Consider the following 238,363-nt stretch of genomic DNA (forward strand, 5'->3'; position numbering starts at 1 on the left):
TTTCTAAATTGCATTTCCAAATTAGTCAAAACTAGGATTGGTTATTTTTGCACTTGCTGCAATCAGCTCAAAGGGAACTCTGTAATTGGGGCATTAATTATTTCGGCAAGCGTAATTGCTAGTAAACCTTAATCACAGTTGCATAATGATGAATCTATTTTGTCATAAACTGCCAGTGATATAACGATGAACGAAACAATGCAGCACAGCGAAATAAGTGACCTGTGATAAGCATTTATTATAAACTCCAGGTGTATATTTGTTTTTATGTAATGGGAATAATTGATGTTCGTTATTGTCCCTCTGAACATTACACAAAGCAGTCCTTTTTACAAATCACTGCCCGACTTTTTGTAATCTTGTTTGGATTTTTAGTAATTTCAGTCACTTTCTGTGCAGTGAGGTTGCTTTTGGCTACAAAGGTCTTCAGATTCAGCTCTTCTACGCCGCGGGGAACCTGAGTACCCTCTTCAAAGTGAAATATACCTCAAAAGTCACAGAGACGTTCGACTGTGTGGAGGTAAGTCATTTCTTTATGCCGTTCTTTTATCATACTTGCATCAGCCTCTTTGTTGTGTTATCGTGGGGACAATAGACAATAGATACCTGTGTTCTGCTCACTGTTTATCACAATCAGAGGCCGCCAGTATAGACATAAACATAAAAATAATACTTGAATATGAAGAAAAGATGACAAAACTTTGCCTCCTGCTGAAAAGTAGTGTTTTTCTTTCCAAAAACTGCTCTATTGTGCTTTTAATAATTATGTAAAACACAGTCTAGCCCGAGAGTGGATTTTTCACTTAGTCATTTATTGTGTAAGTGTTGTTGAGTCATGACGCCTGCATCAACACAGTCTTGCTTTATTTAAAAAAAAATTTTTGTTACAAAGTTTCTACATGCTAAATACCAGCTGCTAAAAGTTTGAATTTCATTCATCAGGTGGTAGATAATCAGTGAGAAACTCGTGTTACCCTGTGTCTGCGTAAGAATATGCTTGTCTGGTACAACTGTGTGAGTGGAGTCCAGTCATACCGATGTAATACACAGCACTGTAAACAAACATGCCACAACATCTAGTAACAATTAACCAGAGATGTTTTTAATGTCCAAATCAAGTCAGCTCAGTGTACTGATCCAAAACTTTGGGGGGGGGGGGGTACTAAACGCTATGTTCAGCTTAATCCAGCTCAAAGTGAAACAATTCCTTGATAAAGATGCACTTCGTACTCTGTACTGTACCCTGGTTCTTCCATATCTTACATATTGTGTGGAAGTGTGGGGAAATACATATAAAAATACAACTAATCCATTAGTCACAGTACAGAAACGAGCACTGCGTATTATTCACAAGGCTGGTTATCTAGATCATACTCACAAATTCTTTCTTCAGGCAAAGTTACTTAAATTCCAGGATCTGGTTAATTACAATACATCCATAATTTTTTATAAAGCTTTTACTAAACTTTTACCGGCAAATTTACAAACTAGATTTGAAATTCGAGAAAAGGTTTATAATGTGAGAGGCTTTGGAGAATTCAAATTACCCAGAACTCGAACAACCCGTAAAGGCTTTTGCGTGTCTGTATGTGGTGTGAAAATCTGGAACAGTCTGAGTTTACAATTGAAACAATGCAAAAATATTCATAGATTTAAATTTCTCTACAAACAGTTGGTCTGGTCACAGTATACTCAATGATGGGTTTTAGTGTGCTCTGTAATGTCTGTCCTCTTACCATTGCTGGTATGGATTCCAAAATAAAAAATAAATAAATAAAGTGTGCGTATGTATGTACATATATGTACATGTGTGTGTAGATATATATGTATGTATATGTATGTGTGTCTGTTACTTGTAGTTATTACTGCCTGTTACCTGTGGTAATGCAATTTATAATTTATATATTCTGTATTCAGTTATGAAGGCTCTAATTGTTGGTTGCGAGCTGCCGCTTAGATGCTTGTATGTGCCCGGGGCTGTTGATGGGTCTGTATGCAATGATGGGCGTAGCTGCGGGAAGTTTATTGTTTTTTTTGTTGATGAGTGAGTATAGGGGTGGGATTTAATAAGTTTTCTTCGTCCCACTCCTTTTTCAGGCAATTTTTGTTTTTTGTTTTGTGTATTTTATGTTCAATATAGGTATTTGTTGTGCCTGAAAATGAATAAATAAATGAATGAAATGAAATGAAGTGTACAAACAAGCCGACTGAGCTAATGGAAGTCTAGTGCGGAGGTGATAAATGTCTTTCTCTCTCTCTCTCTCTCTCACACACACACACACACACACACACACACACACACACACACACACACACACACACACACACACACACAATTTTGTCACTGAATTAAAAGCAAGGTGGAAATGTTCAGGAGAGACGAGGTCCAATCACAACTAATTGAATTGTGTGGAAAGGCAGGACAAGTTTGGAATTGATCCAATCAGAAGTAATCTTGCCAATCTTATCCGTTTTCTAAACTTTGAACAAGGCCTGAAACTGGCTCTCAACCCCCTACTTGCTCTCTTTGGTACAGTGGGTGAGGATGATAAGTATGTTGCCGGCGCACAATGTCGGGTGCTGTCCTTTGGTTCCCTCCTGGCTAGGTGTGCCATTTTGATGAGGTGGAAGGCCACTGCCCACCCATGTTCAGTGGCTTGCTGATCTTATGTCGTGTCTCAGTCTTGAAAAGATCCACTGCTCCATCCAGAACCAAAAGGGCACATATGATAAAATCTGGGGTCTTCTTCTGTCAAACTTCTCTAACCTTGAATTTAAGGATGTTCCTGCTGACTAACAGATTTGCTTATTCCGTAGAGGTCTGATGTGTGTCTGTGTTAATGGGAATGTGAAGCTCAGTGATGTTGCAGCTAACTTCTGTGTGGTTTGTAATGAAAGGTCTTGTTAGTATCAATCACCCCTTCCGGGTTGTGGTGTTTTGTTAACTTTTCTTTTGCCTATGCTCTAACGTGAGAAGTTCTGCTCTCTATTCAATGTAACCAGTTTTTGCGTTTCCATTCTTTTTCCTTTTTGTAAACTGTATACACAATCACTCAACAAAAACACTTTGAGTCGAAGTAATCTTGTGCAGTAAGGTTTGATGTGCACATTTGATTTCCCCCATACAAACAGGGTGGGTACTGCTACCTCCCATGCTCCCTGTTTCATGGAAGCACGACACAATGTCAACACCCGGGAGGAGGAGAGTAGACATATGGAAATGTTTTGCATTTGATGTCACCTACAATAAGAATCTTCATAAACCATGTGGCTCAATTGTTGTTGATTTAGTCCGCTATAATCTTACACTCATCTAAATCGAGACTAAAAGTAGAACAGCTTAGGTAACTAAAATTTGACTAAAACAAAATCAAAGTTTGCTGTTAAAATTAACACTTTATACCGTTTGAATCGGTCCGGTTCGTTTGGGTGGATGTGAACACGCTAACGCGGTAATCACACTTTAGCATGTTGGGTGGGTGTGGTACAAAACTGCTTACAGCCTGAAAGGACAGTTTGATCTGTCCTTTAACAGTAACAGTTACCTGATAAGACGCATTAGTTACATTTTATGCAAAAAAAATGTAAAAAGAAATAAAAGAAAAAGCCTCTGTGCGTTAGGCTTTCACTGGGTCACTTTATGACCAGCTAGGCTTGCAGTCCACTGATGGAAACTCTGATAATGATAAAGAGGAAGGTGTTGCTAGCCAGGCTGCCAGCCTGGGACATCGTGTCGAACAACAACTGTATTTTTATTTGAACAAAACTAGATGACGTCATCAAATTCAAACTGATTCTTTCAGTTCAATTTTTGAAAAGGATACACATTCGCAGTTTATTCATACAAGTTTATCATTTTTTGAAATAGCAAAAACAAATAGCTGAAACTGCAACTTCGTCTCGAAGTTAACTTTGATTTCACCTTCCTGTATTTAGATTCTAGTTTAATTTGTGATGCCTGCTTCCATCACACATAGTCTTAAATTTAAAGCTGTCTTACGAGCGTCTTAAAAGAGTCCTAAATTTCCTCTGTAAACAAACAAGTCAACTCAGCTCCTCTCTGAATCCACTTTGGTAAACAGTAGAAAACTGTGTAAAAGATCTGAAGCGCCTACGACGCATTTCTGTTAATCTGAGAAGGGGGGGAGACATGTATTGTATTTTTGACAGTAGTTTTGCGAATGTTAGATTCGATACCCCGTGTCACGTATAATTTGTGTGTTTTGAACTAACAGCAGGTGACGGGAAAAGCGTAAATGGAACAGGATTTTATTTTATTTGTCAAAACATATCAAAAAAACAGCTCAACATATCAAAGTATGGCACAAAAGATGTCCTTATTAATCTGAACTTTTTAACAAATCAGGCTGTAATTTTCATAGACCAACACGAGGCAGCTTCCCTGAGGCGTTTCCTCCCTAATTGTGCGATCGATTACACTTTAAGGGAAGCAGATAAACCTAAGGCGCTTTAACGGAGGGCCCTCGCAGCCTCTCCCGGAGGGGAGAGCGTGACATTATTCCAGTTAGAGATCTCCTGTTTTGTTAGACTAAATCTCATCACACCACGGTCCCCTGTGTGTCTGCGCTAATCCCACTCCTCCCTCTGAAGAGAATGGTTGTATAAGCGGGGGTCCAACACGAGGCATTGATTTTTAGAGCTTTCTGTAATGGAATCAGCAGGGGGAGTAATGTGACCCGGTTGGATATATCGTACACGTATTTGTAGGAGTGAATTATTGCTCGAGTTAGTGACAGTTGAGCTCCTTGAGGCCGAATGTGTGTAAACGTATCAAAAAAGGAGATGCTTGTTTTATCTAACGACGGCTGCTGATGACTTTATAGTTAATTTTAACTCTCGTCTGCTTAGTATGTAAAGTTTCCTGCCATTTCTTTTTCTTTTTCCCTTTTTTTTTTAATTGCCAGTCAGAGTTATTTACATATGAACAGCCAGTATTTGGACAAAAGCGGACAGTAAAGCGAAATGCTTGTCCTGGGTTCTCTTCTTCCTCTGAGACTTCACAAAAGGCCACTGGCAGCTTTGAATATTTCCTCACGCTGTCAAACATGCAAAATGAATACCAGAATTAGCAAGGGCCCCTACTGAGGTCAAATGATTCAACTGGGGGACATCTGTCTTGTCTGCAAGCAGCAGGGGGGCTTCGCTACTGGACAATGTGGCCTTCAACTGGTGGTAGTGGAAGTGCTGGTATAACTTAGTTTGGTGTGTCTGTGCATGCGGTGAAATTATAAATAACCTCATATGGAATATACAGACATGATTTCTTTCCTCTCAGGCAAATCCCCCCCCCCCCCCCCCCCCCCCCCAAAAAAAGGCAACCAATTTACGTTTTTTAAAGGTAAAAGACAGCCATTACCTGTTTTTTAAAGCCGATATTCAGACGTGAAATGTGATGGCAGTGTGTGTGCCTCTACTTGGTGTTGACCCCTGAGTGTTCACCTTGTTAAGGGTTTGAGTGCAGCTGGTGTAGAGGCAGAGTGCGAGGGGAGCAGCAGAGTTCAGGCTGCATCTGAAGAGTGTTTGTCTCTGAGTGCGTGTGGACGGTCGGGGTGCGGTGCAGCTGGTGAGAAATGAGGGGAGGCTGAGATGGAGTTGATGCAGCTGCCACGCTGATACAAGACTGATCAAAACTCACCTTTCTCCCCTTTAAATCAGTCCAAACCCCCCCACATCCCCCACCCGCCATACTGCTGGACTTTTCCCAGAAGAAAAACAAATGTAGTACCAGATGTTTATTCCACGCAGGCTGGTAACTATAGGAAATTGCTGAATACCTCTAATAGTTTTATATTAGCCTCATAATCCACGTTAATGTGTAACACTTTGACTGTAAACAGAAAAATGACTGCAAATGTTCAGCGTGGCACGGCCTCAGGATTGGATTAAAGAGATGGAATAATGCCGACACAACAAATTAGGTGGTTTGTGCTCCCTTTGTGCTTCTTGTTAGAAATCAAAGACATTAACAAAGTGTTCTAAAGGAACATTATTAAGTTATATTCATGCCAAACTAAAGCATCTATTCTGGAAGGCTGTGCAATTTAGTGTCTAGTATGTAAGAGAGTGGCCAGCACAAAGAGACTTGTTTGTCCATGGCCTTTTAAGTGTGGTCCTTGTTCCCTAGAAATGTGGCCGAACAATTACAATGGCTAAGAGGCATTCAGCTGCAGGTGCATTACTTCCAGTTAGATATTAGCTGATGTCTGAAAGGGGGGAATTAGCAGTATGTTGTATTAGCCTTTTGTAGTGCATTTTGCTCAGACCTTCTTCATTTCCCAGTTTTCAATGCTGAGCAGCAAGGGTCTCTGTGCTGAAATAATGCCCATCACACATGTAAATGGTGTGAAAGGGCTGCTTAGCAAAGTGTTCTCATGTCAATCCTTGTGGAAATGGATACAATGCAAACATTACAGCTGAACTAACCACACGTTGCACTGAGTAAAAAGTCCAAGGGTAGGACCTCTTTGTCTCGGAGGCTCTTTGAAAACGCAGGGGCAAATTCATTTGATTGGGTTCACTTGGCAGGATTAGAGGAGAGGCCTCTATTATGGATGCCCAAAGGTTTGTTAAGTTGAGATCAATTCATAAGATTTTATTTCCCAGTGAGAAGCAGAAATGCGTTTATTGTGGCAACTTCATCACATATTCATGGTTTAACATAAGTAGTAAATGTACTGATTTAAGTGGGCTTTTCATCGTGGAGGGGCGGGAGGGAGGAGGGTGCTGCTGTGGTCTGCTCAGCTGACAGTTTTAATTGCCTAATGGTTTTCTTTTCATTGGCGCCAAACACGTATGCTCCCGGTTGGAGTTTGCGGGATATATTGCACTCTTTTTCAACGACAAAAATTACCACTCGGAAAAGTCCCCTAGGATCAAACTCGAAACCCTCGACGTGTTTGTAGACGTCAACTTTTTCCTGAAGTTTTATGATTATTCAGCTACATAAACGACACCACTCTGGTTTAGCGCCAATATATACATATATGTATAAATACGGGAAAGATGCAGAGATAGGCGAGATTAGGTGTTGAATCGCTAAATGTGTTCACCTTGTGTTTTATTGTTTTTGGGGTTTTTTTTTTCTTTCTCCAGGCTGATGACGTCGAGGGGAAAATTCGGGAAATCATTCCTGCTGGGTTCACCTGCAACACCGATGACTTCATCTCACTGCTGGAGAAGGAGGCCAATTTCAAGCCCTTCGGCACCCTGCTTCACACGTACACGGTCCACAGCGAGGAGGCAGGAGAACTCACGTACCAGATTCACAAGGTGGGGGACCAAAAAAGTCATCAAAGCAAACCCGCAAAGCCTTTTAGGTTTTAAAATCAGCTTGCTTTTTCATCTGGCGGATAGTTTTGCATCACAGCGATGCAGATGAGATTTAAACCCTCTTATTTTCGCTGCATTCGCCCCCACAGGCTGAGGTTACCTGCCCGGGATTCCGGGAGTACCACGAGCGCTTGCAGACCTTCCTCATGTGGTTCATAGAGACTGCCAGTTTCATTGACGCAGACGACGATCGTTGGGACTTCTTTCTTGTGTGAGTGCCCTCCTTAATTGACATCAACCCCCCGCACACACAACGCACGCACGCACACAGAGCTCTAGCCCGCAGCTTTTATTGTGTCATTGAAAAACAAAGCCCCCCTTTGAGGCGCTTGTGACCAATTACCATGCCAGTTTGATTATATTTCCCCCCGGTAGGAGAATTGTTGATCAGGCAAGAGCTTCCTTTGTGCCAGAAGGCCTTTTCAGATTTTTCAGGGGCAAGAGCTGAATTGAATACTGTTGTCTTTTGAAATACTGAACAATGTCTTAACAGTAAAAAGAGCCTCTGCCAGTGTTTTCTTTACCCTGGCACCTATTAATGGTTACAATGGGGAAAATGGGCTGAAGTGAGTTTGAGGAGCTCAGTCCGTCCTCCAACCTCTTCTCTTCCTCTAAGTTGCAGTACTCCAATTAAGTGCATAATGTATTCAGGTTGCAGCAGGTGTACCAATCGCGGCGCTGGCTGCTCCAACGTGCTGATGTCAGGGGGGTCAGGGGTGGGCACGGGAACAGAGAGGCTAAAATGGACACTGCATGGGAGTGTGCCTGTAATTGACCTGTTTTCCTTTGTGTTTTATCTGCAGATTTGAAAAGTACAATAAAGATGGGGAGACTCTCTACGCAACTGTTGGCTACATGACAGTTTATAATTACTACGTATACCCAGACAAAACCCGACCACGTGTAAGGTAATTGCCGGGGCAGCACGTGCCTTCCCATTCTTTTGTACGAGAAAGGAGTGGAAAATTATACATTTCTTTATCCTCTTCCCAAAGAGCCCAAATTACTGGCTTATATAGCCAACTATTCAACCAGATTTTGTTTCAGTACCAAACCAGGGTGATTTGTATCTGAAAACAACTTTATAGATAAGCTTTTGATTTGATTTGATTTGTTGTAGGGCTGAACGATATATCGCATTTGCGATAATATCGCGACATGATCAAGTGCAATTTTCTAACCGCAAAGGCTGCGATTATACTCTGGACATGTCCAAATTCATGGGCTGCATCCTCCTGAGGCCGCATTTGTAGACCGATTACGTCACAGCGACGTGCCGAAGGCTGTCCAAATTACTACCATATCCCAGAATTCATAGCGCGGCCCAGCCAAACTCCAGTTTCCAGCAATGGCGGCCGCTACTAAGTTTTAAAATTACTCATACTAATCTTTCTGGGTCACAAAATAAACTTTTAACATATTTTCAGGCGAGAAAGTAGTTGTGTAAACATCAAATATCTGCTCGGTTTATCAAGATATCCCATATTTGCAAAAGTGCTTCGACGTTTTCAGAGGCGTCTGCTACCCACCAGCTCGACAGCTAGCCGGGACCTCGAGGGTTACTGATGCGGCCGAGAACGGCACAACTCCCGGCACATCATTTTCAGATCACCGCGGAGTTTCGCTGCTCGGGTTAAACGTAATATATAAGTCACTTAGACAACCTAAAAATGTTATTGTTGGGTTTTTTTCAGTGTTTTGTTTGTTCGTGAGTAAATCGGTTTGGCTGAGATTAAAGTTATTAGATTAGATAAAATAAAACTTTATTAATCCCCTGGGTGGGTTCCTCCTTGGTTTTCACACAGCTGACTAAACGTCAAACAGAAAACTTATTAAACAGAAGTATGAGACAGTCGAGAATTTACACCAGTGTCTGGTTATATTTTAGATAGCAAGAAGCAGACGGCCGAGTTTATTAAACTCCACCGAGACAGCGGTGACGCTAATCAGAACTAGACCGTCCAATTTCACGCCTTTAAATTTTAAAGGCGTGTTTGTGTGTGTGTTTATACAATTGCTATTATGTTTGCACTTTATGTGTAATGTTACTGACTGCAGAGATCAGTAAGATGTGTGTATTTTTTATTTATTAGTTTTATTTATTTAATATTATTTTTTAATTGAATGACTGTCTAGTAGTTCACAGATGTCGAAAAACTGAGTGTGGTAAAGCCACTGATTTTTTTTTATGTATATTTCTGCAATCTGCACATTGTACTGACTTTCATTTTAATGTTTACACCAGGGTTCCTTGTCAGCACTTTATGCTCAGATGTTTGTAAGCTAAAAATAAACTATTGTGTATGTTCAAATATACTGTTGTGATTGAAGAAGTTAAATAAAAATGTCAGTCATCAATTCATGCATCACCTCATGTCATCATAACAGAGGTCTGTCTTCCAGGAAAGAACAGTTTAAAATTAATGTAATATAGTATTGGCCATACTATATGATGTATTGCTTGTCTTTGTTTAATAATACAGAAGACAAAGACCTTAAAAAATAATCGCATATCGCATCGCAATCGCAATATTGGGGCAAAAAATCGCAATTAGATTATTTTCCATAATCGTTCAGCCCTAATTTGTTGCACTGATGGATCCGTGTATTATTTTCTGCTTTCAATCAAAGCGAATCTGCTCCTGCTGAGAAAAACAACAAATTCTGAAGAAACCTGTTTTCTTCTTGTTTTCTTTTCCTTTTTTTGGCATTTATATTTGTGTCTGTGTCTGACCTTTAACTAAACAGCCAAATGCTGATCCTGCCTCCGTTCCAAGGAGAAGGTCACGGAGCTCAGCTTCTGGAGGCAGTACACAGATTTTATTGCAGCTTGCCCAAAGTGCAAGACATCACAGGTGAGCATCTTACTTATTTTTATTTATTTATCCCCCCCCCCCTTTAAAACGCAATTACTATGTTGAAGAAGGTGGGATAAACATTTAATCTAAGATCCAGGCGTCACCCACGAACAGTTTAAACGATTTTTCTCTGCAGTTGGTGGATCCAGACGGTGAGTTAATTTGGAGGGCTGGCTCATATACCAGAATGTGCTCTATTGAAACTAGTTGGATCGAAATAGATGCTTTGCATGGAGATGGAGGGTGAATACTAAAGAGGCATCCCAGCCTTTTCTTTTCAGAATGAAAACCTATTCAAGACAGAACTTAAAAGTTTAGCAGTGAATAGGAAGAAGGGTTCCTGCTAACAGTTCCTCTGGTTTTTTGCCATATTTCTACTTTGAAAAGTTCCAAGGTGTGAAGTATATTGTTGTTTCTTTCACTCCTCCTCTATCTTAACACACTGGGATTGAACCAGGCCATCTGTGTCAGGGGTGTTGAAAAATCAGATTAACACCATCAGCTCATTTGAGTCTTATTGTGGTTTTTGTCTGTTCACAGCTGAAGACCCCTCTGAGAACTATGTGAAGCTGAGAGACTACGTGCTGGTGAAGCTTTGTCAGGGCCTGCCATCCTTCGCTGTAGACAAGCTGCACCTCGGCTTCTCAGCTGACATGATCAAAGAGGCGCAAGACAAGCTGAAAATTAACAAGGTGCCGTATGAGGGTGCAGCTGTGATAGGTTTGCAAAATTGAGTTTTATTAGTGAGGAAGAAAAGGTTTGATGACCTTTGTTATGTTTATTACTTTTTTTAGAGCAGAGATCCAAAAAGATTTTATTTGTTGTTACCAGAGGTGTGGAAAAGTCTCTGAAAGCACAGAGTTTAGTGCCTTAGTCCTGCTATTCTCTGTTTCCTGCCATATATGCACTGTTACAATAATGGATGGGAAAAATATTAAAATAATGTGGTCAGCGTTGTACAAGTCATCACTTCAGACTGCACTAAATGCTCCGTTTCTGGGGGTTTTCTCTACTCTCAGATCTGTGTGGGAACACAGCAGCCTCAGACACATGCACAAACCTTCTATTTGCCAGTGGAAGCAAATCCGAAGACAGTTGCGTTAAAAAGAGGGAGGAGCTTAAAAGCGGCTGCGCCACAGTCCAGTATCAGATAAATATTCAATATGTTGAATAGGGCTCCAAACACAGACGCAGGCAGTTCATTTCAGTATCAAATACAAAAACTGAGATATGCTTTTTTTCTTTTCCGCTGTTAAATATGTGCACGGTTGCAAATGTTAGCAAATCAGTTTGCACGCTTTATTTACTTACTGAGAAATGACCTCCCAAAAATACATAAATACTGCCTATACTAGTATAGTATATAGCATAGTAGCAACTCATTTTGTTCCTTTGCTCTAAATGCTACTCAGTTCTCTGTTCTTTGATGCTGCTGCATATCATATCATATTTTTGTTTTTTCTGTTTTTTTCTTTTACAACCTGCCCGTAACTGCTTAGGACTTCCTGTAGCCATTCAGCTGGGAAGTGTGTTTGACTCCTGTTGAGGCGTAATGATTTATTTTGAAAGTAATTAAATGAAAATAATTATCTTGTTTTTTATTGTCTGCAGAAACATGCCAGGCGAGTTTATGAAATCCTACGCCTCAGAGCGACAGACATGAGCGATGAAGACAAAGCGAGAGAGTACCGCTTAGAGGTGAAGAAGAGGCTGTTCGGACCCTACAGGGTGAGGTTTTAATTTTCACAGCTTCGCCGTGGTGTACTTTACATGTCAGTGTGGAGCGGGTCCAAAAAAGTGCCTGCAAAGTGACATTCAAAGTGATTCCTCGGTGCATTCGAATAAATCTGAACGTCAACTTGTCTCTGCTGCTGTCAAACAGGAATCCAGTGTGCAGTCTTCCACCTTTTGTTAGCATAACATTATAGCTATTCAGTGTAGGAAGAAAAGTGGCCCGTGTACTGCACACACTTGATCAGCTTACAGCCCCGTATTGTCACTGTTTATTATGTTACCTTTTAAAACAGCAGAAAAATTGATCTTCAGTCCTGTGAAAATTGATAGAATACTAGTGCCGCATTGTTACAGCCACAATAGGGCGCACCAGGCGTCTGTGGTTTTGCTGCCGCTGGAGCTTTTTTCTATTCAGGCACATGTCATTAGTCGGGATTTGCATTTCTTTGAAGGAAATAATTTTCATGAAAGTGTGTTTAAAGCACTTTGTCAGAAAGCTGCTACTATTCAGAATTCACTCCTTTTCATTTGATTCTTATCAAATGGTTTCTTGATGGACTTTTTTTTTTGGAGGGGGGGGGGGGGGGGGGGGGTTGAGAGACTGAGCGAACAGAGTATCGAAAATGTCCGTTATTCTGCGTCTTGATTCTTGTCAGTGGGAAATGCTGTGTCTATGCACCAGAATAACTCCCTGCATCCTGTTTGGCTTGTGATATTTTATGTCCGATCTGCTCGCTGAGGCTTTGCATACTATCCATTAGAGACTTTGCTGTCATCAGGGCAACCGCATGTCTCAAAAAAGGCAGAATGTGACATGGAAAAGACCTATGCGGCGAAGTGGGAAGGAGGAATTCCTTGGGAGAGTGGCAACGAAGGATCTGGTGGCCAGATGCAGAGCCAGATTTTCCTTCCCTGAGGAGATTTTGCATGTAGTTAGCTGAATGGCAGAGCTGCTCTGTGAACGTGAAGGGGGATTTTGCATTTCTGCTCTTACCGCCAATTCCCCAGCGACTGTGTGTGCATGCACGTGTGTGCAGGCTTTTCACACAGCCGATTAGACTGCACAATGTAAGAGAAAATGCACAATAACACTTTTCAACACGACGTTACGGTGTGATAAACAAAAACTGTAGCCTTTAACAGGTGTGCTGATAACACAGATCCCCAAACACCGTGTACCCTTTGCCCAAGGGTGACTGAAAGCAGGTCATCTTCTTATTAGAAGGTTGGGTGTTGCTGCTCTAGTCTTCGTGCCAAAGGGGAAGAGAATTCCTCCTGATGCCTTCATCAGAAATCAGACTGTGTGTATAATGTTAGCTGGAAAGCACTTAGACATAGAAAAAAGTGCTTTTATTAAGGTGTGTGTGAACATGTGAACGACACACGTTGTATAAAGTCAAGTAGAAGAGCGGTGTATATATAAGAACCAGTCCATTTACCAATAAATACAGAAATAAAATAAATTACTAAATTGGAGTTTGGAGATGGGGAAGGCATCGTGTGTGTGGTCTGATTTATTATGTTTGATGCTGCGTTTGCAACGTGTCTGTCGCATGTTCATTATCTAATCTAACCACCCATGTCCAGAAATAGCAGCGATCAATTTCACTTCTTTTTCAAGTGTCAAGACATATAAATGATAATCACTGGTTATTAATTCTCTAGAGGTATAAAATAACCTAAAGTATATTTCTGTGTTGTATAGTATGTGTAACAGATCTTTAAACTTTAAAAGCTACTTAGCATTTAAGATGTTGTTTTTTTTATTTTTGTTTTTTTGTTTTTAATTTTCTTTTGAACGTTGTTTGCCTTTGTTAGACAGGACAGTTCAGAGAGTAAAGACAAAAAAAGGACCAGACCCCTGGAGTAAAGACTCTAGTCTATGCTTCACGGGTTTTGTATCAATCAGGTAAACCTACAGCAGAACCATCTCACCTAGAAGCAGGACCTCTTCTAGGTGAGATGGTTCAGGTGTATTTTACCTGTAGGCAGCCCCCAGGTAGATGAAGGACAGAAATTGGTAAAGCCCCCACAACTCGGACCCGCATAATTATGAGAAAATGGATTGATGGATCTCCATTGTTCACATTTTTGAGCTATTTAACGACTGTAAACTTCTGCCGTCGTCTTCTGTCATGAGGAGGATTTCAGACACTGTTTGATGGATTACTGTACACTAAGAACCCTTTATTAGAGAGTAACTCATTCTCTAACTTTCCAATAACGAGCCATGCAGTCAAAACCATGATGTTAAAGCCATTGAAAGAAGAATGTGTGTTACACAATAAAGACCGAATAAAGAGATGACTCCAAAGATGAGAGAGTAGCATATACAAAGACTTTAATGGAGGTTATTTTTCTGATATTTAATCAGTTTTTCATATAAAAAGACTCCAGTGCATTGAAGTTTAAGTCTTTTTTGGTATTGGAGGGTTAAAAAAAACCCTCAAATCTTTTCATAAACCAATTAAAAGAAAAATTATGCTAAGTAAACATTTTAAACTGATGACTTTCTGGCTGCAGTCTTTCTTCTCTATGCCAGACAGCAGCTTTAAACTCTTCCTCTATACAGAGTTTGTCTTTAATCAAAAACAAGACAAAAAAACTGCAACTACTATGCTGAAAAGACAAGAGAGCCTTCTTTAGGTGTTTACCAACATGTGCTGAAGACACAGGAGAGCGTTTGAGCCAAAATTTGAAATCAGAAGAATTTGTATGCATGCGGCCTCAGCCACTGATTTATGTCATTTATTTTGTGCAGAAGAATCAGAGGGAGCTGGCGAAGATGAGGAAGTGCCTACGGCCAGAGGAGCTGGTGTCCCACATGAGTCAGATGGACACTCAGACACAGCACGAGGAGCTGGAGAAGAGTTACCAGGATGTTGTGGAGGACTACAGGAGAATCATTGAGAGGCTAGCATCACAGGCCTGATCTGACTGTGAGAGGCTCCTGACCTGGAGCGTACCCGCTCCCACATTACCACAGGCTTTTTGCAGCAGCCAAGAAGAAGACCTCTTGATGCAGCAAAAAAAGGAAAACAAATAAAGAAATCACTGTTTTAATTGAAGAGTGTCACAAATGTATAGTAGCTGGTGATAGGCTGTAGTAGAAAAGGGCCTTTCTGTTTCCCAGCTGGTGTTGATACAGTAGAGGTGAGTAGTGCAGCCCAAGGGCAGAGACTTCCTGTTTGCTTCATGTGTTTAAATCACAACGTTTGACATGAAATGACACGTAATATTTCACAGGTGATCAGAGGTACACTGTCCTGCAGAGAAACCCTGCTTCTTTTCCATCATAGACATTTTTTAAGAGCTTTTGTCAGAACAGTTCCCTGTGTGTGTGTGTGTGTGTGTGTGTGTGTGTGTGTGTGTGTGTGTGTGTGTGTGTTTTGAAGCACTTCATACTGAAAGTTAAAAAAGAAAAGTGTTTTTTGTATTTTTGGTGTGATTCTTGTCATTGAGAAGAAAATAAAATGGAGCAACTGAGTTTCTGTTTTTGGTCGTTAAGCTTTATTTGATATAATGATTTTCTGCTCAGAAATACAAATGTACTGTTTGAAATAAACAATTTAGCATAAAAATATTTTGAAAGCAAATTAAGAAGACAAATTAAAATGTGGTCTATAGCACTGTTAGTGCTGCAGGCTTTTTTTAAGATTATCAGGTTAGAATATGAATAGCACCAATAGGATTAGAACTACTTTATTTGGATTCAGTGTACTTCACCGATGTATTTACATTGTTCCTCCTGCTTTTTTACTCCACTTTGTTTTGGATGCAGTGATTGCACTTTGTACTCACTGGTCAACTGTGGCACAGGAAGTAGAGTGGTCTACTAATTAGAAGATCAGTGGTTTTATACGGGCTCCTCTGTATGTCAAAGTACACTCCCCCCCCCCCCCCCCCCCACCCCCACCCCCCACCTCATTGAGCCCGCCCCTCATTGAGCCTGGTTCTGCCTGAGGTTTCTTCCTGTTAAAGGGGAGTTTTTCCTTCCCACTATCGCCACATCCTCAGATGGGTCCTCTGATTGTTGGGGTTTTCTCTATATTATTGTAGGGTCTTTAACTTACAATATATGAATGAGTTACTGCAAGTACTTTAAATATATTTAGTAGAATCTATGTACTATTAAGCTACTTAAGTAGGATTTTAACATTTACTTAAGTAAAAACAATTCACCTATTTAAATAATAGGGTTTAAATATGTGCAAATTTGGGGCGTGGTCACTAACAGGTGTAGCCGTATGCTAGGTGTCGCCTCTGCTAAGAGAAGAAACTGAGCTGGACCTTTTAAAGTGGTCTCGTGTTTTTAATTGTACTAACTGTGCTGCAGTTTTGGTGAGTAAAAGTCTAGTGATTTATTTACGTGTTAGTTACGAGATGTCGGTATCTAGTTAAGCTTGTTAGCATTAGCTGATAATTCAGTGCTCCACACTCCTGCCTTAACAAGATCATTTTTGGCTCCAAGCATCCAGATGGCTGATCTACAATGATTAGCCAAACCCGAATTGTTAGCCTATAATTATTAACCGTTCGTGATCCTTAGAATACAATGTTCTGCTTTAAAAACCCTAGATCCAGGCAAGTACAGAAGCACCCACCTAAGTCTTAAGCATTGCTGCAGACCAACACACCCACTACCACGGGGAAATGCCACTATCCTACAGCTGGGACCTCCCCTAACAGATAACTTGCCCTCCATCACTGTAACATAAGTGCCCATGCCCTAACCCACACATTGTTAGTCAGGTAGCTTTTGTTTTTGAAACATTTTCACTCTACTAGAATGGCTTTGCATGAACCGCTGATCAAAATAATGCATATTTATGTAATTTTGGACCTTGGTGCAGCCTCTGATGGAAACTTAATTTCTTCTGATCAGCTAACCCTGGCAAACGTTAGGTTTGCCGTGTGCCTGACCACATTAAGGATATCCCTTCTCTTTGATATCATGCAGATCCACAAGTAAATGGTAAATGGCCTGTATTTGTATAGCGCTTTACTAGTCCCAAAGGACCCAAAAGCGCTTTACACATTCAGTCATCCACCCATTCACACACTGGTGATGGCAAGCTACATTGTAGCCACAGCCACCCTGGGGCGCACTGACAGAGGCGAGGCTGCCGGACACTGGCGCCACCGGGCCCTCTGACCACCACCAGTAGGCAACGGGTGAAGTGTCTTGCCCAAGGACACAACGACCAAGACTGTCCAAGCCAAGGCTCAAACCGGCAACCTTCCGATTACAAGGCAAACCCCCAACTCTTGAGCCACGATCGCTCCGAGTAGAGAAAACGGCCTGACACGGAGCTTTTATAGCAGTGTGAACTGTGAAATCTGTGATATGATCCTCTGGCATATAACTCTAGGAAAGCACGAAGGTCTCCTCTAAGGATTGACAGAGACAGACTCCCACACTGTTTCCTCACTGTGTGTGTTTTCAAAGGCGTAATAATTGTATTTCACATCCTCAAGCAATTCCCAGTCTTCTGATTAATGCTCTGTTCTTCTTGGTTGCATTATTTAATTGCACTTATTTATTTTCAGCTTTGAAACTAAATAGAGGGGTGTATTCATCATTTTGTGTTATCATACCCCCCTTCATCATAATCTTATGCTCAGTAGTGATGCATTCTTGTTCTTGTAAAGCAGTTTCCACCTTATAAATATGTCATCAGTGGAACTTAGTAAGGAAAGTTAACAACAGCCTTTCTATATACTTGTGTAAAATCTGCAGTTTTTCCTCTCTAATGCCATATCATAGATCGCAACTTGCCTGATTAATTCATTTTCCCTTGTGTGTTGTTATCCGTGTAAGGGGGGGAGGGGATTTTTGACCAGGCACCCTCTCACAGCTAATGCAACTTCTGATTGGTGCTGATGTTGAGTGTTGAGACTAATGAGTATTATGCTTTTCAATTGAAAACCTTTGTGCCACTGTATTGCCCCCGCTTGTGCAGATCACTGTGATGAATACCCATCATACTTTAAAATACTTTAGCACATTGTCGCTAAATGAAGGCTGCCAGGTCAATTTTCAATTTTTTCCCCCTCTCTCCTCTTGAAACAAGACAAAACCTTGGAACCCTTCACATCCTCTAATTCAGACTGATTGAATCCACTCATGGCCACGAGGGGCCTCATCTCACTGTAGTTTTCTCTGCTTTTTCTGCTGTGAGTGCACATTTTGCATTGCGCTGCATAAGCTCAGCCGGCTGACCTGCTAGTGGGAAGTGGCATTATTGTTTAGTGAGTTTGTATGCTGTCTCATTAATTCCACTTTCAGACATTGTCAGACTCTCACAGCATGCTCACAGCTTCACATATCTGATGGACAAGGGCAACAAACTGCTGTGGATGTGGCCGGTTTGGAGGATTTGCAGGCCCCTTGCAGTTGTCAGAAGGGTGTGAAACCTCTTTTGACCCTTTAGACCACACAGTTGAGTTTAGAAAAGCTTAATTATGCTATCCTGGGTCTGATGTCTGTTGCATGTCTGCATCGTCATGACGCAGTATAGAGGAGACTGATTCGGTAGAAAGGAAACTGTGGCATGTTGGGAAATATGCATTTTCACTTACTAGACCAAGTGCATCTAAGGAAATGCTCACCAGGAAATATTCCAGTCACAAATGCTCGATTTTAGTGCTGCTGGGTGAGTTTAAGATAAGACAGAGCCCAGCTAAGCTACACTCATCAGCCACTATTAAAAGACGTTCCTTTAAAGCCAATATCTAATCATGCAATCACATGGCAGCAACGTAGTGGATTTAGGCACATGCTCTAGACGATCTGCCGAAGTTCAAAGTGAGCATCAAAATGGGGTGAAAAAGGTGATTTAATCAACTTTGAATGTGGCATTCTTATTAGTGCCAGATGGGCTGGTCTGAGTATTTCAACTGGTGATTTGCTTTGATTTTCCCACACAACCATCACTAGGGTTTACAGAGGATTGTTAGAAAAGGAGGAAATATCCAGTAAGTGGCAGGTAAAAATGTCTTGTTGATGCCAGACATCAGAGGAGAATGGTCAGACTGCTTCAAGCTGATAGGAAGGGAACAGTAACTCAAATAACCACTGGCCACTACCAAAACACGCAGAAGGTCATTTCTGATGACGCCACACATCACTACCAAAGCCTACCTGACTATGTGCATCCCTTCATGACCACAATGATGGTTTCTTGAACATGACAATGAGTTCACTGTACTCAAATGGCTTCCGCAGTCAACAGATCCCAATCCAGCAGAGCACCTCTGGCAGTGGCGGAACAGGAAATCCACATCATGGTTGTACTGGTGTTGAAGAAAGTATTTGATTAATCATCGTTATTGTTTTTCAGCTGAAGTTCCAATAATCACTCCTCGCTTAGATTAACACGTTTTTATAAAAGAAAAAAAATATCCACTTATTTTGGAGAGAGAACTATTTTGGATACAAATCAGCAACTAATTTTAGTTTTCTTTCTCATTTACTCTCAATCCAACTGGAATATAATTAACAAAAGGTCAGATAGTGACACTTTCTGTGCTGTTTTTTTTTTTATTGAAGTGAATTTTTATGTTGAAATCCTAGTTTTCAGTTCAGGTCAGTTCTGAAGCCATATGAGCTGACACACACACACACACACACACACACACACACACACACACACACACACACACACACACACATATACATATCAAAGTCATCATAGTCCAGACTAACGTGCGGTATCCAACATTTCTATTCCAGTTTATTCACCCTCTGCAGTCAATCGGCCACTCGGGTGCAGTGAATTGAAATCTGAAGCAAGCAGTGCACTTTCTGCCGGAGTCGAAGCTATTACCGTGGATCCAGCCGTGGGCCCTCGGTTGCCGTGCTTTTGTAAGGGGGGGATACAGCCTGTTTGCGTCAGAGTGGAGATGTGGGAGGTTGATTTATGTCTGAAAGTCTCAGGGGTTTCAGTCTCCCCTCTCTCACTTTTCATATTTCACCGGATAAAAAGAAAAAAAAAACTGATGTGCATTAATGTTTGCATATCCTTGCTGCTCTTGATCATGTTTAATCATGCAAATAATTGCATGCAACCTGCATTAAAGCAGGCAGAAAGGCTTATTGCCAGTTCTTCTGTGAAATAACAACAACAGTATCAAGCTTGACTTGAATATTTAGTTTCACTTGTTGGCATTTGTGCTACTGTGACCTTATGGCGCCTGTACCTCTCTCCACTGAGGCAGACAGTCAGGGAGTTTGGACCGGAGCCCAGCTGTACTGAAGGACCTGCTGAATATGATACCTGCGTGGAGGAGCTCCAGCGTCTTAGCCCCCAGGTTCCCAGGAGAGAGCCAGGGAGGAAAGTTAGAATCCCCCCCAAACCCTTCCCACCCCCTCAACCCTCTCCCACCACCGCTGCTTTTCTTATCGGGTATCCATTTCTTTTGTGCTCCTTGGTTACCCACATACCCCCAGGCTACGGAGCCCCCTCGTCACCGCCAGTGAACCTGGCCAGTCCCTTTTCTCTGCTAAATGAGTCCTCTTTAAGATAATGTTTGATGCGTTGACAGCCAGAACCAAAACAGTGTAAAGGAAACCAAGTTTGACATCTTTTAATTGTGCGTCAGAAAGCACATATTGTGGTTTCTTGGACTGCTTTCAGATCATGCTGCTGATATGGTAATTTGCTCAAGTGAAGGATGTGATGAAAGTACTGCTGTTGATGGGTTTTGTAGCAGAAGTCCCCGGAGTCCAGTCCGCTGGTTCCCCTCTCCTTAAACATGACGTGATTGGTCATGTTTAAGTGCAGATTTAAACAGTGTTTGTTTCATCAAATCATCTTTAGTGTCAGCAAATTTGAAATGAGCAGCGGCAACAGTTGAAAAGGTTTTTCACACGGGGAATCTTTAATGTCCGCCGGCGTTCATAATGCTGCAGAACAAACGGCATCAGACGAATAAATCCCAGGAAGCTGACAGTGGTTTTTCCGAAATGCATGGTAATTGATTTCCATCTGCGTAGGACCAGAGCTTGTGGTTGTGATTACATGTGTCGGCTAAATGAATTGGGATCATGGTGCACTTCAAATCAAGCGTGCTTTACTCCGGGTTTCTATTCAGATGACATGAAAATGGATCAGTTGGTGTACATAAAGTGGTGGATGCTGTTGTCGTGATTGACAGCTGCGTGACGAGGCTTGTTATTTTTGTCACAAGCGATGCATGTTTGCAGAATAATCTTCTTGATAGCCTCATAAAGATGATGTAGCTTATTGAAAGGCTTAATTTATCGCATTGTTTTTAATCCTCCTCTCTTTCTGTTGCGCTGGTTTTAATTGACTTGTGGAAATGCAAATGACCCTACGCTTTTTAAATATTATCACACACTGACTGGAACCTGCTGTGGCATTCGGTTTTCATTTACTCCATTTGTGGTACCAAAATATGACATAACAGCATCTAGCAGGAAGTTGGGCTGTTTGTTGGAAATCCACGGAAGACCAATTTTCAGCGTGTGTTTTAAATCAAAATTAGTTGTGAGTAATTATTAGATGGAAGAACGGGAAACATTCATGTGTCAGTGTTATGCACAGCATGGAGGATTTAATTGTTAGTTATTCCTATAAAAAAAAAAATCAACATTAACTGCAGGCTTTATGTTTTGATCTGCACATGAATGGCCCCCTTGACTAAAGCTGCTATTTCTTAAGAGTGCCTTTCTTGTGCTGCAGGACCTGGCTGAGTATTAATCTCTTAAATGAGCCATGCTGCGGAGCTGGATGAACATGTGCTTTGCTAGATGTAGTTTTCTAATTTAAACTGTCCCATTAGGCTGTAATTGTTGCTATCTGAGGTTGGGACAGAGCCGCGTGGGAGGCGAGCGAGAAGTCAGACAGAGATGCTATCGGGGCCGAGGAGACAGGAAGCCTCTGTGTAATCACGTCAAGTTGGAGATCAGGGGCCGAGATCAAGCCGAGCGGACTGAACTCTACTTGTCTTCTGCTGCGGTGAAGCTTCTCGGTGACTGCTGAGCTGCTGTGAACGTGTCTTTGTCGTTTCCACGGGGGAGACTCGGTTTCACCTGGGTGTTTACGTGTTTGAACGCTTTAAACCTTGAGGGCGCTGTCATAGATTTGATATGCAATTTGTGCCCGAGGAGATCAGTGGTTAGTTTATGTCTAAACAGGGGAAAAGGGAATGGTGGCTTTTAGGAATAACACCAGTAGGGGCCAAACTTGTGAGGGCAGGTTGTTTTCTGAGCTGAGGTTATGGATTCCTGTTTGATGCTGTCAGTTTAAACAACTTCTCAGAGTCATAACAGGAAATTAATGTTATTATTTGGCTAAAGACAAAAAAAAAGAAACCCTCAACTTTTTATATAAAACTTAAGGAATTGAATTGGATAACAACGGTGGTATGAAGACCTCTAAGAAGGTTCTCAAATCTCATAATGACACATTCAAAATCAGTAGCAAAGTCCAATCGGGAGAATTAAACAAACACATATGAAAGGTATTTTTTTTAGTGTACTAACGTAGTAACGGATACGTCAGTGTGAGTGTACGGTGTGTGTGTACGGTGTGTGTGTGTGTGCCCTGCAGTGGTATGAGGAATGCTCAGTAAACCTCAAAAGAAACTGTGGATAATGAGATGACCGCTCTTGCATTGCACATACTGTATGTCACTCACAGTGCAATACCAAAGCACTCCCAGAACCTGAAGCACTGGAAAGCTCTCGCTGTGTTTGTTCCATCTGAAGTCAAGCTTACTAAGTAAATAGGAATGCTGCACACAGAGCCACGCTGACATTTGCCAGATGCTCGGTGCTAATTAGGGCCAAGTATTCCCCCTCGGATGGAGTGTGTGAGAAACCGTAAGTGCACTGTTGGCCGACCTGTAAGACCTGACTGGGGAGGAGTTCTGAACGCTTGAAAGTAAACTCGGGATTGTTATTTGGAGCAGGAATTTGTTCTGTTTTCGTTTACAAGGAAAAGTACATGGGTTTTATTTGATGTAAACTACCATGTCTGACTGAGTGTTGAAGCTCAGGGTCTCCTAGAAGTTCTGCTGATATGCATGGACTGATATTATTCTGCCTCTTGACTCATTTAAGATACTTTTTTGCAGCTTAGTGCTGCATGTGGGGGTGTGCCACGGCAAAACACAGGTGCTGAGGCAAAAAAGAAGCTTCTACCCTGCTGCTAGTTTCCCAACAGTTAGCTGCATTTATAACATTTTATCATCTAGCTTCCACATTTTCAAGTTTACTGCCTCCAACCATAATCTATCCAAAGCCTCCTCCATCCCCAGAAAGATGATGATGATGATGATGATGATGGTGCATTAAGCAGGAAGTGAAAGCAGACCTGAAAGCTCCAGCCACCCACAGACCCACCCTTTACCTCTCCTAACCCTGCTCTCCCAGGCTGCAGCGGGGCTCTGTGTCCTGGCTCCTGTCCAGGCTCTGGTGCTGTGATGGGGAGGGTCACGGTTTGTGTCTGACCCCGGGCCTGCATGTTGGATGTTGTTGTTATTATTAGAGCTCCTTGCCCCCCCGGGCAGGCGGGCGGTCCCCAAAGCAGGAGGAACTGCTGGGCTCTGGAGAGGCTCTAGACCTGGAGAACAGCTGTGCGGGTTAGAGGCTGCTGGGGCCCCCTGGGAGGGTGGAGCAGTTACTGGGGTGGGGGTGCGGTGTTCTTGCACCTACCCGCCAAGAAGCAGTTTCTTTTTTTGTTTTTTTTTGGGACTTACTGCACAACCAACATATACACTAGCCCATTAATCGGCCTGCTGACTAATGTACTTGGACCAAGGGTGGTAACGGGAAGCTTGCAATATGTTACAGTACATCCAAAAAAATCACTCTAGAAACTTTGACTTCAAAACTGGGGTGAGTTTTTTTTTTCAAGATGGGCTGTGTTATGTTAGTATCTTAGTAAGAGCAGTGGCTTACATTCATTTTTTTAAAGACCTATTGGCCTGTGACCCTATTTGAAGCAAAAGAGCAATAAACAGACCAGGCTCTGGGTCTAAATAGTGAAGACAATGAGGAAGTGTCTTATACATAATAGTAGTTAATTCCGCTGCACAAAGACATCTGATAGTATGAGAAAATTACTCAAATTCTGAGCTGATCTATGAAAACTTCCCTAATATGTTTTCATTTGCAGTCTGTAGTTTTGTTTTTTTAATACAGGATTAATCTCACTTTGTAAATGATGCTATTTAAAGTAAAACAAACAATAAAGCATATATGTATGTGTGTGTGTGTGTGTAGATAGAGAGATACAGAGAGATATTAAGATATAAGTAGATGAGTTGTTACTAAGCGTGCAGTATCCTCAGTTTCTTGGTAGCATCCACGCCTCAGGCAACGAGCAAAATACTCAGATCAAGGCTTGGAAAAAGGTCACCATCAGTCACCATGACGTCATGATGACTGTTTCTACCTTTACAGCTCAGGATTCCTCCACAACTCAAAGTTTTAAAAAGAGCAGCATTACAAAGATGTTTGGAAAACTGCTCACTGTCTTGTGTGATGTGCATTGAAACCCATTTGAGGTCCTGGCTCTCAGTTTGGGGAACTACCTTTTAAGGCCTTTGTGAAAGCCGCTTTATGAATTATCTTGGTATTATCTGTTAATTAGGGTTTTTTTGTAATTAATATCACAGAGTCCTTTAATTATGTCCGCTCACATAGCAAAAATTAAAAAAATATATCAGACATTTTTGTATATCGTATTTATGGTGGACTATTTATTTGTATTGAACAGGTGCTACTCGGTGTGTGAGTGCCTTTATTTTGAAAATGCGTTTTAAAATGTTTCCTGTGTTTCATATATGCTGTATAATTCATATGAAGCGAGGAGAATTTTTATTTGTTTAAGCCATTAGTTGGTTTGTGAATGAATTACAGCCATAAGAGGCCAAAGGGTATTTAAAAGACCACCTTCCCTCTCTCTGCCATCTTAATTCTGCCTATTCTTGGCAGGTCTGGAGGGGGGGCCTTCTAACTGTGTAAATAGCTCTGGAAATTGCGTGTGGCCTTTGACTGTCTCTGTAATTGCGAGCCTCTTGCAGTATTTTGCTTGGCAGTCTGAGAGGTTAACCCCTGAGGGCTAGAGGCCTGAAGCTCTCCGGCTGACTGGCAGAGGGCTCCTCAAAGCCCCACTTGTTCACCTCCCTGCCTGGGCAGCTCTAAGCCACCGCTGATCCTCTTCTGGGCGAGAGGGAGAGAGTGGGAGGCAGTGCCTCATTCAGCTGTGGCTGAAGCTCTGAAGGTTGAAGCCTGGAGTGTTAACAGAAACCTCAGTCCTCCTGGGTGCACCTGGGACGGCAGTAGCTCTCATAGCTTTGTCACCTCTGCTAGAGAGCGTGGCTAAGTTTGGGCTTTTAGCCATAATCAGATTATATGGATGCTGGTGTACTAAGGGCTTGATCAGTTTCCCCTAAAAACCTTTTTCCCATATTCCCATGAAATTGTAAATATGGACTGTAGCTCCAGTTAATTGTGTGCAGATGGATGCACCTGGTTTCATTATATTTAACGGGCGCTTGATACAGTTTTGCGCTTAAATTTAAATTCATCAATTTATACACGGGATCGCTGTTGATTTACAAAATGCATTTGGCATCACTGAGAGAGAGTCGGATTAGGAAAGTAAATGTCGAGCATTTGGAAATGGCCAAAAATAACGTTGTGTTAAACTGATTTGATCTTAATTCTGCACATTAATCCTCTGTTTGGAACGTCTTCATCTCCGAAGAATTCCGGGTTCACGTCGGGGATTTGTGTTAAAGGTGCAGCCTAACCTGTCTGCCGTGATGGATGATGTTGCCGGATGAAATGGTCTGTAAAGATGCCGCCTCTTCTGGAGTCCCAGCATAAACTGTGGAGGAGAAGAAGAAGAAAAAAAAGACAACATGTGCAGTTTTGCCTCCTCGGATTCCCACATTGTTCTTGCCAGCTCTGCTCCCCCTGGGCCTCGAGAACGACTCGCTACACCCCAGACAAAAGTACACAGGCAGAAAAGAAATATCAAGGCACAAAGGCTCTTTATGTAATGCTGTCAGGCTGCATTGATTTTTTTTTCTTCCTGTATATTTGACAGACAACATAAAATCGTTGCTTCATGTCATGTCAAGCTGGGCTTCAGAGATTGCATCGGCTCTACCAATACCATTCAGTCCTTTGGAAGAGATAGTTCTCGGTCTATACTTTGTGGAGAGGCTGTGAGTAATTCATTTGTGCAAATTCTGAATGTGTTTGTTGCCTTTACACAGTGACACATATACAAACCGCTCCACAGAAAGCAAACCTCAAATCTGAGAGTTTGTTCACTGGACCACAAAGCAGTGGGTTGTGCAGCATCTGAGGCCTGGGTCTGTTTTATCAGTCTGACTCTGGATGGATGAATTCAAGGACTGAAGCAGGAATGGGGTGCTGGTTTGTCTCTGGGTTCTTGTGGAAGATCAGCAGCTGTGTAATCAGACCTGGCTCTGACCCTACCTGTCCGGACGTTCCTCCAAACCCTCCATCATGTCCCGGTGTCACGCACATGCTGATGAATCACTGGTCGCGTGCAACCTCTGAGCTGGCTTGACCTGCAGTCCTGATTTAGTGAGGATAAGACATAACTGCCAGCACTGTCGGGACTTCCAGGGAATACAGTACATTATTCTTCCTCCTTAACATTCATCAGGGGTTTATTTAAACTCTGCCTGATTTATAGCGGATCTGTGGCCACTCAAGCTGTCCAATAAAGAGACAGATAATAAGGCCATCATAAAACCCCAGCTTTCAGCGCAGATCTGAGGTATTTTTAGTTTACATGAGAATGCCGCATTTTTTTATATTTAACAAGGGAATGCTGTACACAAAAGTGCATGTTATGCATTATACTTTTCGGGAAGGATATTAAAATTAGCTCCAACGTAAACATGTCAGTGAACCAGTAATGCGGTTATTCATGTATTCTTTAAGGAAAAAGAGCATAACTGGGTTCTGTTCAAGCACTAACATGTAGAAAATGGGTTTTCAGACTGTCTGAAAAGCTGTGCACAGTTTTGTGCTTTTATTTTGTTTTATTTTTTAGCCCAGTTATGTCCCTGCCATAGTGCATTTATAATATCTGTTGAGATAAAATGTAGCTTTTTATTTTCTATAGGTTTACTGCTATTCATAGCAGCACAATCATATATTTTATTAGATATTCTATTTATTAAATCTCCAATCAAATACCAAACTGCATCACTTTCACTTAAATTACAAATCCAGACGACAGTTTTATCTAATTAGTTACCGTCTGCATGGGCTTACCCATTTTATTCTTCATTGTTTAATTCAGTGTCTACTTTTTTGGTCAGTGCAAATTGAATATGTTTTTGTGCATTTGTGCACTCTGCACTGCTGCAGCATTGCATATATAAATATGATATACATGTTGTTGTTTTCTGTGTGTCTATTCTGTTGTCTGTTAAGAGCCTAATGTCTTGTATGTGTACACATACTTGGCCAATAAAGCTGATTTTGATTATGCATTACATATGTTTTTTCTTTTGATGCACTTTGATACACTGCTTACTTTTTACAGTAGTAACATGATTTTAGGGCTTTTTTTCCCTTTAACAATAACAATATTATTGAAATCGCTTTAGAAACTATAAAATATACTGATATTTTGGTAAGTAAAATTGATCTTTAACTTTCTTTGTTATGAGTTTTATCTCGTTTTTGGTGAATAAACACTGAGTCTGTAACACTGACTGTGCAAAAGCATACAAATAAGATATTATTCTATGTAATTATCATTATGATACCAATAAAATATCTTTTAGTACTGCTATATTGCAACACCAATATATTAATTCCTAATACTACTGCATTATAACATAATGACTTTTACTCAGGTGAGGATCCAAGTACATGTTCCACCTCTGCCCTCTGATAAAGAGCCCCAGTGAGTGCTCACATGGTTTATCTGATGACTGAATGTGACACAGTGGATGGAGCAGCCAGTGTGGAACATGTGGATGCTCTGCGGTCCCTGTTGAGAACACTAAGCTCTGTATTTGCCCTCCTCTTGCTGAGTATAACAGCCTCTCCAGCCCAGGTTAGGAGAGGGGCTCCCTGCAGCTGCTGTCTCTGAGGCTGATTAGCGCAGTGATGAGCGAATGGGGGCCGGGGGAGAGGCGCGCACACACACTATGAAAGGGTTAAGCAGCCGGTTAGGGAGGAGACCTGCTCTGTGTCCAGGATGTTGAGTGCTGCAGCACGATGGTGTGCTGTTACACTGCATGAGGCCTCGGCTCTACTTGGGGTTCTGATTGGGTCTGTAAGATCACAACAGCTACAACCTCCCCCCCAACCTCGCCACCCCCTCCTCCCTCAGGGTTTTTCTCTCTCCACATCCTCCCTGTTGATTATCACCACTGCCAGAGCTGACTCTTGCACTCCAGCTGCTGTCCACACTCTGGCTCTGGGGCTAATTTATCCAGGCTGCAAGGAGGGAGAAAACTTTCTCACACAGCACTGAGAAGCCAAGCTGCTGCACACCAAAACCATAGCTCGTTGCCCTCTGTGCAAACCACCATCAACAACTGCTGTTTGCTTTTCTGTCAGGCTTTCCCTGGTGGTGCATTTAAACAATATCCAGAGCTACAGATGTTCAGAACAAGTCCTCTTTACTTGGAAATAGTTCATCAGTGCAAAACAGACAGCGGAGGTTTCCCTGCAAACCACCATGTGTTGCTCTCTGCAGGTGTTTCCTCTGAGCAAAGCCAGGGCGGAGCGCTGCCTTCTCTGTCCAAAAGGTTGACTTTCAGCAGTCATCTTCAATGTGAAACTCAACCCTTAAGCTCTTAATATAAAACACACATACAACGTCTCGCTAGCTACTGTGAAGCTTTGTGTGCTTCCTTCACAATGCAACCACGAATAACAGACGTCAATGATGTGGGGAGGATTGTTGATTTCTTTTTCCAAGAAAGCAGACGGATGGATGAAAGAGAGCTGGAGTTTCTACCTGAATTGCTATTTCTGCATTAGGGTTTTTCAAGTTATTGTTATTTGATAAAAGCGTAGGCTGAATAATTCACACAAACATTGTCATAAAACGGAGCTACGAAAGCATCTATTTGACTTTGTGAGGCTGTGGGGGAGAAAAACATAGTAATTGACCAGTCAGACAAGTGACTTTGGGAGCAGGACAAAAAAGCTGGGACTAAAAGAAGAAAGGACTAAAACGTTGCCTTCAGGCTTCTGAGGGAAATTTGAATTTGAAATGTTCCTTGCAGAAAATGCTTGTGCAATTGTGCAAATCTGTAATTAATTTCTAAATAACTTATCATGGGAGATATTACAGTTTTGCATGTGTGTTTAATTCTTCGTGACAGTTAATAATTTAAACAACATGCACTCCATAAACATTAGGGCTATTCTCTGCCTTGGCATATATCCATAAACCACTTGGAAACTTGCCAGCGGCTCTCGGGTGTAGCCTCGTCTTACTTGCCAGTCCTTGCCAAAGCGGTATTATATGAGTGCTGATGGGGAGAGTCCTCTGTCAGCCCGCGGGGCTCCGGTGTCTCTCTGCTGTCAAGGGTCGTGCAGACAGGGTAACCTGTGGCTTCACAATCCCAGCCGCTGCCCCCCTCAGCTCATCATCTCATGTTGAGAGCATTGTGACTGAACAACACCCGCTCTCATCTTCATGTACTTTCCTTTTTTTGGTCTCATTCTCTCTTATTAACACAGATTTTGTAACATGTATGTGTATGGCAGTCCGCATAAAAAAGAAAAAGAAAAAAAGAGGATGTGAATCAGAGGTACACGTCTCTTGCTGCTGAGAAGTTTATCGACACACTTTTTCACGGTGTAAACTTTATAAACATTAGGGCATGTGGTAAATCTGTGGTGGGAGGGAATTTTTAATTTTGGGATTATACCTTTAATCCTGCCTAACACATTAAAATAAGTTGTGAGATAAATGTACACATAGCATGAACCCCTGCAATGTAACTCAATGATATCATTTCAGACATGATGGGGTTTTAATATCAGATGTGATTTGTTCACACGCACGCACGCACACACACACACACACACACACACATGAAATCCATTGTAGGAGAAAGAAGATTTATCCTGCTTTCCTCCCCCTTCCGTATAGAACTGTTCTTTCCATCATCTTTACTGTGAACAATGTGGTCACACTACACCTGACAGGTATTAAATCTCTCGTAGTCATTTTACCCTGGAATTCCCCTTTCTTTCAATTATCAATTGCAATTTAGAAATCAAACACAGCGGCACTGTTCACCCGCGGAGGAGTCATGAGAAGATCGCGTTTTCTGTTTTTCAGAGAAGCTGCACAGCAAACACTTCCATGGAAAGATGATGTATTCTTTGAAAAAAGGTGATTATTATTCCACCACGTGTGATGCAAACAATCCAGACTACATGGGTTTGTGCTGAAAGAGAGTGTCCTATTGGAAGTATTGCATGTACGTAGCTTGAGTTGGTACTGTACAAGCTCCTAGCAGGAACATTTTGTGGCTACTGCCCGAATATTAATTCAGCGTTTTGTTAAACTAACCACAGAGATATCATCTTGGGCCTCAGAAGGCAATTAAAAAGAAATTAACTCAAATTGTGTCTAATTTTGTGTTGTCTGCTATTTTCGTGTTTATTTTGAATAAGCTTTCTTGGAAACTCCCACTTTTTAATTGCACCAAATGCTTATTTTAGGGGTTTTTCCCTTCTTTTTTCCCTTGCCTTTCCACTGGTCAGCAGAAAGCTAAGATGCTATCAACGACCATGTCAGCATGGCTGTATACACTGATCTGGCGCATGTATAAATAATTCACATAGGTCAAGCTTTGATCCTCTGATACAGCCTCTCGGATTGCCAGTGGTGGCAGGAAAACCAGAAGATTGAAAACGAGGAATGCATCAAGGGGTGTGCTGTTTACTTGTAGCACGGGCAGCTGGTTAGCCACCCCTCTGCCGGTTTACACCCCCCTCCCTCACTTTTCAATTCCAGCCAGACCCCAGGCTCGGCTACTAACTGGGGGCTGGAATATTGTGCACTGGGGATCAATGCAGCCCTGAGTGAAATGTCAACTGTGGCCCTGCGATGTGTCAGGCTGTGAGGGAGTTGTAATGGCTATTGATCCACTGTGCGCTTAATGCAGAGCTGCCCCGCCACGATGCGAGCCAGCTGCAGCAGAAAGATATGTATGAGATGAGCTAAAAGTGAGAAAATAGAAAAGAAAGAGCCCACAGTTTTGTCCCCCTCCTTCCATCCCTCCCTCTCTGGCTGCAGATTGATCTTCCTCTTCCTGCTGATTCTAACTGGGGTCTGTCATTATCTTACTCTGTCATTAGGGGCTCCATTGACAGCCTTGGCTTGTCTGTGTCACTCTATTGAGACAGCAACACTTTTCCCATGCAGTGTTCCCTACATTTATTAAAGTCTCTGACAGCCTTGTCTTAGCTTTCTCCATAGATGGCTGAGCTTCAGGCTGCACCACAGCCTGAAGCTCAGCCTGTAATTGGAAGACGAGGCTCTCTGTCCCTGGTTAGTAATATCTGTGAGGTACAGCTGTAGGTCAGACTGGTTTATATCAGACTGCTGGTTATGAAGTACAAAATCAGACCACCTGTGTCCGAGGGTCAGTGGGAGCAGTAGTATAGACCCTACATTTATGCCTTTATCTATGAATCACATGAGGATGATTGGAGTTTTCTTGCTGCTGGGAGAATATTTTTTTTCTCCAAAAATGTAAGGGTAAGAGCCGGTGGGGAAAATTAAGAGATGAAAGGGATCACATATTGGCGAGGGTTATGCGTTTCCCATTTTGCAAAAGTTTAAACTTTCTATTCAAACTTTTGTTGGTCTATTCCCACCTGAATAAAATCATCCGAAAGCTAAACTAGGATACCAGTATAGGAGCAAACATATATGCAACCCAACTTTGCTCTAAAATTTAACAGAAGAAGTTTTGAAAGGGTATTAAATGTGTAATATTTTGGGGGGTTGCATTTTAGCCTTAATTAAACAGGGCGGTGCAGAAAATGATAAGAAAGCGGTGGGAAGTGGGGAGTATGACCCGTGTGGGTCACCGGCTCAACCAGGGGAGTCTGGGTGGTGCGCCTTAATGTGTAATATAAATTTAACATTGTAGTTCTTGTTCCACAGATTTTTGTTTGCATAATTTTGTTATTCCAGTTCCTCTCGTGTTGGATTTCTGATTATGTATGTGAAATTAGGACACACTGTCTCATACCCAGTGTGCACTTTTGGTTATTACAGCCAAGGTGAGTTGTGATGGTGTCATATTCTCCAGCTATAATTGGCTGCAGACCCCAATAATTTTCACACAGTCCCTAAATCACATTTTTGCATGTATTTTGTGTTTAACTGCACGGTTTTATCAGCTGAAGTGGAGCTAGTTTTCCATTCATACATATATGTATACCAAATAAGTACAGCAGCTTCACAGGGCTTTAAGCAAAAAAGCAACTACAGCACATTGAACAAAAGTCCTATAGCTGGACTTTTGAGGTTGTAGCCAGAGCCACATTAGTGCACTGCTGTTACAGCAGATTATTTATGTTTTATTCAGACTCCATAAACGAGAGTTTCAGCAGCCTTTTATATCTCAGAATAACAGAAGGTTATTTTGGCTGCTAGTTTTTTTCTGTTAGTAAATGAGTATGAAGTTTAACCATATTCATGGCTCGCTAAACTTGAAGGACCAAAAACCTTTACAATAGCAACTAAATCAGCTGAGATATGGACAAGATAGTAACCAGTGCTGTAGCCTGACAGATGAAATTAAACCTCAGCCTTTCTTTTAATTGGCCTAATAATTTTCAGACGCTCCCTCGCTGCGGTCAGGATGCATAAACTTGTTTGCAAAACAACAAATTTGTGCTCAAATGTCTCAGCTGTTGCTGCTGCTGCTGCTGCTGCTGCTGCAAAGAACAGCAAGTAAAGTGATTTGAGAAGCCAATTTGGTTCAGTGCCAAGGAGTCCAAACTGTTTAAATACCTCACCAGCTTTCCATGTGAAACAAAGTGAAAACAGCAAATGAAAGAGCCCGAGAGATGCAACCCAAACAGGCTCTTACGGTCCTTACATAACCTAAATATCTGATCACATGATTATTGTTTTGTTGTTTTCTCTGCTCCCAGACTATTACCGTAGAGATTTGACAACTTGAAAACATTTCTGGAGGCTGTCAGGAAGTTCACAGTGGGGTGCAGCGAACTGAGATTGGTGGTTTATGGAGAGAGCGTGTGTGCGTGTATTTGTGTGTTACACAAAAATGAAGCTGAGTATAGGCTTGTGCCGGGACCTAGCTGCTTTTCTGTGTTACTGGAGGCACAATCAAGTAAGACCGGGGGGTCTCTGGCTGTCTTGGCCCCGTAACACACAACACTGCTCAATGGGACGGAAGTTATTGGGGGGTTGGGGGTGAAACTGATGACATGGTGTGTGACAGAGACTCATCATTTGAGTGCGATACAAGTGTTTGAGCTGCAAGGCTGTAATGTTGCTCAGCTTGTCTGGAAAGATTTATTCTAGATTGCAGGGCCCGAGGGGTCAGCGGATGCACATGCGGGAGGTTTACCTGGGAAAAAAAATGGACTTTTTCTTTTAAGGAGGGGGGAAATGATGGTGTCCATAATGAAACAATTCACAAGAATCAGCTGGCTGAGAGTTAAAAACAATTAGTGTGGATATCTGACTACTTCTTCATCTGCTGTTTCCCTCAAACACAACAGCAAGTGTTAATGTAATGTTTCCTTTAATGGAGATCTACATAGGTGGGCTGCTTCTGAGAACACAATGCATTTAGGTCTCCACAGAAGTTGGATTTACAGCCACATTTCTGCCTGACAGAAAAAAATGCTTTTATATATTTTTCACCCACCAAGGAAGGAGAAATGTTTAATCCAACACCCACTGCGAAAGGAAAAAGTAATGCATATCTCACTATCTCGTCTGTCTCGCAGCGAGATGAAATTGAAATTTTAATGCATTTCAGAGTTTTTTTTTTTCCTCCCGAATGGAGACGTTGATAGACACCAGGATGTCATATTTACAGTAGGAACACTCATGGTTTAATGCACTCTACAATACTGCCATCTCCAAGTTCTTCGGAATAAAACATGCTCTCGAACATAAAGGAAAAGCCAAAGGTAAAATTATTCCTCAAGCTTTCTATCAAGCTTCTGCATTCATGGCAAAGTCTAAAGGGCATGTCAGTCCTCCTGCCTCTGAGAGAGGTAATTATCCTTTTCCTGTCAGAGAACAACAAATGATAGCCAACTATGGGGGTGCATTTTCAGGAGCTGAAATTTGTCAAAAGGAAGGAGAAGGAGGTTTAATTTTCTGGCAGCTGCATATCTACTTTTATCATGTTTTTTTTCCCCCACTGGTCATTTGTTGCTTTTTTTTTTGCTCTTCACATGAGCTCGCACAGTGTAGAGCTGTTTGTTTATGTCTGCGAGCTTCTGAGGGTGTATTTATGTGCCCTGCATTAACATACCTATTTATAGTCCTACACTTTCTTACAGTCATCTTTTTTTTTTCTGTTGTGACCATTTCACAGATTATATATTGTCCAAGTAATTTCCCTTTCAGCATCTGTGTTTTTTACCTTTCAGAGAAGGCAGTGAATGGAGGGAAAATTATCACAATTACTCATATAATTGAGCCGTCTTTGTAGCAAGTGCAGCTTCAGTAGCCCCTTTTTTCCATCAGCCAAAATGGTTTCATTATATGGGTTTTTCATATTCCCTGACACAGGGCTCTGCTGAGGGCCTGGCACGTGGATGAGATGCAGGATGAACAGAGCGAATCATTAAGGTCACAGTAGGAATAATTATCCCAGCTATGGAAAGAGCATCTACAGCCTTTTTTCTCCCCCAGCACAAATGCAATGTCCACGGCTTTTAGTCACAAAGAACTTTGTTACAAATGGAGCTTCCACCTTCTACTTATACAAAGAAGAGAGGGGGAGAGCAAGACTTGTATCAACATGACAATTTTCCATCATTAAGACTAATGACAGGCACAGACTGTGGGGATCAAGGGGAGCACAAAAAAGAGAGGCGCATTCAGGTGTTGGCTGAGTGCTGACCTCCTTCCTGTCTTTGTTGGAGACTTAACTCTTAACAAAAACTAAAAAGGGTTTCAGACTAAAGGCGCAGTGGCAGCTGAACGTCAAGCAGCCCAGCTCTCCATGGGCAAATGACTTAATTGGCGAATTTGCATGTTTTCCATTTGTGGGGAAATTAATTCAATAAGGCCTGCATGTAAAGATGTTTAATCAATCGTTGTTTTACTGTAGGTGAAATAATTCTCCGTTATGGATGCATTTTATTGATTTCTACCCCTGTCATCCATCTCTCTCGCATCACTGCGCAGACTAAGACTTTAATTTTTCACTCATTTTTTTCTCCATCTAATTTGTTAACGTGAAAGTGGAGCTTAACAAGTGGGACTCTGCAATATGTCCACAAGTATGAAGCATCCGCCTGACACTAGTTTCTTTTACAGTTTAGCTGAATTAAGTAAAAGTCATATTTTTCCAAGTCCTCTCTCCCCAGCCTTCCCTCAGGTAATTGGTCATTTTGCAGCCAATTTTGGTCAGGTTGGATGCTTGCTGCCATGGCCTGACCCCTGCTGCTGCTGTAATGGGGACAGCATTTCTACCAGTTCACTAGGAGCCTTTCCACGCCGTGACCCCCAGCTTTCTGAAGAAAGAGCTGCTCTGAGCACTGAGATGGAAAGAAAAAAAGGAGTTTGAAATGTGACTTTTCAGCTCTGCAATGAGCCACCTTAAGTCAGTCAGCCAGCATATTAGAGGTATATTAGGGAGGCCCTGCTGGATATGAAAGACTTGGACATCATGTTTTTCCACAGGTGTGAAAATCAAGAAAGGATATTTTAAAAACAAGCAAATATATAAATATATATATTTTCAATTTGATTTATTGCCTCCAGGCTTCAGCACTTATAAGAGTGTCAGTCACTTCCGGAGCAACAAGTCCAGATTGTCCAGTTCCTCCCAAAGTGATGAGAAGCAGGAGCTCATGAGGTCACCAAAGCCTGAAAACAAACAAAAATAATGATTGTTATCCCGAACAATTTCTTAGTTTCATTTTTTTTAATTGTTTAATTGTTTAAACAAGGAGAGAGAAAAAAACATTTTAGTTTGCTATTAAAATATGACAAAGTGCAAAGTTAACTTTGTCCTGCTTATAAACTGTCAATTAAAATCAAATGAGGAACACAAGCATGTTTTAATTAGGATGTGAAATTGAATGAAAAAAGTCACATTTATACAGGAAGAAAATGAAAATGAAAAACTCTAAATATATTTAAAAAATTTTCATTTCACACAACATAAATGATGAGCTGATAAAATATACTGTCAACTCCGATTATCACACAGAAATGCACCATTAGCTATTAAAACATATTCTGAGGGAAAAAAACTGACACCAAACAAATTTGAGTTCAGCTGTCCAAAATAAATTCTGCGTCCTTCTCTGTTTTATATAAACAGTCAAATAAAACCCAACATGATTTCATCTTCTCCCTCTTGACCCCTATGATAATGCAATAAATTAACCAATGCGACAATCTTGCCTCTCAGATACTATGATTCATTTTTTGTTGTTTTTTTTTTTGTTTACACGTAACTCGGTAAACAAAATCAATTCGCATTTTGATGCCGCATTGAACATGAAAATAGACATTGAATCGAGTTAATTGTAGTGCATCTAGTTTTCGTTCATTGAGGCTGCAAATTACAGGATGGCAGCGCGAAGCAACGCCAGAGAAGAAGCAGGACAAAAGGCAATTTCACTTGTCTGATCCGCTGCCTTTAAAAACGTGAAATGCAACCTTCGTATAGTTTGACATTTCTGCTGCAGACCACTCACCGAATTGCATTTGGATTTGATGATGTGCTGAGGCCTGCTGTATTCATCTTTATTATTATTATTAATAATAAGATTTTACATCAGTTATATTGTTAGTGCTGTTTGAGATATCTGTGCCCTATAACCATTTAGTAAATAATAATAATAGCAATAAAAAAAAAGAAGGATTTGCACACTTCGGAAATAATTCAATATTCTCAGAAATTCTAAAATCAGAAGGAGGGGGAAATATACATATCCTAATAGGCATATTTGATCTTTTGCAGTTTAAGGAAGAGGAATTGCGATTTTATTTTATTTAAAAAAAAAAAAGGATTTAAATTTCCCTGCACCTCCGGTGTTGGTAATTAATCATCACTCCCATGCAGAGCCTGCAGGGTGCACAGGGAGCTGAGCCTCCACACAGCATGGATGCACAGTTTACCAGCGCACCGCGGTCGGGGTAATATTTGGCGGCTGTTAAAATGTGGGTTGGTATGGCAGTTGAGGAGGGCTTTCTATCACCGGACTGAAATGAAGTCTGTGACATCTTGGCCCGTTTACCCCACCACCACCACCATCACCACCACAAGCAGCAGCAGCAGCCCCCCTCTCTCTTTCTGTCTCTCCACCTCTGCACTAACCCTCAGGTGAAGAGCAGCAGGTGTTAAAACACCCTCAGCCACAGAGCTACTCACTCCTAATGAGTCCTGCCTCCGCGCTCCATCCATGCATGGAGGACTTTATTTTTAGTGTGGCTAGTTAGAGCCGTGCTGCCCCGCTGCAGGAAGGACCGCTGTGGCCTGCGCTGCCCTCCTGCCGGCGTGCGCAGGAGTCAAATTATTAATGAAAGCGGTAATATTATCACCGCGCCTGCCTCGTCCGAGCCACACCGAGGATGGCTTGAAAAAGAGAGAGAGAAAAAAAAATCCCCCTTAAATAGGAAATAAATAGTTGTCAAATTAAGTTTGTAAATGTTTGATTCTGCAAGAAGGATCAATGGGATGAATATAATTTATGCAGGATGTTTTTCTCCTCGTCTCCAAATGACATAAAAATCTCTCATTATTATTGCTATTATTAGGGTGTTATTTTACATTTTTCTGCAAATTCTGCCTCTATTCTGTTAATGGTTTTGCTTCACAGCTGTCTGTAGATACTATAATCGTGGGAAAATAATGACAGTTATCAGTCGCACCCACCAAGTACCCATAAAAATCTGTCCTCTGTTCTGGAAGATGATAATTATTGGTTGTACTACCATTATCATTGTCGTTGTTGATAGAGGAAATCTTGAAGCATTTTTCGAAAGTAATTCCAGAGAAATCACTTCAAATTGGCCTATTTTAGGGGGGACAAGGGACCAGCTTTCGTTATAGCCTAATATTTCACAGAAATCTTTAAATTCAGGCATCCGCAGCCGCCTGGCACATTGTGGCACACGCGCCGTGATGTCAGCGCCTGCATTTTGATAACACATTTTGCAACTTGCTAGTTCTGCTATGAGTTCAATTATGTAATTATACTGATAATCACAGTGACGGAATTTAACTGCCTTTAATTTGTTATTCAGGTGGAGATGGAGGGACTACGGATGGAGCAGCCAGGCTGTGTTTCTGCTCTGCGCAGACACCAGAAGAGAAGCAGCCTACAAATGAAGCCTAATAAAATGAAGAGCTGCTGCTGCTGCTGGATACTTTCTTCTTCTTTCAAGTGCATCCCGCGGAGGCTCCCTGACCCCGGATGATGCGGATTTATTTGCTTTTTTTCATGACTTAAAAAAAATTGAGTAAGTGAACAGATATGTATGTGTATCTATATTTTAAATTGCAGCTCCTGTACCAATTTGAATTTTGTTCTAAATCTGCCGCTGAGGGAAATTGCCTCCAGTCTTTTCAGTAGTAAGTTCAATTAAATCAAACGACAATTATTCTTGTTAGGCTGTGGGAGGCTGGCCGCACCCCATCCTCACTTAGATTCATAATAATCAAAGGTGGCGGTGTTTAACTAAACTGTGATCAGTAAATTGACTGCGGCAAAAAGGGTGCGTAAAGATGTTTGGAAAGCATTTAAATGCGACTAGAAAACGTGTCCATCCGGCCTAAAAAACAGGGAAAAAAGAAAAAGAAAAAAAAAGATGCGCAAAAATAAAACCGCAAGTTTGCCTAAATTTGCAAGACTAAATTTGGAAACTGTAGTTTAAATACAAGCAGTATCCCCGGGTTTAATTTAAAGGGATTGCTCTGCTACATTTGCCGTAATATGCTGTGATGCTGTGTTGTTGTTGTTTTTTTAGTTGGTATTATTCTTGTCATCATCAGGCCTCAGACAGAGAAGCTTCTCATTTCACATCATTGCAGACTTTGCTGTTTCAGTCCTTCTGCTGCCAGGTGAGACCTCAAGTTGCACTAAGTGTTAAATACATGACTAATTACAGGCCTACTTATGAAAATTGAACGCTAGTGTTATGCTAATACGCGTTCACTCCTGATGCAGCATTGGGAGCTGTGATCATCATCTTAAGAAAAAAAGGCTTTAATGCAGAAAGAGCAGCCGAATATTTAAGTTTACTGGCCTTTTTTTTTTTTGCAGTAGCAGTATCACTACTACAAATAATAATCATGTTATTATGGTGAATCTTGACATGTCAGGAGGAAATCTGAGGTTTTGCGGTTTTCCTTGACTTTATCAGGTTCTTCGGACCTAGCCTCAGCGTCACCAATCGGCTTCCCTCTTGGAGAGAGTGGACCAATCAGCGACAGTCTTGATGAATATTCATGAGTCCGAGATTCAAACCTTTGAGCGAGTTTGTCTTGGTCCACAGCATCATTCCTAGGACTTTTCACGGGCACAAACTACATTTTCTTATGAATGGAAAGAGAAAAAATCTGTTCGGCTTAAATTGGGATCCGTCCTTCACTGAGATCATAGAAGGAAAACAACAAAAGCGAGACAAGGGGAACCGCCAGAAGAGATGACAATGACTACGATTCCAGAAAGTCTTAATAGCCCTGCCTCAGGAAAAACCGTTTTCATGGAGTTTGGACCCCCGAGTCAACAAATGTCGCCTTCCTCCATGTCTCACGGACACTATCCCATGCACTGTTTACATTCTGCAGGTCACACACAGCACGACAGCTACAGTCCAGCCTCGTCGTTCCCCAGATCCTTGGGTTATCCATACGTAAATTCCGTCGGCAGCCATTCCACCAGTCCATATCTCAGCACAGTACAGACTTACCAAAACAGCTCGGGACTCACGCAGACACGATTAGAAGATGCAGGTAAGTGTGCCACAGAGTGCTCTGGATCCTAAATACCAACTTTCTGTGCTGGTACGGCTTTCCACTAGACGGTGTAGGCAAAAAAGACGACCCAGATGTGGAATTAGGCTTGGTAATTATTTATTGCGTAAGGCTATAAACAATGTATGCAATTAAGGGTAATTATACCTAAAGTACAGCCTGTAAAACTTGCGCTGCAGTATTCATTGCTGTGCAGCACTCTTTGCTACAACTGTCTCCTCATTTTTCTCCCCTTCTCTGCTTCTTCTTCTTCTTTGCTTTCTTCTGTGTCTCTGCCAGCGCCAGAAACAGAGAAAAACACAGTGGTGGAAGGCGGAGAGGTGCGCTTCAACGGCAAAGGGAAAAAGATTAGAAAACCAAGGACTATATATTCGAGTTTACAACTTCAAGCCCTGAACAGGAGATTTCAACAGACTCAGTATTTGGCGCTACCGGAGAGAGCTGAGCTCGCAGCGTCGCTGGGTCTCACCCAGACACAGGCGAGTGTGATCCGCACACACATAGCTTCACTGCGCAGCTGCGCCAACGACGCATTTCTGCACATTTTTAAATGTTTTTTTTTTTTATCTCTCACAGCATACATTCTTCTTCTTCTTCTTCTTCTTATATTATTATTATTATTATTATTATTATTATTATTATTATAGACTATAATTTATTTAGTGTTGTTTATTAATAAAGATAATTTATATTTTTTATTATCATGTTTTGCTTTTCACTTTTCACGTGCGTAAAACCGCGTAAAATGGTTATATATATTTACATATATTTTAATGTCTCTCTTTAAAAAAAAAAAAATATCTGCAGGTAAAAATTTGGTTTCAGAATAAAAGATCCAAATTCAAGAAGCTGATGAAGCAAGGCGGTGGTACGATCGACAGCAACGCTTTGGCCACCGGCCGTGGACTTTCCAGTGGTTCTCCCTCGGTGGCACCTGTCTGGAGCTCGCCGACCACCGTGAAGACTTCAATGGGCACGACCGGATCTTACATTCCCAGCTACACCTCATGGTATCCAACCACACACCAAGAGTCTATGCAACAGTCACAGCTCATGTGAGCAGAGAGCTCAGCATCAGGATGGTGAAAGGCCCAGCAGCCGCTGAGCGCGGCTCAGCATTGACAATGCACAACAAACAACAAGATTCCCGGAGTTTGCTGCCGCATCCCGCCAGCTGACACAGAGGCCTCCTCATACCGAAGACGGCGAGCAGAGATACAGAAGAAGAGAAGAGGTCAGACAGAGTGAAAAGGCGCACAATGCGCCAGAGGGCAACCAGTCCGTGACCGTCCCTGACAGCGGAAATCGCAGACAAAAGGATCATTTGGTTTTTTTTGGCTGCTTTTGTTTGTTTTGTTTGTTTTTTTTCCAAATGTCGGTTTCTGTTTGTTTTCAAACTCATATTTGTGTGAACACTTCGGTTGTTGAGCTGTAGGCTACATGTTTATTAGAAAACACGTGTTTGTTTACGCCAGATTGTCGGGGCCCAAGGTGATGACGGCCATAAAAGTCAATTTGCATTCATCGACAGTTAAAAGGGCCACTTAGGCCACAGCAGAGTTTCTCTAACCAAATAATTAACGATAAATTCCAGCGGTAGCCATCAAGCCGCTCCACTCACAGCGCATTCAACCGCAGAGCACAGGGTGCTGTGCGCAGAGCCTCGAGATGCTACTATGTTGTTTCTACGTGTTTGTTATTTAAGTTAAATTATTCGGGCTAGTTTTTTCTGTTTGAGGTCAGTCTGTGTTCAGTTTGTAAGCGTGTTTGAAATGACAACACTGTGTTGTTAATGCTGCACTAACGCAAGCAAAGCTTTTCTATGCCGTGCCCCGATGTTATGTGAAAAATGTAAAAGGCCTGACGATTTGCTGCTTTAGAAAAAAAATTGTCCTGAGGGTGAGCAGCTCATTTGTCACTGTATTTTGTACATAATTTTCTTTTTTTCTGTTCCTTTTTTTGTGCTGTATACTGGATACGCTGTGAAACAGGGTTTAGGCTTTGTGTAGCTTACTCGTCGAAATGTGTTTAGTCAACATAGGAAATATTTAGTTTTGTATTGATCACCTTAATTTATTTATCTGTTTCTGAAGTTTATGTACATAATGTGCAAAGTTTCAAAAGCAGTAAAATATGATTTAAATTATGTCAAGAACGGTGTCTGATTCACCCCACCTCTTCCTCCACCATACCGCCATCACCACCACCCCTCCATCCTCCTCTACCCACCCTGGCCCCTGAAAAGAAAGGCTTCAGCGTGGTGCAGGTTTAATGCGAGCTGACACAAAGGAGTATCATGTTGGCTATTGTAGCAGACACCATGTGAGCGCGTTTGAATTAACTGCAAAAGGGTCCTCGTTTAGATTTATGGTCATGTCTAGCGTTTAGCCTGCATGTGTTTGTGCTGCTGCTCGCTGGCTGCAGATGTTGTCAGACCTCTGGAGTCAAGCTCAGAATTAGAAATCTGGCCTCGCATGTAAAAATGCATCAAGACAGTGTTGTTACGAGGCCTAGTCTCTGCAGTGTGTGTGTGTGTGTGTATATATATATATATATATATATATATATATATATATATATATATATATATATATATATATATATATATATAATATATGATTTAACCACCACTGTGTCATTCAGCAAAATCGCCTTTCAGCCCTTTCTTAAAGATAACCTCCTTTCTGTTCTACTCTTTAACGATCCTCACTTTTTCACTTTTTCGTCATGAGAGAGATCAATTGGGTGTGTTAAGTGAATAATTGCTCAAGAGGCAGGTGCTGCAACAAGAAAAAAAAAAGTCTGGCAAAGGGCGGATCAGATGGAGATCAGTGAGAGTGAAAAGTTCAAAGGCCTTCTTGTTTGTTTAACACGGCCGAAGGCTGTGGTTAGAAATAGCCATCTACATGGGAAAAAAATGAAATAAATATTAATAATATTTTAAAAAGAAGAACGAGATCTGTTTTTCGCGCGCATTTCGGTGGTGATAGGAAACAAATTCATTTATTATAGTTGGATTTTAGCAATATTCATAGAAAATCAAATAACACTTGGATGCATTGGGGAAAAATCAAAGTAAACGATATAAGTAATTAAGTAAATAATTATTTGAATAATTAATATTAAATTAAAGTAAAAAAATAAAAATAAATATTAACATAAATTAAAAATAAAATAAAGAATTGAAAAATATATTACAAAAATTAGAGTTTTGTATGTGCCTGCAAAGAAAAAAATTCAAAAAACAAAACAAAGAAAGAACCATTTTTTTGATGCACGGATGTGCTCGCTCTTGCAGCTGTCACAGCTCCATGAATAAATAAATGTTATTATAATAGCAAATTCGGCCTAAAAATATTATTTTCTGGCATCTGCGAAGTCCGTTTAAACCTGACTCAAGCCAACATCCAAAAAAGTAACCAACACAAGATTATTATTATTATTATTATTATTATTATTATTGTAGAACACGTTAAACTAGTAAGCGTGAGTAGTAGCCTTGTTTTTTATGGCATGCTTTGCTTCGATGCCGTCTCCTTTGTTATTCTAATACAAATCTTAAACATGTAGAGCTCTTTGTGTGCAGCCTCACATTTACAACAGGCCTTCGTATATTTCGATACCATTAGGAAAGCAGAGCTGCTGCTGCTGCAGTGAACATAAATCTGCCTACCTAGCCTTAGAAAAGGCGCAGCTGCACATCCAAGAGGGTCAGTGTTATTTCGCTGTATTCTCCCCTTGATTATACGAGCTGAGCCCATCAAACCCAGCATAATTACAGTAATTTCGCCCTTATTTATTCTAATGCAGTTTCCTATCTCTGAGGTAATTATGAGCAATTTTTTTCGCACCGAGGATCTTTCTGCGTTGACAAAAGAGATAGCGCTCTGAAAGACATTTTCTGCTGCAATAGGAGGGGAAAAAAAGTGAAATAGGTGAGGTGCCATTTCGTCACCGTTCCCTTTAGACTTAGCCTATGTATAAGACTGACAAATTGCTTGCAGGTGTACATCACCGAGTTGTCAATGCGAAGAGGCTTCAAAATGAGCAAAGCACAATGTAAGAGTAACGAGTGCAGCGACTATAAAGAAGAACTTCTCTGTCTCCTCTTCCTTGCATCTTCTCTCCATGTGAGCGGCTTTCTAAGCCATGGGAGATTTCAGCTAAAAGAAGCTCCTCGGTTGCACTTTAACACTGAAGTTGGAGGATAAAATAGTCCACGTGTAATATATTTTTCTTTACCCCTCCTGCTTCTTGAGGATCTAGTCTTTGAAACGGCATCAAAGAATCAGCATCATTCACGGATGAGAATACAAATTAATAAAGGCTGTGCGCAATGAAAGAAATGGACAAATCGAGCCTCATTGCGCACTCGGCGAAGCCCCTAAAATGTAAGAAATAAACATGTGGTACACACCTTTCAGCTTGAAATTGAAGAGACAAGCTTGCCCTCTCTGGATTTTCAGATATCAGCATGGAGGCAGATCAGCACCACCAGCAAGAAGCAGCAGCAATCCTTCAGCACAGACTCAAGACGAGCGCTTAAATCCCACAAAATGTGTCCCATGTGTCGGTCTAAGCTATAGCAGCAGAGTTCAGAATATGACTGAAAATGTCTGCTTTATTTCCCCTCTTTATAGCTGATGGGGAAAAAAATGTAGATTATTAGCATAAATGTTTACTCCTCATTACGCTGATGACATTGTGCACTCGAGATCTTGGTAATCTTTGGGGGAAATTATGAGTAATTTTTTAAAATTTAAAGCAGCAGTTACCATGCAATTCAGGCTAATTCTGCGTAGGCTCCACACGGATATAATTACCGTCGAGTCAAGATGTTAGGCTAAAAACTATGCATTGATATTCCCATTTATTATGTACATACAACTTTGACAATGTTGATGCTTGAAATAGCGGGAAATTGTCTTGTGTAAAAATTACACCCCATATTAGGACATCTAAAATTGCGAAGAATTATATAGTAATTGCAGGCTTTCAGATTTGAAAGCCAGAATGCTCAAACCAGAGCAAATGTGGATGAAATTACAGATCAGGGTATAAATTAGGATAGGGGGGTATGGCATTTACAAGTTGCCCAGAGAAATGCAAAAAGTATAAACCACAGCAGCTCTAATCCATGAATGAAATCACAGGGAGCAACAGAAAGCACCCAGAACCCCCCCCCCCCCCCCTTTATTTTATTTTATGACGCAAACAATAAATTAAAGCAAGCAAAATGTGTTATTTTGGAGCATTTTTTAAGTGCACGCTTGTACACTATTTGCAACACTGATTTTTTAGACGTATGTACATAGGGGGGCTGCATGTGTCTGATACTGTCAGCCCTGGGGGGGGGGGGGGGGGGGGGGGGGGTGTTGGTTGGTGGGGGGCTTCATCATGCAGATACAGCAACCGCTGACAAGCTGCAGTCTTAATTATGTACAAGGAAGAGGTCCCACTTTATGGCCTGTAGTCTTTTGAAGAGAAGCGTGTGGGACCATGCACCGTATATCACCATCTTTGTGTGGGAGCCATGTGTAAATAACACGAGCCCCGCTCTACCTGTCTGTTGGAGTCAAAACATCTCTAATAAACATTTTCTCAATTAAATCTATAATAAAACAGGGTTTCCTGCATGGCTCCAATAAATTGTTTTTTTGGACGTATGCCTGTGTTTTCCATGTTGCCCACAGGCCCTACAAGCAGCCAAATAATGTGGGTCAAGCTGCTCGTCTTCGAAGATCAGAGACCTCGCTTGTGAGGCGTGAGAAATGTTTCCATGATGTTGTAGCTGCAGGCTGTCTTGGCTCTCGAGTTCCTGTCTCTTTTCTCTTGTTAGGTTGAGTTCATAAAACGTCTGGAAAGCGGCTCTGTGACTCCACAGAGTCTGACGAGCTTGTGCTCATTCATACCCACCCTCGTCTTCTCCTCTCGCATGCCAAGGCGTGTTGGTGATGTTGTCGCTCTAAGCTCGGCGTGCGCCCCCCGGGCCTATGTCTCTGCTTGCCTGCCTGCCCGAGCCTCGGTTCGGATAAGCAGCTGCTGGCGGCAGTCAGAAGTAAATTTCAACCGAGACAACTCAGGAGTCCCCCTGGATGCCCTGGAGCTTGTCCACGCTCGTGATATAGCACCACAAGACCTTCATGTAACTACAGGCTACATTTTTACAACAAATTATTTCCTAAGATTTTTTATTTATTTATTTTTAAACCCATTTAATAAAAAAAGGCACAAATTTAATTAAATGAATAAATAAATAATAATAAATAAATCTTAATGCATCGACATGCCTTCATTTTCTAAAATGATTTATTTTTATTTATTTACTTTTTTTTTGAGAGGGTAAATCCAGCTTTAGTGAACATAGAATGTATTTATACACACATACAAACTCGGATGCAAATGCACAGAAAACATTTTATTTAAATAAAATCTGGCCATATATGAAACACTGCTAAAATAAATAAGACCAGAACAAAAAAAGAAAATACAATTTAGTGTTGATACAAGTCAGAGGGCGGGACAATCAGTAGCTCACGGTGGTTAATGGATGAAGAGCCAGAAAAAGACAAAAAAATAAAAAATAAAATTAAGTCAAAGCGAGGTGGGATATGAAAAAAAAGCTGTTGTAAAATATTTACAAACGTGGATCGGAACACTTATCCCCCCGGACTATTCAGATGAACTACGTGAGGAATGGATAAAGGTAAGCTGGTTTTGTTTTGATCGCACAACATAAATGAGGTCATATTGCAAAAAAGGCACCATACAGTTAACTTGTGCTACATTTGTGACAGGTTGTCCTGCGATTCATGTTTTATTTTATTTTATTTTTTTGCAGGGATGGCAACACACATAAAAAAGGAAGAGAAAAAAAACAAAAGAAAGAAGAAGAAAAAGTGACGTCCAAGTAAAAGTATATGGGCTCGCGCCCATGCTGTGATTGCTTTGGGTAATAGTGGTTCATTCATCACTCACATAAACAAAATAAATAAATACAAAAATAACTGTAGAAATCTGAGTCTACCATTTGTAAGCACGAAAACTGGCAAGGTCCATAAACCTGTCTGGTTCCATGAAATCTCCTAGATGCTGCGCGTAAAGTTCGTATGGTGCAAGCACGAGGTCTGCAAAATGAAGGTAATGGCATTTTATTTTCTCTTTATTCACCAGTATTGTCCGATTTACACCCGACGTTTTCTCGTTCTCTCGCTCGCTCTCTCTTTTAAATTTCAGAATATTGTCCCAGCGCTTATGGCGGAGTTGTGGTGATGCTGAACCAGAGGAGGCTGCAGATGCGTGGCAGAGTTCGTAGTTGAGTACCAGGAGTAGTTTGCCAAAAACGACGAAGGCGCAGTTGTGTTTGGAGGGCTGCTGCTCTGAGGTAAACTAGAGCTGACATTGTTCATTCTTTGAGTCTGTGGAAAGTCCCAGGCGGTAGTTGGTGGAGACGTGCACGGGGGAGATTCACTGGAAGCAACATGTTGTTCTGGGGGGATTTCTCCACTTTTCCACAGCTTCTTGAACTTGGAGCGGCGGTTTTGGAACCAGATTTTAACCTGAGAAAAAAAGAAAGAAACTAATTTAAGCTTAAAATCGATTATAAGCGATATTTCCCCCTTAAATCCCATCTTTGTCAGTTTTAATTTGTTTTCACACTGAGACATGCAGTGGATATTTGACAGCGCATGAGCCCACAGATGCAGACTACCCACCTGTGTTTGCGTAAGGCCCAGCGACGCTGCCAGCTCGGCCCGTTCTGGTAGAGCCAAATACTGAGTCTTTTGAAACCTCCGTTGAAGTGCAGCCAGTTGGAAGCTTGAGTAAATGGTTCGAGGTTTCCTGACCTTCTTTGGTTTTCCATTAACCATCCGGATTTCTGGCTCGCTCTCATCTTTCTCTGAGGGAACATTCAAATGCAATTCACGTTAGGCACGAAGGGTTTGGGCATTTTTCAGTGTTGCAGAACTGCTAGGCGTATTTGCACTGTTGTCACTTTAGGTTTGTCAGATTTGTGTACCCCAAATACCTTAAACCTGATTTGATTAAATTATGTATATTTATAAGGCCCTACTAAAAAAATACAAAAAGCCAAAATAGGCCACTTTGTGGATCTGTAGGCTCTTTCTTTGGAAATAAATAAAACAGTTTATCGTGTTACATATTCATACAAGAAAAATAAAGCATCAATACATTTTAGTCAGATAATAATATTTTTGTCAAATACTGTGCATACAAATTAACTCAGACATGTTCTGCAGTGCGTTTTGGTCAAAGACAAAGCCACTGAATACATGCAAAATGCTCTAAAACGAACTTGAGAGCTCGCCTACCTGTGTCTGCGGGAGTTGGCGATGAGTTGGAGCCATAAGAACCGTATGTACCATACGATGAGTTGAAACCGAGGTCGTATGACTTTGCGTTATATGGCACAGAACTCGTGGCGCTGCTGTGGTACTGGTAAGTGCCCAGTTGTCCAAACGGTGACCCGGCGCAGTGCCCAGGCTGCTGGCCGTTGTAATAGCTGCTGTCCGTCGCCGTGGAAACCGGCAGAGTCGGGGACTCCTGCGATTTGTGCAAGCTGTGGTAATTGCTTGAGGTAATCTGGTTCGAATGCATATCAGTATTTAAGTTCTCGAAAACTCCAGTCATCTTGGAACTGGGGGAGAGCAGCCCACTAACCTATGCGAAAAAAAAAAAGAATATCGCAAAAATCGCGACCTAGGCGATTGCGCGACAGGCTGTAAAGCACGACTCAAATCTTGCACTGATGACACCCTTTCGTGAATCAAAACGCATCCCCGTGTATACCTTGGCAAAATCAGCGCAAGGTGTGTCCTTCTCACAGTGGCCTGTGATTATCTGCTACGGTCGGCGGTGGGAGCGCATTTATGAGAGAGTGAGAGGGAAAGCTACTGTGTCTGAGGCAACCAATGAGTAAGGGCTGCACGACTGACTACTCCCCACCGCGTCCACCCTCCATTATTTCTTCAGGTCTGTCTGTCCCAGTTGTCTGCGGATAGTTTTACATAAAAGCATCTCAAAAGGTTTAGCCTGCAGAACCAGGCCTGATCTCCACGCGCAAACTGCCGTTTAAAACCAGATGAATATTGATTTTGGACAATGGATAACACCTACTGCACGTTAGGAAAACGATGCATTAAACTGGGCCAAGAAGCAGTTTTTGGCTTGCAGCACAGTGTATGTTTTTTGTTGGAATTTGTTTATTAAAGCTTAACAGTTCTTTATAGTAAAAAAAAAAAAAAACCCTGAGCAACAGTAACACTTTTCTTCTTTTTTGTCAGAAGCAAACTAGATAAGGAGGGGACTGTTTAAGAGAAATCTCAAGGAGCTGACACAAAACCAAACCTTGTGGATATCGCCTAAAGGTGAAGGTTTTGTTGCTGTGGAGAATAACTACAGCGCCACCCAGAGGTCATAAAATTTACTTGTTCACAAAATCCCTTTTGTTCACTTACCTCTCTTTTTCTGTCTGCGCACAACTCTAAAAATAAATAAATAAATAAATAAACTAATGGTGATTTAAGCTACGTCACATCCGCGTGAGGAGTCCAGGTGTGTTGGTCGTTTGACACTGTGATGCGTTCAGATCTCCCGGAGATCCTGGGAAAGTTCAGGTAGTGACGGAGCGGAAGTGCAGTTGTCGCCATAAGATGGCAGCATAGTTCCTTTTATTAACACGCCTAAAGCCTAAAGCAGGCTGCTCTGTGTTGATGAGGTTAGCACCAGCATGCATCTCCACAAAAACAAGTCTCTCTCTGGAGGTTTATAAAGAAACCTGCACTGAACTCTGGCTACTCTTTATATAGTCATAAAGTGAAAGCCTAGAGATGAATCATCTCTGATAGTCTCCTCAGTCTCACAACGTATAATACATAACAACCACAAATACTGTCAAAATACCCTCAGAAAGTTCAACTCAAACTCCACACGTAAACTTTGTGCCACAAGTTGCTTAGATGTGTTGCTTAGCAGCTAACAGCTGACTACCCAGTCAGTTAAAAGAAGAAGTTTTTAGTTGAAAATGCACAAATCATCATATCTTTAAATAGAAGCCCACAAGGATTTCACAATCTAGTTCCCAAAGTTTCTAAAAGTAAAATGGGAGCAGAGCATTGTAGCTCTCCTCTCCTCTCCCTTGTGGAACCAGCTTCCAGTTTGCATTCAGGAGACAGAAACCCTCTCCCCTCTTTGAAGACTAGACCTAAAACTTTACTTTTTGGCAGACCTCATAGTTAGGGCTGGATCAGGTGACCACCCCTTTTATTTGCTACTATGGGCTCAGACTTCTGGTGGACTTCTGACACACACTGAGCATTTCTTCTTTATTCACTCCTTTTATTTGTCCTTATTTCTCTTTGTGCTTCTTTTCTTTCTTCTTCTTCCTCTCCCCACCCAACTCACCACAATAGCTAGCTATTCCTTCCTGAGCCTGGTTTTGCTAGCTTTCTCTTCCTGTTAAAAAGGGAGTTCTTCCTTCCCACTATTGCCCATTTCTTTATAATAGTGGATCATCTGACTTTTTTGAGTTTTTAACTCTAATCTTGTTGGTTCTTTACCCTGCAGTATAAAGCACCATGAGGTAACTGTTGCTCCAACATATATATATATATATATATATATATATATATATATATATATATATATATATATATATATATATATATATATATATATATATATAAATGAACTGAATTAATCAAGAAATCTACTAGATATGACCAAGACAGATACACAAGCGAGAAGGATACAAATCAGTAATATCCATAGTTTTGGTGACAGGTCAAATAGAAATGCAGCAGAAATTATGAATTCATGCATCCTTGCAGCACCGTGTGTTTTAAAGTCTGCTTGATTATGAAAGAGCTGATTTCTAAATCTGTTGTTTCGAAGTCCAGGTAAAGATGTGCTGACACCAAACTAAAGCACATTCATCTGAGGCTTAAAAACATTTTTTTAAAACTAGCACTCAACTATTAATGACAGTGACAAATGAGTTAAATCTTCTGTATTATCAGTGAAGTTCCCTTTTAATTTTCTTTATCTGTGATAGCTCCGAGCAGTCACCCTTCTGATTCAATAAATCATCATCCATTATGACCCAGTTCAGGTCACACGAGTAACCATTTCCTTCTCAACAGTGAGGGTGTAGCAGGACCCCATAGCTCGAGTTCAGGGGGGATTCCATCAGTCCATTGTTTTGCTGATGTGGGCAGTCCTCTGTCACCATAGGTCAGTGTAGCTGCATGTCACTGCTCATTAGTGGAACAAAGTCTCTGCATTCAGCTGCCCCGTCATCATCATCAGAGCCAGAATGAGCAGAAATTCTCCAGGAGAGTCACATGGAAACCTTAAAAGACTGGAGAAGGGGGACACGAGTAGTCATACAAGAAAATATCTTCTTTTCATAGTTTGCTTGTTTGCTTCTTCCGAGTAAGATGCTTATGCTGTGTGTCATTTATGCCACAAAGAGGAAGAACTAAACAGCTTTAAAGTCAGTTGATGGGATAGAAGATTCCTCTGGAGAAGGCACAAATCATTAGATATTGGGATTACAGTGAGTGATTTCACAGTACAGTCACAATCAGCATCAGGATGTGCCAAAACAACAGCTCAGGCTCCGTGTGCTAACGATAGGTGACATTCCTCCCATACCTTTTCTGTCACCCTTAGGAGCAGTTCTTTCTTGCTGCGTCAAACTTTTCTGTTTTCATGTCACTCGCGTGTCACTCTTAGTGACTATAAATGTGATTTCATCCCTCTGTTGCAGAGCAGCTGGTGTAGTGGATCTTCCCCGTGTTCGGTGACATGGAAATGATGCCAAATGACTGCAGACAGATGTAAGCAGCTTTCATTGTGCATGTCAAATTTCCTATTTTTACACGAGTTGCTCTTGACCGGCTTTCAGCACAGTAATCAAACAAGCTTTGCACACACACACACACACACACACACACACACACACACACACACACACACACACACACACACACACACACACAGAGTTCCATGTCAGTTTATTCCTAAAGTAAAAAAAATTTACAAAATTAAAAAATTAAATAAATTTAAAAAATAACAAATAACAAGAGTGAAAGCACATAAATCTTTCAAAGCAGCTATGGCAGAAAATACTTCATTCGAATAATATATTAGCACTCGTATTATAAAAGAAATTTACTGTTTCTTGAATAGAAAGAGAAACTGTTATGCTGCTTCAAATTACAACATGTGTGTTGCTTGTCAAATATAACCTCAGCATTGTCACAACTTTGTTCAGACTTTATGTCAAGACTAAGAATACCATGAGGACATACATAGTAATTACTAATTTCTCAGTCTAGCCGCACCACAAAACCTCTGTTGTTCTCCTTTTCAAGCAGTCTGCTGTACATAGAAACATCACATATGTTATCAAAAATATTTAACAATTTCTCTTTATAACTTCCTGTTTACAAATGAGTTAAAGTGTATCTATGGCATCGAGGTGTCACATAAACTTGTTAGATACAGAATAGACAGTCCAAATGATTAACTCTGACAATCATGGTTGAATTACAGTCTATAGGCTATCAGCCTGATTTTACCCTTTGAAAAGAGTGAAAGATGTGCTTATAAAAGGCCAACAGTGCTTAATATTGACAGTTTGTCACAGTTTGTCTTGAGGAATCAAAGTACACAAGCCAGGAAATCACTGTGAGAGATAAACACCCTGACATTTTTAGGAAGTATTGATCTCAAGCCTCACTTATCTGTTTTTATACTCAAACGGCAAACAGAGTCTGAGTTCTTCCTGATGTGATACCATGTGCACATCCTGAGTTTAGGTTATGGAAAACAGAAGTCAGAAAAGTGAAAAAAACAAAACAGAAAACAGCATACCCCTCCATGGCCGCACAGTGTCTAGTCTCTGTTTTTACTGCTTGTGCAAAAATAACAATACGGGCAGTACAGGAGGAAATCTCCTGCCATCTGGAGCGGATGTCAGACTCATTATTGACTGACCTGTTTATTTAGATACTAATTGCTACTGGTGCGAGGATATAATGGAAAGTCTGAAATCCTAAATAAACCCAAAGCAAGTTTAATTTCACTGTATTCTGCACGATCCGTTATGCGCAGAACAATGATGATGATGTTTTGATGATCTTTGCAGGAATGTTGACAGAAGCTGGCGAGAAACTGATGTTATTCTTCACAGCGCTTCGAATCCCACAGAGATAATATGCAAAGATCGTTCTGCAGGTTTTGGTTTTCATCATGTAGATCTTCTTTTTTATTACTCTTGTTCTGAGATATCACATCACTCTGCTTGATTTCAGATGATCAAAGGTAATGCCCACGATAGAGGTATCTGGCGTTTCGTGGCGTACATTTTGCTGGAGATTTGTCACATTTCTAAATCAGTGAGAAAGATATCAAGGTGAACCACTCAAAAGTTGCTCTGTGCTTTCAAGAAGCTTACCCAAAAACTAAGGACTCTGCTACTCTTCTGCACTTTATATACATTGTTTATGTACACCTATATGAGCTGTTTATATTTTTGACTGTTATCAGTATGTAAAGTTACATTTAATCTATTTGTTGCAAGATTATTTTTAATATAACTCACAACAGCTAACAGACTTGTGTAGAGTCAACAACCTGTCTCTGAACGTGGACAAAACAAAGAGATGATTGTTGACTTCAGGAGAGCACAGAGAGATCACTGCCTACTTAACATTAATGGATCCTCTGTGGAGATCATCAAGAGCACCAAATTCCTTGGTGTCCACCTGGCGGAGAACCTCTTCTGGTCCCTCCTGGTCCAGCTCCATAACCAAGAAGGCCCAGCAGTGTCTCTACTTCCCGCGGAAGCTGAGAAAAGCCCATCTCCTTCCACCCATTCTCACCACATTCTACAGAGCGACTATCCAGAGCCTCCTGAGCAGCTGCATCACTGCCTGGCATGGTAACTGCACCGTATCGGATCGCAATACACTACAACGGATAGTTAGAGCAGCTGAGAAGATCATTGGAGCTTATCTTCCCTCCATCAGGGACACTTACATACCCGCTCCATCCACAAAACCACCAGCATTGTGAAGAACCCCACACACCCCTCACACGCACTCTTCCCCCTGCTGCCTTCTGGAAAGAGGTACCGGAGCATCCGGGGCCTCACTAGCAGACTACGGAACAGTTTCTTCCCCCAAGACGTCAGACTCCTGAATGCTCAGTGAACGGACTGAGAGAAACACACACGCACACCTGCATACACATCACTACCAAGCACTTATCTGCAGTATCTCTCTCTCTCTCTCTCTCTCTCTCTCTCTCACACACACACACACCTACAGACACCAAGTTATTTTTGCACAATACTCAGCATTTTGTACATTTCCATTGCACTGTCTTGTCTTGTTTATTTTTGCATTTCTTTTTGCACATTGCACTTTACGTAGTCCTGTGTTTGTCCGTTATATGTCATATGTATGGTTGAAATGACAACAAAAGCCACTTCACATGACTTGACTTGATTTAAGAACGTTTTTGGATTGTAATGAAATTTGCATATTTTTGAAGTTCCCCTAATTTTAAATATGAATTAATGTATTAATATAGAGTTATTTTAAGTGTGCTTGTGGTAAAATATGTACAAAAAATGATGCCTAATTTAAAAAATTTATAAAAAGTAATTGTATTTAATTATATCCTGAGTACAGTTGGAGAGACACCAAGGTCAACTTAAGTGGTTTTATTTCATTTAAAGTTACAGTCAGCTGATTTTAAATGGGAAAAAGGCACTAAATGACACATTATGATAATTTTCCAGATGTTTTGGGCTAACTGGGGCCAGCAGCAGCAACTCTTTCTGCATTGTCTCGCTGAGCGAAATTCAGGCAGGTTTAGACAGCAGTAGAGTGATTTGGATGTTGCTGATCTCCCGCTGTGTCAGCTGGAGCATTCATCACCCTGGCAACCCATCCTTTTCCTCAAATCACATAAATTCTCTCTGCAAAATGCTTTCACTGAAACCAAACTAAGAGCGGGCAGCTTCTTACAGAGTCAGGAGATAAAATCACCTGTGGGGTCTGCATACATTCAACTCGCTTCTCGCAAACATGGAAATGTGTTCCTTGACCTCTCCGTTTCAAAGGTTGAGCCTGTACTGCGAGGCTCCGGACATACGTGGAGTTTAAGTTGGAAACCTCCAGCGGGGACTTCATGATTGAGCATGTGTTTCCTTAGAATTAGTCACGGTGACTTTTCCCCTCAAGAGAAGTTATTTTTAACAACAAAGGCTTTCATGTTGAGCAACAGCAGCCAATAACAATTGAAAGGAAGTGTTAAGCTTTAAGCTCCGAGCAGATGCTAAGGTTAATGTTTGGTGCATCACACTGAGGAAATCTGTGCTAAAAGCCTTATGGTTGTGCTTCTGTTAAGCACAACATATAAGATTTGAATTCTTGCTTAAATCAGTGGAGGAATAGAGGAAAATATTCACAACCTCTTGGACGTGAAAAATGACATTTAAACCCGAAGGAATTAACAAATCCCCGTTCCTGATGTGACAGCTTTACATAGCTCTCGTTTCCTCTTTGTTCAGGAAAACCTGATTTATTAAAAGATGTGGTTTTCCCAGCTCATGTAAAAAGACTGCCTAGCGTATGATATGATTAGCATGACATAATGATAATACATCCCAGAGGGCAGTCCGTTGCACTAAAGCGGAAATTATTTCTCATTTTGCAGGGCTAACAAAGGAATTCCCTGTTTCATCTGCACAGCCTGGTTGAGAAAGATTTTGAAGAGGTCTGCGAGGTCCCACTCCCCTCACTGCTGACCCAGTAGCACCGTCCACCCCCGCCAAACCCAGGAGCCATAAATGGAACCAATCATTTGTGCGAGGGGAGTGGAGCAAATTTACTGCGGATGGTCTCCTTACAAAGAGCCACACCACTGTCACAACAGGACTGGGATCAGCTGCTCCAACTTTAGGGCATGCTTTACACAGCCACTGATGCAGACACAACTTCTGTTATCACTCAGCATTCATGCACCTCTCCGGTGCCTGTCTGCACCCACAGAGAGATACCATGTTCACTGTTCAGGCTGCTAAATTATAGGCATATCTCATAGGGACACCACAAGTTGTTTGGATTTCACAACGTACCTAAAACGAATTCGAGGTCAGTTCCCACTCTCAGTCCTTTAAAATCAGGGCACTCACTCTCTTGTTGAATCTGTGGTACTCTACTTTAGTTTATTGTACTCCTGTTTGTGTCTTAACATATTTAACATATAATATAAGCATGGTGTATCACCTCGTTGAACGATCCATCCAACTGTTCTCTCTCTGGTTATCTAATTCAGGGTTAAGGGAAGCTGGAGCCTATTCTAGGTGACACAGGATGAGAGGCAGGCTACACCCTGGTTTAGCACAGAGAGCCGCATATTCATGCCTGTGGTCACTTCAGATTCACCAGCTAACCTAACCCCATCAGCGTCTCTGGGAGGAAGCCACACAGACACAGGGAGAACATGCAAACTCCACACAGACAGACCCCAGGTTAGAGTCAAAGGTTGGACCTCCTCACTGCGAGGTGGCAGTGCTAACCACCACATCACCGTGATGCCCTTTGCCATTAAAAATAAAATTTCCTCAGCCAAACATTTATTGCTATACGTCCAGTGTTAACCTACTTTTATGAAGATCTAAAAGAAACAAAAAAATAAATTCAGTAACCAAAAGATGTTTTCTGCTTTTAATAACTTTGACCGTCATTCTGTCACCTTCAATAAGACTTGATTTCTTGGCTCACCAGCTGGCAAATTGCTTATGCCAGCTGTACGCTCCGGCCATGTTTTCTTGTGGGTTTGGTTTTGTTATGCTGACTTAATTTTGAAACTGATAGAGCTGGCATGTCCGCCTGGCCGGGAGTGTTAGTATTAGAGTTCCTGAAACTCCAACAGTTGATTTGACACCTTCACGCCTACAAGGTGGCAAATAAGTGAAATCCAAATTCAACATGAACACTTACACCACAGTCAACATCTCTGAGAGTGAATTGTCCTGAATGCTGCACAAAAAAGTGAAGCTCATGTCTAAATTAATATCCAGTTAATGTAAACTACATTTAAATATTACAGATGTCCTCCAAATTAAGTGGCAACATCCATCTGTTTACGTTTCGTTGCAATCATCAGTGTGTTGGCACGCCAGCAAATTGCCTGCACCAGCTGTGCCTTTTGGACATGCTTCCCAGTCTCTCCAATAACTTTGGGTTTAGTTTCCTCCATCAGTCTCTGACATGTCGACTTTGGTGCTGTGAAACTTAAGCTCCTCGCCTTTCTGCCTTGCCAGGATCTGAAGTAAAGGGCAAAGTTAGACTCAGCAAGAAATAGTATAAAGATTTGAAATGACATGCTCAGAAAGGAGGAAGATGTTGACATAAAGATTTTATTCTTAGATGTTATTGTAAACAGCTTTGTGAAATGATTACATTTCATTTAATTTTATTTCAAATTCTGCTGAATACTTGAAGACTTATTTAAGAGGTATTTCCCCCCCAAACACCTTAAAATATTGGCTTTACAGGAAGTTGATATGAGGTCAAACACACAGATTATGTTATTTTTCTGATCTGTAACACATCAGTAACATTGATGAGTTGCAACTGATTAAAAATATTATAATTTAATCCTGTAATGCAAAGTGTATCATATTTGATAGAGAAGTTTTTAAGACCCCTACATGATCAGTGTAATATTTCCCCTGAAAAAACTAAATAAATTGCACAAAATACAAATTCTGCAAAAATGATACAAATCCTAACCCATATATGCAAATGTATAATTAATTAAGCTTTAAAAACCCTCCAGTTTGAGTATTTTATCTGGCCTTTATTTCATTGTTCAGGCTTTATAGGACTGATATGTTTTTGCTGCATGTAAGTAAAACTGAAATCTGAAAAACAAATTATTGTGAACATTAAGAATTAAATTTGCTCACTTCTTTTAAGTCAGTGCAATAAGCGTGCACTCATAGAGAAAGGGGACTCCGGTTCTCCAGTGACTAATGAAAGCTGATATCGTTTCCAGTGATTCGACCTTGGGGGCCTCGCAAATCTTTCTCAAGTGAGTGTTCATTTTGCTCATACAAAGGTGCAGCTAATCTGTGAAGAAAGCCCTCGGCACCTGCAGGGGTCCACCTGTCTGACCTCTTTCTTCCCGCTGACCTGAGACAATGCAAAGCTGGGCGGCTTCACCTTCTCCCACAGCTTGTGTTACACAACCACCCAGGGCAACAGTGGACATGAAAGTGCTGTTGCTTTCAGGTGAACTCAACACACCTTTTAACTCTCTCATAGACACGTAGACAAAATCTAACAACAAAAAAAACCTCTTAGTTTCTTTACTGAGCATAAAATGAACACAAAAAAATGAATGATTATGAATAATTATTGGAAATAAGTATATCTGCAAATAAATACACTGTTTATGCTGAATAGTCCAGATGTTAATAATCCTAAATGCGTTGTCAGAGTCAAGAATGGTGTATTAATCAGCATTAAATGCTTTAAATTACAGGAAGAAGTTATAACCTTTTTTTGCTACTGCCCTGCTGTGAAGTTAATATTGAGCATTTGCCATACCAGATCTTGACTGTAAATATAGTTATCTATATTTTAATTGATCTGCTATAAAAAAGTTTTATGCCCGCACTCAGTGAAGAAAATGCAGATGACATCAGTGAACATGATCTGATCTGACGCATCTGTGACCGAACCCACCAACAGAGATGCCTTTCACATATCTTACACTAGAACCCCCCAATCTCTTGCCACATTAGGAATGTGGCTAAGACCCTGACGCAGACCCCAACCCCCTCACACAACCCCCGCCCGACAACACACACACACACACACACACACACACACACACACACACACACACACACACACACACACACACACACACACAAACTGGGCACTGGGCTTTCTAGTTTCAACAATGCCCACATTGTGTCGTCTTCTGCTGTGTAATTGTGGCCCAGTGCGGTTCAAACTTCACACCCGCACCGGCGAACAGCAGCTGATGCAGCGGGAGAAGAGAGCAGACAGAACAATGGATCTGTTTAATGCTCCTGATTTTGGAAGATGTGACACAAAACGAATCAAATTACAATTTTCAGGGACTCAGCAGCTTCTGCTCAGCTGTTTGTGAGACTCCTTTATCATTTCCTCGTCTCCAGAGAGAGTACTCTGCGATACTTCAATAAGAGTTAAAACATGACCAGAAGCAGAAAGAGGAGCTTCGGACAGGAATGACTGCTGATTTTACTAATTAGTTATTTATGAACACGAGGCAGAGCAGGTGCTGCTAATGACAGCCCAAATAAATATTTAATTATGATTTTCTTAGACGATTGAATACAAGATTTTTTGTGATAGATGCTAACAATGGCAATTTTAAGGTAGTATAGCTATATAGTGACTTGCAGCATCTCGTCTCTGTTGTCTGGCTGAATTTGGAGGCTTTATTTGTCCACCTGATGCAAACATTTGCTGTTTACGTGCGTCCATTCAGCACAACCTGCATCAGTGCGTTTAATCTAAAAGCTGTCTTTTTAAGCATTTATCCGAGAAATAATAAATAGAGCAGTTCTTATGGCATTATTCTTGTTATGTGTATTTTTATTATACACATTTTATCCAGGAAGTATTCTTAAATTCACTTGTGAGAATATGAGGAATTCTGTAAAAGGTGGGTCATTTATTTGATATTTTTAAGGACTATAATTTAGAGTAAAACACGTGTCATGAATTAAGCCTGCTTATTTCAGCTGAGACTAAAAGATATTCAGTTTCTAACGTGTAATTATGACACTGATACAGTGGGGCAAAAAAGTATTTAGTCAGCCACCGATTGTGCAAGTTCCCCCACTTAAAATGATGACAGAGGTCAGTAATTTGCACCAGAGGTACACTTCAACTGTGAGAGACAGAATGTGAAAAAAAAATCCATGAATTCACATGGTAGGATTTGTAAAGAATTTATTCGTAAATTAGGGTGGAAAATAAGTATTTGGTCACCTCAAACAAGGAAAATCTCTGGCTCTCACAGACCTGTAACGTCTTCTGTAAGAAGCTTTTCTGTCCCCCACTCGTTACCTGTATGAATGGCACCTGTTTGAACTCATCATCTGTATAAAAGACACCTGTCCACAGCCTCAAACAGTCAGACTCCAAACTCTGCCATGGCCAAGACCAAAGAGCTTTCGAGGGACACCAGGAAAAGTATTGTAGACCTGCACCAGACTGGGAAGAGTGAATCTACAATAGGCAAGCAGCTTGGTGTGAAAAAAATCAACTGTGGGAGCAATCATCAGAAAATGGAAGACATACAAGACCACTGATAATCTCCCTCGATCTGGGGTTATGTTACAAAGTATTGAGTTGTATTTTTGTTATTGACCAAATACTTATTTTCCACCCTGATTTACGAATAAATTCTTTACAAATCCTACCATGTGGATTCATGGATTTTTTTTTCACATTCTGTCTCTCACAGTTGAAGTGTACCTCTGGTGCAAATTACTGACCTCTGTCATCATTTTAAGTGGGGGAACTTGCACAATCGGTGGCTGACTAAATACTTTTTTGCCCCACTGTAAGTGATTCAGTGACACACTCCGCCATCATGGCCAGAGGTGGCGCCGTGGAGTACCACCCTAACCCGGTGGGGTTCAAACAGAGGCAGCTTTCAGTCATCAATTGACAGAGCAGAGAGGAGCCTAATTTTGGGACGGTTGGGCAGATCTGTACGACGCTGCAATGCTGCCGCAGGGAGGACGCTCTGCTGCTCACGCTGCACTTTTATTCTTCGTTTATGTCCTGGAGGCAACTTTTGTGCTCGGCTTTAACCTGGACACCGATCATGTCCTCAGGAAAGACGGAGAGCCTGGGAGCCTGTTCGGCTTTTCTCTGGCCATGCACCGGCAGCTCAACCCGGACAAAGTCATGTGAGTGATGTCTCCAGATGTTCACGTCTGTAGAGCTGTCTGAGCTCCTTGGAACAGGTTCATTTAACAAGCAAGTTTAGGGACTTTTCTGTCAGGTGGCATCAGCGCAGAAATTCAAATGTGACTGGAAGTGCTGTGAGGACTGACTGGCTTACACTCTACCTACTTTCTGTTTAAACTTTAAATAATGAGAGAAAATAACTCTTTAACCCTCTCACGTGTTACAGTCGTGCGTTAGAGCAACTTTCTAATACAATGTCCTTTAACTTTATCTTTTTTTTTTTTACCCAGTTTTCCCCAAACCCCACAGGGTTTCTCACACGTTTTGTTTCAATTCTCGGTGATATCAGCAGTTTCCCCGCTGATACTTTGAATATGAAGTAGGGAAACAGCCAAAGGATAACAAGTGAATTTACAATGCTTGTAGTGTCATGCAAATGTGCCTGCAGGGTCAAACCGAGGCAGCACTGCGAGGAGAGAGGTAATAGGAAATAAAAGGGTCTCAGGATTGCTTTGCAAACGAGTGGATTTTTCAATGTACATAAAAAGGATCGAAGCTATTATTCCTGACATTTCATTCACCGATTACAAACAGCCAAAAAATTTCCATTCAAGATGCTATAATAATGTGGCTTTCATTATTCTCTTGTCTTTTAATCTTCTAGGTTTCCTGTTATCAGCTTTGTTTGCTGGCGTTCTGCACGATCCTGGCAGTTTTTAGATTAGATTAGATTTTTGCTCTTGTGAGACAATTAAGAAGAGAAATCAGAACATGCTGACTAATGCAGCCTCACTCACATGTCAGTGAGTTTTGTTTGAGCAGTGCAGAAGGGGCAGAATCGACAGTGGTGTAGTGACCCTGATCATCCTGCCTCCTCAGTGTTGAGAAGAGGGTGTGGTGTATAAAAATGCTGGCACTCACGGGACCCTGCAGCAGCATGTTGAGAAAAAGAGATCAGGGATGAGAAGCGATTACTCTTAAATTGTGTAATTTAATCTAACTGCTGTTTTGACCACCGTGCCAAGACAGGTCATGTTGAAGTGAAGTTTTTAAAGCTGGATTTTTCAGATCGCTTTTTCACAAACATTTCTTTGTTCACAAAGAAGCATTCAAACTGAAAAGAGGAACTTTAACATTTGTCTGGCTTGGCAAGTCTAAAGGGAGGGAAAAGTCATGAAACTGATGTCATATTTGTCGGGCAAATAGAGCCTTGAAATGTGACACTGGCTTGAGAGTTTGTTTTCAGCCTGTAAAAGTCTGGGGAGCGTGCCTCTTTTACATCCTGCTCAGTGAGGAAGCAAACCTTATTTAGGGGAGGAAAAACCAGAGCATCTTTTTTTATGTGAAAGGAACCTGAATATTTCAGGTTTTGGACTGTTGTTTAGACAAAAAATAAAAGCTTATAGGGAAAGCTGAGTGATGTGAGCATTTTCATATAGGAAATGTTTTCTTCCTAATCACCAAGCTCAACAGCTGTGCAGAAGTAAGCGCACATCTACCTGACAAGAGGCCTGTGCTTATTACAGGATGTAAACATAACCGCCTCGCTTGGTTGAGCTGTAAGGGCAGCAAGCTGCATGTTTTCATATGCTTGTCAGATATAGTTTGCAGTAAAAAAAAAAAGAAAAGAAAACAGTACTCACAACAAGGTTTATGGAGCTTCAAGTAACTTGGTTTCATGAGCTGTTTTGTGTATTCAAGAGAACTCCCTTCAAAACAGTTTACATGTTTAAATAATGCCAGAAGAAAATATGCACTGCTAAAGAAATGTATTAGACCAGCTCTCGTAAAAACTAGAAGACACAAATATTTCAGAAATCTTTAAAAAACTTGTTTAAAACTAAAAATGATCCAAATTCATGTTTTCATACCGAAGTTTGAGTCGGCATGTTGAACTCCTCTGATAAGTCAGAGATAAAGCAAGCATAACCACTTGAACCACTCAAACAACTTCTTCTTTGCAGGAACCACTTTTTTTTTTTTTCCACATGTGAGCTAATTAATATTTGATTTAGCATTACTTAACCAGCCACACCCCCAACCACAGGGGGCCACAAACCAGTGTACTACCAGTGCCCATAAAAGGGGAGGGTTGTGCCAGGAAGGACATGCTGTGTAAACTCAAAGATACGCATCATCTGTAAAATTTCCATGTTGGATCAATCAAAGCCTGAGTAACAACAGCTGTCACTTGTGCAGCTGACCAGCAAGATGTTAGTGGAAATTGTGCTATTGTTGGCTGAAGACAGATGAGGACATGCATGGGTTGGTGTGACACTGGAGGAGGCTAGGAATAAGGTGAGATGGAGGTAGACAGTCCACTGTGGGAGACCCCTGAAAAGAAGAAGATAACTCCACAGAGTAAGAATGAGTCCTCCTGATCATATAAAAGAAAGATATGTTTATGGTTTTATGTGGTTTTATATGGTTTTATTTAAAAACTGACTTAAATAATTACTTTGTTGTTTTAGTTGACAAAACGTACAAGCACTGAAGTGACTCATTAATTGGAGCCCTAGTTACAATGAGCTCACATTCTTCAGCTCTTCTTGGTTGAAACTTCAGACACTGAGACACTGAGAAAGTGTAGCTGTACGGAAATAATAAAAGGACAGTAATGACGTAATAAACAGCAGCTCAGTCATGATCTTAGCTCTAGATCCTTGTGTGACCCTGAGATAATCAGTCAGACGAGACAAGAGGAAGCTCAGCAGAACAGCAGAACAGCTCTGCGTGACCTAAAGCTCTGAGGACCTCTGAGCCGGCGAAACCGCAAGTCAGGGATGCGTCACGCTGTCCAACATCCGTCGCTCCCGATTTTTTACGAAAACGCGTCATGACAATCGCCGGCAGCTGCAAATCTCTGCTGGCTATCACTACTTACTGTGCATCAGTCTGATTATGATAAATCATATGTGACGAGAGGAATGCTGGACTTCACTGGCTCTTTTTTAGGCCCTCTGCCCTGATGAGCGGTAGATGTAACTCCTCTCATGCCAAACCTACACAGGCTGAATTTCAGCTAAAAAAACACATTTTTTTGACTCTTCTGATGATTAAAGTGCTGGTGAATTTAATAATCAGGAAACCATCGTGTTGGTTAAGTATAGTCATAAGGTGTTTTGTTTTTGTTTGATTTCTAAAGAGATAATTAAAGCAAAGTAGACTCTCATTTCCATAAGTCACTGAAAGTATTGCAAAAAGTTGCTATTTGGCATTTTGATGCCTCTTTCATGAGTAATATGTTAAAGATGGTTTTTAACATTCTCTCAATGAAACCAGACTGGGCATGCACGGCCATCTGTGCACATGTAACCCGATAGATTAAACGCATCAGTGAATCATCAGTGGAGATACTCCAGTCAAACTTCACACCAATGTCTGGCTAGTGTCAAGATAACAGATAAGTGGTCAATAAACAGACCCCCCGAAAATCCTCTAAAAACTTTAATCTTTACTTAAAGTTGACACGATTCTGTGATGTGTGTCAGCCAATCACAGGTCAGCAACAATCAGTGTGCGATGTGTAAACTGAAACAGTTGGAACAGCTGTGAGTTTCTTCTTGCTTTGAGTGCACAGCTGTGAAGGCATTGGAGCACATCTGTTAACAGAGACCAGTGAGATCACTGTGAAAGCCAACACCCGCCACTATGCATTTACGCCGCAGTGAAAGACACCCCACATGATGACTCTGAGTGGGACATTTTACATCTGACATGGTTACATTTTTCCTCAGTAGCCCAGAAAAAACGAACAAACTTTCACACTCTTTCTTCATTTCTTGTTACTTAGATACACATGCACATCCATGATGCTAATATCAGCATGTGTGGTCCCTGTTTCGTTGATTAGGCTGTGTTTTTGGCAGTTTACAAATTGGACCGTGCAAATTCTCACATGTTGCTCAATATGTTTTTTGTACTGAGTCTATCCTCATCTGTTCGGTATTAGTGTCTTTTTACTGTCCACTCTCAGATTAGGCTTTTTCTTTGCAGCTCTGCCTACATTCTCGTCACCTCCTCACCGTCACTGTTGGGGGTCTTTATTTTACAGGAGCCATTCATTAAAGCTGCGAGCTGAGGATGCTTTCTCAGTTTAGATCGATGTACTTGTTTTCTTTCTTGGTTGTACACAAAGGCCTCCCACTTCTGTTTCTATTCTGGTTAGAGCTTTTTATGCACATCTTCAGAAGAAAGTTCTGTTGGCAATATCATCACATGCACCAAGACTGACAGATACTCAGCTAACTACGTTGTTGCTTCTTTAATCATCAGTTTTCAGCTGTGCCAACATAATTAGCTTTTTAAGGTGATACAGTTGAATTAAATAACATGATGTGCTACAGGAACATAGGAATGATGGATCTTGAAAATGGGCTTCCATAGGCACTAGATATGTTGATATTCTGTTAAAAATGTCTTTATGACTGAAATTATATTTCAGATGGAAAAACAAACAAAGCAAAGTGAGGGGTTGATCCTGACAACTACAGGTCATCAGTCAACGAGCATTCCCTTCATATTCCTTATTTCTAACACTTAAAATGACCTTTGTTTACAAAAGGGAGTTAATGATTTCATCAGCGTGGCCAGAAATGAGTGACTGAGCAGACTGGCAGAGAAGCTGGCGGTCCTTTGCAACCACAGGTATCAGATGGCCGATAAAAAGAAGGCAGGTTTTTCTAATATACTAAATATAGTTTAGATCTGAACAGGGCAGGAAATAAAACATACCACAAAGGAACAAGTAGGGGAAAACTTTTAACATTACATTTATTCTTTTATTTATTAAGTCATACCTTTTTTTGCACTTTTAAAAAAAACCCACTTTATGGTCTACTGTGTTGTGTTTTGTGTGTTTTAGTTGTGCTTAGGTCCAACATGTGACCGTTTCCAATTTCATTGAACCAAGTATGACTGTGCAATGAAAAGAAAGTGTTATCTCTTATCTTATGTTACAGCAGCTGCAGAGTGTTGCTTAAGGAGCTCACAAACACAGTGGCAAACACACCAACGTCCAGCTGCTTTTAAGATTTATTGAATGAACCTGCATTTAAAATAACTTTGATATTTCTTAGTTTTATCATTTACCCATAATCCCAAACTGTAACAAACTGTAAAGATTCCTTTTTAATATTTGCATGTCGCCGGGCTTTGTTTGAGAGGATGTTTAACGGCTCGGTTAGGAGGGTCCGTGTTGAGCAAATGAAACACAGCGGGGCCGACCCTACAGATCAATAGGTGGGTCAGAGTCAGCTGCAGTGAGGAAGAAAGAGAGGATTTCCTTTCATTCCTTAAAACAAATTCCTTCATTGTAAGCTTGATGGTCAGCTAACATGTGAAGTGTTTAGATGACTGTTAGTGTAAAATGCGTCAAACTATTGTTTTGGTGCCAACTGGTCCCCAGTGACTCACATCCTGTAGTCTGATGTGTTCTGTTCACTGGCACACAGTTACAGTGTGTTAAAGTTTAAAATCAATCAAGCCTGAAAATCAGACGTCTGTATCAAATGGCAAGTGTCACAATTTTCTGTTAAGAGCTGTGATTTATGTTAAGATTTTATCTATTTGTCTAAATGATAACAATAATATCATCCACTGTGTCTTTGACCTGTGCAAGTACCACAACACTGAGTGGAGGGAAGAGTTGTGGTTGAGTCTTGATGCATGCTCAATCATCCAGCTAAGGAAATCCCTGAAAGTTGACGTAGCGTTTTAAGGGGGAGAAACGCTTCATCCAACCGACTTCTTCAGTCTGTGGATGAGGTGATAGTATTTGTTAAAACTTATATGGCATACTGTTATATATGATGTGATTTTACTTGATCACAAGTAATAACCTTTATTTCCTTTTATTTTTAACAGGCCATCTCAGTTGTGTGCTCAGTGTTACTTTTAGTGCAGGAAGTGGTTCAACCCCACTCTATCTGATCAAGACTGCTTGTGGTTTTTCTCCCTCACTTCCTTGCACATTTACTTGACTCTGACACTGTGTAAAAAGTCACACAAAGCAGGTGCTCACTGCATTTCATACCCAGATACAGTATCTAATTGCAGATGCACTGCAACTGTATTTGAAGCTGCTGAATGAATCCTAAAAACGTTTTTAAAAAGTGTTAACAATTACATTTTCAAGCCAAGTAGTAAAATGTACTTTATGAGAAGCGCTGTATATCAGTGTATTTTGTACAGTTAATTCATAGAAATTTCATGTTTTTAGACCCTTTCACTTTCTTCCTGAAATAACTGTAAAACATGTTAAAAAACGCGTAAAATGTGACCGTTGCACACTGCACTGCACAGGAGGGACCATGATTCATGTGCAGTAAAAGCTCGAAAGAAAAACATAAAAATATTCAGATATATTTAAGTGCAAATGTAGGTGTATAATCAGCATAATCACACCCAGTCTTACTATTTCATAGTCCTGTAAAATAACCTGGTCTGCACATAATTTTTGGCAGAAACAGGCTGGGTTTTTGAAAACTATTTGTTCATGCATTTGTCTGTGTTTCTTAAATCAATCTGTAAAAAGACAGTCTGTTGAACCCCAGTGACCTGTGTGTTGGTGCTGCGTATGTCATCGTACCGGCTGCTGAAAACATATAAAACACAGAATCTCTTTCTGAGATGTTAAAAGATGTGTGAGTCTCTGCGACAGTGCGGGGTTTCAAAGGGAAGTGTGTTTAGAAGAGAGCAACAACCACAACACTGAAAAGCAATAGTCTGGTTGAGTTCCCCCTTGCCCTCTGCAGGGTGTGAAAACACTAGTTTATTGCCATATTTGGAACTTCTCTAATTTTTGTTCCTAAAAAATAAAAGATGCTCCTGAGAGCCAAGAAAACAAAAATGTTTTGATGTTTTATTTTATTGTAAACAGTTTAAGAATTGTATTGTAGTATTGTAGCTTAAAGAAACATGCTTTTCAATTGTCAATTGTTATTTCTTTTTGATCTTCTGCTCCTGGTAGTGGACGTCTGGTGCTGCTTGATCCCAGAAGGATATGATGTAATGATATTGTTTTCATTTTTGTCTGGCTTTCTGGTGAAAGTTCTTTTTATTTTACGAATTTTAAAATGAAGCAAACACATCTGAGCATTAAAACATTATTTTAACAAATAATTTCTCATAGTCAAGCTTTTGTTAACCGGCATTCTGCATATCTGATAGTCACCTAAAGCGGGGTTGTTAGATCATGTCACCCATTGTACTAATAGGGATCATGAAAGGTATGACAGAGAACTGAGTGAGGCAGAAGGGAATTTACTCAGAATTGTGGAAGTGGAGCCATAAATTAGCCTCAGAGATAGGCATACTAGCACTTGAGGAGCCCCAGCAGGGCCAAAATGATGACAGCTGTCCTTTAACCATCAGTATTGCACTCATTTGTTGTTTCCCTTCATTATCACTGTTGATGTTTTTATATGTTTTTATATGTGTGTGAAATTCTACAAGCTGTGGCTTTGTTGAATGGTATCCCAGCAAAGGTAACTAAAGCAACAGTTCCCAAACTTTTTATGAAATAAGTTTTGGATTAAATATATTTCTGTCTTGTTTTTTGTGTGTTTTTTAGGGTACTGATTGGTGCACCCAGAGCCCGGTCTTTGCAAAACCAAAAAGCCAATATCACTGGAGGCCTGTATAAATGTGAAGTCACCCAGTCTAGTAATTGTGAGCGTATCAAATTTGATGATAATGGTGAGAACTCTGCCTGCATACCTACCTAAACAAAATCCACTGCCTTTGTAATTTTGACAATTTGTAGAAACCAAGCTTTCCAAGTAAAATGTTCAATTATGTCTGTTGGCAAATTTTCAGCGGATCTGAGACTTGAGAATAAAGAGAATCAGTGGATGGGGGTGTCAGTGAAGAGTCAGGGACCTGGGGGGAAGATTGTGGTGAGTCAAACTAAGTATTAAAACCATCGTTCTGTGGATCCTCGTGCCCTGGTTCAGTAAAGGTCTTACTCGTATCTTTTTCTTCAGACATGTGCTCATCGCTATCAGAGGCGTTTGAATGTGAATACTCCAGAGGAGACTCATCACATCCCCGGACGTTGTTATATTCTGAGTCAGGACCTAACCATTGACCCTCAGTCTTCTGAGGATGGAGGTGAATGGAAATTCTGCGATGGCAGACCTGAAGGCCACGCAATGTTTGGAACATGCCAGCAAGGACTGGCAGCTACTTTCACCAATGACTACCATTACATGGTTTTTGGAGCAGTGGGAGCTTACAACTGGAGAGGTCACTATGTGATTGTGTCTTTATATGCTGTTTATCTTCATTAGAGGATTTAATTTTTGTACATGAATCTCATTTTTTAATCCTAATTTTTCTCATCACTTTGTGCTCTTAAATCTAGGGATAGCGCGACTGGAGCAGAATAACAGTACTTTTCTGGACATGGGAATATTTGATGACGGCCCATATGAAGTTGGGAATGAAAAAGTCAGGGACCCTGATTTTGTGCCTGTACCTGGAAACAGCTACCTCGGTGAGTTGAACACCCACAGATATTTTTTTTTCCGTCACTTGTTTGATGTTAGTTCATTAATTTCCTCAAGCAAACGTGAATGAGCTAAAACAATAATGTAAAAAAGAGTGAGCCAAAATTCCTTTAAAAAGATGTAAAGACCAATATGGTCATACGGAAATATCCAGATAAACAGAAGTAACTTTCTGGGATTTCCTTACCTGGATGATTATGCATACATGAAGATATTCATCAAGTTATTATTGCTGCTACACGTGATTTTACAAACTACTGAATTCTGGGGTGTACTTAGTTTTTCAGAGGACTTCAGAGAGACCTGTAAAAACTTTGGTTTTCATATCATTGTATAAAGGGGGTCAGGGGGTCCTTTGTCCCACTTTGGGGGGAAACTCCCACTGGGTTTAAATCTGGGACTCTCCGCCATTTGACCTTAGAACTGAAGAAGCTTCTCGGATGAGAGGTGAAACGTCTTCAAGCAACTTCAAGAAGTCCAGACACTTTTCTTGCAAGCTCCTTTGACTACGATGACCTGGATGACTGAGAACCTTCACAGACATTGTATAAAAGTACAAAATTAGGCTTACCAAGCAAGCATGTCCCTCAAACCTGCTCAGGCCAACATCGAAAGAAGAGCTTTGATTGTCCTTCAAGAAGCCTGGAGAACTATTTCTGAAGACGAATTAGAGAAATTACAAGAAAGCTTGTGTCAGAGAGCTTTGAAGAGTAAAGCTGGTCATACCAAGCACTGACTTTCAAGTTTGTTAGATGTTCAGACTCACATGTTTCGGCCTTAGATACTATATTTCCATGTATTTTTGTGTATGTGTCAATAAACTGCTGCACCTACTTTCCATTTTTCTCGCAAAATATAAAGCAATGAGAGGTAGCTCAACACTTTTGCACAGCACTATAAACCTACTTCATTTAACACACTTTAGGATTCTCCCTTGATTCGGGACACCACATCACCACTAGGGGTAAGCTGACAGTGGTGGCTGGAGCGCCCAGGGCCAATCACAGCGGAGCTGTAGTCCTGTTCAAGCAGGACATGGTAGCAGGAAACCTCTCAACGGAGTACATTCTGCATGGTCCGGGTCTGGGATCCTGCTTTGGATACGACGTGGCTGTAGTGGACCTGAATAACGATGGGTGTGTAACATTTCTGACTGCCTTTGGGTACATTTATTAGATTGTTCAGAAGAGTAGACTCGATCCAAACTTAACAATTCACAAAAGAGTATAAAACACATAAATTTCAGATTTGCACAACTTTCTTTAATATCACTTCATTTAAAAAAATATTTTCCGTTTTTAAGTACTTTTAATAGCGTTTTTTGTTTTTTCACTCTATGTGATACTAGGTGGCAAGACATAGTAATAGGAGCCCCTCAGTTCTACATGAAGGGTGAAGACATTGGGGGAGCTGTTTATGTTTACATCAACAATGCAGGAGTTTGGGAAGGAAACACTCCTGTCCGTCTAATAGGGACCAAAGACTCGATGTTTGGCGTGGCAGTAGAGAACATCGGCGACATCAATCAAGACTCATATAAAGGTGATTAAGCTGACCTTTTTGCGCTGTGTTTGTCTTGTCTTTGTCATTTGCAGTCACATAAATTGTGTTTTTTCCTCATACAGACATTGCGATTGGAGCTCCGCAGGAAGATTCTGGGACAGGAAAAGTCTACATTTATCACGGCTCTGCACAGGGGATCAAAACGACCCCTGCACAGGTGGATATTTGTTTAGAAAATTATATTACATCAGTGTTTTGTTACAGTCTGAATGCTTTCATGAAGTCTGGTTTATGCTGTTGCAGAACCATGTTGCTAGTGATAAACCTCTAAAGCTAGCTGCCAAAGTTCAAAATTACTTTTTTTTCCACCAGCATATTCCTGATGAACCTAATAACGGCTCCAAATGAATAAAAGTGTTTCTCCATAACTGCTGGACTTAAGAAACATCGGTTTGGTACAGTTTTTTAAAAAATAATAATAAGAAAAATACACGGCTACCCCTAATAGTGAGCCTTAACAGTCTTGGAAAAACAGGATTTTGCATCTGAAATTTTTTTCAGACTTGGGATCAAGAGATAGAAAGCCTGTGCTACAGCATTTTCTCATTATTAATATTTCTTCTTGCTCTTAAACTCAGACATACTAAGGTAAAGTAAAATCTTCAGCTAGTTTAGCTGCTAATTTAAAAAACCTCATTGGGACAACTTTGTCTTTACCGTGTTTCTTTTCCTCGCTTAATTTCAGTTCCATCTTTATTTTCCAGATCCTTTCAGGGAAAGACCACAACATTCGATTTTTCGGCTATTCTCTTGCAGGAAACATGGACCTGGATGGTAACTCTTATCCAGACTTGGCTATAGGCTCTCTGTCAGATTCAGCTATGATTTACAGGTAACTGTGGCCTTAACCGTTAGTTTAAATTTAGTTAAAGTCCTACTGACCTCAATCACAGTTTTATTTAACCATCTTTCTTTTAGAACAAGGCCAGTCATTAGCCTCAACAGTGTTGTCAAAGTGTCTCCAAATGAAATAAGTCTTACAAATAAGACGTGTGGGGACCATGTTTGGTAGGTGTTCTTATATTATTATATTCAAACAGACTTCAGAGTGAAAACTTTCTTTTTCCTAACAATATCTGTTTTCTGTCCATAGTTTCACTGTGATGGCATGCTTTTCCTACAAAGCTAATCCTGCATCTTATAATCCAAAGCTTAGTATGTAAAAATTTATTACATTATTTTTCCATTTTCAAATTTATTTTTTTCTAACATTTTACTTCAACACTGCAGCTGTTAGCTATTCTGTGGAGGTGGACAGAGCTCACAGGAGAGGACTGACTTCCAGAGCGATGTTCTTAAACGACTCCAGCTCTGAACTAGAATACCAGTTCAACGGCACCTTAAAACTCAAAGAGCAAAATCAGCAAAAGTGTATCAAACTAATAGCCAGACTTAAGGTAAATCAAGTGTCACACAGCTACATCACTGAGAACAAGCTAGAAGCCTCTCTCAACTTTAAACTGGAGAAATTATTAAAAAAATGAAGACATGGACGTTGACGATAGTAATAACAATTTCTTGGAGATGTCAGTATTCGAAAAATGACCGTGCATGAACATATGTAGTGCTAACTTTGAGGTCATTTATAATAAATGAATAGTGAAATTATATAAATCAAAACTGTAATAGTATATATTAAAACAGAGACAGTAACAGTAAATCATAATAATAAATGCATTAAAAGCCTTTTTTTGTGATTCACGAAGGATAACATCAAGGACAAGATGCGTAGCATTCCCATTGAGGTGTCGGCAGATATAAGTACAAAACAAGAGGAATCAATCAATGGCCTCCCTCGCATGATTCCCATTTTAGACGCCACTCAACCGAGCAAAATCATTTCTGAGGTAAAGGCAACTTCTAAATGTAAACACTAAAACTCATTGTGTCGAGTTTGTTATGTAACATTTGTATATTTGTCGTCATTTCCTGTTGTTTCAGGTGAACTTTCTAAAAGAAGGATGTGGAAGCGATCATATTTGCAAAAGTAACCTAAAGATGAATTATAGTCTACACTACAAAGAAGCCAACAAAGAGGAGTACCCCCCGTTAAATAAGAGGTTAAAACTCATTCTCAGACTGTAGTAATATAAAGTAGCATTGATTGAGTTTTGTAATGGGACCAGTTGGACTTTAAAACCCACCCTGCTTTTTCATGCTTTGGCCTTTTGGATGACACACATCAAAGTGAATGGTTGAGTCTCACTGGGCCACCAACCCTACTTAAGCTCAGACATGCTGATTGCACAACATACACAGTTTGCTACACGATTGTTATCACTGAAGAAGCATGTTTTCTTTGTTTTTGTTTTTTTCATCACTGGTCATGACTGTGTGTCTGCAGCAAGAACGGCATCCCAGAGTTTATTGTGAAATCCCAGAGGAAGGACTTGGCTGTGTTGGTGACAGTAAGCAACATGAATGGTGACGATGCTTATGAGGCAAAGCTGGTGGGGACCTTCCCAAATACCATGTCATATTCTGGAGTCCGCACCGATCAAACAACAGTAAGTCGACTGTAAAATTACTTTGTTGTATTGTAAGAAAGTTACAAAATTTAAAGTCCTTTACCTGCAATTGATTCAAGCCCTAAAAGCATTAATCAAAATACTAAAAAATGACTTCCACTGTGGCTTAAAATACCTGGAGCATTTCCGCTGTTTAATATGCAGGAGGTATGAATACACAGTATATGGATGATGATGATGAGAGAGGTGGGCCTGGCAAGAGGAAAATCCAGTATTCAGATAATTAAACACAAATCCCTGACTGATTGAATCCATGACAGTGACTGCTTGTTCCACTCTTCTGGCATATAAAAAACAACGTAATGGGACTGTTACGGGTTTAAAAGCTTGGCCTTCTTTGTATGGAAGCCCGTTTCCGCCACAAAAAAAAAAGGATCCATAACTCAAAATTTCGAGTTATTTTCTCAAAATTCCGAGTTATTTTCTCGAAATTTCGATTTATTAACTCAAAATTTTGAGAAAAGCAACTCGAAATTTCGAGTTAGCGCTGCCAATCAGTAATCTACGTGAATGACGTCATTTCCTTGTTACCCAGAAGCTGAAGCCCTCAGCTACAAATGCTACAGCTAAGCTACCGGTATTACATCCAGTCGTGAATACACAGATTGCTGAGTGTTTTCAGCCTGGCTTCACAAATGATGAAATCCCTGTGTTATTAGCTGAATCACATGGTGTTACTATCAGCAAACGTACTTGCGAAAGCGCCAATTTGTTGGGATCCGTTTTTGAGTGCGCGTTCCTCTGCGCCATATGCTTCCGGGTAACAAGAAAGCGACCTCATTCACGTATATCTTTGATTGGCAGAGCTAACTCGAAATTTTGACAAAAGTAACTCGAAATTTCGAGTTATGGATACTAGCTTTTTTATTTTTATTTAGTGGCGGAAACGGGCTTCCATATCTTTGTGCATGTTCTTTAGCGTTTGTAATAGTTTGCATGCTAGCAGCTAAGCTCAAGTACAGTTCTACATCATCAACAAGAGAGTCGCCCCCTGTTGGCCCTTTGGAAAATTGCAGGTTTAAGGGGCTTTACCTTTTCTAAAGCCTAGTGGCTACATCCATCTTTTATATACAGCTTATGACCGCGTCATAAAGTAAATACTTGGATATATTACACACGTTTTCCGATGTGTTCTTTTCTAGATGGAAAACCTGATCACCTGTGATGCAAATGTAAACAGCTCTCAAGCAGAATGTGAGCTGGGAAATCCTTTTAAGAGAAACTCAAAGGTACAGAAATGTCACGCTCCTGCGCTAATGCTTTCTAAGACACTTGGCTGTTGTAATTCATATGTAAGAAATGCTACTACTTTTTCACAAGGTTACCTTTAAAGTCATCCTGAGTGCTGCACATGTGACTTTAGACACCACTGAGATTGAGATCGACCTGCAGCTGAATACGTAAGTAAAGATGCTGAGATTCGCTTTCTGTTATGTGCTGCACACTTTCAAACTGGAATGTGTTATTGTTATTAATATTACTATCCTTTTCGTTTAGGACCAGCTACCAAGAAGCAATCCATGTAAAAGTAAAGTGTAAAGTGATCATTGAATGGCCTTTGTCTGTCTCTGGGTAAGTTTGTTCTCGCAGAGATTCCTTGACTTGTTTGACTTCACCTTTATACCTATACAGGACCTCCAACCTTCTCGCTTGTTGTCATCAGGGAAGCTAATCCTACCCAGGTGTTTTTTGGAGGTGTTGTGAGAGGAGAAAGTGCAATGAAGTCAGAAGAAGAAATTGGAAGTTCGATTAACTTTACTTTCACTGTAAGTTCATACATTTCACCTATTTTTTTAATATTAATATTGTTTTCATAAAACTTACTGGTCACTTTATTGGGTATACCTGTTTGTTAATGCAAATATATAATTAGGTACTTACATGCGAGTATTGTTGCTGACCACGTCCATACCTTCATGATCACAGTGTCACAAAGCTCATACCCTCTCAAAAAGGTTTCTTGAACATGACAATGAGGTGATTGTACTCAAATGGCCTCCAAAGTTACCAGAACTCAGGCCAATAGAGCATCATTGGGATGTGATGAAACGGGGGATTCAGATATCAGATATCAGATATCACGTCAATATGGACCAAAATCTCAGTGTTGAATATTTCCAGCACCTTGTTCAAGCTATAATATGTAGATTTAAGACAGTTCAGGTTAAGGGAGATTCAACCCAGCGCTAGCAACGTGTACCTAATAAAGTGGTTGCAATGTTTATGTGAAATTGCAGAGTTGTTTCCTGTTAATTTCTCCTCCAGATAAACAACTCGTGGAAGCACTTGAAACCTTCTTTCGAAACCTCACTAAACATTTTTTGGCCCAAAATTCAAAAAAATGGGAAATGGCTTCTGTACCTGATGAGCATCACTTCTGAAGGACCAGAGAAAATCCATTGCTCCCCTAAAACTGAGATCAACCCTCTGAATATTGCTCAGGTAGCATATTTAAGCGTTCAGCTTCATGTGTTACAGCTGAAATTAGACCACTGATGAATGGGCCATTATGACATGCCTGCCCTGTTTGATTCTGTGTTGAATTAACGAGATGTTCTTTCAGCAGTCCTCTGTGCATCGAACAAAACGAGAAATTATGAAAGAAGAAAGAAAAACTGGTGGAAAAACGTCTTCGCTGAAGGACAAGAAGAGAGTTTTTGTAAGTGATATAAATGCACATGCACAGTTTAATAAAAGTGTTTATATGATGTTTAACTGTGTATTTGCCTACTAGTCCTGTGAAGATGGGATGGAAAAATGTGTGGTGTTCAAGTGCCCCCTGCAGGGGCTCGATGGTACAGTAGTCGTATTGAGATCCCGTCTGTGGAACTCAACCTTTATTGAGGTAATAAACAGCATTTTTATTGTTTTCACATGTCTCTTCATGTGAGATAAATCAAATCTCATGATTTTGCTTCATTAATAATTGTTGTTTTTTGCACACAGGAGTATGCCCCTAGTTCAACCTTGTCAGTAAAAGCCACACTTGAATTTGATACTCAGAGGGAAAACGTCATACTGACCAATCAAAACACAAATGTAAGCAATTCAAGCTGCATAACGACATTAACCTTATTGCTGTGTCGGTCCCAACTCAGTCTCTCGGATTTCCTCCCTTTTATGTTTTTTTCCAGGTGAATGTGAACGTGTCTCCTGACGATGAAGCAGCTAAGTATCAGGGAGGAGTTCCCTGGTGGATCATCCTGGTGGCAGTTCTCATAGGACTCTTGATTTTGATTCTACTGGTTTATCTGCTGTGGAAGGTGAGAACATGGATGTCACACCTACAGTTACACAATGGACATGGATATGAGAAAAGAACATGAATTTAGAGAACCCCTCGTGAAAATTAGCCAATTAGAAAAGGTAAATGAAGCCTGAAAATAAAGCTAAAGATACTTAAAAATAACATTTTCACCTTTTTTGCTAGATTTTTATGCTCTGATTGCCTTTCTCGGTTTGGTTTTATTGTGAGTATATGAGATATTGATACACTATATGGACAAAAGTGTTGGGCCCCACCTCTTATTCTTTGAATTCGAGTGTTTTCAGTCCAATCCCCACAGGATTATAAAGTCAAGCACCTAGCCATGCAGTCTGCCTTTGCAGACATTTGTGTGGAAACATGGCCTGTATTTGTATGGCGCTTTACTTAGTCCCTATGGGACCAAGACACATGGCTTTCAAAACAAGTATTTCGGTGCCTTGACATTAGTTGCCAGCCTAGCTCTGGTCAGCTGTAATAAAATCTGCCAACCGGCTCCATTAATAAAAACTTTCCCCCTTTTTTCACTTTACAGAAGGTGAAGTGTAAAAATGAAAATTCACTCTTTAATTATGGCAAAGAGCTCTGCACTGGAGAGCTTGTCAGCTCTAAATGATAGTTTATTGTTAGATTTGCATTAAAAGTTTCCATCCATATAAATCTGTTATTTGGTGACTAAAATACACTGTTGGGTAAACTCACTCAGGGTCTGGGTGGGTCATACCAAAACCTGGACATATAACTGATAATAAAACTCGCCACAACACAGTTTTAAGAAGGTGTAAATCATAACCCGAAGTTTAATATTTTCTACACGTTTGTTATTTGTCATATAACATCTGCACATCAACACTGGACTCCGGAGGAAGTATTTGCTTTAAAAATGTATGTTTGCTCCTGCTGGACACGTTTGTAACACTTCACCACCCTTGCTCCTCCTCAGTGTGGTTTCTTCAGGAGACCATCTAAAGACCAGTACAATGCTGCATATCAGAAGGCAGAGATCAACATTCAGCCGTCTGAAAAAGACAAACTCAGTGCTGAGGACTGATATATGCTCTCTGAACGTGGGTAAAGTCAGCATGGCGTGTGGTTACTGCAGTGACTAATGAACTTGCTTTTAAGCAAATTCTGCTGACTTGTTGAAGGAAAATTCAAATCAGACTCATATTGCACGTGTTATTTGTGGGGAAAAAGTCACTTTGCTCCTAAATTGAGTGAAATAGACATGCTGAAGAGAGATATTTTTCGTCTACATAAGAAAATAAATGTATATATATTTTTTTATTAATAAGCTCTTTGTGCAATATGGTTCTGTGGATTTTTCAAGAGTAATGCATTTTCTCGCCAGTAGACTTACTAATTTCCCCTAGTGCTTCTGCAGGCGCTTTTCCTGACATCCCTGCACCTGTTCTGCTGCAAAAGTCAAGGTTGCAAGCATGCTCTGTTGCCACTGAGCATGCTTCCTCAGCATTTCTGCACAGCTCCTTTACAGACTGTGGGAATATTGCTGATACATTTTTTTTAAAGTTATTAATGCATTGTGTTTTCTTTAAAATTTCTCTTTCCTAGTGTGGATTCTTCAAACGCTCCAAAGAAAACGACAGCGTCCCTCGTTACCACGCAGTGCGGATAAGAAAGGAAACTCTTGAGCACAAAGATGGAAAAGTGAAACACGATCCTTTTGAAAAAAAGCAGTGGATGACGACTTGGATCGACAATGAAAGTTACTCATGACCTTTTTCTGCTCAGATGTTTGAACAAAGACAAAACTGATCTTAATTAATAATTTCATTAACATGTTGCTCAGATATAGTTTTTTTTATTGCTAAATGCAGATAATGCTTTTTACACTGTATAGCCTATGAACTATTTTTTCTAATCGTTGTATATATTTGAATATGTCTGCGCATTTTATATTTATACTTTTTTTTTTTTTAAAAAAGAAATCAAATCAAGCAACCAAAGTTTTATCCACTCATGTCTGAAGCCGAATAACAATGGGCAAAGTTTACTGCTGTTTTTAAAGTTGTACTGTCTCACTGGAAGGCAAGGCAAGGCAAGGCAAGGCAAGTTTATTTGTATAGCACAATTCAACAACAAGGTGATTCAAAGTGCTTTACAGAGACATTAGAAACAAGAACAAATAAAAAGCATGATTTAAAATTGAATAAAACAAGCAAATAAACTAACTAACTAATTAACAAACAAACAAACAAACAAACAACAGTATATAAAATCCAAACAAATAAAATCAGAACAGTAGATAAAATCAGTAGTTAAATGTAAGTTTTGAAATTTAAGCTTAAAGTGTGGATTTGGTGCTTTATTCAAATGCAGCTGAGAACAGGTGAGTCTTCAACCTGGATTTAAATAAACTGAGTGTTTCAGCTGATCTGAGGCTTTCTGGGAGTTTGTTCCAGATATAAGGAGCATAAAAGCTGAATGCAGCTTCTCCGTGTCTGGTTCTGACTCTGGGAACTGATAAAAGACCGGATCCAGATGACCTGAGGGATCTGGAAGGTTCATACTGGGTCAGGAGGTCATTGATGTATTTTGGTCCTAAACCATTCAGAGCTTTATAGGCCAGCATCAGAACTTTAAAGTCTATCCTCTGACGGACAGGCAGCCAGTGTAAGGACCTCAGAGCTGGACTGATGTGGTCCACTTTTTTGGTCTTAGTGAGGACTCGAGCAGCAGAGTTCTGAATGAGCTGTAGTTGTCTGACTGATTTTTTAGGTAGACCTGTAAAGATGCTGTTACAGAAGGTACAGCCAGTCACTGTAATATGAATGTAAATGAGGTTTTTTTTCTGTGAATGGTAAGTATGTAAATTTTCTGTTTTTTCTTCTTTGAAATGACATTTAGGTACATTTAGGTACATTGTCTTGTCACAAACAATAGATATTTGAAAATAACTGTGCGAGTCTAATGTGAGAGCAGCTCCATTTTTCCTCTCTGCTCACATTAGCTCACCTTGGTTCTCACATATGAACTCCATCTACTGTACTACGAGCCTCACTTTTTGGTCTCTGTGGGGAATTCAAAGCGAAGACGGTGAAAATCAAGTGAAACGCTTTAATTCAAAATGCCTTAAAAAAAAGTTTTTGCCAAGTAAAATAAAAATGCTTAAAGAAAATCTTTTCCTGTTGAATTTTCTTGTCATGAACATATCTGACATGAAAGCAGGACTGAAGTCAGTTATCTTTATAAAGTTATTTCACATTCAGCTGTAACAAACTCCTTTCTAATAGCGAGTTTTCAGATAGTCAGAAATCCAAACACATGAAGTATCTGATTCAATTCAATCTTATTTATACACTGCCAAATTACAACAACAATCACCTCAAGGCGCTTTATACTGTAAAGTAGACCCCACACTAATACAACGGGGAAAACCCCAACAATCATATGATGCCATATGAGCAAGCGCTTTGGTGACAGTGGGAAGGAAAAACTCCCCTTTAACAGCAGAACCAGGCTCGGGGAGGGGCGGCCAGGGGTGGTTGGGGTGATGGAAGGAAGACGGGATAAAGACATGCTGTGGAAGAGAACCGCAGATTAATAATAAGTAGTGATTCAATGGAGGTGTATAAACACATGGTGAGTAAGAAAGGTGTCTGAAAAAGAAATACTCAATGCATTATGGGAATCCCACAGGAGCCTACACCTAATGGAGGATAACTAAGAGAGAATTCAGGGTCACCCGATCCAACCCTACCTGTATGATTTAGCAAAAAGCAAAGTTTTAAACCTGTTACTGAACAATTAACGATTAATTCATTTGCAGGTTTTGCAGGTTTTACTACTAAACGTAGTAAAACCTGCAAAACTACCACTGCCACTGCTTTTATGTTAGAACATGCATTTATATGTACTGTGTTTGGAGATATCACAACATGAAGAACTTAGTATGTTTTAAAAAGTGTTCTATAAATAATGGTATTATAAATTATTGTTCAGCACAAGATCTGAAAACTCTTTGCTGACGATAAGAGCCCGACTGATTTAGCAGCCAGTATTAGTTATCTGCTGATCTATCCGTATGAGCATTTTTAATGGCTGATAAATATAAATTTTACCCTTTAAAGTCTGAACCATGAAGCAGTTGTTAGAAAACTCTCATTTTTGAAAATCGAGTTTCTAGCCATTAAATTTTTTTTTATTAAATATTATTTTGCATACATGAGTTTTGATTTGTATTATATTTTCTTCATTTGCATTTTTTATTTATTTATTACTTCCAGACCCATTCTGCCCGACTCTTCCAGCCCAGTCAGGCAGAATGTAAATGAGTAATTACATAAAACATAACAAACAACTATTTATGGCACTAAAAATTGGACTCTACTGGCAGAATCACTTCCTCTTAATAAAAGCTGTAAACTGAAGAGTTAAGAGGCTTCCAGCACAATTTGTCTGCATTTTTAAAAAATAACCAGCAAATGAAAACTGAAATCTTAGCTTGGCTATGATCATCATCAGAAATGTATGGCTTTGCAAAGTGTAAAAAGTCCAGTGAAATCACTAGTTACTCCAGATTTTCAATGAAATGTGTTTTGGGGCTCTTATTGTGGTGAGCCCAGCTTCACTACACAGGAGTAGAAATTGATAGAAAGCTTTTTTTTTTAACTTGCTTTTTAAAAATAAATTTAATTGGTTTTTTTTGTTTTTAAAATTCAGTTTCATTTTGGTTTGATTCCACGGTGGGTTTCCTTGCTTCAGTTTAGCTGTCATTGTTTGAAAGTCTTTAGTTTTTATTAGTTTGGGTGTTTTTAATTTGCATATGTCAGAGACAAGATTTAGGAAAATCAGTACAGGTAATACCTTAAAAACAGAAATCTTTGAAAGCAGTTGACTTTCAGTCTTGAAGGCATTCAGAGTCTCGATAATCATCAAAGTCTCATCAGTTGTAATATTGTAATAACCGATGCTAAAACTAAGATTTACAGTAATTGTTTACTTTTCAGCTAGTAATAATTTCTTGAAAGTTTTTATTATAGTTATAAAAAACTTTTTTTCTTGTTTGGGATCCAGAACAAGTTTCTTCTTCAGGGAAAATAAAGTATAAAGTAAATTAAAGTTATATAGTGGTGCTACTGGATTGGCCTACAGTGGGGCAAAAAAGTATTTAGTCAGCCACCGATTGTGCAAGTTCCCCCACTTAAAATGATGACAGAGGTCAGTAATTTGCACCAGAGGTACACTTCAACTGTGAGAGACAGAATGTGAAAAAAAAATCCATGAATTCACATGGTAGGATTTGTAAAGAATTTATTCGTAAATTAGGGTGGAAAATAAGTATTTGGTCACCTCAAACAAGGAAAATCTCTGGCTCTCACAGACCTGTAACATCTTCTGTAAGAAGCTTTTCTGTCCCCCACTCGTTACCTGTATGAATGGCACCTGCTTGAACTCATCATCTGTATAAAAGACACCTGTCCACAGCCTCAAACAGTCAGACTCCAAACTCCGCCATGGCCAAGACCAAAGAGCTTTCGAAGGACACCAGGAAAAGTATTGTAGACCTGCACCAGACTGGGAAGAGTGAATCTACAATAGGCAAGCAGCTTGGTGTGAAAAAATCAACTGTGGGAGCAATCATCAGAAAATGGAAGACATACAAGACCACTGATAATCTCCCTCGATCTGGGGCTCCACGCAAGATCTCATCCCGTGGGGTCAAAATGATCATGAGAACGGTGAGCAAAGATCCCAGAACCACACGGGGGGACCTGGTGAATGACCTGCAGAGAGCTGGGACCAAAGTAACAAAGGTCACCATCAGTAACACACTACAACGGCAGGGAATCAAATCCCGCAGTGCCAGACGTGTTCCGCTGCTGAAGCCAGTGCATGTCCAGGCCCGTCTGAAGTTTGCCAGAGAGCACATGGATGATACAGCAGAGGATTGGGTCTTCCAACATGACAATGATCCAAAACACACCGCCCGGGCAACAAAAGAGTGGCTCCGTAAGAAGCATTTGAAAGTCCTGGAGTGGCCTAGCCAGTCTCCAGACCTCAACCCCATAGAAAATCTGTGGCGGGAGTTGAAAGTCCGTGTTGCTCGGCGACAGCCCCAAAACATCACTGCTCTCAAGAAGATCTGCATGGAGGAATGGGCCAAAATACCAGCTACTGTGTGTGCAAACCTGGTAAAGACCTATAGTAAACGTTTGACCTCTGTTATTGCCAACAAAGGTTATGTTACAAAGTCTTGAGTTGTATTTTTGTTATTGACCAAATACTTATTTTCCACCCTGATTTACGAATAAATTCTTTACAAATCCTACCATGTGGATTCATGGAGATTTTTTTTTTTTTTTTTTTTTTCACATTCTGTCTCTCACAGTTGAAGTGTACCTCTGGTGCAAATTACTGACCTCTGTCATCATTTTAAGTGGGGGAACTTGCACAATCGGTGGCTGACTAAATACTTTTTTGCCCCACTGTACATGCCAGTTTAAGCTGTATTTGGCCCATGAACCAAAATGAGTTTGACACCCTGCGCTAGAGGCTAAGCCAGCCGACTTACCAACAAGTGCCAAAATCGGGAAATAGCACTTTAATGAAGTCCCAGAAACTTAATTTAGACCCTGATCCTTGTGATGGAAGCGCTTTGAGTATCACCAAATGGTTCCTGCAGGAAATGATTACTGATGCAAAAAGTTTCAGCTGCCAGTCTAACAAAATAAAAAGCAACAAATCCTGCATCCATTTCAGTCCAAGTATTATGTGGCCTGTTCAACGTGCCATATTGACAACCTTTGAAAAACAGTTATCTTTAGTAATAAGAGATATGGCTTGTTTGCACCAGAAGGTGGCATGGTAGAAGTTCATGTTTGCCTTATTTGTCCATCAACAGTTTGTTTTTTTGTTTACTGCACAAACTTAAATCTGTAAATAGAACAAATCAATTCCATCCACACCTCTCTTATCAAAATATATATGCTTAGCTGTAATTCAGCTATTACAGGGGCACCGGATATGTGAACAAAGCACTCCCTCTGACACAGAAAATAATTTTGTATTTAATGCCCACTGTTTTGCACATGTCTCAACTCTGTATATTTTTTATATATTTTATTTATTGTTTACTCTATTTAATTTGTAACATGTGTACACACACGTAGAAAAATATTTAGTATACACATCCAGAAATGCATATACTATTATATATTGTACATATATTTATTAGTTTCAGATGTAGCCATTCTTGTATTTTGCTTGTTTACATTATTGTATTTTGCACAACTCTGTTGCTTGTGAAGCTCGCACACAAGAATTTCACTCACATGTGCTGTACCAATGTACCTGCACATGTGATGTGACAATAAAAGTGATTTGATTTGATAATTAAAAAACAAAACAAAAAAAAGACTTCCATTCCAAAGGTTTATTTAATCAGACTTTTTAGAACAAACATAACAATTGACATAGAAAGAGAGGATCCTTTTCACTACTCTAAAGGCAAATGCACTGAAAATATCAATCTTTATGCAACCAAGAAAACTCAAAATAACAGTAATGAAGGTTGGATCTACACCATCTAAAGCCCTGATGACACCTCTGATTACAGAGTAAAAATGTAAGCACACAAGTAAAAGTATTTACTGCAGATCAGTCGAATGTTAACCGGAAGGTTTTCTCCTGCTCCTTTCGTTGGGTGTCGCAAAGTTTGGACACTTCCTCGACCTTTCTCTGCAGCAGAACAGAGTTCTGATCGATCCACTGAAGTGAATCCATGTGGGCGTTGAGGATCTTACAGATCTGCTGCAGCTGATGATGAAAAAAAGGAAATTAGACATGAATTACGTGAGTAAATCTTTGTTAATCTTATCGATTATCAAAAACCGGAGGCGTCATCTTACCGGATCACTGGTGTCAGCCGGGCCGCTGGACGTGTTCAGGTGCTCGATGATCTCCTTCAGGTCCTGCGACATCCTCTTCAGCTGTGCGTCCACGTTCTCAGCGAGCTTGTATGTTCTTTCACGCTCCTCGTCGGCGTTCTGCATGTAGATGGTTCCACTTTGCTCTTTTACCGACTCCTCGAGGGGGCAGAGCAAATCTTCCAGCTCCTTCTGTTGGGACAGGATGAAATCCAGCTCCTGGTTCAGCCTCCTCTGATCCAGCTTCACTTTCTCCATCTCCTTGTGGAGGGATGTGATCTTCTCTCCGTTCTCCACCAGCATGCGGTCCCAGGCATTCACCTGAGTTGCCTGCTGTAAGAAATGTCTCTCCTGGTCCTCCAGCTCAAGACTCCACTTGTTAATGAGCCCCTCTAGCTGGGCATAGGTCATCACTGGAGGAGCTGTGCTGGTGGTGCTGGCAGTGGTTGTGGCTGAAGCAGCTGTCGTGGTGCTTGTGATCGATGAAGTTTTGGCTCCCAGCAAGAAGCCTGTAATAGTACCTGTCGTGGAGGCTGCAGCTGTAGCGGTAGAGGGGGGGGCAGATGTGGTGGCTGCTGGAACCAGAGGTTTGATCATAAAAGTCAAACCTCCACCAGTAGCCGTGGTTGTTGCTGTGGATGTGCTTGCTGCTGAAGCTGAAACGGCATTGAAAGCGAAGCCTGGACCTGCAGCTGTGGCAGCAGCTGTTGTGACAGGCTGAGCGAAGAGAGAAGGCCCGAAAGATGGTGGGGCCTGGGTGGATGCAGGAGGAGCTGGGGTTGATGACGGTTTAATCCCAAAGGTAAACCCTCCACCCTGTCCTGTTGCGGCAGCGGCAGCAGCAGCGGCGGTGGAGGTTGGCTGGGCAAGGCTGGAGGGAGCACTGGTGCCGAAGCTGAAGCCTCCACCTGTGGTGCTGGTGTTGGTTGTGGTGGTGGAGGCTGCCGCTGATGTCACCTGGACCTTGGTAGCTCCGAAGCTGAACCCTCCAAATGAGAGGCCACTTGGTGCTGTGGAGGCTGCTGGTGCGGCTGTTGCTACAGGCTGGGTTTGAGCCTGAGATGCAGCTCCAAAGGTGAAGCCCCCTCCTGCAGGTGCAGTAGCGGTGGTCTGCGCAGACAAAACTCCACCCAGAGTGAACCCCGACCCTGCTGCTTGAGTCGCCGTGGAGCCCAAAGTCAACCCTGAAGCTGCTGTTGTGGTTGGAGGAGCTGCATTCATTCCAAAGGTTGTGGTGGGTGCCCCAAAAGAGAAACCCCCGCCGGCTGCTGTGGACTTTGCTGGGGTGCCAAAGCTGAAACCACCGGTGGGGTTGGTAGTGCTCTGGGTCTGGATGGATGAGCCGAAAGTGAAGCCCCCTCCGGTGGCTGCAGGAGTGGACGTTGTCAGTCCAAAGCCGGTGGTAGGGGCCGGGGCCGAGGCTGTGGTTTTCTGCGTTCCGAAAGTAAAGCCCGAAGAGGGCTGCCCAAAGGTGAAAGCGCCGCTCATTTTCTCCTTAAAGATAAAAAAAATAACATTATTAAAATCGACGAACGCACAAAATGGTTACTTCCTCGCTGAATCGTTTAGCTTTTGGCGGGTCACAAACACACAGACCAGGGGGAACTTACCGAAGAATCGGCTTCTCTTTTACGACGGCTTTCTAGACGTTGGCGTCTAATAAAGTTGACTACACCCTTCTTAATGTCACTTTAGTCGTAACAACGATAGAAAACTGGCAACATATCCTTCTTAAAAACGTGGCCAGCTGCCTCGACACTTTTTCAAGTAGGCAGTTCAGTAGTCAACTAAAGGAAATGACGGCAGTTGGCCTGAAAAACAAGCTGTTTATTTGCCCTGTATTTTGTCTAGCGGAGTACAACCCGCCTTTCTTAGTAATATTGGCAGGTCTAACGACCAATAAGAATTATAATTTCAGATAACTCAAACTTTGATTGGTTTGGCTTGTCACCTAGCAGACATACGTCGGAGATTAGGACGCTCACGTTATCAAAGACCAAATTAACAACAAGAGGGTTTACGTTTGTACGCAGTTCGAGCTGCTTCCCACCAAAATCGAAAGTTACATAAAATGAACATTATTCTATAAAGTTAAGATACAAATAATTCTAAGTAACAAGAAGGCGCGTTATTAGAACGGTTTTCTAGAGCAAAACGAATATTGTTCTATTTTGTTGCACACGCCTATGTTAGTTTAACTCAAAAAATTGCTTCAAAACCACAAGAAGCCAGTTCACAAACTTCACGGGAACTTCTGAAAAACTCCTCGATTGTTTTTCAACGTTAACAGTTTGGCTGTGTAACGTTTAGCTATAACGTTACACCAAATTTTGGTCAAAGTTTGCTTGAAGAGGTAGCTTATCTTGATGTCGCTGTGACGTCTTTGAATTTACTGGCCGCACACTCTCCTTTCCACGGCATCTGACCAAGAGAAGCTGAAGTAAAAGGCGATTTAGGAAAACAGTGCCGAAGCTCTGAGAATGGAGGCTGAAACTGCACCAAATTACGAAAAAACAAATCATTAATTACTTGTGTGTTGGCAGGCTGTTAAGGTTAGCTAACAAGCTTGTGTCAACACAGATTAGCAAACCAAGCTGCAGCCCTCGCTAGGCTCTGTTGCTGTGGATGCTAATTGCAATTAAACCTAAAAAAAGAGTACCGCTTGTTTATTTATTTATTAAGCAGCAGTCACAGCTGGAAGTGAAGCAATACAAAACGTGCCAGCATGAGGATTTTAAGGTTTCTGAGGAGCAGCGTGTCCATAGGGAAGGACATCGACTACTATTCCAAATTCTCACCATCCCCTCTATCAATGAAGCAGTTTCTGGATTTTGGTAAGAAGCTGCAAGACTAGTAGATATTTACTAACATAATGCTTTACTACATCGTTAACGATACTCTGCCCTAAAATAAGGAGAATCATCATACAACGTGTATGATTCATACACATCCAGGAAACTATATGGAAATAGAAAAAACAAACTAATGTAAAGTTAAACCGAGGATAACTGCCACACAAACGGTCCTAACACAGGCTTTTCCTTCTGTGATGTAAAGGTAGTTGATACCACAAGGATGTATTTCACAAGACGAATGATACTCTTAAAATCATCTAGCCTCCCCTTATTACACTTCCTCGTATTAAACAGGAAGGGATTTTAAAGTATCTCTTAACACATGACTAATGGGATATATGCCCTGTCTGTGTAAGTCAAGCTTGAAGACTTGAATGTAAGAGTGAATGTTAGGCCCTTGATTGATTGGTTGATTTTCTCTATTTCATACTGAAAATGGTCCAGTTTGCTGAAACTATGGAAGGTTTACAGTTATAAGAGGTTATGGAGCCTGAATGGTTTGGGGGTAGTTTTGCATCTGATATGTAATCCAGCCTTGATGCTAACTAGAAGTGGGTGACATGGAAAAACTTTTATCATGTTACATTTACAGGATTGTGCAAAAGTGTTGATTTATTTGAGTAATGCTTCTAAGGACCAGACTTTATTAGTGTTCATAGTAATCCTTGCATTTGTTTAAACTGGAAACTGGACAAGTAGGGCGCAAAAAAGAAGTGCCAGGCCTAAAAACTATCTGCAGCAGATGTCTTTGTAGGTTCTCAGTCATCCTGTTCATGGTAGTTTAAGGAGCTGGGAAAGAAAGTGACTGGACTTCTATAAGTGTCTTGAAGACGTTTCACCTCACATCGGAGAGGCTTCTTCAGTTCCAAAACCAAATGGCCGACGGTCCCAAGTATTCCAGTTTTCCAGTACATTTTTTGCCTTGTATATTTGTATTTATATGTATCTTTGCACATGTTCAGTAGCTTGCTCCACCTGTTTCCCATTTTTCAAGCAAAATTATTAAAAAATGTGCCTTTTGTTTCTCTCTCAGGTTCAGAAAATGCATGTGTGAAAACATCCTTCAACTTCCTCAGACAGGAGTTACCTGTGAGGCTGGCCAACATCATGAAGGAAATTAACTTGCTGCCAGACAACTTATTGAGGACGCCATCAGTCCGATTGGTCCAGAGCTGGTATGCAGGTTCTCCTTTTTTTCCACTTAATTTTAACGAATTAACAGTATTTAACTCTTGCCAGTCTGTGAAATACAAAAAGATAATTTTCCCCCCATGTAGGTACATGCAGAGTCTTCAGGAGATTCTCGAGTTCAAAGACAAAAATGCAGACGACGAGAAAGTCACATATGAGTAGGTTTCCTCTTTTAACCACTGCAACAGCTCATCTATTCCTGCAGATTCTTTTCACGCATTGCCTTAACTTTTATGTCTTCAATTAGTTTCACAGATGCTGTGATAAATATCAGAAATCGCCACAATGATGTCATTCCCACCATGGCTCAGGGCGTTGTGGAGTACAAGGAGGCGTACGGCACAGATCCCATCGTCAGCCAGAATGTTCAGTATTTTCTGGATCGCTTCTACATGAGCAGGATTTCCATCAGGATGCTGCTCAACCAGCACAGTGAGCACATGTTGTATTTTTTGTAATGTGATTGCTGAGCTGTACTTGTTTGGAAATGAAAGCCCTTGGGTTCAGGAGCCAAACGTCTGTGCTGAGAAGATATCTGAGGTTTCAGGCTGTCTGTGTCGTTTTAAAACTCCTGCTACAGTAAACCAGGAATCAACAGACCCCACCCAGTGTCATTTTCTGGCAGTTGCACGAAAACTAAATGACTTGTGTTTTATTTACAGACAGCAAAGACCAAAACAAGCTCACTTGCGTAAAGCTACGCTATAAAAACATTGTAGATAAATAAATAAAATATGGCTTATTTTGGACATCGCTAAATATTGTGAGTCATTCAGAAGGGGCTCAGAGTAGAGTTTCCACTTTTCCACATCTAAAGGAGCCAGTTCAAGTGGTTCAGGCATCTGACCAGGATACCTAATCAATGCATGAGGTGTTTCAGGTATATCCTACCAGCAGAAGGCCCTGGAAGAGACCTAGCACACGCTGGAGAGTTTATGGCTCTCTTCTGGCTTAGGAGCACCTCAATGTCCCCCTGGATAAATTGGAGGAGGTGGATGGGTAGAGGGAGGTCTGGGCATATCTGCTTAGGGTGGACTCTGTGACCTGAACCCAGATAAACAATGAGTGGATGGAATTTCAACCAAAGTTTTTATTAGAATTTCCTGCATATGGCGACACTGGAAGAACTCGTTACGGCTCAGGTCCCCTCAGGATGGTACTGCTCATCAGTTTTGTTTTAGCTCTAATCAAAAGGTCTCACATGAAACCCTGAACTTACAGAGACAAATATCAGTAAGTATTAAGACTTCACAATGTTCATGTTGTGTGTTTTTTCTGTAGCTCTGCTCTTTGGAGGGAAGGTGAATCCTGCACACCCCAAACAGATTGGCAGTATTGATCCACACTGTCGGGTCAGCGAGGTTATCAGAGGTGAGACTTTCTTATATTTATAGAAACATGCCGGAGAAAAGTGTTAATCTATGCTGTTCTTCCAGTTTGCAAGCGCCATGTAACAAAAACAAACCACTTCCTTGTAGATGCCTACGAAAATGCAAGAAACCTTTGTGATCGGTATTACATGAACTCTCCTGAGCTGGTCCTGGAGGAATTCAATGGTAATTTATGTAGTTAGAAGAAACAACACAAACAGTTTCAATGATGCCGCTCTTTGAACTGGTTAATGAATGAATTGTAACGTAATCAAATGTTTTCCAATCATCTGTTTGTCCTGATAGCCAAAGAGAAGGGGAAACCTGTCACCATGGTCTATGTTCCATCTCATCTGTATCACATGGTGTTTGAACTTTATAAGGTGCTTTTTAAAAGCCTGTCTTCATATATGTCAGCATTTTATATTTCAAAATATCTCTTTTCCAATGTTAAACATTTGGATAAACACTTGTCACAGAACGCCATGAGGGCCACCATGGAGTTATACGGAGATGCCATGGAGTACCCTTCTATCCATACACAGGTTGCTCTGGGAACTGAAGATCTCACAGTCAAGGTAAATGTGCAGATAAACTCCTGTACAGTAAAGGTTAAAGCAGCAAACTTGGCATTGAAAACTCCTTCAGGTTTTTGTGTACGTTTCGGAGGAGCTTGTGTTTATTCATGCTGTTTGCTTTGTGAGGTGAGCGACCGTGGAGGTGGTGTGCCACTGCGTAAAATCGACAGGCTGTTCACCTACACGTACTCGACTGCTCCGAGACCCAGCATCGACGGATCTCGTGCTGCTCCTCTGGTGAATACTCCTAATTTATCATCACTAGTGACTGAATCAGTGTCAAAGAGAAATCAATCAGTGAGTGTTTGAAAATGGAAACAGCTGTACCAGCGTCTCCACAGCTGGGGTAGGTATCCAGCTATCCCGTATACGCCCTGAAGTTCTAGAGTTCCTTTTGCAGGGCTTTCACACGTCCCACCTATCAAAACAAAAAGCACTGCTGCAATTTTACCCTATGTTCCAGAGAAAATCCACAGCCAGTCACTTTGTTCCAGTGAATGCTGTCTTTGTCATGGAGCTGCTCTGTTGTTTCAGACTTTATCTGGATGAACTCTGCTTCATTTCTCTTTAGGCTGGTTATGGGTATGGCCTGCCCATCTCACGACTGTACGCTCGCTACTTTCAAGGAGACCTCAAGTTGTATTCTATGGAGGGTTACGGAATCGATGCTGTGATCTACATACGGGTAACCCAGTTTCACAGCAGCATTAGTGCCTCTTTTAGAGAGAAGAGCACATTCCTAAAGTATCTTTTTTTTTTTTTTCTTTCCCCTTCAATCACGTTTTAGGCACTATCCACAGAGTCCATCGAGAGGCTCCCGGTGTACAACAAGTCAGCCTGGAAACACTACAACACCATCCACGAGGCAGACGACTGGTGCGTCCCGAGCAAAGAGCCAAAGGACATGACGACATTTCGTAGCTTGTAGATCAAATGTAAATGAAAGTGCGCAAGAGACGTAACCGAATGTGTGAGCGTGTGGCAGTAATTACATCAAACCCTTCAGTTATTTACAAACAAAGCTTAAAGAATAATAGAACAAAGTTTTAGTGCCATATAATCCACATGGAACAATGGCTTTGTTATGATCAGTACTTTAAAGTGCAGCAGCTCTTGGTTTTCCCCATTCATCTTAAATGTTAACTGTTATCTACCAGGACCAGGTTTCAACAAATGCAAGCTGTATGTTTTTTATGTTTTATATTTATATTCGACATGAAAAACTTGCAGGTGCAGAGAAATCAACAATTTAAACATACATTCATGTTTTCTCTTTAAATGATGAACAAGATGGTACTGCACAGCTGTCAGCGCGCTCTGGTGGACAAAGCTTGCAAAGGTGTCATGTTTGTCTGATGAGCTAAAGATCACCTGATGCGTTTATCAGGACATGTATAATTTTTGTGATGCTTTAAGAATAAGACTTAAAAGCCATGTTGTATTGTTTGTATTAGCAGAGGTCTCAGCAAAACAAGTGGTCTGCAGGGTTCAATGCCATCGGGGTCGGAGGACAATGTATTAAAGCTCTGAACTCGCGTTTATGTGAGGTTGTCCTTGCAGGTATCAGCAAAAGTTTAGTTTGCTTTGCTGCTTTGAAGCTTTTCCTTTGTCTGGTTTAATTACGGTGAACTTTAGTTTCTCCTGTTACAGTTTATCTGTGCGTAGAGTTTCTCTCCCCTGTTTTTGTGGAGTCTGTTACTTTGAAAGAAAAGCACAGCTGATGTGAAATTAAAAGCTTTGCTTTTTGTTAAGCTGCTGTCTTCTAAGCACTTCTCGTGTTTCTTTTGTTTATTTATTAGGGCATTTCTAACAGGGTATTGGTTAAAGTAACGTGATGGAAAAAAGGTTTGATTTGCTGTCTGTAAATTGCACTTGTTTTACATGCTAGCTTGAGAATGTTGGGTATTTATTGGGAGGGTTGCAGCTGGTGTGGTTTATTGGGTCAGTGTTTGTGGTTTTCTGTTATGCTTTAAAAGAAGATACAACCTTGAACTCTTTTCCACATGATTCTTCTGTGTCCTATAAGGAAACTTAATACAGTATTTTAGTGCTGTGGTTGTATTATTTGGGCTCATTCAGCTAAACTGACAGAAGTCCTTGTTTTCCATGTTACACTATCTGCAGTTGTCTGAGTGGATCATGTTCAGTATAGTAGGTTATTTTCCAGATAATTACTTTTGTTAAAATAGCTTTGTGCATGCAGAGTCGAGGTGAGACAAACTTGTTTATTTGTGATCACTGATTTCTGTCAAGTATGTAATTAAAACTGTAACACCAGCAGTTTGACTGTTGAAGGCATCAGATATGAAATCATTGCCGTGGGGCAAAAGTTTCAATAAACTGTTACAAACACTGACTACTGCCTGTTTTTAGTTTTAGACCACACGTCTGCTGGATCGAGACTTATGTCACATGTTTAACTCATCCGGCAAATTGACTGATGTGCTGCCACGATGAGGCGTTTGTTATTGCTCTGACAGTATTAGTCAGAATGTAACTGGACTTGCACACAGTGATCTCATAACAAGTTTTCACACAAACTGAGTCCAAGAGAAAAATGGCTTTACTTTCTCAAGACTCACTCCTCTATTTTTAGTCGAATGAAATTAGTGCTGGATACGACTTTTGCAAGCTGCCTCAGCTACAGCAAACCAACGATGACAATAACATCACTTTCTTTACACTCACCTGTGAATTGTGTGCCAGATGAGCAACATCACTGACATCTGGTTAAAGCAGACTTTAATAGTCTGCAGCTGTATATAAAAGCTGTAGCAACATCTTAAGCAATCAGTCGAATATTCACCTCGTTACTTGGGTGGGTTTTGACTCAGGTCTGTGAAGCTAACCCTGAGACTGTTGTGCATACAAGCTTTGCTTTTTGAAAGAGCAGCAACATAAAAGCACACAGGCCACATAAAGTGAAAATTAGTTTATTGACGTTGCATACACCAAGAAACATTTCTCTGATTTTGCGGTTGCAGTCCAATGTCTCAATCGATACGCAACGTGGAGTCATGCTCGAGAGGAAAGGAAGCACTTCGGTTTCGCGGTGAACTCTTTACTGTTTAGACCTCAAATCCCGCATCGCACAAGTCATTGTCACAAGCTGTTTAATGGACCAGTGAGGTGCACGTGTAGCAGACCTGCACGCTGTTTGTATTTACATGGAGCATCACTAACGACACAGACTTGGGGACAGCAGAGCAGCATTCACCTTGTCCCAGCTTGATTTCTTTTTGCTTTTCCATTCAGCAAAAATGATGGCCTAGCTATTCTACTTAGTAGAAAATTTTTGATAATATAAAATGAACAATGATATTTAAGTAAAAATTAAAAAAAAAAAAGATATGCAGTTAATAGGCACATGTATAAAACTCATTTATACATTTAAAACCTTGTAGCCCCTTGAAGCTTAAAAGACAAATATAGTGCTTTTATCCAGCTGTACATTAACCGTTCAACACTGAAACGGGCATATCATTTTAGAAAAAATATAAAATGCTTTAACAAAAAAAGAAAAAAAATCAGTATACATTTGACTTCGATAGGTAAATGTGTGCATGATCTGCAGGAACTACATTATGTCTCAATACAGACTTTAATAATTATCACTTCTGACTTTTTAGTGGTAAAAAGGCTAGGATCTCTTTTTTGGAAAACGTTTTGACGTTTGCCATCTTTGAGTTAAAATTTGATTTTGATGATGCATTTTGGAGAAAACAAACAGTATAAACATAAATCACAGCACAGGGCTGCTCCTGGCACGGATATGTTCTGTGGCTGCCGGCATGGACAATGTCACGTTATTTTAAAAACAAACAAACAAAACATTTCTCTCCGGATTGTGATGTTGATGAACTTTATGCAATGCATAATCGCCGAAGTGACGCCTCAGCAGACGGAGTCACTGGACAGGGGCAGTTTTGCACTGCGTCGAACCTCCTTCTCTCGTTTCTCCCGCTGCTTCTCCAGCTTCTCTTGGGCCTTCCGCATGTCCTTCAGCTTTTTCTTGATGGTTGAGCGATCACTCTGACTCGTCACTCCAAGTGCCTGACAGAAAAGAAAATTTAAAATAAATCAATAAATCAAGCACAGACTTGGGGTAAATATAATTCCACCACATTTTCCATACCATTACTGAAACATTTCAATATTAGGACATTTCAAACCATTTATTTCATCACAATTTAATTATGTTAACTGTCAGAAAATATCACAAAAAAACCCCTGGGATCTTCAAACTGACATGTTTAGTAGAGAGACAGCGCTAACTGTGGATGTATGGAGAAATTGATGCCGTCCGTGTGTTGTCACTGCAAACCCCTCCTATGCTACTAGGGACTACTTTTTCACAGCAGTTTTTGAATTTACCACTGAGTAAATAACAATCATTACCTCAATGTAAGGACTATATGCCAGCAAATGTTTAAAGGAAGGTTTGCTGAAACCACCAGGATGCATGTGAGGGAATGTAAAGTGGGAAAGCTTGAGGAACAAAAACCTGACCACATCAAAGAGTGAGGACCCAGGAGGGAAACAAGTCCTGGAGTTTTATTTGTTTCTATGAGCTGCCATTGAATATAAAACACCAGGTGACGACCACAAGGCATTTATGCCACACACCCACCCCCATAAATGCTGTCCACGATGTTGGCCTCTTACACAGGTTATATCGTAGGCTCCACAAAGATTCACTGCAAAAGTCTAAATCAGCTCTAACGCTGCCCTTTTACAAAGAAACAACTTTTTTTAATATACTTTTAACATATTTTAGTTTCAAACTTGTGTTATAAGAAATGCAAATGTAGCAGTGAAATCAGACAAATATTTAGTCTTATAAACACCACAGTCTAACTAATACGCTTCGTGACATGACTTTAACCCCACACCCGTTAGAAATGTGAAACCTAAATCTGGCCACAAGGTGGCAGTCACAGGCTGACCTGACTGAAGATTTTTTTCTATAACAAACTTTGATCAATCTACAACACTGACTCATTTGTAAGTGCTGTATTTGAATTTTGTGTTTTACCTTTAATTTGTCGCTGTCCAAGTGTAAGAGCTGCTGGCCGTCCACTCCCTTAGCGGTGAATTCGGGTGTGTACTGGTCCATATTCATGCCCATCAACCAGTGACAGACCTGTTGATTGGTCCAATCAGACACTGGCCGGTTCTGCCACTGGTACTCTTTTCCTGTGGCTGCTGGTTCGTCATCCAAAGTCTGCAGAGGAAACATATTAACAAATATTAAAATCCTCATACTGTTGCTTCTTGCACCTTTTTTTTTTGGGCCACGTGTTTTTTTTTTTTTAAAGATTATGACTCGAAATGCTGGGAAAATACATTATACAGAATAAAGATGTATAGTTCATGTTCATCGACTAAATAATGCCATGGGCTTGTGTTGCCTTGTGTAATGCAAAGTATAGTGATGGGTGTTGAGCAACAAATCTAAAAATGTCAGCAAGCTAAAATTGCAACTTTGTGTAGGTGAGAAAATTTTGCCAGGAATTATGAGCTGGTCGAGACACCCGAGGAAAGCCAACAAACGGACATGTTCTACGAGTTGATTTGCATTTCCTAATCTAGCTCAGAGAGAAAAACAAAAGCGTGCAAAGACAGCAAAGTACCAACAACACTCTGATGCATGTCAATGTCTTTATGTTTTCCTGAGACACCTGAAAAGAATTGACGACATCAGAAAAAACAGACAGTGAAACATCACTCAACAGGCAGCGGAGCAGTCAACAAGGTTCTGTGCGCTGCCAAAGCTTGTAAAAAAACAAAAAACAACAAACGAAGCACTGGTTGCACAAGTTCAAACTATTAACATCAGCTAACAGAAAAAGCTAAGCCACAAGACTCACTGTAACACAAAACAAAAAGATTTAACAGGCACACATGCAGCTCTCTTATATTCCCTCTCCATTCATGACTTAATCTGTACTATGAAAGGAGGGCGAAGCTCAAAGAGCATGCTTGAGAATGTCCCCTTTCAGCAGCATCAAGGCGTCCCACACGGCTTTTGTGACTGTGCAACAAGGAGAGCACTCACCTCGCTGGAAGAGAAGATTAAAGTGTGTGAGCGCCCAGACAGATTGGGTTCAGCAACTAACCCAGAGATGTCTGAACTGGGACTGGCAGGGTTAGAATCATCTATGACTGAAAAACTCTGGAACAAGTGGAAACAAGGAACTTGTTTACTAGAGTAACACAGCACCACTCAGCAGTTCTTTACGAGAGGCAAACAAACAGCATTAAGTATGAGGGTTAAAAGCTAGGTTGTCTCGCTTAAGACTGAAATTAAGATTTAATCTTATTACTATGGCAGCAGTCCATGTCATTGATTATAGGCATTGATTGACTGTGATCTTCAACATGTGGAAGGATTAACTATGTAAGAAGTACTGAAGCTGCTAGACTAACACCAATCCACCACCAAAACTACATCGACAACTTCTGAACTACCACAGCTGACACTAGAACACAAACACACAATTATTCAGGTATGGGGTAATGTTTTAATTAATTTGATGCTTGGATCATTCTTAGATATAATGCAGACTCAACTCTGGGTTAAATTTAGAGAGAGGGAATTTTTATCCAGGCCTCCAGGTTGTTGCACCAACTAAGAGCAAGTTCATATGCAGTTAAATTTTAAGACTGTTAGTTACAAGGTAGCAGTGAGTGCTGGATTTTCACACAAATCTCTGAGTAGATTTCTGATTAGCCAGCGCAACAGTCCCTGGAAACTAGTTTTGGCGTCTCTGTTTCATTTAATAAAAGCCAGAAGGCTCTCTCAGCTATAACGAAGGAAAATTAGACAAAAGTTTCCTGAAACAGTACCACATACCCACTACAAAAAACAAAATAAAACTGTGCACTATACATGGGATGCAGCTGAGGTGAGAACTTAGGCATCCAGAGCTATGATTGTTAGTATTTCTCTACTGTGTCATCTAAAACCAAAGGTGAAACAAAAATGTGCATACTGTACCAAATCTAACGAGCGACTGAATAAAGAGGACCAGGAGAGATTTGTCTGTTTAAAGGGAAAAAATGCCATAAAGCACACAGCAATAAAACCAAAAGCAAATTTTTTCCCAGTAATCTCCTTTTGGTGCGATCATGATCTCATTAAAGAGCATTCTGGGAATAATCCAACCACACAGCCTTAAATGAAAATCAGACTTTTCACTGGGGGCAGCTGATGTGTCACTACTTCCAAAGTTACTGAAAAGGGAACCAAATCCCTCACTGATGTGTCTCTCTAATGGCAAACTCGTGGATCTACTTATTAGAGCCTTTGGAAAGCACAGTGTATCTGAAGAACAAGCCCACAACAGGAAGTCAGCCTAACACTGTTTTATATAATAATGATAAGACTACAGTCAAGCCATCAGTACTGAGAGCTGGTCACTCTCTTTAAAGTTCAAGTGAAATTCCATAAAACAGTGTTAATCTATTAAGGCTGTGCTCGATACAAATATTTTCTCTATATTCCACGTTTACTTCTTTACATACATTATCAGGAACTTCATACCTTATTCTTGCGATCTTGACTTTGCTCGCTGCCAGTTTCATTGGCAGCATATGCCAGGCTGTTGCTGGAGGAAGAGGGCTCTCTGTCTCGGTCCCTGTCTTTGTCTCCAAACCAGGAGAAAGGCATACAGGTGGGGATGGAGGTCATTGATTCTGCAGGGGACAGGTTCCCTCCAGATTCCTCTAGTAACTCTGCTGAGCCCCTGGTCATAAAAGAAAAGTTTAAATGTAATTAGAGAGACACAAACTTACGTGTTTATGCTGAAAATGCGCCACATTCTATAAAATTAATAATTGTTAATAAACACCAGCTATTTGAGTAATGAGCAAGCAAACCTTTGGAAGATTTGGAATCAACAATGAAGAAAACCAAACAGGATTTCTATAAATACTGCAAAATTAAAATCTTGTTCACCTTCCAATGTGGCAAAAGCAACGTCCCCATAAACAAATCAGACTTTTTCAAATATATTCATTTTTTTTTTATAAACTAGATTCAACTGTGAGTAGCCATAAAATACCTGCTGTCCAAAGATGCCCTCATTGCATCTTTCTCATGTTTTCTTCCTTTTCCACCCGACTTCCTGAGACCCCTGTTTCGATCATTGGAAACATTCATTTAGTTAGTTTAAAAAGCCAAAAGCTTACACATACAATAGTGCTTGATTTGGATATTTACCCAAAGTCTGGAAATCTTCTTTTAGGCTTTCCTCCACTTGAAGGCTCATTAAACTCCTCTGTAATGAAGCAATAAATTTCAGTCTTGGGAGCAATGCAAGAAAAAGCCTTGCTATTCCACACATCTCAAAACAGACCTTGCATACCTTTGGAATCTTTGATCTTGCCTTTGGACTCCCTCTTCTTCGCATTTCGTGTGATACCAGAAGGAGACTGTGGTGATGAGCTGTGTTTTTGGGGCGACAAAGAGGAACTTTCAATGCTTTCAACACTCTCTCCCTGTGATGGGGACAGAGATGGGCTATTGGAATGCTCTCCTTTACTCCTGGAACCATCTCTAGTCTCGCCTGGATCATCTTTCTGTCCATTCCCAGGATAGAAGACCGGCACTGGGAGGGACAGACTCTCCTGGATGGACCTCCTCCTGCAGGGAGATTGTAGCTCCTCCTGCTCGTCCTCGCCGTCACTTTCCTGTTGGGACCAAAACCATAATTTACAAGGACAATGCAAGGAAGAGGGGATAAAAGCTATTTATATAATAGCTTTATATAAGCTCTGCCTCCAAGTAATGTTTGGCTGTTGTCTGTCTCAGTATAATGGCGCACTATTATATAGTTTATTAAAAAAAGAGAAAAAGAACAACATTCCCTAGCCTGTCAGTATGTTTAAACATCTTCTGGACAGAAGTGGTCTCACATGGCTTACAGTTCAATCACATGCCGATATTATGCTCTTTGACAGGATCACAAGCTTTTTCTTTCAGACCTGTGAGTATGACGAAGCCACAGCAAGACTCTCCTTCAGTTTGCTCCGAGACGGAGGCTGACGCCTGGACTTCTGAGCCAACAGGGCCTTTTCTCTGTGTGCACTGGTGTTCAGGCGCTCCGTTTCAGGAAGCAGCTCACTCCAGTCTTTTTCTATAGCAGAGAAAAAAACGAATGCACACCTTTTCAGCAATTTACAAGAGTTCAGAGTTTATTTGTACTTATGAATGATTTACAGATCTCAAAATAAAAGTGTGACATGTACACTTCAGTTTTGGTACCTAGATTTGAGTCAACAGACTGTGTGTGTGTGACCGAGTGCTGGCTGCTCAGTCTATCCTCTGCAGCAGATTCCTGAACAATCTGACTCTCCAAAGCTGACTGAGCTCCTCTGGACTCCAGGACAGCTATCTGTGGACAAAGCATCACACTCTGGTTCATTTCAGTATCTTACAAGTCTGGTTATATATAAGCATTTATTTTTTGAGCTGCAGTCTTACTCTGTTCTGCAAGCTCTCCAGCTGCTCCTTGTACCACTTGTCTTTTTCATCTAGACTTTTTTTCAGTTCCTCCTCTCTCTTCACAAAGTCAATCTCTCTGGGGAGGAAACAAGGAAATGTGGCTCCCATCAGGATTTAAGCTTATAAACATGTTCAGTTTTATGTGATTATCACTAAACCATGCAATTCCACAGAGATATTTTCTGCGGAGGATCACAAAATAAGAGGCTAAGTTTAGACCCAACTGTTTTTTCTGTTGTTTTTTAATGCATAGACACAAATACATATACTCTTAATTTACACATATACTCTTTTCCAAGATCTTCCCACCATCCCTGAGTTACATGGTTGATCTCAAGCGACGTCAGTGATGTAAATCCATGCAAATAATAAATAAGCACTCTCCCACACAACACAGAGACATTATTTGCTGTCACACACTCTCAGACGACTCTCTTAGACCAAAACAGTTTTCCAAAAAATATTTTAAGATGCACCGCAAACGACTGCCTTCTGGGTGTTTTGATAATGCACTCTGTATAAAACGAAGATAGTGAAATACCTCCGTTATAACGTAACAGTATGGCTGTTAATAAATGTCCATTTGGTTGTAAAGTACTGTGTTGTTACTGGAAATCCCCCTGGCTCCCTCTAGTACTTGCTTCCAGTTACAGTGTTAAGCTCTGTTCATATTTGGTGCTAACAGGCATTGTGGGTGATCAAATCACAATTGGGGAGCTCAATGTATGCAATTTCAAATGTTCAGTTCACAACTGGTATTATCTGTATATCCTGTAATAACAATTCTATAGTTTGAAACAACAGAAAGGCATCCTTCTCACATTTGCTCATGAACTGCTTCAATCAGATTTGACCAACTTAAACCAACTTTTATAAACATCTGAATTCAACAGCGATGGTTTTTTTAAACAGTGTTTTGTAATTTATGACAAACTTACTTTTGCTGGTAATCCTTAAGCAGTTTCTTGGCTTTGTTGTACTTCTTGTCCAGGGTCTCATACTGGGTCTGAGTCTCAGCTAATTGTTCATTCACAGTCTTACACAGAGCCTGGGCTTCCAGCCAGTAATTCTCCAGCTTAAGGATCTTGTCATTATTCTCCTCAATCTTAAGCTCCAGTTCAGACTCCCTGGCTTCCCACACCGATTTATCCTCCTCTGCTGCCATTAGCTGTGCAGAGAGATGGTGAATGTTAGGCTACGTTCACACTGCAGGTCTTGATGCTCAATTCCGATTTTTTGATCAAATCCGATTTTTTTGTCTGCTCGTTCACACTACAAATAAAATGCGACAGCAAACGCGGCCCACATGCGCAAAAGAAGACGTCACACACAACGCACTCTGTTTAGACCCAGAGCAAACAATATTGTTTGACTGATGGCCGTTAATATAAAGACTTCGGACTTTACGTTTCCCAATTTTTGCTTTAAGTTATTTACATAATAATGTAGATAACCTAATAATTATCCTTATTGCTGTTTTAGAGGAGCGGTGCTTCAAAGGATAGTTGCAGATTTCTGTCAGAATCTGCAGATTATACAGTACAAATAAAATGTTCACGTTTCTCCAACGTTGTCTTCCCAACAGTTTCACTGACATCTACACGGGATGGCCAGGAAGCGTTCGTGATGTCTTCTCCGGCGCTGATAATTGTCTTGTGTCAGTGATGTAAAAGACGGATTTAATGCGACTTGACCATTCACACAGCAGTCGCTTTCTAAAACATCGGATATATATCGGATTCAGGACCACATACGAAAGTGACCCAGATCGGATTTGAAAATATCGGATTTGTGCCGTTCACACTGTCATAGCATGATCGGATATGGGTCGCATAGGGTCAAAAAAAAAAAAAAAAAAAAAAAAATCGGATTTAATGCGCTTTCGCCTGCAGTGTGAACGTAGCCTTAGTTGGGGTTGGTAAAATAACTTAATAGATGAGCAGTGTTATTTTATTTGTTAAATACTGACTAAAAAGACACACGTCACAAATTCTGAATGTGTTTTTTTTTTCTCCACAAGTCAAACTTTGGGGTATGTAAGGTTTACTAACTCAGACTTCTGAGATGATAACTTAAAAATCTGGCCAAAAATAAATACATAAATAAATAAATAAATATTATTGCAGACATGGGTGAGCAATAAAAGAAACTCAACTTTTTCTATTTTGGTTTCTTTTTTTTTTTAAATAAAAATAGCATGGTACATATTATTTAAACTTAAGTTTTTATTACTACTGTATTATGTTATATGTTACATCAAGAGCTTCACCATACCTTTTCTTTTAACTGGTTTATTTCAGCTGTGGCAATGTTGTGTTTGAGCTGGAGCTGGGGGAAAAAGAAAATTGAATATTTTGTTACCTACATTATGTTCATTAAACACTTGAGTATTAACTTTAAATAACCAAATGTCGATAGTAATGCCTCTTTAAACTTGAAGGCCATCTGAGAGCTGTTCATGTTGGTCGGCATAAACAGGGACTCCGAATCAGGGAGTTCAAACACCTCTACATTTCGCCCAGGAGAGAAATTGGATCCCAGAATCCTTTCATCCATTCCATCGTCGTCTTCATACCGGTCCTCCTAAAATGTGATATCACACATGACATTTGATATTGCCAATAGCAACACACCCTCTGTGCACAGGACAAAGGTTAGCATGTGTCAACATTGATCCCAATGTCTGGAAGAAACACTGTAATTATTTTATCATATTCAAACACCTGTAGGTTGACTACACCTATCTGCAGTAACAAATGTAAATACTATGATGACAATTTTAGTTCATACCTTGGCTTTTCTTTCAAAGAAATTAATTTAAACAAAAGAAAAAGAATATCTCAAGGAAAGAAAATGTCACTTGCATTTATTTATTTTTGAGCCAAGCCTAATGACGTGATCAGTTAATGATCACAAACAAAGAGGTGAATTCACCATTCAAGCATGCTTAAACTGCCATTAACAGCTCCACATGGGAAATCACTGGAAGCGGATGTGACATTCTGGACAGCTGTACTGCTCAGTTTTAGAACTGTTACAGCGTGAGCAACTGCTATGAATTAAATGAATAATTAAATGAATACTGGAATTTTGTGCTCCTTTTTCTCAGAATCAACCCTTAAAACATGGAGCTTTAAAAAAAAAAGAAAAAAAGGGGGGGTGGGGTTGCTATGCTTGATAAGAGTACAGTGTTTAAAATTAAGTGAATGAATTTAATCCATCTTAGAATGAGTCAAAAAAAAAAAATTAAGAACAATGTGGATCACTTTAAAAAAGTGCCTGAAAACCTCCTGTTTGCACTGCATATCCTCTCGCTCTCTCTGCTGCAAAAGCTCAGGCCTGTGGCAGCTTGAACTTCAGAAAGCAAACATTTCACAACTCCAGCAGACAGACGGTAGTTAAATGAACACTTTCCAACACAGCCGAATGGTGACACATGGTTTACTCACAGCCAGCTGCTCATTTGCTGGTTGAGCTGAGTGGGATAGGTCAGGGCGTGGCAAAAGGAGATAGTGCTATTATCGTGGCATGTGAGCTTTATAATAATTACCAGTTTTCAAGCAGCAGACGCTTAATTTTCTTTGGACGGTCTGATGTACAACATGGTTTTACAATTTCTGTTCACAGTACTTTAATGATGTCATGTCATCACTATGGGAATTTTCACATCTCTATCTTTCATCCCACGTGACAACAATATAGCATAAGGATGACCAATGATTAATCCCTTAAAGATATGAGAGGGGTGAAGGAGCAGCTGACTCACCTCTTCTGTTGAATGTTCATACGGGTCATCCAGGTCTTCCTGCTGCTGCTGCTGGTTCTTCTCCTGTTCTAGTGTCTCACTTATGAGGCGGGCTACCTCGCTTTGTGTTCCTGGCTTCTCCCGACCAATCAGAAACCTGTTAATGTTAACCTTGTTAGTAAACTATTTATCATAATACTTTACATGCTGCTTTGAAATACCACACTGCAGAGCATCTGTTATGCCTACTAGGGGGAAATGCAAATTTTGGGTTGCATTTCAGGCCTCCCCGTGTCACGCAGGGGTGTTTGATTTTCCTATGATAAATCAGTAATATAATGCATACTTTGTGCAACCTTTCCTCAAAAGAGAAAACAAACACACCTCACCTCTGACCTCTTATGGGAAAAAACACAGACTCAACTACTAGCTTTATTTTAATATTTTAAGATAACAGCGATACATTCTTGTTACCAGTAAGGTATTTTAACTAAAGTTGTTTTTAATTAAAGTTTTGGAGTTTGAACTGACCTGACTGTGCCTTTGGTGTTCTTTAGCACTGTGGCAGCAAACAGTTGAGTGACTCCCACCAGACTGATACCATCCACCTCCACTATCTGGTCATTGACCTGAATGCTAAAGACAGAAAATGAGGTGATCACAAAATGGAGTATTTCAAAGTACTTCAAATGGGGAGTTATATTACACACCCCTTCTTTAGATGACAATAAAACACATCTAAATATCACAACAAACAGAAACCGAACGATTACTAAAGTGGAGAATTTCTTGAGTATATCCATTAGCTTCGTTGCAAAGTTATAAATAAACATGTTTTTTCAGGTGTGTCAGTAGCTGTGTGACATTACACTGTGGTGTAGTACACGGTGCATTTTATGCATTTTTTTTTTCTTCGAAGTCTAATCAGAAGAAGGTTGGAGCAGTGTGACTCACCGTCCATCTTTCTCAGCTGCTCCACTCTCAGTTATGGTTTTCACAAAAATCCCAAGCTTTTCCAGACCCTGGTCAGCTCCCACTCCCATTCCTATTATGCTGATACCAAGCCCATTGTCTCCTGGATAAAGAGAAAATAAGCACATTTTAAAGAATGGGTAGAAAGAACTGCATAACAGCAAACTTGAATTCCCACCTTTTAACTCTAGATAGCCTCCACATGTGAAAACATAAACGACTGGGTGAGCTCATCTGTAGCCTGTGCTATCGTCAACCTGTGAAACTGCTGGTGTTGAATACAATCTCTAGGAGTGTCGTTGACTTTTGGGGGGGTTTGGCAGCTTCATGCCATGTGTATACTTGGAAGATGAAGATGTAAAGCTTTGGCACGTAGAGTTAAATTTAATAATATTTTAATACATTAATGATTGGCAAGCTATCACCTCTCTTTATATTTTCAATGTCAGCACATCCTTGCAAAATTGTTTTTAGGTCTATGCACACCATACGCCATCATTTGATTAAAGAAACTGCTGACTGTCATAAATACTATTAATGCAAATCTATTCCAAAGTTACAATGGTCAACTGTTAAGATCTGTGAACATACGGTTGGCTTTGGAGAACAAACTTATCTTATTCTTTAATATGTGTTATTTATTCATTTAGTTATGGAAAACCCACCTTTCTCAATCTCCACGGGAAACACGTCCATCTTCTCCACCCTCTTCTCCAGCTCATACTCTGCAGATGCTGCAACTGGGTCAACATCATCGTTACGCCGATCGTATTCCTCATTAGAGAAGGTACTGAAAACCTGTGGCAAGAAAAATAGTCCATAGCATCAACAGAGTCGTTCTACGTCCTGACCTGGCAGATAAGCATCACACAAATTTATGAGTTAAATCCACAGGATCCTCACAGGCACAGGCTTTTTTTTGTTTCTTTTTAATAAATCTCGGCAAGCTTAACAAGGACACATTCTTGATATGGTTTGGGGAAGAAGGAATTTCACTCATGCACTGATCTTTGCTAGAGAAAATAAGTCATCAGTTCACTCACTACTTAACTGTAACAACGTGCTGGGCGACAGCTGAACCCATTGACTTGGACCAGTTTCACTAACATTTGCTCTTTCAAGTTCTGTTACACTTTCACCATTTTTGTCACCATTGGGTTTAACTTAGGATATATAGTAGCTTACATTTATAGTATTGATCTTCATGTCTTGAATCAAAGTAAAATGTCAGTGACACTAAAGCTCAAGAGACATTTTAAAACATGCTCTATGTAAGAAGTTGTGAACTTTTCAAGCAGGCTTCACAAAGTACTGGATGTGTCCCAAAGGCAGCATGTGTGTGCAATTATAAAGCACACACAAGCCGTATGTCAGAACAAGAGCAGCATGGAAAGCGGGGCGCAGCTGGGGGAACCAAGCAGTGGATGTAGCAATGATCAATATTCAAAGACGACAAGTGCGGCCATCAGCACAGGAAAAAGAGACACAGGAGAAAAACCCCCAAAAACATTAGCCTTGGTTAGCAGGCATTATCCAGGGCTCGGAAACAGCCCCATGGTTTAAAACACACAGCAAGACAACAAGTTCCATTTATCCATTTAGCAGAAATTATATTCATAATCCACTTTGAAAAACAACAAGGGTCAAGCCAAAGTGAGCAGCATAATACTGGGAAAAATGGACATTGATCGCCATCTGTGGTCACTCAGTTATTAAAATATGTAACCCAAAAATACTTTGATTAAAACAAGAGAATTTTTTTCCAGCAAAATGCCATAAAGTGAAGACAGCAAATTACATTTGGTATTACAGATATAACATTACTGTTTTTAAAAGAAGAAAAGAAAAAGAAGTAGATTACAGTTTAGCAGACTCCATCAGAAGCTAATGCCTGATTATGCATTGGTAAGATAACCCCCCTGCTTGGCATTCATTGTTAATCTTAATCTGGGTGGAGTTATAATGATGCCAGTGTCAGTGTTTAATAGTACATCCACGCAGGTATGTAAAGGTTTTAGAGAAAACCGCTCTAAGCCAGAAGGCATCTTTTTCAGGAAAGGCCTCGGATATTTCAGCAAGACAATACTAAACTACATACTGCAGCTATTACAACAGCTTTACAGTAGACAAGTACGTATGCTGAGCTGTACTGCCTGCACTGCTGTTCCCAGATATTTATAGACTGTTGCAAAAAGAAAAGAAAGAATTGGTGTTGTAGATTAAAAGCAATATTATTAATTTCTCAAAATATAAATGTAGGGTTCTAAAAAATGTAGGTTTTTTGTTTCATTAACAGAGCATTCTCATGAAACAATTTTTTTTTTTTTTTTTTTAAACAGAAAATTTCACATGAATCTTGTAACTATTAAGCAGATGTATTGTGCTCTAGTGTACATTCCTGGGAAACACTAAAACAAGAATCCTAGAACAAAAGATGACACAAACAAAAAACAGAAACTACAAAGCCTATAGGATTAGACTGATTGAGACATTTACCTTCAGATTAAATGATGTAATTAAATAAACATTTCCACTGAGGTCTAGATCCTGCAGCATGTCAAGACTTGAGGAATCAACCACAAACAATCTCATCCTTCCTCAGTCTTTCTTTCTCCTCACAATGTAGCCTTTGGATGAAGCCCAAATACACTGCTGATAGCAAGTTTCCCGAATAACTCACTAAGCTTTATGTTAAATCTGTCAGAGTGAATTACTGCAACCATTTCTGTTTTACAACATCCCACTGATTATCATCAAAGTGGACACATGGAATACATAACACTGCTTCCTTTAGCAGTCTTTTACAGAGGGGAATTCAGACACAGGTCAGTTATACCTTAATGTTCCTCACGGCTTCATTCAGACATAACCATGACAGTGCTGCAGAGTCATTTCCTGTTAAATCCTGTCTCAGTGACGGGGATAATTTATTTTTAGTATTTCAAGAAGTTACTACTGCTGTGCAATAGCACATGCAATTATCTTGCTTTGGAAAGCATGGGGTATATCCAAGATCCTAGAACCTGTTCTTTTATATGCTATATTACATATCTCCAGCAATTTATTTATTTAAGCAGTGCTATGCAAAAGACCCACATCTGAATAGCTTTTGCAGTGTGAGACCACTGTGAGGAGTCTAGATGGATTTATAGTCTAGGAAGAAACGCTATTACTAGTTACACTAGTATAGCATTTCAAACCCCTTTAAAAAAAAATAAAAAAAAAATACCGTATTTCCCGGACTACAAAGCGCACCTAAATATTAGCTGCACAAGCTAAAATCAGGAGAAAATCCTGTTTTGTACATACATTAGCCGCACCTGACCAAAAGCCGCAGGTGTTTCAATGTTGACTTATCATATGTAAGAGAATATGCACAAAGGGAATTGTCAGGAAAGAGATGGCTGTTTGGAGACATCACTTTTATTAATATTTTGAAAAACAAGTTATGGGTACATATTTGCACATGTAGTACATAACAGTAGCCTACAGCACACCAGAAAAATAGATTTGGACTACCTTTTAGGCTCAGGTGCAGTGACACAGCTTTAACAAGAAGAAAAGTCAGTCATTCACCACCATCTTTCTCTTCTTCCTGCGCACTAAAACCACCAAAGTCCTCTTCTCCAGTGTCGGATACAAACAGGCTCAGGATGGCTTCGTCATCCACTCTTCTTCTCTCCTTCGTTGTCACTTTCAAAACCAAAGAAATCCTCATTGTCAGTGTCAGAGTCGAACACCCTCAGAAGGGCCGTGGCGGTGTCCTCCTCTCCATCATGCAGCAGTCCAGCCCTTCAAAATCCGTTGGTGATCGTGGATGTTTTCACACTTTTCCACGCTGTCAGAATCCACCGGTGGAGTTGGGCATAACTTGCAAGTTTATCGCCGCTCATCATCCACGACTTCCGCTGAACGCGTACCGCTACTTTGAAGTTTGTTTTTCGCGCTACTTCGTACGGCACTACGTTGCCTGGCGGACGGACATGTGACTAACATACCACTCTTGAACCCCGATCCTTCCGCCAGGCAACGTAGTGCCGTACAACAGCGGAACACACAAAACAAATCGTCTTACGATATGACAAAAATCACGGACAATCCATAGAAAAGCCGCACCTGACTAAAAGCCGCAGGGTTCAAAGCTTGTGCAAAAAGTAGCGGCTTATAGCCCGACATTTACGGTACTGAAATAATGTTATTCCAGGTGTAGAATTAATATTCCTGTGCTCCCTTCCCACATGTCTTTTTTTTTTTTTTTTTTAAATCTACATCAAACTAAAGCAAGGTGTCTATACATAGTGTGAAGCTTACATATTTCTATTTAACAACAAGCCACTCAAACACATGAGGGTTACTAATACTGCAAGTCTGTGACTGTCTTTATAAATAGAAGTGGCAGCTATTAATTTATGCAGTTTACATGGATTTATCAGAACTCAGCAAAAGTCTTCACTAAGGATAAAATCTACTGTTTGGTTTATACTTTAAAGAGTTAGTAGTTGAGGGATGAAAATGTAGGTTAATGGAATGCAACAAGCACCACTGAATCCTGGTCTGTGGCATTAGCTGAGGAGCAGCTTGGCTTCTACCCCATACCTTTCCCTGATCTCTCACGTCTGACTTCCCTGTTGCCATGGACTCCTGGGCCTTTTTCAAACAATGTCCTGTTCTGTCCAGAAACCTAATCACTCAACCGCTGTCTTCTTTGCAAGAAAGAGAAAAATCTATCTTTATTAGCGTCTCCCTTTACAAAAACACCCTTAAACACAGCTCGCTGTTTCCAGATCAGACAGATAAATTCATTTTCATTTTATGTGCAGAACGTGCCCAGCACAGTAACCACTTGAAATGTAAACACGCAAATGTCGATCAGACAACTGACTCCAACAAGTATGAGAAACCAAAGAATGGAAGAACTAAAAAAATTCCTTTAAGTTTATACAGAACAAGGTATTTAGTGCGCATGGGAACCAGACAAATCCAAGAGCTCGTGTTTCATTTGCTCTGGTTCCCCTCCCGATCAAACAAATTTCCACACAGACTTGCTCGTGCTGGGCCAATCACAGCTGTTTGTGTAATATGGGTGGGTTTAAGATAATGATCAGCCTCTCCTCACACTGTAGTTTTCTTACATTTTGCCATCATTTAGTAGTGCATCACATGCAAGGTTATTATACACAACTAAAGGCTCAACTATCACGCTTTCTTATTTTAATAGAAAACTGGACTTGAAATCAAAATGACCATAAACTGAAAGAATACTTATTTACTACCTTTAGAAAATACAAAACTGTAATGCTGATCATGTGTTTTGTTACTTCTACCCTTAATTGACCCCTTTCTTTGATTTCTGGTTCTTTGGTTCTTTAGTAAATTAATAAAATAAGACGTACTTTAAGTATGCCATCTATACGTTTCCATGTCTTTCAATACACTAGCTGTCTGCAACATATGATATCTTAACAACTCCCACAACTGTAATGGTTGTCTGTTCTCTCCATGTGGGCTCACATGCACAGATGGATACATGCCCACACCCAAACTGAAATCCTTTCCATCTTTCCCTCCCCACAACAGAATACCAGTGTGGGAAATGAGTCAGCAGCTGTGAGGAAAAGTCAACCCAGAGAAATATTTTGCCAATGCAAAAAAAACAAAAAAAACAAGGGCTGACCACTGATTTGGAAAGCTCATAATGTAAGCAGACCTACAAAAAGACAACAAATCAAAACATGCTGTGGGAGCTAGATGGGGCAGGGGTGGTGGTCTGGCACAGATCAGAGAGTAAATGGGAAAAAAAAAGCAAAGGGGCCCAGTGCTGTGATCCTGGGTAAATGCACCAGCAAACAGAAAAATATGCATCTACTACTTCCTGCATGCATTCTCCTAAAATGAGTTTGTAGAGTTCACCATGACTGACTGTAAGTCAAGTTTGAGTTTGCCTTTTTTAGACTTCAAAGTGTAAAGAACTGCAGCAGGAAGAGGTGGAGTCTGAGAAGCGCACAGTGCCATAACAGAGTCAAATTTCCAAAAGGAGCGCAAACATAAACAGGTTGAACAGGTTTGTTTATAAATAGCACAAAAGCCACTTTTGTACAGCAAGAGCTTCTGAAAACTACAGTTATCTTTGAGTGAAATATACACAGCATCTGTTAAATGTGCTCGCTGGTAAAGGGATAATGAAACCGTTTAAGGCCATCACAATCAAGACTCATCCCATGCCAAGCTGTTTAATGAACAGCATTGAGCTGACGGCATTAGTATTCTGCCCTGTTTCGTCAGAGTCACTCACCAGTCCAGGTGGCTGAAGCAAAATCGAATCCCCTCCATTTGTTGGATTAGGGTGGGACCAAGTCAGACAAATTCCCGAACACAAGACCCATTTTAGTTAGGAAATGGAAAGCATAACGCTAAGGGGTGGATTGGCTGCAGAGGGTAGCATCCAAATGTCAACCCCCCCCCTTTTTTTTTTTTTAACTTTCTATGTAAAATACAACTAGAAGGACAAGCCTTCTGCCTTGCTTCAATTAAGTTTAGCTTGGCAAAAATGGGGGGGGGGGGGGGACACTCCTGGCTCTCCCGGTTTTTCACCTCATTTTAAAGTCATTAAACTGTGATCTTCATGACAGTTGAAATGTCTAAAGATCCCAAACAAAAGCTTTACTGCGGGCATATGGGACACCAACCAATAAAAGAAGGTGCGTGCTTGGGCGGCAACACATGTGTACAGTGTAATCACCAACAGTGCAAACAAAGAAAGATGTGCTATGAACTGTACAATCCTAAACCACACCCTGTGTGTTTGAGAAAGGACAATACAGTCACTTGACCAGCAACTGCTAGTAACACTTCCTGTGACTCTGTAAGTGCAGCAAAGCAGCAGGTGCAGATCCTTTTTTTGTGTGTTATGAACCACTTATGTATAATGTTCAAATTTCTTTGTGTGCAACACAACACACAAAACCGTGACAATTTGGACAGATGTAGAAAATATGTGGCCCGACAGTGATTTTGCAGACTTTGACCCCAAACAGCTAACACACCTACAGGAGAGATTGTTTATTTTAAAGAGTTCATTTGATCATGCTTGATGTTTTGCTCTATTACAGTGTTCAGGAAGAATGAGAAATCCAGGTTATACAAACATACTGTGCTACACGAAGATTTGTTTAATGGTTTATAGTAGAGCTGGGCGATATGAGATTTTTTCATATCACGATATGTTTTTTTCATTTCAGGCGATAACGATATCTATCACGATATAAGCCAAATAACTATATTTGTAAGATTTAAATGTGCCGTTGCTCACAAGTAAAATGTGAAATAATCAGCAGCTTGTTTTTATTTATTTATTATATTATTTATTTCCCATAATAAGTTCAACAGGGTAGATGTACTTAAGGAACATGAGACTTTTTCAGATAAATAAAGGCAAATATTGCAAACTACACAAAAGGCAGCCGCTAAAGCGTTTAAGTTTCAAAATAGAACAAACGAAACAGACTAAATTGTCAATTCCACTTAGAAACAAAATATTAATTCTAAAAATAAATCTTAGTTTGTGTTACAGAAGAACAGACAAAACTGACTAACTTTTGTCAATATCAAATAAACTGAGAACTAAAAGGAAATTCTCAATCTCTCCTTGTTGTATAGCTTAGCTTTTCAAACAGTTTTAACGGTTACTTTAGTCTGACAAAAGCCGAATGACGAATTAGCGTTTCCAGTCAGAGACTGAGGCTACGTCCACACGTACACGGGTATTTTTGAAAACGGAGATTTTCCGTTTCCGTTTTAAAAAATAATCCCGTCCACACATAAAGGCAGAAATGAAGGAAAACGCTGCTATGAACATGCCAAAGCAGCAGGTGGCGCTAGATTCCTAACCGTGCAGAAATGTTGGCCAATCAGAAGTCTAGAAGCCTCGGTGGGAAAAAGTAAACAAAGCTGGGGCATAGAAGCAGAACCGAGTCGTATGTGTGGAGGGACAGTAACTGTGTGTATATGTAAGCATTTAAACACTGCAGAGAGTAGAATTAACAGTATTGTAGAAATTCATTTCACCGAAACAATAACGTGGCGCACAGTGTGACGCATGCACCAGTTCATTGTATTTCCAGACTTGCTTTCGGCACAATTTACAGTGCACGCTACTCTGTTTTTTGTCAGACTTGAAATAGCCGAAATACCTTCACACTACGGAACTTCTATGGCTCTTCCGTTCGACAATCTCTCCGGCGTTGGAACCATTATCTGTTTTCTCTTCGGTCACGCTCGGTTGATTTTTCTAGTCGGCACACTCATTTCCTCCATTACCCGCTGGCTGCTTCCCAAACAAACACACATGCGGCTTGGCACTTGTGCTGTACGTTACAAGTCACGCGACGTGACGCTGCGGCTGTGATTGGTTCGGCTCTGCGCTACTTAATTTGGATTGGCTGATCTTTTTTTTTTTTTTTTAAGAGGACAAGAGCGGCGAGGTCTATCGCGATAGCTTAATTTCTCTATCGAGTAAAAGTTATATCGCGATACATATCGTTATCGTTCTATCGCCCAGCTCTAGTTTATAGGCATGTCCTTGTTCAGAATTTGTTTGGTGACGATTAAAAACAGACAGTCGGCTCTCTGAGTGACCATTTTGCTTTTAAATCCGAGTATGTACGATATGATATATAAGAGCATGTAGACTTCATCAGACAGTGTCACAGTAACAAAAACTAGACTTCAACAGTGCAGTGCCTTGGTAAATGACTCCAGTGTTTTGGCAGTTTTTCCTTGTGTAAATGGGCCACGTTAATGTCAACATTTCATTGTTATTCTGTTGTCTAACAACAGGAGCAGAAAAATATGCCCGTAAGAAGAGACTGATTGTGAATTCAGCTGTATCGAAATATGATATAAATGAGTGCAGAGAAGAGAGAAGAAAACAAAACAGATGTAAACTGAACAGAAAGCCAGCTGTGTTTAGCTGCAATGAAAAAGACAAAGCAAAATTAAGTCCAAGTAACACACGACTCTTCTCTATTGGTTATAAATTGGTCAAGTTTCCACAGTTCATGGCCAGCATTTTATTTTCCTGGAGATCTGATCTGTGTACAGTGATTAAAGCTAATCATTATGTTGACCACATTAGATGCACCAGGCAATGTTTGGTTTCTTTTACTGAAACTATCAGACTCAAGGGGGAAAAGCAAAAAACTCCTATTACCTCAGAACACCAGGTTACTGTTGTTCGAGTCAGAATTAAGATGTTTGTACATTAGTCATACCAACACATTAACTAGTTATGCATTCTGCAAGGTAAAATTACTGTTTTTGTTATCAGCAGAGACTGATGGTTTTAACCAAGACAACAGCTTCAGTTCCTTTTTATAAAGAGTGGTCTGACAACAGCTTCTACCTAAAAAAACAACTTTAAATACAGCCTACAGTTAAACTCCTAATGATCTTTAAGTCTGCTAAAATACATTTTGCTCCTGTCCATGCACAGTAGTGCATGTTAGCAGCATGCTTTGATACTCCGTTATCAGTAAATTCTAGCTCAATTCCAGCCTATTAGTTACCCATTTTCTAAGTAGAAAGAGGGGGAAACTGGCATGCAAACGTTCTTGTTACAAAGGGGCTGAAAGACTGCTGGGAATAAGAGACTTTACATATTCACAACTCGTACTTTCATTTAGAAAATTCTCAGCAGAAATGTATTTTAATGATATGGGACCTGTAATGCAGTAGTGCAACATTTTATCCTGCTGATTCAGCTAGAAGGCCTCACAGGCTAACAGCACAGCAACATTTCCTTGTCCTACTAAAGTGTAACTATCCTACCTGCTTTATTTTCAACACCTTTATTCATCTTATATAGAACATCATGAGTATCATATTCGTGAAATGCATTTGGTAGTCAATCATTTGGTATTTTACATGTTGCTGGACTGCCTTAGAAGAGCTCTTCATCCAGCGTGATTCGTTTTGACACTGGACATGTCTGTCTTTCCTCCATAAAGAGGAAAGACATGTCCAGTGTCTTTCCTTCATAAAGAGGACCTTTGTTTCACACAGCACACCTCCTCCGTCAATAATACTCAGGTTACTTAGAGAGTTAATACTGTTCTGAGGCAGAGTACAAAGAACTTCCTCTCTCCTAGTCAGCTACAACTCAAGTGCACTCAGTCCCAGTGCCAACTATGACTAATAGACAGTGGAGAATGATGCTGTGCTAGCAAAAGGCTTTAGTTTTCCAGGTAGGAATGTTCGCTGTGGGACAATCATGAGAGCACAACCAGCCCACGCTGTTGTGGTCCAAATCCGGGCAGATATCATCGTTTTAACAAACTCCTGCCCTATGATGCAGTGTGTGCATCAATCAGCCCTACTTTTCAAAAAGAATCACAGTCTAAGTAGAGCCACATAGAATATCCACCTGATCACATATTTGTCTGTTGCATAAGGTATCTGGTTTTCAGTTTCTATATTTGGGCGTTCATTATCTTTTGTTTTCAAATGGGAAACTATTTAACCACACAGCCCTGAAGCCTCAACATACTTTTCACTCCAGACAATGATCATCATGTCATGTCACGTCATTATCGACATCTTGGCGACATCAGTGAAAGATTCCACCACTTTTCTCAGTCTTTTAGCAACTCTTTCCCAAACTAAATAAATAAATCACCAACCTAAAAATCTATGGACAGTAATGCTGCCAATCTCAAGTCTTCTCTACCACGAGAATGCTGCTCAGTCTGAGCTAGCTAAACTGTACACACAAAGGTGTCACCCAAAAAAAGTCTTTACATAGCCTGAGGAAAAACGTAAGAAACTTGGTTTCTTCTGTCTTTTTCTCAGAGTGATACTTGTAAATGTAGCTAAAAATCACAGGCATCATCTTCAACTTATATCTTTAGTTACTTGTCAAGTAACGTCTCAAATATCTGAAGCAAAAACAAGCTCGTATTGTGGACAGCACTCATACTAACTAACATTAGTCCATACATGTAAATCAACAGGGAAATTCATTTTAACATCATTGATCAAAATCCATCCAACCTAACCACTTATTTACCTGAGGAGGGGCTGGAGCCTATGCCACTGACAAAGGGTGAGAAGTTGCGAGTCAACCAAGTAAGATTAATAACTAGGTGTACTTACTACACTGCCGACTTGCCCACATCATGGATGACAATATCCATAATGTGCATCCACATACTGTCCACACAGCAATCAGTGCTCTGGTTAGATGTGCCACATATTGATCAAAATTGTGGTTCTTTTTCAGAATTGACTATGTATGCACTAGGGCTGGGCGATATATCGAGTTTTTTAAAAATATCGATATATTTTCATACGAGATATAAGATGTGACAATATCGTTTATATCGATATAGTCTATGTTACGTTATAATTATACTTGTGGAGCCGCAGGTTTGCCTCTCTTTCGTCCACTTTTGTCTCTACGCAACGTTACTCGGCCTCGCCTCTCCTTCACTGAACACAACTCCGCCTCCCCCATAGCTTCACCTGCAGGCAATGACAAGATGAAAGCGGAAAATCTCCATTAGCGAGTTACCGTGCGTGGGGCTGGACGGCGTCAACGTGTTAGCGAGCTAACCGCGCTAACGAGCTAACCGCGCTAACGACATGCAGCCCGGAGGAGCTGCACGGCCTAAAATCCTTTCATTTTCTCAAAAATCGACAGTGCGCCTTATGTATGAATTCTGGTTGTGCTTACTGACCGCGAACCGATTTTATGTGGTACACAGCGCTCAGCAATCTGTCAAAAAAATGTTTTAATATGACTTTGCTAAGCTACGGAGCTGCACCGCTTGATGGATTGTCGGAGGATTACGGCTACCGAGGAGGAGCCTCGCGGAGTGATACGTACTGTGTGTGTATAAGGACCACAAACGGCACCTGTTCAGAGACGTGGTGCAGCTGTGAAATCTGTCTCTTTGTTATTATGCTCAGCGTCTATTAGTTTACATTTTGACTGCACAATTGTGAGCTTTTTGTTATGCACAAAAACAACATTGTTTTCTTTTATTTATGGACCACGATTATTTAATAAATGCTGATAATTTATTTTTGAGTAATTTCTTCATGTACATCTACGCTGTATGTAAATAAAAGTGCCCGTGTGACATCTGGGACACAGTGTGACTAAGAACTCTCTTTTTGTTCTTAACTTATAGCTTTAAAAAAAAAAATCGAGATATATATCTTATATCGCCATCCAGCTAAAAAATATCGAGATATGAATTTTGGGTCATATCGCCCAGCCCTAGTATGCACCACCTGATGCACCATCAGTGAAGCAAACATTTTGACCTAGCAAACTATGACACACTTGTTTTTTTGTTATGAACAAAGTAACTCATTCGTTAGTTGAGAAAACTGATTTATATATAATTCATTATATATAAATCAGTTTTCTGAAAACGAGATGTCCAAGGCTAAGAGGGATAGTGGATATACTGGCCAACGGATGTTGAATATGAAGCTGCCAGGCAGGAAGAAAAAAGGAAGACCACAAAGATTCATGGATGCAGTGAAAAAGGACATGCAGAGCATTGGTGTAATAGAGGAAGATGCTAGGGTGGGATTGACACAAATGAGCCACTGTGGTGACCCCTAAAGGGAGCAGCCGAAAGAAGAAGAAAACAGTATATTAAAAGGACTATAATTTTCATATTGTTCACATACTTAAGTGTCATGCCAGCAGTTTAGTATGTGAAAATTTGGAACAAGCCCTGCAGATGCCCACTGATACAAACTTACATATGAACTAATTTAACCTGATATCAAGGAGTTCTCTTTTACAGACAGTGAATTGCTACAGAGAAGACAGCTTAGTGTTTTGCTGTGACATGTGTCTATAAAGCTGTGTTTATTCCTGTCATAGCTAGATTTTGGGGGGCTAAGGCACACAGTTTGTGTCCCCTTCAGGCCAGGTCAGCTTCTGGTCCCCTCTCTCAGGACCCCCTACCAGGATGACTGGGATAGGGAGGAGGACCCCACACCCTCAGATAACAGCACATTTCAAGGCCTGGATAAACACTGGGCTGTTCAAATGCTGTGTGAAATCTGCTGGTGTGATTCGTTTCCCCTGTTTTAGCAAAAAGTTGATGAGATATGATGACAGTTAAGTATCAGTAGCAGGAAAAAAATAAATAAATCACTTCTGCTTCACACCCCCTAATAACTAGGTGGTGATGTTTGCGCTCGTGATCTGTGTCAATACCAAAAGAGATTACATCAGCTGAAAAACAAGAGTGCAAACGTCTACAATATATAAAACAAATGATAGTACAGGGTTGTCTTTGCTACATCTAAATTCAATGTGATGCATTATCCCCTAGTCTAGAAGTCTGTATATTCCCACTTATGTGCCTACTCTAGGAAGATGAAATTCACCACTGCTTATTTGGGGAATTATGTTTTTAAAACAGGGACTGAAAGAGAAACATCCCAGAGGAATTTGTGCAGAGGAATTTGCTACCCCCCCAACAAAACCCAAAACAAACAAATACAAAACAAAACAAAAAAGAAACAAACTAGCATTTAAATTTTTTAATTGGCCTTGTTAATTGACAATGCCTTTGCTCAAGTATAACTGATATTTGTGTTTATGCAGTGGTGGGTAATAACAGGAAAATTGAATAGTTTAATAAGGTGACACAGACTCTTTAATGTCCATGAATTAATGTTTAGAAGGTTCCTTTAGGTCAGGGGTGTCAAACTCAAATACACAGTGGGCCAAAATTCAAAACTGGAACAAAGTCGCGGGCTAACATTAATATTTATTGAGAAAAAAAAAAATCTTCCTCTAGATATAAGAATGAATCTTTTCTTATGGACTCAAACAAGTTTTGCTGAAAAACTGAATATGGAACAAGCAAAGCTTAATACTAAACAATATATATATTAGCTGTATAATACCAGTAGGCCTGCTCCAATAGTAATTTGGTATGGCTTCGCGGGCCAAATGACATTAGGCTGCGGGCCAAATTTGGCCCGCGGGCCAGAGTTTGACACCTATGCTTTAGGTGGTGACTAAGCCTGGAAAACCCCCATCTCTGGGTAAAATGAGATGAGTCATAAGAAAGAAGTCAAAAATATGTTAATTACAATTGTCCTCTCAATGTTCACCAACACCAACAAAACTAGAGACTCAGGTGGACTATAATGTAAATAAAAAATAACAAGTGTTACTGTTAGCCAGGGTCAACCAAAAAGAACTGTTGGACAAACTGGATAAATACGCACATCCATGTTGGACAGACATGAAAAATTCCTTATGACAGAAACAAATAATTCATGATCAAAAGGATAACCTGTCTAAATGAGTTAAAAAAAAAAAAAAATTTGTACAGTGCAGTTTCTATGAGTCTACCTCCTTGCAGTCTTGTTCAGCAACACCTACTCTTGGACGCTTTTAAGCAAAGTCAACATTATTATAAAAAATATGACCAAACAAAACCACTACCCCCCTTATCCCCAAACAGCTCCCCTATTAGTCATGGGGATTAGGGAGACAAGGTTGTCAAACTACCTGTTTTCCTTGACCCTATGATTAAATGAAGCATCGTTTAGATTTTCTCAGCTGTGGCAAAACTCATCTGATGATACAGTGCAGCAGCTGTGACGTCAACAAGTCCAACAAAAGCATTCATTCTGAGCATACACTCATTTGTCTTGTGTCTTCTGGGAAACACCCCCAGTCAGACACCACTGCTGAGTCAGTGCGACGGTGGTTTATAATGAAGGTGCTGTGCAATTTGTTTTAGGTTTTTTTGTTTTTGTCTCAGATGAGCAAGAATGCTTCAGATGCAAACAACACAAAATACTTACCAGAATGGGATCCGTAGAGAACTTGATTTTCCTTTTTAAGGGAGGCTCTTCCTCATCTGACAAACCAAGGACCTCATAACAGTCATCGTATTCCCCATACATCTGATCCTCCTCATCTTCCTCCTCCTCTTCCCTGAGGACCTGGTCCACTTCCCTGTCATCCACAAACGCTGCATTTTCTATACCATACACTACTGGAGAAGCTCTATCCTGTATGCCCTGGCCCACCTGCTCCTCCAGCTCACCCTCTTCTTCTGCTGCTGCTTCATCATCTACGTCACGTGTGTCTTCACTATCCCGACTCACAACTACATTGTCTTCCATTCTCTCTTTCAGCCCAAATTCCCCATTATCCTCTAAGAGTGTACCTTCGCCTACATCCTCTGCAGTCCATTGTGCCTCTTTTGTGTCATCTCTTAATAAGACCTGGTGGGCAGGGGTACAGTTCAGTTTTTCTGGAGCATGGGTTCTTTTCAGGTCTAACTGCTGATCTTTGGGTTGCTGAACCTTCTGAGCCTGAAACACATCGTCATTATTCTCATCTTCATTCTCCTCACTTTCCGAGGACTCATGCTGAACCACTACCAGTTCAGCACGTACCATGCCCACCCCTTTGGATTCTGGAGAGGAGTTTTGACTGGGAATCTTGTCCCCAACAGGACTGCGTGCTACACGGTCATTACTCTTGGCTTTTTCAGGGTATTTGCCCCCGTTGTCATTCTGTAAGCCACCAGCTGATGGAAGAGGCTGTTTCACATCCCTTGGGGGTGGACTTTGTGGTTTGCCCCTCTCTGAGTCAACAGATGTCCTACTAAATCCATCACCAGATGATGTCAAGCACTTGTGACCATGGCTAACTGGGCTTGTTTGCTCTGGTGAGAGAGGTTTGTGGGTGGCATCGGTTGTAAAAGAAACTGATTTGGATGCTGAACTGGTAGCTGGAAATGTTGGTTTTGGCCCAATATTTGTCCCTAAAGGTGCTGGTTTGTTGTCTCTCTTTTTGTTAGTGGCATCAGAGAAAGAGTCTACGGCGTCTTTAACAGGAGATGTAGGTTTATGTAAGGTGTCCCCTGTTGGAGAGGTAGGCACTATGTGTGCAGTGGTACTGTGTTGTTTAGCAGATGTTGTGCTACTGTCTTCTGAGTCATTCTCAACTATATAATTCTCCAACCTCTTTGACAAGGGCCCCGCATTTAGTGACACCCGAGGCAGTTTCTCAATATCAGCCTTCTCATCTGGCCGATTTTTAACTGCAGGTGAAGGAGTTTGCTCTGATTTGTTAGTGGTCTCTGATCCTGATACTCTCCTTGTGCTTTTCCCTTCATCAGAGGCACTTCCAAGTGACAAACGATTTACTACTCTGTTTGGAGATTGTTTTTCCACGGCAGGCTGCTCTTTAATGCCCCTTTCAAAGAGTTTTCTGGTCACAGAAAACTTCTCTGCCAAGGCCACTTTGTCAATCTCAGCATCTTCTCCCTTGGGCGTTTTATCCAAAATGTGCGATTCTGGGCTTGCTGCACTGTTCAAGTTAAGTCTGTGAGTGCTGACCGGAAACTGCACCTTTGGTGGAGACACCTGGGTTACATCAGACTTTAAATTCACTTTCCCATCTTGGCTCTCCTGTTGCTGACCATCCATCTGTAGGAATATATTCTTTATCTTGTTCACTCTGGTCCCAAAAGGCCTCCCCCTTGAGTCCTCCCGGTTGTCACTGGATCCATTTGCAAAGGTATTAGACGCATTTTCGGACTTTGTCCCATCAAAGGAGCACTTAATGGCGTGGAAGTCAGACTTGTATGCATTTCTGTGAGGGGACGCGCTCCTCAGGCTCCTCTCGCCTGCTTTGCTCTCCGCTTTGATCATTCTGTTTGTTTACGCTGCACACAACTCTTAAAATCCAGCTCTGGAGAGAGTTACAGTGTTTGACGGTGAGCAATTGTCCCTCGACAACTTTACACAACTGATGTCATGGGTCCGGCGGAGAATTTCTGGAGCACGGTTGTATCAACTAAGCACAAGCAGTAAAGTCTCCTACAGAGAGAAAAGCAGAGCAAAGTCTATCAGTGCATGGACGAAACAATGCGGTCTCACCACAGCCAACGACAACGTTAGCTATTTTAGAAACTGCACGCAAACAGGTCGTTCAACTTTCAAATCAAAATAGCCTGAAATGTAGCTTCAGGTAAGCCTGCAACTTATGTTGCACTTCATTTGGCTAGCAACTTGGAAAGGTTAGCGTGAACAGCCGATTGTGTGTATTAGCGCTAAGGTACAGCAACATTATGAGGCTCTAAAGCCACTTTAATGAACTACGAACTTCTTTTTGAACAAATTAAACCGGTTAAACATTACTCAAAACGTCGGCACCGCCAAACATTGATTTAAAAAAAAGCGCGACCAACTTCAGCTTAGTCGGCCAACAGTTCAATAGGAGCGAACGTTGGTATCTCGCTCTCGACAACTCATTGTGGCAATTCCAGCACGAGTTGTTGACAATATTTCAACATAAAACACCACACCAAGGTGAACAACTTTCTCAGCCTCTCACCTCTTTGTTGTTCCATCGTGCTAGCCCTCTAAAACTCGTCAAGCGTTTCAGTTTTACACTAGCAAAGTTGTCCCTTCTCCTTGCTCACCGCCATCATTCCCCCGCTCCAGCGGCTTTTTCCCCCTGCCTCCTCTTTGCACTTCCAGACCTGCCGCGGAGCTGCGCGCGCACACGAGTCTTCTGTCTGTCTGCACGGGCGCGCCGCTGAGACAGACGGAGTGATCGGGAGCGCGCGCACATTCCAGGACTGTAACCCACCGCTTTCCTCGCTCCACCCTCCACTCTATTTCTCCACAGACACGAGGAGGAGTGGAGGGAAAGGCGTGGGAAGCTCACCCTAAAAGTCAGAGAGCTCACCTAAACCTTCGGGCGGATAAAATGGAAACCTTTAACAGTACTCGTTGCAGAACATGTAGAGCATGTCAACAATACTATTATTTTTCTTTAGATAGGCCCCAATGAAAAAGGCATTTCCTTACAACCTTTCCAGTAGAATGGCATCTCTGACTTTTTGCTGTTATAATATGTCACACATTAAGTTCAGTTTGGCCAACATACCACAGCAGGAGCACTCCTCAAGCTGTAACAAAGTTATGATACCGTTAGGTGTATCTGGGCTTCGGATTAAAGATTAATATAAAAGCAATAAAATAAGTTGGTAGTGTGGACCAAACAGATCTGAGATTAAACAGGCGAAGGCTGTGTAATAAAAAATGTCAATGATCATAGTGTCACGTACGGTATTGCACAAAGGTTTTGAGCCACCATTCATTTTTCTATATTTCACTTCCAAGGAGTCAGGCTTTCTTGTAATTTTTAAGAAGAATATTTCTCCAGGCTTTATATAGACATAGTTGCTTTTTCACTCATTTCCAGCCCAGCCTTTGTATCTGACCATTTTCAGAGGAATGTTTGTGCTTACACTAAACACTGACCTATGAATCATTCAAGCATAAAAAGCGCACTTAACGCAAGAGATGGAGTGTTGTGTCTACGCAAAACTGTCACACACAAAAACACATAATATTGTGCCCCGATATTTTCCTATTTCTGTTCCTATTTCTTTAACTGAATGTCAAATGTCAAACATAAGAAACTGACAGGCATACAATAATATTTCTGAGTCAACAAGCTGATTCCCAAAAAACTTGTGTACTGTGTCCTTAAGAAATCTAAGGAAACTGGACAGAAGAAATGGCAGACATAAGAAAACAGCTGAACTATATCTGAAAGTCATGTCCTTAAGAATTGAGAAAAAAAAATCCAACAAAGACCTGACACAGAATGTCAGGTCAGTCATGAATTGGCCCTGGAGCTCAACATTGCAGAAGTAGTGTGGGATCATCTTGAAAGAGAATAGCACAAAAGGCAACGATCATCCAGCTTTGACAGCTTTGAATGTCTTTCAAAAAGCCTGGCCTGTTCCTGAGGACTGCTTATGAAAAGACAAGAAGTCTTATCTAAAAGAGCTCGGGCTGTGTTGATGAATAAGGGTGGTCGTACCAAATATTGAGTTTCAAATGCATTAGAATTGTACAACCTCTGCATTTGCTTTTAATTACAACGCTGACTTGTATGTTTGCATTATTGTTTAAATAAATCAATGAATTTGCTTCCAACTTTAATAACAAAATATAAAGAAATGAGGGGTGGATCAAGACCTTTTGCACAGTGCTGTAATTGAAAATCGTCTCTGCTTTTATAGCTTGGACATCTTTGACCTTCCTCAAAGGCCCAAGACCCAGGGGAGTCAGTAGTTTCTGGTATCAGATTAATAGGTCTTTTGACACCACACAGGTGGAGCAATAAAATGAAATTGTAGTTTACTGATTTCATGCTGAGCTTTTCACATAAGGACGGTCAGTGTTACACTGGGATATTTGAGTAGAACAGAGTGGTTGTTAATATTAGCTGCACTGACATTTTTTTCCTTCAATCACAATTCAAAATGTGTGAAAAGGGCCCATTGTTCAGAGCAGATAATACGGTCATGTAACGCAAAGAAGTCTTATTCTGTGAGCGAGAAATGCATTTCTATGCTTGCCTTTCTTATCATTCTCTTATCACATCTTTTGACCACTCAGATTTATCTCAGGAATGATGCTGGGGTTGTTAAAAGCCTTCAATTCTAAAGCCACTGGAGCAGAGCTCATTTCATGATAAGGTCCAAAGTATACATCCTGTATGTCCTCCAGGCAGATGGTTAGAAATTTACAGAAATGTATAGCTTCTGGGGGGAAGTGCAACCAGGAATATGGCAAAGCATTGTAACACATAATCATACAAACACACGCTAAAGAGCCATTTTGGGTTAAAATATGAAACAGGAAGTGCAGCGCTAAACGCTAAGAGACAAATTAAACAATTCCAACAAGACCAAACTGAAATGCATACGGTTAGGTCCAGAAGATTTTTTTGCAATCTTACCTTTTCCGTCTTTATGACCAGTTGACACTTGTTGATTCGAAGCACTGAACTTGAGTTCTGTAGATGTTCACTTTAACTCTCAAAACAAGGTTACAAAAAGATGCTGATGCTAATGAAGAAGAGCATCATTCGACTGGAAAAACAATATAAATCTATCAGACCGAGGGCAAAACATTTAGGACTGACTAAATAAAAAATCTTGTACATATTAAAAAAGAAATAGAGAGAATGCTTTGACCTGTTCAGCAGCACAACTTTTGCAACCTGTTCTTTAATCTGTGCCTTTTCTATTACGTGCCTTTCTCTTGTTTTGTATATATTTCTCCTGTTTGTTATTTTTTCTTGCTGTCTTACTATTTATATTTTATTCCTACAGATTTGGTGTGAAGCATGGACAATAAAGGGCCATTCTATTCTATTCTATTCTATTCTATTCTATTCTATTCTATTCTAGCCCTGGTGGACCACAAAAGATAATTAAAGTGCATGATGGTAGAATTATTTCTATGGTTAAGAAAAACTTCAAAAACACCTTCATAATATCAAACAAAGTCATAAACACTCTCCAGGGGGTGGGCGTATCATTGTCATCAACAGACGCCTGAATACAGAGAGTTTTCAGAAGGTTTTCAAATAGGTGCAAACCACTGATTATGTTCAAGAACAGAAAGGCCAGATTAGACTTGGCAGAAAACTCTGAAAAGAGCACGCACAAAATAATTCTTTAAACAGAGGAAAACCAAGATTAATTTGAACCAGAATGGTGGGGGCGAGAGAACATGGTGGAAGCAATGTTGTGACATGGGCATATTTGGCTGCCAGTGGAACTAGTCACTAGTTTTTATTGATGATGTGACTGCTGCTAGAAGTAGCAGGAAGAATTCTGAAGTGTACATGGTTTTAAGCACCGGTCAGATTCAGGCAAATGCTGGAAAACTGACCAGGCAGCTCTTCACAATGTAAATGGATAATGGCTGAATGCATAATGGGAAAACAACCCAAGAGAAATGTGATATTCAACTCAACAGAGCTTTTCAGTCCCTGAAGACAACTCTGAAGAGAGGACTCACAAACAAGCAGCAACTGAAGGTTGTTTGTATAGCTGTGGGCGTGACAGAGCATCTCAAGGGAGGAAGTGCAGCATTTAATGATCTCAATGGTTTGTAGACTTCAGACATTCATTGGCTGCAAAGGATTTTCACCCAAGTATTAAAAACAGTCCTCATATTTCAAATCACTGTATTTTGTTCAATTACTTTTGAGTTAACTTTTGTTACACTCTTTGAATTAAAGGTGAAAGTCTACAAGTTCATATTTTAATTGTTTGATTTAAAATCCACTGCGGTGGTACGCAGAGACAAAACAAACAAACAAACAAACAAAAAAAAAACTGCAGAAACTGCATAAATATATTGACTACAAGTGCAAGGCAGTTTGGCTCAGCTGTAGTGTGTAGTGTAATACTTTGCTTGTGTTAATTAAAAATATAACATGGACTAACGGTGTCATGAATTCAGCAATGTCATGTGTCTCAGCAGTGATCGTGACTTGGTATTTCTCCATACAACACAAAGTCTGTCAGAAGTATCTACTGAGAATATATATGACCTCAATAAAAAATGGGTCACCAGCAGAGATCTTATATCCTTTATGTGCTCGCTCTAGCTTTAATTAGTATTTTGGGTCAGTTTTTAGTACCTAATTTCATATTCATTATGCTTAAATTATCTGTCAAAGTGAGTGTACAGGGCAGTCAGTTTCTCATCGTAGCAGGATAAAACTCCCAAAACACAAAGCCTGCAGATTTTACTTGATATTCACTTTACAAATCAGGTCCCCTCCCAGGAGAGCCATAGTTGTGCGAGTTAACTCTCCACTACACAGTCCATGTACAGTGGTTTGATTCAGAAAAAAAGAGACATTCTCTCTTTTGAGCTCAGCTACAAAGATGCTGAATGAGAGCGCAGTCAGATTTCCTCAGTGGCTAAGAACCTACATTGCAAAAATATCATCCAGTCAAGCTGACCTAGGAAACAGAAGCCAGATCAAGTGCGAGAAGACATCAACGGAATATTTGAATATTTTGTTACAAACTGGCGAATCAGAGTCCACCTTTGAATTAATAATGGTATATAGATTTTAGCTTAGCAGATATTTGTTTGGATGTTTTAAACATGTGTAGTGTTACATTTGAAGAAATATTTATATGTGTTGAAGACAGTCTGTAGTAAGTGTATATGCAACTACAAGGAGCATTATATAACAAAATGCAAATAGATTAGTAATTATTGATAAAGAGAAACCAGACAGTAGCAAGAGCTTTGAGCAGATGGTGTTATTTATTCAGCTGCCTAAGGAATAATCCCATCTACATTTTTAATTGTATAGGTTATGAAATATTAAATGAACAACTCTGATTTTTTTCCTATCACAGATCACTACTTTAGGATCCCGATTACTAAATTCTCCTCAGAGTATATTTATAAATAAAATAAGAAAGCATTTTGGGCTGTTTTAGCCCATCATTGTAAATTTGCGCCTTAAAACATTGATGGAGACGTCTCTGGAAAAGATCCAGTCCTCAGGCATTTCCTCTGGAGTTATCTGCCCTAGCATTCCATCTGAGACGTGGTTATCTGATATATAAAGTTTTATGTAGCTCCTTAAAGCCGCTCCCATGTAGTTTATGCAAGCTTCTTGCTTGTTTACGCCGTACTGCACGGCTTTCAAAGGTGTTCTGTGCTCATTTGTTTTATGTAAATCCAGTGACATTTAACTGCCATGGGAATGCTGAAACTCGTGCTGGAACAGTGTAAATTATGGAGCACATTGCTTTAAACACAACTTCTTTTGAATGTGGCATTGTAATTCAGTAATTTAGGTCTACAAACACATATATCATGGCTCAGAATTATTATCTGACAAGAAGAAATTTAACACGTTTAATCCTGAAGATACTTTTTTGTGAAGCACGGATTTCAAAAGAGTTATATACCAGCAGTAGCAAATATTTCTCCAAATGCTCATCAGCATTTTGAAATTATGCTGTGTGTGCACATAAGGGTTGCATGTGTCCATGTGTTTACCATTTTCAGCTTGCAGGAGCATCTCCTAGCAACTGTGGGCCTGAAAAGCCACATACACAGTCAGTGGGCTCAGGATACGATGGCACATTGCAGCCAGTGGTCCCTATAGCAACATTTCAAACACCATCGAATGCACGGGGAAAACCAAATGGAAAAAGGAGCAGGTGAGCTGCTGAGAGTGGAACCTTTGAGACAGTGTCTCAGACTCTTGCAGGCACAAGAAATACTCCACACCTGGTGTCTTGTCTTTTTTTCTGCAGAACTACTCTTTTCTGTTTTCTTTTACAACAAATATTTGTTTGCAGCAGAAAGAAATGAAAACCCTTTCAGTCGTTACCTTCGTAAATCTTTTTGTTATGTCTTGAACTGATAGCTTGCAGAGTTGCAGTGCATGGCAAATTACTGCAGCGCATGTTGACGTCTTCGCACATTGTTATGTGTTGGTCCATTGCTGCTGTGAGTTAGTGGTATGCAGCATTACAGGAATGTGTGTTTTGTGTTATGCATGCCCTGGCCTGAACTCAGCCTCACACCTCAGCTATTTATTTTAACAAGAAAGGGCAAGACATGTAAGTTCAGCTCACTGGGAAGAAAAACATGTGGGCTGACAACGCAATCTTAATTTAAGGTCCACTGAAAGATCAGAAACAGACAGAGAAACACCTAAAAGTTTCCTTCAGGTGCAGGGCACAGCTCTCTTTGGTTAGACGCCTACATTTTTAAAATCAAAACAAGACTGAGTGCACTTCCCTTTTCTCTGCTCCAGGAATCGAATAGGTTTGTGCCCGGATTCATCTGTTCTTAGGTGTTTTCTTAGAACAAATGCTGACATCTTGCTGTCGGTAAAGGAACTGGATTTTAAATATTGGCTTGGTGAAATTCTCCTGAAGGAGAACCACTTTGGAACCGGTGTTGGGTGCAGATCTGATGTTTCGAAACATTTCCTTTATCTTTAAGATCTTCCATTTTTATCACTGTCTTATTATTTATGTAATGCTATCCCCACAAAGAAGGTTATGCAGTGTTTGCAAGCGTGTCATTACTCTGTCTGTAAAAAAAAAAGAGTTTTGAATGAATTCTGATAAAAAAAAAAAATCTTGTAGAGTTGGGTCATATTAACACTTTGTTGAAAATTGAAATTTGTCTTTCACCCACCAAGGTCACCAAGGTCAACTTAATGATTTGTTGGTCAAAAATTAACATTTGACCTCTGACCTCTCCTTCAACATCAACAGATGATCTGAAGGTCAAAGTGATAATAATGCTACATAGAGTTATTTGAAATGACAATAGTTGTCAGACTGACAAGAACATGCTGGCATGGGATACATTTGGAGAAAAGCTGATTCATTTTATTATGGCTTTTTTGAGTATATTACAATAAGACGTTATAACCATTTAAGTATGTAATAATATGAATAAATGTACAATATTTCTTAATAATAATAATTATTATTAATTGAAAAAAATTAACTTGTGATAACAAAAAAATCACTTGATATTTATTAAACATAATTTTAATAAATGAACTTTACTAAACGGGAAGATGAATGCTCGGTATTTACTGTATCTACTCAAGTAAAAAAAATAAATAAATAAAAAAGTAATTGTACTCAAAATTATATCAGTTATATTAAATCTTCCAGTAGTCACAGATTTCAAAAGGCCAAGTAAATCTTTGCACTTATTTTTACTGCACTACAAACATCTTAACGTAAAACAAAATGAATATATAGAAAGTACAAGATTATTCCTGCTCTGGTCGAGGGTTTTACTCTTGGACTGCTTCTTGTTTGGTTTTTCTCTCAAACTATCCAAACCTCACCCTGAAAGGCATTAACTAAATATTTAGTTAAATGATGGAAACAGGACTATACTTAGAAGCCCTACTTTTATTATGATTTAGTCAACTTGTGGATGAAACTTTCTTTACTTGAGATTAGAGACAAAAATCTTTTTTTAGGAAGAGTTTTCTTTTATGCCTTTTAGTGCTGATGACTTGTGTTCAGTAAAAATTAAGTAAATAAATAAATAAATAAATAAATAAACCAATAACATAAGCCTGTAACTTAGGTACCAAGGTATCTGAGCATCAGATGATGGAAAAGAAAATAATTACAGAGGCTTGGTATTTCTTTCTATGAGGTACTTTGTTGCCAGGGTAACTGAAGTAAAGCAATGGGCTTTTTATTATGTGGCTTGTCATAACAAAGCCCAATTTTCTCATGGCTATTATGAAAATGTTCCCACTTTGATATGTTGGAAATGTCATCCACTATACAGGGATGAGAGGCGTGCTGCAGTCAGTTAAAACAGCCATGTGTACTCAGATAGTTTGCTTCAGTGTTTTGGACTTGACTGTATGCAGTCTGTAATTGATCAGATCCACAATCTATAAGAAAAAAAAGATTTTGTTGCCATTTTGCATCTTTACACTGTCACAGTGATTTTAAATCAGACAATCAAAATGTGATTTAAGTGCAGAATTTCAGCTTAAATTAAAGGGATTTAACTTAAACTGTTTAGGTGGTAGCTATTTCTAAGCACAGACCTCCATTGACAGACCCTCAAAATTAAACAAATATTAAATAAATAAGGGATTGTTTTAAATACATGTCCTAACATTTCCAGTCAATGACTGCGTGAAGTCCAGAATCTATGGATTTCACTAAATGTTGTTTCCTCCCTTGAGATGCTCCATTAGGTCTTTTGTAAAGCAACCTTTGGATGCTGCTTGTTTGTGGGTGTCTCTCCATTCAGTTTTGTGTTAAATGTCTGAACAGCATGCTCCACTGGGTTAGATCGGGTGACTGGCTTGGCCGTCGAAGACTATCCTATTTCTTTGCCCTGAGAAATCTTGGGTTGCCTTTGCGACTTTGGCTCTTTGTCCATTTGCACTGTGAAGAGCTGTCTGGTTAGTTTTTCAGCATTTGCCTGAATCTGAGTGGAGCTTATATCCCTGTACACTTCAGAGTTCATCCTGCCACTTCTATCAGCTGTAACATCACACGTTATTCTGTGGTCTTCCGGGTCTTTTGTTGTTGTTTAGTCAACCTGTTATTCCATTCTGTTTATAAAAAAAATTAAAGTGGTTTGCTGTTGGTTTATTTTTGCATCACTTTGGACCTCATATTGAAAATGCCAGTGGAAAACTGAACAACAGGTCTCACCTAGCCATGGAGCTGCTTTTCAGTCAATTTTCCAACTAATTTTGATCTTCTGAAAATGGGGAAACTCAGAAAATAAGGTCTGTAAAAACCAATAAATCAAAGCTGAAAGTCTGCACTTCAATCACATCTCGATTGTTTGATTTTAAACCATCTGTGGCGGTTCACAGAAGCAAAACTACAAAAGCTTTATCACTGTCTAAATACTTATGAACATTAATGTGATTACGACCAATCACAGGTCACCTGTATGCCCTCCACCTCACCTTTGCAACAGTATCCTTCAGTAGAGAAGTGCCACTTTGTGCTGACTCACCTCATTCAAGCAACAAAAGCTGCTTCTATTTACAGCTCTCGGTGTAAGTTCAACAGCTCTAAAAATGAAATGACTGGAAAATTCCAAGCAACAGTTTGATCTTAACACGAACACTGGGACATACTGATCTATGAGACTGCGTTCATTTTACCTGCATGTGCCTAATAGCAGAAACTGACCTCCATTGCTGAAAAAAATAATGAGTGACCGAGCTCTGTTTCCCCCCAGCCACATCTCTGCTGAAAACTGTTGCCGTCCTCAGTTTGAGATTTTCTTTCTTAACAACATAGCTTTTCACTACAGCTGCATAAAACCCGTCAGTGTGGGCTGTTTTTCGTCCACGCTGCTCCCGCCCAGGTAAGGAGGGACAGCGAGGACTGTCAGCAGTGAGTGAGTGAAGGCAGATGAAGCTGCTGTCGTTGGTCCAGCCCTCTCCTCCGCATTAGCAGCAGCAGCAGCAACAGCAGGATCGCAAGATGGTAGCAGCGCACACTTCTTCACATTCCTCGGAATCTGCCGAGTGGATGATTTGTCTGGATAAGAGGTAATCACTTTATACCATTTCACCCGACCCATCTCAGGCTAGTGTAAGAGCGATGAATTAACGAGGAAATATCGCGATTTGGATTTTTATCCTGTAAGGAACTTGGGCGTTGTGTTTCAGTGGCTGCATTTAAACATTCAAATAAACGGAATTAGGACGTCGTGAGTCCGATCACAGCTTGAGTTAGTGCATCCTTGGACGCGCCAAGGTTACCTTTCCTACAGCCTCTGACCTCACTGTTGACTAAAGGAGTCACGCACAGTGATCCACTTAGCTGTAGAGTTGGGGAAAGCAAAGGCATCAGCTTCAGACTGGGATTTATTAATTATGTCAAATTACTTGCCAATTACTTGGCTCTTTGATGCATTCTACTTACTTCAATTGCTCACTATCTGGGATTATTGTAATAATCAGCAGCAAACTGCTTTCTGTGACTACTGGAAGATCAAAGATCAAATACTGATATCATTATAATAAGACATTAAAAGATATTTAATATGTGTCATGGTTATAATGTATAGTACTTTTTTATTTGAGAGAAATTTGTTCTGCAACTTTTGCCGTGAGCAGTAATGAAATTGCTGAATGCAGGCGGACATAGAGGATTATTGCAAGGGTGGCCAAGCTATGACCATTAACTATATTGGAGTCCTTCAGCTAGCAAAAATCTTTTTTCTGCTTGGCATAATGCTGCAGGAAAATCAGTCAACTTTTCAATCTTGTGCTCTTTTGACTTGATTGTGCCAACATGGCAGCCATGTACAAGTATTACTGAGGACTCATATAAAGTACTGCTTCTTTCTGCTGCTCCCTTATTCACAAACAGTCACCACAGCAGGTAACTCTGCGTGTTTAACCTCATAGATTTTTTTTTAACGATTGCCCCTCCTTGACTCTTTCTATCTTCTGCTGGATCAAACAGGGATCTTTCACTTATTAGGTGAATGTGTTAACCTCTACACTATGAAGTCAGAAAAACTGCAGGCAGGCTGGCTTCACCATTTGTTGTGTTGATGGTTTTGTCACAGAGATGTGGCCCTTTAGTCTGTTTTGGCCACGGCCACATCTATCTATCTATCTATCTATCTATCTATCTATCTATCTATCTATCTATCTATCTATCTATCTATCTATCTATCTATCTATCTATCTATCTATCTATCTATCTATCTATCTATCTATCTATCTATCTATCTATCTATCTATCTATCTATCTATCTATCTATTTTAATTCTTACTGCATGTTTTTTTTTTTTACATTATTTTTTACATTTACATGCTTAGACAGTTTGGCCAATATGCAAGTATATACTGGATGCAGCTCAGGTGTTAGTGGGTTGCTTACTATTGATCTACAGGATGATGACAATAAGGGGTGCAGCATATATCAAAAGGTCCAAAGTACAACAGCTACACACAGCAAAGTGACACAGGGTGCCAGACGTGTTTACACAGTAATATCCTCTGCTTGCTTGTAGAAGCCACCTGTGTCCCTCAAGTCAAATGGTTCTTGGGTGACTCACCTTTTCCAAACAGCAAACAGCATCCATGAGTCACCCTATCATTCATTTGACACTTTTACATTGAAATTCAGTGGATGATAGACATCTAAGTTTATCCAAACTGCTTGATTATTTAACAGTTTGGAAAAGATTGGTGAATACGAAAAGCAGTTGTGTCATTTCCTGAACTAAGCTCACAGACAAATTACATCTCACTCATCAATACGCTCATTATTTGACATCTCAGGTTGGATTACTGGTCATTAGGTTGATCATTGTTTGCATTGTACAAATTGTAACAAGCTTGTTTCTCACTTGCACGTCAAACTGGCACTTTCTGCTTTTTTCTCTGTTCTTTCTGTTTTTTTCATCTAGGTCAGTTTTCAAACAGACACTGGCTTTGAAAGTCAGGCTCCCACACATCTCGCTCTTTCTCGCAGTCTCTCTTTCTCTTGCCTTGTCCTGATTATGATAATGCAGGGTAGAAAAACAGAATACATTGAAAGCGGCTGCACTGCTGAACATAGGGTCTTATCAAGGAGTACATACAATTATAGAGGCATAATGTGAGGTTAAAGGTTTCCAGGGAATACACGATGAAAAGTCTTTTTTTTCCCCGCAAGCTGTTACTTAGTGTATTGTAAAACTATAGAGCAGTACATTTTCAAAAAACAAAAGCACAAAGGTTGTTTCCATCTTTGAATTATTGATAATGTTTGGTTTCACTTTTTTTCAAAAGCCGGACCTTGTTTCAAAGGTGATGTAAGCTGCAGTTTATCCACCCACCAGTTACATCAGAGGCTCTGGACTGAGTGTAACAAAAGTGAGACAGGCACAGAACAGAGAGGTAAAAATTCAGTGCAGGGATTAGTGCAATAACAAATGATATTCAGTTTGAACGTGCCATTAAAAATGGAGTCAAAACTGGGTCAGGCTTTTCAATTTAAATAAAAGAACAAAAGAAATTTTTACTCTAAGGTCTGTGCAACTTTGGAAATAAAGCCTTTCTTATTGCTGCAATGCAACTCATGAATGCAGCAGCCGTGCACACTGGGAAATTGACAGTTATTGTTTGAGAGGAACGAAATTATTGGTTCAACAAAAATCTGACTGTAGAATAAAAACAAATTGTTCTAAATGAGACAGATGCGAGAGATAATCTCAAACTAAATTTGGTGTGCTTTTATTAAAGAGTACATATTCTGTTAATTGCTATATTTTTATTCCTGGACTCAGTTAAAATAGGTTTGCATGATCCACAGCTTAAAATAACCCATGCAAGAGTCTTGAGACTTTCTTTTAATTTTTAAGGTGCTCTTGAGCAATAGTTGTCCAACATCCAAACAAGAGCTTTCGAGAAACCTGGAAAACTATTCCCAAAGACTACTTAATTACAAGAAAGAATTTGTCAGAGATTTTGAGGCTGTATTGAAGAATAAATGTGGTCATACCAAATATTGACTTTCAAGTTTGTTAAATAGAATAGTACAGTGTTAGAATTTAATGGTGTCTTCTGCAGACTTCATGTTTCAGAGTTCAAAGTAAACTTTACTTAAAAAAAGGTTCAGTTGCTTTGAATGATGCAGGCTCTGCAGCTCTGCAGTTAGCTTTTCATGTAGATTTTTAGTTAACTGTACATCACGCTGTTCTTTGTATTTCTCCAGACCAGCAGAGCGCTCGGGGGCAGATGTTGACATAATCCTGGCACGGCTGAAAAATGTGAAGGCCTTTGAGAGATTCCACCCCAGTTTGCTGCAGCAGATATGCCTGTGCGGATTTTACGAGTGCTTGGAAAAAGGCATCACCAGTAGGTGAAAATGCGAGCTCTGAAACTAATCTGAGGACAAGACGGTGCATCTATTTTTATCTTCTTTTCTCAAACTGTTCCCCCCCCCCAGTATTTCGACAAGGAGATATTGGCACGTGCTGGTATGCTGTTCTCTCAGGTTCGCTGGATGTAAAGGTGTCCGAGACATCAAGTTATCAGGTATAATTTCACGAGCATTACATAAAGCCCCAGATTAAAATGAAGGCTGATGAAGTAATTGATAATTAAAAGAAATCGCTCTCTTCTTTCATACGTATCACACAAGATCACACTCATCTTAATCAATCTTAGCTTCACACACTAATGCTCCAAATTTGCACCCAAAGCTGAATTACTCTTTCTGTGAAGATCTCGGTAACTTTGTAAGCAAAGCTCCACCTGAAATTCATCAGACTTGAAAAATAAAAGTTAGATGAGGGAATATTACTGACCATTTGTTAACAGTGGAACTTTGCACACCTTAGCCTATTTGTCTGGGTGCTTACTGGAGTGATATGTTTGTATCTTGTTGAGTGTATGGAGTGCTCAGGAGTTCTTTAACCTTCGAGAGTTGTGCGATCGGCATAAATTCATTTGCTAAGAATATTACATTTGAACTTCACAGCATTCTCATCTAGTTGAAAGTTTTTAATCCCAATGAAGGAATGATCTAAGAGGAATGTGTGTGATGTTGGTGTGTCTCATGTAGGATGCTGTTACTATATGCACACTGGGGACGGGAACGGCCTTTGGGGAGTCAATCCTGGATAACACTCCCCGACATGCTACCATCATTACACGGGAATTCAGTGAGCTCCTACGCATCGAGCAGAGGGAGTTTAGGTCTCTGTGGGAGGTATGTGCCTCGTTTTGCTCCGTCTATACTTGTTGCAGAGTACAGAAATTATCTGGGTCATTACGATTTGTGGCACATCTCAGATATCAAAGTCTCAAAGTAAGATTTGAAAATGCTATGGAATAAATGTGTCCATAGGAACTAACTTCTCTCATTTTAGTGATAAACAGAAAATTCAGACCGCTTTTGATCATTTGAAGACAAAGCAGCGCCTTATCAGCTGAGTGGGTAGCTCAAAGGCAGCACATGCTGGTTTCCAGTTATCATTTAATTTGTGAGTAACTGAGGGGGCTGCTTAAAGTCAGAGAACAGCCACCTGTCCTAGCTTGTTCTTGTTGCAGCTGAAATGTTAAATCTGAAAACTGTGACGAATTGAGCTGAGCGCTCTCCAGAGCGTAGGTGGTGTACACCACCTGTGGATCAGCGAAGGTTGGGTTATGAATTTATTGTTGGGCCTCTGGAGGAAAAAATCTGTCCAATTCTTTTACTGTAACCTTCTGCTAGTGCTCCGTCTGATTTTGACTTATGAGTGGTTGGTTTATCCCTTTTGACCACTAGATGGAAGTGTAGCTCTGAGGAGAAACTCTCTCTCCAGCCTTGTGTTTTCACTCACACTAGCATCATTTCAGCAGTCATTCAGTGTAAGTATAAAACTGGGCAGTAACATTCAGTATAAAACGTTTAAATACTGTAAATTAAAGACAAACATAATGTTCATGGACCGCTTCAGTCAGAAATATCTCACTCGTCTTTCTGTCTCCTGCTACTGTGAGCCGGTGGGTGCCATGCTGTGTAGAAGTTCCTCTCGTCACTCACCTCCCCCTCAGCTGGGCTGGGTTCCTGAGAGAGAGACAGCCCATTTCCTTTGGGACCAAAGGGCATCAGCAGGTTAAGTTATAGGCTGTGTCTGTTCCAGCACACTGACCATCAGAAGCTGTGTGTGGCTGGATACTTTAATTTGGCTGTGTGTATGCTCACGCGGAAGTTCAACGGGGATACACATTTCACCTCTGCCCCCGGGCGACCTCTTCAGTTCGGTTCGTCTCAAATTAGATTTTCGAGCTTCTGTATCTGGTGTCCAGATTGTCTTATCTCACTCTTGGATCTTTCTGGTCTTGTTTGTTACTTAATATAAAGACTCACTGCAAAGTGATGGTGAAGATGCTGTTTGGCGCATGAAGATAAACAGATACTATTTTTTCGAGGCTTCTGATTTTTTTAAATTAATGAGTGTCTATATTTGGAAAGAGTTTCCCACAGCACCAGTTTCAAACTCAGGTTTAAGTTCAAGGTTTGTGAAGGGCGTCACACCCACGATAGATACATTCCTTAGATAATGGCACTGAAATGCTTTCTGCTCAACCTTGGTCCTCTTTGTTGCTTGTTTGACGGTCCATTCTTGTATTTTCTAACTAATAATATTACAGTATAAGTGTTTAAATCTAACTTTAAGACTTGGGCTTGTAAGTATTATTTTGCAGCATCACAGGTACAGCTGTTAAAAGGCAAGGATCTTACCAGGCACTTTTCTGAGTTCTCCAGTGCTCATTATGGTTTTAATGTGGTAAGTTTGCATATGTAATTTTGAGGCTTTTTAAAATTTTCTCAAGGTAATTGGTATTTTTGTGTAGGAAAAAAAGGATAATGGGTAGTTTAAAGTTGAAGCTCTCTAAATGAGATATGTCCTACGCTGAGATGTCTCCCGTCCTTGCAGTGTTTCTTGTACAGAACTTCATCTAAAAAAACAGAAAAGTGATTTACAGCATTAGCATCAATACATGGATCTTCTATTGTTAGATGTGCTGAGTTAGCCAGCCTGTATCTGAGCAGCACTGCGGTCAAAATTCACACAATCGAGACAGATGATCATTTCTGTATTTTGCAGTTTGTTGGTCATACAAACAGTTCGCCTGAATGTTCTTCCAGGCATATGTGCTTATTTTTTTCCTCCTAGTTTTACTGCAGTGCTGAACGATTGTTTAAGGTGTATCTTGTTACTGGTGGCATCAGACATCAGACTGTGTGAGCCACTTCTGATGTGCTGTGGTGACTCTAAGTTTCCTGCGTGTCTTGATGGTTGCTTTTGCAGATAAAGCTCAGCTGCTTCACAGGGTCTTAATTTAAGCTGAATTGCATTCTGTGGTGCATGATGAATGTTAAGCTGCATGAGGTCAGTGTTCTTACTGCTTCCAGCCCCTGAAAGATTGGGTGAAAAGAAGAATACAGCTTGATTACAGCTAATGTGAGGAGATGGGAAAAGAGTGATGCTAAAGGAAATATATTACCTGCTCCGGTCTGAGCCAAAGGAAGCATTTAAACAAAGCTACACGCCTCCTCCTTCACCACCTCCTCCTCCACCACCTCCTCCTCCCTACAACACAGAACTGTCCCCTTGCCTTTAGCCAAGCAGTCTTAGAAAATTTTGCAAGAGTGAGAACAACACTAGCTTTATTTATGATTATACTCGTGAATAATTTAGTGTATTTTTTCTGTAGGTGTTTCAACCTTCTGTTTGGAATAATACAGTAAATAAAAGAATTACAGAGAGGTGACAAATTGGATAAACGTAACATAGTAAATGCATTTGGGAAAATACTTTGACGTGCCTGAGCACGTTGATTCTTCAAGTCTCCGGAAGTCACTTGGAGTTATAAAGTACACTCACCATTCACCATTTTCCCATTAGAAGTGCCTCAATTCTTTGTGGAATAGATTCAACAGGGTGCTGGAAACATTCTTCAGAGACTGTGGTCCATATTGATATGATAGCATCACAAGGTTACACCACCTTTGTTGCCTTCAAATCTATTACATGACATGTTATCCTGCCTAAAAACCACTTATATAAGGCATGATGGATCCATGCTTTCATGTTGTTTACACCAAATCTTTACCCTGCCACCCACTGCATCAGAACTCGACACAGTGTGCCAATTTTGGCTTCAGTTGTCTGTTTACAGCTGACAGGTGTGGCACCTGGTATGGTCTTCTGCTGCTGTGGCCCATCTGCTTCCGTGTTTCATGTGTTGATTATTCAGGGATGCTCCTCTGTATACCTTGGTTGTAATGATTGGTTGTTTGTATTACTGTTGTCTTCGTCTCAGCTTGAAGCAGTCTGGCCATTCTTCTCTAACATCTGATATCAACAAGAGTTCTCCTAGAGAACTGCTGCTCAGTCACTGGATATTTTCTCTCTTTCAGACCATTCTCTGTAAATCTTAGAGATTGTTGTGAAGAAAAATCCCAGGAGATCAGCAGTTTGTGAAACTCTCAGACCAAGTCGTCTAGGACCAACAACTGTGACACATTTAGTGTCACTTGACCCACCTTTTGCCCCCATCCTTGACCATGTCTACATTCGCAAATCTAATGAGTCGCCTCCAAATTTGAAAGTCGCAGTAAGGAGCAGTTGAGCAGATATACCTAATAAAGTGGCTGGTAAATATATATTATCTCAATTGGTGTTTTGATGATGGTTGTCTTGTGAAATGGTCTTTCAGATGATGATAAATTACGTCAACATCTGGTCCACAGGGGGTCAAAGGTTCAGGTTTTGTCCTTTCATTTTCACCATTTTCACCAGTTCATATAAATAAAGGTTTTCTACACTAATGTTAACAAGACACTTTGCTCCATATTTGTTCCTTAAAATGTTGTATGTCTTGGTGTATGACATCTATGCATATTAAAGCCTGAGCGCCCATGCGTGCAATTTTAATATTTATGTTCTTATGCTGAATCGTCCGAGCACCGAGAGCGCCTTTCATGTAGCTCGGCACGTGACAGAAGCTGTCCGTGTGCTTGTTTGTTTAACATAGCAGACATGAGCCAAGCTCAGCATACACAGGGAGGCTGACTGAAGCATAGACGGCCTGGTCATCAGCTTACTCTTTACTTTGTTTCCTGCTTCCGATGGCCACTGTGATTGAAACAACACAATTGTAATTTGTGCTTGTTGGGTGGCAAGGCGGCTGTATTACAATCACATCAGCCTGGGGGCCGCCTGGACGGGAGGCTTTGTTATCTTCTATCAGATCTGACAAAGGGAGTTTTATAGGCATGTGCACACTCAACATATAGTATATTGAGTAAAATGGAATTACAGATGCTTATATGTGTAGTGTTTTCATCCTTAGGGCAGGTCTGTTGGTCGCTGAGCCCAGCAGGGAGGTTGGTATGTCAGTATCATCAGTCTATAGAAGCAACCCGGTGTGCAACCCGTGGAAAAAAGTGATGAATAGGAAGTGGCAGGGATGCAACATGCCCTCTAGAGTCTGAGGACTGGGTAAGGGGGAGGTTGGAAAAATCAGGCCACATATATCCTCTGATAGGAGCGGTCGGTGGATACGTGCAACGAAAGGGCAGGAAGATTGTATCAACATAGTATAATTGCCTTATCTCCGCCCAGAGTTGTTACATCATCGTAAGCCTGCAACATGAATTTCTGTAAAATAAAACAGCACCTGTGAAGCTGCAGCTGCCCTTGCTGATCTTTGTAATCCTATTCAGCTAGACTAGAAGAATTGCTCCGTGGATAGCAATGTGGCTGACTGACTCATCACAGTCATTGTGTCAAGAGGATGAACCCTGTTGACTTTGTTGACACACGTTTATTTTTTATTTTTTTTACGGCAAACCAGATTTTACAACCAACTATGATAACACTGCCAGCATGGCTGCTTATTTTTCTTAATTCACAAAAACAGAGCCAAATTGCAAGGCAGAGTAATGCAACCAGCGTCCCCGACCTCAGTTAAGCTTGCAAGTTAAGGCACATAGTCCTACAGGTCAAATTTGTGACACGAGAGGAAAATAAGGAAAATGGGATATCTTCTTCTTCCACTGTCTTTATCAGCTACAAAAGATAATTTATGCTATTGCCTGTTCAGTACAAGCCTGTATTAATTCAAATTCAAGATTGTTAAATCAAAATATGATTTGATTTGCAAAATTCTCTTGAAGTTGTTGCAGAATCTAGGCCCCTTATTGTTCTCTCGGCTGGATGTGACAGGCTGTCAGATTTGACAGTGACACACTCACCTACACCTGTGTGATCAGTGTGTGTTTCAGCACCTTCTCTCATTAGTAATCCCATTTTCTTCTCTGTCTTAGATCAATAGCTGTAGAAACTGAATAACTATTTAAATTTGTAGGTATTTTCATATTGTCTTATGTTGAGAAATTAGAATGTAAATGACAAAATACTTAATAAATAAGTAAAATGACTCTCGGTTGTTTTTGATGGATTAAGAGAGATAAGACATGTGATGTGACTAATTAATAATTAAAATATTTTTAAAATAAATAAACATCCATTAGATGACACTTGGTGTAGTATTTTGCTTTCTGGCTTCTTTTACTTTCTACTTTTTCACTTTGCTGATGATATATTCTTTGTATACACTCCCTGGCCATGTCATTAGTTATACCTTGCTTCATTAGTTAATGGGGACTCTCTTTTAACATGCTTTAAATATTTGTAGCATAGATTCATCAACGTGCTGGAAACATTCTTCAGAGATTTTGATCTATATTGGTATCATAGCATTACACAGTTGCTACAGATTTGTCTTTTCCACAATTTGAATACAGTTAACTCTATGTCATGTTTGCGTCAATCAATCAGGTATGATTTAGGCTCAAAATGTGCCCTAAAGAATATAAGGCAGGATGGATCTGTGCTTCGATGTTGTTCATGACAAATTCTGACCACACCCTACAGGAGACATCCCAGATTGGGACCTTCTAAAAATGCGATTTAAACTTCAGCAGGTCATCTTAATCGTGTTGTTGAGTTGCTGCCATGTGGTTGACTGATCAGATATTTGTGTTAACAAATAATTGAACAGGTGTATCTAATGAAGTGGCCAGTGAGCATATAGGTTAAACACTTAATAGTGTGAATAATCACCTCCAGGAATCCAATATGGCTGTCTTGTGGCTCTGATAAGTAACAAAGTCAGAGATAAGATTCAGATTTTCTCTGTTCTTGAAAGGGACATTGATATGAATTTAAATCTTTATGTATCTCTACTACCGCAAATATGAAGCTAGTATTGGGTTATTTTGATAAGTTACACCGGGAAATACGCAAAACAACATTTTTTTTCCTTTTCGAAAAAACACAACACAACTGATTGGTTCAGTGTCTGTGCTGCACAGTTTTTATGTACTTCTTCAGCCTTTTATAAGACACACATAAGTTCTGGAAATGCAATAAAAACAACTCATTAACTGTCAACTCACACATTTTTAATGTCATATGTCAGACAACCATAAAAAGGCAAAATACAAAAATGAGCAGTGTTTTAACTCTGTTTTAACTGCAAAAAGCTGTTGTTTTATGAGACAGCACAGCTGTACTGAGTCATATTCTGTTTAAAGATTGGCACAATTTTTCAGTGGAAAATTAAAGTGCACTAAACTGGAAACACTGAACTGTTTTATATTACTTATTGGGTGTAGCTCAGCAGCCTATGCTACTCATTCAGCATGTACTACCTATGTATTTTTAATTAAAGTTTTTCTTTATATTGTATTCATAGCTTCTTGGTATTCTAAAGTATTTTTCAACCATTTCCCTGTTTAATTTCTTAATATTGATTGAAGTATATTGAAGTATATACTTCAATATATACTGGCAGATGTCAAACACCTGACAAACTAGAAGCAGGGTGGTACTTTTCCAAGTATAACACATAATGTGCAAAGCCACAAGACTTTTTCTGTCTGCAGACGAAAACATCCAAACATCCAAATATCAGTTTTTAGACTTTACTTGAAATAAAAATCAAACCACAATTCAGCTTTGATTGGCACATCTGCAGTTCATTGCAGTCAGTTTTATCTTCCTGAACATTAGTCTTCGCATCCTGTCTGTGATTGGCTTTTGCTCTTGCTTTATGAAGGTGGCCATGCTGAAAATGAGCAGGATTGTGTGAATAGATAAGCTTGAGCTTGTGACAGAGAGAGGGAGAGAGAGGGAGAGATTGAGCATGCTCTCCCGTGTGCTCGGTGACTGGAGTTGAGTAATCACCTAGCAACTGCTGCTCAGAAGAAGTCAGCAGCTGACTGGCACACTGCTGAGCTCTCCGGCTGAGACGGTCTGCTCGCACTGCTCTGAGAGCAGTTTGAGGGCGTTGCTGGATCCTGCTGGACCATGCTGACTGTGACCTGCGACAGACTGCTTGATACCCTGGAAATCTTAAAATCAGACATACATGCTTGGAGTGTTTGCCAACATCTGGATTAAGAGAGCGTGGTGAAGCTTTCAGTAGCAGGCTGCATGGGACTCTGGTAGCATCTTTAGGTAACATTTGCAAAGCTTTCCAGCGATAAAAAATTGATTTGTTGCATTTGAAACAAAATGTAGAAATGAAAAATGCTTCATAGAAATTTATCTTTCTAGTTGCAGGATAGTTACCTTGTAATTACCGGGGCAAATTTAGATATATGAGGATAACCTGAATGTTCAGTTTAAAAGCTTAAATTTACTTTTTTCAGTCCTACCTCATGGTTTGAATTTAGTTTGGAAGAAAATCTATAACTGTAGAAATGAAGCTCTTTTCCCTAAATGGTTTCCCTTTAACTCAAAGCATCCCTATAAATATTCAGAATAACTGCTGAATACTTTCAGAACAGTTTGCACTACGTTTGCTTATGTAATCTCTCGTGAATCATTCAAAATACAGGCGTGCATTCATGCACGGTGATGCTCACAATGCAGTAACGTACTCAAGCGTGAAAGACCGTGAAGGAACTTGAACTGAGACTGCACTGAGATGACCCGGTTAATAGCTTCACTGATCTGCTGTTATGACATAGATAATATAAAACATATATGTCATCTCTTTAAAGTACACCACCTTTGTGCATTAGATGCTTATTTTGCAATTTTCAAATCACGGTGACAGTTTTTTTAGTTGTTTAATGCATATGGAAAAACATAAAATGACATATCATAAGAGAACAGGGTTAAGAGATGTATAAGAGCACATCCAGACTTATTCATTTGATCTTTCAAACGCCACTATACTTACACGCTCCTAGCTAACGTGACGCTTACAGCATTACGTGGCTCGTCTGTCAGTTTGAACCGTGTTTTTGGATGTTTGTGACCTTTTCTGGTTGAATCCTTCCTAACAAATTAAGATGAGCAAATGGAAATCTAAATTTTGGCTCTTTAAAAAAAAGTCAGATGTGCACTAATGACTGTCAGTGTTTGTTACTGCACAACAAGCAATCACCAAGGGTGATATTAGATATTACACTTACACAAAATAACAAAAAAATAAAAGTAGTGATCCTCTCTGAGAGATTATGATGCAAAATTAATTAAAAAATCTTGACTTCACTATTGTTAATCTGTGGTATTGCTCAGAAGTGCAAGATTACCTTTTCTGTTGAAATCTGCTCACTTTTAGTCTCTATAGAGTGAATGTGGACAAACATTACATTTGAACCTTTTGTTTTCAGAAATTTCAGGAACATAGTTTTTTTATTATTTATAATTCTTTGAACTTCATCCTTTGTTCTGGGTTCAGCTTTGAAGATGCTACTTCAAATGAGTAAATTCATATTTTTAAAGCATGTTTATACCTCATTTCTATACTTCAGGTTGAAAAGGGGACCTTTTTAAGCTGCTCTTTGAGTTGAACTTTTTAGATCTATTATCTATAGTTCTGCTTTTACTCCGAGCATTCGACTCCAACGATGAGCTTTTTCTCATTGCAATTGTTTGAAATATTTATGAAATATAGAGTTTTTGCACAAAGGTAAAAACCAAACTTAACAGTAAGTGAAATGTAATTGTAAAAACGAATAGAAAAAAATGGATGAAAACAATATTCCCATGTTGAATTTACACCACAGTGTCCTATTTCACCATGTTTGATGTCCAAAACTGTAAATAATTGTAAATAATAATTTCATGATGTGTTGGTCTGCTCTATTATCAGTTTAAACAGCATCATTCTTAGTTTTGAAGTATTTGTAAAATTACTGATCTGCTTTAAGCAAAAGTTCATGAATTTAGTCATGGAAATAAAACAGTCATTCATTTGGATAAAGGGTTGAATCAAAAACTGTGGGCTGACTAATCCATTGTGCTTGCTGACTTAATGACAAACTGTGAAGGATAATTTGATTTGCATATCTTATTTGGTCTTTCTAATTGATGCTTTGCACATTATGCTGTCAGAATCAGCTCAAGTACAAGTGTGGATGTTATTTTCCAAACTGCTTGTGAGTCCTAATACGGACTCTGTGTTAAAAACTTGAACCAGTACATTCTCCCTTCCTAAAGATACTTTCACACAACCATCATCAGGGTTCACAGAAAATGGACTTAAAAGAGAAAACATCCAGTGAGCAGCTATTCTCTGGGTTAAAATAGCTTGGTGATGTCACAGGTCAAAGGCGAATTGATAAAATGCTTACAGCTGTTATAACACTTGCCAGCAACACTTGTTACAACCAACGTATGCAGAACATCATCTCTGAAAGCAGAACACATTGAAAATTAGAAAATTAGAAAAAACATTACTGCTACAACATTTGGATAGTTTGATCACAATTTGTTGTAAACAACATGAAAGGTGGTTCATGTTCACTTTGTGGTGTAATTGCTGTGAATAGTGTAGTGCTGTATGCGCCCCTGAGTGCCAATCAAGCATCTTTTTTTTTTCAATGCAATTCAGTTTTATTTATACAGCACCAAATCACAACAGTTGCATCAATGCACTTTATATTGTAAAGTAGACCCTACAATAATACATACAGAGAAAAACCAAAGAATGTCTTTCCCACTGTGAGCAAGCACTTTGGCAACAGTGGGAAGGAAAAACTCAATTTTAACAAGAAGAAATTTCCAACAACGGATGTATCGCCAGATATGTTATTTATTTGTTTATTTATTTATTTATTTTTGCCTGTCCTGTTTGGCTCTTTTGCCATCAGAATTATTGTCTAAAGGCAAAGAAAAATGTCCAACAGATTTACTTTACCAACCCAGCCTTGCCGTATTGGTCTATTTGAGTCGCCTTTTATTGTTTATTTTATTTTAACCTGCTAAATACGGGACAGACTTGACTGGGGAAAAGAAAGAGAGGAATCAATCAAGCATCATTTAAAGGTCAAAGCCTACCTGAGTATTGTTAGTGTCCATGTTGTCATGGTTGAAAGATTTCTGGATCCAAGTTACCTACCAAAGTTAAGGACTTTAATTATAATAAATGATCAAAAAGGCTGAATCAAAGTTGGCTCTAAATTCAGTCTTAGGAATAAGGTAATGTCTGAGAGGCACAGTTAGACTGGGCAGGTATGGCTGAGTAGGGCTACTGCGAGTTTGGTGAGTTTGATGAGTCTGGCAGACCACAGAGCAGCAGATGCTGTTGCTATTTTATTGAGAAATAAATATTTGAATTAGCATTTCAGAGGAGCAATCCCGGCACATTTAGACATCTTAATAAACGAGCCTCATAAAATGTCAGAAATGACTTTTGCGCCAAATCTACTTATCAAAGTAATTGTAGTATAGCTGCAGTTTGAACCAGTCTAGCTGATCTGCGAGCTGATTTGATGCTCTAATAATCTTCTAATCTGGATGAAAGCAATAAAGGCCAGTGAGTGAATAATCAGACTGATTCATTTCAGTTAAGCAGCAGTTTGACATTTCAGGAAGTACGCCTCGACAAGATTGTTGCCTCTCTAATGTCTGGCTTATAAATGCTAATTTTCTCCAGAAGATACCGACTAGATTGTTTTATGTTGTGTTTTTATACATTAAAAATATAACTGTCTAACTATTTGTTTAACTTGTTACAAAGAAATAAGAAATGTCCGTTTTGAATGTTCCCTTTGCAGTATGGTAAACGAATCTGCATGAAGCTTTACTATTTCTTAAAAGAGCGTAAACATGAGAGTATGGATTTTTAGAAGCAAAACCACAACTAACTGTTATTACTATTTGATGCATTTATAAAAAAGAAAAAAAATACATTTATTAAATAAAAGAAAATGATATACATTTTGAACTAATTTTCTCATCCGAGACTTTTATGAAAAAACGAATATGTTTTTTTTTTCATTTAATATACCATCAAACCAGAAGAAACTGAGTGAAGAATGATGATAAAAAATGACATCCGAGTGAGAAACTTCTTTTTTAATGACTTAAAAGATTTTATTATTACATGCCTGATGTTTTAAAATAAAACAAAGACAGTTTTTATACAGGCAAAAGGTTAGACAGTCCTGAAAACATGGCAGGTTACAGTGAGCTGGTATTAAAACAATTCCCTGCAGAAAATATCGTGTTGTGTATCACAAGAGTCAAAGACGTCATTACGAATAAAATAGAAACTGATTGCTTTTTACACACCTGACAGTGGTCCTAATCCCCCTCGAAAACAACGCTCCCATCCCATCTGCTGCATTCAGTCCCTCAGGGAGCATGGCTTTACTGGCTCAGAGGGATTGAGTTCATTTGTTCATGCGTGCCTCAGTTTAATCCTAAATCCTTTAATTGTCAGCCAAGATTGATAGAATTGCCGGACTCTGACTGAATCACTGCTTTTGCATTGATTAATTTAAAATTAAATATCTTGTTTTGCATGTTCACAGCAGGCACATTATCAAAATCGGAGCTTGGAGAGCTTATATCTTTTAGTATCTTGGTGAGCAACAAGTCAAGTTACAACCTGAGGCCACTGAGGTATATCTAAAAGGCTTGAGGGAAAAGGTTGTGTGCCACTGAGGGCTTGCTTAAGTGATTAACTGTTTTCAGAGTGCAGAATTGAGTTTAAAGCATGACCTCTGAGTACGCTGCCATCAGAGGAACAAAGGGCTCTAGAGTTCTTGCCTTCATTCAGTCTCCACTGACCAGAAAATAGGATGGTGGGGAAAATTGGTCTGGCACTAAGTGGTCCTCAATCAGTTTTTTATTGACCTATTACGCAGTGGCTGCAGCACATAATCAGTTTTTGTTTGTCTTTCACCCCATATTAATCTTGAGTTGTCAATCTACTTGGCAAATTCCTATTAAGAAAATATAATTTTAACAATCAGCTGTGTTGGAGTGATGTATTTATGTATGCAGATCTCGTTATTTGATTGACAAAGTTTAAAATACGATAACAAATGCACACTCACTCAATGCTTTATTATTTGTACCTTTTTAGTACCAGTTCAACCCAATTCTGTCTTCAGATATGCTTTAGTTTTTTGTGGAACAACAAAGAAACATTCCTCAGAGATTTTCAGATATGCAGATTCTTCAGCTGCATGTCCATGATGAGAATCTACCACATCCCAAAGGTGCTCTATTGAAGCTCCGCTGACTATGGAGGTGACTCGCATACAGTGAAATCATTGTCATATTCAAAAATAAAGCCTGAGTTAATCTGAATTTTGTGGCACATTAACCTGGTGCTAGCAGCCATCAGAAGGTATACACTGTGTATGGACCTGGTGTGGTCTTCTGCTGTACTTTCAGAGATGTTCTTCTGCATACATTGCATGTTAAAAATGGTTATTTGAATTACTGCTGCCTTCCTATCAGTTCAAAGCAGAACTGTTGCTCACTGAATCTTTTCTCTTTTTAGACTATTATCTTTAAAGTCTAGAGGTGGTTGTGTGGGAAAATCCCATCAGATCAGCAGTTTCTGGAGTTTCAGCCCGTCTTCCGACAACAATCACGGCATGTGCAAAGTTCCTTAAATCCCCTTTCTTCCCCAAATGCTCAGATCGTACTTTAGCCGGTCACCTTGACCATGTCTACATGCCTAAATGCATCAAGCTACTGCTGTGTGACTGGCTAAGTGTACGTTATTAAAAGGTAGTTGTCTGTACCATCTAACTATACTTTACTTCCAAAGCTGGCTGAACACAATTTGTACAGTAATATGCTGCTAGGAAAACAGTGTTAGTTTAAAAATCACAGAAATAATTTGGAATTAAATGGTATTCTATGCATCTTTTTAGTGTTTTTTATTCCTGAATTTGAAAAAAAACCCTGTCTCGCTGGTTACTGTTGGAGTGTCCTATTAGTGCTCCAGTGTCATAAACATTGCATTTGTAAGTGCACGGGTGCAGTATGATGTTCATTATGTAATATCTGTGCTGCCTCAGGACACAATTATGGTACGAGGGAAGTATACTTGTATTGTCTTGCTGTGCTTGTTCTGTGGCTCTCTGCAGTTGGAACAGCATTAATGGACATGTACTTAGTGGCAAAAAGAAATATGCAACATACAAGAGGTATTTGTATGTGGTTTTCCCCTATTTTTAATAATTATGCACTGAACCGTTCTTACATTTGCATGTTAGGACTAATAAGAATGAAATATCATCAGACACCCGAAACCCTCATTGACTTTTTATTTTTTCCACACAGCCTAGAGACAAGTGATGACAGTGGGGGTGATTTCTATTCCTCTTGTCCTGCCTTTGTTAGACAACACATTAATGAGAGGCAGAGATGGGAAATGCTGGAAAAGAGGGAGCTAAAGAACATGGAAAGACATTTAAGAAGTATAGATTTTTGAGTCCTAGAGTGATTCCTGAGACACATTTAAGTATTTTTCCAGTTATTGTGATCTTTTTGCTGCCATAGATCATCAGCCACCTTGATGAGTCAGAAGCAGCTAAATAAAGGCCATCGAGAGTATATTTTAATTTCAGTTTTGGTGTAATAATGATGGATTGACTCCACCTGTATGCATTTATTTGATTCCTATTGATACATATTATATATATATTATACAATTTACTTTACATTAAACATTATTTTATTTACAAGTGTAACTGGTATTTGCTTTTATTTTTATAGAAATATCATCACTGTATGGCTGGACTACTCGCCCCACGCTATGGTGTCATGGAAAGCGGTTGTAACGCAGACAGTAAGTGACCTCGTTTGGACCTAACAACTATATATTTCATTCCTAACTTTGTCAGTTATTATTAGCAGTTACGCCATCATAATCAACAAATGCCTCAAAATCACAGCCTGTCCTGTGATTTTGAAGCGTTCACTGAACATTGCATAAAATGTCATGCTAACATTCAACTGTAAAATGTCGCAGTGCTGATGCTCCGACACGTTTAAACACAGTAGCTTGTACAGATGGTTATAGTCTTAAAAGCTTGTGGATTTGTTTTACTTTCAGCAGCTTTTATGTCACAAATGATAAAACATTTTTGTGGCCGACGGTGTAGAGAGACAGGAAATTTAGAGAAAGGGCGCCTCCGTTTCACTAAATGAAATGGAGCAGGAGTACAGGCAGAAAAAAAGTACTCACTGCTGATGTGCTTCCTAATTGCTCGGCTGTCATGCCGTCCTCAAGTTGATTCAGTTTACTTCAGTGTTAGTATGTTGATTGTCTTCAGAGTTTATCAAGATGAAGAAGAAATTCTTCATTTTACAGTAAATGGCTCCTCTGACTTTATAAATGTTTTTACAAACAACCAATTTTTCTGCTCCTACGAATAAAAAGGATCTTTTATTGTATTTCTTTCTGACTAAATCCATTACTGTTGGAACCTCTGGCATTGTGTCGAGGCTGATACTATTATTTCTGCTTTTCTGTTGCAACCTAACTTGATATTGACTTTGCTCTGCTCAAACAGAGCACTTAACTTGCTTCAAAGTCACGTATCATAAAAATGATGAACGGCAGTCCATAAATCCATAGTCTGCTGGTTTACCAACACTGGGGTCACTGTCTATTGTTATGCATTTTTAATGATGATGGACATATTTGAAAGAAAATGCTTTTTAAAGATTTTCTTGTAAAGAACTCCCAGCCTCAAACTTACAGTCCCTAAAGCTAAGATTTTATTAACTACTGTAGCTTTTAAAAGTGGATGTGCCTTTTTGGTTGCTGCATGCTTTGCTGCAGCAATATAAGAGCTGGGGTTTGAGTATTTTTGCAGCATAGAGTTGAGTACTGAGGGGTTTTACAGCCTGAACTCGATGCACGGATGCAGAAAGACATAAGTCACACAAGCACCGGCGGCTCGAGGCTGAAGCACTCTCCTGTGCAGAGGCTCAGCCGCTTTGTTACTGTCACAGCAAATCAAATGAATTAAACATGTTTTAAACTGTTTTCTTACAGTGCGCTTTTAAATCACTTTGTTATTAACAGGTCAGCATTGTTTCCTTCACTCCAGTCATGCACTCCACCTAAGCATGCATTTGTTTGGCCACTACAATGGAAAATATTTCTGCTCAGAAACAGCATTTTTCTTTCCTGGCAAATGACTAACACTTGGTTTAACTTTCACTTTACTCTACATTCCTGGTTGAATGAACGGACTGATATCACAGCTTTGCAAACAGAATGATGGGCAGATGTGTTAACTTCTGTAAACATGCACAAATTCTATACAAACACATAACATGAAAAATATAATTCATACTAAAACCGTGCAAGGCTGGTACATGTCTTTAATGTTAGCATGAAATGCAATGACCCTCTCTGCTGCTGAAGGTTTCAATAAAATGCAGAAATCCTCCGGGCTGAACCACGTATACAGTAGGTTATATAAGATCTTTGTGCTTTCAGTGTTTTTCACTCTTTTTTGCACTTGTGGTGAGGAGAACTTTGGGGAAATTTATTTTTTTAAGGATTAATATTAAACAGAAACCATGATGTCAACTGTAAAAGCAACTATGTATGGAGTTTTTTCACAAAATGTTAGGATGTAAACATTTTTCCATCCTGTACTAAAAGTGAGTACTTTTATTTTTATTTTTGACAGTTGTTTGCACGCTGGCAGTAGAGCAGATAAAATGTAGAAAGAAATGAAACAACGCGATACAATTTTAGGCATGTAGATATTTTCAAGACATCTTTGAACGTGGTTTGGTTGTTGGTTCTTGACAGGCTGGTTGGAGTATTTCAGAACACAACTTACAGTATTGGTTTACAGAGAATGGTCAGAAGAAGAGCGGGAGTTCTCTTCGTAAATATGCCTTGTTGAAGCCAAAGGTCAGAGAAACATGGCCAGACTACTTCAAGCTGATTTAAAGGCAAGAGTAACTCAATTAACCATGTGTTACAACCAAGGTTTGCAGAAGAGCAACTCTGCATATGTAACACATTGAACACAGAAGCAGATGGGCTGCAGCGGCAGAAGACCACAGTGGTGCCACTCCTGTCAGCTGAGAACAGGAAACTGAAGCTACAGTTTGCACAGTGTCACCAAAACTGGAAAAACACCAAAGATGTCCAGCTGAGAAATCTGCAGCAACTATGTGATGTTATCGTGTCAATGTGAGCCAAAATCAGCACCTTGTTGAATGTATGCCATGAGTAATGAAGGCACTTCTGAAGTCAGGGTGGTCCAACAAAAAGAAATAGTATGAAGAAAGTGTAGTAATGCAGGCCAACATAGTCTGACATTCAAACCACTGACAGTTGTTCTACAGAGTCTATGGAGGAACCTAATTATTCAGCATAAAAAAAATGACCATTGAACAGTCTAAGGAGCTTGGAAAGAAAAGCTTCCGAGAAGCTTCTCGGATGAGAGGAGGTGGAGGTGACTGAGAACCTTCACACCACCACTGAATATTCAGGATGCAATTTTTAATTAAAAAATTCTAACAGAACATGTACAGTATATGCAACTTTTTTGTTTTCAAGGATTAGTTGATTTTTGTTATAGTAAATTTGAGTCCCTTGTAAAGCTTCTTGTGTGTGTGTTTTACTTATAACTTTAGCGGACATCTCAGTGATTATAAAGTCTTTTTTTCTCTGCAGCTTTGCAGGATCTTTACAGATCCTTCATGACTAACATACATCCTCTGTTTTTCCCCACCAGGACTGCCTGACAAAGAGAACATAAGCAACAACTCGTTTGTTGTCTCCAAACCTCTGAATAAGGTAATTCCTCTGTCTCTATTTAGGATGAAACCTTTTCATTTTATGAGGCCGCAAGAGCATCCTGTACTGTTGCTCACCTCCTCAGTGGGGCACAGAAATAAGTGTGGAATGTGAAGTTTGTTTAAAGTTGCTCTAAATATAAACACAGTACTGGATTTCTCGTCTCCATCCAGAACAGTTCCTGTCCCCTCTCCTGCTGTCATTTCCTGACCACTGAGTTGATAACGCTGCACTACAGCAGATTTATGGAGCTACATGCGTTGTTCACTTATGGAGTTTAGCCACATCACAATCGCTCTCTTACACAAAAAGAGAAACTGAAAGTGTGCATTCTTGTTATGTAACCGACAAAGACAGAATTAATTTACTATAACATATATAAATAAGCCCAGTTTCTTTGGCAACTGAGTGGTCTAATGTCTTGTAAATAAATGATGAGGCTTTAAAGCTTTCACATAAATGCATGACTTGCACTGCTCTCTGAAGCATTCAGAATGCATTTTAAATGTCAAAGTCCTGCAGCCCACCCCATGGCCATCCTCAGCTGGAAAAATCAAAAACAACAACAACAACAACAACAAAAAAGCACTCCCAGACTGTAATTCACAGTATCTGTGTCCCATTAAAGCAACTGAATGCATCAGTCAAGACTCTGCTAACGGAACGGTATGGAAAGTAAATAAAAAGTAAATAAAAATCAAATTTGAATGCAATAAAATCATAATGTCAGCTGTGAGTCATGCAGTAACAGCGAGGATGAGATCCTGTGGCCCCACAGTGAGAGGAAAAACATCAGACCGGACTTGTCTCTCTGACACATTGTTTCTTCCCCGATGTATTTTATCGCAAATTACTGGACTGTTTTGTTCTTTGGCGAACCTTCAGTTTTACCCACTTTGTGAGATTCAGTGTAATGCCATCAGTAGATCCTGAGTTTCAGTGTCATGCATGAGGCATTTTATTTCACCTCCTCTCATTTTTTTTTTTTTATGTTTCACTTTATTTTGCAGAAGTCATTCATTCAAAGTCCAGCCAAACCCCACCCTAAATGCTTTTCTCAGGTAGTAAACACAATCACTGCACTCAGTCAGACTCCACAGTGTGCTGAGATTTAACTAAAATTCTACCGTGCAGGTCCCCTCCGAGAAGATCCTCCGTGCAGGGCAGATTCTCCGGAATGCCATCCTCTCCAGGGCGCCTCACATGATCAGAGACAGGAAGTACCATTTGAAGACGTACAGGTTAGTTCAATAAGGAGAGATCATTAGACAGAGATGAACATGATTTATTGATGCAGAGAATTTAGATAGAGGTATTTGGTGGTTAGACTTCAACAGAAGCCCAGCGGTGATAGGGAATAGAGCAGGACCCCCCCGGGTTTAGACGCTGGTGGTGGAGATGATTTAAGATTTAAAGTAGACGTTGTGAATTAGCCTGAAGAAGGCTGGGAGAAAGATGATTGGACTAGACCAGTGATGTCACAAACAGCTTGATGGCATGGGAAAGTGGAAGTGATGTGAAGCTTAGATTTAGCTGGCAACACCTGGGAACAGAAAGATGTGAGACCCCTTATTGAACTTATGCATAAGCTTCATTTGGCACCCCTTTGTTTTTAATGGAAACACTCAAGCAAAGTGTATTCATTAATTTTTTTCTATTTTTATCACTCTCTAAAAGCAAAGAAAGCAGTTGAAGAACATTAAGGATTTATGCCAGTATCCAACATCAAAAGCTGGGATGTGTGGGATGAACTTTGGCCAGTGTCACATGGTTTAGTATGGTGTTTTGCCTGAGTAGAGCTGACAGCTATTGGACTGAGGAGCTTCACCAGGTAATGTCCAGAAGAGATCAGGGTTGTTGTGCAGGTGTGAAAACACTTCATGGTAAAATCTCGAAACTCTAATCTGCATTGTAACCAGAGGGGCACAGATGAAAACCCAGCCAGTGGGTGGCCATCGGTTCTCTTCCGGTACTCGAGCTTCCTCCCACAGTCCCACAGTTATTTTGGTGATTCTAAATAGCCCATAGGTGGGAGAGTGAGTGTGAATAGTTGTTTTTCTCTCTGTGTTAGCCCCGTGATAGACTGCCAACCTGCCTCTCCCCTCAGTAACAGCTAGGATAGGCTCCACTACATGTTCTGGAGCTTATTTTGGACTGACAGGTGCAAAAAGGGCAGTAAACACACTTTTTGCTTCTACTGCTTTAGAGTAAATGGCAGCCAGGTAGATTTATCTGGTGAGAGCTAAAAGGTGAGTAAATATCATTAGTGGATTCAAAGAAATGATAATGTTGAACTGTGTTTGCCTGATGTGTAAATGTAAAGGTTCACCACGTCTTAGTGTTGCATTTATAGTTTGTTGTCAATCATCAGTTATATTTATTTTAAGAAATCTTCATAATTTTGTTTGTTATGAAGACATTAAATGTATTCACATAATATTCAATTTTATTTACCACATCTATCAGTACAAGCTGTAGACAGCGGCTGAATATAAAAGCTCTTTTATAGCAAAGCCCTGTTTGCACTTCAAGAGAATAAAATATAACAGCAGAAAATCATGAAAAAGGAAATCAGTTCATAAAACACAGAACAAACAGAAAATCAAAGTGATCTTTCGTACCTGCTCAGCCATGTAGGAGCTCATATAGGCATTTGTCTTTCCTAGGCGGTGTTGTGTGGGGACAGAACTGGTTGACTGGCAATTGCAGCAGAGCTCATGTGTCCACTCTCGCGTTCAGGCTGTAGGCATGTGGCAGGTGCTGCTGGAAGAAGGTGTTCTCAACCACGGTGAGGCTCTGCGTGATGTGTGTCTGCACGTGTGCAGCGCGCGACCCAGTGATTTGAAATTGAATGCCCGCTGTCTGCGCTGTGTTTCTGTGATGCAGTGGACCAGGAGCTGAGCTTCCAGGACAAGTACCTTTTTTACCGCTTTCTGGACGATGAACAGGAGGATGCCAGTTTCCCCACTGAAGACGAAAGAAGGGAGAGCCAAGAGGAGCTACAGGATACCTTGCTGCTTCTCTCGCAGATCGGGCCTGATGCCCATCTGAGGATGATCCTGAGGAAACCGTAAGAATCTGAAGCAGAAATCAGTAAAGGAATAAAAAGGGTGATTGTTTCATGACTTCTTTCATCCTCTGTCTTTTAGTCCATCTGAAAGGACAGCAGATGATTTGGAGATCATTTATGAGGAGTTGCTTCATATTAAGGCCTTGTCACACCTCTCCACCACTGTGAGTACAGTTTACCTGCATTATGTGACCATATTATTCCTTCTCTTAATGCACAGATTGAAATTGCATCTTTCTCCTGGTGAAAAACATCATATCTGGCTCATTAGGCCTTTTGGTCCCATTTGAGTGGTGAGAGTGAAGAAAAATGATGCAAAGATGAAAACTTGCGTATTAAACACTCATTCACTGATCCTGTCCAAGAACACTTTGACATACACGCTGGATAAGCAAGGCATTAAGTATGTACTGCATAGCTTCAGGGGATTATTCTACAACTAAAATCATCCGTTTGTCTTGCTGCTCGGATTCAGCCAAACCAAAAAACAAGATATGTGATGTGGGACTGCTGTGCGTTTCACTCACATTCAGTTTTAAAGAAATCTTTCAAACACCTGTGCTGCATTGAATAGCTGGAATATTAAGCTTTGCACACATACAGCATGCCTTTACTTTTATTTTGGCTGCTTTCTCTTAATGTTGATCCTCCTGATCTTCCTCTGCAGGTGAAGAGAGAGCTGGCCGGAGTGCTGATCTTTGAGTCCCATGCAAAGGCAGGAACAGTATGTAAGTAATCTGATAAAAATAGTAATGTGTAATAGATGCATTGTTAATGCTGATTAATGATTGAATTTGCTCAGCACACAATCAGTATTAATTCAACAAAGACAGCCTATATGAAATCAAATCTTCTCTCCCTTAGTGTTCAATCAGGGTGAGGAGGGCACATCCTGGTACATCATTTTAAAGGGCTCAGTCAATGTTGTCATCTATGGAAAAGTAGGTATTTTCCTCTTGTGAAATCATGTTAGTTCTAGAGACATCAAACTGATTATACTGCTTTGACCGGGACGTTGATTCATCACCCAGTAACTGATCAGTATGCCGTCCTGGACAGGGTGTTGTTTGCACTCTTCATGAAGGAGACGACTTTGGGAAGCTGGCGCTTGTCAACGACGCCCCCCGCGCCGCCTCCATTGTCCTGCGAGAGGACAACTGTCATTTCCTGAGAGTCGACAAGGAGGACTTTAACAGGATTTTGAGGGTTAGTGTCTGTTTAAACTCATCTCATTAACAATGAAAAAGCACCAACACCCTCTGTTGGCAAAAATGTAGTAATGCATCCATAAAAGTTATTTAATGCATCTTTTGTGATCGTATGCCAGTCCCTTGCACCCACTAGCTCAATCATCCCACTAAATATGAAATATGTTGATAATGACCTCTTTTACTGATTTGAGGTTAATTAGGTGTGGATGTAAACTAACATCTGGGAGCTCTGACACGTCATAGATTTCCTGCTTGAAATAGAAAATAGAAGCAGAGATTTTTGTTCTAGATTAACTACGTAGTGATGGTCTGCAGATCTAAATGTGTTGAAATTACACATGTAGTGACTGATGGAGTGACATCACATGTTTTTTTTAACATATTTTATTAAAGTTGTTAAACGTGTATGATTGATTTACAGAATATCATATTAGGTCTGCATTTGCTTCTTTGGACCACATTAAGTGTGTTAAACATGCTATTAAAAATGCTTAAACAAACAATTAAAAAATTGTACTGAAATTTAGTATTACAGATAGTTTATGCATGCTTATTGCATGGCTCAAAATAGTGCAATGATGGTTCTGAATATTAAATAAATAAAATAGGGAATGAATAATAAGAATAATAATAAGAAAAAAATTAATTAAAAAGCATATATTTATAGTAAAATATCCAAATATGTATAAAAATTGTAAATATCATATAATAACTGATACTTTACATTTCTAAAGAATAACATTTTCACGAAGCTGCTTATGTACTGGCAAACACGTCACTACTGTTTAACACTGTTTAAATGTGACCTCTGGCAGGTGACCTGGGTCGATCAGGTCACATGACTTTATAAACTGAAACAACATTTTCATAGGTCAGTGGTCTCCATAGTAAATGCATTACTGTGTTTGTGTTTATTTGTATGAAGGATGTGGAAGCCAACACTGTGCGACTGAAGGAGCACGGTCAGGACGTTCTGGTGTTAGAGAAGAGCCTCAGCAGCAGTCGAACATCTGTCCAGGGATCCTCTTCCTCTCATTACAAGTAAATATGCCCACCACTAATGCATGTATAGTACAGAGCTGCACTTTCTGGCAGTTGTCTGTTAAACTTGTATCCTTAACTGTCTTCATGTTACAATATAAATTAAGTTGCTGCTTTTATTTAACAGCAAAGAAAAATTGATACTTAAAAATATTTAAAATTGTTTCAGCCATCCTTTTTCTTTGAAGTAATAAGTATGAGCTTTAAAAAAATATATTTGTCCAATCACATGACTATCCCAGGTTGCTGCAGGAGTGATCCTTTCATGGTCACTTTTGAACTTGTGATTACATTTGTGAACAATAGGAAAAATGCTGGACGCTAACAGTCAGTGTGACCAGCAGATAACATGCAGGCAGCACACACACAGCAATCCTGTGAGCTGCAGCCAACGAGCATTATCTTAATAGAGGCATCTGTCACTGCAGCACAGTTGCTAGAGAGACATATTAATGGTTATGATGGCCTTGCTCCTAGGGGGAAAAGAAGACCTGGCAAGTCACAATTACTTGTTTAGGGTCGCCCTCTAATCAACTCCACTCCTCAAACGTAAGAGTGTCAAGACTGTGTTCTCCCCCATGAGTGGGGAAGACATGGCGTTGCTTGTGTAGCTCCCTCTTGCCATGCTGTTATCAAGTAATGAAAACAACCGAGGCTGGATTGTGTTGATTCTCCTTCACGTAGAAGATGCCCCCTCATTTTTTTTTCTCCCCTCGGCTTTTCTCGTGGCACTTAGCCCAGACTCCCCTTCATCTTCAGCTGGCCAAGAACACTGATTGTAAATAGGATTGTTATCAAATGAAGCAATCACAGACACACGTTGAAGGAACAGTCGAGGGCCATAGCTGTGTCATCAAGCATTAAGAGCCAGTGTTTCTTGATTAGTGAAGGGTGTGTTTTATTCTGTTTTCCTGCAGATACAACGTAATGTCTGGGACGCCGGAGAAGATTTTGGAGCACCTCCTTGAAATGATGCGATTGGATTCTCAATTCACAGAGTCAGGTACTGCTCACCATGACACATCCCATGTGTCGAATTAGTGCCATCTAACACGGCCTGTCAATACGATGATCATTTATTGTGGAGAGTTGTCACCTATGCAACATTCTCCTCCGCCCTCGCCGGCTCTGTTTCTCTCCTCTGTCTTCTGCCGACTGTTCTGCACTGACCCGTTTGTTCTTGCCTATAATTAGCCACACATCACAGGGCTGATCTAATTACTCTCGCTTGCGTGGATACATATGGTTTTCATTCGTCGGCAGAGGTGACACAGACGGGGCCGCGAGGATCAAGGCCCGATGCTACTCTTTGATGCTCTCTTTCGCTGGCTACACAGGTGTTTGACATAAGCGTCTTTCTTTTTTTGTTACAGACTCAGCCTTAGATGACTTTGTGCTCATGCACTGTGTCTTCATACCCAACACTCAGCTGTGTCCGGTGTTGATGTCCCAATATCCTTTCAGCATTATGTTCCCTAATTTTTTTTTTATGTTCTTTACCATTCCTGTGAACCTGAAAACACTGGTTCACTGGTTTGCTGCAGCTACATTGTTTCAATCTTTAACTGCTGTGCAGCTACCATGCCCAGGCCTCGCAGGGATCTGAACAGGAGAAGCTGGACTACACGCTTAATAACAAGCGCAGGGTGATCCGGCTGGTGATGCACTGGGCTGCCGTAAATGGGGATCACCTGCAGGAAGAGGATGTCTCAGGGTTGTTTCTGGAGGTCAGCCTAAACATATATGAAGGTTGTTCTAACCTCTGATATAGGTACAGAATAGTCACAACAGCAGAACCGTCTGCAGCTCTGACCAAGACTTGTTCCAGTGTTTCAGATGTGTTCCTAATCAGTTTGCTTTACTTAAAAACAATTAATTGTTAATCATCTTCTTAGATTTTTTGATTCTTGATAATGATAAGATTTTGAAATGTTTTAATAAAGCGAAGGCGCCACACCACTAACCATAACTGATAAATTGATAGAAAATCAGATTTATGTCTGAGTGCATGATGTTCAAATCCAAGAATATCCACAGCTATAATGCTGACAGCCACTCTTTTGTTTCATGGTTGATATTAATTATTTACAACCGTAAACACATACCTTTGCAGTTATCCAAGGTGTTTGCACCTTCTGCTAAGTTTAATTGCACTCTCTCCTCACTATAAATAAACAGACACATGTCAGAAAATCAAAATCACTGAAACTGCAATTTTAAATGTGCATTTATTATAGATGTGAGCATTAGAATATACATATATATATATATAAACTCTTATTAAATGAAAGGACTTATGATTCTTGATGATATGCTAACTTAATGTGGTGTGGTGCTTGAGAAAAACTCTTTGTAATTGTATGTTAAAATGAGTTTTAATTAGTTCTTCTGAATCATTGTTTTGCTCAGAGCTTGCTGTGTTTTTCAGGAGTTTTTCATGGCAGTATCTAATGATGCCAAAGCCTTTCCTGCCCTCAGGGATCAACTAACAGAACTGGAAAGAATTGTAAAACGCAAGTAAGTCAGAGCTTTGTTTTTTTGTTTTTAGGTTTTGATATGGATGAAAGGTGCTGTATGTGGTTAGTGTTGAGAATTTAAAGGAGAAAGGCTCTTTAGATAACGATCAAACTTAACTAAAGAGTCATTAACTGTTTTTTTAAATATTTTTATTTTATTCTTCAGTGCTGAAGATGCCAGATCCTCACAGAAAAAGGTATAAGACCGACTCTTTCTGTTCCAAATTAAAGTTCGTGTTTTTTCAAACGTCTGTGAACCTAAACTGTGAACCTAAAATTCCCACACAGCACAAAGTCCTGCTGCGGCATTTCAGTGTGGGAGAGGAGAAGCTTCAGAAACGTCAGCCCATCAGGAGTAACGATGAAAGTGAGTTGTGGATGAACATCCACTCTCCGGTTTCATAAACATGGATAGCTGGGCTGCTGACTGTCACATTCAGCTATCTATTTGGAACTCTTTATCATGCAGTGATAGCGATAGTCAGTATTTTGAAATAGCGACAGAGGTTCGCTACTCATAAACTCAAAGGATGTTTTCTGTTAAAGCATGATGATTTGGTACCGCTTGTTCTTCAAGTCATCTCTCCAATCTCCAAAAGACACACTGAAAATTGTTGTTCTTGGTTTGGTTTTTGTTCTTTGTACTGATTTAAATAATTTGTTTAGGGGCAGTTCAGTGGTGCAGTGATTAGCGCTGTCACCTCGCTCAGCTGGAGCCTTTCTGTGCAGAATATGCATGTGTGGGTGCTCCAGTTTCCTCCCACAGTCCAAAGAGATGCTTGTTAGGTTAATTGGTGACTTTAAATTAGTTGTGAGGATGAGGATGCGAGAGGTTGTGGGTGTCTCTCTCTCTATCTCTGTGGTAGCTGTGCTAATTTGGATAAATGTTTTGGTCTCTTTAAGGCCATTTAGTGTATTATAGTGACATCTTGCCTTTTTCTCTTCCTTGCTACTTTACCATGCCATCATTCCGTCTTGTTTACAGTCTTATTTTTGTTCTAATTCATTCCTTCAGTCCTGTTCAAAGTCTACTGCTGTGACCACACCTACACCACAATCCGGGTCCCTGTAGCCGCTTCAGTTAGGGAGGTTATCGGTGCTGTGGCTGACAAGCTGGGGTCAGCGGAGGACCTGCTCCTGGTCGGCCTCAGTTCGGCAGGAGGTGAGAGCAACGGCAGTTACTTGTCAAATGATTGGAGATGACAAAAGGTAGAGCTAAAGCCGGGTGATGTATTAATTCTTTCTGGGTGATGTGTGACCTTTTGCGGTGAGTTTGGTGACGGTAATAGGCTGCTTTAGTAGGGGCTAAAGAATGGCCTTGAAGTGGCCCAAGAAATAACCTGAGCTCAGTTTTCCTCATTACATTCAGCAGAAAGCTGTTGGTTCAAGTGGCTGCTCTTTATTGTACTGATATTTGTGTCCGCCAGAAAGTACTAATGCAGCTCTGCCTTCCTCTGAACTTGACCTGGACTTTCCTTACCAGTGGCAAGTCAACAAAGCTGAGGCTGCTCTTATTTGGAGTGGATTATCACAAGGCTCATAAAGAGCATCCAGAAAGTTTTCTGGATCCTAAAATCGATATATTTATTTTTATAGTCACAAATGTACACATAGTTATCCGCAATGAAAAAGCAAAGCAGGTTTTGAAGTTATTCTCCGGTGCCTGTGCAACTGTGTCGGATCCACTGATAAAAAAGAAAAGATACAAAAGGACAACTGTGTTAGAAGGAAAAAATAAAACTATGAGGTAGAGATAGAGATGTCATCAAGGAACAGATCAAGCAAAGGACACAAGAAAATTATGCTGCATTGAAAGTACCCATGAGTGCAACATCCTCTATTATTCCTAAATGCTGGATTTAAAAAAATAATTCCCAACAATGTGTGGATGAAACTAGGCATCATGTCATTAATACCATCTCTGCAGTCAGAAACAGTGCTGTGGGGTTGTTTTCCTGCAGGGCATTGAGACTGGTCGGTATCAAGTAAACTTTTTTCCAGGCTACTCAGGATCTCAGGCTGGTAAAAGAACAATACCAAAGAAAAGCTCCCTTGGTCTCATTTATAAACTGTGCCTGCTAAAAAATTCTCTTCCCCACGCATAAAATTATATCTATAAAGGATGAATTTTGGAATAAATCAGACTTTTTTTGAAAGTGAGCCAAGCCATATGTGAAATGGAGATTTTAAAAAGCATGACGGGACTTATCATAAAAGAAAGCAGACTATTCTTAGCAAACCTAGCTATATTAAAATGAACTATTTATTATTCACAAACCTCACTGCAAATTTACTATCTAATTGTATCAGTCCTTTCATTAATGTTAATAATATTTGTAGCCAGTGTTGGTGCTAAAATCACTGGAGCTTTGCATAATGATCTGCTTTTTTTCTGTGAACCGATGTGCTTTTGTGCTTCTTTTTGTTTGTAGTCTGACTGTTTATTTTTACCTCTGCCAGAGTCCTTTGGTATGAACTTCCCAGCTCAACCTGCATTACTTTTTTATTCTTCAGTAGCCTTTCTTCTCTTTGTTAGGTACTGACACCAAAGACACCTTTTTTGTTTTGTTTTCTCCGTGTCTCTGGTTAGGCAAAATGCACATCTTCCCCTGTTTAGTAAATGGATGAAGATGAGAAAAAAAAATAAGAGGTACATGTGGTCAATTTTAGGTTGACACAAGTCTTTGTGTTAGAGCAGCTTCATAAATCTAATGAAAAGAATGTGTATGCACTTTTCGTCCTTTTTGCATACACAAAGTTGGTAGTCATGAATTTGAATGATTATTGTGCGTCTGATCTGTAAACTTAAACCCAACAGTGCATCTGGTGAGACCTGAAAGCAGCACTAATGATCTACAATCAGGCTGGTTGAGTTTGAATATTTCTGCCAAGAAAAATCTGGGCATGACTTTCAAAGAAAGACAGCCAGGTTTATGGGATCAGGTCTGTTAAGTTTGTAGGAACAAGTCTGCAGGCTATTGCTGCTGCTAGAGTGTTTAAAGGTGTTTTAACCAAGTAAGCTAGCAAATATGATGTTAGTCTTTTATTGGTAATGCATTTGGATAACACGTCATGAAATATTGTGTCTAGATATATATAAATAAATAAGCACAATTTATCTGAATTTCAGGACCAGGAGCACACCTCATACATACACCTTCCAGTTCTTTGTCTGTTTGTAATATAGAGAGGGCCGGTACTACAAGCTGTTCTCGTTTCCATGCTTCCCTTTTTCAGTTCATTCACCTCTCATAAGAACATGCTTACAGTTCTGTCTGAGGCCTTCCCCAAACCGCAGCCTGAATTCATGCTCATGCCATCTGTTCCAAAAGTTTCGAAGCATGACTTCAATTCAAATTAGTAGTGCCAATTCGCAACAATAGTTATACTGTAAGGTAAAGCCTCTAGAATATTAGAAAGAAGACCGCTACTATGAACAAGCATTTGGCAACAGTGGGAAAGAAAAACGTCCTTTTAACAGCAAGAGACCTCTAGCAGATGCAGCCTCAGGGAGGGGCAGCCATTTATTATGACCAGATGAAGGTGAGAGGAAAAACAGGAGAGTAGAGGGATTCAGGACGAATGCACACTAGAAGACAGCCATAAATTAATAATTACTAATTTTGGCTTGAACCTCTAAATTGTGGTCTATAAATATGGATGGTCAAGGGTCCAAATGTATGCAGTGTTTTCTATCAAATACACTACAGCAAAACTAAAGCTTTAATCACCTGGATATATATATTTTTTTAAAAAAAAGCATATGCAGACAAAGACAGGTTATTCTGGTTGTTTGATACTACACACAGCAGTAAATATCTAATGTCAGCATGGTAACATGTTTGCAAAGAAAATACTATTTGATTTCTGAAGTTTATACATGCCAATTAATTCTGATGGTATTAATTCTTTCATTATTTGGACAAATGTTTAAAAAAGAATTGGAGGAAATGTTTTGGGATCACATAAGGTGTGGTCCTCATGCTAAAAATAGAAAAAAGTAACAACTAAATAGGGCACTGAGCACCTGCATGCCTATTCTAAAATCTTTTGGCAAGCCATCTAATGGTTATTATTTTTCAGTCTGAGTGAAAACGGTAGACAAATGGATGTTTTCCATTCATTTTTTTAACCTTTGTGTGTTGTGGTCTTCCTTTTGCAGAGAAAACCATCTTTAAGTCCAGTGATATGTCGGTGTTCTCCACACTCAGCATTAATGGACGGCTGTTTGTGTGTCGGAGGGACCAGTTGGATTCTTTGGTGTGTTACAAATTACATTTACATGAGAAACTCGCATATTAACATGTAGTTCAGCTGCAGCTCCAACCCCAGCTGTACACTATATCAATATCACCCAACACGTCATGTGTATGAACTCATCTACACTCCCAACCAGTTGGCTTTAAACACTTCATCAAATTGATAGAAATGACAGTTAGTTTAGTTCAGCTTTCAGTCTCTGTTTTATAAATGTAATGTGTTTTTCATGCTTTGGAGACCACTTTACCTGAGCAGGAGGGTCCCTCTACAGGATCACTGGCCAGCTTTGAGTTAATGAGCTCTAAGGACGTGGCTTACCACATGACTTCCTATGACTGGGAACTTTTCCACTGTGTACATGAGGTATTCAACAGCAACTGAGTCTGATTAGAAGAGCTGAATATATATCTTCTTTTATTTATTGGTATGAAATATTCAGTTACTTCACTTGCTTATTTTACATGAAAATCAGTTGTTTTTCTTCTGCATCTTGCAGCTTGAACTCATCTATCACACATTTGGGAGACAATATGTGAAGAAAACCACTGTGAACCTGGACCTGTTCCTGAGGAGGTTCAATGAAATTCAGTTTTGGGTGATCACTGAGATGTGTTTGTGTCCTCAGCTGAGCAAGCGAGTACAGCTTCTTAAGAAGTTTATCAAGATCGCTGCCCAGTATGTGGATTTCATGTTCTAGTTCAGTTTGTAGTTTGGTTTATTTGCCACACTAATTTCATGTTTCCTGTTAAAGCTGCAAGGAGTACAGAAATCTGAATGCCTTCTTTGCTATCATTATGGGCCTAAGTAACCCGGCTGTTTGCAGACTGAGTCAGACATGGGAGGTGTGTATTTGTGCATTGTCCGTCTTTGGAAAACTATTAATTACTTAACTGCAAGGAAACTTTTGTCTGGTGTTTTTGTTCGCAGAAACTTCCCAGTAAATTCAAGAAGTTTTATGTGGAATTTGAAAACTTGATGGTAAGCTCCAAAGTAAAAAATTTAAGATGAGCCACCTGATCAGAGTAAAATATGAGGTTAGTGTCCAGACTGTGATTGATCCACAGCATGACTGTCTCCACAGGATCCGTCCAGGAACCACAGGGCGTACCGGCTAACAGTAGCCAAACTGGAACCTCCCATCATTCCTTTCATGCCCCTGTTGATCAAAGGTTAGGCCAATTTATTGGGTGACAGTTTATCATTTTGGCCTGTAGACCACAATTGTTTCGCTGCTGAATTGCTTCAACAGCTTTAACACTTTCCAATTGGTCCTTTTTTTTCTAGACATGACATTTACTCATGAGGGCAACAAAACATTTATCGACAGTTTGGTCAATTTTGAGAAAATGGTGAGGCTCTGCTGCGCATCTGTGAATCTTTTTTTTTTTTTTGTTCTTCTCAGCTAATTGCCGATATTTGCTGCTGATCATTGCTCTTTGTCTTGCAGCGGATGATAGCTAACACAGTGAAAATAGTGAGATACTGTAGAAGCCAGAGATTCAGTAAGTTTCAAATGTTTTCTTTTTTTTTTTTTTTTGTACTAATTTCACATATGTCGCACTTAAGACAACAAAAGGACACTTTATAAAATTAAACATAAAAATAAATAACCAAAATATATCTTGGAAACACAATATCAAAAAACTGTATGATGAAGAAACAACAATAAAAGACTTTATGTCCTGTTAATTTGATGTCTTTTAGATACATCTTAGAATAAATCTGCAAGCTGGAATAGAACTAACAGAAGAGGCCGTTCTTCTAGAAAGCACATTGGGAGAAATTCTGACAACGACTAGCTTCCCATAATTTTAATTTCTTATTTCCAAAATAAAAAATAAAGTAATATTCTCACAATAGGTCGAGAAAAGTACCTGTTTTGACTGACTGACAGCAAGCTGTAATATTGATCTTTTGAAGTTTAGTTGGAGTATATTATTGGTATCTCTGAACCTTTAACATCTATATTCAATCATTTATCCAGCAGTTTCCTATTAATCCCTTTATATTGATTGCCCGTACAGCTTAGATATACTCAATCAGCACAAATATTTTATTAAAAAGCACAAATATTTTAGGTTCCTATATGATGAACTTACAAATTCTTCTTGCATTTTTTTCCTGACACTGCCCATCTTTTCAATTAAATCAGGTCCAGAGTCACCACTGCCAAGCAAGAACCACCCTGACGTTTGGACTTATATTCGTCAGCTTAACGTGATCGATAACCAAAGGATGCTTACTCAGCTCTCTCATGGACTTGAGCCCCGCAGGTCTTGAAATCCACTCAGGGACAGAAACATTACACGAAGACGCTACTCCATGACGTGATGTGCGCTCGCTTGGGATGAGTTTACTTAGTACAGGATTGAGGACCTGATGTTGTATCAGATAATGAGATGTTGTTTCAGAAGCCTGCCTTGTTAAGCTTTTTCTTACAGTAATTAGTGATATTTTAGCAGTAGTTGTTGGCGGGTGACGTACCTCCTCGTATCATTGTCGTACAGATATCACAACAAACAGCATGAAGAAATGAATGATGTTTGGAGGGATCTCATTCATCAAACTGTGTAAGATTTTAGATGTAAACGCTATATGATGCTGACGCTTACAGGTCTCAGTATTCCTGATATTCAGCTGTTTCGTATATTTTGTATCAGACAATATTTATATATATTTACGTTTTTAAGACTCTTGTGTTGTAAATTGTATACAGATATTTATTTTGACAAGCATGCAGAGGATTATGATTGTTTTACGTTTTTATTCATGTGAGCACATTTCTCTTTAAAGCCTGAGATATCATAAGTGTCTGAAAACCTTTTTGTGCGCTCTAAATAATAAAAAACCTTTAGATGTATTTGTTCAACTTTATATTTATTATCTAGTATAAAGACAGTTTGGTCAGTATAGTGTCAGTGTATAACATGGAAATCAACCAAGACAACTCATGAAACGTTTTCTTACATCTTATTGAATTAGAGCAGCAGAACAGGTCAGCTGATCACAGTCTGTACATTATGAAAATCTACTGGAGCACAGAATAGAAATGACTGTGAGCTGTTCAAATCATTGTCGATATCTACGGAGGAGGTCAGGAGAGTGAGTGAGTGTCTGCAGCCATTTGTAAAACATGGTGGAAGCGCTGCAATAATTTGGAGCTTCATTTCAGCCAGTGGTGTTGGACCTCTTGTCAGAAATAATGGAAATATGAACACAAATGTACCATCAGATTTTGATCCACCATGCAATACCATCTGGACACCTCTGACTGGCTTCATTTTTCAGCATGACAATCATCCCAAAAGGCCTACGCAGTAAAAAAAACCCAAACAAAACAAAATCCAAAAGAGACATGGATAACAAAACAATGGAGTATTATCACTCATGGACTGGCCTCCCCAGACCCCGAACCTTAACATCACTGAAGCAACATGGGATCTTAACAGACAACAGAACAAAAGTCAGCCAACATCAAGACATGTCCATATTCCCGAAGACTACCTAAAAAAATTACAAGATGTTTACCTAAGAGAGTTCAGGCTGTGTTGAAGAATAAAGGTGGTCATACCAGATATTGACTTTCAAGCTAATTTGAATGGTATAAAGAAATAAAACAAAAATATAAAGAAATGGGAGACTGACAGACTGCTTTCTATCTTGTAAATCAGGTTCTGCTTTAAGAAATAGTAATTTATTAGTGCTGCTAAACTTCTAGTGTATATTTGTTTAGTTAAGAGTTGGTTTAAATGACTTTTTTCTGAAAGCTTAAGCTGAAAATATTTGGGGCAGCAAGAAGGAATTAAATGTAAATTAATTCTTATCTCAGGTTTAGCTTTGAGTGATTTGGCGTGTCTGATCAAACATTAATCATCATCACTTCCATTCATTTCTAGAAGTGCATTAAACATTTTTTATTGTTGACTTATACTGTTGACCTGTGAATTGTGTCAACAGTGAAGCAGATGGTTGCTTTATATTTTCCATTCGCCACTACTTGAGGAAAGAATGAGTCATTGACAGCTTTTAAGTTTGCAGAAATGTATTACCTAGATTTAATATGCGATGAATAGAGAATCAGTGAATCTAATATCTCACAGTGTTTCTGACGTCACAGTGGAGACTGGAGAAGTACTCATATTCTTCCTCCTGGAGCAGGGGTGTCGAACTCCAGGCCTTGGGGGCTGGTGTCCTGCATGTTTTAGATCTCACCCTGGGTTAACACACCTGAATCAAATGATTCATTCATTTTTAGGCCTCTGGAGAACTTCAAGACATGTTGAGGAGGTCATTTAGCCATTTAAATCAGCTGTGTTGGATCAAGGACACATCTAAAACCTGCAGGACACCGGCCCTCGAGGCCTGGACTTTGACACCCCTGTCCTAAAGCATGTTGTAAATGTACAGTTAAATTTATAAGCTGTATTATTGTTATTAGTGAGGAAGCTCTGATGTTGCTCTGATGTAGCTGGCCAAAGGTTTCCTGATGGTAAACACTTATAGACAGTTGGGGTACATGTGTACGCAATAAATCACAACCTTGAACTCATCTGATATTTTGTTTATAAAGTCTCGATGTGGAGCAACATTAGTTCTTGTGGAGTCAAAAGTAAATTGAAGTGAATGAAAATTTGTTTTATATAAATTGTACTTTATTCTTAAATGCTTTATTAAGATGAAAAATACTTTTGAAGGGTTTTTGAGTGATATATTTCTGTATTAGTTCATATAGATAGTACAGTACATTTGAATGATTCCTTTGCTTTACGTGGTCTTATTGATTAAGAAATCCACATTGTCATGAGTTTACATGGATTAAATGAGTGGTTGGTGATCTTATTGATTTCCCACCAAGCTTCCTGAGTTGCTGAAATGATGAAGGTCTTACAGCAATTATGTTTTTTGATAGATTGGGACATGAGTATAGGTCTTTAATAGAGAGAAATGCACAGAATGACTTTTCGATTTTAAGTCAAGGATCTTGTTGCATATCTGAATATATCAATTTTATTACGTCGTGTCATCACCCAAAAAAAAACAACAAAAAAACAATCTGACAATCCAATGAAAAGATTTAACACTGCAGACTGATCTAAGCTTTTGCACATATACAAATACATCTGAAAACATCTGTGATGAACAACTGCATAGTGCAGTTAATCCAAGATAACATTATGCATAGATCACATATTAACAATTGTAGAATGTACCTCGTGGGCTTCAAGGATACAAATGTTCCCAAATTTCTAGTAAATTTCCACTTTCCAGATTTCTGAGTCACAGCTTTGCACTGCGCTCACCTTTTTGCCTTCTATCAGTCATCTTCACCTATAATAACAACCTAACCAAAGGGACAACCCCATTAACCCCACCTAGGCTGACCAGGAGGTTTCATTTCAGAACCTGGTTGCTGTGAGAAGTCACACACCTCATCAACCCTTAACTTTCTTGACAGTGGCAATGCAGAAGTCTTTGGGTGTAGCCTGGGTTTAATTGCTAATTGTGTATACCTGAAAAGGTGTTGACAAAGACATTTCTTAGACTTGATTTGGACTGTCAATGCCTTTTAGAGCATTTAGAGTGGTCTCATCCAGATAATGTCTTTTTCAGGGAAACCCTTCCATATTTCAGTGAGACAATGCTAAACTACACACTTTTATTACAACAGCATGGCTTCATTTTAGAAGAATGTGGTTGCTGAACTGGCCTACAAGACCTTTCTACAACTCTAAACATTTGGCAAAGAAGACCCAGAGCAATTAAGCAGCTAGAATCTTATATAAGGCAAGAAAGGGACATTCCTCTCGCAGAAGTCCAGCTGATCGCTCTTTTCAGATGTTCATAGGCTATTGTCCTGATGCATGCTCAATCATCCAGGTAAGTAAATCCCAAAAGGCTGATTCTGTTCATCTGGACGTAGTGTTTTCAATGGGAGAAAGGTTTCGTCACTCATCTAAGTTCATAGGCTATTGTTATACAAAGAGGACATACTGTGCATTATTAAGCACGACCCTGTCCAAACCTTTTTGAAATGTGTTGCTGCCTAGAAATGGCCTTACTTTTTCCCGAAAATTGTAATTTTCTAATTAGAAACATGTATGATTATATGATTTCTATTATTCTATTGTGTATAAAATATCAGTTTCTGAAACTGCAAATCATCACATTATTTTTTATTTACACTTTACACGTTTAAAAAAGAAACTGCGGTTTTAAAAGACATTTTAAAACATTTTTACAGAATCAAATTAATTACAACTATTTTGTTTTTAGTGTACCACTGAGCTGCCCAGTAAGAGCTTGTTAATGAGAAAGAAATAACTGTAATATCCATCACCACGCACAATGTAGGCGTTCGTGCTCGTGTCCAGCAGGGGGAGCTGTTGCCATCAGTATCAAAAGCTGGATGCTGTCCAGTTCAGCTGGCTGAAAGTTGTGCAACCAGTGAAACCACACTGGATCGGGGAAATCAAGCGACGTCACGTGAGATTTCCCGGAACTATCCTTTCTTTCGCAAAGTTTGTCTTGTGCCCGGTGCTACCTGCGTGGAGGAACAGCCGCTCCGGAGCGCCAGCCTTCACACTGAATGTCGGTATGTGTGTTTCGATAATGTTCACCAGTTATCCAATTAGTCTCAATGAGCAGTTTCGACATAGGCTCACTGTCCAGCAGATTAAATATAATGCGAGTCTTGTTTGATATTAAACACACATTCGTGCAGATGTGTTGATGCGGGCTGTTGAGTGTGACGTGGTGCATTAATATAAGACTGTTATAAACATGTAATAATAACAAAGTAATACCGCTTTAAGTTTACTCCTAATGTTGCTCATACTGTATCTAGTTGTTGTTGAATGTTTTGAGCAGTGAGTTAACCCTCACTCAGGTATTATCTGCATCTCATACACAGCATAGTAACTGAGTAGGGGTTAGATTGGTTAAGATTGTAACATCTGCATATAACCACACTTTTAGCTGTGAAGAAGTGACACAAAAGCTGACCTCGCTGTCTCAGTGATTAATTCATCATTTAGTTGAGATTACAGTGACTACCTGTGGTTTGACATATGGCTGTCAGGCCTTATTGTTGCGGCGCTTGCAGTCGTGTTTGCTATTAAGTGAGAAACTGCCAGCGATGACTGCAGGAGTACTCCCGTATCCCTGTAACCCTGGCTTCTTGAGTGGTCAGACAATACTTGGGGGGCTGGTCCACTGAGCAAATTGCTGCCAGGCTAAGTATAGCATGAATACAAGTAAATCAGCAGAGAGCAATGGCTCCCCTCTGTGACAATGGTGGCATTTCCCGTTGTGATGGATAGTAATCCCAATGAGGACCCAGGTAACAGCCTTTTAAAAGCCGTAATTGCTCAGCTGTAAATGGGAAACCTATGAACAATAGCAATGCTATAATTTCCTGTAATGATGGAATTATTTCTTTACAAGATGCTTTTATGTCGCTACAGACAAACAAAAGGATATGATAATAAATCTGTGTGGTGTCCGGTTTGGAAGCATTATACCACTAACCCTGGCTTACACACACATCATCATGTTTGGCCTCAACACAAGCAAGAAGAGCTCATCTTTTCTGTTAAATAGAGAAAGAGAATATGTGGATCTCTCAAGGTGTTTTTGTCTTGAAACAAAAGAAGCTTTTATTGTCAAAATTGTATGATCTCCCAGCTTGTTGTCCTACTTGAACCAAACCTGCTGGAGTAATCTGCGACTTTAGCTGCATGATCCCAGCATACCAGACATGCCTTTGTCCTTATACAAGCAGAGTCTGGACCCTGAGTCCATTGCTTACTGGTACTGATGAGGTGGACTGTATGTGTAAAAGTGGAAGAGACAGGGGGTGGTAGTTTAAAATGAGCGATATCACCCTGCAATGCTCAATCAACCGATGGCAAAGCAGCCTCAAACCTGCAGCCACACTCACAAATGGTGTTTGACAGTGAAGCTTCGCTTTGATGGATTAAGTTTGTTTTACCGCAAAGGATTTTGTTGTGAACCCAACTTCCTTCCTTTCCCGTAATCCCCCTCGCTCTTTTAGGAGCTGACTTGGAACTGAGTGCCATTATGAGATGATGTCTCCCAGCTCGTCTTTCGTGCAAGTCAATTTCGATGACATCCACTTCTTCGAAAACTGTGGTGGCGGCAGCTTTGGAAGTGTGTACCGGGCCAAGTGGATTTCCCAGGACAAAGAGGTGGCGGTGAAAAAACTGCTCAAGATTGAAAATGAGGTAAGAATCTTAATTACCTGGATCTTTTTTTTTTCATATATATTTTTAATTGTCAGCATAGTAATCATTTTAATTGCTATCCCATTTAGCGAGATCTGGTGACTTCTGTACCCATCACTCATGGTCATTATACTCCCCCTCTCTGAGCAGTGTGCTGCGAAAGAAACATTATAGCCAAATGAAAGAATGTATTTGGTCCAATTACAGCAAAGGCTGCTCCTGAAGTGTCTTTGAAAGCACAGGCCTATTGTCTTAAAGACAAAACAGAATTATCTTTGAAATCTTTTCAGGGAAATCGTATTATGTGTGTCGGCCTGTGATCGGATGTTCAGAAAATTGTTCATTGTTTCTTTTATGAAATTGTAAAAGATCACAGATATCCATTCAACTTCACTCAACTGTTGGGGAGAAGATTGTTCAATGGGAATAATAATGTAATCCTTGCACGTTGAACCAGATGTTCCTTTAATTATAGTGTTTGGTTGCGATTAAATGAGATCGTTTTATCAGGTTCATTCAAAAAAAAAAGAGGTTACACATTAACCTTTCTGTGCCACGATTATGCATTGATACGTCTTTGTATACGCTCCAGAAGACTCCATAGGACCATTGGCGTCCAGTCAGAGTTTGAGAGCCATGCCACTGAGTTCTGTAAAAGTCTGAAAAAGTCATAGTCTGCTTTGACCTTTCCTGTTGGGACATCAGGATAACCAGCAAGTTCTCACTTCTGCTTTTTATTAAATTCTTTTTTTTATGAATTCACAAATGGTGACTCCTTCAATCATCCACTTTAAGTTAACTGGGTTCTAAATGGATTGCAGTAAATCTTATACAAGCACTCATTTCTAGGTTAGGGTGGTGGAGCTTTTATAATCAATTTGAGGAAGTATTTTATGCAGTTATCAGGTCATAATTTTAACTTTTATACTTTGGGATACTTTGTGGTTTGGTGTTAATAACAGTCATGTGAAAAAAAAGTTCTCACAGGACTCTGTGCAGTCCTTTGAATAACCAAGCATTAATTCCATAGGAATTAAGAGGTTAAACAGCAGCCAAATGCACGTAACAAAATGATCATCAGCAAGTGTGATCAACTCTATAAAGTTAGAAGTTTTGACAGTTTGCTTGTTCGGGGCATTCAGGGATATGCCGCATTCTTTCCAGGACCAGATGTCCCAGTGAAATTACCCCAAAGTCAGATTACGCAGTGCTCTGACAAAAAGCAAAAAACCCAAGAGCTGTATTTCAGACTTTACAGACCACAGTTAGCATGTTAAATCTCAAAGTTCGTGAAAGCACAATTCAAAAAAGTCTGAACAAATATGGCTTTTTGGAAGGATCATGAGGAGAAAGCTTCTTTTGTCTAAAAAGAACATGGTAGCGCAGCTTAGGCTTGTACGATTGTATCTGAACAAACCACAAGACTTCTGGGACTATTTTTGACAGAGAAGATGTTTGGTAATGTTACATGTGTACGGTGAAATAGAGTATATCAGCATGAACACCTCATACCAACTGTCATGCATGGTAGTGGGAGGGGTGATTTTTTAGGTTTGTTTGCAGCTACAGGAAATGAGCACCTTGAAGTCACTGAGTTGATCTTGAACTTCTCTGAATACCAAAGTATTCTAGAGTCAAACGTCAATAAAGTTGGGCCATGCAACAGGACAACAGCAAAGGAAAGAATGAAGGTGTTGCAATGTCCAAGTCAAAGTCCAAACCTCAACAGCAGATTTGTCAAGAAGTGTGGTGATACGAAAGACTGATGAAGTCATACAGAAAGTGATTATTTTAAGCTATTGCTGTGAAAGTTGGTTCTGCAAGGTATGTCATCATGAGGTGTAGTAATCAAATATGTAGCTTGTTCGTAAAAGAATGTAGTTATCTGTAGCATAGTAAATATGCTATAAGGAAAGTATACTCAGTGCATGAACGGTATGTGCAATTCTGCTATGTACATGCTGAATAGAGTGTGAATGTTGTCATTTCCTGAGACTTAAATGAACCTTTGGTAAAGGTGATTTAAAGATAAAATATTACTTCACACACAGTGAAATCATGTGTGTACTAAATTATTGATCCAGACTTCATTTATTTAAACTCTAATGCAAATAAGGCTTCTATTTTCTCTTCTATTCTCATGAAAATTCCTTGTGTGTGTTCACTGGTCAGGCTGAAATCCTCAGCGTCCTCAGCCACCGCAACATCATCCAGTTTTACGGCGCGATTGTCGAGGCTCCCAACTATGGAATTGTCACCGGTAAGTTTATAAATAATGATGCATATTTACAGCAAAGAAACCTCAGTGAAAAACAGAATACAACAGAGCCACCAGATAACATCATGATAGAAAAGGCAGCAGCCAAATCTGTTCGCACCAGTTGCTCAATGGAGCAGAAGTTTCTATGGAAGTGTGAGTGAATGCCAGAGGCCTCAGGACGTGCACACATTCATACAGTAGTTGTGTGAGCCTGTTTTCAGTTTTTGTCTAGGTCAAAGACCGAAAAGAATAAAGCCTCAAATGCTCGTGTAGCTGTGAACTGTTGTAAACAAGGGGCCCATCATGCTCGCATCTATCAGGGAATCCTGCAGAAAAGTCGTTTAAATCGAGCCCCAGCTCAAAAATGTGCCTAACATATTGTTCGACCTTCACTGCAGAATGGTGTATATGGAGTTTGACTGTTAAATGTGCCTAATGGTGTCGCTCAGTATAGGTAGAAAGGATGCTATTTTTAGGCTCGTAATGTAGTTACTCATTCGATATAAAAGATTAAACTTCGCTTTGCTTCTAGTGGTGAACTGACACCTAGAGTTTCGGTTTCATTGTGCTACTATGAAAAAAAATGCCCATGAGATTCAGGAACTGCTGCATGTTTGGAAATCCTGGTTCTTCCCTTCATCCATCATCTTTCTAATATGTTGTCTTTGCTTTGACAGCTCACTATCTGTTTACGAAACTGTAAAAAAACAAAACAATGAATGAATGAGTGAAACACCCTGACTCACAACAAACATAAGGCATCAAATATAAGATCTTTGTTCTTCTGAAGAGGAAAAATGGTAAAGCAGTAGTTTACATGAGTCTCCACTAAATACTTCAAATCGCTTTGAAAGTAAAGCCACGGGATGCAATGCACTTTTTTTCTCTCTCTATAAAACATGGCTCTATTTAATAAGTGTGCGGCGTTACAAACAAGTGAGAGAGACATGCTAACAGATTGTGGTTTTCTGTATTTACCTTTATGCTAATGTTTTACAAGGGTGTTGCATTTCCTCTGCAGCTTGTAATATCTAATAATGAAAACATGTCAGAGCGATTCATGATAATCTTTGTTGTCCTGGAAAAGAAATTGAATCTTTAGCCATGGTTGAAGACCAGGCCAACTAATATTATGATATAAAAGGAAAGTTAGGAAAAACAAAATAATACAACAATAAAAAATATTTTACAAAAAGTAATAAAAAAAAAAATTGCACTTTTAAAGTTTGTTGACATATGAGAGAACAAGAGGTAGTTAAATGAACAAAAGATAACAATAAAACAGTAAAATTCTTGATCAACTTCAACTGAAAGATAGATCCATCATTGTCAGCACCGGAAACAATTGTTCTTTAAAAGCTACATTTTATTGTGGAGTACCTCAGGGTTCCATCGTGGGTCCCATCTTGTTCTCTCTGTACATGTTTTCCCAGTGTCAAATGAGCCATAAAAATATCTCAAGAGAGATTTCTCATGCACTCATTTCTACTACTACCTTAGTTCTGCTGGACACTGAGGACTTTCTCAAAGCAATCAGAAAGGAAAGCAAAATTTTTTAAACAGTTTAGATTATTTCATGCAAATCGAATTTCTTTTGACCATGCAAAACCTTCCTGTCATCAACTGCTGCTAGCCACGTTCCACTGTCCCTTATTTACAAGGGATTGCCACAGCGGGTAGTTTTGCATGTTTGATGTGGCAAAACTTTTGACCTAGATTTCCTTCCTGATGAAAATCCAGGATCGAACCGGGATCTTTTGTGTGTTAGGTGAAGGTGTAATCTACTACACTATGGAGTCAGTAAAATGTTATTACTTAAATTATTTTGTGTAGCGCAGTTATGTAAAACCAAGTCCATACTTTCAGTGTAATTATTTATCTGTAGACGTTATCTAAGTGTTCTAAGTGTCTCTCATATAGAAGTGTAGAAAGACCTTTGATATTCTTAAAGAGGTGCTCTTTCACACACGGATATTTGGCTGCATCAGAAAGAAAACTAAGATTATTATGAAAAGGCTAATCAGGCCTAACCACATTTTGTAAAATGTTATTCATTTGCCATTTTCTATGTAATAGTGTTAAAAAAGAAAAAGCACAAAAGAATCAGAAATCAAATCAAAGTTTAGTGGAAAAACGATCAGTGCACTCCACTCCTTTGCAGGATCGGTTGTACTACAGAGCTCCGAAAGGGAAGGTTTTGTTGTCAAGGAGTAGGTTGTGGTCTCTATTTAATAAGGCAGAATCTAATTAGCAGCAGATAGAGGGAAAAAAACGTTTGCCGTGCTCACATTCATCATCTCTGTTATGACTGTGTTGACACACAGCATCAGTTCCCTCTTTCTCGCAGCCACTATCTACAACCTATCTGAGATACCTGATTGTCTCTGTTGACCTGCAGGAGTTTAACAATAACTGCCGTCACTCAGCGGCTTCATAAACCTGATGAATTATAGGAGAGTATTGTTTCAGGGTTAAAGTACATTTGCCAGTTACAGTCATTTTAAGGCGTTTTTTTTTTCCTTCCACTGATTAAGACTCTGCCGTGACACTACGCTAAACTGAAAGTGCATTTTACATTGAAGCTGGCACAGATTATCTAAGGAATGTGGATGGGTGCAAAGTGCAGAAGGAGACATGTATTCGCAGTTGAACTAGCTGCATGATGTCTCACACATGAGTTTGCTTGTCCATTTTCATTCAGTTTTTCCTGTATCAAAGTCAAAAAGCAAACAAAAAAGGGTCAACAGGAAACTCTGGCTCATAATAATAATAAAAGTCCTCGGTGTATTTTATGGTTGTTAATTATGTTCCTATCTCGGTGCTTGTGCGTGTTTACAGTATTGTGTTGGGATATGATGGGGTTATTGCGCACAAATGGAGGGTCCCTGCTGTTTAGCTGGTGCTTGTTTATCTCTGTTGAAGGACTTTACTTCACAAGATTGCCTCTGTCTACACATAGTAAAGCTTAAAGTTTGTGTTCCTGTTTCAATCTTTGTTTCATCATAGTTGTCTTTTAGTGTCGTCAGCGGTCTTATGAAGGAGATTTTGCAAAAGTCCACATAATTTGCAAGTTTCATACATTTCTAATGGCCCATTAGAAATGCACGAATCCTTTGACAACAGAGCACGAGCAACTTTGTGTTGTAGACATTTAACAGCCATGTCCGGAGGGGACAAGAGAGCTCGTTACGACTGGTGCTCACCCACAGCGTCAAGCCGTAGCAATCTAGCGAGACACTATGAGTGGTGTGGCCGAATATCCAATTTGTGTTTGCATAACCCTTTCGCATACTGCACTCATATGCATGCTGTAAAACTCGTTTTACCACTGTAACATCATTCATTTTTATTCATTAAGCAGCAGTATAAAGTTTTCGTGTTTCCTCAGAATATGCAAGCGGCGGCTCACTCTATGATTACCTGTCCAGTGATGTCAGTGAGGAGATGGACATGGGGCAGATCATGACATGGGCTGCAGAGATCGCCAAAGGTAAACTTCAGATGTATCTTACTAGTAAATAACAGCTGAAATGTTGTGAGATTGATTGATGAACTTGAAAGCTTAATTCTTACTTAAGGACGGTAGTAAATAATTTTATTTTATTTCATTTTATTTATTTGACAGTTATTAAAAAAAACAACGGAGTTAGCTCCATAGAATTTCTGGCCAATTCTTAGAAATGCAGCTTATAGAATAAAATGAGGTATATTAAAAAATAAAGAGACACACAATTTAACACCCAAAGTAGTAAAATGAATACTGATATTAGAAGTTTTTTCTTAGCTTGTTATATGTTAACCAGCCATACAGTAAATAGATCTACTGCATTAGCAGCAGTCTTGCAGTTCAGTTTTGTAGTGATCTGCTTGAGCTGTGTAGTCATCCTTCATGGAAATATAAAGAAAATGAGTCAACAAGGCTGCAGGTTGCAGCTCCATGCCTCATTGCTCATTGCTGATATACAACAGGCATGCTTTAAATGACAATGTCATTTAAAGCATGTATTATCTTCTCATTAGAGCAACTACAAACCCAATTTCCCCAAAATTTGTGATGCTGTGTAAAATGTAAATAAAAACAGAATGCAGTGGTTTGCAAATCTCATAAACACATATTTTATTCAGGATGGAACAAAGAAAACACCGGATGTTTAAACAGAAAATGTGCCATTTTAAGGAAAGTATTAGCTCATTTTGTATTTGATGTCAGAAACACGTCACAGAACAGTTGGGACAGAGCCATGTTTACTACTCTGCACTGTCCTGGCTTTCTTTAACAACACTCTGTAAACATCTGGGGACTGAGGAGACCAGCTGCTGGATTTTTCCAAGAGGAGCGTTGTCCTGTTTTTGACTGATATTAGGTTCTAGCTGCTCGACAGTCCTGGCTCTCATCGTGTCGTATTTTTTAATTTCATGATGTTGCAGATATTTTAGTTGGGGAAAGGTGTGGACTTCAGCAAACGGGCTTTTCTCTATGAAGCCACACTGTTGTAATAGCTGCAGTATGCCTTTTAGTATTGTCCTATTAATATATACAAGACGTCATTGGGTGAGAGCATATGTTGCTCTAAAACCTGTATATACCTTTCAGCGTTGATGGTTCTTGTCCAGATGTGCAAGCTGTCAATTTCATAGACGGCGGTGCACAACCACACCATCAGAGATGTAGGTTTTTAGACGAGGCACTGACATTCCTCCTCATCTTTAGTCATCTTCAGTTTTGTTTTTCAAAAATGAATTCATTTTTTTTATTTCAAATTTGGATTTATCTGACCACAGAACAGTTTTCCGCTTTGCCTCAGTCCATTTTAAATGCCCTTTGACCTAAAAAAAGACGGCAGTTTTAATGTTAATGTAGTTCTGGCTGAGGTCATGAAAATCGAAATATGGTTTCATGAGATTTGCATATCTTTGCGTTCCCCTTTTTATTTATGTTTTACACAGTGTCCCAATGCTCGTGTTATTAGGATTGTAGTTTCCAAATGAGTTTTTATTAATGTTCCTCTGAAAATTTGTCTTTATTTCTGCTTCAGGAATGCACTATTTACACTCAGAAGCTCCTGTTAAGGTGATCCACAGAGACCTGAAGTCCAGGAATGGTAACTGACCACGACACGAGTTTACCAAATTTAATTTCTTAAATATTTTAAGTAAACATCTGCATTTACTGACTTTTTTTTCTCTTTCAGTTGTTTTATCTGCAGAGAAAGTTCTCAAAGTAAGCCTTTTTATATAACCTATGGACTGAAACCTAATCTCAGATGATCATAAAATAATTGGAAATAATCCGAATTCTGTAATCATAAAATCTGGTCCTTTCCAGCCACCTTGAAACACCTCCAGGCACTTTTTAGGACAAAAACATTATTCAAACAAACTTTGATAAGGTGGAAAAAAAAGTGTTTACAATGTTGAATTTGTCTTAAATTTAAGTTTTAACAGCTTTTCCTGACTGAGAAATTGTACCTTGTTGCTGTGGCTCTGTTGCATAGATTTGAATTCAGGGTTCTTGGAGTGCCATGTCTCACTTCTACAAACTCAACCTGCTCTTTGATGTGATGGCCCTGTTAGCTAAGGATTCACATTCTATTCAGTGTTAAAAGAAATATAAGCACGAAATCCTCATTTGATATTTTCAGCAGTATACGGACACAAGAGGGCAGTGACTAACTTGGCATGTTCAAGTAATCAGGGACAGTGTTACGGTGTTTCTCGCCATAGGTGGATGAGATTGAGAGAAAGGAGATCCTCTTTGCTGATCTGCTGCTGACCGGTGACCAGTTCTTCTCTGATAAGACTTAGATAGATAGACACAAAACCAAAGTTGATAGTAATTGTGTTGGTACAGTATGTGATTGCTTTAAGAGTCCTGCAAAGTACATCCACTTGTAAATCTGCCAAAACCTTATGTTATATATGTCAGTGCTTTGAGGCTTTTTCTGTATCATAGAGACATTTAATTTGCCTGTGGCGTCACAGTGACTGAAACATACGATGACTCCAGGAATAATTATATGATTACAGTGCTGTAGATTTGTTGCATCAGCAGCAGGTGAATCTAAATCTGCATGCTGCTATTGATTGCTATATTTTAAGTGTGACACAAGGTTTATGAATGACAGGTTACTCTGGATACCCAAATAAACATTAATATTATTATTATTTCTACAGATCTGTGATTTTGGGGCATCTAAGTTTGTCACCCACACAACGCACATGTCCTTAGTGGGTACGTTTCCCTGGATGGCTCCGGAGGTGATCCAGAGCCTGCCTGTATCTGAGACCTGTGACACCTTCTCCTACGGAGTAGTAAGTGGCAAAAAAGAACCTGAGTTGAAACACACACACACAAAAATGGTAGAAAATGCTGATTTCAGCTAATTTAATTACATGTACATTTTCCCTTGTAGTGTTGTTGCATAAGTACAGTGTAAAATGCTGAATGTAATGGAACCTGGTGAAATTAAATATGCTTGAGTGTTACATCACTTTATACAGAGCACATTTTCCTTAATGACTAATTGTTTGAATAAATAACCCGTCCTTGCTTTATATCTATTGAGGGTGAAGATTTTTTTTTTTATTGCATTTTCATAAATCTGATGTTTACTTTTCATCCTCAGGGCAACATAAAGATCTTTAGGGGTGTCATAAAACCATCGTGTATGAATTAGATCATTTGGACACAAAATATACCATCTGTTTCCTGTTGTGTTTATGATATAAATATAGTTATGCACGCTTTAAACATCTAAACAATTTCATAATAATATACTTCTTCTATCTCAGTGCCAAAAATGTTTGGCATCTTAGCCCTTTGATTTTTATTTTTTATGTTTCAGTTTAAAAAAAAAATGAAATAGTTTTGTCTGGTTTTCTTCTTTCTGGTCTGAGTTTTACCGTTTTAAATGTAAGCCCCGTGAAGCTGGAGCTGGTGCCATTTTTCTGTATAGTTACCATTTATTCGCCTCTATTCTAAGGTTAATAGAAAAGTCTTAGTGTTCGTGTCCTTTTGCCCTCCCTTAACACATAACATCCTAAGAGTTAACAGTTAAAGTTTATCACTTGCAGTCTCTGACTGTTTGAACAGACCTGCTTTCTCCTCCTGTCCTGCTCACCTAGCACCTAGCCTCTCCCATACAGAGCAGCGTAGTCATTCAGAGGACAATTTTCTTACTTCTACACTAAAATCAGCTTCCTGGGTTTAACAAGAAAAGAGCGGTTGGGTAATAGCAACACATTTATCCGCAAGTATTTTGTTGGAGATCCTAGAGGTTTGTAGTGTCGTTATTAATCCTGAGCTGACTCATTCCTTTTGATGTGTCACGAAAGACGTCAGACCGAACGTAACGCTAACATTGCACGCACACAATTTGTGTTGCAGTAATGTTGTTACGTCTTTTTAATGTGACCTTCTTGTATTTGTTGAATGCTGCCTGTGTGTTTGTAGCTTGTCTCAACCTGTTATGTGGCCACTTCTTCTCACTGTGACGAGTTTAGATCATAAGCCTGTTTTTGTCCGGGAACCGGTAACTCCAAATGGTATCATAATGAAAGATGCAATAAGCTTCTTATAAGAACCACAGACCAAACAGATACTGAACATGAGCGAATTTTGGCAAACTAAACTTTTTAGGAGCTACCATGAGGGACCTGTTTTTGAAAAGTGAAACAAATGAGGAAGCGTTGATTCCAGAAAGTTTATTCACTTCATCCAGATGTTTCTTCAGTGGAAGAAACATTTCATCACTCATCCAAGCGACTTCTTCCATTTCTTTCAGCTGACTGCAGATTTCCCCGACCTTATAGCAAGTACAGTTTCATAAGGATCTGTTAATACGGTTGGGGGAATTTGCCGTCAGCTGAGACACATGAAGTCACTTGGATAATGTTTTGTCACATCAACAGCGTTGCATCCAGGTAAAATGGATCAACTTTCTGGCATTGAGAAAGTACTTTAAACCTGCATTCTTGCTTGTGGTTGCAAAAAGAAATTTCATAGAAGACTTTGGTCAAATAACTACTTCTTCCTTACTTTTATGACCTATGGCGGGGGAAAAAGACACTTTCTCAAAGAGTTTATGGTTTCATTCACCAGTTAAAGAATTTACTAAATTCTGGTCCCCATTTGAGTCAAAAAGGATTATGACGAAGGTTGTGCTTCATACTGGGCCTGCTTTTGGTACCTATTTCAAATCCATCTCTCACTCAACACGTGCATTTTTAAAACACTGAAATGGAGTCAGCCTAACAGAGAATCAGAATCAGAATCAGAATACTTTATTGATCCCTGGGGGAAATTATTTTTTGTTACAGTGCTCCATTTTAAACCAACATTAAGACAAGACAGACAATACGCTAACTAAGAATAGTACAATAAGAAGTTGGGATATCTCTAATGAGTGATGTCACAGTGGCTTTATCCATTTGTTTTGTGAACTACTGGCCAGTGGGCAGTGTGGAGACCTACGCTTGTGAATGCAAGAACGAGGCGATGTAGGATCTTCAAATTGATACCATAGTAGTATCTACTAAAAATCTTGAACGAGTTACAATCTCTGTGACCTTGACCTCAAGGTCAGAGGTTAAGTTTTCTGAAAATCAAGGCCACGTAGGATTTTGAAATTTATACCATAGGTGTGTCTACCAGGAAGCTGAGGGGTATTTTCCTCGTATATTTATGTACTGTATGATTATATTTTATAAAGAGTAAATGTAAAGAAAATAACAAATAGCAGCACTCTTTCAAAGAGATGAATAATTAGACACTATATCAAAACTGATGACAGCTTTAGGCAGAATCAGTGCTTAAAGGATGCCATTGTGGACGCGTATAACAGAGGTCCTTCACAACAGGAGTCTTTGAAGAAAGTTTCTTTTTGCTTCTTTTTTTCCAAATCTGTAAAGTTGAGCAAGAATCTATTGGCTCATAGAGCAGGTCAAGGCCATTTCATTGGAGCTTTGTACCGCCTGCTAGATTTCTGTTATTTCTCATTCAGTCTCGTGGTAATAATATAATCAAAACCATTGAAAAGGTGTTCATTATTGTACTTCAAAGATCACAGAAGTGAATAATTCACCAGGAAGTGCAGCTAAAAGCCTGAGGTCAAGAAGTTGGAGCCAATTTATGTTATTATTTTTTTTTTATCTTTTTTTTAGAGGAAACATATGATTGGCAAGCTTTTTATTTCAGTCTAAAAATAAGATTTTATCAAATAGAACGAACGCAGTCGACCAAATAGCACTAAAATCTCTCAAGAGGAAAAAAACAAAAAACAAAATCAGGCAACCGGTCCCATTGATGCTTTTCATTTGAACATTTCTTCTCTCTAAGTGGAAAAAAAACAGCATTTGCGACCTTTGCAGGATTACAGCCTCTTAGAAACTTAGTGTCGAGAGTAATTTGGAAGTAGTTTCACTATGGAATCGCTTATCGGTTGCCCCAAAGTGGTTTTGAAAGTTGCTTTCACTATTATAAAAGATTGAGTCACTCTGGTAAAATGCAAACGCATTAATTAAAATTATTTTTCCTTGGATCTATGTAGGATTTTACAATCTGCCGTTGGTAAAATTACCTCAGCAGCCGTGAGTTTCTCGCTCAGACGCCTGCACGTTCATCTGATTTCTGTAGTCAAATACATACGTGTAATTAGACACAGCTGTCAAGAAGCATACATTTAGGAATGTGGTATACATATACAGTCTTACTCTTTGATGTTTGAAAGCGGCGCTCCGCCGCCTTTTCATTATGTGGTTTTTAAGATGTTGACACAGGTGATTATTTCTGACACTAGTGAAGCCCAGCTGAAAAGAAGCTGACTTATGAAGGGAGTACTTCAGCGGCCCAACAGCATTTAAATCATGCGTGATTCTTTTTTGATGTTTTTAATGTTTCGTGTGGTCTTCAAGGGAAATGCATAAATGTTTTTAGTGTTTTGCTATGAATACACATGCTATATAAACAGAGGGTATTGATATATTTATGATATTTCTGTGTAATTCAACCATGTGGTGATGGGTAACAGCAGCAGATCCATGCTTATCACGGCTCATGTGTACATTCACACATGTAGTGTGCTGTTGTGTAATTTTACAACACTGTTACCTGACTCTCTACCTTCTGTGACAGGTGCTTTGGGAAATGCTCACCCGTGAGATACCATTCAAAGGCCTGGAAGGCTTACAAGTGGCCTGGCTTGTGGTTGAGAAGAATGAGGTATTTTACTGCATGATTACATGAATGCAATTCTGAAAGGAGAAGTGAAACTGGCATATAAAAATATCTAAATAAATAAATGAAAAAGTTAATAAATGACTTACCGAATAAATCAATAATCCACTAATTACACCAGAATAATATTAGAGGTTTAATTAATTTATAACGTTATATTTGTTTTAATTTCCTCTTGTGTTTAATTACCTTTGCATCAATAACCCTTTTCCAAATTATAAAAAACAAAAAGTTCAACTTTGATGTATGCCAAACTGAAACGCACTTTTATTCAGAGTATTAACAACAACAACTAGTAATAATCAACACGTAAATAATCATTACTGGGCTTAATTTTTGGCTAGGTTAGCTAAGCGCCTCTGGGTTTCGGGGACCCCCGTTTGCGACAGTTGGCTGCATCCTTTAAGATGCGTTTTCCCTCCTTTGGTGGGTGTCTGAAGCATTAGGTCAGCGGCGACTTGTACCCTACAGTATTCAGGCAGTGCACACACTGAATCAGCTGCAATTGGTGGAACATTTTGGCAGTATAACAGGGTGTTTTGCCATATTTTGTCAGGACTGAATGCAGGCCTGGCAACTGCTGTGGGGAGCAAGGCATGATGGAGATTAGGCAGTAGGTGGAAAGTTGACGAAAATGATACAGTGTGAATGAGTCTTGGCCTCATTCACATAATGATGCCAGGTGTACTCAATAAAATGGTCACAGGTGTATTTATGTGTATCTTTATTTTTTGATTATGGCAGTTGTGATCCTTCATATAGAGCAATAATTAAATGCTTGACAAACAGGAGACCCTTTAGGACAAAGGCAATCTAACAGACACAAGAATGGTATTGAGCTTCTTATCTAAGTTAGCATATTAAGGTTCCTTTAAAGCTGTTCTTTCCTCTGCCTGTGTGTGTGGGGTTTAGAGGCTAACCATCCCCAGTGGCTGTCCTTCCAGCTTTGCTGAGCTCATGAAAAAGTGTTGGGCAACAGAACCAAAAGTAAGTTGTACAAGCATGCAAATATGAAGCAGATATATGAATTATATACACTGCTAATGGTTTTATGTTCATTTAGGAGCGACCAATGTTCAAGCAGATCCTCTCTACTTTAGAGTCCATGTCTAATGACAGCCAGCTTCCTCAACAGTGCAACTCTTTCCTTCACAACAAGGCTGAATGGAGGTAATGTGATCAGCTATTCTTCAAACCCAGTAAATGTATTTATAACTGTCTTTTTTTTCGCCGGTATACTGCCTCAGTGTAGGGAGATGTGCGACTGTTTTCAAAGAATGATGTGGAAATGTAGCTGACGGGGGCCGTGAAACACAAAAAAGGACTTGAGATCATGCATATAGATCTTTAATAATCACACTGATAGCTACATAAAGACATAAAAAACCCCCAAAGAATCATCCATCTGGATATACTTCCTCTCTTTACCCATAAGACCCTAAAAATAATCACCATCTTTTTCAAGTAGAAGTGTTTAATTGGCCTGTATGAGCAGCTGGAGGTTTGGTGGTGTTCGGCACAGCCTGAGTCTCAGCTGTTACTTTATTCTCTGTCTGCCTCTCCCCGGGCCTTGTCTGCGCTTGGAGTTTTTTTCCCTCAGAAGTTGTGTTGGTGTTATTGTGTCCAGGCAGCCATCTGCAGGTGGAGCAGGTTGAAGTAAATCTCTGCTTGAAAACAGAAAGCGACAATGTGTTTTGGCCCAAGAAGTTAGATCCGGCAACATTAGAGGGCTCAAAGTGAAAGATGGCACCTCCAGTCGTAAAAAAGCGATGTTGAGAAACCTGTTGTACCTGTTTCTAGCTTCCCAGGTATCTGTGTTACCAAGAAAAGCCCAAATAGTTCTATTTTTATAGATGCTATTTTTGGCTCTTTCCTTCTTAATATTTAACTTAAATTGAAAGATTTTGAGTTTCATTTTAAGGTTCATATTCTTTCCTGTTTTAGCTGTATTGTTACATTTGTCACATTTACATAATGGACCTGAAGTGCTTGTGTAAATTAAAAATGAATGCATTCTCCCTTCCAAGTACAATAACTTAAAAATACAATAACGTGACTGCTGGATAATACCAGTATGTAACTGTATGCACCTGAGATGTGGGGCTGGAAGCTGACACGTGGTCGATTCCTTCATTGCTAGGATTCACACGCTGATTATTTCAGTTTTAAGTATTTTTTTTCTATAAAAGGTTTTTATCTGTTTATAATGCTCACTGAGCAGGAAGGGTCAGGGCAATGCCAAACGTAGAGGCCTGTCAGTACAGCGGGAGGCCGTAGAGCTCACTATTTGTGAAGGAAGTGGGTGGAGGAACTGGAGGACTGGGAGGAGTAAGTCATGGCCTTCCTGCCTGGGCTGCATTTGTTTATGAAAAGAGTGTGGGAGTTTTAGCGGGCCTGAAGTTCAGCATGGCTTTCTACGATACATTGCGCAGCCCCACCTGCTGGGCAAAACAAATCCCAACATGCTTTGTCCTGCACTTGGTATTTAAAGTGTCGGCGTAACTCGTAATCACCTCCTGAGTGCAGGGCTTTATTTTGGATTCATTTTAATGTTGTGTCACTGGATGCTGTCCTAAAACTCTCTGTCTTATTGTGTGGTTATATTCTTTATTTTTCTCACTCTACAAATCCCCTCAAAGACCAAAAGCAACAGTGGAATGATTCTTCTCACGAATTTCACTAAAGTCAGACTGATATATTGAGATTGCCAGTGGATTTCTCTTTTGTTCCCTAATCGTCTTTCTGAAATGTGATTTGTCAATAGAACTCGGAAACCAGAAAACTTCCCATACATAACAATATTATCCTTTGTTTGTGGTTGCTGTCAGTTATACACATATTTAAGAAAAGAAAAAAGAAAACCTGGATTATTATTGAGCCACTTCGTTTATTCCTTCAAACACATACCTTGTCCTGCTGTCATGAATAGTCTAACTGAATGTAGTCCCAGATCCATTGGATGTTCGATCACTGCTTTACAGAGGTTCGTTAAAAACTACAGGGCAGCTGTTTTTGGAAATTATGTAAGGAGTGAGCTCAGACTGAGTGGTGCAGACTGTAGGGAAGCCAGAAAATAAAGAGACATGGTTTAAAAAAAGAAAAATGTTGGTTTTGGTTTTTATAAGAAAAATCCAGCCATCCTTAAATGTTAACAGTTTTCTCCTGCTGTATGATGAAGGTGTGAGATTGAAGCTACACTTGAGAGACTTAAGAAGCTGGAGAGAGACCTGAGCACTAAAGAGCAAGAGCTGAAGGAGCGTGAGCGGCGACTAAAGATGTGGGAGCGCAAACTCATCGAACAGTCCAACAGTCCGGTGAGTTCCTCATTATCCCCTCTTCACTTTGGTCCACCTTCACCTTCAGGACAGCCGCATCACTTTGTGAAGTGGTCTCGGCGGCAGCACGTCGACTCTGCGCTGTTGTTCACGTTCGCGTTTTCATGTAGAGGCTTATTTTCTGAGCTACCTTCTGAAGTCCCCTCAACCTTATTCTGAAATGAGAAGGAAAGTAGAAGAGTATGAAACAGAGTTGTGAACATTTGCATCGTGACAATAAAAAATTACTATTAGATTGTAAGCATCCAGCCTCTGACATGACAGTCACAGCTTTAATTCTATTCCTTTTTCTGCCTTTTTTGCATCTAACATCCAATGCAAAACGATTTAGGGCTCAACTAATGATCATTTTTATTACTGACCAAAATCTTATCAGCCCACAGCTCCTCCACCAGCAACTGAGTAGCCAGAATTGGCACACACATCTGGGGTGATCGTGGCTCAAGAGTTGGGAGTTCCCCTTGTAATTGGAAGGTTGCCGGTTCGAGCCTCGGCTTGGACAGTCTCGGTCGTTGTGTCTTTGGGCAAGACACTTCACCTGTTGCCTACTGGTGGTGGTCAGAGGACCTGGTGGCGCCAGTGTCCGGCAGCCTCGCCTCTGTCAGTGTGCCCCAGGGTGGCTGTGGCTACAATGTAGCTTGCCATCACCAGTGTGTGAATGGGTGGATGACTGGATGTGTAAAGCCATACAAGTACAGGTCATTTACCATCTTAGGCCCCTGAAGTTTCTCATCTATATTAGAACATCATAATGTTGTACTAGAGGGACAAGATGACCCATTTGTAGCATTTATACAGCCTTATATAATTAAATAATTTCATGATGATAACATTTCATTTATGTCCAAAAGCCTTGAATTTTTGGTATATTGTGATATCATCATGTTGCTTAGTAATCGCCTACCAACGTTAAAATGATCCAGCTTGTCTGGGGTTCCCAGAACAACTGAGAGATATAAGCTTTCCAGCTTGTCCTGGGTCTTCCCCCTGGCCTCTTCTTGTTGGGACATGCCCAGAACATATCACCCAGGAGGTGCCAAGGAGGCATCCTTGTCAGATACCCGAACCAGATCATCTGGCTCCTTTTGATGTGGAGGAATAGTGGCTCTACTCTGAGCCCCTCCTGGATGGCCGAGCTCTTCACCCTAAATTAAAGGGGGAGGCCAGTATCTGCAAACATGTTCGTGTAGTCACTACCCAGCGCTCGTGACCTTAGGTGAGGGTAGGGGAGTAGCTCGACCGGTAAATATTACACTTTTATGCTCAGCTCTCTCTTCACCATGACAGACCGGTACAGCATCCGCTTCACTGCAGTCGGAGCACCACTGCTTCACACTCGGCTGCAAACTGCTTCAGTGCAAACTGAAGCCCACCACTTAATGAAGCCAACAGAACCACATCATCTGCAAAAAGCAGAGACGAGATTCTGAGTCTGCCCAGGTGGAAGCCTTCCACCACTTGGCTACGCCTAGAAATTATGAAAATTATGAACATAATCGGTAACAAAGGGCAGTCCTTTAGGGAATCCAACACCCACTGGGAACGAGTCCGACTTATTGCTGGCTATGCGGACCAAGCTCTAGCAACGGTTGTATAAGGATCAAATGGCCCGTAGCAACGGGACACGGTCAAATGCCTTCTCCAAGTCCACAAAACAAATGTAGACTGGTTGGGCAAACTCCAATGCACCCTCAAGTATCCTCAAGAGCATAAAGACCTGGTCCAGTGTTTTTTGTGAATGATACCTAGTCATTTGTCTTAACCTATATATGGCCATGCATCAGAATCATGCACATGTTAGATACCTGGAAGCTGTCTCTCCCACATAGACAACTCACAATTTCTTTAACAAGTCAGTTGAGCCTTTGAATAAACTGCATTAAACGTGCTTCTTTTCTATGTGCTCTGTCGTTCTGCTGTCCTGTTAACTTCACTTTAAAATTTGGCTTCTTAAATTATTTTATTAAGGGTTCATGCTACGTCCAAATGGGCAGAATCAACTTTTGGGGGTTTTAGGGTTCACATTGTTGATTTTTCTCATTTACCTTTTTCTTTGTTATTTACTTCTATGTCTCTTCTTTTCTATCCTGTTTTCTTGTCTTTTCCCACGGTGTCCCTGCTTTTGACATCGTCCTGCCTCTCAGCTGTTCTTACCTCTAAAGATAAGTACTAATCCGTGCTTTCAGTCTGTGATTGAGGAGTCTTAATAATTCACAGATGTCTTCTCATATCACAACCTCTGGTAATGAGTATGTGAGTCTGCAGTCTGTGATAGAAGACTTGAGGCTTTATTGGCTGGCCTGTCCTGCACTCTAACATGCAGGTCAACACGTGAGTCGAGCAACTCCTCCAGGTCTGTGAGCTGTGTCAACATGACAGTGGAAATGGGACACTTCCTGTGGTCTGATGACACTGAATGAACCCTTCAAGTGTTTGGTATTGTTCCACCTGCATCCATCACATAGTGTGATCTCACTGAATATAGTGGGGGAAATAATTATTTGATACCCAGTTGGATTTGCATATTTTCTCACTTACAAAGAAATGAACAGTCTCTAATTTGTGTGGTAGCTTCATTTAATGGAAAGAAAAAAAACATATTACACAAAGATTATAAATTGATCTGCTAATTGAGTGAAATATTATTGATCTCCTACAACCCAGAATTCTGGCACCTATAGATTGGGTGTGTGCCCATTTGACATGCTGACAACAATCAATCAATTAATGAATTACAGCTACTCCTGATCTCAACTTGTTATGTATATAAACACACCTGTTTATATACATAAACACACCACACTATAAAGCACACCTGTCCACCACCATGGCCAAGACCAAAGAGCTTTCAAAGAGACAAGATTGCAGACCTGCAGAAGTCTGGAAATGCCTATAAGACCATATGCAAGAAGCAAGAAGTGGCGAGAAGGGGACAATTATTGGTGCAAAGAAATATAAAATGACCATCACTTGCCCTCAGTCTGGAGCTCCATGCGAGGTCTTTCCTCCTGGAGGATGATCATGAGAAAGCTGGTGGATCAGCCCAAAAACAGGAGGAGCTTGTTAATGATATGAAGGCAGTTGTGACAGCCACCAAGAACACTATTGGAAGCACACTACGCTGTGATGGATTGGAATCTTGCAGTACTTGCAAGGTGCCACTGCTCAAGTAGTCACATAGACAAGCCAATCTTAAGTTTGATCAGCAGAAATGTTGAGTTCCCAAGCAACAGCCATAAAACCTAAGGGTTTCGAGAGCTTCTGTAAAATCCCTCCCCGGATGTGTGGAAACCTGGTGACCAACTGCAAGAAATGTTACGGGTTTTTCCACCAGGGTACCAAGTCATGTTATGCTTGTGTTATGCTAGTCATGTTATGAGATATTAATAATCAAATACTTATTTTAGACAATGATATGCAAATCAGCTTATAACTTTTATGTAATTTATTGATTTTTGGTTTGAAATTCAGTTTCTCTCCATTAAACTAAAACTACCATATAAACTAAAAACTGTTCATTTCTTTGTAAGTGAGCAAACTTACAAATTCAGCAGGGGATCAAATAATTACATCCCCCACTGTATATTACTGGTGTTGTGAAAGCACTAATATGAACAGCTTGTTAAGTTGCGTTATTAATTATTCGACAATTATTTCATTAATCATTACTTTGTCACACCATAAAAGAGCATTTATTCTGCTTTATAAGCTGCGTTCATGATGTATTTCCACCACATATGGCGCGGGAACTTGGTCACAATTATAGAACATATTTGAAGCCCTCCACCTGTGGATATTATGGATGTAATTTGCCGTATGCCTAATGTTCTGGATGTATAGTGCCATGCTGTGAAGAAAGAGCCATGTGATCCAGTTGCCTAGAGAAGGCCAGGCTTTTATGATGAAGTGACATTTTGCTGACATTAAGATTGGCCAATTTGTTCTGGTTGTGGTGGAGTGCAGTTGTTGAGACACAGTCTCTTACCAGGATAAGAAAGTACATGTTTTTTCCTCTGAGTGACCCAGGTTCAAAACAGTAGGAGAGGGACTTTGCTGTGTGGCTGTCAGCTTCATTCTCTCATTTTACTTTTGAAAACAGGTTTCTTCCTAAGGCCTCCAAAAAAACATGAATTTTCAGCCAAAGAATTTACATTTTAGAGCTTAACAAAGTAACATCTTTCTATAGACGCCACGCTGTATTTATCCACACAAAATCACGTCTCAAGAGCTGCTCTTTACAGTACAGAAAATCATATTAGCATTAGTGTTCACTTAGGTATTATGCCTCTTGTGGGGGAAGGACATGCTTCCTTGAGCATAGCCCATTAAATTGTCCCCTTTGCTTGTTATAATCAGTCAGTCTCATGAGGATGTAATCCTCTGTATTCCTCTGTTGTTGCTTGTTAGCTTGTTGCCATGAGCTAATAATCCTGTACAAATATTGCCTATCCTCTTGTGCCATCAACTCGTAGACATATTACACTAGACATAACAATCAGCATTTTGTGTTTTTCCATGTGAAAACTTCTTATTTCCTTTATTTTCCATTATAATAGTGACACTTCTTCATCTGATTTATTTTCCTGTTAACAGATGATTTTCTTTTGACTTTCTCCTAATTTGCCTTGGCTCGATTTCATTACTTTCCACATCTGAACAATTAGTGACTAATAAAACAAACGTTTTGCCATTAAAATGATATTAGTTACATTTCTATAGCTAGTATTAATAAACGTAATGATAACAGAGGATGGCTTTTAGTGTTTTCATTTAAAAAAAAAAATAAGTAAAATATGCATTTCCTGTGGCCATTTTTCAATCTTTTGTTGAGACATTAACTACATGCTTCTTTATAGGTATATCCATGGCCTGACTACCCATCATCCACTTAGTCCACATGGGGGCACAATTGTGTGAATTAAACCCAACTCAAAGTCCTTTTCTCCTGCATGTTCCACATATAAATCTTAAAACACAAAGACTGTATCCCCCATTTCAAATTTTTTAGATTTAACCACACTTGCCAATGACGTGCCACACGAGCATGGCTGCTCATTTGTGAGATACAATGTGGCTTTTGAAGAGTGATGTTAAGTCACTCCAGTGGGATTCTGGCATTGGCTTAGTGTTTCCGAATCTGTTTACTTCTGAACTGCATTATAGGAGGAGGCGGAAAAGCTCTGTAGGGCTGAGTGGCTTTATGAGGCAGCAGCCTCAGCGACTGTCGACTGAGCCTGGCATTTAGTTCATAATCCGAGCTGTTACAGGATGTCGTGGGAAGAAGACAGTGAATGGGGGATTACTCATTCATTTAGACGTATTTTCTCCAATTTCCCATTGCATTATTTCTGTCATTACACACCAGTCTCATAATCACAATGATGAAATCTTTATTTTGGCTGGCAAGTTTCTGCCTGATTGCATTTAATGAGCAATAAATGATTTTTTTTTTCATTCAAATAGATCACATTAGATCAGTCAGATGGGCATTTCTGTTGGATATAGTCCATTATGGCTACATCCAGTCTTCTTAATCACAAAGCACAATAACTGAAAAAGTAATGGTTTCAAAGATGTGGACAAAAATATGGATATTTTCCATTTTAATAATATTTACTAGTCTTGTGAGTTTTACTTTGGAGTTCTGGCCTTTTTTAGATGGACACATGATGCCTATATCCAACCACATTCTGTTGCTTTGGATTAAATTTGTCTTGTCTTCGCAGTTGCTCCCCACGTTGGACATATATACCTGGACAGAGGAGCATGTGGTTGGTATCAGTGTGTTTTTACTTGCAGCCATTTAAATTGTGATACAGTCATGATTGCTATTAAAACGATTACATCGTGATTTTCTTCCTTTAGTATTTCTGGATGCAGCAAATATTTGGCGCAGGTTTGTTCATTTACTTTCTAAACAGTTCAGATCGTCTTAAATGTTTTCTGTTTCGCATTCTTCATTCTTTCCGCGCTCGTTTCAATGTTTGGTTGTGTCTTTGCCAGGAGACAGCGCATGTGACATGCAGCTTTATGCGGATCTGTTTAAAGAAAACCACATCACCGGACGGAGGCTGCTGCTGCTCACAGAAACCGACATGCGGGACATGGGGGTCAAGTCCAAAGGTCACGTCATGCACCTTAAGGCAAGACACTGCTAACCATTAACCGAAAACTTTTACGGGGTATCGGCAGAGCTCTCTGATATTTGGCTCTGCGGTGAATTCAAAGGGAATTTTTTTCTTTTTCCAGTGTGAGATCGAAAAGCTAACTAATGATTACCTCGGGTTCGTCCACTTCCCGCCACTGCTGAAGGTATCTTCATCTGTTAGACGTGTTACATTTTTATTGTCACGCACCTTTTGGGGCTTATGTTTATGTGCTTTTGTTTTCTTCCCCAAGGATGAACTAGAAAAGGAGGTGGAGCAGAGTAAAACTGTAAATCTGGAGCTGGTGTTTGGGTACCACTGGAAACCAGCAACAGGAAAGTCTGTAAGTCTGTCAGAAAACACATTCAAACACTGACTCCAACATATTTTGCAGCTGTGAGCAAGCGATGAAACCCAAAAAAATAAGAATATCACAAAGAAATGTTTTCTGCTTTGAGCATTTTTGGCATAATTGATACTTTCTAAGGAGATATAGAGACATGCGATTGAATCGGCCCACTACAACTGAAGCTGTTTGTTCTGAGGATTCGTGATGGCGGCTGTTATGCTGACCATTCAAGGCATCACTAGACATGTATTAAACCAGACAAATAAACATTTCAGGCTCAGCCATGTACCACATCCACCTCGACTTGCTCACAGCCCTTTGTTAGGGTCTCAAACTGTGGAGAAAGGGTGGCTCTTCACTTGCTGTTTGAATTTAATCAAAAATAGCCCATTTAGCCAGAAGTCATTTTCTTTTAAAAGGCAAACGTTATTTAATCTTTCAGCTGTTCATTGTCCCATCATAAATAGTCCTCTTTCAGTGTGTTCGGCAGGGCTGAAACGAGCCTGCTAATTGCCTCCCATTTCTTCTGACATGTGGTGGTTTAGTGGGTAGAAAACACAGCAGGGAGAAGGAAACAGGAGGCTGAGAAAATGAGAGCTAATTATTTTCCCCTGCCTGGTGTCAGGTTCCGTGTCAGCCTTGTTTTTACAAACTGGAAGGTTTTTTGCACTAAATAAAACAAACCCGCACTGCATTTTTTTCTTCGCCCCTCTTTGCTGGCGATGTCATGGAAGCAGCTGCACTTCTCAAAGACAAAATGAGGGCCTGCGATTGTGCGGCCACCATCTGACAGCCACTGAGGGTCCCCTACTAATGAGGATATCACCGTGCAGCCAAGTGAAAGGTGCTGAATTATGTATGAGTTGTCATTAGACGCACTCGGGTCCTAGGCATCATTACCAGACATTGTTTCTGCTGGAGTGATTAGACTAGCATAGACCTGGGAGCCCCGGTGCGACCGTCCAGGCCCGACACCAGGCCAGCGTTGGGCCACTGGTGTGTTTCTGAGCCAGAGGCTTGCTCAAGCTTCCCCCTTTGAGTCATTTCCAGCCCCCGGGGACGATGAAGGAGAGGGCGAAGGCTCCTCAGACGAGTGTGTTAGTGCCACTCCTCTGATGTCTTTCTCTGTGATCACTACACAATGGATTGGCCTGTGCCATGAACCCTGTGTGGTTAAGCAGTGACCTGTAGCTTCCTGGCAGCTTTTAGGGATTGGCGAAATCATTACGTGCGTCGTCAGCATTCAGTATGCAGAAGAAGAGGGCTGGGGACCGCTTCGATTTGTGCCTCCCCAGTTTGATGTGTGTCTCTCTGCAGCAGTCCATGAGGAGAAAAAAAAAGGTTTTATCAACTAAAATCAGACAGTTTCCTGCTCCAAAAAATTAATCCTGGATTCTGAAAAGGCCTAAATGTTTGGAATTTAGAATAGCGGCATGAAAATATTTGCTGCTGATTTTTGTTTCCGTTTCTCTGTTAGAGTAATTTAATGAAATGTGCCGAATTTGAGGTATATTTATGTAGAGAACCTAATTCCATAAAGATCAGTCTTTTAACTTAGGTTTGCATTGCTGTAGACATTACATGCAAACTGCATTTTACATGTATACTCTGTCTTTTCTCCCCTTTGGTCTGCTAGCAGTTTATTTTAAAAGTTTTATTTCATACTTATCTGTCATCACCCACAATGTGAGGCTTTCTGGCCACTGTCATTCAACTACCTGTAGGTTGTGCTGTTGGTTTATATACAAGATTTACCAAGTTCTCCACACAGATGAGTGAAATTAAAAACTTTTACATCTATTGTCGCTGAGACCTACATTATCTGACCGGCAATTATTTTATTTCAAGGACTGCAAATGGAAAATGTACATGGAACTCGACGGCGATGAAGTCGCTATAACCTACATCAAAGATGTCATCTTTAACGCCAACAGACAAGACGTTGAAATCCTGCGGATGACTAAGGTGCCGTCAGAAACGCATTTCTGTAACACATCTAATTGCTTTAAATGTTTTGATTGGTGCATTTTAACCTGACGTATTGTGGTGGTTGCAATTGTCTATTTTTTGTTTTTTTCAAACAAAATAATGTTTTTCAATGCAGCCACCTTTTGTGATGGACAAATGGGTCACTGGGCTACAGGAGAACCAGAGAGTGGACTATACCGTCAATTATGAGGTGGGTCATTTTAGCAGCTGCAGTTTGAAAATGCATCACACAGGCAGTCACGCACAATCATGTTTAACAACATACATTAAATATCACTACTTTCACTTCAGAATGATGTCAAGTCTCCCAAGTCAACCAGACACAGCTGCTCGATGACATGGAGCGTCAATGGTGGACGAGACGAGATCAAGACTGTGGAGCTCGTCATTGAAACAGCCCCAGCTAGCACAGACTGGAACCTCAAGGACAGATCAAACCGCGGTAAATATTTATTATTTATTCATATCGTTTTTTTAGCGGAAAAAAAAATTTCTTCATATAGGAGGTGTATATGAGGTACGTGTTTTCTGTTTTAGATATTGATCCAAAGTGGATGTACAATGTAAGACTGAAGCAGATGATAGCCCAGAAATCCCAGCCGACGACTGCTGCTCACACTGCCTTCACGAGCTCTGATGCTCGCACTCTGCCTCAGTTCCTGTCTGCACATGAAAGACATGTGTCTTCTTATGCTGCAGCTGTGCGCCGCTCTCCAAACCGCGTCAACTCTTCTCACTGGGCCGACTCACGCAGCTCCTCGCCAACTGCCAGCCTGTCGGCCAAACTCTCAACGCTCTATCTGGGGTCAAAGGGCAGCAGTCCCTCCAGCACTACGTCAGAGAGCACCTCAGACAGAGAGCGCCCGCTCAGTGCAGGGGCAGTGCATAACTATCGCAGAAATAGCAACACGGGCAATACATTTACTGTGGGTGGGGTGCAGGGTTGGGGTCATACAGAGAGTAGTGGTAGAGGTGGACATGCTCATAATAAAGGTGGCAAAACCCCCCGACATCCATGGAGACCGCCGTCCAACAATTACAGTGCCAGACCACAGAGCCGCACACCATCGATACCGGGTTTATTGTCTGTGACACAAAATGCCAGTGAGGAAAAGGAGGGGGGCCAAAGCAGTGACGGAGGGTGGATCAAAGTGGAGCGTCATAAGAGATTACCACGGCAGGACAATAAACAAGTCAGAGGTCGACCGAGGAGGGGGGGCAGGGGAGGGCGCGGTGGTGGTGGAAGAACTTAATGTAGGCCACACAAGAACTGAACATGTTACACACTGAAAAGGTTTTACACATGGATTATGTCTGCTCACATGACATAATTAGTAACTGGGATTTGTATTTTAAAAAAATGAGCTTATTTGTTCACGTATTTTTAAAAACGACAGTGTAGTCTGTGATTTTTGCAGATGACATTCAAAACTGTGGTTCGCATTGAAAATATGATGCTATTTATCAATCCTAAAAATAAAGATTTAAATTTAAACTACATTCCTGCCTCACCAATTCTATTGTGTGTGTGTGTTTTTAAACATATAATAATTCAGAAGTGCAAAGTTTTATTTGAACTGATTTACCTCACCCCACCCCATTATTCCCTTTGATGTATAAGCAATCATGCCCACTTCCTGTTGTTTACAGCCATTCTTTTGTCTTATCGCACCTTTACAGCAGTCTGGAGGGTAACTTTCTCTTTGAAATTTAACTTAATTCAGTTAAATTCTCTCTTTTTCCTATCTCAATCCCACATTTGCCAACAAATCTATCCAATCTATCCTATTTAGCAACAAAAACCCGTATAAATTCCACCATAAATATTTATATGTATAAATATAAACCAGGATTCATAAATTGTATTTGATTTCCTGGCTTCTAACTTAAGTGTGGATGCTGAACTTTGGTCTGAACATGAAATAACCTTGCAGAAAAAAAGGGGGGGAAAATCTGGTCTGTTTGTGAAGTTGGAAAAGAATCAACATTTTACCCGCCTTGTATGCAAATAGCACTGTAAAAAAATTCGCGCCGCGGTAAAGGCCGTGGAAGATACATACCTCAAATGATTCATTAATTCATTAGTTTTTACGTCTGGCGGTTCACATAAACATAGAGCACACTTCAAGCAATTATAAAGGCTTGTTTAAGAGTTTGGCACTTATGCTTTTCATAATAAATTTGCTCTGTTACTTAAAAAACGTGTCGCTGCGTTTTATGCAGCTTTCAGGACCTTGCGTTGGCGCGGGAAATGAACGGAGTGTGGACCGCTTGCAGCTGCAGGTCCTGCTTTGTTCGCTGCAGAGCTGCTGCACGGATTGGATCCGTTTCTGTTCGTGTGTCACGAGTTTTAAAAGAAAAAAAATGCCTCTCACTCGCTCCAAGGTAAGAAAAACACCCTGACGTTTTTAATAAAATTACTTCCTTTATCATTTGTGCTTTTATTAACTTTTTGAGTGGATAATATACTTTTTTGAATAAATTATCTTAGTTAAGTTGGACTGTAAACACCAACTTTCCCTTATCCTTATAGTCCGTGTTTATTGTTGGCGCTGTTGAAAAAAAAACGAACTGAAATGCAACATATACGGCGGAATGAACGTTTTTATTGCGTACATCCACGTTTTTTAATGCAGACCAATCATGGTCCAATTGTCTGCCTTTGCTAGCTTTATAGTCAGGGGTGTGTCCCATAAATCCGAAGCTCAAGCATTAATGAAAAGCCCATCGAAAGAATTAACTGTGAAAGTGGTTTTAAGCAATTTCTTTTCCTTTAATTTTTGTTTTTTAAAGAACCTCTGTCTGGTTTTTGGACCTCAGCTTGGGCTTCAGAGACTTTTCTTTCTTGTTGCTCAGTTTTCATATGAAGCTCCACCATTTCTTTTCTTTTGAGGCTTTGCAAGGAAGTCTCGGTGGTTTTGTTAGCGTCTTCATTGAGAACAGTAAATCACGTGGCTCTATAGGCCCTCCTGATTTTTGAGCAGTTGTGCTCCTGTACCTGTTCTCTAAATGCTCTTGCTGTTCTTTTGTAGAAACTGGCCGCCCAGTCTCCATCCACCAGGATGAGCTTGAGGAGCTTCCGCAGCGTCCCGCTAGTCCCCATTGAGACTTCCTCCTCTTCTTCTTCTGATGACAGTTGCGACAGTTTTGGCTCCGATGGAGGCTATGCAAATATGGTAACGATACAATGCCAATGAAATACTTAGGCTAAATGTTATTATGTGTGAACTGTATGAAACTAATGCTCGTGTCCGTTGTAGAGGAACAACTTGAGGCAGACGAGGAGAACGGTGGAGAAGCGGAAAGTGTTTGAGGCTACCTCGGAGGAGGACACGTGCAGCGGGTTTGAGGAGAATGTGATCAGCAGTCGGATAAAAGCTATGGTAAGGTCTGCGCAAAGCAAAACGGAACTGAACATCTTCAGAAAGCCCAAGCGTTTCCTCTAATTTCATGTTTATATTTTTGTTTAGAAAGTAGATGCTGAACCCCCGAGACGTGGCCGCAAGTCCAACACCCTGAAGGTTGCCTTAAATTTCCCCACCAAAAAGACGAGCATGAAGAGGCCTGCATCCGAACCACTGCCTCAGCCTAAAGTGCGAGACTCTGACTTGGAGGATGAAGAGGAGAACTTCATGAGCAAAAGAGCCCTGAATATTAAGGAGAACAAAGAAATGGTAAAATTGGTTACATTCAATTCACTTTGTAAACTGACCATGGTTTGGCCTTATTTACTTATGGCGACTTGTTTTACAGCTTGCAAAGCTCATGGCAGAACTGAACAAAGTGCCTGGACTCTTTCCTGGAAGGCGGATGTCGTTAACTACGGTAACGGAGATAAACAAATCGTCTGTTTTATTTTTACCTCGCCAATTGGTTCTCTATACTATATTAACATTTGCACATCTTCAGCCCCGACAGGCACCTCGGCGGTCCATGGGAACCCCGGGATCCTGCAGGAGAAACCAAGAGCGTTTGTCTCGGCCCCACACACGGTCCCGCTCCCTGGTGGACGGACCTCCCAGCCCACCTCCAGAGGAAGAGCTTGAGGACAAGTTCAGCCTGGTTCGCAAAAGTCGCTTCTATGAGGAAGTTGATGAACCTGTAAGTCAGATTGCACCGTTAATCATTTTAAAAAGTTCTAGACTCGCTTAAAAGACATAATAGCATGCTAATTAACTTTTTTTTAAAAACAAATTGGTGTGCAGCCCCGTCGCCGATCCTTCACTGGATGCAAGGCCATTCCCCATGTAGTGAGGCCTGTGGAGGACATCACAGAGATGGAGCTGCAGCGCATCTGCCACAATGTGCGAGAGAAAGTCTACAACAGCTCCACTGTAAGTCTTTGACTCAGAATGTGAAACATTTGAGCAGTTTAAAACAAACAAACAAACAAAAAACACCCCAACTCGGCTTCACAAACCTCCTTTCTTTTCAGGGAACCACTTGCCACCAGTGCCGCCAGAAGACAGTCGACACCAAAACTAACTGCCGTAGTCCGGAGTGCGTGGGCGTCAGGGGTCAGTTCTGCGGGCCGTGTCTTCGTAACCGCTATGGGGAAGAGGTCCGAGATGCTCTGCTGAATCCGGTAAGTTTGCAAACATGTACTGTGTTCTGTGTATGTATGCGTTGTACGTGTGACTCATTTCATTCTCATTGTTCCGGGTAGGAGTGGCAGTGCCCACCATGCAGAGGGATCTGTAACTGCAGCTTCTGCCGGGCCCGAGAAGGCCGCTGCGCGACGGGAGTGTTGGTGTACCTGGCCAAATACCACGGCTTTGACAATGTGCACGCCTACCTGAAAAGGCGAGTGGCACATTTGTCTTAAAATCTTTATCTCACTATGTTATGGGGTAAGGTTATTAACAGATTTATTTTCTCTCTGCAGCTTGAGAAAGGAGCTGGAAGAAAGCAGTGAGTGAGACGTGAATGCGAAGCAGCCTCTGCACCTGACTGACTTGCTCTGTGACCACTTTTTACACACACAGCCATCACGATGTTCATAGCTTTGAAGCGTTGTAGCGCGTTGCATTTATTCCACTGGTTAATCTGACACTTCAGTGACAGAAGAAGAACAAAGGCTGTTTCTCTTCTGCACATTTTTCTTGTCTGTTCTCAAGAACTGAGCTTTACATTAAGGCTAGTTGTTTGTAAGCTAGGGTTGAGCGAAACACTCCAAATCTGCAATCTTAACTGTAAGATGATTCTTAAATCCTACAATGTACATATGGCTTGAATGTAAAGTCTGTTATTATAGCTGAATCATCATATTTGCTGCAGAAAGGCTTGTTTAGATGATCTGCTCTGTTTTACATTGTTTTAAATGTAATGATTTTTGTACTGCACTCATTGACTGACCCCCAGTTGCAAATTTATGCTTGTTTCTCACCTCTTTTTTTAAAAAAGATGTTTGCTTGGGATTGCCTGTAGGAATGGTCCAGTGATGTGCATGCCGTGAGTGGGAGGGGGGTGCAGCTGGGAAAAAAACCTAGAGGAACTGTGAGATATACTACAGCGCCTGGTTAAATATCCTTCATTAGATAACTGTCGCTAATGGTGTGGAAACAATTAGCACACTCTAATGGGAATCTCATACCTGTAAATCATTTTATCCTGTTAAAGCACATTCTCGCTTTGCTCCAGTCTCTTTGGCTCATTTTCTGCCTTACGCAGTTAAGTAGGAATGGTTGAAGGTGCAGTAGAGTTATGGCCTGCATTTTCTGTTCAGAAGTGATACTCGTATGCACAATGAGATGAAATTAACCTTTGTGCAGTTCGTCTTTGAAATGTACTTCATTTGACCTGGAAATACTCTAATTGTATGATACTATTTGACAAAGAATTAAAAAAGGTTGGAGTTTCCTCACTGTAGGTGGAGGTTATCTTACTGCTGCTTGGTTATAAGGCTCTGTACACCTTTGGTGATGCTTGCTTTGTGTTCATTGGGTTCGCTGTACAGTTTCAATAAAGTGTTGATTTCTGCAAAGTGCTGTCAGTGTTCTTTGACTTGACCATCACTCCATCCTCGACAGCGGCAGCTGCATATACTCTTGATATACTCGAGGTGGGGGGGTTTCTGTGTGATTGCAGTGACGTAAAAGGCAAATGCACTATACCAGCGGTCCCCAACCTTTTTAGCGCCACGGACCGGTTTATGCCCGACAATATTTTCACGGACCGGCCTTTAAGGTGTCGCGGATAAATACAACAAAATAAAACTAGTACCGGTACCAAAAAGATGTATTCATAACACGTGAAAAGACCCAGGAAAACAGAGTTAACAATAAAAACCCTGAAAACCATACATTTCACACCTGAGCCTCAACTCTCACGGCCCGGTACCAGTCCGAGGCCCGGGGGTTGGGGACCGCTGCACTATATTGGCAGTATTCACTAAGTATTCACTCACACATCCAAATTACTGAATTCAGGTGTTTCAATCACTTCCATGGCCACGGGTGTTTTTAAGAAAAAGAAAAAAAATCTAGCTGGCTGCTTCTACAAACATTTGTGAAAGAATGGGTCTCTCTCAGGAGCTCGGTGAACTTAAGCGTGGTACCGTGCGAGGATGCCACCTGTGCATATTCCATAGTCAACTTACAAAAAAGTGGAAGCGATTGGGAACGACAACAAATTAGTGACAAAGTGGTAGGCCACCTAAGACCACAGAGCAGAGTCTGCAGATGCTGAACCACATAGTGCACAGAGGTCGGCAACTTTCTGCAGGGTCAATCGCTAAAGATCTCCGAACTTCACGTGGTCTTCATATTAGCTAAAGAACGGTGTGTAGAGCGCTTCATGGAATGAGTTTCCATCGCCGAGGGCTGAGTCCGAGTCTGGGTTTAGCAGTTACCAGGAGAATGGTACTTGTTTGACTGCATTGTGCCAAGTGTCAAGTTTGGTGGAGGGGGTTGTTTTTCAGGAGTTAGTTGCAGTGAAAGAAATTAAATGCTTCAGCATACCAAGACATTTTGGACAATTTCATGCTCCCGACCTTGTAGGAACAGTTTGGGCCTCTTCTTTTTCCAACATGACTCGAACTAGTGCGCTAAGCAAGGTCCATAGAGATATGGATGAGCGATATCGGTGTGGAAGAACTTGACTGAGTCCTCAACCTGAAAGAACACCTTTGGGATGAATTAGAGCAGAGGCTGCGAGCCAGGCCTTGTCTTCCAACATCATTGTCTGACCTCACCAATGTACCCCTGGAAGAAAAATTCCTATGAATGCACTCCTAAATCTTGTGTAAAGCCTTCTCAGAAGATTTTAAACTGTTAAAGCTGCATAGAGTGGGCTGAGTCGGCTGACGTAATATTAAACCCTACTGATTAAGAATGGGACATCACTTTTGTCACCTAGCATGATGTTAGCTAGGTGTCATGAGGGTTTATGGTAAGCTGGAATTCCTTCACACAGAGTAAAACATTTAACAAGGCAGACACCATCCTTCAGGGCTGCCACAACCACTGCACTGTGAGGGGGGTGTAGGTTGTCATTCATCTGCCGGCACAAGCTTGAATGGGTCTGATAATCACCATTTACACCAACCATGCTGCATTAAAGGCACCACACAAGTCAAAATACAAATAAAAGTGGTTTTGCTGATCTGCTGAAGTGTGAGCAAAACATCCAGTGTGCCTTCAGTCTAATATTTTTTACATGCTCACAATCAGGATTGCCACAAACAATCTTTTCATTTTAGCTCAGAACTGGAGAACAGTTGACATTTTTATGTGATAAAAGCCCAAAACAGCTTTTCCCTAAATCCCACTCACTATTATTAGACTAAATAAGGATGCACATTAAATTAATGCAAAAACAAATATACAAAATGCTGAATTGATATTAATACTGTAGTTTTAAATAAGCAATATTTTTGTACTTAATTAATCTCACTTCATTACCCAGAGCACAGAAAATCCTTATAATAACAAATACCTGTCCACCTTGAAGTTTTTCAGCTCTTCATCACACAATTTTTATACATTGAACCGTTCCTCCAAATTCAGTCATTTTTGGTGATTGACTAGCTTATAAAATCACCTTTACCAGCAACAACTTGAAGTTATCATTTCTCAAGCTCCCACCACAGCATTTTAGTTGGGTTCAAGTCTGGACTTTGGGCCACTGAAACACACATAGATGAGATTTTCAGCTGTGATTGGGATCATCGTCCTTTTGCATCACCCAGCTTCAGCCAAGCTTTAGCTTTCAAATAGACGCTCTTATATCTGACTCTAGAATATTTTTTATGCAGAGGAGTTCATGGTCGACCCGATGATAATAAGCCCAAATCATCATTCCTCTACCACCTTGGCTAACTCAGTGTTTGGATTTCTCTGAACTTGGCCAACTTCTTCACTTTGGTAGTGTGTCTATAAGGATTTTGTTCCAAATGTTTTGTGGTTTGTTCAGATACAAACCTTGCTCAGCCATGCTGCCATATTGTTTTCAGAGAGATGAGGCTTTCTCCTGGCAGTTCTTCTGAAGAAGCCATACTTTTTCAGTCTTCTTCTGATTGTACTGTCGTGAACTTTGACATTTAACAAGCTAACTGAGGCCTGTGGAGTGTGAGATGTAGGTTTTTTGCAGTTTCTCTGAGCTTTGCATGGTCTGACCTTGACATGAATTTAATGGGACGTCCACTCCTGGGAAGATTGGCAACTGCCTTTAATGTTTTCCACTCGTGAATAATCTTTCTCACTGTAGAATGATGGACTTCAAATTGCTTGGAAATGGCTTTATAACCCTTCCCAGATTGATGGGCACCAACAATTGCTTCTCTAAGATCATCGCTGATGTTTTTCCTCCTTGGTATTGTGCTAACGCACACCTGAATGCCCCACATCAACAAACCGCCAAAACGTATGCTTTATAGAGCTTTATGCTCACACTTACAGGTGATCAAATGCATTTGATTAACAGCACCTGGCTGCTACTTACCCTCTTAAATACAATCGAAGCAGTAAAGGTGCACTTAGTTGTTCACACTCTCAATTTTCTGCTTAGTTTTTGTTAAATAAATAATGAAAATGCCAGGTGTTATTGCGCACCTGAGGTTGTATTTAAAGAATTTTAATAGCTGCTGAGGACCAGATGATTTTTAAATTATTCCAGATATAGACAACCTTCGAATTGAAACAGAATATACTTTTCTTTTCACATGACTGTATGTGCCGTACGGAGGTTAGAAGGCTTTGTGGTGTTGCAGCAGAACAAATTTAAGCTTTTCCGTGTTGTTGTTTATCAGTAAGTTTGTTACAGCTGACCTTCACTGTTGGCCCGTCTGTCTAGTCCCTCATTACTGCCCACGTCATCACTGCTCTGCATCCTGCCATTTGTTGAAGCGAAATGTACACAAGAGAGGAGAACTAAAAATAAATAACATTAGCTATACCCATACAATGCATGCAGAAGGCTGAAAAAAGAATGCAGTGATCTCTCAGCACAGCTGCAGAGTCTTAATCTTCTGCAGATCACTGCCTGCTTGACTTCATCCAGGATTTATGCCTGAATTCATTCATCATGCAGGTCAGTATGGTGGCTTCAGACCAGTCCGTACACACGGAGTGTAGACAATCTGATCAATAATCTAACTAATAATCACTCGTTTAAAGACAGTAAACACTTATGAGCAGAGATCTTTAGGATATTCCAACTACTGATTCACAGAGATTCATGAAGATAGCACAGCTGTAGGATTTGTCCGTAGCCTAATATGCACCGTGCACAAACAAATTCATTATAAAAAAATTATAAACAGAAAATAATTGAACATTTGTACACACCCAACATCGCCACATTATGACTGTTACTATCTGTGACATGCAGCAGCTTATCCTCAAAAAAGTAGAAATATGATGTACAGTAGCGATAACTGATCTATGCTATGTACCATTTATGCTTCATGTTACTCCTGATTTGTATGAGGAATGTCAGTCCTGAGGTTTCTTCGAGTGAGGAATAATATAATCAGTGGCCTCTTCAGAGGAGCTAATGCATCCCCACAGCATGACAGTGTTTGCTTCAGCACTCTAGAGGAAAAATGTATGCATTCAACAGCATACATACTCATCTGTATATGTATTTGAAAGTTAAAACCATCTCAATGAGAGTTGCCTGCTCCAGTTTGAGCCTCTCATGAATATCATTGCACTGAAGCCAGAGAGATGAAAATCAATCTCTTTGAGAAATATTTTCATTAAAAAATTATTTTAAAGAACTGGGTGATCTAATTAATATCCTTCCAATGTCTGCATAATTAATGTGTTTCTAAGGCCAACAGCTTAAATGAGCAGAATGTAGAAAATGGGGGAAAACCAAGACAGACTATAAAGAATTATTTGCACTGCTCCCGTTTAATGTTAATTGAAACCGGTTGAGGATTGTAGTGTGATGAATGCAAACAATAAGAACACTTAACATAACTTGCTGAGGAGGAGGAGAGAGATAAGAGATGAGAGATACGCTAAGCTAACCAGCTGCTGGCTCCTGCTGCATGTTGGCAGCACAGACATGAGGGTGATATCTTCTTCTTCTTCTTCTTTCGGCTGCTCCCTTCAGGGGTCACCCCAGCAGATCATCCTGCCTCCTTCTCACACTGTCCCTAGAATCCTCTTCTGTCACACAAACCCTCTGCATGTTCACATCCATGAATCTTCTCTGTGGTCTTCTTCTTTACCTCCTGCCCTGCAGCTCCATCTTCAACATCCTCCAACGTAACCCTCCTCAGCACATGTCCAAACCCTCTGAGCCTTCCCTCCCTAACTGGCTCCAAACTGTTCAACCTGATCTTCCCCTCCAAATGTACTCATTCCTAATCTTGTCCATCCTCCCAATGAAAATCTTCAACTCTGGCACCTCCAGCTCACTCTCTTGTAATTTTGTCAGTGCCACCATCTCTGGTCTTTGGTAGCACGGTGAAGGGATTGCTTTAAGGTTAAAAAATTGCTATTGTAAAAGACCACCATTATTTGATTAAAGCTGTTGGACCATGTGATGGTATTTTAGTCACACTTTAGGCAGACTGTGTGTGTAAAAATGACTTAAATAACACTAGCCCATAATAATTCTGTCAACTTACAAATTTGTAATCTTCTCTCATTTCTAATTAAGTCTGTGAGTCTGGTGTTTCTTAATTAATAATTAGAAAATAATCATCGTATCCTCACACTTTTAAAGAATGCATTATTATATATATAGCTACCAATACAACATCTCTTCTCTTCACCCCCCTTTTTTTCCCTCCAAAAGCAACATTTCAAAAACTATTATTAGTATAATAAAGATGCACTTGAAAATACTAGTCCTGTATTAAATACCAATGATCATCCACTTTGGGGTGATGAATATTTAGGGAAGTAATTGTTTACAACGCTCAAGCATTGAGCTGATCTGGTAATCAGGCTATGAAATACAATATTTATTCATTAGAGCAGATTTAATGAGGCCTTGCGGCGCTAATTATGAAAACCAGTGTAGCAGTAAATGAGTAGCGCACGGTGGTGTCGGGGCTGCTGCGGGGTACCTGTAAGGAGGGACTAGGGGTTGAAGTGCCCTGAGTGCTATGGCACAGTGAACAGCAACACACAGCCCTGACTGTGACCGTCCAGCCCACAGCAATACATCACCGGACCTGCAGACAGGTCGCAGATGGGCTCCACATCCCTGCATGCCCTGCTCTCCCACCTCCAGGTATTAAGGCTGGAATCCCCAAAAGCATCTTAATGCCCAAATCATCTCTTCTATTGCATGTCAACAGACACAATGGCAGTGTAAAAAACCCAGTACAGTGGCTTTTAAAAATTGCTTTATTGATGTACTTCCAGCGATAAAGCCAGAACAGGTGGCGCGCTTCTTCTGCAGTTACTATTTGTATGCAGGTCTGGAGATATGTGGTAGGATTTCACAGCATAATATGGGTTTTGATTGACTGATATTTTCATTATGGCTGCAGGGTAGCGTGAAGACTGTTAATTTGCTTGAGAGTCCTGCAGGTCTATGGTGATTGTAGCAGAGCCAGAAGAAAAGCTGAATAAATGAAACTCACAGGGCACAATCACAATCTGTGGGTCAAAATCAACTGATTAATTATAATTTAGAATCAATCTGTCAGGCCTCTGTAATAAACACCCTTTCAGGCTTGCTGCTTAATAACCAGCTTTACATGGTACGAATGTAACATGGTACACTGTGGTAGACCATGTAAAGCTAAGTCCTTACTGTGAATATGCTAATTAAATACTTACATATTTCCCATGATAAATCGAGACAAACAATAGGACGTGAAAGAGGAGTTACACCGGGCGCTCCTACTATTTGACGCCGCTCAGCAAGAAGACTTTCCACACAAGAGTCACCCACTGGCTCTGACCTCTACATCCTGTAAAGTATAGTGAGCAGAGTGCTGTTAAATGCATAGTGAGCGACTCTGGGGTGGCAGGAGGCTCATGACACGTTCCTTTCCCTCCTGTTCCAGCCTAGAAAGTGATGGAAACAGCAGTTTGGTCCAGGTGTCAGGGACATTATCAAAGAAAAGGGCTGCCTGCAGTTGCTCCATCTCACAGGAAATTGCCAACTCACCCTAACAAAGGAAGGCATAAGTGCACTTGCTGCTGCCTTCAAGGGGAGCGTGATAAGATGACATTATAAATACAGAATTGTTCATGGAGGTGGAGGGGTAGGCACATCAGGCAGCTGAACTTGACAATTCAGTTTTTCATGTACACTTCCAAAGCCTGTACGGGTTTATGTAAAACAAAACCTGCCTCTTATCCACCTTTGACTGCAATTGCGAATGTTAATCGTTTAAGGTAGTTGAGAGAGGAGCATTGCGAAGTTTGCAGCTTCACTTCCAGGATAAACTGACGAGACAAAAAAAAAAAAAATGACAGAAAGAACATTTAAATGGGGAAATTATTTCATGTATATTGTTTATATAGCAGATGCACCATTACTGCAAGTATACAGGTGAGTGTACAGTCTGCTTTAAAAGGTAAAGATGGATTTACAGGAGAGAGTCTGCACATTTAACAACTGGACAAATAATTAAAGGAATTTATTTAATTTATCACTAAGGCACTGCCAAATATATTTGTAAAAATAACGATCTAAAAATAGACACTCATGATCTCAGTGTGTGTCTGGTAAATAATGTGCTGTACGCTGTCGTGTAACGCTGCTGCTCTTCATCATGTGAAGGAGTTCAGTCCCTAGATGCATCGTTCTCTGTGGCACCTGAAGGGGGAGCTCTAATACAGGTAACTCGGTGCACTTGGTCTGTCTTCAACTTTCAGAAAGTCTTTAGGAGTCGAGAAGAAAGTGGAAGGACCATCAGAGCTTTATCCGAAAAAACCCGACACCCTAGACGTGTGTGCTTCTCCGCAAAGTCGTATTGTACGAGACGGAAATTCAGTCAATTTCGAGCCTTTGAGGAAAAAGTAGCGAGGGGTTGTGAGGCTTTGCATCCGGTGGATCACAGCTGAATATTCAGCTTTTTGACAGGAAGACCATGAATGTGTCTGTGTACAACGTTCTGAAGCTTTACATAAAAAACATCTAAAGGAGCTGAAGTAGGGTAAGGTGGTGGGGTAATTATGACCAGGGGAACACAGGGCTGTAATCTGTAAATCTATTCTTACCCTAAGTAAGAACTGGTACATTGGATTGATTTTATTGAGATCATACATTATAAATGAGGCATGGAGGAGCTTACAGCCTTGAGATGGTGGTGCTCACGTGCTTCATTAATTTTTACTTCATTAACTCTCTCCTTCAGACTCTTCATTGGAGAATTCATTGCTGGTCATGAATCCGGGCTACAGGCAAATGGACAAGCCCGGCATGACTTTCAGTGGAGTGGATACAGTGAGTAAGGCTGTCAAAACAAATCAGTAACACATGAAACATACATAATCTCAGATCAGTCTGTGGAACTTGTGTCTTTACATTTAAAAAACATGTTCATAGGGGATGTAACATTTTATTGCACACACAATAAGATGAAGTGCTGTATCAGTAACAGTCATTACAGCTGCAGAAAACAGAAAGCAAAAAAACCCCTAAAAACATGGAAACAAAAACTTCTTTCTGGAGTGTTTCTTAATATCGAGGATGTAAAATTCTGTTATCAACAACAAGGCATTTTCACACAATTATCCACGTCACTGTCGCCGTTCTCTCAGAATGCATCAGTGACTGGTTAAAATCCAGCCTGATAATTACAGACCCTCATCCTCAGATAGCTGCTGTATTTTCACTGCAGTGTGTTTACTCACTCCCGTGGCTGCAAGGTGCTTTTTGTTTCACAGCGAGGATTTCAAAATTTCCCTTGGGCCCTTTAGAATGGACCATTTGTTTAATATTATAGCCTTAAACCCAACAATATCAATCAGTCATGAAAGCACCTATGCATGCTGCTATGCCCTGCGTCACCATTAACTCCAGACAGGTGACGCTGGATTGCAAGGGAGGGTGTCGGGAGGTAAAGAGGGATAAATGGATGGTGTTGGTTTGCTTTTTTGCCCCCACCCTCTAAACCACGCCACCCTACCTAACTTTTTTTTAAGTGATTGACCATTTCTGTAACAGTACACTTTGTGTGTGTTGTAATGGGGGGAAAATGAAGACTGCATGCAGAACTTCTGAGAAAAGTTGGAGTACACCTTACTTTTTATTTGATGTTTGATGTGAGAAACTGTGAGTTGGACAAGTTGTGGTAAACTTTGTTTGAGGTTTAAAAACAGAACTAATAATCTGGTTGGAATAATATGTGATTTAATACACCTTAAAATGTTCTACCTCTGTAAAATAATCCAGACTCTCTAGAGAGTATATCAGTCTTCTTTCTAAGGCACACCTCCAAGTGCAAATTAAGCTCTCAGTAGAGAAGTATATAAAAAGGCCTTATTGTGCGAAGGTCTGCGCATCATTCTGCACCGCAAGTGTCAATCATCCTGAAATGCAACCCTATCCCTAACCTTAAACAAAAAAAAAGTGTTTTTAATAACATTATAGCTCCCAGTTTCAAAAGAAACTGATATTTTAACCATAATAAAATTTGAGGTTTTAAAAATATTGCATTTTTATGTGGTTGAGTGCATCACAGATTCTTGCTTGGAAGCAGTGAAGTTGTTCATGCCTTGGACTTGTTGTCAAACTCTTCCCTCGCTGAGCATGAGAACAACTCACATCAGTGAGCGGGCGCTAAGTGCTTCTCCTTTGAGGCAGTCTAAACTTCTTAACATTTCAAATCTGTCACGACAGCTGTCCCGGAGAACATTTGTGAGATCTGTTTCACCACACATGTTGAAATGATGATTCCCTCATTACATTTGCCATCAAATAATATCTCCAAAGCTAACTAGTTGACAAAATCCAGTAAAAACATGCAGGGCGAGCTCTTAAAGGAAGAATTAATGGGAGCCAAAGAAAAACAGCTCTTAGACAATTAGCACCAGAGACCACTCTGTAATCTTAAGATTATTTTCACCACTTAAAAGCAGTACACATGGTTTGCATTGTGGCAGGGCAGAATGAACAACACTTGAGTGGGTTTGATTTGGTCTCCCTAATCTGCATTTCCTTTAACATGCCTTTCTTCTGTTCCAAAATGTCAGCGTTGATCAACTCCAGCTGGAACAAGTCAGTGTCTGTCATCCCAGTTGCAAAATCTTTGAGATTTTTCCCAAGAGGAAGGAATGAAGTGTTTTGGTTTGTAGCTGACGCTATGCAGATTCAACACTCAGTCAGTTGGTTTTGTTTATTCCTCGAGACGGAGACTCATTCCCAAAGTATTTTTATTTAAATCAAAACTCCACAGTCTCCTACAGTCTTCCGCAGGCTGGCACAGGGATACCACAAATATCCTCATATATAGAGATGTCTTGTTGATGACCCAAAAACTGTTCTATTCTCTCTGTATGAAATTGTGAGTTAGAATAGAGTGAAATTAATCTACAATTCATTTTTCTGGAGAACAGCCCCCAAGGCGCTCCCAAGGACCCTCGGGGGTACCCAGACCTGACTTTCAGAACCAATACATTGGATCTGGTTAACAGAAACATCCCAAAGCTATGTTCATTTAAATAACACAATGTATTTTGCGGATAAAAAAAAAACTGTAATTGCAAAATCAGAAATTTAACCCTGGGGGTGGTTGCTTAACCAAACATGCTTTGGCTGGTTAGGCTTAGTCACAGAGGAAATGTCTGGCACGCAGATTGAATTTGTTCTCTCTAAAGTCAAAGGCAGGAAAACAATTAAGTGTCTGCCGCACATTTCACAGTGTACCACTTGACACAGTTTTTCACATCACTGGGGCAATTGTCTGCAGAGAGCGCCGAGACAAAGCCATTACTTTCAATGTCTCAAAAAGATGGCATTGTTATTTTCTGATTTTGAAACATTTCAATTAAGCCACTGATGGATATAATAAATATAATGGCGTGAGACTTGAACTGTTTACTCTTGTCCAGTCGTGTCCGGTTTTTAGGAGTTACTGCTATTAAACCTGAGGTACATCAGAGGGAGCTTTGGTCTCAGAGGTGGGTTTTGTGTGTGTGTGTGTGTGTGTGTGTGTGCGCGTGTGTGTGTCCCCTTCCCCTTCTCAAACCTCGTCTTTCATTCAACGTCTAGTCCTTTCAAAACAAGGTGAAGTTCAGCAAAGTTTCTCTGCAGAGATGATCAAACAGTCACATCACTAATGGCGATGGGTGACAGGGCCAGTGAATACAGATCAGCTTTAATTGTGGTGGGTCTTACTGCCACTGTCTGTCAATCTGAGCCTTTGAATTGGTGAAAATTTGCTCTGTTCATTCTGTTAAATGATGTATCCAATTAAATGCTTTAGAATTCATGATCTTCAGTCAAGGTTAAATGAAAGCAGTTACTCCTGTCAGTAAGGTGATTAAAAGCTGCCTACATCAGGCACATTTTGTGCAAAAATTTAAATTTGGGACTAAAGCATGAATCTTTATTCATTATGTGCAGTCCTGCTCTATAAATGTCCAGCACGGTCGCTCTTAATCACCTTGTTCATTTTAAATCTCACTTTAGTCCTTTTTTTTTTTCTATTAAAAGGCATCCTGGTATTCAAATCACAGTGTTTTACATATTCTGATTAAACTGAACTTTCTCAACAGCAAACACGCGTTTCAAAAAAGACCTTTCTGTTGTTTAGCCCGAACATTTGTGCTTGTTATGGCAAAAAAAAGAGAGAGAGAAGGCTTTAACTTTCAAAACAGTTTTTAATAGCCGGCCAGATTAACAATGCAGTAAAACATTTGTCCTATTACCTTTTTTAACTATGATTAAATGGATACTGGAAGTCCTGCTTGGCAAAACAAAGAAAAAGGATTTTTTGACAATTGACATTAAAATGAACAAGTGCACAAGAGCAAGGAAATTAATTTTCTTTCTGCAAGATGAATGTTGTACCAGGTTATTAATGAGCATACAATGTGCTTGTGCAAGTAAGTTTTCTGTGCCTTCGTGATAAATGCGATGATGAAGGTGAAGAGCATGTTGACTAATGAGTATTGTCCAGGGATCTGATCTCGGTGCCCTCTTGGGGGGATAGAAGCCACTGTCTGAATTTCACACATCACATGATGTTAATACCCCCAAGGTCCAGCAGTCAAGCTGCTTGTTAGACAACTGGCTCTGGCATTGCTACAGCCACCTAGGCTCGGGTTAGGGTGCAGGTCTTGAGATGCAATTAAAAGTCAGGTACTAACTGCTTCTTTTACTAGTGTATTTGATTTGAAATAACACAACTTAAACTGCGCCCGTGGCAACTAATGAACAAAATAAGATTTGAACTGAAGTTTTGTGCAATGTTTGACTCATTCATCCAGTATTCGGGGTAATAAGTCAGTAAGCACTCACATATGTATTCGCAGACGTCCGAATAAACACGCAAATTAAAGAGACTTTAAAAAGAAATGCACATGACTCATTTAAATATAACAAAAGATCTGAAACTTTTTCTGTTTTTTTGTTTGTTTTACATGTGTCCGTAATGCACGTACAATCTCAGTTCCCATAAATCAAGAATTATTATAGGGTATCCTCATCTGTGCATAGCTGGTTTATGCATGAAAGAACCACAAGATGCTAAAATTGAAAGCTCCCAGAAAGATGTCAAGTTGGCAAAGAGTGGTTCAACTTTCTGTAAAAGTTACAAGCGAGAAAGAATGCCGCAGGAGCGGCAGATAAACTTTAAAGGGGAGCAAAATAAAACCTTCAGTGTATGCACTGAGTCCTATAGATGCATAATGGGACGTGGGCCTGAGGGCCAAGATGCACATTTGAAAGACTGCCAAATACATAAACCAGGCTCACTCAGGGGCTCGTGTTGAATAAAGAAGGCTGTGGATTACATCAAATCTCTTCTCAAACCTCTACTCCTGCACGCCACTCCCAGTGTAGAGACCATTTAAACTCTAGAAGGGGCCAAACATCAGCAGTTGGTCTCCTTTAAACAAGCCTGACTAAAGTAGAAAAATAAATAAAGCCTCCGGCGCTCTACTTTAATGTATTCAATTAACTGGGGTCCCTCTAGAGAGCTCCAGCGCACACTTGGATAAAGAGAGAGCATATCGCCTGGAGATGAATACGCTGAATGCACTCATTCTGAAGACCATGATTGGAAATCTTCCTCAACAGGTTCTTACTTAATTAAACTTCCCTTCATATGACTTTCTGTCGCTTTCGAGGGAAAATTGGGAGAGGCATATTCAAAGCCATGCAGGGAAACTTTGTTCACTATTGCATGTTGTTTACAGGGCAATTCGGGGGACTTGTAGAGCCCTGTGATAACCTCCACCATCTCTGTGGAAAGTCAACTCAGCCTGAAAGAACAGAGAAGTATATAAAATCTCCAGTTCAATCATAGACAATTATGTGGTGAAATGAAAGAAATTCAGCAGCCGTCAAGTCTGAGTGGGAGGGATAATTATCTGGCAGTCATTACTGCTCCCATTATAGCATTTACCGACATTCATATACTGTATGAACATACTGCACTTGTTGGAAACATGTAAGTTGAAAATAATCACACCAGCCTTTCCTTCAGACTATATGAAACCCTGGTGAGAAATAGGCTATAACATGTTCATCATGTCCTTGAGTGAATGATGTATGTTAGTGTGAAATTTATCTAATTATCTCAAATATGTCTCGTGAGAATCCATTCAGCATCCCTTTGTACCTTATTTTCCCTCTGCAGCCCCATTGTGCAGCAAAGCCCCAACAGTGTTCTCTATCTATTAAAATCAATCTCTCATCACATCGCCTACATCCACCATTTGCCGCACTTTTTCCATAACAAATCAACTTAATCAAGCTCATTAAGTGCCATTATTAGCTATTTATTGTTATCTCTCTCAATGTAGCGCTGACAGGTCCACCCCGCCCACGCGTGTCCCCCCTGATACCGGGACCTTTGCTTGTCACAGCGGCTCTGCACTCAGTTCTAATTGGCCTCAATTGTGTTGTTCTTGCAAGAAAAGAGGAAAAAAAAGAAGAGATGCGACATCAGTCGAATCCACAAGTTTCACATTTATATAAGTATCTCTTCACTGCAACCTATTCTTCAATAAAAGAAAAAAAAATCCTGTCAGGATTTGGGGAAAAAAAGCATTAAATTTGAAAGATATTTTCATTAAAGAGCTGCGTATTTGGGGCAAGGCTGTGTAAAATAGGCATGGAGAAGGTGCCCCAGATTTCTTTTGTGTTTAAGTGTGGTGTTAAACACTGTGGGTGCTCCTTAATGCAGCATGTCGAATGTATTTCCACAGCTGTCAGAGTGATGGACAGAGGGGCGAGTCTCTCCACTGCAACGGCATGCTCCTACCTGCACACAATAAACCTGCAGGATGGCAGAAAAAGAGAGAGAGAGGGGGGGGGGAGAGGGGATATACGTGTGTTATACTGTGGAGGAGGTGGAGGAGGTGGAGGTTGCGGGGAAGTTCGTCCCATCGCAGGAGTTATTAAGTTTGTCTCTCGGACACACTTGGTTTCACCAGGGTGCTCGTCCCTCATTCATAATAGATGCTAATCTGTTCAGGGCTGACTGATGACAGAGCTTCCTGCCCTTCATAGAATTAGTCCCCAGCTTTATCAAAGGACCCAAACTGCCTGCTAATTAGACTCATTTCCTCCAGCATGAATTATTTATTTCCATTGTAACTGATCAGAGGCGATTGTGACGCATCACGCAGCCACCGGTTTTCACACAGATGCGCATGCCACCACAAGTTCTCAAACTCGCGGCTCAGTGTATGGGGTTTAATGTTAGGAGGGATTGGCTCAGCTGCTTTCTCGGTAAATAATGGGGGATTTTCAGAGGAGTTTAAATGACACAATACAAAGGAATGCCTTATTTACATCGACAAATAATGCACATCAGTGTTTCGGTATAAACTTCAGGAAAAAGTCTATCTTAGGAGAATACTTACAAAGTATACATTTTATACTGTACTTTAACACATTTTTGAGGTACTTGTAGTTGACTCATTTCTTTAAATTTAAGTTATAACTTCCCTCCAACATGCGTAGAAATTAAAAATAAAAAAAATGCATTTCCAAATAAATGCATAATAATAAATGAAGATGTATTTCTATTGATTAAATGAAACTTTAAGGATCCCCTGGGGGAAATTTAAAACATATACAGCAGCATCTAAAGTTGCCTTTACTCTTATAAATGTTACTGTTCATACATTCTTTCATTACATCTTTGGGTGATTCACTTTCTGACTTGTTTGTAATAAAAGTAAAAGATCTATGCACTTCTTACACCTTACATCTTCAAATGCCCCTTTAGTGCTATTTCAGTATAAGTGATGAGGACCAAGTGTAGTCTGTGGAAAATTCTACCAAATGATAATAAATGTAACCAATGTAAATGTAAATGGGTATATTCTGAAGAGCTGTGCCCTTAATTTAAGTTTAATTCTTATATTTAGTCTTTATGTGTCTCGGCAAGAAAACACCGTCCAGGGAGACAGAAATATGGACACAGATGGAAAATTACATGCTTCGAATCTTCATGTGGACTATGCAAAGACATCAGTCTGTATTTTAAATGAGAAACACAACACAATCTGCAAATGCACATTTTCTATAGCTGCTCTATGTTTCTCCACAGTGAAGGCTTATAGATATATTCCATAAGTTCTATTCTCCTCATCAAAACATTCGCTCCCTAATTACATCTACTTAAGCAATTTTGCGAAGGGGGGGGGGGGGGGGGGAGTGTTGTGCTTAATTGCATTACTATCTGGAAGGCAGAAATATGCAGAGCGAAAAAAACATATAGCAACGTGAGGGAGCTGCTAATTAGTCAGATATTTGTTATGCATTACCAAATAGCACATTACACCCCACACAGATAGAAGGCTAAAGAGAGTGAGGCTTCTGTTCTTCAGACTGTAATCAAACAAAGACAGATGTACAGATAAACACTAGAAGGAAAGTTTGAGATGATTGTTCATCTGCTCGCTCTGTGCACGGAGCCGATTTCTTCTCGAGACGAAAAATCTCCAACCACAATACCTACTGATAAGGTTAATAAAAACAGTCCAAGTATTACAATAGCACGGAAAGTGTAACAGCTGAAATATTCATGATGGAGCATTGTACTGCATTTCAAAAGCTTATATTTACAAATCAGTCCAATACAATGTGCTGCAGAAGGCTGCCATTTTCTCTCCCAGCGAGGGTCAATGCGCAATAAGGCTCAGTTTTATCTCACAATTTCAAAGTTTATTCAGACTTTGAAGCAGTCTTTAAAAAAAATCCCTCTACAATAACACTTAAAATGCCCTTTTGGTTGCCATTTTCACACGAACAATAGGAAATTATGTCGAGGCAAGGGAGAAAAAAAATCTTTTTTCTAATGAACACCACCTTTAGTGATTGCAAATAATTGCGTTAAGTGGCTTATTTGCCTTAGGTCGGGGAGGGTGACTCCTGTATAACTAATATAAGGATCTGAACCCTCACCCTCACTGATGAGGTCTATTCACAGCTCGGCTGCCCTGTGCCCCCTCCCAGCTCCTTATGCTCCAACATGATGAGGAGTGTGATGTCAAAGTTTCAAATCAATGATTTTACAAAGCGATACTGTTATGTAGCTGTGAGCAACAACAGCTGTTTCTGTCCTCGGCATGGAGGGGGACAGTGGGAGTTAAAAGACACACCAGAAACCGCAACATATGGAGAGAATACTAAACTTACAGCGGCATAGACTTTAAATCACTGATAGTGTTTGAAAAACGTGTATGATACCTTAAAAGTAAGTATTTGAATACTTCAGTTTCACTTCATTAGATTTATCAGGTGGATGCAGCAGGCTTCTTTTAAGGTAACTTCTGTATGATAAATGCCTTTAATGCTTTTACATTTTCCTTACTTAAAGGTTAGATAAATGCTCAAATAACCTTCCCAATGCTGCTCTTTTACTTGTAACTCACCTCTTAAAGAGACAGAGACATTTCACATCAAACTAAATCGTTTTTGCATTGTGGTAGAAAACACATGTTGTGTAAAAGCTTATTTCCACCTGTAAACATTTTTTTTGCGATGCCGTAAGTCAAAATTTGTATTATCATCTCAAATTTAAACTGAATAATTCAGAATTTTAATTTACTTTACGTTCAAATTTTGAGATTTTCAGTAGTAGAAACAAGCTAACATAGTAATCTTTACAGGAATGAGCAGGTTACTCAAAACATTCACAAAACCTTTTTCTAAATGTACATTTTTGTCCCTACGGTTTTCTTTCCTCTGAACTGCACCTGCCAACTGTGTATCTGGGCCGAAGGAAGTGTTCATCTAACCGTGAGATAGGATGTAAACACTTGTGGCATCCCTTTTGGCTACACGCTCCCTTTAGCTGTCAGGTGTAATTTGGTACGCACAAAATACAACTTTCTCTTTTTCGGCTGAATTTTTGGAAAGACTCTGACAAAAATGTTATTTATCTCTTGTTTAGGAAATTGTTTTGTTACAGCATTGAAATGGATGATAATAATAATACTAACAATGATAATAATACTAATAATAATATAATCTGGCAGATGGTTATCTGCCATGCAGGTGTATTGTATTACATAAAAGTGAAAAGCTTTGATATGAAAACTTTCTAGGGTCTGTCTTCTAGCTTTATTATGTTCCAGAGGAGGCAGATATCACAATCTTTCCAACTATTACACCAAAGCATAGCCGACAGTTAAATAGGGCTATAAACCAAAGGGAACACATTTAGACTAACACACGTACCTTAGATTTTGGTGTGAACTGCTTTAAATATACATGTATATCCAACATGTTAAATGTTTTCATAGAATATCCTTTAGTTAATTTGTTCTCACAATGGTAGTGTTAACCCCTCGTCTGCGTTCTTGTGGGATTAAACTCATATATTTTCCACTCCGGCCTTTTGCCCAACTTGAAAGTAGTTTTAAAAATTCCTAATAAAGAGGGGTGGATATTGTACCTCACAGAGAGACTATTACAACATAACCTTAAATTTTACATTTTTCTTCTACTATCATCTTATCTGAGCAATTTAAACCCGATCTTCAAGCAGTTCTTAGAAATAAATATGTTATTTACAGACATGCAAGGCTAAACAACAAAACGTAATGCGTTTTGTTTCAGCACTGACCCTTCCTGTTTGTCTGGGCCAGGTTACAGTTTACCTTTTAGGATAAAAAAAATGCCTTCATGGATTATTAGCAGTGTCCTGGCTGACGGTGGAAAACAAAAATATAGAAATGACTGCACACATTGTCCTCCATTTGAAAAGAGATACCCAGGGAAATCATGAAGAGAACAAAAAACCCCAAAATAATTCAGGATGCCGCTATAATTACGTTAGGGTATCCAGTACTCTCTCATGGAATATATCAGTGGCCACCATGTCTGAGGTCTGACCCACAGTAGCTGCAGAAATCTCAAGCAAACAAGGGACAAGAAATGTTCCTCCCATCATGGACGGCTAAAACAATTCCTTCATAAGAAAAGAAAACCCTGCAGAAACTGACCACCTCGACAGGGACGACACAGAAGGCTTCCAGTCAACTAGTAAAAAGTAATCTATACCATTTATGATTTATAAACAAATACAGAGTAAAGTATCTGGCATTCTTCTGTGCTTAAATGTACTCTGTAAGTATGGCTTTGTTTTCACAGGCACAGAAAGTTTGACTTTCACCAAAACAGCACACAAAGAAAGACACAATTTAGCACTTTTAAAAATAAAAGTCATAATTATGAAAATGGGGGGGGGGGGGGGGGGGGGGGGGGGGTTGGTGCTAGATGGATGGATCTGAGCATTTTCCTCCACAACCAAGTGTAAAACCCTAGAAATAAATAACCACTTATTACGACCAAGATATGGAGAAGAGCATCTCTTAATGCAAAACCTGTTGAATCTTGAAGCAGATGGCCTACAGCAGCAGAAGACCACAGCAGGTGCCTCTCGAATTTAGGCTATGATGTGCATGAGCATCAAAAATAAATTAAATAAGACTAGAAAAAATGGTCTAGAATTAGGATAAAGCGCCGTGTCACGAAGCTCAGATCATCTCAAACTGTTTTTTTGAACATGACAGTGAGTTGACTGTACTTAAATGGCCTCCACAGTCACCAGAAATCAATACAATAGAGAACCTGTGGGATGTGCTGGAATCGGAGAGTCACATCATGCAAATTTGTGATGCTATCAAGTCAATATGGAAAATCTGATCGTAATTTGATGAATTACGGCAGTTCTGAAGGAAAAAAAGAGGTCCAACCCTAGTAGTAGAAGCAAGGTGTACGTCCACAAACGTTTTTGGTTTTTTGCGTGTGGAGTGAAACTGTGGAGCAGATTTTATATAGTTGTTAAAACAAGATAAGATGATAATAATTTGTATTTTATGTAGTGTAATACATACATATACATACATATGTAGTGCATGTGTTATGTATTATTAGAAATTTGCCCCATGTTGTTATTAAGGTTTATATAAGTAAGGAGGCCGGATAAATAATAACTGATAACTGATGGAGAAGGGTGTGATGTGACACATTAAATAAGCGTGCACTTCAACCTAATCTTTTTAATATGTCAACTGAATGAGAATAAGTGGAGCGATACTGGAGTGCTTTATTTTGTATAGCATGACTTTCTGTATATTGAAACACAATAAAAAAAAATTAATAGAATATTTAAATCAGTTAAAAGATGATCCACCCACAGTAGATTACTACAAATCCTGTGTGTGGGTAGGGGGTTCACCTCAAAAGGCTTAAAATCCTGTATGCCTTTCCCTCCTGTTTGTTCATTATATTTAGTCTTGATAAATTTTTGTAGAAATGGAGAACAAAGTGCTTCCTGTAAGTAATTACATACAGCATATACATTTCTCTTGCTGCTCTCTGTGTGTATAAAATAAAATACTTTTAAAACTAAGGATCAAACAAGCAGAAGGTCATTACACTGAAAACAAATAATACATTTTTAAATTTCAACAGTGTTTCATTAGGCGTGATGTATCCATGATGAAAGATTAACCTTAGTGTTGAATAAACTTTATTGGTCTTTTCCAGTATTCTGTTAGATTGGCCAAACCTGCTGGAATATTTAATGGGAGCTTAAATATAAAGCACTATTAAGTTCTGCTGATCTTTACATTTATAGTGTAGCTGGATTATCCAAGGTCTAAATAGCACATTTTGGCCTCTGTGGAGCCATACTGGGCTCAGCATGACTGGAATATATAAGAGAATATTTGCTTTCTTATACACACATTAGTGACTTTCAGTTTGACACAATTCAATTTCATATATTCCAGTGCTTTTGAACCCAATCTAGTGAGCAAACCTTTAAACAATTATGTTTTTATTTTGGATTTAACTGATCTTAAATAGTTACAGAGCTTTGCAACCCATCGAATAACGCTTTAAAGGAATTCCTCGCAATGAAGGGGATGTTTTTATGATAATGTATGAGTTAATTGACACAAACTTACCATGATTAGACAACAAAGTAAGCTGTCTAAGTTGATTAATATAATGAACAGTGAAGGGTTTAGGAAGGAGGAAAGTTTTGCAGTTCATGGACAGTTCATATAGCCTCTGTAGGAGCCAACACTTAGCCTATTAGGTCTAACGCTTAAGCAGCACGCAATTAAATGTCTCCACGCAAAATGAGCACTCAGGCCATGTTTAATGGGCAGAGAGCTAATAAAGGTTGGACCGAGTGACAGGAGAGGTGACTCACCTTACAGTAGAAGCATAAATGTGTTGCAAAGACAAAGAGGGGGGCTGGTGGTCACCTGTATGGACTCAATCATCAACATCCTGCACGGAGCCATAGTGAAGAGGATAAAAATAAACAGCTTACATACTGAAAGCTGTAGAAAATACGTGCACACAAGCTGCTCTGCTGTTATGAATGTCATATTTGCTTTACCTGTAGCTATTTCCTCAGTAATAATATAGGCAAAGAGACAACATGACACATGACACGTGAAGCTTTGAGTCGATGCCTCGCTTTTAATGGAGAAAGATGAAAATATCAATACCAGCTCATTTACAAATACATTTTCTTGCCCAGTTACTTATAGCTAATTGATTTTAACAGCTGCACAGGAGACGGAGCAAGAAATCAATTAAAGGGCCAAGTTAAGTGACTGCATGACAGCTCGTATTGAAGACAATTCAGCAAAGTGTAATCTGGAAAGACAATAATCCAGAGAGAACCCAGAGGAGGAGTGAATATTACCTGCCCACCGCCACAACAGCAATACCAAGCTGTCTGGTGAGAAAACATGAGATGAGGTGGAATAAATTTTTCTGGTAAATGTTATTACAAACAATATGCCTGGGTGAAAAGGAAAGAGGGAAGAGCAATCTGCGCAGACTGACCATCCTGCGAACCGTTTATCAGCTTGAAATGCTATTTCATGCATTAATACTCCACGGACCGCATTCCCCCCAACACTTTCTGTACAAAAGCCTCCGATTTATGATTACCAGTCGACTAAGCAATAGGCTGCGGCCCCCGCCGATACACCACTTCCTTTTACTTCCCTCGCCGTGAGCTCGTCTCAGGGCCCCTGCAGGTTCAGAGACAAGGCTGTCAGGATAATGTGATCAAGGTGGATGCAGGCTGAGAGAAGCTAAATTGTGGCTGGGGGGGATGACATTCTTTGATTTTTAACCATTACAGAGTTTTCATAGAGCTGCAGTCAATTTATTTTATTTATTCTAATGAAGAGCATTAGGAGTGCCATAGTGTGCTGCACTGCACATTGATCGCCTCGTTAATCACACTTTGCAGACACTCGCAAATCAAGTTCTAACAGCAAGCACTGAATCAAGTGCAATGAAGCATAAGCTCCTTCACAATTTATGATCTTTCAAATTGCATCTTTTCAACCATTAAATTGCAAGATACCATAAATTTTTATCCCCTCTTCTTCAGTCCTGCTATCGATTCTGTCGTGTGAAAAATAGAAGAGTAGTAAATTCAGGCAGTTAGACAAAATTTAAGCCTTGTCTTCAGAAAGGAAACTGAATGGCACGAGGAAGGCTGTTAATTTGCCATTGAGAACAAATATCAGGAGTGATAAAAATTTAAAAGTCCAACAGGGGCTTCAGAGACGTGGCTCAGATGGGCTTCAGTCCTCTGCAACCTTGAGCTCTTTTACTTCACTACCTCTCAAATGCCAGTGCACCTTCAGGGTCTTTTACCGACCATTTTTTAAGATTAGGTACCTGATGTGGTGCAGAATTAGAATTAAAGCCTCACCATGAAAATGACCGGATCTCCTCTTTTTCTGAGGCAGACAGTCACAGATCCTGAAGCTTTTAAAGAAAATGCAAGAAAGAGGATACGAGGATGGGCATTTTGTAAATGTTACAATATCGCATCCAGTACAGATAGTTGACTTTCTTTTCTCTTTCCTGCAGGAAGCAGTGAGGTTTGAATATATTTATAAAAAAAAAATCCCCCCAAAAACTCTGAAATTCTGTACTTAAGAGTAGCCATTACATTTAACCTGCAAAAATCCCAAATGCCCCATACTGTTCTCAGAAAATGGCATAATTGTTCTCAGATTGCATTTCACTCACACCAAGGTGTAAGGAACACTTGTCAAACAATACAGTCAAATTAGTTCTCTGTGATTGAGCATGTTGAGGATCTATCCAGTACATTATATATCTAGGAAAAGAAACAGAAGTACCATGAAAGAGTCTCAATTACTGTGATAAAGTAAAGGAGAGGCAAGAAAACCAGCCAGCGGCTTCCAAAAGTGAAGGGTTAACCTCTTCACATCTGTACAGGGACCAACTCTCAAGTTATGATTAGAATGAGTGCCTGCTGTTACATGTGGCATGAAAATAACAATGCCTGCATCACGAGGCTGTGTCTCGGAAAAGTTGTAAGTTAGATACGTGTCAACGTCTTATTTCTTTTCAAGTCTAAATCATGTTAAAGCGGAAAGGCAGCTTAATTATGGAAGTATGTAAATATCTTAATGCGGATGAGTGCTTTCACTAAAGATGACATGACATTTCTGTGACTCTTTAGTGGAAAAGAAAGTCTTTACTAACCTCCGCGCAGAGGAGAAAGCGGGGGCAGCGTTAATCATAAAGCACTGTAACAGACAACTGCTCTGAAAAGGTGACCAGTGAGACTGCAGCAGCATGGCAGAAAGGCGTGGAAGATGATACTGCTCCAGTCGCTTCCACGGGAGGTGCTGCCCGACTCAGGCAGCACACAAAATCCTGAGCAAAGTAGAGCTGGTCAGGCAGAGAGTGTTTTTGACACAGACACTCCCCAAGGGAAGGCAAATCAGCAGAGGAAATAGCACGTAAGGAAAACAAACCATAAGAAAAGGCATAAAAGCTCACAAACATTGGATTGATCAGACAATTACAACCCATCTGGCTTGTTAAACTCAATCTGCTATCGCACACAGGCTCGCAGTTTAGCTTTTTCCATTTGGACTGTTCCCAGATCTGCCGGCAAGTGAAATGTGAAGACATATGTCTGGTGATATTCTATACATGTATTTTTCTCCGTGCAAACAATTCCCCAAATCAAAAGTGACTTGAGCTTATTATTAGAGTGGAAGCAACAAAGACTGTACTTTATGTAGGCTGCAGATTTTCAGTGAGAAAGTGCTTTTTTTTTTTACAAATCTAGTCTGAGAGTGTTAAGCATTCTTTACACTTTTCAATATGGAAATTGAAATGTGTGACAAACGAAACATAGTCAGGGTAGTTACTGAAGTCACCAGTAAACCAAACCCATCACAGAAAGAAAGATCTGTCACTACAGAGTCCGGACAGTTCTCCTGATGTCTGTTCACAATACATAAATAAATCAAAAGAAATTAAAAGTTTAGTCATATTTAAACAAAGTGGTAAACTATGGGACTAAAAAATGAAGCCAACTTTGAAGCATCACAGGCCCAAAAGTGAATCAATCCCCATAGACTCCAAACTAGACCTTAAATAATCATTTCTGATACAGCCTAGCACAAAAAAATGATTTTAATATTTATAGCTTACATCCACACTTCATGACAACTGTATGAGAATGAATCTTTTTATATAACCATTAAGGTTGCCACATTACTGGGCACAGGTAAGCCAGAAGCTATCTGCTAAGCTTCTGCTCAGCTACTCTGAGTTGCTAAACTGGACCATTTCACCTGCGCTGGCCAATTCTGAAGCATTATTAATGCAATTATCTAACAAATATTAAAGCTAGCTTGGTTGTACAAACAAAAGTCACCACCAAAAAGGCTATTCTCAGGTAAATCCTTATGTTTTATGTGCACGCTACTCCGTTTTTAGCAAGTATCTATCTCTGTGTAATGCACTGATACCATTTATGGATGCACCTTGCTAACTGTGACACGTGACTACATCTTTCTTTTATTCACAATAGTTTTAAGAACATTTGCCAAAAGCTACAGAGCCCAGCCGTCATCTCAAAAGTAAGGATGTACATTTGTTTTAAAGATCGACGGCTTAATTCGTATCAATTTTTCTCAATTTGATAAGGATCATAAAAATCTTTATTATTTCCAGACTCATTCTTCAACCTACAAACACCCACATTTCCAATGTAAACCCGGCGAGTATGGCATGCTACGCATTTGAGATAAAGTGTGACAAAACAAACGCCGCCATTGAGATCTAATTTGGCAACCCATGACTAAGGGATCGCCTGACGTGCAGTGCTGCTCTGCAGTCACAGCTCAACTGTACAATATACCACATTACACATTCCTCTTGTGATGACTCGAATAGATTGCTGGACCAAAACACTATCTGACTCTATAGGCAAGCGCACATCAACAAGCACACAATAGTGCACTCAAAAAGACACTTTCACAGCCCAACAATGGGAGATGCTATGGGGTATGACAACTTCTTGTGAACAACAAAATGCTGCCTGACAAGCTTTCAAGGGATGGTTGAGCTCTGGCAGATTACAGAGATCTTTATCTTTTCATAAAATGGAGTGCAGCATTTAAGTGCCAATGACTGAGAAGACAATCTGAATTGTAAAGTGTGCCACAGCCATTACATGGAGATGTAGGGCCAGTAATGGTGAGCGTAATAGTGTGATGACAGTTTCACTGCACAGTGACATTCTCCAGGGCATTGTCATCATCCCTGACAGGTAATATGGTCCCACTGGGAATTGCGTATGCCTTACAGTTGGATTTTCTTCTTTCGTAAACACCCATCTTTACTTACAGCTTCATCAAACCCCAGAACTCGCACTGACTTCAATATAGCTGCGGGTCTGAGTGAGGTAATTAGATGTTAATGTGAAATAATGGAATCATAGCGGGCTGTTACATAGGGAGAAATGCAGACCTGGGCCATGATCTCGGAGTGAAAAGCACAATTGCTTAAAAATCAAAACATGCTGTCAGCGGCTCACCTAAGCAGCAGAAAATGCCCTGACTTTGGAATACATTACAATGGTAATTGCTCCGACAAAATTACCTTGTCTAAGATGAGCTCGACCAGACATCTGAGACATGCATGTCGATTGGCTCAATTTCATGATCATTGGGAGGCTGAAATCAAGGCCTTTATGTGCAAGAAATTCAACGAGGAAATTGACATAAACATCTCATCTGAGACATTAGGCTGAATGGGAGAGAGCGCTTCATTTTCACGAGGCATTGTCACAAATCTATTTAAGGTGAAGCTGTATTCTCCTGGTGTAAAGTGTCAACTTCATATAGAAATGCTGTGCATCCCTTATTAACTTGATATTCCTGTTTATATATCAGACACGTTGCTCCCTGTCGAGGTGAAATCACCCTTTTTTTGTATACATATAGAACGCCTTTAGTGCAGCTGGATGTCAGCTTTCTCTTTTCACAGCTGCATTAGAAACCAAAACCTGTGTTTTTTCCTTTTTAAGAGTAACAACAAAGGAGGCTGAACAACAGAGATGACTTAATAAACAAAAACACAGCGTCATTCATGGACTCCACCTTTGATTGTTGGTTGTGTCTCCTTCCGTCTGGGCTTTTCCTCGCACGTATCAGGACAGGGAGCGTTAAAATGTTCCCTGTGTCTGTGATCTGATGAGGATCACCTTCATCCATTTGAAAGGTGATTTCCGAGCAAAATTGTTTCTCCGAACACATGCTGCTTGAGACGAGAGCACATTTTTCCAGCATGTTAACAAACATGTAATTTCCATAAACACGTCCAGTAATTGACAGCTTGATTTGGGCTCTGCCAGGAAAGCTGACAGACACTTCTTGGCTGCTTTAATGCAGACAGCACAGGCTTAAGGCCTCACCAGGCTGTAATGAGCTTCTCAGGGCTTTGTCTGGATTAGACCCCCAAACACAAACAAAATGTCACCCAAATCCCATCCAAGATTCTTCATCTTGTTAGATTATGCCACGTGCTGCAATTTGAAATTAGCTAAAGTAAAAAAAATGATCAAAAATAAGATTTTAACATGAAAAGTTAAGCCATAAGCAGGTTTCTGTAGATATCAGTGAGCTAAAGATGTTTTTCAGGTAGGAAGATTATGCAGGTAAGAGTTTATCTATAACAAAAACATATCATAGCAGGTAAGCATAAAAGATATACATGCTTATGTTAGGTTAGTGTGGTTTATAAGTCATCCAATCATGTAATTTTGTTATGAAGATATAAAAAATATTGTCAAAAACAAATATAAAGGGTGCCAATATGTTACCACTTGAATTACGGCTTACTTTAGGGAACAGCAGAAGGCAGATTAGGGATTTTTAATCTATTTATTAATATTTTTATGCACGCAATGTTGCACAACACACCTCTTCTCACGCTTTTTGGTTATTTGGTGGAGTCAACATTAAACCCTCTAGGATCTCCAGACTGCTTGAACATCAGCAGCACATTCAGGTCTATTCTCCTCATAAAAAGCTGTGGTTCAAGAGCAGCACAGAGATGATGGTGAGCACAAGAGGAAAAATGGAGTCTGATAAATCTGTATTGAACAGTGTGTGAAGGATGTTAATACATATTAATGGTGACAGGAATATTTGCAAGTGAATACACTGGTAAAGGGGATTAAACATAACTCTCCATAGAAGGGGAGGTATCATCACTCCCATTCTGGCGTGGGACTCGGCCGTATCAGATTCCTCCCCATGCACATTGCCAGCAAACACTAAGCCCTTATCTCTCCACTGGGCCTCTCCGGAGAGTTTACAATTTCTCGCTTCGTTGGAGCCTGAGCTGAGCTTGTTACTGGCACAAAGGCTGAGAGGTGGCCTGGTTGAGAGCACAAAGCCGCCCCCACCTCTGGACAGACACATTTCCCTCAGATAACGGACGACTTGTTGGACAGCGGCACTACACTGTCCCTATACATTAGTATGACAGCCACACATCCTCCGCACACAGGGACTCACAACAAAGTTAAAGTTAAATAAATAACTAAATAAATGTCACTGAAAGCTCCTTATTAATGAGACGTGTCAGAGGTGGTAGAGGGACATGAACTCAGCAGATGTGGTCTCGGTCCCTGGGAGACACTTTACCTTCCCGCCATGGGCGCTATTCTCCGAGGGCATGAGCATCACAGACAACGTCCCATTTGCTACTCCGCTGATTACATTAGGTCCCGAGGGGATTGTTGAGCAGAACACAGGCTTGAAATTTAGGGCAAATGTGCCTTTTAACCACATCAAAATCCATGTTCAGTCATTTTTAGGCAAATGAATCTATTTCAACTCTTCTGGGTAACGTTCATACACATTTTCAGTCCTTTTCCAACCCTTTAAAACCACATGCACTGCTACAAATGTCAAAAGATTTCTTTTTGGAAAAAAAAAAAAAACCCCACAAAAACAAAAAACAAGGTAATGACATCCTGGGTCGATCCTTTTGACAGTTTAAATACTGCACCAATTAATACAAAGTTATCAAAAATAAACTAAACAAGATGTCGTAAAGAAAATTTGCTCAGCTAAAGAAATTTAAAGAAGAAAAAACATATTAACTTGTGAGGAAAAAAACCTTTACAGTAGAACACAAAACAAAAACACATGAAAATAAATAAGTGCTGTTTTCTTGAAATATGTCATCTCTCTTTGAGAACAAGCCTCAGTGACACATGGAAAAAAAGGGAGAAATGGTGAATTATTCATGTGTAACTAAACCAGAAAATATTGCCATCGTCTGAGCATAAAAGTACACTCCAGTTTGCAGCTGATTAATAACCTGGAGATTCAAAGACAAAAAATATTCTGCACATAATCAGCCGATGAGGTAACCCAAATCTCCTCTTACTGATGACATCTCAAGTTCAAATGTTGATACTGTAATTTCACCATTTTTGTTTACAGATACTGATTACGCTGTTACATGCAAACAGAAACCCCCCGAGGTCGAGCGACAGTAAATGGAAGCGTTTACCCTCAACGGGATGCACAGAGACCCTCGAATCCAGTGTGGGTTATAAGACAACGCTAAATGTGTCGATAAGGCTCGGTGTAGCGCATTGCTAAATAAAGAACTGCATGCGGCCTTGCTTCACAGCTGAAGGGACGATGACAGCAGAAAAACTGCAAGTTATTTCACTGTATTCTGCAACACAAGAAAGTGCCAACACGGTTTCAGTAGATTTTACGTTGACAAGTAATATTGGATTGCTGCTTGTCTTACAGTAGGTCTCCCAGTCATGGCAATTTCAGCAGACATGTTGCTGAGACAGCTCCGGCATTGTTTTCTGGGACACAGTGAAATTCTATTTTCAGTTTTACTTGGTGCAGTAATTATCTGCATTGTTGGTGAGAATAAAGAAAATAAAGTGCATGAATATGTGCCGGTCAATTGGATTCTGTCAGTTCAAGCAGAATTGGGTACACAAGCGAGCAGCTTGCCAGCTTGTAATAACGATGGTGTTTGCGTGGAACAATTTCCCCTCTAAAACAGCTCATCAACAGCAGAGAGAGTCTGTCACCCAGGGTACGGAGTGACAAGTCTTCTGCATCTCCGTCTGTTATTAACATGTCTCTTACGACAAGCTCAATTATCTGACACTGCCCGCAATTTCCATTCCTTTTTCTGGCACAATGTAAAGTTCCTCTCCTTCATTTTCGAAGCTGGTCGTTTTGGATCCGGCAAATACTGATATAAGACATGTGTGGGAGGAGGAAGTGAAAACCGAGAGAAAAACATCTGCAAGTCAGAGCAAAGTTGCTGCAGGCTTTGAGGCCTTGATAATTTCGGATATTTGTCATTCAAAAAATGTGAAATATTTTTAATATGGTAAAGTGACTGGCTAGTTTCTATGTAATAGTGACTTTTACATCTTTTCATGTCTTCTTACATCTTAGTTACCTGCCCAGAGAGCAGAAACAAAACCTTTTATAAAGTACAAACTACTGACTGAATTCATTTAACACAGTCAGACAGTGTAAATTTAATGGATACGTTGAAATCATGAATTTAGACGTGGCCGTTTCAGTATTGCTTTGTTTTTAGACTTTAATGATGTGTGTTCTTGTTTTCAGCATTTATGTGTTAAAGAACTGCGGACCACCATGTATGGGATTCCTGGAAATTCACCTTCAGGGTGTCAAAATACTGAATGTAGCAAGATGCAGCGCAAGGAGTGAAAGGATATATTTGAAAAGACAGGAAACTGAGTTCACGGTACATACAATATTATGTTACATTATCTTTTTATGGCGATTACAGCATGAATACCAAAATAACTATGTAATGGCACTCGCCAGTCATAAACTGTAAAACCTATATTCTGGACTTTCCCGTGATAGTTTTAACAGTAAGAAGCTGCTGTTGTGGATTAGAGTGGTGACACTGTACAATTATAGCTTAATGGTGTCAAATGTAGCTGTCAGTACCTTACTGTAATTTAACAGACACGTTTCTGAAAACAACCTGTGCGAGAGAATTCTCCAAATATTTAAACAGTAAGTGAATATTGCTGTTTTTAACTCAAAGGCTTTGTGAAATCGGGTGAATCTACTAAATCTTTTCAAAAGTCCTCAGAAGAAAAAAAGAAATTAAGAAAAAAATTGAAAACTTAAACATCTGCAATTCAGATGGAGAGAACTACCTGCTGATTAATATCACGATACAGGATGGAAAACACCTCTGCAGCCACTAAGTAGATCCTGCGGTGAGATCATTTGTCGACAAACCTGCGAGGAAAGACTCGCGTCTCTGCAGTTGTTTGCTCTGTCCACATTAGTCTTAATGTAACTACTGTTAAAGCACGAAGAAGTTGTCATAATTGTTGATTAGTCCCGATTTCAGACGGCGTTGTAATCAGTAAGCTGTACGTGCGTGATGTCTGTGACCTCCACAGTTTTGATTCCTCCTCTGTCTGTAGTGTAGCTACATATTTAAATGCAGAACAATTTCAAAAGGATTGCACTAATGAAAAATACAAATTAAGTTAAAGGTGCTTTCTAACAGCAAGTCTTGATTAAGTAACTAATGCAGGAGCTTGTTCCGTTTCTGATTCACTTTAATGAACCATTCAAACAGCTTTTTTCTCGGAACTGCCGAATGATTATTTTCAGACTGTACAATCTCGCAATCACTTTGAATAACCCAACTAAAATAGAGGATGAATGCCATTCAAATGACTAACCTCATATTCTTCATATTTTGACACAGAAAGAATATGGGCAGACGTCTTTCACAACCTTTTTTTCCTTAAGATTTTTCCCTTTTGGAAAGCGTCTTCTTCAATCGAAAAAGTTCAAGTCAGATCATAGCTTGTAACTGGGGCCTGTTCTGGAAATGTTATGTTTTAGTGCGGACCCCAAAACGCCTGCCAGAGGTTACCGTACTGCTTCGAAACTAAAAGCTAGACTCTTCCACTCGTATACGGGGGGAAGCGTGTAAAAAAAAAAAAGTGAAAATGTTCCACCAAAGTGAAATATCGCTGTAAGTGGGAGTGTCTGGGTTGCTGCGGGGGAACGTTAGAGGAAGTGGTAATGATGACAGCTCTAACTCAGTGCAGGTGCAGTAAAGCATGGCAGGTTGGTCAATTGCCCAGAACCCATTACTTCTCCCTGGAGACCAACCTTGTAATGTGCTAGGTACCTTCTGTAAAGGATTGACCTATTGTCAACAGAGAAATCTCTCAGGTTTTACATAAAGACACAAGAGTACCCCGCAAGGTTATTCAGACAGGTTATGAGTGTATTACGTGTGCGAGTGCGCTGTTTGCAAACATGACATATTATGCAAGAAAATACCCCGAAATAATGGTTTGCTTCATCATTAGACCAGTTAAATGCCTTCTTTGTACAGAGAACAATAGAGCACTAAAAGCTACCGACAGCATGTTCTCTCTTTGTTGCTGGAAAGGTTTAATATTGGCCTGTTGAGCTCTAGGAGACACTTTGCATGTTGCCAGTGAATGTAACATTCATATTGCTCCGCTCTCTCGCTGTGAGTGCCTTTACAGGAGCTCTAAACATTTGTGACTGCGCTGGAGATGGGAATAGGATGACCTTGGGTGTCAGATACATCTCTGTTCCTGTGTCATCTTCAGACAGCCACTGTTTGACCACTATCTACTAGATGCATTCTATCCGACACTTGTAACAATAGTGTAAATGGGACGAAAATTGAGCTCACCTTAAAGGCGGACTTCAGTCCTCTTGAAGGCTGAAAGCCCTGGATGAGCCCAGTGCCCAGTGGCAGCTCAGAGTCCTTGTTTTGCTCCCTGAGACGTGTGTAATCAGAGAGAAAGTCCAGCACAGATTACAGTCTTCAATCAGTCAGTGAGGAAAATGATATGTACATCATTGTCTCTGCCGCACATCCCAGGCACTGTCAGCCTGCATGCATATTACCTGTGTCAAAGCTGCCAGGGACATGACGAGAGAAACTGAGAGCCATCACAGAGCCGCCACTCAGGGGGGGTGTCTGGTCTCTGAGCGCAGCAGCCAGATTCAGTCTCCATGGGGACTCTGCTCTGACCTCTGGGATGTTGTTGACACCATTTAATGTACATTTTCAGATACAAAACGTCTCCTTTCATGTCGGAAATTGTTTTCAATGGTCCGGAGGCCAGCTCTTGTCACAGAAAGAAAATACTCAGCGCACACTCGCAGCGTTTCTTTTTCTTTCTTTTTTTTCCCTCCCCTCGACTCGGGAAAGTTGAAGCTGTTTGACCTTGAGGTTCACAATAAAGAGAGTTATTTCATACAGAGTGAAAACTATATGACTGCTGTGAGGAAAGGCTAAAAATTATCCCTGCTAATCTTCTCATAGATCTCTAACGTTATCTTATGCAATTGTCTCCACACTAAAAACAGACTCATACTGTGTATGAGTACAAAGAATGGCATAATGTGGGAAATTTCAAATGGAGGTCTTGCATTGTTGTTGATTCAATTTTCTCAGCTGGATTTGCAAAAAAAACCCACCCAAAAACATACATTGAATAAATGCAAAATGGCAGGAGAGCGAAATTTCACAATAAAGATAGCAAAGACAGATCAGATCTGAACTCCACCCTCTTGAAACAGAACATAGCCAGACCATAATTTTCCTGAGACAAGAGTGTTAAATTTGTCGCTGTGAAGGGCACCTCTGCATAGAAGGATGATGGAAGACGATTTGCAGCTACACGCACACACCTTACTCTTCTACTGGCTGTACATCTATAATGTTATTATCAATAATAACCAAAAAACACATGCATACGCGCGCGAACAAAATCAAATCCACAAGCATGCAACTACTAGTCTTGGCCACCAGGTTTACATAATAGCCCCCCTGTCCCACGCCAGGTATCTGTTCACCTTGACAAGTCCAGACCTTAAAGCAATGTCAGCACCAGCACTTTCTAGCTCGACGATTCTGTTTGTCTCTTCTGGTCCTGCTGGGGCTCTGGAGGGAGGTCACCAAATAGTCTCTGAAGTTAAAAAAAAAGGCACTGACCTTCTGCTAAATTGGCCACATTCAGAAGACAGCGAATATCAGGTTATTGAGTTGATCCATGCTGTGTTTCCTTGCCTGGGGAAAATGATCTGCACTATTGTCTGCCTTCTGCAGTTGATCAAGGGCAAGAATGTGTCAGGAATGTTGAAACGGGAGGCACTTTTAAAAAAACACATACTTTCAAATGTCCTCCTAATGGTTAAAGAGAAAAACAACATAAGTACCCCGCTGTAAACAAAATATTAAGCGGCATGGTAAGTGCTTTTCACTTATGAAGAGGCTTGCAGCTCATATCTAAGCAAAAATTAGATAAAGGCTTTATGCTTTAAATTCTGTGAAATGTTTTGAGGGGGGGGGGGCACATTGTAAATGAATGCAGCTGCAGAACCCCAACAATTCATTGCACTGTACTTTCAAGTTGTTGATTCCTTGGGAAAGGCAAATAATAGTCATTCTGCAAAATTGCAGGCCTATCCTTCAACAACTGGGGAAAACAGTTAAAATTGGGCACGGATAGGGAAGAAGCAGCCCTCTCGCTGAAGTATTTCGTATATTTGGGACAGCATAATGAAATAAGTCATTTCTGCCAACAGTTCACATTACCTCCCAATGGTTAAGAACCATAATCCCAATATCATTTTGAATTCTATCACACATACAGTTGGAAATGTTATTGCATGATTACAGTGTTCCTTTCCCTCTGCACAGTTATTGTATTTATGCATTTTGCACATGAATTGGAAGAGAAGTTGAGCACCATGTACAATTACACCGCTGTTCAAAAACAGAGTTAGAAGAACCAAATCTATTTGGTACAATGGAGGCGTACAAGCAACTTGTAGTGTAAGCGCTGCTTGAAATGATACCTGTCTATCACAAAAACACAACACAGAAGTCATATGATGGAAATCTCTTTGCTTCTGCTCTCCAAAGCAGGGCACAGGATGAATTCTGATTCATTGTTGTTCTGCGAAAATGTGCTCCACGTAGTCTTCAAACGACATCACTTACAATTTGCAACTAAGTGCGTGCTGCGAAGACATCACCTGATCAAATCTAAGCCTTGCATGTAGCTGTGCCTCTTTTCTTTTTTTTAAAAATGTAAGATGTATCTCAAAATTCATTAACTGGACTGCCGAAAGCTCTTGTCGTTATTATATACTGCGGGGTGATGTTGACACAAGCGTCTCAGAACACAAAAAGAGGAGCTTGAACAAAGTTCGCCTCAAATCTAGGTGGCTAGTTGAAAAGTGAGTGTGGATAGTGTCACGCTTAGCAGCCACCCGATCTCTCTTTCCTCCCTTTAACCTGCCGAGCTGCCACGGAGGATCGCCCACTGATGGCACCTTTTATCTGCCACGGCCAGAAGAACCGCGGCTCTTCCTGTTACGAGGCAGTGGCACTTTGTCAAGCAAGACAAAGTTATCCTGGGGTCTGATACTGGTCTAGGAGTATGATTTGCATCATAAAAGCTTAAAGCAGATGACACAAAACCAGTGGTAAGCAATATTAAGCTGCACAGACCTAAAAAAAAAAACTAAAAGAAAATACCTTAAAGCACCTGAATTTTTCTCAAATCTGCAACAATTCACAACTGGAAAAACCACGATACTCCGCGCTGATCGTCCCTGAGGTCTGTGCATCACAGATTTCATTCCTGCAGGGGAGCAAAGATTATTACAATATTCAGATTACCGAGCAGAGGAAATTAATTGGACTAATTAACATACAAGTAAATGATGATACCGTTAACACATTTCATTAACTCTAACTGTCATTCTATGTTCCTGGTGCACTTGGTATTGCATTACAATGAATTGGATTCATTAAATTATGCAAATGAAAGGAACGACAAAATGAACGAGTCCTTTTGAACATTATGGACCACATTTTCAAACTCAAATTGACTAAGAGTCAAAAAGCATGTGCTTTCCACTCAGATTTACCAGATAAAGCTTTTCATAGACTACCACTTTAATTATGTTCACAGGCACTAAAACCAGGTAGGCTATAATATGTAACCAACTCCCTGATTCTGCAGACTTGAGTCTAATGTTATAGAACAAAATAGAAACACTACCT

The 238,363-nt window shown here is 40.0% G+C and overlaps 10 protein-coding genes across 27 annotated transcripts in view; 7 read left to right on the forward strand and 3 right to left on the reverse strand.

The window, feature by feature from the left end:
• Positions 1-15,429, forward strand: part of hat1 (histone acetyltransferase 1) — a 22,838-nt gene extending 7,409 nt beyond the window's left edge. For all 3 annotated transcript variants that reach the window (XM_082508187.1, XM_082508186.1, XM_082508188.1), the window contains exons 4-11: positions 400-520; positions 7,114-7,290; positions 7,440-7,561; positions 8,154-8,258; positions 10,099-10,205; positions 10,749-10,900; positions 11,820-11,936; positions 14,704-15,429. In XM_082508187.1, the coding sequence (XP_082364313.1) occupies positions 400-520; positions 7,114-7,290; positions 7,440-7,561; positions 8,154-8,258; positions 10,099-10,205; positions 10,749-10,900; positions 11,820-11,936; positions 14,704-14,874 (1,072 nt within the window). In that variant the 3' untranslated portion in view covers positions 14,875-15,429. The remainder of the gene's footprint in view (positions 1-399; positions 521-7,113; positions 7,291-7,439; positions 7,562-8,153; positions 8,259-10,098; positions 10,206-10,748; positions 10,901-11,819; positions 11,937-14,703) is intronic.
• A 24,242-nt stretch (positions 15,430-39,671) lies between these two features.
• dlx1a (distal-less homeobox 1a) lies at positions 39,672-42,302 on the forward strand. The gene is made up of 3 exons (XM_082508086.1): positions 39,672-40,145; positions 40,446-40,645; positions 40,974-42,302. Exons 1-3 carry the CDS (start codon positions 39,836-39,838, stop codon positions 41,223-41,225), a joined length of 762 nt encoding a protein of 253 aa, XP_082364212.1. The 5' UTR covers positions 39,672-39,835; the 3' UTR covers positions 41,226-42,302.
• A 4,218-nt stretch (positions 42,303-46,520) lies between these two features.
• Positions 46,521-49,035, reverse strand: dlx2a (distal-less homeobox 2a). Its single transcript, XM_082508937.1, has 3 exons — positions 48,500-49,035; positions 47,882-48,066; positions 46,521-47,725 (listed from the first exon to the last, which is right to left on the reverse strand). The coding sequence occupies exons 1-3, from the start codon at positions 48,816-48,818 to the stop codon at positions 47,399-47,401; spliced, it is 831 nt and encodes a 276-aa protein (XP_082365063.1). The 5' UTR covers positions 48,819-49,035; the 3' UTR covers positions 46,521-47,398.
• An 11,889-nt stretch (positions 49,036-60,924) lies between these two features.
• On the forward strand, positions 60,925-79,250 carry itga6a (integrin, alpha 6a). 5 transcript variants are annotated; one of them, XM_082508009.1, is made up of 26 exons: positions 60,925-61,191; positions 68,766-68,890; positions 69,011-69,090; positions 69,178-69,439; positions 69,558-69,689; positions 70,628-70,838; positions 71,051-71,244; positions 71,328-71,422; positions 71,970-72,097; positions 72,184-72,273; positions 72,359-72,420; positions 72,496-72,662; positions 72,972-73,112; positions 73,207-73,325; positions 73,610-73,772; positions 74,936-75,022; positions 75,114-75,193; positions 75,291-75,365; positions 75,457-75,559; positions 76,059-76,235; positions 76,357-76,452; positions 76,528-76,638; positions 76,740-76,832; positions 76,928-77,056; positions 78,002-78,125; positions 78,631-78,745. In XM_082508009.1, the coding sequence occupies exons 1-25, from the start codon at positions 61,004-61,006 to the stop codon at positions 78,107-78,109; spliced, it is 3,216 nt and encodes a 1,071-aa protein (XP_082364135.1). In that variant the 5' UTR covers positions 60,925-61,003; the 3' UTR covers positions 78,110-78,125; positions 78,631-78,745. The 5 variants fall into 5 exon arrangements, with proteins under 5 accessions (XP_082364135.1, XP_082364136.1, XP_082364133.1 ...); XM_082508010.1 differs by having other exon boundaries at positions 78,002-78,129; positions 78,631-78,716; XM_082508007.1 differs by lacking the exon at positions 78,002-78,125 and having other exon boundaries at positions 78,631-79,250.
• A 5,189-nt stretch (positions 79,251-84,439) lies between these two features.
• On the reverse strand, positions 84,440-86,740 carry nup62l (nucleoporin 62 like). The gene is made up of 3 exons (XM_082508464.1): positions 86,558-86,740; positions 84,930-86,441; positions 84,440-84,837 (listed from the first exon to the last, which is right to left on the reverse strand). The coding sequence occupies exons 2-3, from the start codon at positions 86,433-86,435 to the stop codon at positions 84,679-84,681; spliced, it is 1,665 nt and encodes a 554-aa protein (XP_082364590.1). The 5' UTR covers positions 86,436-86,441; positions 86,558-86,740; the 3' UTR covers positions 84,440-84,678.
• A 436-nt stretch (positions 86,741-87,176) lies between these two features.
• On the forward strand, positions 87,177-93,297 carry pdk1 (pyruvate dehydrogenase kinase, isozyme 1). Its single transcript, XM_082508465.1, has 11 exons — positions 87,177-87,781; positions 88,836-88,977; positions 89,080-89,151; positions 89,241-89,425; positions 90,275-90,364; positions 90,472-90,549; positions 90,670-90,746; positions 90,843-90,941; positions 91,068-91,178; positions 91,513-91,626; positions 91,729-93,297. Exons 1-11 carry the CDS (start codon positions 87,673-87,675, stop codon positions 91,867-91,869), a joined length of 1,218 nt encoding a protein of 405 aa, XP_082364591.1. The 5' UTR covers positions 87,177-87,672; the 3' UTR covers positions 91,870-93,297.
• A 561-nt stretch (positions 93,298-93,858) lies between these two features.
• Positions 93,859-122,766, reverse strand: ppp1r9ala (protein phosphatase 1 regulatory subunit 9A-like A). 4 transcript variants are annotated; one of them, XM_082508874.1, is made up of 19 exons: positions 122,562-122,766; positions 120,014-122,044; positions 105,832-105,964; positions 105,149-105,269; positions 104,726-104,830; positions 104,216-104,351; positions 102,955-103,032; positions 102,724-102,777; positions 101,388-101,617; positions 100,429-100,525; positions 100,210-100,339; positions 99,930-100,081; positions 99,311-99,635; positions 99,166-99,223; positions 99,008-99,079; positions 98,488-98,689; positions 97,000-97,116; positions 95,977-96,165; positions 93,859-94,994 (listed from the first exon to the last, which is right to left on the reverse strand). In XM_082508874.1, the coding sequence occupies exons 2-19, from the start codon at positions 121,874-121,876 to the stop codon at positions 94,836-94,838; spliced, it is 4,221 nt and encodes a 1,406-aa protein (XP_082365000.1). In that variant the 5' UTR covers positions 121,877-122,044; positions 122,562-122,766; the 3' UTR covers positions 93,859-94,835. The 4 variants fall into 4 exon arrangements, with proteins under 4 accessions (XP_082365000.1, XP_082364999.1, XP_082365001.1 ...); XM_082508873.1 differs by having other exon boundaries at positions 102,874-103,032; positions 122,562-122,764; XM_082508875.1 differs by lacking the exon at positions 97,000-97,116 and having other exon boundaries at positions 102,874-103,032; positions 122,562-122,763.
• Positions 122,767-131,492: 8,726 nt separating this feature from the next.
• rapgef4a (Rap guanine nucleotide exchange factor 4a) lies at positions 131,493-168,110 on the forward strand. Of its 7 annotated transcripts, XM_082508669.1 has the most exons (31): positions 131,493-132,101; positions 135,268-135,410; positions 135,502-135,590; positions 136,120-136,266; positions 150,095-150,167; positions 153,091-153,152; positions 154,163-154,213; positions 154,287-154,393; positions 155,819-155,940; positions 156,039-156,222; positions 156,302-156,386; positions 156,890-156,950; positions 157,087-157,163; positions 157,282-157,428; positions 158,359-158,474; positions 159,392-159,477; positions 159,848-159,926; positions 160,051-160,201; positions 160,903-160,991; positions 161,157-161,187; positions 161,279-161,357; positions 162,006-162,152; positions 165,153-165,250; positions 165,488-165,613; positions 165,747-165,925; positions 166,002-166,092; positions 166,178-166,228; positions 166,332-166,419; positions 166,535-166,599; positions 166,698-166,752; positions 167,403-168,110. In XM_082508669.1, the coding sequence occupies exons 1-31, from the start codon at positions 132,034-132,036 to the stop codon at positions 167,528-167,530; spliced, it is 3,075 nt and encodes a 1,024-aa protein (XP_082364795.1). In that variant the 5' UTR covers positions 131,493-132,033; the 3' UTR covers positions 167,531-168,110. The 7 variants fall into 7 exon arrangements, with proteins under 7 accessions (XP_082364795.1, XP_082364796.1, XP_082364799.1 ...); XM_082508670.1 differs by lacking the exon at positions 154,163-154,213; XM_082508673.1 differs by lacking the exons at positions 131,493-132,101; positions 135,268-135,410; positions 135,502-135,590; positions 136,120-136,266 and adding exons at positions 136,829-137,154; positions 148,869-148,963.
• A 3,585-nt stretch (positions 168,111-171,695) lies between these two features.
• map3k20a (mitogen-activated protein kinase kinase kinase 20a) lies at positions 171,696-199,306 on the forward strand. Of its 2 annotated transcripts, XM_082507724.1 has the most exons (20): positions 171,698-171,842; positions 173,304-173,493; positions 175,666-175,753; positions 179,142-179,243; positions 180,790-180,855; positions 180,946-180,974; positions 181,928-182,065; positions 185,886-185,972; positions 186,900-186,974; positions 187,051-187,157; positions 189,166-189,301; positions 195,049-195,093; positions 195,188-195,218; positions 195,326-195,465; positions 195,572-195,634; positions 195,722-195,811; positions 197,666-197,782; positions 197,922-197,996; positions 198,098-198,248; positions 198,344-199,306. In XM_082507724.1, the coding sequence occupies exons 2-20, from the start codon at positions 173,335-173,337 to the stop codon at positions 199,057-199,059; spliced, it is 2,415 nt and encodes an 804-aa protein (XP_082363850.1). In that variant the 5' UTR covers positions 171,698-171,842; positions 173,304-173,334; the 3' UTR covers positions 199,060-199,306. The 2 variants fall into 2 exon arrangements, with proteins under 2 accessions (XP_082363849.1, XP_082363850.1); XM_082507723.1 differs by having other exon boundaries at positions 171,696-171,842; positions 195,572-195,811.
• Positions 199,307-199,894: 588 nt separating this feature from the next.
• cdca7a (cell division cycle associated 7a) lies at positions 199,895-203,789 on the forward strand. 2 transcript variants are annotated; one of them, XM_082507810.1, is made up of 10 exons: positions 199,900-200,191; positions 200,839-200,982; positions 201,067-201,189; positions 201,277-201,480; positions 201,560-201,631; positions 201,716-201,907; positions 202,012-202,140; positions 202,242-202,391; positions 202,473-202,609; positions 202,692-203,789. In XM_082507810.1, exons 1-10 carry the CDS (start codon positions 199,970-199,972, stop codon positions 202,723-202,725), a joined length of 1,407 nt encoding a protein of 468 aa, XP_082363936.1. In that variant the 5' UTR covers positions 199,900-199,969; the 3' UTR covers positions 202,726-203,789. The 2 variants fall into 2 exon arrangements, with proteins under 2 accessions (XP_082363935.1, XP_082363936.1); XM_082507809.1 differs by having other exon boundaries at positions 199,895-200,191; positions 201,560-201,907.
• The last annotated feature ends 34,574 nt before the right edge of the window (positions 203,790-238,363 follow it).

The sequence above is a fragment of the Aulonocara stuartgranti genome, assembly GCF_965226115.1.
Source record: "Aulonocara stuartgranti genome assembly, chromosome: 16".
NCBI lineage: Eukaryota > Metazoa > Chordata > Actinopteri > Cichliformes > Cichlidae > Aulonocara > Aulonocara stuartgranti.

Excerpts from the sequence above, each read along its gene's own strand:
- cdca7a (XM_082507809.1), top strand. The coding sequence starts at position 199,970 with ATGCTTTTCATAATAAATTTGCTCTGTTACTTAAAAAACGTGTCGCTG. Across the intron at positions 201,481-201,559 it reads TTAAGGAGAACAAAGAAATG|CTTGCAAAGCTCATGGCAGA; the intron begins GTAAAATTGGTT and ends CTTGTTTTACAG. Across the intron at positions 202,141-202,241 it reads AAGTCTACAACAGCTCCACT|GGAACCACTTGCCACCAGTG; the intron begins GTAAGTCTTTGA and ends CTTTCTTTTCAG.
- itga6a (XM_082508007.1), top strand. The coding sequence starts at position 61,004 with ATGCTGCCGCAGGGAGGACGCTCTGCTGCTCACGCTGCACTTTTATTC. Across the intron at positions 71,245-71,327 it reads CAATCAAGACTCATATAAAG|ACATTGCGATTGGAGCTCCG; the intron begins GTGATTAAGCTG and ends TTCCTCATACAG. Across the intron at positions 75,560-76,058 it reads CGATTAACTTTACTTTCACT|ATAAACAACTCGTGGAAGCA; the intron begins GTAAGTTCATAC and ends TTTCTCCTCCAG.
- nup62l (XM_082508464.1), bottom strand. The coding sequence starts at position 86,435 with ATGAGCGGCGCTTTCACCTTTGGGCAGCCCTCTTCGGGCTTTACTTTC. Across the intron at positions 84,838-84,929 it reads CGGCTGACACCAGTGATCCG|CTGCAGCAGATCTGTAAGAT; the intron begins GTAAGATGACGC and ends TTTCATCATCAG.
- pdk1 (XM_082508465.1), top strand. The coding sequence starts at position 87,673 with ATGAGGATTTTAAGGTTTCTGAGGAGCAGCGTGTCCATAGGGAAGGAC. Across the intron at positions 88,978-89,079 it reads GTCCGATTGGTCCAGAGCTG|GTACATGCAGAGTCTTCAGG; the intron begins GTATGCAGGTTC and ends CCCCCCATGTAG. Across the intron at positions 90,747-90,842 it reads TGGTGTTTGAACTTTATAAG|AACGCCATGAGGGCCACCAT; the intron begins GTGCTTTTTAAA and ends CACTTGTCACAG.
- map3k20a (XM_082507723.1), top strand. The coding sequence starts at position 173,335 with ATGATGTCTCCCAGCTCGTCTTTCGTGCAAGTCAATTTCGATGACATC. Across the intron at positions 195,466-195,571 it reads GTCACGTCATGCACCTTAAG|TGTGAGATCGAAAAGCTAAC; the intron begins GCAAGACACTGC and ends TTCTTTTTCCAG. Across the intron at positions 197,997-198,097 it reads ACTATACCGTCAATTATGAG|AATGATGTCAAGTCTCCCAA; the intron begins GTGGGTCATTTT and ends CTTTCACTTCAG.
- dlx2a (XM_082508937.1), bottom strand. The coding sequence starts at position 48,818 with ATGACTGGAGTTTTCGAGAACTTAAATACTGATATGCATTCGAACCAG. Across the intron at positions 48,067-48,499 it reads GCCAACTCCCGCAGACACAG|AGAAAGATGAGAGCGAGCCA; the intron begins GTAGGCGAGCTC and ends ATGTTCCCTCAG. Across the intron at positions 47,726-47,881 it reads TGGGCCTTACGCAAACACAG|GTTAAAATCTGGTTCCAAAA; the intron begins GTGGGTAGTCTG and ends TTTTTTTCTCAG.
- dlx1a (XM_082508086.1), top strand. The coding sequence starts at position 39,836 with ATGACAATGACTACGATTCCAGAAAGTCTTAATAGCCCTGCCTCAGGA. Across the intron at positions 40,146-40,445 it reads GACACGATTAGAAGATGCAG|CGCCAGAAACAGAGAAAAAC; the intron begins GTAAGTGTGCCA and ends TGTCTCTGCCAG. Across the intron at positions 40,646-40,973 it reads TGGGTCTCACCCAGACACAG|GTAAAAATTTGGTTTCAGAA; the intron begins GCGAGTGTGATC and ends AAATATCTGCAG.
- ppp1r9ala (XM_082508873.1), bottom strand. The coding sequence starts at position 121,876 with ATGATCAAAGCGGAGAGCAAAGCAGGCGAGAGGAGCCTGAGGAGCGCG. Across the intron at positions 105,965-120,013 it reads TCTCTACGGATCCCATTCTG|GTTTTCAGTACCTTCTCTAA; the intron begins GTAAGTATTTTG and ends TTCTTGCCACAG. Across the intron at positions 94,995-95,976 it reads TGGACAGCGACAAATTAAAG|GCACTTGGAGTGACGAGTCA; the intron begins GTAAAACACAAA and ends CTTTTCTGTCAG.
- rapgef4a (XM_082508669.1), top strand. The coding sequence starts at position 132,034 with ATGGTAGCAGCGCACACTTCTTCACATTCCTCGGAATCTGCCGAGTGG. Across the intron at positions 159,927-160,050 it reads TGTCCGGTGTTGATGTCCCA|CTACCATGCCCAGGCCTCGC; the intron begins ATATCCTTTCAG and ends ACTGCTGTGCAG. Across the intron at positions 165,926-166,001 it reads TTTATCAAGATCGCTGCCCA|CTGCAAGGAGTACAGAAATC; the intron begins GTATGTGGATTT and ends TTCCTGTTAAAG.